Source organism: Podarcis bocagei (assembly GCF_964188305.1).
Source record: "Podarcis bocagei genome assembly, chromosome: 14".
Taxonomy (NCBI): Eukaryota; Metazoa; Chordata; class Lepidosauria; order Squamata; family Lacertidae; genus Podarcis; species Podarcis bocagei.
Window position 1 is genome coordinate 42,403,759 of NC_138139.1, and position 234,834 is coordinate 42,638,592.

The 234,834-nt window shown below is 45.0% G+C and overlaps 10 protein-coding genes and 2 long non-coding RNA genes across 16 annotated transcripts; 7 read left to right on the forward strand and 5 right to left on the reverse strand.

Moving 5' to 3' along the window:
- The first annotated feature begins 1,454 nt into the window (after positions 1–1,454).
- LOC308573105 (acyl-coenzyme A synthetase ACSM4, mitochondrial-like) lies at positions 1,455–19,676 on the forward strand. The gene is made up of 13 exons (XM_081169817.1): positions 1,455–1,980; positions 3,314–3,524; positions 5,987–6,194; positions 7,041–7,184; positions 8,366–8,522; positions 9,338–9,417; positions 10,536–10,659; positions 11,930–12,010; positions 13,052–13,153; positions 14,762–14,889; positions 15,484–15,583; positions 17,478–17,597; positions 18,574–19,676. Exons 1-13 carry the CDS (start codon positions 1,780–1,782, stop codon positions 18,658–18,660), a joined length of 1,743 nt encoding a protein of 580 aa, XP_081025943.1. The 5' UTR covers positions 1,455–1,779; the 3' UTR covers positions 18,661–19,676.
- Positions 12,967–25,700, reverse strand: LOC308573150. Its single transcript, XR_014001966.1, has 3 exons — positions 25,680–25,700; positions 13,957–14,031; positions 12,967–13,082 (listed from the first exon to the last, which is right to left on the reverse strand). It is a non-coding gene; the product is annotated as an uncharacterized lncRNA (long non-coding RNA).
- Positions 24,317–43,192, forward strand: LOC308573104 (acyl-coenzyme A synthetase ACSM3, mitochondrial-like). The gene is made up of 14 exons (XM_081169816.1): positions 24,317–24,467; positions 28,876–29,094; positions 30,017–30,227; positions 30,327–30,537; positions 31,464–31,607; positions 32,582–32,738; positions 34,210–34,289; positions 34,873–34,996; positions 36,695–36,775; positions 36,927–37,028; positions 38,427–38,554; positions 39,574–39,673; positions 40,567–40,690; positions 42,150–43,192. The coding sequence occupies exons 2-14, from the start codon at positions 28,891–28,893 to the stop codon at positions 42,230–42,232; spliced, it is 1,749 nt and encodes a 582-aa protein (XP_081025942.1). The 5' UTR covers positions 24,317–24,467; positions 28,876–28,890; the 3' UTR covers positions 42,233–43,192.
- Positions 43,193–45,267: 2,075 nt separating this feature from the next.
- On the forward strand, positions 45,268–81,774 carry LOC308572868 (uncharacterized protein). The gene is made up of 27 exons (XM_081169297.1): positions 45,268–45,376; positions 46,216–46,425; positions 51,492–51,702; positions 51,802–52,012; positions 53,143–53,286; positions 55,305–55,461; positions 55,573–55,652; positions 56,130–56,253; positions 56,787–56,867; positions 57,036–57,137; positions 58,280–58,407; positions 60,156–60,255; positions 60,590–60,709; positions 61,708–61,791; positions 68,940–69,158; positions 70,151–70,361; positions 71,121–71,328; positions 72,716–72,859; positions 73,557–73,713; positions 74,811–74,890; positions 75,353–75,476; positions 76,203–76,283; positions 76,429–76,530; positions 77,340–77,467; positions 78,458–78,557; positions 80,109–80,228; positions 80,588–81,774. The coding sequence occupies exons 2-27, from the start codon at positions 46,240–46,242 to the stop codon at positions 80,672–80,674; spliced, it is 3,489 nt and encodes a 1,162-aa protein (XP_081025423.1). The 5' UTR covers positions 45,268–45,376; positions 46,216–46,239; the 3' UTR covers positions 80,675–81,774.
- Positions 81,775–81,817: 43 nt separating this feature from the next.
- Positions 81,818–87,892, reverse strand: THUMPD1 (THUMP domain 1 NAT10 acetyltransferase adaptor). The gene is made up of 4 exons (XM_081169710.1): positions 87,635–87,892; positions 86,837–87,014; positions 86,336–86,584; positions 81,818–84,870 (listed from the first exon to the last, which is right to left on the reverse strand). The coding sequence occupies exons 1-4, from the start codon at positions 87,875–87,877 to the stop codon at positions 84,581–84,583; spliced, it is 960 nt and encodes a 319-aa protein (XP_081025836.1). The 5' UTR covers positions 87,878–87,892; the 3' UTR covers positions 81,818–84,580.
- Positions 87,893–91,738: 3,846 nt separating this feature from the next.
- LOC308572960 (acyl-coenzyme A synthetase ACSM5, mitochondrial-like) lies at positions 91,739–111,074 on the reverse strand. Its single transcript, XM_081169550.1, has 14 exons — positions 110,937–111,074; positions 108,316–108,537; positions 105,556–105,766; positions 103,679–103,886; positions 102,223–102,366; positions 101,283–101,439; positions 99,180–99,259; positions 98,262–98,385; positions 97,677–97,757; positions 96,001–96,102; positions 95,046–95,173; positions 94,854–94,953; positions 93,994–94,113; positions 91,739–93,772 (listed from the first exon to the last, which is right to left on the reverse strand). Exons 2-14 carry the CDS (start codon positions 108,502–108,504, stop codon positions 93,686–93,688), a joined length of 1,731 nt encoding a protein of 576 aa, XP_081025676.1. The 5' UTR covers positions 108,505–108,537; positions 110,937–111,074; the 3' UTR covers positions 91,739–93,685.
- On the forward strand, positions 111,057–127,440 carry LOC308572955 (acyl-coenzyme A synthetase ACSM3, mitochondrial-like). Of its 3 annotated transcripts, none has more exons than XM_081169544.1 (14): positions 111,057–111,166; positions 113,223–113,494; positions 115,036–115,246; positions 115,997–116,204; positions 116,325–116,468; positions 117,896–118,052; positions 119,156–119,235; positions 120,242–120,365; positions 121,705–121,785; positions 122,211–122,312; positions 124,003–124,130; positions 124,218–124,317; positions 125,412–125,531; positions 127,234–127,440. In XM_081169544.1, the coding sequence occupies exons 2-14, from the start codon at positions 113,273–113,275 to the stop codon at positions 127,318–127,320; spliced, it is 1,764 nt and encodes a 587-aa protein (XP_081025670.1). In that variant the 5' UTR covers positions 111,057–111,166; positions 113,223–113,272; the 3' UTR covers positions 127,321–127,440. The 3 variants fall into 3 exon arrangements, with proteins under 3 accessions (XP_081025670.1, XP_081025668.1, XP_081025669.1); XM_081169542.1 differs by having other exon boundaries at positions 111,059–111,166; positions 113,219–113,494; XM_081169543.1 differs by having other exon boundaries at positions 111,150–111,256; positions 113,219–113,494.
- Positions 127,441–128,522: 1,082 nt separating this feature from the next.
- On the reverse strand, positions 128,523–140,657 carry ERI2 (ERI1 exoribonuclease family member 2). Its single transcript, XM_081169528.1, has 10 exons — positions 140,537–140,657; positions 137,803–138,166; positions 137,077–137,147; positions 136,912–136,995; positions 134,934–135,061; positions 134,597–134,741; positions 134,076–134,176; positions 132,618–132,699; positions 130,933–131,021; positions 128,523–130,762 (listed from the first exon to the last, which is right to left on the reverse strand). The coding sequence occupies exons 2-10, from the start codon at positions 137,823–137,825 to the stop codon at positions 129,476–129,478; spliced, it is 2,010 nt and encodes a 669-aa protein (XP_081025654.1). The 5' UTR covers positions 137,826–138,166; positions 140,537–140,657; the 3' UTR covers positions 128,523–129,475.
- On the forward strand, positions 138,226–169,539 carry REXO5 (RNA exonuclease 5). Its single transcript, XM_081169469.1, has 20 exons — positions 138,226–138,325; positions 140,522–140,711; positions 141,676–141,797; positions 144,029–144,155; positions 148,284–148,371; positions 150,150–150,257; positions 151,793–151,881; positions 152,819–152,934; positions 154,084–154,222; positions 155,795–155,889; positions 156,555–156,657; positions 158,786–158,895; positions 159,674–159,788; positions 161,221–161,331; positions 162,688–162,825; positions 163,520–163,612; positions 164,217–164,436; positions 164,679–164,887; positions 166,053–166,162; positions 169,325–169,539. Exons 1-20 carry the CDS (start codon positions 138,246–138,248, stop codon positions 169,386–169,388), a joined length of 2,427 nt encoding a protein of 808 aa, XP_081025595.1. The 5' UTR covers positions 138,226–138,245; the 3' UTR covers positions 169,389–169,539.
- Positions 169,540–172,491: 2,952 nt separating this feature from the next.
- LOC308573112 lies at positions 172,492–181,610 on the forward strand. 2 transcript variants are annotated; one of them, XR_014001924.1, is made up of 2 exons: positions 172,492–173,006; positions 181,254–181,610. It is a non-coding gene; the product is annotated as an uncharacterized lncRNA (long non-coding RNA). The 2 variants fall into 2 exon arrangements; XR_014001925.1 differs by having other exon boundaries at positions 172,492–172,985.
- DCUN1D3 (defective in cullin neddylation 1 domain containing 3) lies at positions 180,288–217,271 on the reverse strand. Of its 2 annotated transcripts, none has more exons than XM_081169719.1 (5): positions 217,155–217,271; positions 212,205–212,329; positions 194,695–194,776; positions 185,499–186,031; positions 180,288–183,551 (listed from the first exon to the last, which is right to left on the reverse strand). In XM_081169719.1, exons 4-5 carry the CDS (start codon positions 185,927–185,929, stop codon positions 183,068–183,070), a joined length of 915 nt encoding a protein of 304 aa, XP_081025845.1. In that variant the 5' UTR covers positions 185,930–186,031; positions 194,695–194,776; positions 212,205–212,329; positions 217,155–217,271; the 3' UTR covers positions 180,288–183,067. The 2 variants fall into 2 exon arrangements, with proteins under 2 accessions (XP_081025845.1, XP_081025846.1); XM_081169720.1 differs by lacking the exon at positions 217,155–217,271 and adding an exon at positions 216,694–216,982.
- On the forward strand, positions 217,266–232,353 carry LYRM1 (LYR motif containing 1). The gene is made up of 4 exons (XM_081169802.1): positions 217,266–217,376; positions 228,167–228,325; positions 230,661–230,753; positions 232,020–232,353. Exons 2-4 carry the CDS (start codon positions 228,167–228,169, stop codon positions 232,134–232,136), a joined length of 369 nt encoding a protein of 122 aa, XP_081025928.1. The 5' UTR covers positions 217,266–217,376; the 3' UTR covers positions 232,137–232,353.
- Positions 232,354–234,834: the final 2,481 nt, after the last annotated feature.

A 234,834-nucleotide genomic window follows, 5' to 3' on the forward strand; every position in this document is an offset into this window, starting at 1 on the left:
CGTTTCCAGGCCTTTGACCATTTTGGTTGCCCTCTTCTGGACACGTTCCAGTTTGTCAGTGTCCTTCTTGAACTGTGGTGCCCAGAACTGGACACAGTATTCCAGGTGAGGTCTGACCAGAGCAGAATACAGTGGCACTATTACTTCCCTTGAGCTAGATGCTATACTCCTATTGATGCAGCCCAGAATTGCATTGGCTTTTTTAGCTGCCGCGTCACACTGTTGCCTCATGTCAAGTTTGTGGTCAACCAAGACTCCTAGATCCTTTTCACATGTACTGCTCTCAAGCCAGGTGTCACCCATCTTGTATTTGTGCCTCTCATTTTTTTTTTTGCCCAAGTGCAATACTTTACATTTCTCCCTGTTAAAATTCATCTTGTTTGTTTTTGCCCAGTTCTCTAATCTGTCAAGGTCGTTTTGAAGTGTGATCCTGTCCTCTGGGGTGTTAGCCACCCCTCCCAGTTTGGTGTCATCTGCAAATTTGATCAGGATGCCCTTGAGTCCATCATCCAAGTCGTTGATAAAGATGTTGAATAAGACCGGGCCCAAGACAGAACCCTGTGGCACCCCACTAGTCACTCTTCTCCAGGATGAAGAGGAACCATTGATGAGCACCCTTTGGGTTCGGTCAGTCAGCCAGTTACAAATCCACTGAGTTGTTGTTCAGCAACATCGGGCTGATCAACAGTGTGAACTGGCAGTGAACTGGCAGTGTGGTGTAGTGGTTCAAGTGCCAGACTAGGATTTGGGAGGCCAGGGTTAAATCCCTACTCAGCCATGAAGCTTATTCAATGTCATAAAAACATAAGAGTGTGTGTGTGTGTGTGTGTGTGTGTGTGTGTGTGTGTGTGTGTGTGTAGTATTTGCATTTGTATATTTACATATATAGTATTTGTCTAAACCACTGAGCCTAGGGCTTACCAATCGGAAGGTCGCGGTTTGAATCCCCATGACGATGTGAGCTCCCATTGCTTGGTCCCTGCTTCTGCCAGTTCGAAAGCATGACAAAGTGCAAGTAGCTAAATAGGCGGGAAAGTAAACAGTGTTTCTGTGTGCTGCTCTGGTTCGCCAGAAGGGGCTTAGTCATGCTGGCCACATGACCCAGGAAGCTGTATGCCGGCTCCCTTGGACAATAAAGCGAGATGAGCGCCGCAACCCCAGAGTCGTCCACGACTGGACCTAATGGTCAGGGGTTCCTTTACCTTTATCCTTTAATATACAAATATACATACAAACTTCTGTAAATATATGTGTATGTGTGAATAGTTCTGTTATCAACTCACTTACATTGTCAATTCAATAAAAAAGAGTGGGAGGAAATAACAACAACAATTGTGGGATGAACAAATTGTTTAATGGGAAGATGTCTAAACAAATCAGGATGTGTGCTCATTGTCATATAACCTCTCCAACACATCAGAACAAATGCTAATGGCTGGGCATAGTATCACCTCTCTGTAAGCTTTGTCCAAACAAATCAGGATGACTACTTGATAAACTGGTCATCTGGAGCAGCTCAGTAAATCCAGATCTCCCTGACTCACACCCCTGCCTTAGGCAAGTACTGTATCTTTCCTTCTATCAATGCATGGTCTGCAACAGGAGAACAATCGTGCTAATCTTCCTTAAAAGGCTGTTGTAAAGATGACAATGGCTGCCATTATTTAGAATTGTATTTATTCTTCTGCGCTGTGCTTTTTTTTCTTGTAGATTGGTGACCCAAAGGAGTATTTTAATTTTTTTAGCGCTAACGTCATTACAAGGTTTAATTCTTCCGCCATGAAAACTTTACTGAAATCACAGATTCTCAGATCGTTCTGGATACTTCGACTGCATCACCGATGGTTCCACAGGCACAACAGGTTCCTCGGCTCTCCCATTTTTGCTCAGTATGAAGCTCAAAGCCAAGGAGAGCAGCAGCTCCCTGAGTATTTTAACTTTGCAAGTGATGTTTTGGATAAATGGTCACAGATCGAGAAGGTAGAATTTACTTTCCTTCTACAGATGAAGTGGCTTCTTCTAAATTAATATCTGATTGTGTCCTTTTTTGAAAAGCAGTTAACGTGTGTGTGTGTGTGTGTGTGTGTGTGTGTGTGTGTGTGTGTGTGTATTTCTAGAAAAATATATACACACACATATGATGCTTTGATGCCAACTTCTAAATAGTGAGCACCTCCAAACCATCAGAAATTTGTGTCAAATACATACAACAAAATTTAGGTTTGCACAACTAAAGTGGATTAAACGCTCTATCATCCCAGCACAACAAATCCACTTTTAAAAATAATTGAACCTTTTACGTTTAAGAAAATTATGGAGGAATGCATTAAAAAGTGAGGAGTGAGCAAATGATTAATGGGCAGATGTATAAACACCCCACAGACAAATCAGGTATAATGCTCTTTGGTGTACAAACCCACCCCCACCAGATTGCAATAGACATTGAGTAAAGACCAGATACAATCTAGCCTCCACATAAGCTTTATGTAAGCAAATAAGGATGAAGGCGGCAGCTAGACTGCTGACCGAGACCATATAACACCAGTCCAGAAAGATCTTCATAGGCTCCCAGTACGTTTCTGAGCACAATTCAAAGTGTTGGTGCTGACCTTTCAAGCCCTAAACGGCCTTGGTCTTGTATACCTGAAGGAGTGTCTCCACCCCCACCATCCAGCCCGGACACTGAGGTCCAGCTGCAAGGGCCTTCTGGCGGTTCCCTCGCTGCGAGAAGTGAGGTTACAGGGAACCAGGCAGAGGGCCTTCTTGGTAGTGGCGGCTGCCCTATGGAACGCCCTCCCAGCAGATGTCAAGGCAATAAACTACTATTTTACTTTTAAAAGACACCTGAAGGGAAGTTTTTAATGTCTGACGCTGTATTGTTTTTGATATTTGGTTGGAAGCCACCCAGAGTGGCTGGGGAGACCCAGTCAGATGGGCGGGGTATAAATAATAAATTATTATTGTTATATTATTATAACAGGCTGCCTGGAGGAGCCCAGTAATAAGTTTCATCCACACACCCTCCAAGCCTGATCTGGAATTGACGTGGTCATCACATACCTCTCAACTGTCCCGCTTAAATCAGGACATCCCATTTGGGGGGGCTTTGCTTGTGCATGAGGACACGGCCCCCTTAAACTCACAAGGGCATGGTACCTAAAAACACGATAGATCACAGTGCCCAGAAACACACATTTCAAATAAGCACGGTCAGCCCTCAGGCTGAAAAAAGGACCCCCGCCCCTGCTAAATCAGGTCTATAAACAAAACAAACTTTTCCTTTTCTTTTAACACATCTGCATTTATTTTGCAGGAAGGAAAAAGACCTTCTAACCCAGCACTATGGTGGATAAATGGAAGAGGGGGTGAAGTAAGGTGGAGCTTTGAGGAGTTGGGAGTCCTGTCCAGGAAAGTGGCCAATATACTCTCCAACCAATGTGGGCTATGCAAAGGAGACAGAGTTTTGGTTATCCTGCCCCGAATCCCGGAATGGTGGTTGGTGACCGTGGCTTGCATAAGGACAGGTCAATAAAAATAGCCGAACGTAATACAGCAGGGATGGTGAACCTGTGACTCTTCTGGTATGGTTAGACTCCAAATCCCATCAGCCTCAGCCAGCATGGCCAATGTTCAGGGAACAAGATGGGACCTGGAGTCTTGCAGCCACAGAACCAGGAGGCCACAAATTCCCCATCCTTGAAATACAGCCGTTCTTGGAACTGTCTTGAACTACAACTTCCATCATCCCCAGCCAAAACTTCCAATGGTCAAGGATGATGGGAGTTGTAGTGCAAGACATCAGGAAGGCATCATGTGGGGGGGGGCAGCTCTTGGTGGCGACCCACAAGTTGGAACAATAAAGCAAGTGTGGGCAATTTCTGGCCCTCCAGATGTTACTAAACTACACCTTCCATCCGCCCTAGCAAGAAGGGTCAATGGTGAGGCATGATTGGAGTTGTAGTTTAGTAATATCTGGTGGGCCAATGGTTCCCCCACACCTGCCATAAAATGGTGGTCAGGAGACTCCATGCCATGGGCCAGATTAGACCCACCAGGCAGAGGCTTAGGAAGGTCAGGTGGTACCTGGTGCGGAACATTTCTTGTCACACACACCCCACATTGATTTTAATTTTTTTGCCTGCAAAAAATGGTTTTATGTTATTTCATATTTTCTTACAAAGGAATGTGGATTCTGAGCCTCTGAAAACAAGTAAGCGACTAGGGACAGATACTTAAATCTACAGGATGGGTTGTGTTTTGGCTTGTGTTATTTATATTTATATTTATATTTATATTTATATTTATATTTATATTTATATTTATATTTATATTTATATTTATATTTATATTTATATTTATATTTATATTTATATTTATATTTATATTTATATTTATTTATATTTATATTTGTTTATTTATTTAATAAAATTTATTTTTAAAAACCTGCAAAACAACCAAACAAACAAAAAACACCACAGCAGTAAAATCAAGAGAAATTAACAATCCTACTTTAAAACATACAAAAGCTAAAATATTAAGATTAAAATAACTTCAACTTCCTAAGCATCTAGGTATGCTTGCCTAAAGAAGAGTGCTTGAATGCTTTCAGCAGGTGCCCAAAAAGAGTCTAGCAAAGGCACGTGCTTTGTTGAAATTTCAGCCTTCATGACATAGAAAAACGGCCAAGTAAACAGCTATTTTTGTGGAGGAGGGTCAAGATATTAACTGATATGCATGAAATTTCATCTGTAACTATATACAGTGGTGCCTCGCAAGACGAACGCCTCGCAAAATGAAAAACTCGCAAGACGAAAGAGTTTTCCATTTTTGAGTCGTTCCGCAAGACGAATTTCCCTATGGGCCTGCTTCGCAAGAAGAAAGCCCATAGGGAAATCTCCGGGGACCTCTTTTAAAATGCTGGCGGTCGGGAGCAAAGACTTTCGCCTACCACCGGCCTTCAGAAGAGGTCCTGGACCTCTTCTGAAGGCCGGCGGGGGCAAAAGTCTTTGCTCCCCCCCCGCCTGCCTTCCCGGGACAGCGGAGACTTCTCCGCTGTCCCGGGCGATCTTAAAATGCTGGCGGGCGGCAGCGAAGCCTTCGCTGCCGACCCCCAGCATTTTAAAAGCCCCCGGGGCAGCGGAGGTTTCGCTGCCGCCCGCCAGCATTTTAAAATCGCCCCGGGACAGTGGAGGCTTCGCTGCCGCCCGCCAGCATTTTAAAATCGCCCCGGGACAGCGGAGGCTTCACTGCCGCCCACCAGCATTTTAAAATCGCCCCGGGACAGGGGAGGCTTCGCTGCCGCCCGCCAGCATTTTAAAATCGCCCCGGGACAGCGGAGGCTTCGCTGCCGCCCGCCAGCATTTTAAAATTGCCCCGGGACAGCAGGGGCTTTTAAAATGCTGGCGGTCGGCAGCAAAGCGCTCCTGTCCCCGGAGCTTGCGGGGCGGGAGGTGGGGAGAAGGGCTTTTCTTCCCACCGCCAGCCTTCAGAACAGCCTTCTGAAGCCTGGCGGTGGGAAGAAAAGCCCTTCTCCCCCCCCCCCAGCCTTCAGAAGAGGTCGGGGGACAGACTGTCCCCGGACCTGGTCTGAAGGCGGTTTCCATAGGAACGCATTGATTGATTTTCAATACATTCCTATGGGAAACCGTGCTTCGCAAGACGAAAAACTCACAAGAAGAAAAAACTTGCGGAACGAATTAATTTCGTCTTGCGAGGCACCACTGTAATACCTAGTGTAGTAAGGTAGGACTTTTGGAGCAGGCTTTTTTTTAAAGGTTTTTTATGAACTGCCCTAGTAGGGCAGTAATTGTTCCTTGATAATTTGTCACCCCCTCCATGATGGCACATAGGGAGGCCCTCCCCCTGCCCCCCCTTTCCTACACCCCTGCCACCAGGCCTCTCCATTTGGCCCAGAACCATTTGAGTCTCCAAAATTCCTACAACACAGATCCACCTGTCCTTAAAAAGAACATTGCTCTTCTTGTAGGAATCATCCTTATGCCTGGAATATCCCAGTTAACAGCAAAAGACATTCAGCACAGACTTCAGGCATCGAAGGCCAAGTGTATCATCACCACAGACACTGTGGCCCCTGCAGTGGATTCCATTGCAGGCAGCTGCAACTTCCTGCAAACCAAACTGGTGGTATCTGAAGGCCCGAGGGAGGGGTGGCTGAATTTCAAAGAACTCTGCAAGTGAGTATCCCTCATTGTGCTTCATCCAACAACACAGGGGTGGAGAACCTTCAGGGCCAGGGGACCAAATGCAGCCCTCCAAGCCTCCCTGGTTAGCCCTTGAGACTTTCCTCAGGCCATAGCCATTTTCCAGGCATACATTCTCTCAGTGCTTTTTCCCCCTAGAAAAAAAAAGGTGCTGGTATTCACCATGAAGTTGTTACAGTAAGTGCCACACTTCTTAACAACAAAAAAGAGGTGCATACCCTTGAGTAAAGGTAGAGGGACCCCTGACTATTAGGTCCAGTCGTGACCCACTCTGGGGTTGCGGCGCTCATCTCGGTTTATTGGCCGAGGGAGCCGGCGTACAGCTTCCGGGTCATGTGGCCAGCATGACTAAGCCGCTTCTGGCAAACCAGAGCAGCGCACAGAAATGCTGTTTACCTTCCCGCCAGAGTGGTACCTATTTATCTACTTGCACTTTGACGTGCTTTCGAACTGCTAGCTTGGCAGGAGCAGGGACCGAGCAACGGGAGCTCACCCTGTCGCGAGGATTTGAACCGCCGACCTTCTGATCGGCAGGTCCTAGGCTTTGTGGTTTAACCCACAGCGCCACCCGCGTCCCAATACCCTTGAGTACCCCCTGAAAACAACAGCATGGCTTTCTCTCCTCAGACCACCCCCTCCCAGGCCCTGCTTTGCAGCCTCCTTGGGTGCTTGTGCCTGGCTGGAAAGCATCCGTGAGCTCTGTTAAGGCTTCTTGCATAGATAGAGGCTAAATTTGGGTATATGATTGTGGGTGGAAAGTGGCCTCTTGCATTTGTGATTGGAGTTACTTTAACTATTGTGGCTTTCTGTGTTACACAGAGAGGCTCCTGACAGCCATACTTGCGTGAGAACAAAGATCCATGATCCAATGGTCATTTACTTCACCAGTGGAACGACGGGGGCTCCAAAGATGGCTGAGCATTCCCAAGGGAGTCTTGGCTTCCGGCCCATCGCCCACAAAAGGTATCAAATAGAGCCAAAGCAAAAATGTACAGTGGTGCCTCGCAGGACGAAAAGAATCCGTTCTGTGAGTCTCTTTGTCTAGCGGTTTTTTCGTCTTGCGAAGCAAGCCCATTGACGGATTAGCGGATTAGCGCTATTAGCGCTATTAGCGGCTTTTAGCAGCTTTTAGCGGCTTATCGGCTTAGCAGATAAGTGGATAAGCGGCTTAGCGGCTTAGAAAAAGGGGGGGAGGGGAAAAAACCCGCAGGAACTCGCAAGACATTTTCGTCTTGCGAAGCAAGCCCATAGGAGATTTGTTTTGCGAAGCACCTCCAAAACGGAAAACTCTTTCGTCTAGCGAGTTTTCCGTCTTGCGAGGCATTCGTCTTGCGGGGCACCACTGTACTGAGAAAAGGTCTTGAGGTTTCCTATTTCTCCTCACCAAAGAAGGTTACTTTGCAACATTTTCTCCATATATTCTCCACCATTTTGTGAGGCGGTTTCCATTTCCCATCAGCCCCCACTCCACAACTCCCCAGAAATGCATTATGAGGGATACAAAATGGCGGCCAGGCTGCCAACACAGTTGTTGCTGCTGCCAACACTAATACTGAGACCCACCCCAGAGAAACTCATGAAGAACTTCTCTCCCGCTCACCCCCAGCCAATCTTCCCTCAATTTCTCTTGGCACAAGTTCAGGGTCCAGCATCACAGAGTCAGGCAAGGCAAGGCAGGGCAAAGTCCAGTTTTCCGGAAGACAGAGGAGGGTCAAGCAAGGCAAAGTGAAGTCCAGCTTATGGTGAAGCAAGGCAACTTGGTAAGTTAAAGTGCAGCAAAGTAAGATAGGCATTTGGGAATGCAGAATAGCCTTCTGGAGCACTGAAGGCAGAGACGCATTCATGCAATTCATGTCTCAGACTGCACACCTAAATGTGAATGCATCAAAACACCAGGCACAATTACTGGGCGGTACCTGATCAGCATTAATCTAAGGGGAGGGGGCTCCTTAGGGTTTCCAAAATGGGGGCAGGGACCCTAGTAGATCAGGGTTGCAAACTCTGAAGGGTACAAAAGTATTAAATAAATAAATAAATAAATAATAATACCAAACAGTACAATGCCAGCCGCTGAGCATAATCTTCAAGGCCCTTGATGCATGCTTGAATTGCCTGTTGCCATTTTCTTTCCTCTGTTATATCAGATACTGGCTGGATTTGACCCCTGCTGACATTATGTGGTCCACTGCAGATACAGGATGGGTGGTGGCTTCTCTGGGGTCTGTTTTCGAACCATGGGCTTTGGGTTCCTGCGTCTTCATACACAGCCTGCAGCAAATAGAATCAACAATTATCCTGAATGTAAGATTCTTGCTCCTCTCTCTTCAAACATTTCTACCTGATTTTTCTCTATAATGGCAGCTTGTCCGTGGCTGGGATTACATTAGAAGTGGGGGAACAGTAATGAGACTGATTGTTTTTTACAATTATTTTTGACTAATTGCTATTGTCTCTGAGCCTGTGGAATAGGTTGGGATTTATGCCCACTTAAGGTTAATCAGACCACAATTGCTCTTGTTTTACTTAGGGATGGAGGAGAATGTTTGTCCTGAGGGATTAGAGATAAATTCAGTTTGCATTTCAAGATAAAGCTACCTAATTCACACTTTCTGAAACAATACGAGAACTGAGACATGAGAGCCTTCTTCAAATATCTGAAGGACTGTCAATGGAAGATGGCGCAAGCTTGTTTTCTGCCACATGCAGCCCTCTCAGTCTGGCCTTTGGGGTTCTCCCCAAACTACAACCCTCGCTAGACTTGCATTGTACTCTCCTTGGGTGTTTTGGTCCGGATAGACTGTGTCCTTGAACTCTGATAATGCTTTTCATTTGGAGACTAGAGAGTGTGTAGAACTAAGCCCTCTGTTCAAGGGTAAAATTAACATTGGTTGCTCCGCCCACTTTCCCCTCAGGCCCCACCCACCATGGGCATGTGGCCCTCAAAAGGTCACCAAGAAGAGAGAGTGACCCTCAGCCTGAAAAAAGTTCCCCACCCCCCTAGTTTAGCACTACTGTGCATCAGCCAATTTGTGAGATGAACCAAGACAGTTAATATAAAACTCAGTTGATCAAGATTGTGTTGTTCTTGCACAACCTTTGCCTTTTTTATGTGCTAGACTCTGTCCCGGTTTCCCATCACCACCATCCTGGGTCCTCCAACCTTGTTCCGCATGTTGGCACAGAGCGATCTCACCAGGTACCTTGAATACGATTGTTTCAGAACGGATTTGCTGCATGCGTCCAGACTCAGTGATGTCAGTGATGTTATTGAAGCTGTAGTTTGAAATACAAACCTTAGCATCTTGCCCTACTTGTTTCCAATACCAGACAAACGTTACATTCCAAGAATTACAATTGCAATTTGAGAGGAAGAGAAGAACTTCTACTTCTAATGCTGGTATCTGGAGTGGTAGCAGCAGGAAGGGGTGTGGTTCTTGCTCTTTCCCCTTGGTGGTGCCTTGGGCACTAGGGAGCCTGGGAAATGGGTTTTTCCCAAGGCACCCAATAGCTTCAGTTTAGACCTCCCAGACACTTGTGCCCCTGCCATAACAGCATTCAGGGTGCCAGAGAGAGGGAGGAAGAGGGAGGAAAATCTCATGGCCTGGCACTACCATGGTCACAACTGCCTTTGCTAAGTCAGGTGAATGACAAGCGGGAAGTGCAAAGGTTTATTGATGCGGTTTGGAAGGCTTACACAAATTGGATAAGGACCCAGTTGTGTTCCTAATGATGTCATCAGGAGCAAAACAGGCCAAGCTGGATTCCAAATGAAGAGTACATCTGTACTCATACTCATGGCTCAGGATGGAGACACACAACTATATTTAGATACTGATGCAGTGATCCTTTTTTTCCAGTGGCCTGAAGGTGTGTTGAGACCACATTTCACCATAGTCTTAAATACTATCAAAGCAGTATCTGGGACATCGGGAAGCATGGGGAATGTGCTTTTCCTAGGGTGCCCAATAACTTCTGTGCAACATGTTCTGGGTACTCAGAAGGGGCTCTCTAGAAGGTGCCTATCTAGGCCTGCCCGCTAGATGCCAGTGCTTGCACCAGCCACACTCCTGGACAACACATATGTTGGGATATATGGGGGTGGGGTGAGCCAGGTGTGCTCTAGAGATACCCCCTTCACCTATTCCGTACCCACAGCCACCAAATGACTGAATAGAGTTCGTGTTCTTTCCCCATGGAGTGTAACTCCCAACCACCTGCCAGGCCTTGTTGATGACCCCCTCCTTGAAATGTGCGTTTCTAAGATGCTGCATAAAATGTCCTTGGGGGTCTCTTATTTTGTTCACCCACATTCAGTTATAAGTTCATGAGTCTGCAGTACTGCTTAAGTGGAGGGGAACCTCTGAATCCTGAAGTGATGGAGCAGTGGAAGAGCACGACAGGACTGCAGATCTATGATCTCTATGGACAGACGGAAACAGTAGGTGCTCCTGTGTATTCTTACGCTTTCAATGATCTTTTAAGATGGAGATAGGGGACCTCAAACACATGGGCCAAGGTGGACGCCAAGCCTCACTATCTGGCCCTCAGGATTCTTCTCATGCCCCAGCCACACCCCGTCTCCCCAGGTCTTGACCTTCACTGATCCCCTGCTTTGCACCCAAATTTAGTGTTTTCACTGGGTAAATAAATAGTTGTCATTGAACTCACATAAAATGCTTCTTCCTTGCCTAAAAGGAGGATTCTGGGTATTGTGAGTATCTGTCAGCTTTCCCCACCTCTACACCTTCAGCTCATGTTCTGGGCCAAGCTGATTGTCTTTAAGCATCACCAATTTGCCTCCCGAGAAATGGGGTTCTGTTGGAGAGAAAAACAACAACAGATGGGCTAAAAAGAGTAGTGAGGTATTTTGGGTTCAGGCCCAACTTCTGCACCTAGCAGTGACATCCCCTGCTATTTATTGAAACCTAGGGCAGATCTATGGGATGCGGGTGGCGCTAGGACTTGCCGATCAGAAGGTCGGCGGTTCGAATCCCCGTGACAGAATGAGCTCCCGTTGCTCGGTCCCTGCTCCTGCCAACCTAGCAGCTCGAAAGCACGTCAAAGTGCAAGTAGATAAATAGGTACCGCTCCGGCGGGAAGGTAAACGGTGTTTCCGTGCGCTGCTCTGGTTCACCAGAAGCGGCTTAGTCATGCTGGCCACATGACCCGGAAGCTGTACACCAGCTCCCTCGGCCAATAAAACGAGATGAGCGCCACAACCTCAGAGTCGGTCACGACTGGCCCTAATGGTCAGGGGTCGCTTTACCTTTACCTTTAGGACAGATCTACACTCATGATTTATAACGTTAAGGAAGGTTTAAGGAACGGTTATCATAACATATTTGGACATACTACGTTTTGCTTTTAATAATGCGTTATTAAAATGAGACACCATCGGGCGTTGCAGAGCAACCAGGAACCGGGCAATAGGGAAATTGCTTTGTTATGAAGGAAACAAGGTAAGGAACATTTTTATTTTAGCAGTATGCCCTGTGACATTTTAGAACAATATATCTAATAGTTTAGTGTAGACCTGGCCCTAGTCAAATGTTGTAAAGCTACAGAAACTTGGGAATGTGCCATTTGAAATCCTTGCGAGTCACTTCAGTGTAAACGTGCAGAAGATCAAGATGCAAAGATATCAAAAGCTGTTGGGGAAATGCCATATAGTCCCTTTTGAAATAATATAACAATCTTCTTTTAAACAGGGTGTGATTTGTGCAGTTAAAAAGGGGATGAAAATTAAACCCGGTTCAATGGGAAAGGCATGTGCACCATATCAAGTCGAGGTGAGTGGTTCCTATTTTTCTAGCTCCTATCCATTTTTAAATGACAGCCAGCGAAGGTTGGTCCATTAGGGAAAATGGGGCACTGCACTACCAATGTCAGTCCGCCTTCAGCCAACACCCTCCCCCCGCAGCTGCCTATCTGCCTACTTACAACCAGTCTCAGAGTGGCCCCAGCTGCCAGCTTCCCCCTTCTTCCTTAGTCTCAGTGTTGCCCTTGTAAAACTCAACAAGGAAGAATGTGGAGACAAAACTAAAATTAGTTCACTTTGCCAGTCATTTGGTTCTACCTACTGCTGGCCTCCTTGCTTTCTGCCACACTAATCCCAATGGGCAGATCCTGAAGCTGAGACTCCAATACTTAGGCCACCTCATGAGAAGAGAAGACTCTCTGGAAAAGACCCTGATGTTGGGAAAGATGGAGGGCACAAGGAGAAGGGGATGACAGAGGACGAGATAGTTGAATAGTGTTCTCGAGGCTACTAACATGGGTTTGGCCAGGCTCCGGGAGGCAGTGGAAGACAGGAGTGCCTGGCGTGCTCTGGTCCATGGGGTCACGAAGAGTAGGACACGACTAAACAACAACAACAACAATCCCAATGGGCACCAGCTGAAACCGCAGAGTACAGCTGTTGTGACACAACAGAATGGAGGATACTTGATGCTGTGGTCTAAACCACTGAGCCTCTTGGGCTTGCCGATCAGAAGGTTGGCAGTTCAAATCCCCGCGACGGAGTGAGCTCCCGTTGCTGTGTCCCAGCTTCTGCCAACCTAACAGTTCAAAAGCAAGCCAGTGCAAGTAGATAAATAGGTACCACTGCGGCGGGAAGGTAAATGGCATTTCCATGCACCCTGGCTTCCGCCACGGTGCACCAGAAGCAGTTTAGTCCTGCTGGCCACATGACCCGGAAACCTGTCAGTGGACAAACAGCAGATCCTTCGGCTTGAAAGTGAGATGAGTGCCGCAACCCCATACTTGCCTTTGATTGATCTTAACTGTCCGGGGGTCCTTTGCCTTTGCCTTTACCTTTACTTTTCTTCTAGATCATAGATGAAGAAGCAAATGTTCTGCCACCTGGGAAAGAAGGAGAAATAGGCATCAGAGTGAAGCCCCAAAGACCCCTTGGTTTCTTCTCTCGCTATGTAGTAAGAAGCCTTCTGGAGAACTCCATTGATTTTTGTGTGGCATATGAAGGGACACCATAATTAAAAAGTCTGGGTGAATCCACAGAGCTTTGTTCCCTTTGGTTCAACTCAGGTTTATTCTGCATTTTCATCACTACCGCCCCAGAATCCGGGGGGGGGGGGGAGTTCCCAAGCGAAACTTGGAAAAAGTTGCAGATTTGTGTCTTTATTTACATATAAAATAATATTCATATACCATCCATCCAAATAAAATATCAAAACAGTGAACAGCATGCTTTGTATATGTCCGTCTAATACAGAATAAAGGCAATACAAACGAAACATTAAAGTGACTGGCTCACCTTGGGGAAATTCTAACAAATGCATAGGCCTGTTGGCATCAAAAGATCCTCAACAGCAATTAGCAGTAGGAGAGAAATTAGATTCAGTTTTCATTTGAAGCTGAATTTGTCAAATCTGCCCTTTCCAATATATACCGGTATACGTCTGTGTGTGTGTGAACAGATCTGCCCTTCAAAATTTGCACCTCTCTGAATTTCGTTTGCATTTTTTATTTATTTTTATTTATTTTTCATTTGCATTTTATTTATTTCTTTTTAAATTTGGATACCACCCTTCCTCTGTAGATCTCAGAGTGGCTCACAGCATCAAAATGCAAGATGAAAACACAAAATACATAATAAAAACAAGAACAAAGCAAAACAATAACACCTCTCCCTCCAAGCCCCTCCTACAAGCACATTAAAAAGGATATAGGATATTAGTAAGGCTATTTTTCTAGATAAAGAGGTACCAGAACTCACCATGATCCTTGTTCTCTTAGAATGGCAATGATGCCCACCTGAGAGGTGCCGGAACTGAGTTCCAGTGAGTTCCAGCTGGAAAAATAGCCCCAAATGTTAGTCGGCCACAAACCTGGCTGGAGATATGCTATGCAGTTTGCCAGCCAACCAATATTACATAAATGCATATATTAGGGGACACTGTGCATGAAAACAAACATATTGATGAAACACATAAAAAGGCGTTGTGTTTGGCTTAACCACCATTCATCTTCTCATTGAACTCTGGGAACTGTAGTTCTGTGAGGGGGATAGGGAATAGGGACCTCCTAGGATTTGCCGATCAGAAGGTCGGCAGTTCGAATCCCCGCAACAGGGTGAGCTCCCGTTGCTCGGTCCCTGCTCCTGCCAACCTAGCAGTTCGAAAGCACGTCAAAGTGCAAGTAGATAAATAGGTACCGCTCTGGCAGGAAGGTAAATGATGTTTCCATGTGCTGCTCTGGTTCGCCAGAAGCGGCTTAGTCATGCTGGCCACATGACCTGGAAGCTGTACGCCGGCTCCCTTGGCCAATAAAGCAAGATGAGCATGCAACCCCAGAGTCGGCCACGACTGGACCTAATGGTCAGGGATCCCTTTACCTTTACCTAACCTTCTGTCAGCACCCTTAACAAACCAGAGTTCTCAGTCAGTGTAGAGACAATACTGAACCAAATGGACCAATGTTCTGACTCCGGGTAAAGCAGCTTCTGATGCTCCTATAACTCTGCAGTCCTGGGGCAAAATGTCCCTGTAGCTAATTCCCCCTTTCTGAACTGTTTTCATTAGGATAACCCAGAGAAAACAGCTGCAACAGAACGAGGGGATTTTTACCTGACTGGGGACAGAGGACTGATGGATAAAGATGGATACTTTTGGTTTATTGGGAGAGCTGATGATGTCATCAATTCTTCAGGGTTGGTTTGTTCTCTTCCTTTCCTAATTATTGTGTGCTTCTGTAGCTCTTTGAACCCGGATACTTCAGGATCCTCAAACTAACTTGCATTGGCACGAACATGATTCTAATCAGCCAGTGCTCTGTAGCCGCTGGATGTTGGACGAAGATCTGGGAGCCCTTCAACCAATCACAGGCTTGCAGGCTGATCTACTTCACAGGGTTGTTGTGAAGCTAACATGCGGAGGGGTGAATGATACTTTGAGCCCTTCAGAGGAGAGTTAAAGATGTTATGATTATCTAGAGTAGTAGCAGTTGTGATTCAGCTCCCAGAGCAGAGATTCCCTGTTTGTGATTTATTGTTTTCTGCAACTTTTACTAGTTTTCAGCTGTTAGCTGTAAGCTTCTTTATACGTAAGATGTCTGTGTTTTCACCCCAGGTTCCAACAAATGCAACTAATCTACTCATCCTTCTCATCTGCAAAATAGACATTGTTCAGGTTAAGAGACATTTCCGTGCGGGGCATCTTTCCTCCTACAATTTCATTGTTGCTTTGTTGTTGTTGTTGTTGTTGTTGTTGTTGTTGTTGTTGTTGTTGTTATGTCAATTTCTTAGGTATCGCATTGGACCATTTGAAATAGAAAGCGCCCTTTTGGAACATCCAGCGGTAGCAGAAGCCGCAGCTGTCAGCAGCCCAGACCCGCTCAGAGGAGAGGTAACAATTGCAGAAAGAGCATCTGTCCAGCAGGGCTGGGGAACCAGTACGTTTCCGAGCACAATTCAAAGTGTTGGTGCTGACCTTTAAAGCCCTAAACGGCCTTGGTCCAGTATATCTGAAGGAGCGTCTCCACCCCCATCGTTCTACCCGGACACTGAGGTCCAGCACCAAGGGTCTTCTGGCAGTTCCCTCACTGCGAGAAGCCAAGTTACAGGGAACCAGGCAGAGGGCCTTCTCGGTAGTGGCGCCTTCCCTGTGGAACACCCTCCCACCAGATGTCAAAGAGAACAACAACTACCAGGCTTTTAGAAGACATCTGAAGGCAGCCCTGTTTAGGGAAGCTTTTAATGTTTGATGTATCACAGTATTTTAATATTCTTTTGGAAGCCGCCCAGAGTGGCTGGGGAAGCCCAGCCAGATGGGCGGGGTATAAATAATAAATTATTATTATTATTATTATTATTATTATTATTATTATTACTACTACTACTACTACTACTACTACCTGTGGCTCTCCAGGTTTCACTGGACTGCAACTCCCATAATCCCAGGCTATTGGTCCTGCTGCCTGGGGCTAAGAGAGCTAGTATGCTGCAGTGGTTAGAGTTGTGTAGTGCTCAGACTAAATCCTGGGAGACCAGGGTTCAAACCTGCCACACAGCCATGAAACTCACCGGGTACCCTTGGGCCTGTCACTGCTGCTCAGTCTAACGTCCCTCACAGGCTTGATCAATAAATGTTTTGTTTATAAAACAAGTATGTTTCCAAGCACAATTCAAAGCACTGGTGCTGACCTTTAAAGCCCCAATCTGCCTTGACCCTGTAGACTTGAAGGTGCAGCTCCACCCCCATCGTCCAGCCCGGACACTGAGGTCCAGCTCCGAGGGCCTTCTGGTGCTTCCCTCACTGCAGGTAGTCAAGCTACAGGGAACCAGGCAGAAGGCCTTCTCGGTAGTGGCACCCACCCTGTGGAATGCCCTCCCACCTGATGCTACGGAGATAAGTAACTATATGACTTTTAGGAGACATCTGAAGGCAGCCCTGGAGAGGGAAGTTTTTAGTGGTTGATGTTTTATTGTTTTTTTAATATTTTGTTGGGAGCTGCTCAGAGTGGCTGGGGCAACCCAGTCAGATGGGTGACATAATGTTGTTGTTGTTGTTGTTGTTGTTGTTGTGACTGTATTATTATTATTATTTGGGACACGGGTGGCACTGTGGTCTGAACCACGGAGACTAGGGCTTGCCCATTGGAAGGTTGGCGGTTCGAATCCCCACGACGGGGTGAGCTCCCATTGCTCGGTCCCTGCTCCTGCCAACCTAGCAGTTTGAAAGCATGCCAGTGCAAGTAGATAAATAGGTACCGCTCCGGTGGGAAGGTAAACAGCGTTTCTGTGAGCTGCTCTGGTTTCCCCAGAAGTGGCTTAGTCATGCTGGCCACATGACCCAGAAAAACTGTCTGCAGACAATTGATCTCCCTCAGCCAGTAAAGCGAGATGAGCGCCGCAACCCCAGAATAGTTTGCGACTGGACTTAACTGTCAGGGGTCCTTTACCTTTTATTATTATTATTAGTAGTAGTAGTAGTAGTAGTAGCAGTAGTAGTAGTAAGAGCCCTTTCTGGAACAGGCCAATAGTCCAGCTAATCCCGCATCCTGTTATGCCAGTGCCTTCTGTGGGATACTCACATGCAGGACATCCAGAATATGTGAGGAGGGGAGGCTTTAGAGGGGTTTGTGCAGGGTGTGTGGAAGGGGTGTTGGTGACTAGAGTGAGCAGGGGCACAGCCCCGTGTGTGTGTGTGTGTGTGTGTGTGAGAGAGAGAGAGAGAGAGAGAGAGAGAGAGAGAGAGAGAGAGAGATTGTCTTTGCTTATATGCCAACTCTGTCTTTTAGGTGGTGAAAGCATTTGTGGTCCTGTCCCCAGCCTACACACTCCAAGACAAGGAAAAATTAACTCTCCAGTTGCAGGAGCACGTCAAGAAAGTTACTGCTCCATACAAATATCCAAGGAAGGCAAGTATTACCATGGAATATAGAGATGTTTAGAGATAGTGGTGCTGGAGAGAGTGGTGTTGTAAGCTCAGGAATAACATACTCGCCCCACACCAAAAAAGAGAGATATGAAAGGTCACTAGTCATATTTTCTATACCATAATGATGCCTCTGATCTTTTAAGAAATGAAGGCACACCAGTTACTTTGGAATCTAATCACCTAGTAATTATCATTAGTCTTTGATTTGACTTCTAATTTTCCTCATGATTACTATGTTCCCCAATCTTGTTAACCAGTTCTTAATTACTGGGATTTGAAAGGCTCCTCCTTTCATACTTTCAAACTTATTTTCCCAACAGCAAAATGTCTGTGTCTGAGGTCATAACCTCGCCAAACATTTAAAACACTTTTATGCCACTAACAATCTTGGCTTCCCCCAAAAAATATTGGGAAGTATAGTTTGTTAAGGGTTTTGAGCTGCAATGCCCAGAGTGGTTTAAGAGTCAATCCCTTTCCCCAGGAACTCTGGGAATTTATCTCTGTGAGAGAAATAGGGATGTCCTAACAACTCCCAGAACCCTTAACAAACTAAAGCTCCCAATAATCTTTAGGGAGGGGAGCCCTTAATGTTAAAGTGGAGGCTAACTGAATTCAGGCCTGTTTGCAACACTCATCAACTGATAGATGCCCTTATCTCAGACCCCATGCCTCTGCAAACAGATTGCTCAGAAATAACAGCCCCCACCTGCAATCCAAAGCGGCGCATTTTACCTAGACCAGGGGCAGGGAACCTTTGGCCCCCCAGTTGTTGCTGAACTACAACTCCCTTCATCCTTCTGTCTGTAAAGGCCAGTCCACATAGACTGTCATTATTCGGAGCAGACCCCCCACCTGCATTTCACACTATGCTAAACAGCTGTAGCTATTGTATAGGAAGTCACTCTATGGGTTGATTTGCCATGCTTCCTTTCTTGTTGTTGTTCTTGTTTTGCTAGATGGAGTTTGTCAAGGAGCTGCCGAAGACAGTCACGGGGAAAATCAGACGGAACGAGTTAAGGAACAAAGAATGGGGGCGAGTTTAACACAACGGGGGAGGTTGCACAACTACCGAGTTTTCTTGAATGCTGTGGACGTTATTCAAGGCTTGTTGATATTGGGATGACCTAACTCTTGGCTGGACTTTGAGCATCCAGATTAGAGGCTGTGGGGATGATAAACAATGAAAGAAGGGAAAGTGGACTGTACCATTACTATGCAGAGACACCCATGGACTTTAAATATCCCTTGTTATGTGCCACCCACTCTTCCACGCAGTGACAGCAACATGAGATTTAAGGGGATGAAAGAGACCTCAGGAGATTTTGAAATATTCGCTTCATTTACAAATTTTCAAGAAGAGCACAGTGGAAGCAAATGGACATCTACTGCAAGCAGCACAACTCCTAATCCTGCACCAGAATCCTGAATAGCAGCTGCATCCCAAGAATGCTTCCATTTAAGTCAGCTCCAACTTTATATTTGGTGGGGGGCATATCTCTTTCCCGTTCTCTTTGACTCTAGGCTCTTCCAGCCTGCCACTATTTTTGGTTGGGATTCAGCCACATTCCAGCAAATTCAGATTGTGCAAAGATTTTATTTGTGCGTGCAATGGGCATTACAAAACATAGGAATAGTACATATGTCTACAATCACTAATCAGCAGCAGTTAAAGTTGATTCGGCACTCTTGTGTAACAAACTCACTTCTCTCCCACAACCAGACTTCTTACGACAAGTGATGATAATGACACAAAGCTCTATTTCTCCTTTACATCTGCAGGTGAGGCCGTGGATGTGCTGGACTGGGGTCTGGCCTTTGTAATGGACTGGATGAGAGCCAATAAACTGAAGCTCAATCCAGATAAGACAGAGGCTTACCTGTTAGCAGGTGGTTCCTTAGATCAGATGGAGACTGCTTGCTCCTGGGGGTTTACACACCCTCTAAAGGAGCAGGTACATAACTTGGGGGTGTTCCTGGATCCATTGCTGTGGTTTGGGGCCCAAGTGGCCTCAGTGGTGAGGAGTGCCTTCTGCCAGCTTTGGCTGGTGGCCCAGCTATGCCCTTAGGGATTACCTAACTGATGTGGCCTCTGGTAACCTCTAGGTTAGACTACTGCAATGTATTATACATGGGGCTGCCTCTGAAGATGGTTTGGAAACTTCAGCTGGTGCAAAATTTAATGTCCAGGTTGCTCATGGGTGCAAGATGACTGGCCCAACTGCACTGGCTGCCAATTCGTTCTGGGCCCCATTCAAAGCGCTGGTGCTGACCTATAAAGCCTTGCACGTCTCAGGACCTCATTACCTTAAGGACCTCCTCTCCTCATACAAACAGACCCGGGCCCTGTGGTTGTCATGCAAGGCCCTTCTCTGGGTGTCCCCTTCCCTGGTGGTGTGCCGAGGATGACATCATCACATGTCTTTAGGTGCCTGGTGAAAACATTCCCATTTTACCCAGGACTTCGGCCATTAAACAATCTATGGCCTTTTAAAAGTGGACGGGTGAATATTATGAGCCGCCCCCCATGATTGTTTTCTTGTTTTTTATGTTATGTAAATTATGTTTTTAATGTTGCACTGGGATATTTGGTTAAAGGGTGGTATATACATTGAATAATCAGTCAATCAATCAATCAATGATTGCTTGCCACACACAAATCAGAAGGAAAGCTCAATAAATAGCCAACATTGCCTAACAAACTTTGCGCAAATAAAGGTGACCTTGAACTCTGAGAATGGCTCTTTGTTGTTTGGGTGGAGAGCCGTCTGCGTCTGTTTACAGAAAGTAGCCTACTGTACAAAGGTAAAATCTATATTCATTGTTGCAGTCACTTTTGCCTATGGCCCTGCCCACTATTGGCATGGCCTTCATAAGGTTTGCCTTATGAAGAGAAGGTGGCCTTCAGTTGAGAGTGAAAGGTGATTAAAGTCATGTCATGGAGTGGCTGGATGCAGAGGAGGGGTGGGAGGCACCAGCTGGGGAACCCCAAGAAAACCCCCGGGGGGAAGAAAGCTCAGTACCAGGAGACTGGTGATAGGATGGTGATGAGTGACCAGAGGGAGAAGAGGGAGCCGACCAGGAGGAGGAGGCTTCAGAAGCTGGAGAGGTAATAGGGTTTAGTGAGCAGGAAGAGGCTGTGGCAGAGAGCGGTCCAGAATCAGTGACAGAAGGGGAGGCTGGTGAGAAGGAGGGGCCAAGAGGCAGAGATGTGTCAGGCTGCTGAAGAAGCCAGGGAGTCTCCCCTTCCTGCTGCAACCACCTCTCATCCCCCATGGACTCCCAGAACACAAAGAGGACTGAAGAGGGCAAAGCAAAGAGAGATAAGATGAAGGAGCCTTAGGCTGCTGGGGAAGGAGTCTTAGAAAGCAGCGGGAAGGCAGGGACCTTCAGTCCTCACAACTGGGGCCTCATTACAACAAGACCTACTAGGAAGAGTTGCTGTGACCACTAGGCCTGTGCTGTTTTGGATTCTTTGAAGAAAGAGTTAACTTCACTGGCACCGGGGGTTTTATTGCTGGCAGGCTCCAGTCTCCAGCTGCTAACAAATAACAGCAGCAATTGCAGAAGCTCCTAGGTCCAATCCCTAGCATCTCCAGGTAGGGCTAGGAGAGACTCTCTGCTTGGATTTCTGGAGAGCTACTGCCATCAAACTGACCAAACTGCGGGAGGCAGTGGAAGACAGGAGTGCCTGGCGTGCTCTGGTCCATGGGGTCATGAAGAGTCAGACACGACTAAACAACTAAACAACAGCAACACTGCGTATCAGTGTAGGTAGTACTGAGCTGGGTGGAGCAATGGTCAGGCTCAGTTAAAGGTAGCTTCTGCTGTCCCTATGAAGCTCACTAACGTGAAGTTAACAGCCCTCTGAGTGGTGCCATCTGTGCAGAAGGGTTGCCAAATGCAGAAGAGTTGTCTTTACCAGATTTTGAGGTAGCAAAAATGGTAATAGATGGAATCTTCTCAATGGGGTGGGAATAGGTTCCTGTACAGCATTTGAAGTAATACACAGAACTGTGTGAAGAGGGGTGGGGCCCATAAGACCACCAAGTTTCCATTCATACCATACATTTAAAGTGCTATGGTAGCACTTTAATAACCCATGGCTTTCCCCCAGGAAGCAATGACTGTTTAAAGTAGACCCTAGTGCTTTGAATGTCTGATGTGAATGAAGCCTAAGTCCAGTTGGTGGACCGTCTGCCAACAAAAGGAAAAGCTGACAACTGTGCGGGTGTCACTGTGCGGGTGAGCACAACCCTGAGAAAATGGTGGAGAATTTTCAACCCCCAGGAGAAATTCTATGGAGTCTCACAATTTCTCTGCCAACAAATAAGGTGAGGAACTTCAAGAGTCCGTTTGCATGCAGCCTTCCATTTATCTACAAACGAACCTGAACTTTAGACACAAGGCTGTTCCAAACCTTAACACTGAGGTCAACAGGAAACTGACAAGTTCAAATCAGAGCAAGGTGGAAGCTGAGTTCAAAGGAGGATTGATTAACTTGGATAAGGCTCTGTTCTGCAGACCTCTGCACGTTTGATATTACAGATGGATGACCAAGTAAAACTAGCAGATCAAAAGTGAGGCACGTTGAGCAATCCCATGCCACTGGATGATCCTGTCCAACTTCCTGGCTACATTTATGTCCACCACTAGTTCCATTCACTTCATGGTTTGAGTTCTACCCTCCAGAACAGGAGAAAACCTAATCCATCTTCCATGTGACAACCTTTTAGATAATGGAAGATGGCTATCATATCTCCTCTCAGCCTCCTCTTTTCCAGGCTAATCACCAACTCCCTCAACTGTTACTCACAACGCTTGCTTTCCAGACCCGTGATCAACTTGGTTGCCCTCCTCTGTGTTAGGATATTTCCGTTCCACCTTAAATGGTCAGTCATGATTGTTGCGTGTCCCATGCCTGTTTACTCCCAGCACTGTTCTCTCTGGGAACTTCTGTTTTGTATATAGCTTTTGTTCTGGCTTTTTTCCTGGACACGGTGGCAAGCAGTCATGTTTTTCCTTTGTTCTGATCTACGTTGAATAAAGCTGTAAATATGCTCTCCTGTCTGAATCTTCCGTTGTGGAGACTGCTGAAAAGGGTGTGCATGAGTCTTGGAATGTCTCTGAGGCTCGTGTCACTAATTGACTGATGCTGTTCCATGGGAGACCGGTGATCATCCGGAGATGACTGGGGGGGGGGCTGCATGATGGCTCCGTCTCCCTGGCAGCATCCCAACACTCTGCACACATCCAGCTTGCCAATATCCTTCTTAAATTGTGGTGCCCAGAGCTGGGACATAGGACTCCAGGTGTGGACTGACCAAGGGAGAATAGAGCCGGACTATTATTATATGAGATCTAAACAGAACCCCAAGCCAGTAATCTGGCTGTCGCATTTTGGACCAATTTAAGTTTTTGAGTTGTTTTCAATGGCTGTTTCATGCATAGTACATTGCAACAACCCAATCTGGAAGCTACCAGAGCATGTAAATAATGTCACAATAGCCTGCATTTCAGTTCACATTTTTTTGTTTTGGGAAGTGTGAATTTGGTAAATCATGTCCTCCCTAAAAGAGGGCACATATTGTGGTGAGACCTGGAGACCAATCCCCTGGGTTGTGGGTGGGTAAGATTGATTAGCCACAACACCTGATTGGTAGGTCCCTCGATGTTGGGTTCAATCTGGCCAATGGGGTGCAGTCCAAACGGATTGAGGGACCTATTTATGCCCATGCACGTGACCCAGAGCTTCCTCTTTTGGGGCGTGCATTCAGAACACCTGCTCACCTCTCCCTACTTTTAGGGCTTGTGCTTGACCTTGCTATGCCATTGTGTGTCGTCTGTCGTTGGGACAGAGGCATGGCAGGAATTTCCCCCACTTGGCTGATTGGCTGTTGCCATTTGGGTTTGGCTTGCTGCGTAGCAAATCGCCACAACTTGTAAGGTTGCGGATAGGCTCTGGTTCAGGTGATAGGGATGGGGGAACGCTCTTGCCATCCCTATGTGAAGGGTATTCCGTTAAAGGAATCCAGGAACTCAAATGGTTTGGTCAACCCCTGAGAGGGGGACATCTGGGTGGCCGACATAGTCTGTTCCCGATTTTTCACCCATCCAGGTGTTCACCCTTGGCTGACCTATGCCGAAACCCTGGGTCAGTGCTACCTGCAAGTGCAGGGAGCTAATCGAACCAGAGCCTATGCAACCACTCAGTTTCTGTAATCAATAAAGTTGTGGCCTAAATTCTGCCAAAAACCAAACTAAAATTTGAGTCGTGTGAATTTATTTAGGGTGGTTCTGAACACACAATTAACTTTCAAATACAAACTGAGCTGAACCTCTTCTTCATTACTAATGAAAATAGTACAAAATGTTGAAAAGCTCTGTGACCTCCTTCAAAAGGAACCCAAACCAGAACCCCAGAACTGATCACCACTTGATTCACCACTTGAAGAACTAGGGCAAGCCCAGGAAGATCTTGAATGAAGCAGGAAAGGCCACCGTTTCTACCTTTCAGAGTTCTGCCATTTCTGGAGTTCTACTCCATTTTCCCTTATCCAACCTGCATTCCCCAATGACTTTTGAAGGGGGAAAAAAAAGGCATATCCTACATTTCAGCATAAATTAATTTGGAGGAAAGAACGGGGGCCTTTTGGCAAATACGTGGCGATCTAGTCAAACATTAACTTTTGACTTACATGAGACTATTCAAGTGAAAGGTTCTCAAATGTCAACCGATGGATCTCTGATAAAAGTTAATGTTGTTGTACTGCTTGCTGTTTAATTCAGTTCTCAAAAACCCTGGTGAATTTCCTTTTGGAGTGCTCTCTGCTATTCCAAAGTGTGGGTTGTGGTAAGTTGTCTGCATGTTTATACAGAGATTCTAGTTTCTGAGTTGTATAAGGTCCTCTGGGTATGTGTCTAACAATGAAACTATGTTGTTAAAACAATCAGATCTTACATAAAGCATGTAGGTACCAACGCCCAACTAAGTATAGTCACAAAAGCAGTCAGTTTGAAATGAGCTGTAACTAATATACATAGATATTTTCCAGTTGTTTCAAGAAAGCATTAGCCACAGCTCAACTAAGTAGGAGAGCTTTCAGACTGTTGCTCTTTTTGGGTAGGATTCAGTCACATAGCTGCAAATCCAGGATGTGCCATTGATGTTGATTTTGTGCTCTTGCACATCAAACCCAGTTTCCAAAGACACCACAAAACTGGATTTTTAAAAAATTCAATAAAGGAATGTGATGGGAAAATGCACTGAGAGGTGTTGAATAACAGTTGCTTGGCATAACATCAGACAATATTAGCAAGTCAGGATGAGTGCTCAGAAAACAACTGCCATTGTCTACCCCGACAAATGTCTGCAATACAATCACTATGGATAAACAATGTAGAACCACCCTATATTTCAGCTAGATTATATTTATATAGAGACTCTTGTTACATGTTACATTCCCATGTTGTTTTCGAAGAATGGTGCTTAGGAAGTAGCCAGGAGCAGCTGTGTGTTTGTACAATGTCAGGATGGTCCAGTCAGTGGTGCTCTTAAGGAGTGGTCTATACATAAGAATGTAAAATGTTGTCAGGGGGTGGATCTACACACCGTGGGAGGGGGGAATGTTATAAATAAGTCAGAAATTAAATCATTATAACAAAACAAAACAAAAACGCCATGGAAAATCGCTTATAATTTTATTTGCTCTCTGGTGCCATCTGGTGTTGCATGTTTATAACACATCCAAAAAGCTGAGTCCAGGTTCTGCAGTTTGCAAGGCTGCCAATAGGAGGCCCCACCAACTGCAGCATGAGGAAGAGCGGTGCAGCACAGCAAGCTGTATAACGGGGGAGAGGGGCTTGAAGCACCTGCCCCACTCCATTAAACATGTCCACCGCAAGGTTTAGCAACCCACTGAGTGAAGTGCCTTCATGCACACACTCACACATCCGTTGAAATACTACCAGCTTTTGAATTTCACTGCTTGCCCTTTTCACATTTTGTGTGAGCAATAATATCATTTGTAGGTATAGCTGGATCTGCAATCCTATATTAACTTACCTGGGAGTAAGTCCTATTTAACTCAGTGTGGATTACTTCTCGGTAGACATGCCTTCTCTGAAGACGGTTTATTACCAAGATGGAGAGGTCTAACTTCTCTTAGATCAAATCAAGCCTTCCCCTGGACTCTCTCTTTTAAACTTGTATTTCTACATGCTCTTTTCTTAAAATTTCTAACCAAAGAAAAATAAACCAAAGTAAAAAATCCAGTAAACTAAATTCCAATAAATTAAATTATATGAAAACAGATTTCCCGATGTAAGTTACATTTACGACATTGAATGTACTAATACTTCTTACCATAGTTTCTAGTACTTTCTTATAACATATCGTACCATTTTTTCCTTGCTTAGTAGTATTTAATTTCCCAGGATTCTCAATGGATCCATGCCTGCCCCTTCTCCAGAATTCTGCTCACAAATAAATGAAACTTTGAGGAAAGTAGATGAAATTATTACATCTCCTGAGCCTCTCAGTAGAAGCAACACAGACATGTGATTTGATGGTGATGGAGGGGGGGGGGAGAAAGAGAGAAAATTGATTTTCAAAAGCCTCCAGCAAACAGTGTTGAAATCTCTTTAGTTTTCAGTAATTTGAAAACCAGGCAAGGATATTATACAGGCGCTGCTTGCCTGTCCTTAAACTCCCTCTCTGAAAAATATATAATTTCATGTAACAAGGGTTTCCCTTCAGTAATGCTTATTCGTCAGGGACATCAGCATTAAATTAGGACTTTTCAGTGGGGCATATGGAATTCCTCCTCATATTTATTTATTAAATATATATGCAACTTTCCTCCTGGTGCAGAACCTAAGGCAGCTTGTTGTTTAGTTGTTTAGTCGTGTCCGACTCTTCATGACCCCATGGTCCAGAGCACGCCAGGCACTCCTGTCTTCCACTGCCTCCCGCAGTTTGGTCAAACTCATGCTGGTAGCTTCGAGAACACTGTCCAACCATCTCGTCCTCTGTCGTCCCCTTCTCCTTGTGCCCTCCATCTTTCCCAGCATCAGGGTCTTTTCCAGGGAGTCTTCTCTTCTCATGAGGTGGCCAAAGTATTGGAGCCTCAGCTTCAGGATCTGTCCTTCCAGTGAGCACTCAGGGCTGACTTCCTTAAGAATGGATAGGTTTGTTCTTCTTGCAGTCCATGGGACTCTCAAGTGTCTCCTCCAGCACCATAATTCAAAAGCATCAATTCTTTGGCAATCAGCCTTCTTTATGGTCCAGCTCTCACTTCCATACATCACTACAGGGAAAACCATAGCTTTAACTATACGGACCTTTGTTGGCAAGGTGATGTCTCTGCTTACAGCATCAATTAAAACAGATGAAGCTTCAAAGTATAAATATTAAAACCAATTAAATAGGTAAACTTTGTTTTTAAAAGCACTGAAAACACTGAAAACCATTCAAATTCTCACACACACTCAAAAGAACATCACCCACCTCAGAAGATCCCTCCAGTTTGTGGTCAAAGGCCTGTTGGAACAAAGAAATCTTTGGCTGGCAGCAAAAGGAAAGCCCAGAGGGGGCCAGCCTAGTCTCATGGAAGAGAGTTCCACAATCTGGGAGCAACCACCAAGAAGGCCCTCTTACCTTCTCACCCAATGTGCCTACAAAAGTGGCAGAACCAAGAGAAAGGCCTACAGAAAGCATTCCTTTTTTAAGGGACCAAATGTGTACTAAATGTGTCGTTTAGAGAAAAGTGTGCCCAAATATACATATAAATGCGGAACTGTTGAGGGAGTCGGGTATGTTGACCTGGAGAAAAGGAGACTTAAATAATAATATTAATAATAATAATAATTTTTTATTTATACCACACCCTTCCCGGTTCAGAAAACCGGGCTCAGGGTGGCTAACAACAAATTTAAAGCACTTAATTGATGCAACCAAAAACAGTATAAAATACAGTATAAAACGTGAATAACAATAAATTCAGAATTCAAAAATCAATTTAGGGGGAAATCCATCCAATAAACATTAGATGATCACCAGGACTAGCTGGCTAAATTAGTCCTATTTGGGCCAGCAAGGAGGCCAGGGGAGAATTAGCTGTGGGATCCCAGATGTTATGTACTGAAATTCTCACCCTGGGCCAGCAGGGGGATACTGTAGATAGTTTTCACTCAGGTTCCCATATGCAAATAAGGAATTGAAAGTGACGTTCAGTGATTGGATAGTTACAGAAAGTTGTTACTGTTGCCTCGTAGTTGAGCTCTATATAAGCAGGTTGGCTGAACCCTTCAGCCCACTTCTGTTCTGGCCTGTGAATAAACAAGAGCTGTTTGAAGAATCACTGTGTCGTCTGATATGTTCACCCACAACTTAACACCAGAGTGGGTAATCTTCATAAAAAGGGAAGGGGGAGGGAAGGAAGGGGAATAAAAGATCAGGCTAAGTTCAAATTGAAAGAGGTGAAAGGATGGCCATCTTCAAATATCTGAGGGGCTGTCACAAAGAAAATGGAGCAAGCTGGTTTTCTGCTGCTCCTGAGGGTAGGCCCTCAACCAACGGACCCAAATTACAAGAAAGGAGGTTCCAGCTAAACATCAGGAAGAACTTTACGGTGGTAAGAGCTGTTCAACCCTGGAGTGAGCTGCTTCGAAAGGTGGTGGGATCTCCTTCATTTATTTTTTTAAAAAACAGAGATTGGATAAAAAACAGAGTTTGGATGACTGTGATTCTTTCACTGCAGGGGCTCTGACTAGATTAGGGTCACTTCCAACTCTACAATTCTCACATTCCAGGATTCTTTGAGGCTGGAACCCGGCCCAGCAGCAAATTGGCAATGGGAACATGACGCACAGTTCAGCTCCCATTTTCAACACTGAAAGAGCTATACAGAGCAGGCTTCGTCAACCTCGGCCCTCCAGATGTTTTTGGCCTACAACTCCCATGATCCCTAGCTAGCAGGACCAGTGGTCAGGGATGCTGGGAATTGTAGTCTCAAAACATCTGGAGAGCGAAGGTTGAGGAAGCCTGATACAGAGTAACTCTGAATTCCCACGCCTAAGATACATTCTGGCTATGGAGCGAAGTTGCATTTCCATTGGAGTTCCACTTTGCAGTTTTGTCACTGGAATTTATTCGGTTCATACATATATTTCTGTCATTGTTGTTTTGTTTTTGTTCTTGAGCAGAATCTTGAATTATCATGTTTAATTCTTTTTTCTTTTTCTTTTGGTTTTCCATAAAGGTAAGAATTGTTTTCATGGCAGGGGCAAGGAAGCTTCTCTCCAGAATTCCAGTTTTAAAGTCTTTTAGTGCTTTCAAATTGCCTTGTAGAATCATGAGTCAACCTTGCAGTGGATCTCCATTTCTGGATTTCTCAGACACTGAAGCCCTCTACAAAAATGTGCCAGAGCATTTTAATTTTGCACATGATGTCCTGGATCAATGGAGCCAAAAGGAAAAGGTAAGGGACTGTATCTGTCATGATTTCCTAGTATTATCAGTCAGTCATGCTGATCTTTATTGCTTATAGCAAACGGTCATTGAATATATATCTCAAAAAAACTTTATGTCAACAAAACATAAATTAGCATTAATTTTCAGCAAATCATCAAAACCTAAAGTTGCAAAGTTCCCCATTTCATTTACATTAAGAAGTGAAGTCCCTTTGGTAGTCAAAACTGTTTTGAGTTAATGAAAAAGAGTAGCCTGAAAACTTCCTCACTGCTAGCTAGAGTTAAGAAAAGTTGTCCTGTTTGGCTTTTCTCGGTTTCTCATTTTTCCCGTCTTAAATTCAGTTCTCAACATTTCCCCCTCAGCTTACAAATCCATTCTGCCTCCTGCCTAAAAATGTCTGCATGGAATTCATCAGCATTTTAGTGTGAAAGTTCTTGTCTAACCCTTACATCCTCTGGTTTTTTCGTTTTCCCTTATTTAACATGCCAAGTGATGTTCAAAATTCTGAATGTTTTTGTATGTTTTCTTTTCCTTTGTATAAATGGCATTAAGATTGTTACTTGAGGTCTGCTTAATTCATTTCTGTTGTCCTGAGGACTTGAATTTACAGAGTATCAGATACGTTGCAAATTTTGTCTGTAGATAGTCTAGCTTCAGCTGTTTATGCAGATGCTACATCTATAGTTTGATTAATTTTATGCCTACTTGCTCAAAAACAAGTAGGCATAAAATTAATCAAACCATAGATAAAATATGAAACAGGATGTAAGGGATAGCTTGATTTTATTGGTGTCTTCTTTGGAATATTTTATAGGGTTTTCTGTAAACCGCTGAGAAACCTTTTGCTGATTATTTGGTATATAAATCTTGTTAGAGAGATAGCTAAGTAAAATAGCTTCCATTTTTTCCCCATCCTTTGTGCCTGATAGGCTAGAAAGAGACCTTCCAATCTCGCTCTTTGGTGGGTAAGTGGGAAAGGCGAGGAGGTGCGGTGGAGCTTTGAGGAGCTGGCATTCTTATCCAGGAAAGCAGCCAACGTCCTCTCCAAAGCCTGCAATCTGCAGAAGGGAGACCGAATCGTCATCATCCTCCCCAGGGTGCCTGAGTGGTGGCTGATCACTGTGGGCTGCATCAGAGCAGGTCAGTCAGGTCCTCTCTGTGCTAGGAACTGACAGAAAGATCCATTTTTGCTGTGTCTCCTTCTCCTTTCTTTTCAATCACACTTTGTTTTGCTCCTAGGTGTCACCTTCATCCCAGCCACAACCCTATTGACTGCTCAAGACATCTCATACCGGCTTCAAAAGTCTCGGGCCAAATGTATAGTTACAAACGACGCCTTGGCTCCATTGATCGACTCTCTTGCATCTGATTGCCAGTTCCTGAAAACTCAGATGTTGGTCTCCAAAGGCACCAGCAGAGAAGGATGGCTGAACTTCCATGACCTGCTGAAGTGAGAATCTCTGCTGCCTCGTTAAGCAAGTCAGGAATAAGTCAAAGAGTGAGATACAGAAAAACCTGGTGTCTGCAGTATTCATCACCTACATTAGGAAGATAGCCAATTACTTGCGAACATTTGTATAGCGGACAAAAGTGTATACAAAAACATGTATTTTGGGAGGAATGTCAACTAAAATGTTGCAGAATTTTCACGGGATTTATTTATTTTTAAGTACAGTGGAACCTCGGGTTACGTACCGTCCTCCTTATGAACGCTTCGGGTAACGAGCTCCGCTAACCTGGAAGTAGATGCTCCTGGTTGCGAACTTTGCCCCTGGATGTGAGCGGAGGTCACGTGGCGGCAGCGGGAGGCCCCATTAGCGAAAGTGCACCTCATGTTAAGAACGGTTTCATGTTAAGAATGGACCTCTGGCACGAATTAAGTTTGTAACCGGAGGTTACCTCAGGATGCGAATGGGATCCGTTCCGGAGCCCCGTTCGCATCCCGAATTGAACACAAGACGCGACGGCACGTCTGCGCATGCGCGGGTCACATTTTGCCACCACCGCGCATGCGCGTGACGTCATTTTGAGCATGCGCATGCGCGAGTGGCGAAACCCGGAAGTAATGCGCTTCGTTACTTCCGGGTTGCCGCGGAGCGCAACTCGAACACGTTCAACCCAAAGTGCATTCAGCTTGAGGTATGACTGTATATGAATCACAAGCTGATTCAAAAATGTGAGGAACTTGAGTTAATTTGAATGGAGTATCTTGGATGAGGTCTTCCCACTGCAACATTTTATTGCAGTTTGCACTTATTCGTTTTCTATTGGAATCCTAATTTCCCAGAACACCTTAAATTTACAAGATCACAGACCATTGATTTTGATTGCATCTACTCCATTCTTACTACTTGCCTACTTTTCTATTTTTTAAAGTGCTGCAGACGGTGATCATCAGCCTGTCAAAACAAGGAGTCATGATCCAATGACCATCTACTTTACCAGTGGAACCACGGGCTATCCCAAAATGGTGGAACACTCCTGCAGCAGTTTGGGGATTGGGCTGACAGTTGTTGGAAGGTATCTATCTCTTTCTAAATCTTCAGGGGCAACAAACACAACAGAAAGTCCTGTGGCAGTTTAAAAAATGACTATTTAATTGTGGTAGGGACGCGGGTGGCACTGTGGGTTAAACCACAGAGCCTAGGACTTGCCAATCAGAAGGTCGGCAGTTCAAATCCCCACGGCGGAGTGAGCTCCCGTTGCTCGGTCCCTGCTCCTGCCAACCTAGCAGTTCGAAAGCACGTCAAAGTGCAGGTAGATAAATAGGTACTGCTCTGGCGGGAAGGTAAACGGCGTTTCCGTGCGCTGCTCTGGTTCGCCAGAAGCGGCTTAGTCATGCTGGCCACATGACCCGGAAGCTGTACGCCAGCTCCCTCGGCCAATAAAGCGAGATGAGCGCCACAACCCCAGAGTCGGTCACGACTGGACCTAATGGTCAGGGGTCACTTTACCTTTATTTAATTGTGGCAAGAACTTTGATAGGCATGATGAAGTGGCTGTAATCTTTGTTTTAAGCTTAAGGCACAATAAAACGGCAATTCTTAGTCATCCAAAGGAGAGCCCCCAGCACAACTTTTTAAAGTAAGTGCACATTACCACAGCTTCGAACCATTTCCATCTCTCCACCTCCCCCATTCTAGCACCTGCTGTCATTTAAGTCTTAAAATCAAAAGATCTGATCCCATATCTTGTCACCCTGTCTAGTTTGTTCCTCAAACCTAAGTAAGTCTAAATAAAAAAATTCCTTCCTGTAGCACCTTAAAGACCAACTAAGTTAGTTCTTGGTATAAGCTTTCGTGTGCATGCACACTTCTTCAGATACACATGCACACGAAAGCTTATAGCAAGAACTAACTTAGTTGGTCTTTAAGGTGCTACAGGAAGGAATTTTTTTATTTTGACTATGGCAGACCAACACGGCTACCTATCTGTAACTAAGTAAGTCTAATAAATGTAACTGAGCAGTCGTCGTGTTTGCCTCCTTATTACAGGTACTGGATGGACCTGAATCCTTCCGATGTGATCTGGGGTTTCTCCGACACAGGCTGGATCAAATTCGTCTTCAGCAATTTGTACCCTACGTGGATCCAAGGGGCGTGTATCTTTCAGCACGGCATGCTCCAGTTCGAGCCAACGACTGTTCTCAATGTAAGGCTAACATTGCCTTAAGGAAGGAAGCATTGGGGCAGAAGACCAAGGTGTCTGGGGGAGTTCCTCTGCCAACAGAGATCCTGAGTTTTCTCCTTGAGCTCCAAACTCAGAAGAGTGGTTGAGAATTTGCTTTGGATTTGGATTTGATATCCCGCTTTATCACTACCCGAAGGAGTCTCAAAGTGGCTAACATTCTCCTTTCCCTCCCTCCCTCACAACAAACACTCTGTGAGGTGAGTGAGGCTGAGAGACTTCAGAGAAGTGTGACTATCCCAAGGTCACCCAGCAGCTGCATGTGGAGGAGCGGGGAAGCAAACCAGATTATGAGTCCACCGCTCTTAACCACTACACCACGCTGGCTCTAGACAGCATTCAGAAGGTTCTAGGTTCAATGACATCTCTAGGTAGGGCTGTGAAAGATTCCCTGTCTGGGACCCTGTGGAGTTGCTTTCAATCAGCGTAGACAAAGCTAAGCTAGATGGACCAATCTGATTCAGTATAAGGCAGGTTCCTATATGTACTCCATAATAGCCTTGCCTGCCTTGCAAGAGCTATCTGGGGTCTCCAACAGAGGTCTTTCCCCAATACCTCCCATCTCATCCTAGGGGTGGAGAACATTTGTCAGCATCAAGGCCCACGTAACCTTCTGGGCAATATCCCAAGGGCCACTTGCCAGTGGTGGGTGGGGCCAAAGGGGAAAGTGGGCAGAGTAATAAATGTAAATTGAACCTTTGTACAATGAGGCCTTTTCTACTCACTCATTTGCTTCTCTTCCTCCACTCTGGAAGTTTGAGAGCCAATGTGTTGTAGTGGTTAAGAGCGGTAGTCTCGTAATCTGGGGAACCGGGTTCGCTTCCCCGCTCCTCCACATGCAGCTGCTGGGTGACCTTGGGCTAGTCACACTTCTGTGAAGTCTCTCAGCCCCACTCACCACACAGAGTGTTTGTTGTGGGGGAGGAAGGGAAAGGAGAATGTTAGCCCCTTCGAGACTCCTTCAGGTAGTGAGAAAGGGGGATATCAAATCCAAACTCTTCTTCTTCTTTGAGATTAAGGGAACATCCCCACCAAGCAAAACATCCAAGAAGGGTTCATAGCAGGGCCAGGGAGGGCTGTGGCCTGGAAAGAGTTGGAGAAGTAGCTGGGGAGCATTCCAAGGGCCGGATAGAAAGGTCTGAAGGGCCACATTCTGCCCCAGTCTAAGGTTCCCCAGAGAGGCTAAGAATTTAACTGGGAATCTTCTGCATTCAAAGCTCTTCCCGCTGAGCAGTGTTCCCTCTCCAGACCACAATTCACTCTTCTTGAGGGAGGCAGGAAATCTGTTTCCTCCATTTCTTGGTAGAAGTAAAAACAACAATTCAGCCTTGCAGGAAAATGTTTCCGACAAAAAGTTAAAAATCAGAAATCAACCCTTGTGAGACTTCTGGAATCACATGGTGCAATAGGAATGTGTTTGTGTTTTCCCCTCTAGACCCTCACCAAGTATCCAGTGACAACTTTCTGTGGCCCCCCAACTGTTTATCGTATGCTTCTGCAGCACAACGTTGGAAGGTATGGCAAACTCTGCATGGTAGCATCTGTGCATTTTAAAACTCAACACTAACTTCCTACTTTTTTTTAAAGTGCACTTCCGAGTCCCTCTGCCTGGGTTTACAGAATCATAAATTCAAAGAACTGCAGAGTTGGAAAGGACACAGAGGGTCGCATCTAGTCCAACCCCCTGCCTGTTTTTTCTTGCTTTTGTTTTAGCTTGTTTCCTATTAAATCCATCTCATTATTTATATTTCTTCCTTCCTTTGGAAATATTTCATAGAATCTTAGAATTGTAGTCGAGGGATGCCCCAAGGCTCACCTAGTCCAACCCTCTGCGATTTCATTTTCCTTTTCTTTATTTCTTGCATTTGCAATATTTCTATTTTCTACTTCTTGCTTGCACTTAATAAAAAATTTTTTTTAAAAAAATCTGAACTCAATCCCACCCTAACCTGAGCATTGGCCAAGCTGTCCGGGACTGATGGGCATTCGAGTCCAACATTACACCAGCACTAGGTGTGCTAACTGGGATGCTATTGTACGTCTTGCTACAGAGGCAATAATCACTGTTGACTCCAAGCTTCTTCATACCCTCATGCAGATACAAGTTCAAGAGCCTGAGACGGTGTCTGAGCGGTGGGGAAGGCAACAGCCCTGAAGTGATGGAGCAGTGGAAAGCGCAGACAGGAGTGGGAATCCGTGAAGGCTATGGGCAGACAGAGACTGTATGTTGGCATTTAGCCATGTATCTATAGACAACAACAACAAACCTATGGTTACGTGAAACATACTCAATAAACACACAAGACGTAACCGGCTGTACTTTTGAATAAATAAGGTATACTATTCGTTGTATCAAATTGTAGATTTCAACGGAAGTCTCATAAAGTTCAATGAAAAAAGCAGAAGACCCAGTGGATCAGTTCATTCTCTAGTCAGTTCATGCAAGGATTTCCGGAATAGTAGCCTTGTTTCGCAACCACTACTATACTATAAGATCCACTATCCTGTAATATTACACATGAGCCTGTTCTACTGATGTAGCCTAGGATGGCGAAACAAGGCTAATATTCCGGAAATCCTTGTCTTAGACTCTGAAAGGATTCTGTGGAACTGTAACAACCCTTCATGTGGATTACTGGACTTTTTGAACAGACAGGTGGAATAGATACTTTTACATGTATGGACCATATGCATGAACTGACTAGAGAATGACTAGGGAATGAACTGATCCACTGGGTCTTCTGCTTTTTTCGTTGAACTTTATGAGACTTCCGTTGAAACCTACAACTTGATACAATGAATAGTATACCTTATTTATCAGGTATCTATAGAATCATAGAATCACAGAATTGAAGGGAGCCCAATGGTCATCTAGTCCCCTGCTGCAATGCAGGAAACCTGCCTACTGCCGTCCCCATGTGGGCTCGAACCACCAACCTTCTAGGTAACAGCCAAGCACAGCTGGCCCATTGTGCCAGCAGAAGCTTATCAAATCCAAATGCATGCATTCCCCAAAACACCCCACCTGGGAGAATGCACCTCCATCCATATTGGAGAGAATGGAATGGAGTGCCCTAGAAAAGGGCATTGCTGGCTGGTTGGAACCCTGTATAGGAAAAGTATACCTGAAGGAATGCCTCCACCTCCATTGTTCAGCCCCGTCACTGGGATCCACCTCCGAGGGCCTTCTGACAGTCCTCTCACTGTAAGTGGTAAAGTTACAGGGAACCAAGCAGAGGGGCTTCTTGGTAGTGGCACCAAGCCTGTGTAATGCCTCCCCATCAGATGTCAAGGAGACATCAGATGTCAAGGAAACATCTAAAACACAACTTCTAGAAGACGTCTGAAGGCAGCCCTGTGCAGTGGTACCTCGGGTTAAGTACTTAATTCGTTCTGGAGGTCTGTTCTTAACCTGAAACTGTTCTTAACCTGAAGCACCACTTTAGCTAATGGGGCCTCCTGCTGCTGCTGCACCGCCGGAGCACGATTTCTGTTCTCATCCTGAAGCAAAGTTCTTAACCTGAAGTACTATTTCTGGGTTAGCGGAGTGTGTAACCTGAAGCGTATGTAACCTGAAGCATATGTAACCCAAGGTACCACTGTATCAGGAAGTTTTTTTAAAATATTTGGCATTTTATTATGTTTTAATATGTACTGGGAGCTGCCCAGAGTGGCTGGGGAAACCCAGCCAGATGGGCGGGGTATAAATAATAAAATTGTTGTTGTTGTTGTTGTTCCATGCCGCAACTTCTCCTGCAGACTCCAGCTTGTACAGTCCCTCACTCAGCTATGGCCCTTCCCCAAATCTGTAAATGGAAGATAGATAAAGTCAGCTGAAAATTCTCTAATCTGTTAAAAACCATAGTTTCAAAGAGTAAGAGAGAGAAACCTAATTGAACATTTACCATTTCTATACACAGACTATGTTGTGTTCGACTAGGAGAGATATGAAAGTCAAGCCTGGCTTTGCTGGAACGCCAGCTCCTCCCTTTGATGTCCAGGTAGGAATATTTATAATGCAGGGAAGCCATAAGAGTCAGCCATAATAACCCATGTTGCTTGAGTAAACACTGTGATGTGCCCCTATTGCTCAACTAAAGAGACAAAACAGAAAAGCTCACATAACTGACGCTTGGGGTTCCATCTTTCTAGATAATAGATGAACACTGCAATCGCCTACCCCCAGGGGAAGAAGGAGACATTGCTGTTAAAATCAAGCCCAAAAGGCCCTTAGGTCTCTTCACCTGCTATGTGGTAAGAAAAGAACCCTCTCAAATTGTTATGTACTGAGTTGAATAGGATCCAAACTGCAGCAGTCTGATTGGTCCTAGAACAATAGGATTCAGAATGCAGCAGTCTGATTGGTCCTAGAACAATGCAGCACTATGATTGGTTGGCAGGAACCACCCAATCCTGCTCCAGATAGAAGTGAATCCACAACCTGATTGGCTTACAGTAGAATTCCGGAATTAGCCAATCAACCCATTGTGTAAATAATGTATATAAAGCAGATACTGTGAGGGGACTTTCATTCATTCCTCCTCACCACTATGAGCTGAATAAAGAGCATGAAATCACTTTGCGACTCTGAGTATATTTCACAAATGATGGGGCAGCCTCCAAGGAATATAACAGAGGTAGGGAACCTTTGGCCTTCCAGATGTTCCTGACTGAACCTTCCATCATCCCTCTCCATTGACCATGACTGCACCCATGTTGGGTGTTGTAGTAGAGCAACATTTAGAGGACCACCCCTAGAATAAAAAGATATTGGGTGCTTTTTTCAGCAGATGTTAATAAGGCTGGGTGGGGGGACTTACAAACCCGTAAAATGCAAAGCAAGCTGGCAATTGGTTTAAATCATTTGCGGAGAACCTTTGGCCCTCCAGATGTTGCAGAACTACATCTACCCCATCTACCCCAGAAAGCACAGCGAGCAAGCTGGGGATGATGGGGGTTGTAGTTCAGGGCCAAAGGTTCCCTACATCTGGTTTAAACCAAATAAGTAAGGGAAAATATGATGGAGCAAAAATTGCTAGAAGGGTTCATACATCAAAAATTGTGTGTGGGGGGGGGTTACCCCACCTTACTGAAAAAACAGGTCAGGAATCATAGCAGTGGATCATGCCATTTAACAACAGAATGCCTGGGTAAGCAGAAATGTTTTAGCCTGATATCTAAAAGCTGACAATGATGGTGCCAGGCATGTTTCCCTGGGGAGAGCATTCCAGAAACAAGGGGCCACCACTGAAAAAGCCCATTCTTGTATTGCCATTGTCTGCACCTTCCTTGGAGAAGGCACTTGGGGAAGGGCCCCTGCTAATGACAGCAGAATCCATGTAGTTTGATAGAGAAAGATATTAGCCATCATGGCTATATGCAATCTCCAGGACCAGAAGTGCCATGAGTTATATTCCATGCTAGTTCTTTGCAGTTAACCAAGTGTGAAAACCCAAGCGTTTCTGTGTTAGCCAAATGCAAAAGCCAACTTTTACCCAGGAAAGCACTCAGTTTGAGATCTTAGAACATTCCGCCTGTGTTGCTAGATCTGTGATGGGCCTTTCACAAATGCAGGATACCATCTGATGTTGCAAGAATCAAGAGATGAATGTGCCTTTGTAGCTTTGTTGATCTCCACTGCATTGTTCTTAGGATGACCCTGAGAAAACAGCCGCAACAGAGCGTGGGGACTTTTACATCACCGGGGACAGAGGGTTCATGGATGAAGAGGGATATGTCCAGTTTGTGGCAAGAGCCGATGATGTTATCTTGTCCTCTGGGTATGCTTATTTTGTAAAACACTTGGCACGGCTGTTTTTTTTTACCTGCAATGCAAAAGTTGCAACACCATTAAAAGACTAGAAATCAAGCCAGCACCGTCCCTGATAAAGTAACATCCATTCCATACATTTAAAGCTCATTCATTTCCCCAGAGAACCCTGGGAACTGCAGCTTGTTAAGGGTGCTGGGAACTGTAGCTCTGTGAAAATTAAACTGCAGTTGCCAGGGTTCTTTGGGGAAAGCTGTGGGTGGTATTCAACTAAGTTTTACTCAGAGTAAGCTCACCCAAATTAACAAGCATGACTAAGTTAGGCCCATTCATGTCCATACCGTATGTGTGCTCTAAGTAAAATTTAGCTGAATGATACCCTATGAGCTTTAAATTCAAAGTACAGTCATACCTCGGGTTAAATATGCTTCAGGATGAATATTTTTAGTTTGCGTTCCGCGATGACCCAGAAGTAACGGAGCACGTTACTTCCGGGTTTCGCTGCTCGCACATGCGCATACGCTCAAAATGTCATCACGCGCATGCACGGAAGCAGCGAATCGCGACCCGCACATGCGCAGACACGGGTTGCGTTCACTTCAGGATGCGAACGGGGCTCTGGAACGGATCCTGTTCACATCCAGAGGTACCACTGTAACGCTAAGGAGATGCTTCTATAACCACAAGTGTTTCTGTTTGTCTCACAAAGACAGGTCCCGGTCTCCTCAGCACACTTGGGGGTCTAGGGAGTGGAGGGGGAGGAGCCCTATTCCACTAGCAGAAACCTTTGTGCTAGCTTACACTCATGGGACCGTGCAGATGAATCCTTGCCCCTGGGGTGATGGGAGTTAAACAATATATTGAGGGTCAAAGTCCTCCCCACGCCTGAATCAGGGTGAGATCCAATCTTAGCCCTATTCAGAGTAGACCCATTGAAATTAACAGACCTAAGTTAACCATGTTAGCACACACAAAGCTCTGCTTCAGGCTGATAGCTTGCCAAGATCTAACTTCTCCTTCAAATCTGAGGTATCGCATTGGGCCATCGGAAGTAGAAAATGCCTTGATGGAGCACCCGGCAGTGGCAGAAGCAGCTGTCGTCAGCAGCCCAGATCCTGTCCGAGGAGAGGTACGGTGCTCTCTCTTCTTCTTCTACTTCTTCTTCCCCTCCTCCTCCTCCTCCTCCTCCTCCTCCTCCTTCAATATTTTTGTCTTGAAAGATTTTCACTAAATAACAAAAATACACCCAGTGTCTCTATTTTCAAATCATTGAGTCCTTCATATAGGTCAGTTACAATCAGTATGAGACATTTTTGTTATAGGCAATGTGGGGTTGTAGGCAACATGCAACTCCACCTGTAGTATAAACCTGGAAATTGGAAGTTAAGGCTTCTATGTTCCTGCTCAGTCTGTGGTCCAGGAGCTAAGTGTGGTTGGACAGCTTCTAGGCCTCTGCGCTTCCTTCTGAGGGTTGTTCATCTTTGGACTGGTCAGCCCTTCAAATACCTGCAGGGCCAATGGTACCCCACACCTGAAAAAGATGGCACCTTCACAATAGAGGGCTATCCCAGGACATCCTAGGAGGGATGAGTCTCATCTTGCTTCCTCCCTGTTTCGTTTTCTATGTACAGCAGGGGGCGACTGTGTGTGCAAGAGAGCATTCAGTGATGTCTGAGCCCCCACCATTAGCCTCAGGTGGGACAGCCCAGACCTACATTCCCCATCTCTGCAAGAGCTAGGTTTTTGTCAGAGAGGAGGCAAGTACAGTTGATAGTATCATAGGAAGTTTCCTTATTCTGAGCCAGGCCATTGGTTCATCTAGCCTAGTACTGTCCTCACAGACTGGCAGTGGCTCTCCAAGTTTGCAGGCTGGGTTCTATCACAGCCCGACCTGGAGAAGCTGGGACCTTCTGCAGGCAAAACTCTAACCACTGAGCTACAGCCCTTTCCCTCATTTCCTCCCCTTTTACACACACAAGCACGGCTATCAATTAACCTTGCCTCCATTCACCTTCATTGTAGGTTGTGAAAGCTTTCGTCGTCCTGTCACCAGTTTATCAGTCCCATGACAAAGAACAATTAATTCTTGAACTGCAAACACATGCCAAGAAAGTGACAGCTCCTTACAAGTACCCCCGAAAGGCAAGTACAGTGTTCAGAATTACTCCGCGTCAATCTCTGGATCTTGGGTGGAGGGAGAGACAATGTTCTTAAGAATGGATTTGGAATGATCCTAGCCTAGCAATGCTTCCAGACTCTGGTTTCAGACAAGAGTCACATTTAAGAGCAAACTTACCTCATTTGTGCTGGCCTTTGAAATTTGTGCTGCTCTGAATTTTACGATGCAGTTGTCCAATGGAGTTGTGCATCCAAAATGCATATACTGGAGTAAATTTGCATAGAAGTGCAAAAATGCATTATATTAAGGGGAGCTGATTTGCCGGGGGGGGGGGAGTTTATAATTGAAGAAATTTGCACACAAATGGTCATGAATTTTCATGTGCACGTTTAGAAATGTTAATTCGCAAACTGATGTCAAAATGTGAAGAACTGAATTTAAGATTGGAAAAATGAAAAACAGAGATAAATCAAAACTGACATATTCACCTGTCCTCTGGTTGCTGGGGATTGAACCTGAGACCATTTGCATGGAGAAAAAAGATGTGTTCTGCCACTAAGCTACAATCCCTCTCCAGTGGCTCCTATTTAAATGTGTATTATCTCTTTGAATATATATTACTGTTATAATGCATGCTTCACCAGCGGGTCTCAGGCTGGGTTAAAAGGTAAAGGGACCCCTGACCATTAGGTCCAATCGTGGCCGACTCTGGGGTTGCGGCGCTCATCCCGCTTTATTGACCGAGGGAGCCAGTGTACAGCTTCTGGGTCATGTGGCCAGCATGACTAAGCCGCTTCTGGCAAACCAGAACAGCACACAGAAACGCTGTTTACCTTCCCGCTGGAGTGGTACCTATTTATCTACTTGCACTTTGTGCTTTCGAACTGCTAGGTTGGCAGGAGCAGGGACCGAGCAACAAGAGCTCACCCCGTCACGGGGATTCGAACTGCCGACCTTCTGATCGGCAAGTCCTAGGCTCTGTGGTTTAACCCACATTGCCACCAGCGTTTTTTAAAGGGAAATTCCCTTATTCCGAATAGGATTGCTCACAAGAAAAGGGAAAGTTGACAGCTATGTTTTAAACTCCAAGTTTGATACATTTAAACTGCCGGAGACCACTGCAGCATTAGGAGAAGTGTGAAGTCAGTACATTTGTCCAAGACATGCAGTGGATGATTTCACAAAGGTATTTGCAACGCCTGAATTCCTCAACCATTCAGATGCAGAAATTCAGCTGCTGTAGCTTTTTTGCTGCGTGGAGCTGAAAGGAGGGTCAAAAACTCCCATGGCTAAGCCTCTGGCTGCCATACCCCAGATTCAAAGCCCAGGAGTCTTTCCAGGGGAGGTGGGGACAGCTGGTCATCCTGTGTTTTGTTAAGACTTGAGTTAAGATTCCTCTGTTCCACAAAAGTTGACTAAATGCAACTCCAAAAAAAGGTGATGTGCTCAGTTTATCTCTCTCTTTTTAATCCTTCAAAACAGATAGAGTTTGTTCAAGACCTACCCAAGACAATTTCTGGGAAAATCCAGAGGAAGGAGCTGAGGCTGAAAGAGTGGGGGAAAGCCTAAGGAGACTCTGAAGCTATCAAAAAAGGACTGATTGTCACAACAATATCACCAATGGATAGATGATGATGCTCCATTTGCCTTGGTGGCTCTTGGGTTGCCATCATTGTACAAATTTCTAGTGTCTCTTGTGGCTATAAAATAGGAATTTGCAGCCTATGGGATATTAATTGGCCTGTTGGTGTCCTTCATGGTCACTTAAATTTCTTTGCTGTATTATAAATTAATGGTTAATTATTGAAATGTTAGTGCTGTAAATGGTATTATGATTTTAATTATGTATTGTGGTTATTGTATTGCTGCTTTAGGGGTGTTACTCTTTTGTAAACTGCTTTTGATACAAGTTTGCAGAAAATGCAGTATAGAAATAACGTCATGATTATATTATATCGTTATTATTTTATCATTATGAGCTGAAGAATTTCTCCTCTCATGTCAGTATATATCAGTATTGTCTTGACATATCTTAGGGAAGTAGCAATCTGAATGCCAATCTGAATAAATATGGAAAGTTGGTTTACATAAAATAGTGTCTAATGAATAAAATGGCTTAGTAGCTTACACTGCCGTTGCAGAAAAATAAAAGAGCAATCTCATGAATTGTTACAACTTACAGAATATATTCAAACCTGCATTGCAAGGACCATAAGCATAAATCACAGGTGATGAGCCTTGGGCCTTTCAGATGCTACTGGACCATAGCTGTCAATGTTTCCCTTTTTTTAAGGGAAATTCCCTTATTCCAAATAGGATTCCTCGCAAGAAAAGGAGAAAGTTAACAGCTATGTACTGGACTCCAAACTCATCAGCCCCACCCTTGAGTTCCTTTACCAATAATTCAGGAATTTTCACCACTGTAACTAAGCCAAATTTTACTGCCTGTGTTTTCTGACTGGTGTATGGAAAAGCACATGAACCTGACCTTTAAAGAGTTTGTAAGTAAACTAATTTTAGCTTGCTAAATGTGTGATCGTTTTCTATGCTAGGGGAAGAGGGGAACTTTGGATGAAATGTAGAAGGGCGTATTTTAAAGGTCTAACAGTCTATATTTCCACACTTTGCTTTGCTGCATATTATGTGATTTTAAATCTCTGCTGGAGTTCTCTAACCAAAGAGTACTTGCCCAAAGCCTGGATCTTGGCATCCAGGAATTATCTTTTTATACCATTTCCCCCCACCCCTTGCCACAACACTTTTTGGTCTAACTGGAATCATTTCTCATCATAAGATTGTTTTGAAGTTAAGCTCTTGTGCTCCTGAGCTCCAAGATTTTAAGATCTGCAACTGGATGACCAGGTAGTTGAGTCAACCCAGTTGGATACTTCACCCACATATCTGAGGAAGTAGATGCTGGTTTATGAAGGCTTATGTCTTATTTTCTTTATTTAATAAACACAGTCTTTAATGTGCCACAGACCCTTTTGTTCCCCTGACCCTGATACCACAGACTAACACAGCTACCTCTCTTCTGTTTATTTATTTTTGACATGCAATTTAGACAAGCAGAAACAGACAAAATTGCTTTAAAGAGTGGGTGAGAGAGGTGGTTTTGTCAGCAAATGCAAGCTTATTCAGCTGGCTATCTTGAGCCAAGATAAGATAGCCTTAAGCCTGGTCTTAAACTGGAAGGTTGCCTTTTAACAATAATGGATATTCTAGGGTCTGGAGTGGTTGCAACACTCCTGCAGAACACTCCTGATGTTTTCCTTTGAATTGTGTTCAGTCCACCATTCTCACCAGTTCACCATGGATAGATTGGTATTAGGTAGTGGAAAGCCAATTTTGATGTTTCCACTGGTGAAAGTACAATTACAGCATCCTGCGATGGAGATCTGAATGCAGGCCAGATGGAATCTCCACTACTTCTTCCTCTCTCTCTTTTTTTGAAAACATTGGTTTTTTTAAATCATTTCCTTCAATGTAACAAGGAACAATAAAAAAGGAACAAATAAATCAGCAATAAATAATACAGTGGTACCTCAGTTTATGAACTTAATCTTAATCAGAAGTCCGTTCTTAAACCGAAACCATTCTTAAACCGAGGCGCGCCTTCCCTAATGAGGCCTCCCGCTGCCAGTGCCCTTCCACTGTTCAGATTCCGTTCTTAGACCAAGGTAAAGTTCTCAAACCAGGACACTACTTCCGGTTTTGCGGAGTTCAAAAACCGAATCGTTCGTAAACAGGACTGTTCTTAAACCAAGGTACCACTGTAAAATAAAATAAAATCATCACACACAGAGTGGGTTATATACACATGTATGCACAACACAGGCATGTATATGCATGTGGTATACAGAATAATTTAAGTGACTGAAACTAAATAAAATAATGGGCCTACACAACAAGAAGAGGTACAAAATGTTTAGGACTGAGGTGAATGGTTAGACAAGAAAGGCAAGCGGTATCTCAGAGGATATTTAGTACATCCAGGTTGTATGAGGTAAGTCAAGAACCGCATATTTTCAGACTTTTCAGATTCTGTCAGTCCTCTGAGAAGCCTCTTTCACTGGGTCAAGCTTTTATTGTAATACCAAATTCTAGACTTCACTCTCCCTCCAGAGAGAACACAGAATTATGTTTCCAGTGGTGAGCTATTTCCATCTTAGCAGCCAAAGGAAGAAATAAAATAAAGTCTTTGGGGGTTAAATCATTCATGTTATTCAGGAAGATAGAGCACAAACCAAACCAGGGTCAAGGGGAAGGCTCTGACGAACAATAGTGGAGATTTGTTGCAAAACTTCAGCCAAGACAGGTCCAAAGGTAGACAAAGGTAACCATTCCATTGCACCCCCTCCAGCAACTGGGTGTGAGGTCAGCATTCATCTTAGACAGACATTTTGTTAAATCAAAATACAGTAAAGCCTAACCTATCCTCTTGCTGACCAGTCTCTCATATCCATTAATTTATTTTACAAATATTTTAACATAAATTAATGGACTAAGGGGGCGCTTTGGGATATAAGTGACAATCTAGTAGAACATTAACACCAGATTGCAGAACAATTGTAGAAAAAGGTTGCCCAATGTCACTGAATGGAGTAAAAGTTAATGTTTATGTTCTTAAAGCTTAAGCATTTTCAGCTAAGTCTGACTCTCTTAAACTCTGGTGACTTTCCTTTTGCACTTCTTCCCAGAGTGTAGGATGTGGTAAGTATGTACAGGTATATATATATATATTTTATACTATTTCTTGTTCCAGTCTGAAAAAAACTTAAGAAGTTTCCTTTAGCAAACTCAGATGGCAGTAAATGGGGTTTCTGAATTTCAGACCTATAGGTATGCATCTAACAATGAAACAATCTAATCTGACATAAATATATAGGTCTCAGTGCCCAACTAAAGATAGTCATAAAAGCAGTCCGACTGAAATGAGCTATGAGTAATATTTTCTTCCAGGTATTTTTTTTTTAAAGAACAACTTTAGACACAACCATTTTTTTAATGGATCAGAGCAAACTCAGGTTGTGAATTTAAACCTGATTTGGTTATCTTGCTCCGGAGACCAGACCCTGCCCACTGGACTCTTTGCTATAAGAAAACAGAGCTGGAAAATGCACTAGGAAGTGTGGTGTAACAATTGCTTGATGCAACACTATATAACAAATCACCAATATTCAGTAAGCAGTTGACGTTATCTACCCTCTGCTGCCCACAAACATAAAGTGTAGTTGATGCTCGTGAGCAGCTAACTTTGGTGCATTTTGGTCTATCACTTGCACACTTTATCGACGGGGTCCATTGCAGGTTGTACTTTACACACAGTTAGCCTCCTATTTTCAGCATGAGACTGAAGGAACTAATACTCTGAGCTCTTCTGCCCTGAAGAAAGATCCTGGATCTGGAGTGAAGTTGCATTTCCATTGCATCGTTCCAGTTGCATTGTTGCATCCGTCTTTCTTTTCCATATACTACAACATCAGTGTTTGTTTTCTGTTCTTGAGCAGAATTTGGAATGTTCTTTTTTATCCTTTTGGTTTTCCATAAAGGCAAGATCATTCACGGCAGCTGCAATGAAGCATCTCTCCAGACTTTTAAAACCTCTGAGTGCCTCCAAATTGCCCTATAGAATTAAAAGTCAACCTTGCAGTGGATCTCCAGATTTGGATTTCTCCGACTATGAAGCTCTCTACAAGAATGTGCCCGAACATTTCAATTTCGCAAGCGATGTGCTGGATAAATGGAGCCAAAAGGAGAAGGTATGAAACTCTGTCTGTCATGATTTCTTCCTAATATTATCAATCAATCAATCAATCAATCAATCAATCAATCTTTATTACGGTCCAGAGACCCAACAAATCATTACAAATCAATACACAATTTTGTTGCATTGTGCAAAATATGAGCAGGCCAGGGCTGAACTGATATTACCCTTGCTGGTACCTTTCCCGGGAAAATCAGAGGCTCACTATGTCAGGTTCCTACTGGAAGACCGGACAAATGCTAGAATGTTAGCAGTGGCAAAGTTTTTATTGGTGGTTGCAAGAACAAATGAGCCCTATATTCTAAACAAAATGCTTGACTAATATTATCAGCCAGCCTTTCTTTGCTGTTTACAGTCAACAGTCATTGCAACAAAAACAATTAATCCAGGTGGAAGTGAGCATCAATTTTCTGATCCTCAAATCATCTAAACTTAAATTTGTAAAATTCCCTGAATCTTTTAAATTAAAATGCCCCTTTGGCAGTCAACACTGTTTTTTTAATAAAAAAAAATACCGGTAAGCTTTCTTACTGCTGGCACATATAACATTACTCTATAGCTATCAAATGAAACCATCTAATAATATTATGTCATCCGATAAACAGAAATGCATTACTACTGCAATGCGCTCTACGTGGGGCTACCTTTGAAGGTGACCCAGAAACTGCAATTAATCCAGAATGCGGTAACTAGACTGGTGACTGGGAGTGGCCGCCGGGACCACATAACACCGGTCCTGAGAGATCTGCATTGGCTCCCAGTACGTTTCCGAGCACAATTCAAAGTGTTGGTGCTTACCTTTAAAGCCCTAAAAGGCCTCGGTCCAGTATACCTGAAGGAGCGTCTCCACTCCCTTTGTTCAGCCTGGACACTGAGCATAGCTGTCAACTTTCAGATTTGAAAATAAGGGATCAGCAGCCTCGAAAATAAAGGATCAGCAGCCTCACCTGTCCCAGGGACAGTCTATGGGATATCTAACAATCCGGGATAGCAGCGGGAAGCAGTAGGAAACAGAGCTGGAATAAGGGAATTTCCCACAAAAAAAGGGAAGGTTGACAGCTATGACACTGAGATCCAGTGCCGAGGGCCTTCTGGCAGTTCCCTCATTGCGAGAAGTGAGGTTACAGGGAATCAGACAGGTGGCCTTCTCGGTAGTGGCGCCCGCCCTGTGGAACACCCTCCCATCAGATGTCAAGGAAATAAGCAGCTATCTTTTCTTTAAAAGACATCTGAAGACAGCCCTGTTTAGGGAAGTTTTTAATATTTAATGCTGTATTGTTTTTAACACTCGACTGGGAGCCGCCCAGAGTTGCTGGGGAAACTCAGCCAGATGGGCGGGGTATAAATAAATTATTATTATTATTATTATTATTATTATTATTATTATTATTAACCTTAGAATGGACTTGAGCAACTGATCAAATCTCTCCATCATGTTAGTTCCTTAATCAGGGTTACCCTTCTTTGAACTGCAGTATTTCTTAGGACACAGTTGATAGTGCTATTAACTTAATTCTAGCATAGAGAATACACCTGGGCGATACATTGATTTAATACGGCATTCATACCACTATCAAGGAAGTTGAAAATAGAGGTGGGAGCAGGAAGTTGATTCAGTTTGAATTTAAAGGTAGACTTACGTAATTTGCATTTCCTGAAAGAAGGTTCAAACCAAATGCAGCCATCCTTCAAAATCTGCAGTTTTCCAAATTTTGCAATGTGGCCCTCCAGCCAAATAATTTGTACAGACATGCATATACTAGTTTAGAGCTATTAGATTATATTTTGGTGAAAATGGAATGCAAATATGCATTATATGAGGGGAAATTGCTTTCGAAAATGTTTATATCAGGATACATTTGCGCTAAAATGCTGATGAATTTTCATGAGGGTTTAAAAATAAAAAACTGCAAAATGATGGGGAAATATGGAATCTTGCCAAGCCTATCCACGTGGTTCAGAATTAGATCCCTGCCACTGTACTCAACAAGACTTTCTCCAAAATAAGTTGGAATGAATTGGAATGAATTGGAATGCAACAACAGATTGCGACATCAGAATAAAAGTCCATTTCATGTTCATTGTTTTATTTTATCTATAGTTTGGTAAATGTTATGCTGACATATTTTGTATGTTTGATCAGTATTTACTTGTGAATGGCTTGTTTTCTTTTCTGTAAACAGCTTAGAGGCTTCTTGTTGGACAAACAGTAGATAGATTTTTGGGTAAGGGTTTCTACTCTGCATGCAGAAGGTCCCAGGTTCATTCCCCAGCTTCAGGGAATTGGCTCCCCCCCCCCCATGGTAGTAGATAAGCAGGACAAAGGAAAAGGAGTCTTCTTACCAGTTAGAAACTGCGAGAGAACAAAGAAAGCAGCCCCTAGAAACGGCGGTGCTCCCAATTAAGGATCACACCCCTTTCCATCCCTATTAATCTTCGTCATTCCTACATCTTGTAATCTGAGCTTGTACCTGCTAGTATTGCAACGTCTCATTCTCACATTGCAGAATGTTGCAGGTTGCCTTTAATTACTTAATTGATTTATGAGAATGGGAACTATTTAAATGTCTCCCCTCTCTCTGCTCCTCTGCTGAAGAAGATGGATGTGAGAGTCATCTTGTTTTGTTATTTGCTTTATAAATAATAAAATAAAATTTAAGATATTAACAGATGCAAAGGAAAGAGGGGGGTTTGCCCTGCCGGACTTAAGATTGTATTATGAAGCTGCATCCTTCTGCTGGATGAAGGACTGGTTTTTGTTAGAAAACACTGATGTCCTAGATCTGGAAGGGCATAGTAATGCTTTTGGGTGGCATGCATATTTGTGGTACGACAAGGTAAAGCTTCATAAACTGTTTAAAAACCATATTGTCAGGAAAGCTCTATTCATTGTCTGGACTAAATATAAGGACTTACTTGAAAGTAAGACTCCGAGGTGGTTATCACCGATGGAGGCTAAGGCCATAAAACTACGGAATATGGAGAGTGGCTGGGTAAAATACTGTGAGATAATAGAAAGAGATGGTGATACCTGGAGGTTGCAGAGTTTTGAAAAATTGAAAGGAAAGGTGCGAGATTGGTTTCATTATGCCCAAATCTTAGAGATTTTTAAAAAAGATAAAAAAATTGGTTTCCAGGTGGAAAAATCAAAATTAGAGACAGAACTACTTGAACCTAAGACGAAAGTGCTTTCAAGAATGTATAACTTGCTGCTTAAATGGAACACTCAAGATGAGACAGTTAAATCAGCTATGATAAAATGGGCACAAGACATTGGGTACAACATTATGTCTGAAGACTGGGAAAGGTTGTGGACCACCGGTATGAAATTCACGGCATGTAGTGCCTTAAAAGAAAACATTATGAAAATGGTATACAGGTGGTACATGACCCCAGTCAAACTTGCAAAGATATATCATTTGTCTGATAATAAATGTTGGAAATGTAAGGAGGCTGAAGGGACATTTTTTCATCTCTGGTGGACATGCCCGAGGGTGAAGGCTTTTTGGGAAATGATTTATAATGAGTTGAAAAAGGTGTTTAAGTATACCTTTCATAAGAAACCAGAGGCCTTCCTCCTGGGCATTGTGGGCCAGAGAGTGTCAAAGAAAGATAGAACTTTCTTTTTATATGCAACCACAGCAGCAAGAATTCTTATAGCCAAATATTGGAAAGCACAGGAGTTACCCACGCTGGAAGAATGGCATTCGCAGCTGATGGACTATATGGAATTAGCCGAAATGACAAGCAGAATCCGAGACCTGGGAGAAGAAGTAGTGGAAGAGGACTGGAAAAAATTTAAGGACTATTTACAAAAATACTACAAGTTATATGAATGTTGAGAATTTGCTAAGCTTTTGGGAAAAACATGCTTCAGTACTGAGATTGGTAAATGATGGAAACTAAGTTATGATTTATAAAAGCATAAATTGCAGACTATATAACTAAATGAAAACACAAAAACATATGAAATAAGGTATTAATTTGCTGTTTATTTTTATTGTAAAGAAAGCAGGGGATGGAGGACGTGGGGAAGTCCGGTTGATCATGAAAATTGATTTGAAAAAGTGAATTTTCTTCTATAATTTCTTCTTTTCTTTGTAAAACCGCTTTTGTTGTGTTACTGACGATGTATTCTGACCTTGGAAAAAAAGCAATAAAAAATTATTATTAAAATATATATATATATATAAATAAAACCTTTCATGTTACTGTTCCAACCACAGTTGCTTCTGCTGCATTCTGCTGTAAAGGACTGAGTTTACTATCTGCAAACGGGCTTTTAAAGCTCACAGTACCCTCTGTGCTTTCTGTTCTGACACTTTCTGAGCCCTTCTTGACCTTGGACTGAGCGGAGGAATGCTGTCCAGAGACTGAGAATCTGTTAACCCTCTCTCTTCCAGTGTTTCTTCTCCTAGCTGTTCCCCATCCAGTATTTCCCAGCTTCTGCCTACTGAACTATGCCCCTCTGCAAACCACTGTTCCAAATCTATACTGTCCTCCTGCTCCTGAGAAGATTCAGGAGCAGGAGGAGGGGAATGACCGCTCCCCGCATAAAACGGGGGGCGCCCTTTGCGTGGACGTGGGCAGCCCCTGGATCTGGAGCGGCTCCATCAGCATAGGTTTGGCTTTGCCTTCCCTCAGGTGGGATACCTGAAGGTCTCCGCCTACCCCAGTCAGTTGTCCAATCCCACCTGGGGGAAGCGTTGCCAAGGAGACCAGGCCAGGTAGGGGAGGGATTACCTGCCCACACAATAGAGGGAGGATCTTACCTGGGAATCCTCACTCGGCTCCAGAGCTTCTGAGAAGATTCAGGAGCAGGAGGAGGGGAAAACTCCCACCATTCCTTCTCAGTGCAGCCCTCCTCAGCATGGTCCCTGACAGCATCTCCACATAAAGCTGGGAAAGACGTCCATTGGAAACCTTGGAGGGCTGCTACCAGTCAATGTAGAAGATACTGAACTATATAGATCTATGGTCTGAATCGGTATCAGGCAGCTTCCTGTGTTGTAAAATGAATAACTATCCCCCATATACCTTTCCATCTTTTGTACCTGATAGGATGGAAAGAGACCTTCCAATCCCGCTCTTTGGTGGGTAAGTGGGAAAGGCGAGGAGGTGCGGTGGAGCTTTGAGGAGCTGGCATTCTTATCCAAGAAATCAGCCAACGTCCTCTCCAAAGCCTGCAATCTGCAGAAGGGAGACCGAATCGTCATCCTCCTCCCCAGGGTGCCTGAGTGGTGGCTGATCAGTATGGGCTGCATCAGAGCAGGTCAGTCAGGTCCTCTCTGTGCTAGGAACCGACAGAAAGATCCATTTTTGCTGTGTCTTCCTCTCCTCTCTTTTTAATCACGCTTTGTTTTGCTCCTAGGTGTCACCTTCATCCCAGCCACGACCCTATTGACTGCTCAAGACATCTCATACCGGCTTCAAAAGTCTCGGGCCAAATGTATAGTTACAAACGACGCCTTGGCTCCATTGATCGACTCTGTTGCATCTGATTGCCAGTTCCTGAAAACTCGGGTGTTGGTCTCCAAAGGCACCAGCAGAGAAGGATGGCTGAACTTCCATGACCTGCTGAAGTGAGAATCTCTGCTGCCTTGTTAAGCAAGTCAGGGATAAGTCAAAGAGTGAGATACAGAAAAACCCGCAATCTTCATCCTCTAGACAGGAGATAAAGGAGATAAGTAACTATACAGCTTTTAGAAAACACCTGAAGGCAGCCCTGTATGGGAAAGGGTTTTTAAAAAATGTTTAATGTTTTATTGTGTTTTAATATACAGTCGTACCTTGGAAGAATCCATTCCAGAATCCATTCCAGAAGTCCGTTCAACTTCTAAAATGTTTGGAAACCAAAGTGCGGCTTCTGATTGGCTGCAGGAAGCTCCTGCAGCCAATCGGAAGCCACGGAAGCCCCATCAGACGTTTAGCTTCCAAAAATAGTTCACAAACCGAAACAGTCACTTCCGGGTTAGCAGCATTCAGGAGCCAAAACGTTTGGAAACTAAGCTGTTTGGAAACCAAGGTATGACTGTATGTTGGAAAATTACAGCCACAAACCATTGTGTGAGGAAACATCACTTGCAAAAATGGGCTAAACAGGCAAAGGTGTGTGCAAAAAATATGTATTTTGACAGAAAATGTCCACTAAAACCTTGGGAGAATTTTCATGAGGGCTTAAAAAAAATAAATCGCAAACTGATGCAGAATTTAAGACTGGAAGAATGAGAAGCTGATGTAGATCATAATGGAGTCTTATGGACGAGGGCTCTGTACTGCAACATTTTGCTACAGGTCCCACATATTCATTTCCTCATTTGTAGTCTAGTCATGCACACCAGAAGCCAAATCCCCATGCTACTCAATTAGTATAAAAATGCCTCTCATAAATGAATAAAAATAAAATTGACCAACAACAAGTTCAGGACAAAGGAAAGCATTACATAACAGAACTACTTATTGGATGCTACCAGATGTTGTGGGAGATGTTCCCTCTATTTCTACTGTTCAGAGATGAGTGTTGATCTTTACGCAGCCAAAACAGCACTATCCATGCACAAATTGGGATCCTTCTGTAACTGAACCATTTGTTAACAGACACATCCAAATCCTAAAAGAAGCTGAAATAATTTCACAATTTGAGCTTGCAAGATCATAAACCATTTTGACCACATCTAGTCCACTTTTACATACCTGCTTCTCTACTTTAAAGAGCTGCAGGTGATGATCACCAGCCTGTTAAAACAAGGAGTGAAGATCCAATGATCATCTACTTCACCAGTGGAACCACGGGTTATCCCAAAATGGTGGAACATTCCTGCAGCAGTTTGGGGATTGGACTAGCAAGTACCGGAAGGTATCTCTTATCCCTTTCTAAATCTTCAGGTGCAGGAAACACAACAGGGAGTCCTATGTGAGGTTTGAAGAGTGACAATTTTATTGTGGCAGAAGTCATCTGATGGCCTCCTCAAAAAGCTTAAACCACAATAAAGTGTCAATCCTCGGATACCCAAAGGAGGGCAGCTGGACACAGCTAGGCTGGCTTGCTGATGTTATTATGCAAATCTATGGTGTGACCACACTTGGGGTGCTATGTACATTTCTGGCCACCTCACCTCAAAAAGGATATTGTGGAACTGGAACATGTTCAGAATGTTAAAAGGAACCTGCTAGAACAGGCCAGTGTGTCCAGTCCGATGCCCATAAGAAGCCTCCAAGCAGGATGTGAGTGCAATAGTGCTTTCCCTACTTGTACTTCCTAGCAATTGGTATTCAGAGGTGTGCTACCTACAACATAGAGATAGGACACAGCAGTCTTTAGACAAGCCTTATCCTCTGTGAAGATGTCTAATCCTTTTTTAAAGCAATTGAGGTTAGCGAACATCTCACCAAACACTGCCAACACAGCTAATCACAGTTTCAGGGAGGTTGTTTAAATCTGAGATATTGCCCAACCTTGATCAGCTTAAAGTCATCCCCCCCCCAAAACCCCACATCCCAGCAGTTGCTGTTCTTTAAGTCTTAAAACCAAAAGATCTGACCACATGTGACTTTGTGTTACATCTCGTGTGGCCCTCAGACATTGGCTGTTTAATTAAATGTAATTCTAGGGCACCGATCATAGAATCATAGAATTGTAGAGTTGGCAAGCACCCCAAGAGTCATCTAGTCCAATTTCCTGCCATGCAGGAATGTCAATTAAGCATCCATGGCAGATGGCCATTCAACCTCTGCTTAAAAACCTCCCGTGAAGGAGAGTCCACAACTTCCTGAGGGAGTCTCTTGAACAGCTCTTACCGCCACAAAGTTTTTCCTGATGTTTATTCAGAATCTCATTTCTTGTGACTTGTAGCCATTGGTTTGAGTCCTACCCTCCAGAGAAGGAGAAAACAAGCTTGCTCCATCTTCCATGTGACAACCCTTTAGATATTTGAAGATGGCTAGCACATCGCCTCTCAGTCTCCTCTTTTTCAGGTTAAACATACCCAACTCCCGCAACCGTTCCTCATAGGGCTTGGTTTCCAGACCCTTGATCATCTTGGTTGTCCTCCTCTGTACATGTTCCAGCTTGTCAACATCCTTAAATTGTGGTGCCCAGAATTGGACACAGTAATGGACTACATGGAATTGGCAGAAATGACTGGCAGAATTCGTGACCAGGGTGAAGAGTTGGTGGAGGAAGACTGGAAGAAATTTAAAGACTACCTGCAGAAGTACTGTAAAATTAAGGAATGTTAAAATGATGTCTGATGGAAAATAATTGGTATTGGTAAAAAGATTTCTAAGAAAATGTAAATGAGGATTGATAACTGGAAAATTGACATTTATAATAGGTTAATATTTTGAGGGAGGACAAATGTTAGAGGGTAAGGATTTGCTGAATTTAATATTTGAATTGGAATACAAAATGGGAGGTGTGAGGAGGTCAAGAAACTAGTGGTCGAAATATAAGATTTGAAAATATTAATCTATTTTCTGTTTTGTCTCTTGGCTTTTTTCTTTGTTCTTATTCTTTCTTTTTTCTTTTCTCTTTCTTTTTTCTATTGCTAACTGTTTCTTATTGTGTATTCTTTATGTGTTTTGTTTTTGTATTTTTATATTTTAGTAGTTTTTTTATGTATAATTTTTTATTGTTTGTGAAACTTTAATAAACATTATTTTTTTTTAAAAAAAAACAGAATTGGACACAGTATTCCAGATGTAGTCTGACCAAGGCAGAATAGAGCAGCACTGTTCCTTCCCTTGATCTGAACACTATACTTCTGTTGATGCAGCCTAGAATAGCATTAGCTCTTCTTCTTTTCTTCACATGTACAGCTGACAAACCAAGTGTTCCCCATCTTATATTACACTTGTTTGCCTCCTTATTAACAGGAACTGGATGGACCTGAAAGCTTCAGATTTGATGTGGGGTTTCTCCGACACAGGCTGGATCAAATTTGCCTTCAGCAATGTGTACCCTACATGGATGCTAGGGGCATGTGTCTTTCAGCATGGCATGCTCCAGTTCGAGCCAACAACCGTTCTCAATGTAAGGCTAATATTGCCCTATTCGAAAGGCAGGAAGCATGTAAAATATAAGATGTGTGAGACCTCCTGAATCACATGATGCATTTGGAGTGTGTGTGCTTTCCCCCCCTAGACTCTCTCCAAGTATCCAGTGACGATATTCTGTGGCACCCCAACTATTTTCCGTATGCTTCTGCAGCACGACGTTAGCAGGTACAACTACCTGGCTGTGGTTTCTAGAACTCCACCCTAGAGTAACTTGATTCCTGTTTGTTTACCTCACTTCAAAGTCACTCTGCCTGGCTTGAGTCCAGTGATGGCTGGTGCCTGTCGGAACTGGTTGGGCAAAAGACAGGGAGGCCAACAGTAGGTGGAGCCAAAGAGAAAAAACTCCCCTACTGGTTCTAAGTAAGAACTCTATGGGAGATGACTGAGGGTAGACTTTGATGGGGCACTGCACAATTTGCCTGAATAGACCAGCCTCTGCTGGCTGACTCTTTCATTGTCCTTCCCCTTTTCAATTTTACCTCTATATCTATAAAATTCTCAGAGTGTGGATCCAGCTGAGGCCAAATTGGTGCCACTCATTTTTTGCTTTTCTGTGTGTTCTGGATAAAAGTCGGATCTGGTAGAATTAAAACGGTTGTCTCTTTTTAGGAAGACTAAATGCTTCTTCATATCCTTGTTCAGATACCAGTTCAAGAGTCTGAGACGGTGCCTGAGTGGTGGGGAGCCAGCCAACCTTGAAGTGATTGAGCAGTGGAAAGCTCATACCGGAATAGTAATCCGTGAAGGCTATGGGCAAACAGAGACTGTATGTTTGCATTCAGACACAAACATATATGCCAATGAGCAACAGAAGCCTATCAAATCTGTATGCATGCTTTCCCCCCCAAACTCCCCAACTTTGATATGTCCCTCAGTCCATATTGATCATACATAATTCTTATGCAGCACGTTCATGATTTGTCTACACAGGTAGAAACGGGGGGAAATTGACACCCAGAAGCCCAGGCTCAATGTGATGCCAAGAATATCTGATTGGGTGGGGTAAGGGAATGGAATGGAATACCCTGTAAAAGAATGTGGCTGTTGGTTTTTGGAATCCTTTGCAAGAAGACTTCACGGTGCAATTTTTTTTGCAGGTCCAGCTTGTATGCTCCTTCCCCAAATCGGTAAAGAGGCAGATGGTTAAAGTCAACGAAAATTTATCTGATTCACTAAAATCCATAGTTACACACACACACACACACACACACACACACAGAGAGAGAGAGAGAGAGAGAGAGAGAGAGAGAGAGAGAGAGAGAGAGCGAGCTGATTGCACATCTACCATTTTTTCCTCAGACCATACTTTGTTCAACCCCGAAGGATATGAAAGTCAAGCCAGGGTTTATTGGACCGTCATCTCACCCTTTTGATGTCCAGGTAGGCATGTTTATAACACAGGAGAGCCGTAATGGTCATCTTGGTTGTAACAGCCCATGTTGTATGATTTAATATCACGATACCATATTCTAGTAAAACTTAAAACTCAGCTAAAATGACAAAATGGAAAAGCTTGCATAACCCACCCTTGTTTATCTTTCTTTCTAGATAATAGATGAACATTGCAATCGCCTGCCTCCTGGGGAAGAAGGAGACATTGCTGTTAAAATCAAACCCAAAAGGCCCCTGGGTCTCTTCTCTGGCTACTTGGTAAGGAGCATAGGTGCCAATTCCCTGGGGCCTTAAGCACCCACAAAATTCCCCATGACGGGGCTGGGCACCCACAAAATTCAGTGCCAAGGCCATGCTTGCTGCATGGCACCCATGGCCCCAGGCACCCACGGTCGCAGGGCCAAGCTGGCACTGCTGGTAAGGCAGGACGCTTTCAAATGGTTGGGCATTATTCAAAGAATATATGATCCTGAGTGTTTCCTCAGCAGACACTAGGAGGACAAAGACTTCACCAAGAGCTACTGGCTTCATTTTTCTGCATTCTTGCTTAATGCACTGAGGTTTTTTTTAATATTTTTGTTCATTCATTTAAGGTCCCAGGGCAGGTGGCAAAAATAAAATACACAATTATAAGACACTTGTGACCAAAAAGCAAACAACTTAAAAACAATTCCCTATATCAAAACCATTCAAGAATGTAAAAGCAATTGATTTCACCTCTAGAAACATTTTTTTTAAAAAAAATAGTTCCAGTACAGATGTCAATTGAGGTAAGAAATATATCCATTTAAAGGACTGTTGAAAGAGGAAGGTCTTTCAATGCTTATGGAAGCTGCCTTCCTGGAAAGAAGTTTTTGGATGAAAGTGTAATTTATGGATTCTTAAAAGTAAGTAAGTAAAAGTTTTAAAGGGGTATTCACCAAATTCATGGAGGGTGTAATTATTATTATTTGTTGCTTTCCACAATGAAATGACTCAAATTGACTTGCAAAGCCATAATATGACCATCAGTTGATGGGAGCAGCAATGGGAGGGTGTACAAGAATAGAAAGACCTTTTATCTGATCCAGCAGGACTCTTTGAGAATGATGTGAACAAATGTATGAATGTTGTGGAGACGGGAGAGACTGAGACATCATTAAGCCCCAGCTTGAGGCTCCCGCTTTATTGCGTACATCTTTGACATCTCCAGGAAACCAAATGTGAGAGCCAACTCCTCACCCACCAAACACACACACACACACACACATTGAATTTGTTGTGGTAGGAGAACATTCTGTCTGTGTTGCTAGATCTGCGACAGGCCCTTCACAAGGGCAGGACACCCCTTGAAGTTGCCGGAATCGAGAGATAAATGTTTCCCTCTTTGGCTTTAGTGATTTCTGCTGCATTGTTCTTAGGATGACCCTGAGAAAACAGCCTCGACAGAACGTGGAGACTTCTACATCACTGGGGACCGAGGGATCATGGATGAAGATGGCTACATCCGGTTTGTGGCAAGAGCTGATGATGTCATCTTATCTGCTGGGTAAGCCTATTTTATGGGCATTTGGAAGTGCCCATAAATAAAATGACTCAAATTTTGAGTCATTTTATTTGCAGCAGAGGTGGGGGACATTTTTCAATCTGAGGGCCACATTTCTTCCTGGCGACCTTCCAGAGGCCACATGCCAGAGGTGGGTAGGGCCAGAGGCAAAAGGAGGTGGAGCAACAAATGTACATTTTACCTAAAGCAGGTTAGTTTCTGCACGTACTTTCAAACACCCTTCTTTAGCTTCCATCCAGGAAAGCAAGAGGCATTATTGGTGTTCAAAGTCACGTTCTAGCAAGGCAAAATCACTCAAGGAGGATGCAAACCAGGGCTGGCAAGGAGTGTGGCCTGAGGAGAGTCCTGAGGGCCAAATGGAGAGGCCTGCAGGGCTGTGTCTGACTCCTAGGCCCGAGGCTCCCCACCCCCAATTTACATCATGCATACATGTCACCCCATGCACACCAGTCTCTAGGCGACTCTCAAACATGACCCAGTAAAAGACCATGTTAAAAAATTGTTGGCAGAGATCAAACTGGTTTCACACCACATGTGAACAGTGGCATACCTGTCAACTGCCCCAGAAAAACAATGTTTTAAAAGGTTATAAAAGGGACTGGGCTGAGGTGGAATGGTGGAGACCGTCTCCCCAGCCTGACCTTTCCAGAGAAGAAGAATACAGTTCAGAATTACAACAGGGGTTTGAGGGAGGTCACAGCTCAGAGGTAGATGAGGGGAGAAGTTGGGAAATAATGGGAGAGGAGGAGCAGGCAGAGCAGGAGCAGCTGGCTGACATGCTGTCACTAGAAAGCATTCCAGACCCACCATTTCCCAGAACCCGGCGAGCCTTAAAAGTAGGAGAGCAAAGAGCTCAAAGACAGGCACCCATAGAGAAGGTGGGAGAGAAGGGGGGGGTGGAGATTCACTGGGACAACACCATTATCCAAGAGGCTGTGTTCCAAAGCCTCTCTCTGTAAATATTGAATAAAAAGCAGATGGTAAGAAACTTTTCTTTGTCTTTGTACATTCCCGGGCAACCAGCCATGGGAGTTGCTGGCAGCCACCTGACAAAAACCAATTCCAAACAACATACTTCAAATCAATTCAAATTCAGAGCAGAGACAGACTTTAGAAGGCTTGTGGAAAGGAGTAAACATATTGGTATGTAATGAATGAAGCTTTGCAGGGTTGAAGAAAGAGAAAAATGGCGTAAAAAGTATAAAGATAGAGGTAATCTACATTAGACACAACAACTTAGAAAGAGTAAAAATGTCGAGGTCTTAGAACAAAGGAAGGAAGTCAATATGTGTATATGTATGTAATGATTAGATTAGAACGATGATATGGTTTTATTTGTAGATGTGTCTTTTTGTTTTTTGTGGTCTTTTTTCTCTTGTGTTTTGTTGTTTTTCCCTTGTTTGTACTGTTTTATTTTGGATTCAATGTTTGTAATTTTTGTTGTAATTTTGCATTGATTTTTTTTTTAAAAAAAAAGAATGCTTGTGGAAAGAGGAGCATCTTTAGCAGCCTCCCGAAAATGACTTTTCTCCAAACCAAGATACTGTATCCCAAATGTTATAACCTTTCCTACTAGAGGAGTTGCTCCATCATCTTCATTGTTTTTGTTGCCTTTCTCCAATTCTGCAGTATCTTTTTTGGGGGTGAAGCATCCAGAAAAGAATTTAACTTGCGACTCTCAGTGTGCAAAGCATGTGTCCTCATGTTGAGCTATGGCCCCTCCTTGTTAGGTATCGTATCGGGCCCTATGAAGTGGAACATGCCTTAATGGAACACCCAGCAGTGGCAGAATCGGCTGTTGTCAGCAGTCCAGATCCCATCAGGGGAGAGGTAACATGAAATAGACCTCCATCCACCGTCAGCACCTGGACAGCAGACTGAGCAGGCAGACATGTCATTTGGTGACAATTTCCCATTCCCCACCCTCCTTATGAGGAGATGCACTGTATTTCTACTCAAACTATTCCTGTTATTCCCAAATTTGCATGAATACATATCCATTCACATATATCCATTCACTGCACGCAGGTGGTGTAGTGACAATAAAGGTTGTTTATTATTATTATTACTATTATTATTATTATTAATTACCATTTTTATGCAAAGTCTTGTGGGTTGTGAAAGCGTTGATTGTGGCCTTTCTTTTATTTTTTGGGGGTGGTAGGTTGTAAAAGCCTTTATCATCCTGTCGCCTGCCTACGAGTCACGAGAGAAAGACCAATTAATTTGTGAGCTGCAGGACCACGTCAAGAAGACAACAGCTCCCTACAAGTACCCCAGAAAGGTAAGAAGAGGGTTCGCTGTTCCTAGGCATCAGTCTTGAGGCTGGATTTAACAACAGGCAACCCCAGCTAGCAGCCTTGGGTGGCGGTATAGCCTGCCAACTCGAACATTTGAACTGCCCAGTCATGATCAGGTGGGGAGGAGCATTCTGAACAACAGACCAGAATCAGGAAGTCTTCACTGCTGTCTAGGAATAAAAGCCTTGGACACTCAGTACAGTCATCCAAAGAGCAGCGTCCCTCCATTCCCTCATACTGCTGTTGTTTAACATGTCATCAAGTACAACTCTGTATACAGAATGAGAGTGTATTACACGCTAAATAGCTCAACACAGCACATACTATAACTCCAAATAATGCAAGCTCAAAGAATATATATAAATATACAGTCTCAAATCAGTCTTGAAGAGATATATACAATCTTGCAAATTACTATTCAATGCCACCAGGTTCAAGAGTTCAACTGTAATGTACTGAAGGCCAGAGTGCAGGTTTCTGCGTTAAATCTTGCAGATAAGAAACTGTGTATGAGGAGGACTCTGACAACGAGACGTCCGGGTAAAATCTCTGTCTCGTCTTCCTCATTCAGGTCGATCCAAGTACACTGAGGTACAGGCAACTTAATGCTCACAATTAAGTCAGGTCCTGCCTTGCATGGGCACTCAGCTCCTGGTAAAATGCTGTTTAGCATGTGTCTTAACCTTGCTTTTGCTTCCAGGTGCACCCTGTCTATTGACCTTGCTATGGTTAGAAATAATAGTAATAGTAATAATAGTAATCTTCTGGGAGCAAATTCCACAGCTTATGTATGTACTGTATGAAGAAGTACCTCTTATTATCTGTCCTGAATCTTCGAACATTCAGCTTCAATGGATCACCCTGAGTCTAAGTCATTTAAACACTTCCATCATCCTTTCCCCTGGGAAAGGAATGGCTACAATGACCAATAAAATGTGCTCATTCCCCCCCCCCTCTCTCTCTCCTTGATCTTTCAAAACAGATAGAGTTTGTTCAAGACATGCCCAAGACAATTTCTGGAAAAATCCAAAGGAAACAGCTGAGGAAGAAGGAGTGGGAGAAAACCTAACAGGACTCTGAAACCAGCATGAAAGGACTGGTTTTTATTTGTCTTAATAGTCTCAGAGATGATAGATAGATAGATAGATAGATAGATAGATAGATAGATAGATAGATAGATGATAGGAGATGTAAACTGTTTGCCATCAGGGAAAATTAGATATCACCAATCACCTATCAGCATATGGTAACATTAAAGGGTTTCTGACTACGCACGAAGCCTGACGTCAGCGATTCCAAATCACTTCAAGGTTGGATTACTGTAATGCACTCTGTGTGGGGCTTCCCTGGCACCTGACCCAGAAACTGCAGCTAGCCCAGAATTCTGCAGCATGGCTGCTGACAGGAGTAAAACTCCATCTGCATATGACACCTCTGCTCAGAAATCTGCTCCAGCTGCCCATTGGTTATTGAGACAAAGTCAAAGGTGTATATTAGGCCCATAACAGGTTGGAACCAGTTCGTTTGTGAAATCACCTTACCCCATACATGACCACGCAAATTCCCCCTACACCTAATCTTTCCTATCTCCTCCTTTAAGTAGACATTCCATTTGTTTGCACCTCCTGCATTCACAACATGTGCCAGTGGCAAACTTGGGGCTTTAAAATTTCAGCTGCGCTCTATGCAATGCCAAAATTTGGCACTCCCCATGCCTTCCATTGTGCATCAATGTTTCAGCACCCTCTCGACTCAGCACCCAATGCGGGCGAACCAGTCATGCTCCCCTAAATCTGCCTCTTCGTGTGCCCAACTTCTGCACTGTGATTCCTTACTGAATATACTTTAATAATGGGCAGTGGAACCCAATCATCTATTTCTTAATCTGTTCAAGGTTACAACTGCAAATACGAAATAAAAAAGAGCTCTGTTCATTGCCAAGCTGTGCTTAATGTTGTTTTTAACCATACATCACCTGAAGCAAAAGGACGTGTGCAACCTTAGTGTGCTCATTTGGTTGTTTATATCATAAGCATTCAGTGAAACACAGGGCAAAGGAGGTGTCCCCTCTCTAAATAACTTTGCTACCCATGCCTTCAAGAAGACCTTGGTTCTCTTTCATTGCCACAAAGCCAAGCTCACGAACACATCTGCTCAGATGCAGCCTGGGAGAACAGCAAACCGGTCTGATGGCCAAGCTGCCAATTATCTTTCAGCAAAGACCTCAATGGAGTGATTACTGGGCAAACAAACAGCAGTTCCCAGAAGGAACGGTGCCAAGTGCCGCCCCGCAGGTGGATCTATAATACCCCAGCACTTTGGGGGATAATGCTGTGTTTCTACAATGACTAAGCTTTTAATTGATGCTGGCGAGGGAGACGAGGTCAGCTTTCTTCCATCTCATAAGGGCAACTCACATTAATAGCTGGTTTGAAGGACACTCCTGTTGTGTGCAGAGGGCATCTCCATGCCCTTTCATGCTTCATGCTTGCTAAACAAAATGAGAGCAGTGAGCAGAAGACTAGATAAGAGCTAACTCCCAAGGAAAGCATTTGTCACTGGTAATGAGTTCTCCAGGGGACAAGGCGCTGCTTGTTTGGCACAGATACCACCTTAGCAACACAAACAACAGAAACATATCGCCCTGCTTATGGACTTCCCCATAGAGACCTGGTTATCCACCATAGGAAGCAAGATCCTGGACTAGATAGAGCCTGGATGGGGGGACCATTGGTCCTCCAGATGCTGTTGAACTATCATCTTCATCATCCTCTGATGGGAGTTGTAGCTCAGCAACATCTGGAGGGCCAAACGTTTCCCACTCCCAAGTTAGACTTTTAGCCTGATCCAGTAGGTGTCCTAGGTATGTATTTAGTAAGGACAGTCCCTATTATGTAGTAAATGGCTCACTGCCCATATTCATCTCATGGTGGTGATCAGCTCAGGCTTCAAGAAGAGCATTAAGGACCTAAGAAGAGCCTGCAGGATCAGGCCAATGGCCCATCTAGTCCAGCATCCTGTTCTAGCAGTGGAGAACCAGATGCCTGTGGGAAACAAGCAAGCAGGATTTGAACACAAGAGCACTCACCCCTTCTTGTGCAATAATAATAATAATAATAATAATAATAATAATAATAATAATAATATTTTTTATTTATAGCCCGCCCTCCCCAGCCGAAGCCGGGCTCAGGGCAGCTAACAACAATAAAATAATACAACATTCTAAAACCATTTCATTATAAAATTAATTCAAATCAAATTGATGGCAAGCTGCACCTCCAGTTTCCAGTTCCTGGCTTTGGGCAATATTCTGTCCCAGCCAACAGTCCAAGATCAAGTGAGGCAGGTGTAATGGGGGGTGGGCTTGTGGCAAGTCCTGAGATACCAAATCACATACCGATAGCACCAGTTCCAAATCCAGAAATGTAAAGATTATTGTGCTAATTTTACTGGTTATAATGCTAGCACTTCTTCCCCAGTTTCTAATATTCCTTTTACACTGCAGCACCGTGTTGTGTTATGGAACTGAGGCTTTTTTAAAATAAATAAATAATCAACATTCCACCACATTGTGCTAAAGTTTAAAAGGGCAGGGAAAGACCTTACCGGTATTTTGTCAATGCAAAACTCAAGCAATTTCCCCAGTTAATGGGGTTGCAAATGGATTCCCCCCCCCCTCAAAACATTCAACACCAGAAACAAGTGCTAAATCTCCACTAGATTTCCAGAAGTGGCTTTCACATTATGGGGACGACCACCCAAAGTGCAAAAATGAACAAGCAAACAGCACAAAGATGGACTCAGGTGTCATCTGAATGCAGTCAGACTCAGCTCAGGTTCCAGAAAGGCAAAATCAAACACAGCAGAGGGCAGGTCTGGACAAACAAGGTGAACATAACACCTAGTCTACATGATGGGCTTGAATACTACTCCTACATACCCTCCAAGTGTCCCCATTTTCCAAGAACAGTACCAGAATTACAGAAGCCATCCCAGTTTCTGATTTGATCCCAGAATGTCCCAGTTTTCCTTTTTCTTTCCCTCCATGTCCCGGAGAACAATTAAAAATGGTGTACGTCTGTAGTTGCAAAAATGGGAGTCCTGTTTATATAGAGAATAAATCCCTGAACCAAATGAAGGAAATGTTGACGCTGGCATATAATCTTGAAGGAAAGACTCACTAATCCGCTTTCAATTCTTTAATTCCAATGCTTCTGCAGCCAGCAGTTTCTTTGGAAATGCAGGGCGTATCTATTTCTTTACAGCTGTACCTTGGTTCTCGAACGGAATCAGTTCTGAAAGTCCATTCAACTTCTGAAAACATTCGAAAACCAAGACGCGGCTTCCGATTGGCCGCAGGAGCTTCCTGCACTCAAGCGGAAGCCGTGTCAGACGTTCAGCTTCCGAAAAACGTTCGCAGACTGGAACACTCATTTCTGGGTTTGCGGCATTCGGGAGCCAAAACATTCGAGTCGCGAGGCGTTCAACAACCAAGGTATGACTGCATTGTAAATGGGACCTTACACTGTCTACTCAGAAGTAAGTTCTGCTGTGTTCAAGGGATGCGTTATTATTTCTGAGGCTTTTAAATGGTACACCTGGTAACTCCGTTTGTTCCTCAAAACAGAAGCATTTTTTTTCTTTATACCCGTATGCTGTCCTCTCCTGAGATTTCCCATCATTCTTCCTCAGTTTTGCCAGGGGAGTCAAAATTCATTGAAAACATGGTACTTGGAGGCAGAATTATGCAGATTGATTTAATGTGCCTAATGTATTTATAACAAAGAATGGTGGTTGCCCTAACCGATGGCTTTAATTGAATCACAACTCCATCCCTTAATAGATGTTTTAATATTTTAAATAGCTATGCCCAAGGGCCTTTGTGCAGCTCAACAAACTTATGCTAAGCCATCATTAACTTTAGGCATTTTGCCCAAATTGCTATGATGAGTGGAAACAGTACAGCGCTAAGGCACAACTGGAGCAAGAAAATGAAGAACCACAGAGGAAAAAACAAGACGAGATTGGGGACAATGGTGGCTCAGTATCAAAATATGCTTGTTCTGTTCTTCATTCTAAGTGAGCAGGTATTGTACCAGGGCTGGTGTCAGCAAATGGTATCCTTGGGCAGTTGCCAGGGTCCCAACAACCTGGTTCACAGCTCTGAGAAATGCTAGGCAGCTGGGTCTAGCTGCCATTTTAACTTCCCACACTGTCCAGAACCAAACATCATTCTGGGGCCTTGTAGGAGATTAAAATGGTGCCCCCTGCCCATCTTGAACTGCTTGAAGTAGTGCAGCTCCCTGACACGACTGCCAGTTGAGTGTGTCAGGGTCTACAAGCAGAGGGGGAGGCCACCAGAGAGTGTCAGATTAAAATCTGGAAGACCAGGCTTCAAATCCCCATGAACCTCAACTGGGTGACCTTGGACCAGTCACTGCCCCTTAGTCCTAACCTACCTTGCAGAGTTGTTACACAGATAATATGGAGAGGGTTAGAAAGAGCCATGTACACTACCTTGAGCTCTTTGAAGATGTGTGCTTTAATGAATGAATGAACCAACGAACCAATGAACCAATGAATGAATATTGGCATTGGCACTCTGAATGGGAGTGTTTTCCTCCAATCCAAATATTTTTATTTATTTATTTGGAGGGGGGGAATTATAAACTACCCTTTATTCAAAACAGGATTCCAGGGCGGCATGCAAACAAATTTTAAAATGACAGAAACATTGCAACACAAACTGATACGAATAAAATTAAGAAGACTAAAACTGTTCAACAATCAAAAATGACTGCTAGTAGTATCAACCCCAGGCAATCTAGATAAGGTCTGGAGTGGGGAATACGGGGTTAAGGGCCCCACATCACCCTCCACCAGCTGCTACGTCCGCCATGGATGCCAGTTACTTACTTAAAAAAACAACAACAACAATAACTAGGAATTGTTAATTGTATGAATGCCATCCTGTATAGTTCTACCTGCACCACAAAACTTCCTGAACTCCTATATTAGCTGTCTCCGCCCCCCCAAATCTCTGCTGGCACCATAGGGTGAAATTATAGCTTCACCTGCAGCGGATTAGTTATTGATCTGCAGTGAGAGGCCAAGGAAAGGCAGGGCTAGTATACGTTTTCTTTTCTGCACTTCGTGGCTTAAAAAAAAAAAAAGGATCATTGCTGAAACAAACAACTTCATTCTCACAGGGGAATAATCCTTTCCTGCGAAAGGCCCTTACAGTACGAACAAGACTCATACGCTTTGGAGAAGCCGGATTGAGGAGCAGGAGTTGGCCAGAGGCTCTTTCCATCTCTGGTGGTGCAGGATGACATCTTGTCTAAGCCAACTGCCTCCAGGTAACAATGGCTTGCTTGCTTGTGAGTTATCGGTTCTTCCATGCACACCCTGAATTTTTTTGTGATTTCTTATCTATCCTTGCAACAGTCCTGTGAGGTAGGAAGGTTGCCTAGCACGAACTTTCTCATCGCTAGTCCTACTGCCAAACTAGATGTGATGTCACACTTTTTTAAAGAAGGTAATAACTGGATCAAGAGAAGTCATAGGAGCTTAATGTTTTAGACTGCTTTTAGTATTGTGTTGTAAGGTTGTCTTTTGCTGTTGTAAACTGCCCTTCAGGGTGAAGGGCAGGTAATTAATAATAGTAATCATAAATAATCATAATGTAACTCTTTGCCCCATCCGTAATACTGATTACAAATGTTGGAGGTATTGGGTTCAGTTCACATACAAAAGGTGAATCTAACTAATTCACCATTCTCAAAACAATATGTGAATTGAAACACAGCTATCCGTTGAAATTTGCACTTCTCCAAATTTTGCAATGCATTTCTCAAACCAAATAATGAGGACAAAAATGAATATGCTAGCAGAAGGCGCACAGAGCTTGCATATATTAGTGAAAATAGCATACAAAACTACATTGTGTTACCCGGGGCTTAAAAAACAAACAAACCATGAATTGCTGCAGAAATACTGAGAAATGAATTTAAGATTGGGAAAATGAGAACCTGAGAGGGGCAAAATTGACAGATCCTTCCATCTGCTAGTCAGGGATGTTGTGCTTGCATGCCCAGTGTGTCTATTTTGTATTCTTTTTAAATGTGTATACTGTTTTTTGTGCATTTAACTGTTTTTTTCCATTTTTATTGTTCATTCCAATTGGGTAGAAGGCAATTAATAAATTGTTAATCATCCTCATCATCCTGCATTGCATATCCTATACAATACAAATGCAAATAAACATCCAAGACAGATACGTAATAAATAAATAAAAATACATTTGGCTGGAAAAAGCTGGCTAGAACAAAAATGTCCTTAGTTATTTCCAGAAATTATAAGTAGTAGCTAGAGGAACTGGACTAGATGACATCTAAGTCAACAGTTCTATGGTTCTATTGGAGGGGTGAAGGTCAGGATGACCAATGGAGAGCCAGGCTAAGAATCTCTGAAGCCATATTATAGAGCCATCTAAAAGCTAAAAGCACAAAGCCATTTTAGAAAGCAAAAGACTATTTCTCTTTCTCATGTTTGTCACTTTGCCACCTTTTGCAGAGGCAGCAAGCATGCAAGCTTGTGGGTGCAGCTAGCTTGCCCCTGCAGGAAGTTTGCCAGTTGAGGTTAAGCCATTTCTGAGAAACGACCCCTGACAAAGGCAAGTAGCAGGATGTTTGCTGACCGCCAGGCTCCAGATATAACGCTTAGGTGTGAAGTTGCTAAACCACAAGGACATTTCTTGGAAGCGGGGGGTTCAGGGGCACTTCCTGGAACTAGTAAAGAGGTTAAGTAGATTATAAGCCAGTAGCGCCACCTAGTGGAATAGGCAACTTGGAACCGAAAGGCCACCACCAAATTTATTCATTGGTTGAGCTTTAATGAATATGTATCAATGACCATAGGAAATTGTCAATCATTGGCTAAAGGGATGCCAAGGGGCTGAACTATGCTTTGCAGAAAGGTATATAAGTTAACTGCCCCTAAGGAGGGGTGGGCATTTTCTCTCATTTTGGCAGCTGAATGCACCCCTTTGCTTTGCTTGTCTGACAAATAAACCAAAGTCAATAAAACTTTTGTAATTAAAATATTGCTGCCTGGATTTTTCCATTCTGGTCTGTATTCTGAAGTCTCTAACACTATAACAAATAATGATTCGTTTTCTCTTTTCTTGAATGACCAAATCACCCATGATCCCAGGTCCACTCACATTGCAACATGGAAATCTTACTCAAGCTCAAAACTCTCAGGCCTGTCTGGAGCTGGCCATCACTTTGCAGGGCATTCCAGAATGACAACAAGAGGTTCGCTTCACTTGACCTTTCACACTACGAAGCTATTAACCGGGGTGACAAGGAGGTCCCAGAGTACTTTAATTTTGCAAGTGATGTGCTGGATCAATGGTCCAAAGCTGAAAAGGTAACCTTCCTCCCCACTCAGGGTAGTCATTTCCTGCTTTACTGGGGTGATATGCCAAGACAGTGCTTGAATTTGGGAGGAAGGGGGGTCCAATAAAGAGAGACGCCTCATTCCTGGCCTCTGTCAGTTTTTAGCCAAATTGCATCCCCTGTAACCTTCAGAAAAGAGTAGCTAAGGTAAGTGTCTCAAAAGATAAGGCGACCGGGAGCCCTCAACCCACTTAGCCACTTAGCTAGGCAAAAACAGTCATCTTTCACCAGGTCTTTGGCTTTTACTTACCCATGTTCTCTTTGAGTGAATGTGATGTTTTAATCTAGCTCATGGGTAGGCAGACTAAGGCCTGGGGGGCAGATGTGGCCCAATCGCCTTCTCAATCCGGCCCGCAGACGGTCCGGGAATCAGCGTGTTTTTACATGAGTAGAATGTGTCCTTTTATTTAAAATGCATCTCTGGGTTATTTGTGGAGCATAGGAATTCATTCATTTATTTCCCCCCCAAAATATAGTCCGGCCCCCCACAAGGTCTGAGGGACAGTGGACCGGCCCCCTACTGAAAAAGTCTGCTGACCCCTGTTCTAGCTTGTAAAAAACAGCTTTTTGATTTTTCTTTATTTTTCTCCAGTTTTAACATATCTGTTTGCTTGCTTGTTTTTACTGTAAATCACTTAGTTACTTTGGTTTAAAAAAGAGTGACCAATAACAACTTATTGTTATTGTTTTTATTGTTGTTGTTATTATTACCGCTGCTGCTGCTACTATTACTCTGTTCTGAAGGTTGCTTACACAAAGCTTACATGGTGGTTAAATTGTGCCCAGACTTTACTAAGCATTTGTTCCAATTTGTTTGCACAGCCTGCATTTACGTATTGATAAAAGGGCTGGAGACTTAATTTAATTTTTTGCAAAGGGGGGCTGCTGTTGTATGATACAACCTTATCCATAAAGTCTCTACCATAAACTGGAGAACACCGTGAAACTGATGCTGTTTTGCAGGATGGAAGCAGGGCATCCAATCCGGCCCTCTGGTGGATAGACGGCAAAGGGAAGGAAGTGAGATGGAGCTTTGAGGAGCTGGGAGTCCTGTCACGGAAAGCGGCCAATGTGCTCTCTGGCCCCTGCGGTCTGCAAAGAGGAGACCGAGTAATTCTCATTCTGCCTCGAGTCCCAGAATGGTGGCTACTGAATGTGGCATGCATTCGGTCAGGTAAGCACCTCTTGGGTGCTCTGGAAACTTGAGAAACTGCTGTGGGTGCCAGTCACAAAATGGCTGCTGTGGGGTTGTATGTAGTATGGTATAAATTGGCTGCTGCATCTAAAAAGGAGACAAAGACACAAAATGGACCATGGACCAGAGGTTCTCCACCACTGCTAAGCAGGTCTGGGCCTGCGCTCCGTCTTAGAAGAAAAGTGGGTGTGTAGTCCCGTCCCGTCCCCCCACTTTTCTTCTATATGCCCAGGGATGGAAAGAAGAAAAAGTCCCATCGAAAGAAGAATGGATAATGAAGATGATGGGCTATGTGGAGATGGCAAGGCTGACCAAGAAGATGACAAATTTAATAGATAATGTCATAACTTTATAGAATATAATATTAAAGAACATTGAAAAAGTTTAAAAACCTTAGCAGGATTTACATAACACTTGTTTTTTAAAATAACAATGGATAAAAATGAAGTATAACTATTTGGATAAATGTAATTATATGCAGTTTAAAAAGGTGAATTTTGAAGCCAAGGGAGGGGTAGAGGGAAGTCTCGGGGTTCAGGGAACCCCATAAAGGTACTGATATGACCATGGTTTTATGAAAGTGTGTTTGTTTGTGTGTGTGTGTGTAAAATGTTTTCCTTGTTGAAACTTTGAAAATATTTTTTTTTCCTAAAAAAGGTAGAAAAGCGGGATAATAAAGTAAAAACACAAGTGAATCCATAAAGCCTAAACACCATTTTGAGTGTGTTGGTCTTCTAGGGATTGTGTTCATGCCAGGGACACCTCAGCTGACGGCCAAAGATATCCAGTACAGACTCCAGGTTTCGAAGGCCAAATGCATCATTACCCATGACACCTTGACCCCTGCAGTAGACTCCATTTCGTCTTCTTGCCCCTTTCTGACAACAAAGTTGCTGCTCTCCGAAGGCAGAAGGGGGGGCTGGCTGAACTTCAAGGAGCTGCTTGAGTGAGTAACAGTGGCTTTATTTATACAGCAGGATAAATGTCCTGGTAGGGTCAAGAACTGCTTGGCTCAGCCCACATCTCAACATGCACGTTCCTCAGGTTACTGAATGTGGCCCCTTTGTGATATCACTTTAAACAGTCATGGCTTCCCTCAAAGAATCCTGGGAAATGTTGTTAAGGCTGCTGAGTTGTTAAGAGACCTCTCTTCGCCTCAGAATGCTACTATTCCCATACTGGTTTAGCAGTCAATTCCTCTTTCCAGGGGATGCTGGGAACTGTAGTTCTCTGAGGGGAATTGGGGTCTTCTAACAATTCTCAGCACCCTTAACACCTTACAGATGTTTGGGGGAAGGAACAGCTGTTTATAATATTATAGAATCAGAGAATTATAGTGTTGGAATGGACCATGAGGGTCATCTAGTCCAACCCCCTGCAATTCAGGAATCTTTTGCCCAATGAGAGGCTCAGAACCACGACCCTGAGATCAGAGGCAGATTTAGGAGAGTGCACCCAGTTTGGCTGCCTTGGGCACTGAGCCGAGAGGGCACTGCAAAAATGACTTAGAACAGAAGGCGAGAGGTGGGGACGGGCACTGAATTTTGGCATCACACAGGGCGCTGTTGAAATTTGAAATGTCGAAGTTTGCCACTGCTGAGATTAAGAGCCTCATGCTCTACTGACTGAGCATAATAGTACTTGAAGTGTATGACTGGTGACCACAACTGGGGTTGGAAAACCACCTGCCCTATGTTTCCCACAACTCCTCAGAGCTCCTGATGTAGCATCGCTCTTGGGCATCATAGGAAGTTAAAATGGCAGGCAGTTCCCCTGATCTGACCACTACTTCCAAGAATATTGGTGATGGTGGGTGGTAAAGTCCAGGTGACCATCAAACCAGCAACCAGCTCTAGCAAAGGCCCATCTCATCCAACATCTTGTTCACACAGTGGCCAACCAGATGCCTCATGGGAAGTCCACAAACAAAACCTGATTCCAGCTGCCCTCTCTTCACTTGCAATTCCCAAGCAGTGGTATTCAGAAGCATACAGTTGCTCATGAGTGTCTGAGAATGAGCATTGGCACAGGAGGTTCATGTGACAATTGCATGACCGACACAAAGCCAAATTAATAGGCTCCCACAGTTGGCACTTATGAGGTTGGCCCCTGCTATGCACCAGGCATAGGCAAACTCGGCCCTCCAGATGTTTTAGGATTACAACTCCCATCATCCCTAGCTAACAGGACCAGTGGTCAGGGATGATGGGAATTGTAGTCTCAAAACATCTGGAAGGCTGAGTTTGCCTATGCCTGGTTTGCACCCTCTGTTGTACATTTAAATACAGAAGACTTGAACGTTCACTTCCTTAACCTATCACCCTTTCTTGAAGAGTGGCCCCTTCTGATCACAGCTGCGTGAAAACCAAGAGCGATGAACCAATGACGATCTACTTCACAAGTGGAACTACGGGGTCTCCAAAAATGGCAGAGCATTCCCAAAGCAGTTTAGCTCTTGGACTGGCATTATCTGGAAGGTATAGTTCTATAATTTGTTTGTGTTTTTATAAATCTCTAGGAAGCATTAAAACATTAAACTCTCTCTCTCTCTCTCGGGAGCAGGAATAGACAAATCATTTTTCAGTTTTCTCGCTTTCTCATTTTTCCAGTCTTAAATTCGGTTCTCCATATTTCTGCAGCAATCTGATTTTTTTTAAAAAAAAAAACAACACCTTGTGACAATTTCAGTGACAATTTCTCCTAATAAACACAATTTTGTATGCTATTTTGACAAACATACACATTTTGACAAATACATTTTGAATACTGTTTTCGTGAATATGTGCATATATATATATATGTGCACACTTTACCCAAATGTAATGCAATTTTTTTTGTACACACTGCTGGGTTGGAGAGCTGCCTTGCAAAGTTCGGAAAAGTGAGGCTTTTACAGGATAGTGGTGTTTTGGTTCGCCTTTTGTTTCCCAAAGTGTGCATTTGGTAAATTCAACTTTTAAATGCAAAGTGAATCAATTTTCTTCCCCATCCCCAAGTTCACAGGAGAAATTGAACCTGGTGGGCAAAGGAAGTGAGGTTTGCAGACTGCCACCCATCAACTGATCATTTCCGTATCCCATATCCTCTCTGAAAGTCTCTGGGCAGAGTGAAAGACACAGTTTTTATTGTACATATTAGTGCAGACTCCCATCTCTCAACCTCTGTCTCTCACAGGTCTTGGCTGGACATAAGGCCTTCAGACATCATCTGGAACATGTCTGATACAGGCTGGGTGAAGGCAGGCCTGGGAAGTGTTTTTGCCCCATGGCTTCGAGGCGTCACCGTCTTTGTACACAGCATGCCCCAGTTTGAGCCGAGAGAATTCCTAAATGTAAGAATATAAGTCCTATCTTGGGGGATGTAAGTTATATCTCACACTCTCTGCCAACTGGGTAAAAAAAACCACCCCAGTTTATGGAGCCTTGACCAAGTGAAGTGATCTGCAGGTCGCAGCCAAAGGGCCAGTGTGGCCCTTCAAACCTCTCTGTCTGGCCTTTCGAACTCTCCCCTGGCCTACCACTTCCTGACCCTGCTTCACAGTGTTTTTCCTGGTTGGGAATGGATCCTTGAACTTTGATAGTGCATCTTGTTTGGCTGGATGGAGGACAGACAGTGGAATATGCCGGCATGTAGATACCAGCCTGCAGTGCAGTGGTTAAGGGAAAAAATACATTTGTTGCTTTGATCATTTTTGCCCCCAGCCTCCCCCAACACTGGCCTATGGCCCTCAGGAGGTTTACTAGAAGCAAATGTGGCCCTCAGGCTGAAAAGGAGTCACTATCCCTGTCTTAGGTTCTGAAGCTCTGAGCTATCACCAAGCCTTGTTCCAGCGCAACTGAGAAATTGCCCAACTACCTACTATGTTACCATTTGAGATGCACTTGTTTATTTAAAAATTCATAAACTGCACTTTTTATAAAAATAAATAAATATCAATGCCACTGGCAGCATATACACCACATGATATCTATTAATATCTATAAAACAGTATGCTATAGAGGAGTGTTTCCCAAACTTAGATCTCCAGCAGTTTTTGGACTACAACTCCCATCATCCCTAGGTAGCAGGACCAGTGGTAAGGAATGATGGGAACTGTAGTCCAGATACAGCTGGATACCCAAGTTGGGGAAACCCTGGTGTAGTGGATAGAGTTTCAGACTATGGCCTAGGAGACGTAGGTTCAAATCCCCATGCATTCATGAACCTCACTAGTTCATGGTCCAGTCACTAACTCCTACCCTAACCCATGTTGCAGGGTTGTTGCGAGGATAAAATGGGTTCGTAGAGCAGAGAGATAATGAACCCTTCCTAGGGCTCTTTGGATGAAGGGAAGGTTCAAAATGTGCTCTTGTTACTCACAAAGCGAAATATACTTTTCATTGTGAATTTGTGCTTTTCTTCCCACTCTTCCCTTCCTACTTTCTCTAGACTCTCTCCCAGTATCCAATAACGACAGTGTGCAGCGCCCCGACAGCCTATCGCATGTTGGTGCAGCATGATCTCACCAGGTACCCTGCGTTATTGTTTTGCATCGGGAATGTAGGCGTTCTTTTGTGATTGGCATCCAGCCTTGGAATGGAAAACACCCCACCTGTATCTGCCCACCGCAATGATCCTCCCAGCCTGCACATCAAAGTGCTGCAATCCTGCATCTAGTGCACTATGCACCAATGTGCTGGTGGGGAAAAACACGGCATCACCAGTGGCGTAGCAAGGATTGCCAGTGCCCGGGGCTGCTTGGAGGGGGCAGGTGGGAGAGAAACAGACGGAGTATGCATGTGCATTCAACTGCCTAATGGCGTCCATGTCATCCAGTGATCGCAGTCACACAGATAAGAAAAGAAAAGCTTTTCCATTGTCTAGAGGGGACACTTCCTGGTTTATGTGGAGAATCCATTTTCAATGGAGCCCAGTGACTTAAAAAAAAATTAAGGAAAGCACTCCAGCCCCTTCCTCTTATTTCTCTTAAGCTACAGGTTCAAGAGCCTGAGGCACTGTTTGACAGGAGGGGAGCCGCTCAACCCGGAGGTGATGGTGCAATGGAAAAGGCAGACGGGTCTGGATATCTACGAAGGCTATGGACAGACTGAAGTGGTAGGCCCAATTTAGTGGGTCAGCATAGCAAGCGAAAGAAACCAGGGAACAATGTAACACCCTTTGTTGTTGGAGCAAAACTAGAAATGCTTAATGCAATGGAACCCTAACCGAATGAATGTGCTTAGCCGAGGTCATAATAACCATCATCCTTCATAAAGTGTTCAATTAATTTGTTGCATCCTCCTAGGAGCTCAAGGTAGTGGACAGGACCATATTTCCCAAAGTCCCCTGGGAAGAGGGGTCTCCTAACTACTCTCATCATCCTTAATGAACAATTGCTGCCAGGATTCTACGAAGGAAGCCATGACTGTTTAAAGTGGTATAATACTGCTTTAAATGCACAGGGCAGACAGGGCCTAGTTTTATAGAGGTCCATTTATTTCAGTGGGCGTTCTATAGAGTACGCCCAATGAAATAAATGGACCTCAATTAGCCATGCCCAATAATTTCAACTGGTTTACCCTGAGAAAAACTTTGTTAGAGACAGATCATGTAAAAGTAATCATTAAAACAATAATTTCAGAGTTGTCAAGACAGTATCAAATTGACAGCCATCAAATTCCTGAGCAAACAGGAATGTTAATAATGAGGGCATTCCACAAATGGAGAGCCACCGCTGAGAAGGTTCTGTACAAACTGAGCTATCTGCTCGAAATTTTAAAGTGGAATAAAAATGCAACTTACAAAGATGATCAAGGGTTTGAAAACTTTTGTTTGCTGCAGGGTATTATATCGCAAAATGAGAAAGGGAAGAAAATTAAACCTGGGTCCATGGGTACACCAGCTCCACCTTATGATGTTCAGGTAAGAGGGCAGCTAATTTGTCAGGTGGGTCTAGTGAAAATATGGAAACAAGAAGAGTTTCAAGAAAGCAGTAATGATATCTGTGTGTTTAGAGGTGTTTCCTCCCCCCCTTCTAAACCATAACTGTACTTGCCGTTTTTTCTAGATTATAGATGAAAACAGCAATATTTTGCCTCGTGGGGAAGAAGGAGACATTGCCATTAGAATAAAATCCAAGAGACCATTTTGTTTCTTTTCCTGCTATGTGGTAAGCAGTTCATTTCTATGCAAGACAGTTCCCTCTGTATAGTTTCCGGAAATCAAATCAAAGCAGCCGTTTTGTTTTTCTTGCTACATGTTAAGTGATTTATATACAACACAACGTTTCCCCTTTTAATTTTCGGTATGTCAAATCTAAGTGGCCATTTTGTATTTTCTTTTGCTTCACGGTAAATTTAGATGCGAGTTCTTTCCCCTCTCTAGTTCTGTACACCAAATCAAATCGGCCATTTGGTTCTCTCTCTCTTGTTATATGGTAAGGAGTAGCAATTCTCTCTTTGTCAATGTAATTGCAATGCGATGGCAACATTTTTACCACCGTAATCAGGGGTGGGGAAACTCTTGCCCGTAAGTTTAAATAGGCCTGCCAAGCCTACCCATTTAGTCCACAAGGCCACTTTGCGGCTGGGCCAAAGGGACTTGTGCAGTGCTGTGCAAGTCCTTATAATCAGCTGATCGGCAGAGCTTGAATAGCACAGTACAGAGAGCAAAATGAGTCACCTAATGTCATTGTGGTGTCAATGTCCTTATATTAGGATATTGGATTAGATGTGGCAGTGTCTGGATCGTGCAGGCTCTCCTTACGTTCTTATGATTGCAGCTGTCTGTGGACAAACGCTGGCTCCCTCGGCCTAAAAGCGAGATGAGTGCCGCAACCCCATAGTCGCCCTTGACTAGACTTAACCGTCCAGGGGTCCTTTACCTTTTTTTGCTGCAAGAGTAGGAATTATTTCCTAGGTAAGAGCAGCAGCCAGAGACTCCTGATTCACATAGACATATCATTGTGTTTATTGTAAGGATAATCCAGAGAAAACTGCTACAGTCTTCCGTGGGAATTTCTACATTACTGGAGACAGAGGGCTAATGGACGAAGATGGATATTTGTGGTTTGTTGGGCGATCCGATGATGTTATCATCTCTTCTGGGTTTGTACATTGCAGAATGTGTTACTACAGAGAGGAGCAAGTATTTGTTAATATTTCTAGGCCACTTTCCCACTGGTTAGCCTTCAAAACAGCTAACAGATTTTTAAAGCAAAATGACAATAGATACAAATGCACAAAATACACAGGAAAATGAGAAAGCAAGTACAGTGGTATCTCAGGTTAAGAACTTAATTCTTTCTGGAGGTCCATTCTTAACCTGAAACTGTTCTTATCCTAAGGTACCACTTTAGCTAATGGGGCCTCCTGCTACTGCCGCACAATTTCTGTTCTCATCCTGAAGCAAAGTTCTTAACCCGAGGTACTATTTCTGGGTTAGCGGAGTCTCTAACCTGAAGCGTATGTAACCCAAGGTACCACTGTACAAGGGGAAATGGCTAATCACAGTGGTACCTCTGGTTGCAAACAGCATGAAAAGAGCGCAACCCGCAGCTGTGCACCTGCACACACCCAGATTGTGATTCACTGCTTCTGCGCAATGTGCATGATGTCCTTTTGCGCTTCTGCGCATTCGTGAGCGGCAGTAACCCTTTCTAGTACTTCCGGGTCACCGCAAGACGTAACCTGAAAGAATATAACATGAAGCGGACGTAACATGAGGTATGACTGTATAAAGAAACAGAACACTAACCAGGAAGCAGATAGATGACTCAAGGCCCAAGGCCTGATGAAATAAAAGTTTTACTAGTACACCATGCCCTCCAACATGTCCAGGCCCAAAACTGGGATGCACATCTTCTGGGTGAGTTACTTGATCTGCACAAGATCGTGGCCCCAAATAAAGCGCTTTTGGGAGGCGAGATTGCGGCGTGTGATCACACAAGATTGCTGCGCCCAAAATGGCTGCCATGCTTATACATGAAAAAATGGTGGCTGTTCCCTGTCACCAGTATGGCATCCACATTCTGGATTAGCCGTAGTTTCCAAGTCACCTTCAGAATCAACTGGCCTTTTCGTTGTTGTTGCTTACAGGTATCGTATTGGGCCTTTTGAGGTGGAAAGTGCTCTGATTGAGCACCCAGCAGTGGTCGAATCAGCTGTGGTGAGCAGTCCAGATCCTGTCAGAGGCGAGGTAATGAAATGCTAAATAAGAAACTCAAATCCTATTTAATGCACGGCCTGGGAATTATGGTTGTCTACAAGGCAGAGGCTGACAGAGGATTTGCAGACTACAAATGTTCCCATCTTTGCATGGTTTCATCTTTACAGGGTTACCAACTTTTTTGGATCAGTGGGAATATTGGGAATTTTGGGAAAGTATAGGAATCGGGGCGTTGGGGAAACAACAGCTGCTTCAGAGGGTAGGGCCTGAACCACTGGATTCAAATTACAAGGAAGGAGATTCCAACTAACATTAGGAAGAACGTTCTGATGGTAAGAGCTGTTCGACAGTGGAATAGACTCTCTTGGAAGGTTGTGGACTCTCCTTCATTTTTTAACAGAGATTGGATAACCGTGTGCCAGAGATTCCTTAGCTGTGATTCCTGCATTGCAGGGGGTTGGTCAAGTTGACCATTGGTGTCTCTTCCAACCCTTCACAGTTCTATGATTCTACACAGGAACAAAGGAAGCCCTGAGAAAGAGGGGAAGATGCTAAGTCAAAGTGCCTGCAGGAGAGTGACCTGGGCTGTGTTCACACTCCTTTTTAATTCGCACTCACTGCATTTACAGTGCTGGGTTCTTTATGTGTTCACATGACATTATCCAAAAGGCTTATGTATCCTGTTTGATGTGTTGTTTCTCAAACCAGCTTCTCCCTAGTTGGAGTTCTTGAGTTGCTCCTAATTTGTCTCTAGATGAGATCTTGATGCCTTTTCGTAGGGTAAAGATGCCCAACCCACCTGTGTGTACACAAATAGAAATGAATTATATTAATGAAGCCCTGTGGGGACACGGGTGGCGCTGTGGGTCAAGTCCCTCAGTGCCTAGGACTTGCCGATCGTATGGTCAGCGGTTCGAATCCCCGTGGCGGGGTGAGCTCCCGTCATTCGGTCCCAGCTCCTGCCCACCTAGCAGTTCGAAAGCACCCCTAAGTGCAAGTAGATAAATAGGTACCGCTTTATAGCGGGAAGGTAAACGGTGTTTCCGTGCATTGCGCTGGTGCTGGCTTGCCAGAGCAGCTTTGTCACGCTGGCCACGTGACCCGGAAGTGTCTTCGGACAGCGCTGGCTCCCGGCCCCTTAAGCGAGATGAGCACGCAACCCCAGAGTCGGTCACGACTGGCCCGTACGGGCAGGGGTACCTTTACCTTTACTTTAATGAAGCCCTGCTGATGTAAACAGCTGATGGCAGGGGGAGCTGTGAAATGCACCAGGATGGGGACAGCTTCACTATGCTCTAAGGCAGCAATGGAAAAACATCTAAACATGGAAAGCATTCGGTTCCCACCAAGACCCTTAGCAATTTTCAAGTTGTTGTTGTTGTTTGCAGGGGGAATGGGCGGAGGAACAACCCATGCTCTGGTATAGAAACAGCAAAATTTGTTCCTGAATTAAATTCCTCTCCATATGGTCCTAAAGTCCTCCTGAACATTAAAAAAAAAAAAACATTGCCCTTTCATTATTTATTGATTTCGATCAACTAAAGGTTGCAACATGTACTGATTGTTTTTTATCCTCCTTAGGTGGTGAAAGCTTTTGTGGTCTTATCTCCTTCCTTTGCATCACACAACCCTGAGAAGTTAACACTTGAGCTGCAAGAACATGTCAAAAAGGTGACTGCTCCATACAAATATCCTAGAAAGGTGAGTTGTGTTAAAAACTGATCCCAAATAATAGCCATGTTTGCTTTTAGTATGGACAGGCTTATCAATAGTGAAGCCTGTGTGGTCAGGAGCAGGATGTCTGTGAATACTAGTTCCTTAGGAGGGAGCTACTGTGTTTGTGCCTTACCAAGGACTTCCTGAAGGCATCTGATTGGCCACCAGGAAAAGGAGGGTGCTGGGCTGAATGGAACTTTAGTCTGATCTATAGCAGGGCTGCTGTTCCCATTTCAGCTTCGCCCCTTCAGTGGCCAAATAACATACTCCGATTTGCCTAACTTTAATGTTTATAGGCATTTGCAATTTAATTCTGGTGCTTCTTTTTTTTCTTCTTCCATCAGATGGAATTTGTCCAAGAGCTGCCAAAAACCATCACAGGCAAAATTCGAAGAAATGTATTGAGGAAAAAGGAGTGGGGACCCATTTAGTTCTGTGCTGAGGTCAAGGCAAGAGTTCTCCGCCATCAGCATTAGGCTGGCATTTAAAATGAGTAGAACCAAGTGTGTGCTAAACTGTGTTAGTTTTAAGAGTATTTAGGTCACAATGTGGGCAGATGTTAAAAGTGATCACCGGATTCCAAACAATTTAATAGTACCTAACACATGCAAGGTTCAGATTAAAAAGGACAAGCAGGGGCTGCAACAAAATGTTGTAGCCAATGGATGCTCAGCTCTTATCAGGAATACCCCAGTTTAGGGTTCCAGGATATGATCAGCTGTAAGAGTGGGGTGAGCGTAAGCAATTCCCCCAGTGTTGCTTTTTTAAAAAGAAAACAGATTTTTCTTTTGTACTTTTTCTGCAACCTTTGAAGTTCCACCATTTGTGACAGTCACACACACCCTTTTGTTTCCCAGTGGTCCCGTTTTGGCTACTTTCCTGTTGGCACTTGTCACCCGTGTTTACTATTTAGAGGAAGTGATTTGTTAGAAGGCTTCTCTGGGCTAATTTGTCATGTAAGAATATGGGTGGTGCATACAAGCCTAGACCTGAGCCTGTCATTTAAAAGATGCCTTATAGCACAGATAGGGAGCCTTTGGTCTTCTGGATGTTGTTTGGACTCTGGCCCCCATCAACCCCAGCCAGAATGGCCAGTGATCAGCTGACAATGGGCATTGTTGTTTAACATCTGGAAGGCAGCAGGTTCCCTACCCTGCCTTTGAACTGATGTAGGAAGCTGCCTTACACTGAGTAAGACCTTCTCACTTAGAATTAGACAGAGACTAGCAGAAGTTTTTTAGGATGTTGGACAGGGGCCTTTCGCAGCCCTTCCCTGATGTCAGGGCTTGAACTTGGGACCTTCAGCATGCAACACATGCTATAAGCTGTACCACTGAACTGCAGGGGTTGGGCTAGATGACCCTTTGGATCTCTCTCAACTCTACAATTCTATGATTCTGTGATCCAAGAGGCAATACTGAGCTAGATGGACTCCTGGCCTTATCCTACTTCATGTATTCCTTCTATATAAGACAGCAACATTACGTTGAAATTGCTTGTTCCTTTTTTTAAAGTCGCAATTTTACAAAGTATACTTAGTCCTCGACCAAACAAAAAAATCACAGAGGAATGGCTTCAAACTGAAACAAAATCAGTTTAATAAAAAACAATGTACAAAAACAAGACAATATACAAAACAGAATTATTATTTTTTTAACCTGTCTCAGATGTTCTTCTACTACAAGGATTCTTTTCTGAGAAGGAAATTCCAAATCGAAACTAAAGCCAAACTCATGCAGGCAACTTGTTTTAAAAAACGAAGTTTAAAATGACACTGCAAGACCCAATTTAAAAAAAGAACACTTCCCAAGCCCCATACAACACCTTCGATCTTAGAGGATATACCCACCCTCTCCCCGCAAAAAATGCTTTTTGTAGCTCCCCAGCAGAACTAATGCTCCAGGCCTATTTTGTCACTTTCTCAGGCCTATAATAATTTCTTCCCCTAACAACCAAAAGAGGTTCAAGTTTCTGTCTGCTCACAACCCTCACCCTTCAGCTCCTCTGCCAAGGATTTTGTTGCTCTGGGAGCAAGTGCCCCGAAACTGCCTGGAAGTATATGTGACAGAGAGCTGACTCTTCCAATTTTCTGATGGGGCCAGAAACGGGAGCCTGGGAAATGGCTGAGGCAAGACAGAAAAGCAGTGGCAGATCCTTCCCACAAATGGGCCACAAGGCCGTATCTCTAGGGTCACAGCTGTCTGCTAAATGGAGGGCAGGCATTCCCCTTTAAACTTCCCACCTCTAGTTTAACAGTGTAGCCCAGTGTTAATGGAAAAGTAGATGCAACAACCCCACACTGGCTGCTGCAGGGAAGCCCTTTGCTCATAAATGCAAGACACTGGTGCTGCTCTTTTCCATGGGCTACAGAGACGAATGCGAGACTACCATGGCCAGCTCTCCTAGTTTTCAAGGGTTAGAAGATGAGGCATTGCTGCAGCATTCCACCTATGTGGGTGCTTTGGGGAGGGGGCATACTATGTATCTGAAGCCAGGGTGGGAAACCTTTAATCCTCCAGGTGTTGCTGGGACTACGGTTTCCATGCTGGCATTGATGGGAGTTGGGAACTGGGAACCCGGGTGTTATGGGGCTCCACCAGAAAACCAGGCCTGCAGTGGAACAGAAGAGCCTTTCATACAGACGTGCTCTTCATCAGTCAAAGGCCAGAGTTGTGTGGCCTTGCTTGTGAGACCACTGGCATCTACGCTTCTCCTGTCCCTCCTTTCTTTCTCAATCTTCAGAAAAGGGTTTTGCTTAGGAAAGGCAGTCACCCATGGTGGATTATCTGGCTACAACATCCTCCTGGAGCAAACCCGCCTTACCTTGCCCTGTATGTGGGTTCATTAAGCAACATTCACCAACACGCTGCTTGGCACATGGTGGCTAGAACCCCCCAGGTCTAGGAGAAGGACACAATGCACCCACTGGCAGAGATGGTGGAGAACTGTGTTGGTCTGTTAGCTGCCAGCCACAGCTAATACAAACCCATAAGCTAAAGGTTGCCCACCTTGCCTGTGGAAACAACTCCAAAAGGATTCTTCCCAATCTCTGCAAACACATTTCAATACAGTTTCATTTCTCTCTCAACTTACTCGCAGATCTTTTGTCTACTTCAGGGCTGGGGGGGGGGGCTGTGGCCCTCCAAGTATTTCCTGGACTCCAGCTCCCATCAGCCCAAGCCCATGTGGCACATCATAGTCAGAGATGATGGGAGCTGTAGTCCAGCAAAAGTTGGAGGGCCACAGGTTCCCCATCTAGCTGCTAATAAATCCCTACTACCACAAAAGGCATATACTACCCACAAGGTTTTATAAAACTTGTATTTTTTTTAGGCTTTAAAAAAACCACTACTCCCTCTCCACCGCACACTGCTATGGTTTTAGGAAGTGTTTGTCCCAGATCCTGAATCAACTCTGGATTCACAATAGTTTAGAAATCTGAAGCATGTGGCCATGGCCAGGCCAGTGTGAAAATCTGATTACGGCTTGCATCAGTTCACTGGCTTGAAGATAGCATGCTTGTCCTATATTGATCAACAGTTGTTACCAAACAAGGCAGCAAGAACCCACACAGATAATGTTATTTGTCTGTAAACAACCATACAAGAGACGCTGCCTGTGTCTGGATTTAACACCAACAGCAAATGAGAAATAGTGCCTTTTAAGTAGCAGTTAATGTTGATGGGGGGGGGGTGATTCAGCAAAATTAGGCCAAAATCTCATTGTCAAAAGGAACTCAAGCCTTGGTATGCTTTGAGTTTCACCTCTCTCATTGACATTTTTACAGAGACTCACATTTGCTGGACTGGAGCTAGAGGCTTGGTTCAGATTTCATATCTAAAGCACAGTGTGACTGTCAGGGTCCTGCCTTGGGGCTCACCAGCTCTCAACTCTTCCTTTGTATGCTCCGACTCCCCCTCCAGAACTGGAAACCCATTTCAAGCCATGTGTTCAAATCCAGGTTTGGGGTCAAACTCTGGTTGGCTGTAACCACCAATCTGCACAAATCGAGGAGGAACACCCAACTACTGTAACCACAGACTAGGAAGCAAGGGAACACCCTGGAGCTTGCAAACAGGAGAAGGGAGCTCTCAGTTTGGCTGCAGCTTCTGATCAGAGAGCTCTGTTCTCCTGTTTGCGAGCTCAAGGGGGTTCCCTTGCTTCCTAGTCTGTGGCAACATTTAGTTTGATGTTCCTCCTCGATTTGTGCAGATTGGTGGTTTGGCTAAACAGCCTAACTCCCATAGAGTTATAAAGGACAAATAAAGCACACCCACACCCAATTCATTGAGAGCCATCCTTCAGAGTCTCTCCCCCAGTAAGTTTCATTAATGGTCCTAGTCCTTGTGATTGTCGCTGGCCTCTGCCACCTCAGTCTTCTCCTCCACTTTCTCCTCCTCAGTTGGTTTCCCCTCATCTGGGCCCCCCTCTTGGGACACTTTGGACGCATCCTGCTGCCCTTCCCCTTCCTTGCTCTTCACCACTTCCTGGAGGTTGTACTTCCTGAACAGAATGTAGTCCTTCACCACACTCAAGCAGCAGATGTTCTTTATGATCCCCACCACGATGGTGAACTCGGGGTTGCTCAGATCAACTTTGTTTTCTGGGTTGAGATGGCCAACGACTCCTGCCAAGGCAACAAAGAAGGGTTGGGGAGGCAGAAAGCCGTCTGATAAGCTTGGAGAGTAATACTTTTGATCAGCCACAAATGAAGAGATGGTGTCCCATAAGGGCTAAGAGACTAAGGACAGAAGAAGAGCTCTGCTGGATCTGGCCAAAGGCCCATCTAACCCCACATTCTGTTCTCACAGAGACCAACTAGATGCCTCTACAGGAAGCCCACCAGCAGGACCTCAGCACAACAGCACTTGCCCCACTTGTGAGTCCCAGAAGCTGGTATTCAAAGGCATATACCCTCTGACAGTGGAGGTAGAACATAATCTTATTCTCCAAATTTTTCTAATCTTCTTTTGAAGCCACCCAAAGTCACATCCACAACATACATTTAAAGCACATGGCTTCCCCCAAAGAATATTGGGAGCTGCAGTTTACCCTTCACTGAGCTATGATGCCCAGCACCCTCAACAAACTACAGTTCCCAGGATTTTTTGGAGGGCACCATGTGCCATAAATGTATGGCATGGATGTGACCCACATTGGTAGCCATAACTACCTCCTGTGGTAGTAAACTGCAGTTTAACTGTGTGCTGCATGTCTTTAGCAATCCACCATCTTTTCACCTTCAGCCACTTAAGAACAGCCTGATGACGATGGCCAAACTTGGGATGATGAGAGACACACATATTTTATTTCAGTTTAAGTATTTAATACCATCCTCTCCCATACAAAGGAACTATATCCAGATTAAGGCTGCAATCCTCTACCTGGGAACAAGCCCATCTGAACTCAATGGGGCTCACATTTAAGGATACATATTTTTAAAAATACACTGTTAAGTTGGTTGCTCACAGGTCCGCTGAAATCAATGGGAAGTCAATTAGCTTAGGCTGCAACCCTGCGCCCATTTACCTGGGAATAAGTCCACTGAACTTGATGGAACTTACTTCCAAGCAGGTATGTTAAGAGGGCTGCGTTGTTAGTCTGGGTCCAACCCACTGTTCCACCCCACCCTGAAAGCACTAAAGTTAGAAATGAAGATCTGAAAGAGAGATAGGGAAGCCGAAGGACTCCAGATGTTGCTGGACTCCAACTCCTATCAGCCCCTGCTACTACAGCCAATGTTCAGGAGGGCCACCAGTTCCCCATGCCTGATCGAAAAAATCTGGCAACCAAAGTCATGTGAAAAATAGTGGCTAAGAGATATGACAGAGGCAAGGAAAATGGTGCCCTGGAATCTGTTTTCAGTCTCAGAATAGAGCCCCCAGTCCTTTTCACACACAAATCCTACTTGTTCCCCCTGCCCTAAGCTTGCTTTGTTTCAGCAACCTAAAAGCAAACAAAAAATCACCCTATTTTTTTGTTGCTGTTATTAAACAACTGGGAGTCAGAAACCCTACTACAAATCACCCAGAGATCCTCAACAGATCCTGACTCACCTTCTGCCTATTCCTATTACAAAATAAATCACTTACCTGCCAGTTCTTTGATGACTTCTTCCCGGCTCAAGTGGCTGTTATTTCGAGCCTTGTAAACAATCTGAAAAGTGCCTTTACGGGGACTTTTAAACCAAGGTTCAAAGAAGGTCTCTGAATATTGTTTCATGTCCTCCAGGAAAGCTTTGCAGGTGCCCGAAACAGGCAACATGCGCAAGATGACTCTGGTCTTCTTCTTCTTGGTGGCTTTCATGTCCTGCAGGATGTGGTGCACCAGCTTCTCAGGCTCTGCAAGAAGAAGGCAATGAGAGAGACTTTTTCACTCACTCCTCTGGGTGAAGAAAGGGCATCTCTAATAGCATGGAAGTCTAGGCGCAAACACAGGGAGATGCTAGTCCCAAAACTGGGCTCTTTTCTCTCTCTTTCTACCACCCCTCTGTCTGCCCCTCTGATGCCCATCATTTCCAATTAGTCTATTCAGGGCTCAGAACTTATGCTCTTGTCCATTATGCTGCCTCATCCCATTCCATGCACACTTACCTACACCCAGAGTCCTAATGAAAACTACATTGTTGGCACCGCTCTCCACCGACTGGAACCGTCGCAGCTTCTGCTCTGTTGAGGTGCGAATCTGATTGACTTCTTTTTTCAATGCAGCTTCAGCATCGTCGTCGTCCTCCTCATTTCCTGACAGTCTGCTCTCATCTTGATCTGTGAACTTTACAGACACATGCACACATATTGTTAGTCAAGTTAGCGAGGAAAGCTTCTTTAGAGCTGGTGCAAGCTTAAATTCTTATACAAATTCGGTAGGTCTCTCCTTTTTTTAAAAAAAATAATAATCAACACAGCCCTGTTAAAAAAAACAATTAATACGGCTGTGTTAAACAATTAAACTCGGGTCCCCACAATTTCTAATGGTGTTAAGCAAGGGAAAGTTTCCACTAGCCATTTTGTCCTTACTACGCAGAGCTGTATGAATTTCTATCATCTTATTTGCCGTTTCTTTTAAACTAAAAAATCCCAAACGCTGCAACCTCTCCTCACGGGGGCGTTGCTTCATTCCCTTGATCCTTTTTGGTCGCCCTTTTCTAAAGCTTCCCCAGCAATATCCGTTTCGAGGGGAGAAGACACAGTACAGTGGTACCTCGGGTTAAGTACTTAATTCGTTCTATTCCAAAAGCAGCTGCACCACAGATTTGCATAAGGATATTACGATTCCGGCGGTTCTTCTTTTCCCCCACTTTCCCAAGCGATATCTAATTTTATAGGCTCCTATCGTGCCTCGTCTTGCTCCCCTTTCCTAGTCTAGTCTAAACCCAAAAGTCCTCTTCCTACCTGCTCGGGCCCGTAGAGCTGCTCGCCATACTCGCCCAGCAGGCTGTAGGCTTCGGCCACGCACTTGCGCTCGTTCATGTTGCAGGTGATGAGGATGCCGCACATGCCGGGCTCCAGCTGGCGGGAACCGCCGGGCCGGGCCCGCTTGGCCGCGTGCAGGTACTGCGCTTTGGGCCGCCGCTTGCGAGAGGCAGCCGGCGCAGCTCCCGGCGCGGCAGCGGGTGGCGTCTCCACGGCAGCCATCGCGGGCGTCGGGAAAGGCGAACCGCGAAGGCGGCGTCAGCGGCTGGTCCCGCAACGGCGCGCGTGTCGGCGCCCTTTCGATAGCGTCATCGGGACGCGCCGGGGGGGGAAAGCACCATAGAGATAGGAAATAAATATTAGCATGTTTAATTTTTATTCATTTATTTATTTTTCTACCACGGAGCCGGGTGTGTGGACCTGCGGTTCTGCTAGTGCAGCCGGACTACGACTCCCCCATCGGCTTGGCCACCAGGGATGATGGGGGTGGTAATCCGAACGCCTATCATAGAGGCGCCAAGGGATAGAGAGGCGCTGCTCTGCAGTCATAGAGCATCGAGGTTCTCCCTTTTACTCTCTGTTTTTGTTAAAGGATAGAGGTGCTAATGAAGCGAAATGCGGGAATCGGTGGCTTTCCATTTAGCTGTGCATTTCCTACCGGAAGTACAGGCCTTAGGCTTTCCCCGTCTCCATGGCAACTGGCAAACTCTTATCCGCCACGCAGTTCCGCGCTGTGCCCCAAAGTAGTTTCCCGCCGGGTCCTAAAACCCGACTCATTCAGCAGCTTTAGAAAAGCTGTTACGGAGCTAAAATCAACACGCAACCGCCCTCGCTATATTTCTCAGATATCCGTGTCAGCTTCCAAAAAGCTGCCTAATAAATTTCCCATTTAAACTACCAGCATATGCCATATAAACCTTCCTCAGGAAACAAAACCATGCAATGCCAACTTTGCAGAGACCCGGACATTCCAATAAAATGGGTGATTTCAGATATATTTATTTCCTTTATTGGATTTCTGGCCTGCCTTTCTAAAAGAGCCTAGGGTAGCAAACTACAAAGTAGCAAAAGAAAAAAAGAAAACATTTTAAATAAATAAAAATGTGTATTTTAAAACATGAAGAGTGAGTGAACATAGTCACAATCCTAACGACAGCTAATTCCGTAGTTTCAAGGTTGCCTGGAATGGTGTCTTTCAGCCATCAAATGCTTGGGCAACCCAGGTATGTTTTTAAATCCCTCCTGAACATTAATGATGAGGAAGAGGGACACACCTCACCATGGAGGGTTTTCCTCAAGTGGAGAACCACCACCAAGAAGGCCCTGTTCTGGGTCAGTGCCAACCAAGCTGCCCCCAGCAGCAGCAGCAATATCAGTGGGACCCCTGAAAGCTATAGATTGTAGGCTTTTGATATCAGGGAACTGTTTTTTAAAAAAATCAATGTACACTAGTGTTACTGTACATGGTCTAAATAATTGGCCCAGGGTTGTGGGTGAGCTGTCAGGGTAACGGTGACCTGCCCTCCTTTTTAAGCTGCTGGCTTAAAAGTCACCAACCACCAGTGGTGTAGCACAGGCTGATGGTGCCCGGGGAAGGCGCATGCACACTGGGGTAACAGAACTTTGATAAGAGGAGAAGCCGGGAAATCAAGAAAAATGCTGTACTGGTCATGGAAAATACTAAGAAATGAACTAGACTGTCGGCAGTCCTTCGCTGCTTCTCTTGGCGCATTTCCAGTAGATAGACAGGCCTTCCCATCACCTGAAGTTAGTATTTGAGAAAACAGAAGAGGCACTGAATCGCTCAGGTGGGTGGGGACCCAACCATAGTGTTTGCTTTATATTCTGCAGTCTCAGATGCAGAGAAGTCCTCGTCCCTTGAATTGATAGTCTGGCATTTGCAATTTCAGCAAGTGGACCGGGATGAGATGGGTTTTTTTTTTAGTTCTGGGCACCTGAGGGGCCTGCAGACAGTGGCTGATGCTCCTGAAAAGGCGCTGAGAAAGAAAGAAAGAAAGAAAGAAAGAAAGAAAGAAAGAAAGAAAGAAAGAAAGAAAGAAAGAAAGAAAGAAAGATCTGGGCAGCAGGAAATCTTGATGAAGCAGCTTGAAAACATTCAGAAAGAAAAAGAAGAGTTAAAAGCATGCCAGAGGGGCCTGCAGACTGGGGTGTGCCAAAAATCTGGCCACCACGAAAACTGGTGAGTGAGAAGATGGGTTGGGTAGGGCTGCCATTATGTCTGGATTTTCCCAGACATTACCAGGATTTCAAAGGCGGAAGTGACATCCAGGGAGAATTTCCAGAAGGTGTTGGTCTGTCCTGGATCTCTGGCAAGTAAACGAAAAAATCGTGGGTTTTTGAGCATTTTCGTTAAAAAGCTCAACAACCCTGGGGTGTCCTGCCTTTTACATTTTGAAATATGGCAACTCTAGGATTGTGGGGGGATGTTTGGTGGAAGGCAATTTGTTCTGATTATACAATAAAGAGGATTCATTCTGATTACATTCTGGTTTGTTGCATGGAGGTTATTTGTCTTTAACCAATTGTTTATTCCGCACCTTTTCTATCATACAATTATTTTATTGATTTGTTTTTTTAAAAATGAAAGATAACCAAAAAAAGGAGAGCAAAACATTTTTTTAAAGCCTTAAAGCATCACAGCCTGGAAGGACAAAAGTACATAGATACAGCACAGAAAGTACTAATTCATACAAAGGGCCTCTGCACCAATAATAAAGATAGGAGTACAGAGTTGGTAGCTTTGGGGACAAGGGAGGGCAAACAGCAAGCTGCCTGTGCGTGGCAGATCTTAATGCTCAATTTGTTGCTGCCATTATTTACTTCTCTCCGCAAAATGTGGGTGAAAAGGGAAGGAGAGAAAGTGCTGAAGGTCATACTTCATTGATTATGTCCCAGTGTGTGCACTTTGAGCTGCCTCACAGCTGTTTATTGTGCAAGCAAAGGCCAGAGAGCAATGGCACCACAATCAGGGTCAGACTTTGAGGCAGAAGTCCTGGGCCTCAGCAGAATGAGAAGGAGAGCCCCCAACACATAAAATGCTGGTGACATTTTGAAGTAAGTGAAGTACTGTAATACAAATTACTATCTAATGCAGTGTAAAACTATTGCAGTGTAGCATACTGTTACTCTGAGAAGGCCCACTGAAATTAATAGACATAAGTTATTCATCTTCATTTAATGCCAGTGGGTCTACTCTAACTAACATTGGTTACTACCAATTATGAAGAATTAAGCATCACACTAAGGTGAGTTTTTGTCTTCATTGCATGGCCCTGCATTATCCTATGAGGAAGAAAAACTACTCTGTTTTTCCCCACACCAGTGCATAATTTTTATACGCCTCTATAGTGTCCCCCGTTAACTCGCCTTTTCTATAAACCAAAAAGCCTGAATTGTTATACAGTGGTGCCTCGCAAGACGAAAAGAATCCGTTCTGTGATTCTCTTCGTCTAGCGGTTTTTCGTCTTGCGAAGCAAGCCCATTGACGGATTAGCGGATTAGCGCTATTTGCGGCTTTTAGCGGCTTATCTGCTGATCGGATCAGCTGATAAGCGGCTTAGCGGCTTAGAAAAAGGGGGGGGAACCCGCAGGAACTCGCAAGACATTGTCATCTTGCGAAGCAAGCCCATAGGAGATTCGTTTTGCGAAGCACCTCCAAAACGGAAAACTCTTTCGTCTAGCGAGTTTTCCGTCTTGCGAGGCATTCGTCTTGTGGGGCACCACTGTAATTTGCAAGGGGGTTCTTCCAATCCCTTGATCAACTATTATTTTCATTTGTGGGAGTTGGAGCAGTTTTCTCTGAACTTAATTATACACTCTGACCTTTTAGGGGCTTGAAATTTAGGAACATGTGAACCAGGAGTCTTTGCGGCCTGAGCCTCTTAGTTTTTGAAGTGTGTCTAAATCTTTCTGCAATCATAATCAGAAGTATTGGAAAAAATGTAAAATTCATAAAGGTTAGAAAATTATTTCCAGCACTCAAAATATTGATTTGGTACAACGAGAAACTTTCCTTTGGGAATTTTTTCCTCGAAAGCCAAGGTTACAAATACATGGGCACAGTTGATAGCACAAAAATAAAAGTTTAGTGACATTGTTTTTGGTAATACAATCTCCTGTTTCACCTGAAAATATTTACTTGTTGGTGGCTGCAAAAATGGTCATTCATAGTAGCCCTAACTTGGGCCTTGCATCTTCAGCATTATTTTATTTTTGGAACATTAATATTTGCAACCAATCCAAAGGAGGCTGACATGCAACTGAGTGCTTACATTAACCTGGGAAGAGTTTCTGAGATGCCAACTTAAAATAGATCTGCCTGCCTGCAACATGAGATGTATGAGGGTTTGCTTTTAAAAAAAAAACTGGGAATCCATACCAGCCTCAGCCTCTCCTTTCCTTCTGAAACATTAACTTTGGACTATGTTGCAAGCCCGCTGTAACTTGTTCTCTTGCAGCACAGAAATCCAACCTGCATAAGGTGTGTAAGGGTGAGCTACACAACAGGGTTATTGCAGAATACTTTTTCTGCCAAACATGCAATGTGGGGAGAAAAGCAGTGAACAACATTTCAGGGTTGTTCTCTCTCAGCTTCAGTCCAACCTAAAACAGGGGCTTAGTACAGATGGTCAACACTGCAGGGTTTGTGTCCTAAAACATGGGTGTCTTCACACAACATTTCTTAGGGATTAATTCCATCTACTAGCACCCTCAAACTCCTATTTGAGTTTGATCCTTGAGGTGATCAACATTTGTAGCATATTTTATATTGACAACAAAAAATATTTTATATTAGCTAATATTGTATAGTAACAACAACAAATAAAAACCATAACATCTGTCAGGCCTTTGGTGTAGATAAGGAACTTGGCACAAAATAGGAGTCTGGCCTCAACTCACCCACTTTCTGCCTTAAAGTCCATATCAGGGAAGGAGAATCTGCAGTCCTCTAAGATATTTTTTGGACTCCAACTCCTGTCATCCCCTAACCACAGGGCCATGCCAGTGTGGACGGTAGCTCCCATCAGCCCTAAAACTCCATCTGGAAGACCACAGGTTCTCTATCACTGGTCTAGACTGGCTGGCAGCAATCCCGGGGTTTTAGACATGGGCCTGTTCCTAACCCATCAGTGGAGAGAAAGGGAACAGGATGTGACCTGCATGCAAAGCATATCCCCTACCACAGAACTATGGCCCTCCCTATCAAAACTCTTGATGTAATTGTACACAAGGTAACATCAACAGTGTTTTTGGCAATGTTTCATCAATGCAACTGTGCAAATCAGTTATGTAGAGAAAGGAAATCAAATGAAAACTGGATGTTTGTCTCTACTACAACAAGGCTTGGGGATCATGGCCCACAGATGTTGCTGGACTCCAACTCCCATCACCCCTGACCTGAAAGAGCGTCTCCACTCCCATCGTTTGGCCCAGAAACTGAGATCCAGCTCCAAGGGCCTTCTGGTGGTTCCCTCACTGCAAGAAGTGAAGCTACAGGGAACCAGGCAGATGCCCTTCTCAGTAGTGGCACCCACCCTGTGGAATGTCCTCCCATCAGATGTCAAGGAGATGAGGAGATATAACCTTCAGAAGACCGCTGAAGGTAGCCCTGTATTGGGAAGCCTTTTAATGTGTGATGTCTTACTATGTTTCTACAGATGTTGAAGCTGCCCTGAGTGGCTGGGGCAACCCAATCAGATGGGTGGAGTACAAATAATAAAATTGTTGTTGTTTGCTGGAACCAATGGAAGTTGATCATCACCTGAAGAGCTACAGCTTCCCCAATCTCATTAAAAAAAAAAGGAGACAGAATGGTTGAGGGTTCCTGACGCATCATGGTTCCGCTTTGGAAAGAAGGGAAACTGCAAGTCCAACATTTCAGGTGAGGGGAGAATCAGATAAGACTTTTAGAAGTAACCTTAAGGGAGAGTACATTTTTTGAGTGAACCTCTTTGCCGACAAACAGCAGTACTGCAGGAAGGTTCTTTGTTTCCAGATGTTCAGCCCAAGCTACACTCTTCCCCATTCTTGGTTCCTTAATACGTTCCTTCGGATTTTCCCTGCTGCCGTCTTGGGCAACTCCCGGACAAACTCAACCTGGATAGGCAAAAAATGAGAGTGCATCTCAGTTTTTTTGCAGCCTTGGACTAATTCATTACCACAGCAGCTCAGAGTTTGCAAAACAATTTAAAAAACAGTCAATTCCTCTTCACAATAGACACACTGAAATTAATGAGTCTAAATTAGTCATGTTCTCCAATTTCAATGAATCTACAACCCATTTTAATTTACCTGTTAGGACCTGGGAAGATACTTGCCTTTCTAGGATACTTGTAAGGAGCAGTCACCTTTTTCACGTGATCCTGGAGCTCCTTTTTTAATTTTTCTGGATCATGCGATAAAAAGGCAGAAGACAGGATGACAAAGGCTTTCACCACCTATGGGATGCCAATCATATATGCATTAACGACTCAGAAGAAAAAATAGGCACCAGTGTGACTGGGCGATTGGGATAGGATATTGCTCATTAGCCAAAATAAAATACTGCTGTGTGGAGCGCTCTGTGCTCCTGTTCAGAGATCCAGCTGACCATGCCATTTTCAAGGTACTGAATTCCATTCTACTTCCCACTCAGCATGCTCAGTCCTCAAAAGGTTTCCCCCCACTTTGGATTCACCCCTAAATGTTTTGTATGCCTGCAAACCTTGGGGGTTTCTCTGAGCCCCTTGAGTATGAATGTTGCTATTTTAGCAGCAGTCAGAGCCTCACTTAAAGAACTAGAAGCACACATAGATTAATCCTTAAATGTTGAGTTAACCATAGGGATGAGTGAGCAGAGAGAGAAGAGGATTTAGGAACTCATGGAAATTGGCAGGATCTCCAGGGGATATTTAGATCCCACTGTGATCCTGGTAATGTCAAAAACTGGGCTTTGGGGATGCAACTGTTTTTTTTTTCACTTTTCTTTTTGCAGCCAAATGAACCGAGGTGAGTTTGCCCACCAAGAACATTTTTATACCTCCCCTGCTCAGGCATGTGTCTGAAATACAGCACCATCTGTACCGCTGCGATGTGTCAAGATTTATGACATGTTCCCCAAGCAAGCGCACTGCATGTGGCTTTCTGCTGCTGAGTATCGTGTGTTGCAGAATGTGTTGGCTGCCTGAATCTCTGTTACCTCTCCTCTCACGGGATCTGGGCTGCTGACCACAGCCGATTCCACCACAGCTGGGTGCTCTATCAAGGCGCTCTCCACTTCAAATGGGCCGATACGATACCTAAGAGACAGAAGGAAGGGGAGGTCACTCCTGCGCCTTTTGTCGCTTAATAGCACAGGTCAAAGGGGGAAAGCCAACCGAACTGAACCTACCCGGCAGAATTAATCAGATCGTCTGATCTTCCGACAAACCAGAAATAGCCTTCTTCATCTTTAATCCCTCTGTCTCCAGTGACATAAAAATCACCACGCTCGGTGGCTGCGGTTTTCTCAGGGTTATCCTGACAACAACCAAACATCGTTCAATACGTTTTCACCGATGCCTGTTGGTCTGTCCCTTTTGGCATTGGTGTCCCAAGACAAAATAGCAAGGTGATTTGCTTTTGGTTTGATTACTGCCACAAAAAATGCTGACTCCAGATCTCAGTGGGCCCTTGAACGAGAGGCTCTTCCTTCCTCGGCCCTACCTGTGCGGGTCTTCCCTCTTCCTTCTCTTTGCTATCTCTTGTACTGTACTGTCCACCAGACCCTAAACCAAACCACCACCCAAAGGGAAGAGGGCAAGATGAGCAGAGGATGCTGCTCTAATTCCTTATTCTTGTCATTACAGGAGAAGGCAGGTGAAGAAGCAGCAACAGCAAGGCAGAGGAGGAGCAGAGCCAGGAGGACAAAAAGAGTTGGCAGTGGGTCCCATGCTGGGATGTGGGCCTTGCCAGCTGCCTGATAACACCCACCCCTGACAACAGCCAAGTTTGCGGAACTACATGTCTGTGAGCATCAGGAACAAAGGAAACTCCCTTACAATGGGATCAGGTTATCGATCCACCTAGCCTAGTATTGTCTCCACTGATTGGCAGATGCTCTCCAAGGTTTCAGACAGAGATCTCTTCCAGCCTTATCTAGAGACACTGGGGATTGAACCTTAGATTAGCATGCAATTAGATCCATATCCAGCCTTAATACACTGCATGTTGTACTACCACTGGACCCTGGAACATAGCAAAAATCTAGACCCGGAGCTAAATCCAACTGATGTCCTCAGCTTGTTTGCAAAGTGAAGCTGTTCTATCTATCACCACGTTGTTGACATGCTAAAAATAATACTTACTAAGTACCGTGAGAAAAGGCAAAATGGTCGTTTTGGTTTGATTCTGATAGCAATGTCCCCTTCTACCCCCGGAGGCTGAATTTTGCCTTGATCATCCACAATCTGTAGAAGCAAAAGATAAAAAAACGCTTATATTGTTTCAGCCAACCAGTGTTGATTTAAAAGTCACACACGTATCTCCACGAACAATGGTACACTTTATGGTTTGGCTCGGTTCTCAATGGCTCCCGTTAAGACAGAGATCTCTGCTTGCTCCCAGGGTTCCATTATAGGCCAGTATATCAAGAAATGGGAAATGAATTAGAATATTTAGGTTAGTGATGGTGGGAATACGTTCCCAGTGATTTCCATTAAGTTCTATGGAATACAATTTTAAAACCCATTCCCACCCCCCAAAATCAGAGTTTTGGAAGTAAGGAAAGTGACTGGAAGATACACTGGAAAATGTGGGACTTCCTTGATGCAGTGTTGCCCAACCACCTCACAACAAAGTAGAATGAACACTCAGCAAACATCATTTAACCTCCCTGCAAACTCTGTACAAACAAATCTTTGTAACTGGCTGACTGACCGAACCCAAAGGGTGCTCATCAATGGTTCCTCTTCATCCTGGAGAAGAGTGACTAGTGGGGTGCCACAGGGTTCTGTCTTGGGCCCGGTCTTATTCAACATCTTTATCAACGACTTGGATGATGGACTCAAGGGCATCCTGATCAAATTTGCAGATGACACCAAACTGGGAGGGGTGGCTAACACCCCAGAGGACAGGATCACACTTCAAAACGACCTTGACAGATTAGAGAACTGGGCCAAAACAAACAAGATGAACTTTAACAGGAAGCAATGTAAAGTATTGCACTTGGGCAAAAAAAATGAGAGGCACAAATACAAGATGGGTGACACCTGGCTTGAGAGCAGTACATGTGAAAAGGATCTAGGAGTCTTGGTTGACCACAAACTTGACATGAGCCAACAGTGTGACGCGGCAGCTAAAAAAAGCCAATGCAATTCTGGGCTGCATCAATAGGAGTATAGCATCTAGATCAAGGGAAGTAATAGTGCCACTGTATTCTGCTCTCGTCAGACCTCACCTGGAGTACTGTGTCCAGTTCTGGGCACCACAGTTCAAGAAGGACACTGACAAACTGGAATGTGTCCAGAGGAGGGCAACCAAAATGGTCAAAGGCCTGGAAATGATGCCTTATGAGGAACGGCTAAGGGAGCTGGGCATGTTTAGCCTGGAGAAGAGGAGGTTAAGGGGTGATATGATAGCCATGTTCAAATATATAAAAGGATGTCATATAGAGGAGGGAGAAAGGTTGCTTTCTGCTGCTCCAGAGAAGCGGACACGGAGCAATGGATCCAAACTACAAGAAAGAAGATTCCACCTAAACATTAGGAAGAACTTCCTGACAGTAAGAGCTGTTCGACAGTGGAATTTGCTGCCAAGGAGTGTGGTGGAGTCTCCTACTTTGGAGGTCTTTAAGCAGAAGCTTGACAACCATATGTCAGGAGTGCTCTGATGGTGTTTCCTGCTTGGCAGGGGGTTGGACCCGATGGCCCTTGTGGTCTCTTCCAACTCTATGATTCTATGAAATCAAGGGGAGTGCTCAATAAACAGGTTACCCAGTCTTCAGACAGACACCAGTCTGGTAAGTTTATATTCGTCCTTGTACCTGGACATCATACGGTGGAGACGGCACTCCCATGGAGCCCGGTTTGATTTTCATCCCTTTAACATTCGTACAGATGGCTACCTATAAGAGCAGAGAGAGAGAAAACAAAGCCAAATAACATTTGGGAGTTTCCACTAGTTTGGGAGGGTAATAAGCCCTCTCCATTGCTGCTTGAGCAGAAAATATTGCCTAGTCTCCAATCGCCCCCAAAATGTCAGGACCGTCATGAAAACCCTTAAGCCATCACGGCTTTTCACTTTGTCAGGCAGAGTCCTGAATTCCCAAATGCAAGCCTTTACTCCCCCAGCTGCTTCAAAACAAAGACAGATAGGAAATATAGATAGACAGAGTTTTTTGTCGAGGAGCAAAAGGGCTACAGAAGTGTATGTGGAAACCAGCCTCCTATACAGAGGCAATTTTTGTGTTTCATATTCAGCCCACTGGCATGCGGCCCCTGGAAGTTTTCTCAGAAAAGGCTGGGCTGAAAAGGCCTTCCCCACACCACCCTTGATTTAAAAGTTCTATCAACTGCATTGTGGTGAGTTTGCCAGATGCACAGCCATGCCAGAATGAAGATAAACATACTGTTTCTGTTTGTCCATAGCCTTCATAGATATCCACCCCTGTGTGGGTTTTCCATCGCTGCAACACCTCTGCATTGAGCGGTTCCCCTCCTGTTATACAATGCTCCAGGTTTGGGAATTTGTAGCTAGATAAAAAATGGTGACAATTAGTAAACCCACAAGTGAGGCTTGCACCCATGGGTGCCTACAATAATTTTTCAGGTCAGGGGTAGCGGGCAGACAAAGTGAAACTGAAAGCGAGGACCAGGCTAATTTTAAAGAGAGAGAGAGAGAGAATGTTGCCTGTATGTTTTGTCTCAGGTTCTATGCATTTACTCTTTTTTAAAAAAATGAAAGGTAGGAACCTAGGGGTTATGATTCATCCAGGCAGGGGCAGCAACTGCCCACCCCACCCATGCACACCCATGACTGCAACAAAATGTTGTAGCGGGAAGTGTTCCTGCTCACTCAGCCATACTCTCCCCAAAACCTCCATGACTGAAAATGGAAACACAGCACTATCTGAAAAAAAACACTATTTATCCTACAGGAAGTTAATGAACATAGAGAGCTGCCTTATACAGAGCTGCCCCACTGGTCCATCTCACTCAGTATTGTTTTCACTGACTGGCAGCAGTTCTCCAGGGTTTCAGACAGGGGTGTCTCCCAGCCCTACTTGGAGATGCTGGGGATTGGGGCCTCCTGCACGCAAAGCAGATGCTCCACTTCTGAGCTCTGACCCTTCTCCCTATACTGGACGGATGCTGCTCTCTTAGACACACATGCATTTTCACACGCATTTCCTAGATCGGGGACGGGGAATCCCATCAGTCCGAGGGCCACAAACCCTCCTGAGGGCAACAATCTGGAGGGCACCCATCAGCTCACACAGGGCATTTCCTCTTGCATTTGCTTTTCCAGTTAGTCCAGTGAAAAGTACCTGGCAAGATCCTGCTGCACCAACATACGGAATCCTGTAGGAGCTGTGCAGAAAGTGGTGATTGGGTATTGGGCAAGAGTCTAGATAGAGACAATCAAGATCATCAAACCTTTTATTGGCATCACGTACAAACACCCATAGCAAATCAATATGGAATTACCGCCTTCCCAGTGACACAAAACATTTGTCAAATGAAAGAGGCAAAGCAGTCTAACATTACATCTCTAGGTCTCCAGGGAGATCAGACATCTGCAATGTGTTTCGATGACAAAAAACCAGATAAAGATATTTAGCTGCTAACTTGGTGAGCTCCTGATTATTCCCCAGTAATAGAAAATGTAGGACCTCTAACTCTGGTTTCCATTTGGGGATGCAGAGTTGATCTATTCTAGGAACTGCTGGCGGAGATCAACATATAGTTTACATTTAAGAACCATATGTGTAAGAGTTTCCACCTGATGGTCTTCACATGGGCAAATTCTTTCTCCTTCCGCCATTCCCAAGAACCTTCCCCATAGGAGGTTTGAAGGATTTGAATTAAAACCTGGCCAGCGAAAATGCCCTTCTTTCTTGAGGATTAAGCAAAAATTCAAGATAATTGTGGTTAATTTCATGTGCCCAAGAAAGTTGAAAGAGGGGCCTGCATAGACAAGGTACAGCAACTTGGGCTGTCAGTAGAATTTTTGCAATCAATGTCCCTACCATCTACCAAGGCTATAATAAAAACTAGGTTGTGGGACATTGAATGCCAGGAACTAACAGCAGCAGCAGAGAAAACATGTTACCGAGTCAAAACGGGGACAATCAGAACCTGGGAAGAGCCTGCTAGATCAAGTCCAATGGTCCTTTAGTCCAATATTCTGCTCTCCCAGTGGCCAGCCAGGTGCCACCAGTAATTTTGGATAGCCTTGTACTCCATGAATTTGCGTACATGCTTTCCCAAGGATGATTTAACAGGCAACAGGGGCTTCCGCTAACAAACAGGGAAAGTTGGAGGGTGCACAGAGCACAGCGCCTTTTTTGTTTTGGGGTATGTGAAGACCTGAAGAGAAGATTGACTAGGGAAGGTGATATCACTGCTTATGGCCCTGCCACACAGAAATAGGCAAAGAGTTATTCTCTGTTGCCCCAGGAGGCATGACTATGTCTACTGGGTTAAATGGGAATCATAGGACATTTGCCATTAGCTTCAATCACCAATATGTGAACTTTGAATTGGGCCCCAAAGACAAATGTGCAACCAGTGCAGCTGTTTTAAAACAGGATTTATATACAGTGGTACCTTGATTTAAGACCATAACCCGTTTCGGAAGTCCGGTCTTAAAACAAAGCAGACTTAAAACAAGGCGTAATTGAAAGTAATTGAAAATGGATTGATCCGTTCTAGACAATGAAAAACAGCAATTTAACAGGAATTTTACTGTCTAATGAGACCATTGATCCATAAAATGAAGGCAATAATCAATGTACTGTACTATAAAATAAATATGATGGGGGGGGGGAATAACATGATGATAGTCATTGTTTGGATGGGGGCTTTTATCCATTTCTGCAGTCACACAATCAACAACCAACCAGTAGCTGAACTGGGTTCCGCACAGTAACAAAGACAAGTCACAAAAACGAAGTCACAAGCCACAGTCACAGGTCAGTCACATAAAACGAAGTCACAGTCAAAAAACCGAAAAAGCCACACAAACCAAAACGCAAAAAAATAGCAAAAACAAAACCTCCAAATATCACTGTGTTCCGTGGGTGCTCAGGACTCAACAGCTGGCAGACTCAACAGGAAGCCTCTGATTAGCAGCAAGGGACTCAATTAACAAACGAAACACACTCAATGGGAACCAGACGATGGAAAGCGACCCCTAAAACAGCAGCAGGGCCCGACTTATATATAAAAAATGACTCAACCCGGAGCACTCATTTCTGGGTTGCAATTGGACTTAGTCCAAAACGGACTTATAATAGACTGGAATTTAGTCAAGGTACCACTGTACAAGCTCCAAGTAGAACGACAATCATTAACCTGGTTGCTGCATTTAGGGTCAACTGAAGTTTCTGAATCATCGTCAAGGGCACTGCAATGCCCTGCACGCTTACGTTCAGTACGATGGCGGGTTCGAATTGCGGCAGGTGATGTACAAAGACACACGACCCATTGATCCATGGACCAAAAACACCACTCCAGGTCGTCTTAACCCATCCTGGGTCCGATGTATTCCAGAATATAGCCGAAGGAGACAAACCCATGCAGCGCCTATGTATGTGGGAAAGGAGCAGAAGATGGGGAACTGGTTGCTGACTCGGGGCGTCAGGATTCTGGGAAGCAGGTTACAGGATGACTCAGCAAAAGTGCTGCAAATCAGGCTGAAGGAGGCAGAAGGTGAGTTGGCTAAAGAGTGCAAAGTCCATACAGGTGGCAAACCGTAGAGCAGCGAGCCGCTGATAATGGAAAACTGCCATTAAGCATTACAAAATACTCTATTTAATAATGTTGAGAAGATACCAATGTAGATCCTTTAAAAGTAAGCCAAACTGTATTCTTCCTCCATCCCTACTGACCAGGAGAAGGGCTCAGAATATAGCTCAGCAGCCACATCCTATTCCCACCCCCCTGTCATTAGAGGATCCCCAAAGAAAGACCCAATCCAGAATGCCATGTATACCTGAAGGAGCGTCTCCACCCCCATCGTTCAGCCCGGACACTGAGGTCCAGCTCCGAGGGCCTTCTAGCGGTTCCCTCCCTACAGGAAACCAGGCAGAGGGCCTTCTCGGTAGTGGCGCCCACCCTGTGCAACACCCTCCCTTCAGATGTGAAGAAAATAAGCAGCTATCCTATCTTTAAAAGACATCTGAAGGCAGCCCTGTTTAGGGACGTTTTTAATATTTAATGCTGTACTGTTTTTAACATTTGATTGGGAGCTGCCCAGAGTGGCTGGGGAAACTCAGCCAGATGGGCGGGGTATAAATAATAAATTATTATTATTATTATGACTCATCCATTCCCTGCTTTTGCTACCATAGCACTTTGAAGCTTTACCTGGCGGCAGATATCAATCCAATGCCGTGGAAGCAGTAGGAATGTTCCACCATTTTGGGAGCTCCCGTGGTTCCGCTTGTAAAGTAAATGGCCATTGTGTCCTCGCTCTTGGTCTTTGTGCAGTCGTGGTCGGCAGGCGCTGCTCTTAAAAAGCAATCACATCGCATGGCATTGACAGGCAACACTTTCCCCTTCCGCGGCAGCCACACACACACATCAGGAGCAGAACCTAGCAGCTGGAATCCTGCACACATTTGGTAACCCATGGCAGAAATCCAGTGGGTCATTGGCCACATCCACACCATAGGCTGAAAACACTATGGTACAGTGGTGCCCCGCAAGACGAATGCCTCGCAAGACGGAAAACTCGCTAGACGATAGAGTTTTCCGTTTTGGAGGTGCTTCACAAAACGAATTTCCTATGGGCTTGCTTCGCAAGACGACAATGTCTTGCGAGTTCCTGCTGGGTTTTCCCCCTCCCCCCCTTTTCTAAGCCGCTAAGCCGCTTATCAGCTGATCCGATCAGCAGATAAGCTGCTAAAAGCCGCTAATAGTGCTAATCCGTCAATGGGCTTGCTTCGCAAGACGAAAAAACTGCTAGATGAAGAGAATCACAGAACGGATTCTTTTCGTCTTGCGAGGCACCACTGTACTACTTTAAATTATTATTATTATTATTATTATTATTATTATTATTATTATTATTATTATTATAAAATTTATGTACCACCTTTATCTTCCAAGGGTCTCAAGGTGGTGTACATGGTTCTCCTCCTCTCCATTTCATCCTCACAACAACCTGTGAGGTAGGTTATGCTAAGAGACGGTAGTGTTAAGTTGTGGGTGAACATATCAGACGACACAGCGATTCTTCAAACAGCTCTTGTTTATTCACAGGCCAGGACAGAACTGAACTGAAGGGTTCAGTCAGCCTGCTTATATAGAGCTCCAGTACAACGTAACTGTAACAATTTTCTAAAACTATCCAATCACTGAACGTCACTTTCGATCCCTTATTTGCATAACTATCTACAGTATCCCCCTGCTGGCCCAGGGTGAGAACTTCAGTACATAACAGGTAGCTAGCTCAAGGTCACCCTCTGAGCTTCATGGCTGAATGGGGATTCGAACCCTGCTCTCCCAGTGGCTGAATGCCTCCCCTCTCACCAACTCGGCAGGAGGAGAGCTCTGCTGCCAGCTCCTCTCTGCCTCTAGAGCCCAGGGAGACTGGTGGCAGAAAAGGCACGCCGCCCCTTGGGGGATGCTGCCTGATGCAGCTGCCTCACCCAGTCTGATGGGCGGTCCAGCTCTGCTATTAAGTATAAATTAAAAGTGAAAACGGATCCCATGTTGCAGCTTGGGAAGTCAGACCTGGGTATTAATCTGGACCAGCTGAAGACCACTGATCTAAATAATATCTCTACTGCTATCGATTCATGTCTGTTGCAATGCTTACTGGACGAGATCCCTGAAGTTCAGCCAGCCATCTCTGCTGCTGTTGGACACAAGAAGCTTGGTTTTCAGAGACTTGCATTCAGACAGGACTGAGTCCACTGCAGGGGCCAACGTGTCGCTGACCACGATGCATTTGGCTTTGGAAGCCTGGAGCCTGTAGGAGATGTCTTTGGCAGTTAACTGGGGCGTCCCTGGGATGAAAACAATGCCTAGAAAAGAAGCAGAGAATGTCGTGAGCAGGAAACCCACAAAGTCTCCATGCTTGGGAAGGCTGCACACACAGTGGTGTCTCATTCTAAGGTGGTGTAGTGGTTAGAGCAGCTATGGAGAACTTTGGGTCCTTCAGATGTTCTGTCAGCCCCAAGTAATATGGTCAATGTCCAGGACTGGTGGGAGTTGTTGTTTTATTCATTTATATTTTATTAAATTTCAAAAATTCAATATACACTCCAATACATAATGAATTTTTCTTTTGTTTTATTGGCTTCCCACCCTGTTTTCCATGGTGTTTTTTTTATTATTATTTCTCCCCTATGCTGCACCTTATCTCCTCTCTCTTATATCATAACAACAATACAATAATCTTTAATTCCTTCTGTTCCACATAGTTCAAATCCTGATCATGAATTTATCATACTATAATATTTATTTCAATAATCCAAAAGAGGCTTCCACTCTTCCACAAATCAATCATCATTGGGTTCTCTTATTTTAGCTGTTAGGGGCTGATGGGAGTTGTAGTTCAGCAATGCCTGAGGGCCCAAAGGTTCCCCATTCCTGGGCTAGACTGTTGGACTACCTCTGGGGAGACTGAGGTAAAAATTCCCAGTAAGCTGTCAAACTCATTGGGCCAGTCACTATCTCTGAGCCTAACCTTCCTCATGTGTGAAGAAAATGGCGGGGGAACAATTTTTTTGAGTCCCAGCATTCCTAGGAGGAAGAGGGGCAACTTAGACCCTGCAAAGCAGGTATAGGGGACCATTTTCAGCCAAAGAGTCACATTCCTGTCTGGACAGCTTTCTGAGGGACACCTGACATTGGTGGGTGTGGCCAAGGGCTTAAGTGGGAAGAGCAAAACCTGCAAACTCCACACCTTCTCACACCCTTCTAGATCCTCTTTCCAGACAAGCAAGAGGCATCATGGGAGTTCAAGGACACATCCGGGGGTGTGGCTAGGGAGAATTCCTAGGGCCAGATAGAGAGGCTTAGAGGGCCATGTTTGCCTCCCAAGCCTGAGGTTCCTCACCCCTGCAGTGAATAAATAAATAAAATACTTATCCGTTCTAAAAAATGCAGACATCTGAAGCTAGCCTGGATATGAAAGAAGTGAGGACATGGGTTTCATCACTTCTGCAGCTCCTTCTCCCTCCCACACAGTAATTTATTTTAAAACTGAAATCTTGATTTCGGTAATGCTTTTCACCAGGCATCCCCAAACTCGGCCCTCCAGCTGTTTTGGGACTACAATTCCCATCATCCCTGTCCACTGGTCCTATTAGCTAGGGATGATGGGAGTTGTAGTTCCAAAACAGCTAGAGGGCTGAGTTTGGGGATGCCTGCTTTTGACAATGTTCCCCATGGTATTTTTTCAAGGAAGCTGGTAAAATGTGGGATTGAACGAATGTAAATTGTTAGGTGGATCTGTAGCTTGTTGTCTGACCAAACCCAAAGAGTACTCATTAATGTCATGGATTCTTTAGCTGAGATCCCTGCAACGCATGCCCTTTCCTCCCAATTTTTCCGCAAATTGTGTTGCTGTTTTTTTGTCAAGCTGTTAGTGGAGAATATTTGTCTACTGCTAAATCTTCTCACTGGGGAAGACAGCACTTTTTCTGGGGAGGGGGGCCCTCTCTTTTCTTTCCCTGAATCTTGACTGACCTGTCCGGATACAAGCCACATTCATCAGCCACCATTCGGGAAGCTTTGGAAGAACCACCATGACCCTGTCGCCCATCTGCAAGCCGCAGGGATCGGCCAGCATGTTGGCAGCTTTCCGGGATAAGACTCCCAGCTCCTCAAAGCTCCACTTCACCTCTTTGCTCTGGTCGTCCACCCACCAGAAGGCTGGGTTCGGAGGCCTCTTTCCATCCTAGCAGAGAAGACATTATTAACAACCTAATCCACAGAGCCATTTTATATGTATGAATCATATAGCAGTGTGTGGTCAGTTGTGGCCGATGGAGGACCTTGGGTGAGAGATAGGGAAATATCGGGTCTCTAGGACTTGGAGGAGAAAGGAAATATCCCAGGTCAGAGCTGGGAGGAGCAGGAGCTACTGTTCTCTGTGAGTGGTAAGGGTCGATAATTACTTTTAAGAGAGGGCTCCATATTTTACTTATTTGATTTGTATTTTCTGTAGTTGTAATCTTACTGTATTATGGGGAATTCTTCATTTAAAATATTTTTTTTAAATAGGCAAAGAAAAAGGAAAGCAGTGGGGGGTATCTGTATGCATGTGATACCTAGTGCCAGGATCTTGCTTCTGTGCTGCTGTTTCCAAAGTATTTTTTACTAATTTTCAAGGATGTACAACAAAATATAACTACAGTAGACAGCTAAAGACAAGCAATGAACATCAGCAGGCATCAACACCCCTGGCAATCACACCAGCAGTCAGGTAAGTATTAATTATTATTATTATTATTATTATTATTATTATTATTATTATTATTATTATTATTATCATCATCATCATCATCATCATTATTATTATCATCATCATTATTACAGTAAATCATTTATTACTCTCCCTTGGCCGTAAGGTCCTAGGATGGGTTATAACATTAAAAGCAACATTTAAAAGAACTTCATGTCAGGTAGCTAAAAAACACAACCATTGTTCTCTATTCCTGTCAGCGCTATTACTTTGCGGGTTATTTCCTCAGCTGCAGCCTACCTCCATATATTTTTATGTCGCAGGCCTACATCATAGGAATGCAAGATGCCTTAGAAAGAGCCAGTCCATTGGTACATCTATTCTGGTTTTCTCTACACTGATCAGCAGGAGCTGTCCGGGTTTTCAGGCAGGGGACCCTCCTAGCCCTAACTGGAGATGCCGGGAATCGGACGCAGGACTTTCTGTGTGCAGAGGTACTATCGCTGAGCTAGAGCCCTTCCCTTAAGTGGCCTTCCCCCTCCTATGTGTGAGAGAAGGAACACAGGAAGCCGCCTCAGGCAGAGTCAGACCACTGGTCCATCTGTCTCAATACTGTGCCGCAGCGACTGTCAGAAGCTCTCCAGGGATTCAGATGGAGGTCTCTCTGAACCTGAGGCCTTCTGCATATAACGCTTAATCACTGAGCTACAGCTGAAGTCAGCAGAGGGAACAAACGGCGATTAAGGCAAGGGGCTTCAACCAGTGTTGAAGCCATGATTCTTCAACATCAGCTTTGTTGGACTGGTCATGTTGCGCGGATGCTTGATGATCGTCTTCCAAAGCAACTACTCTATTCCGAACTTAAAAATGGAAAGCGTAATGCTGGTGGTCAACGAAATAGGTTTAAAGACTCTCTCAAGGCAAATCTAAAAAAAATGTAGTATAAACACTGACAACTGGGAAACACTGGCCTACAAGCGCTCCAGTTGGAGAACAGCCTTTACCAAAGGTGTCATGGGCTTTGAAGACACTCAAACTTAGGACACAAGGGAGAAATGTGCTAGGAGGAAGGCACATTTGGCAAATCCACACCTTGATCAACTCCTGCCCGGAAACCAATGTCCCCACTGTGGAAGGATGTGTGGATCCAGAATTGTCCTCCACAGTCACTTATGGAGTCATTGTTAAAACAGTGTTTATGGAAGACAATCTTACTCGGCTACGAGTGATCGCCAAAGAAGAAGAAGAAGAAGCAGGCATTTTGGAGGAGGATGCTCCTGACACAAGAATCAGGCGGTCTGGGAGGGTTGAATCCAAGACTACCCTGCATCTTTCAGTTTGGGGAACACATCGCTGAACGAAGCCACCGGCCTCCATGCTTTGCTTTCAACCATGTTGCAAAAAATTATTTTGTATATTATTGATGTTTCAAATGCCTCCTGTGAAATATGTTGCTATGTGGAATACTTAGTAACTTTTCCTCTTTAAATGAGAATATGGTAAGACTTTGAAGGCATCCTGATATTTATGAATAAAAGAAACGCTTTAAAAAAATATTACTACCCTCAAACACCAGCAATGCTAATCAAAATATTTCCCTCCAGGGAATGTAAATGAAACAACCCATATATATATATATATTCTTTTTAAAAAAATCATTCAGTTGCATTGTTTTTCTTTATTCTTGTGCATTATTGAAGCATTTGTTCTTGATGCAAGTCTTAATCGGTTTTTAGTAGTCTATTGCTATTTTAAAATTTCAAAAAACCCAAGTTATTGTTGTTCATTCTTATTGATAATTTGTTTTATCTGTTTTATACACCTCTTTGGGGGTTGTTGTGGTGCTGGTGGTGGTAGTTGTTACAATCAAGAGGTGTATAAACTTTGTGAAGTATATAAAAGTTACTATTGTTTAATTTTAATTTTTATTTAAAAAAATAAAGTCTCAGGTTCCTCTGTGCTCCAGGGAGACCAAGTGCAGCACCACAGTACTATTAACATCCGGTTTTCCTACCTGTTCCCCCAAACAACCAACCCCCTACCTTTTCCTCTTGGGTCCACCTGTCCAGAACATCCCTGGCAAAATTAAAGTACTCAGGCACATCCACTTCACCATGGTTTATAGCTTCGTAATGGGAGATGATCGGAGAGGCCAGGTGTCTCTTGGCTTGGCGAAAGAGAGTGCAAGGAGGCGGCCGCAGGCTCCAGAAGCATCGAAGCAAGCTCTTCATGGCAGCTTGAGGGCATCAACCAGCTTGATCTCTCTGCAGTGACATGTTTTGAAAGCATAAAAACCCTGAAGACTCTGGAAGCCTCAATGCAGTCAATATAGCAGCAGAGCCACAACTTTATGGATCCCAAACACAGGAAACCGACCTATATTGAGTCCATCTAGCTCAGTGTTGTCTACACAGACTGCCAGCAGCTCTCAAGGGATGTTCTCAGCCCTATGTGGAGATGTCAAGGATTGAACGAGGGGCGTTCAGCACGAAAAGCAGATGCTCTACTCCTGAGCTGCCGTCCTTCCCAAATCGATTAGCTCATCTCCCAAACTCCACCCTGCAAAATGGATGAGTGATGTTTGTGCAGGACGCCCTGTTTTCACATGCTGTAGATGTCTCATATATGTACAAAGAAGAGAGGAGGGGCTGACTCCCGATTTTCTGAGGGTCCTTGGCTAACAAAGTAAAGGTAAAGGGACCCCTGACCATTAGATCCAGTCGTGACCGACTCTGGGGTTGCGTGCTCATCTCGCTCTATAGGCCGAGGGAGCTGGCGTTTGTCCGCAGACAGCTTCCGGGCCATGTGGCCAGCATGACTAAGCCACTTCTGACGAATCAGAGCAGCACACGGAAACGCCGTTTACCTTCTTGCTGGAGCGGCACCTATTTATCTACTTGCACTTTGATGTGCTTTCAAACTGCTAGGTTGGCAGGAGCAGGGACCGAGCAACGGGAGCTCACCCCGTCACAGAGCCAACCTTCTGATCAGCAAGTCCTAGGCTCTGCGGTTTAACCCACAGCACCACCCGCGTCCCATGGCTAACAAAGTATACAAGGCTAAATAGACAGCTAAATAAATGGCTAAATAAACAGAAGGAAATGAGAGAGTCAAAGAGAGTTTCACAATATCGCCCTGCATCACGTGGGAAACGCTTTTATGTAAGCAAAGTAAGGTACACGATATTGAGCAGGGGCAGGGGATGGAGCAAAGCCAAGCCGTCCAAATTACCTGACTGAAATCTCTCGAACAATCGTGGTGCAATCACATTGGAGCAAAGCAGACCCCACCCTCTCCAGCAAGACCCCCCTGCCCAAAGAATCACAGAATTGTAGAAATGGAAGGGAATGCCAATGGTCATCTTGTTCAGTCCCCTGCAATGAAGAAAGCCCAGCTAACAAATCCCCGACAGATGGTCATCCCATCTAATACCTCCAATGATCGAGAGTTCACCTTTTAAAGATGCTTGCAATGGTGTCCACTGGTCATCCTAATCCGAGTAGACCCATTGAAATCAATAGGCATGGCTAGTTCAATGGGACCGCTTTCGATAAAACTTAGCTGGAAGCAACCCTTTGCAGCTCAGCTTCCATCATGACACAGAGCAGGGATTTCCAGGCAACCGGTTCATTGCACCTAGGGGACACTGTGTCAAAACGAGTGCATTGCAGGGGGTTGGACTAGATGGCCCTCAGGGTCCCTTCCAACTCTACAGTTCCATGATTGTAAGGATTCTCTTGCACTTTCCAAGAGCACTTCCCCATCACTTCCCTTCCTGCAAAAATTTGGAAGAGCCTTCTGCCCAGGCATAGGCAAACTCAGCCCTTCAGATGTTTTGGGACTACAACTCCCATCATCCCTAGCTAACAGGACCAGTGGTCAGGGATGATGGGAGTTGTAGTCCCAAAACATCTGGAGGGCCCAGTTTTCCTGTGCCTGCTCCTGCCTGACAGAAACCCTGGAGAGCTGCTGCCAGTCGGTGTAGACAACACTGGGCTAGATGGACCATTGGTCTGCTTTGCAATAAAACAGCTTTGATGTTCTACAGTCCTCTGTGGATCTGCGTGCTCTGTGTGGACACAGACAAGCTTTCCTCCTTTTCCCATCCCACTAGACCCCCATGGACGCGGGTGGCACTGTGGGTTAAACCACAGAGCCTAGGACTTGCCGATCAGAAGGTCGGCGGTTCGAATCCCTGCAACAGGGTGAGCTCCCGTTGCTCGGTCCCAGCTCCTGTCAACCTAACAATTCGAAAGCACATCAAAGTGCAAGTAGATAAATAGGTACCGCTCCAGTGGGAAGGTACCGTAAACGGCGTTTCCGTGCACTGCTCTGGTTCGCCAGAAGCGGCTTAGTCATGCTGGCCACATGACCCAGAAGTTGTACGCAGGCTCCCTCGGCCAGTAAAGCAAGATGAGCACCGCAACCCCAGAGTCGGCCACGACTGGACCTAATGGTCAGGGGTCCCTTTACCTTTACCTAGACCCCCGTGAACATCCAAGGTTGCTGAATTTTGGAAGATTTGGCACAGACGTCTGCGAGAACAGGATGCTGGATGGGCCACTGGCCTGATCCTGCATCTTCTTATGCCCTATGATTGCGCAAGCTGTATTGGCAGGCATGCGACTGAATCCCACCGCGAAGCAGTCCAGAGTTCACTGACCTTGGCTTTTTCCTCGGGGGACTCCGCGTAGAGCCAGGGAGGCGGCCAAAGAAACTCCACCGAACTAGTCCGTCCTCCCCTGCAACAAGTGCCTGGGCGGGCCAGCCTCTTCCCCCAAGGCAGGCAGGGACGGCCCCTTCCTCTTGGCGCGGGGCGAGTGGCGCCGTCGAGGGATCGAGCTCAGCCAAGTTGCCTCCGCCAAGTCCGTCCAACAAACTGTAGGCAACGGCGTAAGTGTCTCCCCTCCCTGCTCCTCCTCCTCTCGCCCTGGGCGGTGCTGCTGCTGCTGCTCGCTGAACTTCGCGGAGGCCGAGATCGGGGTAATCGAACAGCTTCCGACGTGGCGGGGCTGCTTGCTCGCTTTCGCTTTCTTTGTCCCAACTTTCTCTCGTCCAAGCGCTTCGGCGGCGGCCCCAGAGCGCGCAGCCTTTCGCTTGCTCGCTGCTGCCACACTTCGGGCAGATTGCTCGTTGAAAGAAAGGCAAACACAGTTGATGTAGAATAGATTCTTTTTAAGGCGTTTCTTAACCGACCTTCACTATGAGGTCCCAGGGCAGGTCACAACAACAACCATTATTAGTAGTAATTAAATAATAATTAATAATTAGTTTATTAATTATTATTAATTAAATAATAATTAATTAGTAATTGGGCTATGTGATCCTCGTAGTCCCTTCCAACTCTACAATTCTGTGATTCTGTGAATATTCCATGTTAAAACAAACCCAAATAAAACCATTGCAGTTATACAGGTGTTTCTAAATGGGACAGAATGGCATTTTGTTTGAACCTAATTTCTTTTGTAAAGTCCCTTAAGGCTGGACAAACTGGTTTCCCCAGAATTAATCCTAGCATTAACCTGGAACAATATTCATTTCTTTGCAGTTGGCATCCTCCCTGCTTAAAGCCCACTTCTAGATTTTGTAATCTTTAAAAAGCATAGTTCTGAGAGAAGACATCCTAAGGAACATTGGGGTCTGGCCCAGCTATGTTGTTGTTGTTGCGGTGGTGGTTGTGGTTGTGGTTGTCCCACTCTTCTGCCAAACCAAGGCTCCCACAGCGGCTTAAAAGATCAGTGAAAAAAGACAGTCCCTTCCCTCAGGCTCACAACACAAAAGGAAAAAGGGACTGGGAGGGAGAAGGGAGAAAGAACAAGCTCAGGCACGAATTCTTAGTAACAAACTCTTGCAGGTAACAGCAGGAATAGAGAGAAGCCGAAAAGTTGCTAGTTTTTCAGCAGATGTCATGGAGAGACCTTGCCATTTCATCCCTCTCCCTCTCAGCCTGATGAAATAGCTGCTATAGATGAAAGTTCAAGGAGGGAGATCTCTAGATAAAGTAGCTGTTTCTGGAGGGTTTTACTCATGAGTAGACCAGCTGGCTGGGGGTGTTTGGGCCTGCTGCTCGACATGAGAGAGATAGTGGAGAAAATCCAGTACCCTGTTCAGTTTTTACCCTTGTGGAAAAGTGTAGCTAATTTTAAAAGTTTTTGAGCAGCCTGCTAACTGTTGTGTTCCTTCTGCAAGCACAGTTGCATTTGACCTGGATTAACCCTGGCCATGTGAGGACAAGGCAAGGAGAAGAAGAACTTTGAGTGGGTTATTTATAAGTGACTGTTTAAAGTAGTTTAACTATCAATCACTCTTTGCGAGATGTTTTGGACTTCAGCTCCCATCAGCCTCAGTCAGCATAGTCAATAGTCAGGTGAAGAGGTGCAGATTCTACCTCAGTGATTTTGTTTACATGCCACGGATGTTTTAACACGTGGAATGTTTATTGCGTTTTCCAGATTTGCTTTCTAACCGGGTTTTTTGTTGTTGATGTTCTTAGGGGATGATTTTATTTATTTTTTTGCTAATTGTGTGGCTTCAAATGCAGATCTTTTATCATATTTTCGTATCTGATTTCCATTTGTAATGTTCTGTTTTGATAATCTTGTCATGTTTTAAGAGATTCCCCTGCCCCAAATAAAGAGCAGTATACATACAAACAAACAAGCAAACAAAATGTGAAATATCATCCATTGATTGCTTCTGACATCTCATAAAGACATGCTTTCTCTCCAGAATTTTCTTGGCCTATAATACTGCACCCTGTTATTACCTAATTCCTGTTTTTATTATACGGTTTTATTGTGTTTAGGTTTCATTTATTTGTATATACTTAGAGATAGGCGGTTTAGAAATGATTTTGCATAAAATAATAAAGAAAAAGAACGTTGAAATTCTCAGCAAGCTGAAGAAATCTTCTCTGTTGTACAATGGTTTCCCTATGTATTTCAGGTAGGCAGCTCATGAAAAATGCACTGAATGTAATACACTGTGGAAGACCTCACTATGGCTTGTGTCTCCTCAATGATATTATTGAAGGCCTCGGCCTTTCGAGCTCTCTGGCCTCTTCGCCTGTCTTCTTCCAGAAGTTTCAGCAAATGGCAGCTGGCCCTGGCTGCTCAGAACTTTTCAGGCTACGAATCCATACAAGCACAATATAAGCCAGAGGTGCCAGAATACTTCAATTTTGCAAAAGATGTGGTGGATAGCTGGGCTGAGGCGGAAAAGGTAACATTTTCTGTCACTTTTCATGTCAAGTCTTTCAAATGTGGCACATCAACACAGCAGTCTGGTTCGCACATAACTCTAAGCCATGGTTTACATACCTTAGCAGTTTGGCCATGGTTTGTTAAACACAAATTAACCATTCCTTGTTAGCCATGGTTTGTTGTTGGTTCATAAACCTTGTTTACTGTGGCTTGGTGTTACACAGAAACCTAGCCAGTGTGTGGTGGGTGTTTTAAATTCCATCCTATACATAGCTGTCAACTTTTCCCTTTTCTTGCGAGGAATCCTATTCAGAATAAGGGAATTTCCCTTTAAAAAAGGGAAACGTTGACAGCTATGATCCTATACAGTGGTACTTCAGGTTACATACGCTTCAGGTTACAGACTCCGCTAACCCAGAAATAGTGCTTCAGGTTAAGAACTTTGCTTCAGAATAAGAACAGAAATCGGGCTCTGGCGGCGCTGCGGCAGCAGGAGGCACCATTAGCTAAAGTGGTGCTTCAGGTTAAGAACAGTTTCAGGTTAAGAACAGACCTCCGGAATGAATTAAGTACTTAACCCGAGGTACCACTGTATTTCAATAGATCCTTTGCTCCAGTGTTGTTTGACTTCAACTGCCAGCATGCCCAATGTTCAGGGATGATGGGAATTTTAGTCCAACATCATCTGGAGGGCCACAAGCTAGCCGCTTACATTTTAGTACCCAAAACTGCACCATACGCCCTCAAAGAGGTATCAGCAGGCCTGAGGGATACAAAGTTTGTAGAAGTACAAAATATTTTGGGGGGGGACTCCTAAGGGGGGGGACATAACAGACCAATAAGGACTGAGTATGCTCTGTGGGTTCAGAATGCAGGTTGAGCGAACCTAGAAAACTAGTGGGGAGGGCAATGGAATGGAGTATACTGGAAAAGGGTATAGCTGGCTGGCACCTGTTAACAGGAGCATTACAATATTCTGGTGCTGGTCCCACTAGTAGAGACATCAACAAAGAGAAAGCAAAGCAGGAAATGTCAAATTAACCAATTAATGACTTTAACTAGGGACAGGGCAGAAATTCAGCTCAATTCACATTCAAATACATCCTAAACTTTTCAAAACAACATATGGGACGAAACACTTTGAAATTCAAACTTTTGTGAGTTTTTCAGTGCCATTCTCTATCCCAAGTAATGTTTAGAAAAATTGAAATACTAGGGTAAAGTGTGAATATGAATGCTTATATTAGTGGGCACAACAAACAAAAATGTATTGTATAAGGGAAGATTGCTTTATAAAATTGTGCGTATTGGGCAAAAATCCATCCAAAATGTGGATAGTGAGAGAAATTTTGCTGAGGAATTTTCACGATAACTGATTTTTTTTTAAAGTAAAAACTAAATTGCAAACTGATGTTAGATAACTAAATCTAAAACTGAAACATGAGAAACCAAAATTGACAGGCCTCTAGCTATAACCAGTACTTCATACTTGGCCATAAGAAGCGTTCTGCCAACTGAGTGTGGTTGCTTACAGCCAAGCTGACTCTGTCATTCCAACAGGAAGGAAATCGACCGACAAGCCCAGCTCTCTGGTGGGTCAATGACCAAGGAGACCAAGAGAAGTGGAGCTTTGTGGAGCTGTCCCACGTTTCCAAAAAAGCGGCTAGAGTGCTCTCAGAGCAGTGTGGCCTGCAGAGGGGAGACAGAGTCATTGTGATCTTGCCACGGATTCCTGAATGGTGGCTCTTGAATGTGGCTTGCATGCGAACAGGTTAGCAGCATGCGGAGAAGTGCTGGTTGGTGGAGGAAGCAGGATGCGCCCTCTCCATGTGGGATCAGGCTCAGTCCCTTCCCATTTTTCTGGTTCAGGGGCTGACCTCTGCCTAAACACTTGAGCCATCCTTTCATGGATAATGTTCTTGATTTATACAGATGTTTTCCCCACCCTCTGCTTCTCTTCTAGCCCCCACCTGCACTATACATTTAAAGCAGTATCAGACCACTTTAATCGGTCATGGCTTCCCCCCAAAGAATACTGGGAACTGTCATTTGTCAAGGGTGCTGAGAATTGTTAGCAGGCCCCTACTGTTAGAATTCCTGCTCCATGATCGTAGTCATGGGATTTTTGTCTATCACATGACGTGGTATGTTTTGACTCCACAGGAGACAGGATGTTTGTGTTACTGTGTTCCGTGAACTGGGACCATTGTGCTTTGTTCATTCTCTTTGCTGTCTGATGCTAGAGAGAGGGGGAGCCATGTTGCAGTGCTCTGTGTGTGTTTATATGTAAATAAAGTAGATTAGCCAAAATGCTGAGTTGCTGAGGTCTGTCACGCAAGATGCGCAAACTCTGCGGATCCCTAAGTGTGCCGATGTCTGTTAACATTGGTTGCTGTGATGTTCAGGCTGAAGAAAGCTTTTGAAGCTTCCGAACGATTGACCAGGAGGGAGAGAACATGCCAGTCTTAAGCTGGAAACATGTGACATCATTTTTAATCTTCATCATTTGGTCCCTCATTAGGAACCGTTCTTATTCCTGGGACAACACAGCTGACGGCAAAAGACATTCTCCACCGAGTCCAGACTTCAAAGGCCAGATGTATCATTACTGACGAGGTTCTGGCCCCAGCAGTAGATACCATAGCTTCCAAATGCCCATCTCTAGAATTCAAGCTCATTGTGTCAAGGAACCACAGGGAGGACTGGCTAAACTTCAGCGACTTATTGAAGTAAGTATACAGACTTGTCTCTATACATAATCTCTCTGCAGGACAAATTTGGCAAGCGTCGTGTGCTTGAAGGCTGTAGTTCTTTTGATCACATGGACTTCATTTTATTCTATGTCTTAGACTTGCAGCTGCCGAACATGACTGTGCAGTCACAAAGAGCTGTGACCCAATGGCTATCTATTTCACCAGCGGGACAACAGGGACTCCCAAAATGACTGAACATTCTCACGCAAGTCATGGCATTGGCCTTGGTATAAATGGAAGGTATGAAAGGGTTTGTGTGTGCGTACTTTTTGCAGTTTCTTGCCAACTGATCCACACTTGGTTTCATGAGAGCACCCAGATAAGGAATTATTCTGGTCATTTGCTGATCGCCGAAGAATTGATGCTTTTGAATTATGGTGCTGGAGACTCTTGAGAGTCCCATGGACTACAAGAAGATCAAACCTATCCATTCTTAAGGAAATCAGCCCTGAGTGCTCATTGGAAGGACAGATCTAGAAGCTGAGGCTCCAATACTTTGGCCACCTCATGAGAAGAGAAGACTCCCTGGAAAAGACCCTGATGTTGGGAAAGATGGAGGGCACAAGGAGAAGGGGACGACAGAGGACGAGATGGTTGGACAGTGTTCTCGAAGTTACCAGCATGAGTTTGACCAAACTGCGGGAGGCAGTGGAAGACAGGAGTGTCTGGCGTGCTCTGGTCCAGGGGGTCACAAAGAGTTGGACATGACTAAACGACTAAACAACAACAAAACTTTCTGCAGTTTCTTGCCAACTGATCCACACTCGGTTTCATGAGAGCACCCAGATAAGGAATTATTCTGGTCATTTTTGCAGGAGGATACAAGCACATACCTTTTGTAAACCACTTTGAGGTGTTTGTAAAAAATAATATAAAGGAGTATGTATATGTTATGATAGGCATAGGCAAACTCGGCTCTCCAGATATTTTGGGACTACAGTTCCCATCATCACTGACCACTGGTCCTGTTAGCTAGGAATGATGGGAGTTGTAGTCCCGAAACATCTGGAGGGCCAAGTTTGCCTATGCCTGTGTTATGACATACATACATACATACATACTGGCCTTCAGGTTTGTGCCTTCAAAATGGACTTGAGGGTTCTGATGGCCTACCACAACAAAACCACTTTAAACCTGGACTTTGGTAAGTGACAGGAAACACACTGAAAGTGTGGCATAAATGAATGATTAATGGGAAGATACAGAAACACCCCACAAGCAAATCAGCATGAATGCTTACGGTCATGTAACCACCCCGTAATCAAATCAGAACAAATGCTCCATGAAGACCACATCTAGTCTAACGACTTTGTGAAAGTAAAGCAGGATGAATGCCAAATGAGCAAGTTGTCTTAAGATAGTTCAAGAACAGATCTTCACAATGCTGTGGCTTGCAGTTACAGGCTGCGTAGGTATGACAGCAATCCACCTCCTTTGCTGGGGTCAACTAACTGATCCCACTAGTGGAAGCCCACATAATGATTTCAGCTAGCACAATGGGGCTTCGCCCTTGTGCACAGGGTTTTTTGTGGGGGGAGGAGAACCCCACAACAGCACGGTGGAAGAGGGAGAAGGCAAACAACCAGAAATGCTTACGCTGATGGAACATTTCTAGCAGTGTGATGTTTAATTCCTAACATTTTGCACTTCTTCTTCCTGTTACATAGGTATTGGCTGGATTTGACCCCCTCGGACATCATTTGGAATACGTCTGACACAGGCTGGGCAAAATCGGCTTGGAGCAGTGTTTTCGCACCCTGGATCCAAGGGGCATGTGTGTTCGTTCACAGCATGCCACGCTTTGAGCCAACCCCTGTACTTGAAGTAAGGGACAAGTATTATACTAGTTACTCAAGGACTGGACTTTCCTTTCAACATTGTTTGGATTCATACAACTGAACTGGTTGTGTGGGATGTTGGCTGAGTAGACGCATAGAATTTATCTCACAGTGAAGCCGCCCTGTGATGGCTGCAGCATTCACCTCTCTCTCAGCCCAGCTCACTTCTGCAAGTTCATCTTCTTAATCTACTTTCAACAGTGTTGACCCACAGCTACCTAAATTCAGACCTCATGGCAGACCACAGTGTACCCAAATGATCCCTTTATTATTTTCTTATAAGTCACTTGTTATCTAAAAGGTCTCCAAGAGCTTTGAAAGCATTAATATACTTCTAGCTGCTGAGATTAAGTGACTTACGAATTTCTTGTCCCGTGCATGTGTGTTGTTGTCCTGGAATATATTTAATGGAGCTAGTTCTGGAGTTGCTTCTATTACCTGTTTGGTTATTTTGGAGATTTCATGCAGCACTGTTATCCAAAAGGATTGAACTCTGGGGCATTCCCACCACATGTGGAGGTATGAGCCTATGGAGCTGCAGCCTCGCCAACATTTAGATGAGGTTCCTGGCATCCATATTTCATTTCATTTCATACTCACCAGCTTTTTACTCATGAGAGGCTGGTAAGAGTAGAAAGGGGTCCCCCATTCATCCTCAACCTGCCCGTCTTACGAGTAAAAAGGCGGGCAAATAAAGCTTTCACATGCTAATAACTGTTTTTGGAGGCTATATTACAAGGATGAAGAGAGGAGGGCTTCCCCTCTCCAACCCCCAGAGAGCTAATTTATAGCAACTGCCTTGGGGGAAAGAACATCTCCTGTTCCATTAGTTGTTTTGTTTTTGAACATGTGGTTCTTGATGCATCTGTTGTGTTTATAAATGTTAAGCTGCTTTGAGGACTAGTTGAAAAGCAGGAAACATATCCAATAAGTACTTAAATCAATCAGCTGGAGAACGGATTAGCAAATATGTCTGTATGCCACATCTTTTTAAAAAATTGTCTGCCGATAGCTGCAAAAAGCTATATATTGCGATCTGTACACAGCATTAAACTAGATTTTGATCCATTGTTTTTTATAATCATCTAGGCTTTGTCCAGGTTTCCCATAACAACATTCTGTTCTGCTCCAACTGCTTATCGGATGCTAATCCATCACAGTTTAAGCAGGTAAAGAAGTACTATACAACTTTTAGAAGACATCTGAAGGCAGCCCTGTATCGGGACGTTTTTAATGTTTGATGTTTTATTATGTTTTTATAGGTGCTGTTGTTATTTACTACTTGTTGGCACCACTTATCATTGCATTTGCTCAGACAAAATCCCAGCCTAAGCAGGAAAACATTTATTGCCCTCCCTGGTGAGGAGAAGCCAGTGAGAGCCAGTGTGGTGTAGTGGTTAGAGCAGCCTTTCTCAACCTAGCATCCCTAGATGTTGTTGGGCTACAACTCCCATCATCCCTGACCACTGTTCCTACTAGCTAGGGATGATGGGAGTTGTAATCCAACAACATCTGGGGACCCAGGGCTGAGAAAGGCTGGGTTAGTGTGTCGGAGTAGGACCGGGGAGACCAAATCTTCACTCAGCCATGGAGCTCACCGGGCCAGTCACTGCTTCTCAGGCTAGCCCACCTCACAGGGCTGTTTGGGGAGTGGTTAAATGAGGAGGAGAACCATGTAAGCCCCATTTGAGCTCCTTGGGGAAGACGGTGGGATACAAAAGCAATCGATCAATGGCAAGTCTAGGATGAATGACTGGCAGGAATCTATAGCTGCCCAGGCTGCTGTTAACAAGCAGCTCTACACAGATATGCAGACTTCCAGTTCTAGCTCTGGACGTAGGAGCAAAGATAAAGTAGGAGATCTTACACTATGGGGTGGAAAACTGGAAGAGGAAACCTTATTGCTTCTAAATCTCCATGGACCAAATCTGGCAGGTGGGCAGAGGTGAACTCATCACACAACCTAGAAAGCTTCTCCCTATAAACCATTTATATTTTCATAGCTTAGCTGTGTAAATAAATGTTTCCTGAATCTCCAACCATTCAGCTTTATTAGAAGAAACGCTTCTGTCTATCCATGTTCTCCAAACCATGGTTAATTGTATAACCTCTTGATTATTAACCCTTTTGAAATCTAAACATTTCTGTCTCTTCCCTTCCCCCATTTATCCAAAGTTATAAATTCCACAGCCTGAAGCATTGCGTGAGCGCAGGGGAACCCATGAACCCAGAAATCATGGAGCAATGGAAAACAAAAACAGGACTGGATATCTACGAAGGCTACGGGCAGACAGAGACGGTAACGCTGGGCAGTTTTTAAAGTGCAGGGTGTTCTTTCTGCTTTCAGAAGGTTCATGAAGCTGCAATGGATGTCCATATTCTGCTACAGAAAAAGCAAAAAGAAGTTACTTACATGCCACCCCCGAGTGGTGCAAAATTTCAGGGGGTTTCAGGCACTTCACCCTGGGTTTGTGTTTCCTTTTGGGAATCTGTTTGTTTGTTTATATATTAAATTTATATACCACTCTTCATCATAAGATCTCAGGGCAGTTCACAGAATGAGGCACAGCGGAGACTGCAGTGTCTTTATCATAAATGGTTTATTTACACCTATATACAACCTGAGCCTACGATGGAGGGGTTCACAGCATTAATACTCCAAGAGGGTCTTGCTTCTCCCAAAGCTGCAGTTCTGGATCCAGACAGACATCAGCCGTGACTCTGATGGTCTCTCCCTCTCTCCTAACTTTACCAGGCTGTAACATCTATTTTCCAGGTCACATTCCAGCCAACTCCAAACCCTGGTTTTTGTTCTTCTAATTAACTCTGAGCAGAAGGAGGGGCCCCATCCACTTGCTGTCTGGCTCATTGCCTTCCTAATGGCCCATCGCCCCAGGCGATTTCCTGGTTAGGAAAGTAATCTGGCTTATATTTGAACACTTGCCTTGATTAAATTCTAACACCTACCAGACCCAGGAATTTAGGGTGTCTAGAACCCATAAACTCACAACAGTATAAAATACGAAGGCTTAATGTACCTGTTAACAGAGCTGCAACATTTAAACATTGATTTAATTAGTGTAACCAACCAATGAATTGTCTTGACAGCATGCAACCGGATTAGTTACATGAACCTAAGATGCTGCCTTATGCAGAGTCAGAGCACTGAAGCTAGCTCAGTACTGTCTGCACTGACTGGCAGCAGCCCTCCAGGATTTCAGGCAAGGGTCTCTCCCAGCCCCAACTGAGGATGTCAGGAACTGAACCTGAGAACTACTTGCTAAGTAGACACCGTACCGTGACGCCATGCGACTTCTCCAGTGCTTTTAGAATGCCACTTTTTCTACCTTCTCACTGACATGCCACCTAGCATTTCTGTGCCCTAAGGAGCCACCTCCTAGGGGCCAAGGGCCCTTCAGCCCCCCAATAAAATATTTGAGGGGGCCACCCCCCACAAAGTTGATGGACATTGCCATTCAAATGGCATGCGTGTGCCGCTTCTAGTGATCAGTTATGCAGGGCAGGGCCTACCTAGGCCTCCCCAATATTTTATTCAGGTTGGTACCCTTCTCTGTGCCTCTGCCCCCCACCCACCGAAATCTCATCAGCCACGCTTTGCTTTTCACTACTTGAAACAGGTGCTGGTTTGTGGAACTTTCAAGGGGATGAAAATTAAGCCGGGCTCTATGGGGAAGCCTTCCCCGGCCTATGACACTCAGGTACAGTATGCAATGCTGGTTTTAGGAGTTTTTATCTGGGGGGCGGGGGGAAGAACCTAAGAGCTAGAGGTCACAAAGTTGGCTACCCCTAGCTTAAACAGCTGGTCTTTAACTGGTGGGGTTGGGATTCATGCGCAAGGCACAAGGCAGCCTAAAGTGGACCATACTGGGGTGCCTCGCTTCAAGTTACCATTGGTCCATCTGGTTTAGTATTGTCTACATTGGCAGCAGCTTTCCAGGGTTTCAGACATCATCTTTCACCAACCCCAACTCCAAGATGCCAGGGACTGAACTTGAGACCTTCTGGATGTGAAGCAGGTGCTATACCAGTGAAGATATTGCCCTTCACTGTCCCACCACTCCACCCCCGAGTCCAACTTTGTAATGAATCCTATGACTTTTGACTATTTTCTCTTTGCTTTTAGATAATAGATGACAACTGCAATATGTTGCCTCCTGGGAAAGAAGGAGATATTGCTATCCGAATAAAACCGACACGGCCATTTTGTCTTTTCACTCGATACACGGTAGGGATGCAATCTGCACGGCTAAGAAAGAACTAGAAGCTGTTAAGTTATTTACTCAGAATTGGATCTCGTTTTCAGAATGCCAGGAATTAGAGTGGCATCTTGCCCTTCCAGCTACAGACGTAAAGCTGGACAAGATGATCCAGTGGCAGAAACTCGGAAGCTATTGCGGGGGCTGAAGTAGCTTGGTAGACATTTGAGGGGCTCAGAATGAGAGTCTGAGAGCAAGGAAGACCAGGCATCTTGTCTTGTAGGACCATTGACCGAGCAGAAAGGAACACAGCACTGAAAGTTTGAGCGAAGGCATGCCCAGGAAAACCTTACTGGGCGAGGCAAAGGTTAAATGGTGCTCCCCCACCCCACAAATTCCATGTACAGACACTGGCCTGCCAGAATTATAGGGCTGTACGTTGCACTCAGGGCTGACCAACTGAAATGAATGATCCTAAGTTAGTCAATTCTATTACTTTCAACGTGCTTACTCTGAGTAGGACTAGCACTGGATACACACCTTCCCATTGTAAGCATGAAACAGCTTGGGGTGGAATGGAGCAGTAATTACCACTCTTAATTTTGTGTTATGTGTTGCCCCATGGCAGCCATGGTACTTTCTTCAATATCTACCCTGCTGGTCCAGAAAGGTTGGTTACCCCTGTGTTTAACTCTGGATTTAGTGCAATGTGCAAGCAAAACATGTCTTCTCTTCTGGTGTTCTTAAAATGTTCACCTTTAACCCAAGGGCTGAATACTTACCTGCTCCCACAAATGGTATAATTTATATATGGCACTTGTGTTATCTCAGTATTATTAACTCATTTCTTATGGCATGATAGGGTAGAAGGGTGTGGCAAATAGCCTTGATACAGCAGGAGGAAATGAATAAAAATAATACAGCCGTACCTTGGAAGTCGAGCGGAATCCGTTCTGGAAGTCCGTTCGGCTTCCAGAACGTTTGGAAACCAAAGTGTGGCATCTGATTGGCTGCAGGAAGCTCCTGCAGCCAATTGGAAGCCATGGAATCTCTGTCGGACGTTCAGCTTCCAAAAATAGTTTGCAAACTGGAACACTCACTTCCAGGTTTGTGGCGTTCAGGAGCCAAAACATGAGAACTAAGCTGCTCGAAAATCAAGGTACGACTGGAGTGGTGATATAGATATAATAGAATCATAGAGTTGGAAGGACCCCGAGGAATCATCAAGTCCAACCCCCTGCAATGCAGGAATCTCAGCTAAAGCATCCATGGCAGATGGGCACCCAACCTTTGCTTAAGAACCCCCAAGGAAGGAAGAGTCCACAACCTCCTGATGGAGATATCCCATATTTTTCGCTCTATAAGACGCACCAGACCACAAGACGCACCTAGTTTTTGGAGGAGGAAAACAAGAAAAAAAATATTCTGAATCTCAGAAGCCAGAACAGCAAGAGGGATCGCTGCGCAGTGAAAGCAGCAATCCCTCTTGCTGTTCTGGCTTCTGGGATAGCTGCGCAGCCTGCATTCGCTCCATAAGAAGCACACACATTTCCCCTTACTTTTTAGGAGAAAAAAAGTGAGTCTTATAGAGCAAAAAATACGGTAGTATACATAAACATACACACATATACACTTATATATACACACACTCAGCTTTGCCTAAATTTGCAAGCAGGAGCATGCTTGTGCTTTTTATAAGTACCTATTCACCTCTCCCAGGATGATCCAGAAAGAACGAATTCAACTGTACGCGGGGACTTCTACATCACCGGGGACAGAGGAATGCAAGATGAAGATGGCTATTTCTGGTTCGTAGGAAGAGCCGACGATGTCATCAATTCTGCTGGGTAACGCACCTCCTATGTGGTGCTAAGTGTTTTCTGCAGACCAAGTATCAGAAGGTCCCTTTCAAAGCCTTCTCTTTTGTTTCCAAGATACCGCATTGGACCATTCGAAGTGGAAAGTGCATTGATAGAACACCCGGCGGTCGTAGAATCTGCTGTTGTTAGCAGCCCAGATTCCATCAGAGGGGAGGTAAAAAGAGTCGAGTTGTATTACAGTATGGAATGTTTTAAACAGAGGAAACAGTTTGCTGGCTGTTTTGAATGGGTGAAGGTCAGAATGCATGAAGCACCTTCAACAACAACAACAACAACAACAACAACAACAACAACAACAACAACAACAACAACAACAAAACAACTTTATTACTTATATTATATACTTATAATAATAATAATTTTATTACTTATTACATTTAGCTGGGTTGCCCCAGCCACTCTGAGCAGCTTACAACACATTTAAAAACATTATAAAACATCAAACACTAAAAACTGCCTTCTGATGTCTTCTAAAAGTCAGATAGTTGTTTATTTCCTTGACATCTTAAGGGAGGGCATTCCAAAGGGCAGGCGCCACTGCCAAGAAACCCCTCTGCCTGGTTCCCTGGAACCTCACTTCTCACAGTGAGGGAACTACCAGAAGGCCCTCAGAACTGGGTTTCAGTGTCCAGGCTGAATGATGGCGGTGGAGATGCTCCTTCGGGTATACAGGTCTTTAAAGTTTAGGGCTTTAAAGGTCAGCACCAATACTTTGAATGGTGCTCGGAAACATACCAGGAGCCAGTGTAGGTCCTTTAGGTTTGTAATTTCTGGTTTTTAAACTGTCATATAATTGAAATGTGATTTTTTAATGGTTCGCATTTGTTGTAAGCAAAAAGACGACTCTGAAAAGACAAGATCCCGCTGGTGTTTACGTGTTCTTTTTTGAATTTGAAAGCCTATGAACTCCACAAGGAATTCATGTTCCAGAACACAACGGTCCATGCTGATTTGAACACCTTATGCTGGGATGTACAAACAGCAATCCCGAGAGCCACTTAAATTGGCACGCTTAGCTTTAAGCTCTCACAGTAAAATGGCTTAAGAGATTTGTGGCTGTACAGTCCATTTCTTCAGCTGCCTGTTAATAAAAGGTGGTGCAGCCACAGAACACAAAACACACACACCCGAGTGTACCATTCTTTGGGTTGGTCGTGGACCGTTGGAAATGATCCATTGTTATAATCTGCGTAAGGAATATTTTGCTAAGTCTTCATGATCTTTTATCAAACATATTTATGTGTTAAGGTTGTGAAAGCCTTTGTTGTTTTGGCACCCGACTACGTTTCCCGCGACCCAGAAGCACTGATTAAGGAGCTACAGGATCACGTCAAAAAAGTCACTGCCCCTTACAAGTATCCTAGAAAGGTAAGCCATGATCTAGCTTCCTTTAGATCCCTGCACTGGCTTCCGAACTCTGCCCAGTTCCTGCACAGGCTTCATGTCCTTGCCTTCAATACTCTCCATGGCTATGTCCCTGCACCTGCCAGCTTTTATATCCTTCCTTTGGGCTCATTCAGCTCTACCACCCTGAGCTTCGTGGATGTGTCCTTTTCTCTAAAATGACCCCACCCTTGGTTTCTCCTTATGCCTGCAACTTCTACCCAGAATGCTTCTGTAAGTCCACCTCCCCTTCAAATCAATCCTCAAAACTCATCTTGTCCACAGAATGGAACAAACCCTTCATCAAATATCTATATCTAAACTGAAGTGCCTGAAACTGAAAAACACATCCATCTCTTATTTACTCCTGTCTTCATTGCCCTCCCTCTCCTCTAGTATTTCCCTTGTGCCTTAGCAGACTGTGAGTCCCTTGGGGCAAGGCTCTGTCAAACCTTTGGAAAAATGCCATAGTCAATCTCTGAAGCTGTGTACACAGCATACATTTAAAGCCTGCAGCTTCCTTCAGTGAATCCTAGGAACCACAGTTCACCCCTTACAAAGCTACAGCACCCTTAAACTACAGATCCCTGGACTCAGGGGCAGTGGTAGTTTGCTTTAAATATTTGGTGTGTGTGCAGCCTGAGAGAGGAATGAGAAGATACCTTGCAGGGAGCTATCCTGCACACCTGAACCCAACAGCATTGCCCTCACATCAGCTGGTGAACTGCTTTAATGTTTGTGCGGTTTTTAATTGTGTTATAATGTCCTGTTTTAATTGTATCATAATTGTTGTAAGACACTTTGGCATTTTTCAAGGAAACTGTGGTATGCAAATATTTTTTTATAAATAAACGTGAAGGATGGTTGTTGGGTGCTTCAGAAACTCTTTGCAGCCACTGCCCAGCAGCTAAGCCCCTACCTTACCTGCCCCACATCTGGCATCAGGTGTAGGGCGGTGTCAAGGCAGGAGTTGGGGCAGGTCAGCAATAACTCACAAAGTTGACTCTTCATTCAAAGAAGCAAACAGCACAGGACTCGTGATCATGGCAACCCTTCCCAGCAGATCTTGCCCCAATGAAGCAGTTGCAAGAACTGAAGGTCTCCACCTTCCCACTGCTCTCTAAGACTCCTCCCCAGCAACCTGAGGCTGCGTCACCTTACCACCCTTTGCTGTGCCCGCTTCATGCCTCTTCGTGTTCTGGGAGACCAAGGGGAGGGGAGCTGGTCACAGCTGAAAGGGGAGATTTCCTGGCTTCTTCGGTGGCCTGCCTCATTGCTGCCTCTTGGTCCCTCTCCTTTCCTGCCTCTGCTTCTGCCTCTGAGTCTGCACTGCTCTCTGCCACAGCCTCTTCCTTCTCACTTTACCCTGTTGCCTCTTCAGCTGCCAACAGCTCCTCCTCCCAGTCTGTTCCCTCTGACCCCTCATCCTCGACCTACCACCAATCCCCTGGGCTCTGAGCTGTCCTCTCTTGAGGGTTCCCCAGCTGGTGCCTCTCACCATTCCTCAGCATCCAGCCAGTCCACAACAGGCAGTGTAGCTCACAGGCTGGAAGATCCTCCATCCCTGAAATAGGGGTAAGTAGAGCCCTACTGTTTGCCTTCCACAAATAGACTCCATATAAAAAAAACGGCTTCGTATGTTTTGCCCCCTCTTTGGCTCACTGTAATTCCTTCTCTTGTCCAACAGGTGGAGTTTGTGCCACATCTGCCAAAGACAATCAGTGGGAAAATCAGAAGAAACGAATTGCGCAAGGCAGAGTGGGGGAAAGCTTAGATTTAGCTGTTTACTTCCACAGTGCCTGTTCTGAGTTTTATATTGATTCCTTATGTTGAAAGATCTTGCCATGCCAGCCTCTGTATTTAAATCCCAATGCTGCAGCTGTCACACACACACACACTGCAAAAATTCCCCAACCCTCACATACTCCCTTGGAGAGTATATATTACAAGCAGTGCAGGATCAGACATTTGGGGAATATCAGTGGTTGAGCATCTTCCTCCACCCATTCATATAAAATCCTAAAAGCATCTTGCAAGGTTGAGCAAAGCAAAGCGTAACTCTCATTCCAGATGCTGAGTCGCATGCAGAAAAGAACACAGTGTACTCTGGAGAAAATGCCAACACAAAGTTGATTCCAAAGCTCAGAAGCTTAAAAAATCACCATGAATCTGCAAGAGTAAGCTAGACATGTAATCAAGCACGTTAGCCAGCTCCTTTCCCTGCTCCCCTATAGAGGCAGAATGGAAGGGTCTCGATCTGTTCAGATCTCCTGTTGGCCCAACAGCTTCCAACACACAGGATGATGGAAGTATCCACACCCAAGCCACCCAAAAAATCAGGGGAGTACAAGTTGTTGCAATGGGGACATAGTTGTCCCAAAGCAAGTGAACTGTCTGGGTTTATAAATAAGGACCTTCACAGCACTGTTGGGACATGTGCTCATTTCAACATTCCACCTAGTTACTGGCAGCAAGCTTCTTTGGGCACCCCTGCTAGAAAGCCCTTCTAGAGACACAACCTGGCCGCAACCTAAATAAGTCCAGTCTCTATTGTGCATCAGGTTGATATAAACTACAAGGGAGCCGGTGGTCACCATGCAAGAGTAGCATCCCCACCAAAGCTCCCACCAACGATGTACTATGCTGAATGATGCCGGCATCATTGAAGCAGGAGAAAAGGCTTTTAATTCAGCTGGACACAATCCAGCCAATATTAAATTCTTACGTCAGTGGGGCCTGAAGCGTGTGATAGTGACTGATCATACCAGGAATATTTTTTGTTTCTGCAACAACCGGACGCCCACATCTGTGCTTAAATATTCTCTCCCCAATCCATGTGTAAGCAAGCTCCTAGGATTATAGTTAAGAACAACAGAGCAGACTTTTAAGTATTAATATTTCTGCATATGTAACTTCCCTACAGTGCTTAAAGAGTTAGCAAAATCAAAAAGCTATCAACAGGCAAAATCCAAACTGTTAAAACAGAAAATCGTTTTTATTTCATATTTTATTTCACTTAATTCAGATCATAAAAAATGGTTAGCTAAAAAATTCCAGCCCGGACCAATATGGGTTATCTCCTGGGACACTGAAAGCACTATAGGCACAGTATTTCACAATATTGGCAACCATTTTCAAGTCAATGCCAGGTTTCTCATGCATTCAAGAAGTCACAGAACTCTCCTGCCATACTATGCAACAACCTCATTCCATTTAATGTGCTGAGTTTGTTTAATTTGTTATAGAACTTCTACCTCTTTACTTTCTGATTGATGTGGGTTTATGTTAGCTCCTGTCTTTGATTTAAACTTCTGACTTTTCCCACAGGCTGTGTACCAGCCTCAAGTATGGTGGTAATGCCCCAAAGTAAACAAAACATGTTTTAGCAGAAATAGAGCATTAAGATAAGAAAAGTGCTTCACTTTTACTGTGGAATTTAAGCTGCTATACCAGAAGGAAGTCAACCTCCAGAATTCCAGGCCACACTTCTATTGTACTTCACTAATAAAAAATCAATATGGATATAAAACTTAAAACCATGATAACTTCTTTATGCACTATTTCTTTTAAAAAGCATGTGTTCCAAAAGCCTGTGCTACTGATTCTCATGGAGCATGCATGTGTTTGCAGTTATCTAGTAATGGAGACATAATCTGTGATAAACCTAAAATATAGAAAAAGCAGGATAACTTTAAAAGGCAAGACCAACTACTGATCCTCATTTGGTTTATCCTCAGCAATACCGTCAAAATCCTTTCAGGGATGCCCATCCTTTTACTTTTCACTTTAGAAGCTTATAGACAGCCCATTTGCAGCACGATTTGGAAGAATATTCTAAGATGGGGAAACAAAGCTAATAGCCTCTTACATTTGTGATGGTGTAAGACATTTTTCTCCATGAAGAAGGAGATCAAGGAGGTAGTCCTTGGCTAGGTTCGCATAGAGGGTCGGAGAACAAGGGTCTTCTTTTCAGAATTTCCTGATGAACTGAAACTGTGTCCAGGACCTGGCAGCCCCAGAGCACTGGAGGTAGGGAGTGTGAGCTTCTCCTTTTGAAGAGTATGCTCCCATATGAAATAACCGCAGCCCTTTCTATTCCCCGCCTGCTTTCCAACTGGGCAGCTATAGAATGCTTTGCCTTGATTCGGACCACCATTTGAAACATTTAGCCTTCTGGCCCTTCGACCGCATCTGCACAAAGGAGGGGTCACTCTCCCAGTCTCTGCAGCCTTTAAAGGCTGGTTTAGGTTGACTGAGGAGTTTAAGACGCCAGAAGGGACGCGGTAGGAACCGAGCCTCCTGACTAACTGGGAGGTACTAGGCGTTGCGCCTTTGTCTTCATAAACTATAAAGGGTGGTTTCTTTGCTGGAGGAACTGATTTTGGACTGGAAGGCTTCCTTTTGTGTGCTTCAGATGACAATCTGAAAGGGGTTCCATTTGGCACATCAATGGAAGCAGCACTTGCTTTTGCAGCGGGAAGCTTAAACGCAGAAGTATCCGAGAACTTATTTGGGGCTATGCTAACGTTATAAATCGTAGTGCTGGGGCTTTTGTACACAACAGACTTGGGGAGTTCCAGATTCAGAGTAGCATCCGCAACACTTTTAGATCCCAAGTTCATCGCGTGCGACTCATTCAGATCCATCTTCTCTTCAACGGTTAATGAACTCTTAAGGTTCGGGTCATCCTCCTGCTGCAAACACCCCAAACTTTCATCATCTTGCGATGCTGGTATTAAAGCCACATCCTCCCAGTTGGCCAGCGCTGATAAACAATCTGGAGTGGTACTTATGTCTATATCTGAAATATTGACGGAGGAAAGAGTGGTTGAGACTAAAACCAGTCCTGGATTATGTACTGAAGAATTAGAAATTGGGTGTCTGTTATTTAGCCCATTCTGGATGCCCAAAGAGTTATGCGAAGGCTGAAAAGAGCCAAGAGGGGAATTGAGCCTTTCAATCAAGCAGCTTTGGACACTACTATATCCATCAGTCTTTGGGGCATCTCTCGACAGAACATGGGCGTTTCTATGCAGATGAACAGGACTGAACTCTTGCTGTTGGTTTTCCTTGTTGTTTTTAATTCCTGTGGTAACTCCAGCATTTTTGCTCTCATCCAGACATGACATTCCTGCACCACCATTGCTTCCCAAAGGACTTCCTTCAGTAGGTTTCGGAGACAAAAATCTGGCAATGGAATTCTTCGCAGGAGGTGCCTAAAGAATCCATAAACAAATAAGATATTGTGGGAACCGCAGGAAAGAGATGTCAACAGCCAAGTGAGAAAATGTGCCTCGGAATCCTCCAGGAAGAAGATCAAGTTCAAAGTCGTTTCAGCAAATTTACTGTCTTCTGGGCACATATGTCAAGAAGAAAAGCCACTGACCTTATCCAAAGATTTAGTGATTTTCATCACACACCCATCGCAGATCATCTTCCATGCAAGGCGGGCAGTATTCCGGGAATCATCCAGCCCTTGGGAAAAAGAGATGGTACTGTTGTTGACCAAGTCAGGCAAGTTAACTATTCTGCACTCACACAACCCTTTCTCACTGCTTAACAAAAGAACCTGTAGGGATACAGCTATGCACAAAGCACCCTTGTATAAGAAGACCCTAGTATAAGTATAAGATTTGGTGATCATATGTGGTAGGATTGTAAAGTAATTTAAAAATTCTGGGAAATGATATACAATGAATTGAAGAAAATGTTCCATTTAACATTTGTTTAAAAACCCAAGGCATTTTTGTTGGGGATTGTAGGGAAAGACCTGCCAAAAAAGTTGAAAAACATCTTCATGTACGCGACAACGGCCGCGAGAGTTCTGGTAGCACAAGGATGGAAGACTGAAGAAACCCCAACTAAAGAATCATGGCAAGAAAAATTGATGGACTATGCAGAACTGGCAAAATTGACATATAAGCTACGGGACAAGGATAACTCTGACTTTAAGGATGAATGGGAACCTTTCACAAAATATTTGAAGACGCAACAAAGCGAACTGGACTCCTTGGCAGGTTTTGAATAAACATTCACAATTTTTTTACTGATAATAATTAGCTAAACAGTTTGGGGATCTATAGAACTGTGTAACATGCAGAAAATAGCATTACTGGAGAAACCAAAGACTGGAACTGAGGGAAGTCGGTGGGGTGGGGTGGGGGGATGGGTTCTGGGGGGAGGGGGAGGGAGGGAAAATGGGGGGGGGGAAATAAGGATATGTTTTTGGAAAATATGTTTTGTTATAATTTTGAATAATAATAATAATAATAATAATAAATAATAATAAATATTTTTTCAAAAAGATTTGGTGATCTACACATGGCAGGTAGTAAGTCCAGGGAGACTCCCTGCTTGGTCCTGAAGTGCACTAAGTGACTTTGAGTCACTCTGCCTCCCAGTCCGGTCCAGCCCACCCCACCGGGTTGCTGCAAGGATAAAAACAGAAGGAGGTAGGGAACAGTAGGTACTGTCCTGAACTTTGTGTGTGTGTGTGTGTGTGTGTGTGTGTTATTAATTTTTACAATAATAAAAATCACATAAAAATAACCATACTATGTATACAATCCATAACAACTTCCAAACATGGGATTTCTAAAACCCTTGACTTCCCTCCACTCCCCTTCTTGGTTCTTTTGTTTTACATTTGTTTATGCACATCCATAATATCTTAAATTCACAATAATTTCCAATTTTATACATTATTCATCATATTACAAGTGTTTTTCAAAATCCTGCTAATGTATGATATTGTACACAATTCTTTGGAGATATGCAATAAATGTTTTTCACTTTTTCAAATTATTGTCCTGAACTTTTTTCAAATTATTTAATAAATTGTCCTGAACTATTTGAAAGAAGGGTGAAACAAAAGTAGAATAAAACTCATTTAAAAGGATAAGAAAAACCAGCATTCTTGGTTTTAGAGCATGTTATTATTGAACAGTTTGGGTTATATTCCATGGAGTTTGTCTCAGTTTAGGCACAGCTTGGAACAAGCCTAAGAACTTGCTACTGATAACTAGAAATATTTCCATACATACAGACATACACACTTAAAAACTCACTCACCAGAATGCTCCCGTCCTGCAAATATGATCCCCACATCCTGCAAAGCACCGTTTAGCCCACGTGGCTTCCGACAGTAGAAGAGCTAAGAGGAAATAAAGGTAAAGACATTAGCTGCTGTGCTCTGCTCAGCTCAAATCATGGCGGGTGCTCATAGGCACAGCACAAAATTTAGTTCTTCATATACGCCTCTCTTTAGCACTGGTGTGGGAAGCCTGTGGCCCTCTAAACATTGCTGAACTACACCTCCCATAATCCCTGACTATTGGCCCTGCTTGCTGGGGCTGATGGAAGTTAGGAGTTCCACAACGTTTAGAGGGCCAAAGGTTCTTTGCTTTAGCAAGTCAAAGAACTGAAAACACTCCCATCAGTGCTCTGATTACTAAATATTCAGGAGCAATCATAAAATGAATCTGTATTAAGTGATATCTATCATTTTTAAAATAATGAATATACTACATTTATAAATGCAATAAGCGTATAGACACTTAAAAACTTTAAGATAAGCTACCGCAGATAGATGACCCAGAGTCACCCATGGAGCCGAGTTTGGGATTTTCTTAACGAACTAGTTTGGGTCAGGGGATGGCTTATTGTTGTACATTGTTTAAAATGTTTGTTTTCCTTCTGGGATTGTACCCTCAAGTGTGTTTTATAAGCTGGTCTCCGACCGTAATAAATTATCTATCTATCTATCTATCTATCTATCTATCTATCTAATATACTACATAGATCATATCCTTCCTCCAAAAAAATAAATAAATCACTGTCCCATCTTACAGGGCTGTCTACCATGAAAGGCCCTATGACAAGGAATAGGAGACCAAAGGAGATAGGCAATGATGACCTCAGGTGACCTCAGACTGTTCCCCCCTCCCTGCACACAGTGACTGCACTATGGAAGGCAGCCTGGTGACTTGTTATGCTTTTCAGGCATCTGGTTGGCTGCTGGGAATGGAAGGCTGGACAACATGGGCCACTGTTCCGATCCAGCAGAGCTCCTCCTGTGTTCTTATTGCAACCTTATTAAATTATTTTATTCCCCCCCCCAAATGTATTTCTTTACTTTACTTCCTTAAAGGTGGGATATGGATAATATAATAAATAAATAAATAATACAGGCAGGACCAGAGATGGGTCATATACCTAGGAGGGCTATGTAAACATGTGATCTTTATGTCACCAGGGAAGGAAAACACTTAATGAATAAAAGAAAAGAAGAGAGATGGAAAGGAGTAAAACAGATGGGAGGTTTGAACTAACATGACAGTATTATAAGCAATGCAGAAATGCAGCAAAAGTTTATTTCATCTGGCCAATGATCTAGCTTGCGGAGATGCAGACAGGCTGCCAGTTACACCATGACCACGGCAATCTAAACAATAAGCAGCTCTCAGCTAGCAAAATTGGCCATTTCCGCATTCCTTTCATGAATATTACACACACACTGTCTGATCTCACCTTGTAAGTTGCCCGGAGATCAATCCAGGAGTTTAAAACATCTGGTTTTCTCAGCTGCTTTCTTTTACACTCGTATTGCAAGCACACACCCAGGTCCCAGTCTGTAGAACAAACAAACTGGCATAAACCTTTCATGTTTTACGCTTTGTTAATTGTTTCTAGCTTTCTTCCGTGTGGAATAGTAACTGTGTCTTATCAGACAGCCATTCCTCGCCGGGCTAGAAACATGAGGGATTAAAGTAGGAAAAGATACCTAGGGACTAAGTCCGCTCTATGGTGTGATCGTGAAATGCACACATAACTGTGCATTGCACCTCCCAACTCAGAGTTTTGTGTGTATTTTATCCAAGGAAAACCTCATTTTTCTTTTGCTTTCTTAAACCAGTTTCTAGCACATGTTGCAAATATAGCCTTGAAAGATTTTTAAAAAGGAAGTGGAAAAGCAAAGTCAAGAGGGTCAAATCACTTCAAACCACTTTCAGTGTAAGAAATCAGATTTTTAAAAAGGTACTATGAATTACCTGACCATGTAACAAAAGCACATAATTTCCCTTCCGAAGAATGACCTGAACTGAAAACAATGTTTTTTTCCTTCTGCATTTTTTGAATCCATTTAGAAAACTGAGACAGGCATATATGAAGAGGGACGCCATCATCAACTTGGTTCTTAATAGAAGAGAACAAGATACATTTAGTATTTTTGACAGTATCCAAGTGTTGCTTTACACTCAGCCTTAACACAATTCATTGTCAGGCATAGTGAAACAGGGTCAATAACACCTCAATGGTTTCAAAACCAACTAGAAACTATGAGCTTAGCTTGCAAATTGACTGCAACATGAAACAATAAAATTGTACCTGCTTTATGCCAGTTAGCTCAGTGCAAAATTCAGAGAGAATGGGATGTTCCTGAGGCTGCACGTACATGTGGAATTCAGATTCAATCTCTCCATTCGAGGTGTTTAATAGAACTGCTGGAAATTCAACTAAAGAAAGTACATTTTCATTCCAAATCAGGTTTATTTTAAAGAAATAGCATTCTTAAAAATGCAGTTTTACAGATGGAGTTGAAGAGTGCTGGGTCAAAGGTTTAAGGCACCCGCCCCCCAGTCATAAAATACATTGGGTCAGTTATATTTCCTTACCCTAACCTACCTCACAGGATTGTTGTGAGTATAAAAGGGAGAGGGGATTATATAAATCTTTCTAAGCTCCTTTGAGAGAGGAAGAGATAAAAATGCAATTAATTGCAACCGTGCCCCAGGTTTAAACAAGCTAAACATTTCAGCATGTTTTAATACCACTGAAAAATCAATTCATATTTTTTAAGACAAGCTCATCTATTTGCTCCTAGGAATGCTTATAAGCCAAGATGTTTTGATCAATTGATCAATCAATCAATCCCTAAGCTACTGCGTTTTGGCTAGTTTAAGAAGGGTGAGTTTTCTTAACAGAATGACAACCACCAAAATCACAGATTGGACTTTGACAAACTTAACTAGATTGATCTGTCCTGGAGCGAGAGGTGAGTGGGGTTTTGTTTTTGTATCTTCTTCTCTTTTTTGTAATTGTTATATATTGGAATTCAATAAAAATATGTTTATTTTTTTTAAAACACACACACAGCATGGTAGTGTTTGGTACCATTTAAATTCCACTTGTTGGACAAAAATACATCGTCCTTTTCTCATTTGGACCTTCCTAGTGGAATCCCACAAGGTTCCATCTTGTTCCCTCTCCTTTTCAAAGTGTGTATTAAATCCTTGGATGAGGAATCGTCAATACACTGAAGACATCTTCTCCTAAGCTCCATGCTCTTGGTTCTTTAGTAACCCCAATCCAATAAACTCTAACTTATAAGCAAAGAGTTTAACCAATCAGAAGCTGCCTTGTTCTCTCAAGAAAGTGCTGTGCATTCAACTGGGGTGCATGGGTCACATTTCCCAGTACTATAGGGTTTGGGGAAGCCAGAGAATAGGTCATGCTGAATCCTTCATGTTCAAAGAAGTCTCACTCATAAAGCTTTGAATTGTGGCCAATAGCAGCAATGGCCAGAGACTTCTTTGCATCAGCTGCTACATCTAAGGCAGTGGTTTTCAACCAGTGTTGTATAGCACCCTGGGGTGCCTTGAACGATGGTCAGGGGTGCCGTGGGCAACACTGGCCTCTGTCCCTCTTTCCTTCCCTCCCTCTTCTGATGCCCTCTTAACGTCTCTGACTCCCAAAATGCTTGCACACCTGTTCATTGCAGCACAGCCCTGGCTACAGGCTCCCCAGGTAAACGGTACCTCTGGAGCTGGCCAGGGGGTACTTCCCATGCCCCTATGGGGCAGTGTGAGGAGACACCTCTCTTTGGGGTGGGGGGGGGGCAGCTCAGAGACCAGGGGTGGCAGCAGCAGCTATCTGAAGGACTCCCAAGGCGAGGAGAGGGGAGAGGAGGCTGAGGGAACATTCCACAAGGGAGGGTGTTTGAAAAAGGTGAAAGGCTGCCAGCTCTGCAGGCAAGGGGTGACATAACTGGGCTCCTGAGCCCTACAACAGTGCCACAGAAAGGATGTAGTTGGTCAAGGGAGCCATAGACTCAAAAAGGTTGAAAACTTCTGATAGTAAGAGGTGTGCCCCAAATACCAGGGGCTGTTATGTTCCAGCACCCACCTCCAGTCATTCATGTAACTTCAAGTATCAAAATATGAATACTTTACATGTAGAGTTTGGGATAGGTAGGTTGGGAATCATACACAAATAAACTACATGAGCAATGTTTTGATAGCTCCATTATTAATTTACCGATCACACAGAAGCAGTTCTCAAACAATATTACTAAATCTCCACTTACTGATTTCTTGAGTGTAACATTTTCTGCCTTCTTTCCAGCACGTAGACTCAAAATCAATAATTATTAAGTAGTCAAACAATTGCCCTACAAAATCAAGCCAGGATTGTGTTATTTGAGAGAGTATAGACAGTAATTTTTGCTTTGCAATTCAGACACAGTACTCACTTAATTTGGGTTTGCCATGATTCTGGCTACCGGGTGATGTTTTAGAAATTCTTCTAATAATGCCAAGCTGCCTACAAAAATAAAAATTCAAACACATACTGAAAGAATTAATCTCTCAATAGCAGAACAATATTTTGGGGGGTAACCAAGTGATCGAGATTCAGGCCTGAGGCTCCCAAATCCCTTGAGAAAAAGTGGAGAACAGTTGGGACAACTGGTAATGAAATGCAAGCGGTCCAACCTGCAACCTATTTACACGAAGCTCAATAAACGGGATAAAATGGGAGAGAACAGGGGCAAAATGGGGGCTTGTTGAAGACATCTGGCAGCATCTTTTCTTCTCACCAGCTCCCTCCACCCCCTTATTTTAAACATCCAAACTTTCCCAAGGGAAAAGAAACCCACAAGGCTTGTTAACCAGGGTGGTGCAGTGGTTAGAGCACCAGACTAGGACCTGAGAGAGCAGGGTTCGAATCCTCACTCAGCCAAGGAGCTCCCTGGGTGACCTTGGCCCAGTTACTGCCTCTGAACCTAACCAACCTCACAGGGTTGTTGGGTGGATTAAATGAATAAAAGGGGGGGGCACGTGCGCTACCTAGAGCTCCTTGGATAAAAAGGCAGTGCATTAAATAAATAAATAATCAATCAATCAATCAATCAATCAATCCGAGAGCCCACTAGGGAAATGGAGGAAAAGAAGGATGCAGCGCCTGTTGTAGGCCTCACCTGGCCAACTTCTTCGTCGCCATGGTTACGGCCTCCCACCCCCATCCCCCAACGCTCCACGCTCCCCACTCCTCTCCGTTTCCGGCCTCCGTTTTGAACAGCCCGCGGATCCCGCCTCTTATCGATGCCGTCGACAAATCGGCTACTAGAGTCTGGTCCTTCTGACTTCCGGGGAGCTCTCCGTTCTTCTCTGGAGTCCCCGATCGCGACGTCTCCAACAGCCTATACGGCGCTCCGAGAGAGCGGGTGGGTGGGTGAGTAGCCTAGGCCGAAGGAAGCGATTGCCGATCTGAAGCTTTTCCTCGATTCGGAGCACTGCTCTCCACCCGCGAAGGCAAACGGAGGAAGAAGGTGAGCGTCTCTCCTGCTTAAACGACCGTCGTTCTTTGAATGGCGTTTCTATGTCCCCGGGGGGGGGGGGGACGGGAACGGGAGAAGCGGCTATGCGGGGTTTGCCTTCAGAGGGCAGCAGGAGGAGGAGGAATCCCGCCCCCCCTCCACGGATAAACGCACATGGCTGCAGGTCTCCCAGCGGTCTACTCTGAGTAGTGCTAACATTGGCTCTATAACCTGCAGTCTTGAGTCTCCTCTCCATTATTGCACACGCTGTGGGTCTCCCTGCACCTGCTCCATGCTATTTAGGCTGCCATGCACACCATATGCTTAATCCTGGGAGCTGTAGTTTGTTATGGGTGCTTGGAATTGCAGACTACGGTTCCCAGGATTTGGGGAGGGGGAATCTGTTTCAATTGTATGGTGTGTATTACAGCCTTTTCACGACACAACATTTATTTCCTCCCTTTATTATTATTATGCATGTCATACCCTCGCAACATTTCTCCGATGAAAATAGGGACCTCCCGTTCCATAATGATAATTTTAGTATTTATACCCCACACGTCTTACTGGGTTGCCCCAGCCACTCTGGGCAGCCTTCAATAAATATAACAACATTTTAAAAAATACCACTTCCCTATACAGGATTGCCTTCAGATGGCTCGGGGGTTGGATAACTATACCCTCCAACATTTCTCGAATGAAAATAGGGACACTACCATACCCTCCAACATTTCTCGAATGAAAATAGGGACATCCTAGGGAAAAGTGGGACATTCCAGGATCAAATCAGAAACCAGGACGGCTTCTCTAAACCAGGGACGTCCCTGGAAAATAGAGACACTTAGAGGGTCTGGCATGTTGCTATGTGCTTGGCTTCACCAGAAGTATGTTTGTTCCATAATGGCTTCCCCTTCAGTTGTGGATTGGATCTAGAATAACATGACAATCCTAACCATGTCTACTCAGAAGTGTGCCCTGTTGAAGTCAATGGGGTTTCCTCCCAGGTAAGTGGGAGTATAGTTGCAGCCTAGGTAGACGGAGCTTTTGTCCTGTTGAAATCATTAATACAGATTAATTATGATTTACTTTTAAGTACCATTGTTAATTTGAGTGTTCTCAAAGGGGAGGGCCTGCTACAGCAGTGTAGGGTGCTTCCATTTCTAGGACACCCCATTTCATTGCCCCCTATTGAAGGCAATGGAGAAGTAGAGGACACCGAACTCTCCACTGCTTTCAGTGTGGTATAGGTTGCAATCATTGGCACACCTCCTAGAGAGTAAGCCCAATTAAGTTCAGCAGGACTTCTGAGTGCACAAACGTAAAACATAGAACAAACGTATACTGTCTTGTGACCATAAATAGCTTAACTGGTTGGAACCATTGTGTAAATGCTCCTAGTTACTATTATTTATTAAATTCATATACCACCCTCCATGCATAGATCTCAAGGCAGCTCACAACACAAAAATACAAGATAAGAAAACACACACATAAAACAAGAGAACGAAAACAAAACAGCAGCCCCTACTCCCTCCCACAACACAGTTGCAACATGCTGAAACCCATTTCAAATGTGGTAGAACATTGCCCTGGTTTCCTCCCAAAAAACACACAAACTTGTAAATAAGAAAGATGTCTTTATTCAGACGGCTAGCAGTACAGTCTCAGCACTAACACAGGACTCAGGAGTTCAAGAGCAGGGCAAGAAGTGCAGAACCAGACAGAAGCAGCAAAGATGTCACAAGAAGTTTCCCCACCCATCCCACTGAGCTTTTAAAGCTGAGAGGTGGTGTGTTCACTCAGGAGACTCTCTTGCCTTGCGGGGATGTTGAGATTGCGAGTGTGCTCTCTGGTGGGGTAGATGGGTCTGCTTCCATCTGTGAAGGCAGCTCCTGAGTAGATGACAAGCACCTTCCTGATCAGTTGCCACTTCCTGTAAGCCACAACCCCTTTGACAGATCAAAACCCTATCCGGTGGTTGCCAAACAGCCCTCCAGATGTTTTGGGACTACAACTCCCATCATCCCTGGATAACAGAACCAGTGGTCAGAGATGATGGGAATTGTAGTCCCAAAACATCTGGAGGGCCGAGTTTGGCCACCACTGCTATGCAACCTCCACTGAGGCTTTCTGCTCCACATGTGGGTCGGAGGGGAGAGCTCACATCCTTCTTCTTCTTCCAAAGCAACTGTAGTTGAGTGAAAAGAGGAGATTTGCCTGCCTTCCACCCAGGTTCCCACAATCCACCCCACCACGCCATTTCCTCCTCTTCCGTCTGTGCCTGCCAAGGGATGCCAAATCGTGTTGTGGGGTTCGTTATATTTTGTTCAACTTAAATCTGTTTCCAGCTATTTTATTTCCTGATTCGTCTTTTTGGCAGATACAACACACATACACACCCCAAGAAAAAAAACCCCAACCCCATACTGATGGACAAAATGGATACAGCAACCCATGTAATGAAAAAGAAACGGCCCTGTGAAGATAATGAAGAGACAGAGAAGGTTAAAAAGAGAAGGAAGGTTGATGAAAGCGATGTTTGCCAAAACCAGCAGAAAGCTAAAAGCGATGTAAGTGTTCCTGCTATTGCAGGAGATCTGCTATCAGTTCTGTGGATGAGCCCCTCAGTCTCCAATCTCAGCAGAAAGTAACGTTGTGTACTAGAGTAGACCCATTGGAAATAATGACCCTACGTTAGTCACACCTGTTAACTTCAGTGGGTTAACTCTGAATAGGACTAGCGCTGGATACAATCCAGTGCTTTTTTACCAGCTTTGACTGTTGACCTGGCTACAGCCATTTCTGGACCAGAGTAGCCTGACCACAGTTTTCAGGGTGCTGGTCACCTCCATACTGGATTACTACAATGCACTCTTTGCAGGGCTTCCCCTGAAGTTGTCCCGGAAACTGCAGCTAGTACAAAATGCAGCAGCCTGAATGCTCACTGGGGCAAAATTCAGTAGAGCTCTTGTAAAAGGCCAGACTTGATCAAAAGTGGCCATCATCTAAAGACAGATCACCTCCAGGCCATGTTTGTGTGAAGCCAGTGTGCTCCTCCCTGAATTCTGCAAAATTAAACTCAAGCTTCTGGCCCTCATGAAATCAAGACAAGATTGAAAGCACTTTGTGGGTCAAGTTTTAAAATCTTATAAACCGAAAGGTAGGAAAGCAGGCAGCCAAGTTCCCCCACCATTTCTAACCCTGCAAGGTCGTTTTTGAGAGGATGACTCATGTGTTTTTTCACAGTCAGGGTTGTTAACTTCCCAGCGGAGGATTTTTGCAAATGGCACGTCCAACTGCAGTCGCTTGGCATTTGCTGTGTTTATGTAAATAGCTTCCAAGTGATGTCAAGTTATGCATAATCAAAATACTGTATGCTCACTCTGTCTTCCCTGCTTGCTCATTTATTTTCTCTGTGCCCTTTTTGTAAGAGACGAGTCGTCCCCTTCTGGAATCCATTCAGTGGCAGCTCAGACACTTCAACGCTTTCTGTCTTTGTAAACAATCCTGAGCTGGTTCTCTCGTTCTTTTCAGGAGAAGCAGCCCCGCTTGTCTGCCAAAGTGTTTGGAGAAGACTCTGAAATCAGCTACGACCAACTGTACAGATTCCTCAAGTTTTCTGCTTTGGGGAAACGCCACGATGCAACTCATCCCAGGTAGTCACTTGTCCCCTTCCAGGTGTTGATGGGCTCCCAACTCCCATGCTCTCGTTGAGGTTGAGAGCTGGAGTCCAGCAACATCCTGGAGGACTGAAGGCTGCCCATTCCTGCTATATGTTCAGTCTAGGAGTCCATCCTACATGCTCCAACAGGAATAGATCTCACTAAAGACCATCACCTAATGCCATTCTCATGTGCTCTGGTGAGCTGTGAGCCATGCACCTTTGACGCTTCCATTAGCCTGTGTCAAGTTTGTGGCACCGACATAGATCACATCAGCACCATGCATTTAAAACACATGGCTTCCTCCAAAGAACCCTGGGAATTGTCGTTTCCTCCTCGCAGAACTGCAATTGCCAGCACATACAGTTCCCAGGCATCTTTGGGGAAAATTAATGTATTTTCATTGCGTATTGTGGATGTGAATTTAGTCCAGGGAAGGCTTCCGTTCAGATCCCCTCCTGGCTACATCAGAACCCCAGGAGGCCCTGCAGGATCAGGCCCATCTAGTCCAGTAGGAATATTGATTTCCTTTGTTTTGTTGAACAGATGGATTGATTTGCTTGATTTATTACAGTTTCGTTCAAGAATCCCAAAGAGGATTACATAATAAATGCAGCATAAATCATATGGGATAATTAATGGCCTTGTGGAGAAAGTAGCAAAATTTCTGAGAGATGCCACATCACTGTAAGACTCAAGAGGCACTTTTTAACCTTAGTTTTATCTTAGAGCATCTCCTTCTATGAACAGATGCCAATTTTACTCTTTGACTTAAATACTTCTGCATCCTGTGCATGCCAATAAGTGAGATTGATGGAGAACATCACAAATGCAGCGTGAATCATCTAGAACAAGTAACAAATCATCAGTGAAACAATTGCAGTCTACAAAACACTGTTAACAAAGCAGCAACTAAAAAATAAGCTGGACGCCACAATTAAAGCAAAAGTCGTGTTATGCAATCAACAAATCAGTACAGCATTTGTAAACTAGGAAGCAGCAGACAAACACCAGGCCTCAGACTGCTTTTTTAAGTTTCTTGCCTTTCAAAAGCAGCTTTGCCATGCGCTGTAGGGAGGCTATATTGTGAGGGATGTGGTCAGGAGAGAGTCCTGGGGGCCTGGTAGAGATACCTGGGGGCCGCATTCAGCACTTGAGATTCCTCAGCAGTGCTGCAGGCCTTCGCTGCTCTGAATGAATATTCTCCTTCCTCCTTAACCATGCTCAAGAGGGGCAAAGCATGCAGAAAGTTCCTGGTTCAGTTCTTGGCATTGCCTTAAAAAAGGGGGGGGGGGAGACTCACACAGCAGGTGATAGGAAGATCTCTTTGACTGAGAACTGGAGAACCTGTCCAATCAAAGTAAAGGGAGTTGGACTAAAGAGGCATAAAGAGCATTTACAGTCCGGCGCCCGGACACTGAGGTCCAGCGCCGAGAGCCTTCTGGTGGCTCCCTCGCTGCGAAAAGCCAAGTTACAGGGAACCAGGCAGAGGGCCTTCTTGGTAGTGGCACCCACCCTGTAGAACACCCTCCCACCAGATGTCAAAGAGAAAAATAACTACCAAACTTTTAGAAGACATCTGAAGGCAGCCCTGTTTAGGGAAGCTTTTAATGTTTAATAGGTTATTGTATTTTAGTGTTTTGTTGGAAGCCGCCCAGAGTGGCTGGGGAAACCCAGCCAGATGGGCGGGGTATAAATAATAAATTATTATTATTATTATTATTATTATTATTATTATTATTATTATTATTATTATTTATTTATTATTATCTTTCTGTGTCCCAGCACTGCATCAACAACATTGACCAGGACTGGAAACCAGGTCCTTGTCCCTAAAATACCCATGACCAAGGAACCTGCCTTATACTGAAACAGAACGCAAGAAGGGCCAGCGGGGTCAGGCCAATGGCCCATCTAGTCCAGTCTCCTGCTGTCACATTGGCCAACCAGATGCCTATGGGAAGCCCACTAGCAGACCACGATCACAGGACGACTGGTCTAGCAAGCTCAGTATTGTCTACACTGACTCTCCAGGGTTTCAGACAGGACCTAGAGATGCCTGGGGATTTGAACCCGGGACCTTCTGCATGCAGAGCAGATGCTCTGCCACTGAGCTACAGACCTTGCCCCCCGATTCCCGTGCTTTCTCACCGCCCACCCAGAGAAAGGCAGGAGGTTCACCGGAGTGGTAATGGCTTTCCCTCTTCCCCTGCTTTGTGGTGCAGCTGGTGCCGTGTTCATCACCGGAAGCGTCTGGCTGGCATAGTGGTTGTAGTCCTACGGGACGTCGGTCAGCTCCACTTCGACCGCTTCTACCTGCAGTTCAAGCATCTCCGAAGGATATTCAGACATGTAAGTTCGCCAGCCGTAATCCTTGAGGCATCTGGGGAAGCTCCTGTAATCGGGACAGAGCTCCTATAATCAGTTCCAGAGGACAGCAAACTAGGGGTGGCAAACCTCAGTTCTGTGGGCCAAATGTCCCCCCCCCGCCCCCACCTTGGCCTTTCTGTTTGGCTCCTGGACATGCCCCTTATCAGCTTTGCTTTGTACCCTCTCTGGACTGTTTTTGCCTGTCTGGAATGAATCCTTTTACAGTGGTACCTCAGGTTACATACGCTTCAGGTTACATACGCTTCAGGTCACAGACTCTGCTAACCCAGAAATAGTGCTTCAGGTTAAGAACTTTGTTTCAGGATGAGAACAGAAATCGTGCTTCAGCAGCGCAGCAGCAGCAGGAGGTCCCATTAGCTAAAGTGGTGCTTCAGGTTAAGAACAGTTTCAGGTTAAGTACGGACCTCCAGAACGAATTAAGTACTTAACCCGAGGTACCACTATATCTCCATCCGTCCATATTGCACACACAGAGGATAGAGAGGGGGGTGCCTATGTTTCAGTTTGTGTGAAATTCGCATCCATTGCACCACCCACTTTTCCCTCTGGCTCTGCCCCCTCAACCCCCCAGAAGTCAGTTGAGAAGGGAGAGTTACCTTCAGGCCAGAGAAACTTCCCCACCTCTGCTGCGAACCCTTTTTCAGGCTGGCAGGTTTTGTTGCCTGATTTGCAGGAATGAAATAAAGTGATGAAATGGACGTGCTATTCTCCCTTGTTCTCCCCACTCTCCAGCCACAATCTGTGGCCGCTCAAGAGGGCACCAGATATTGTTGTTGTTGTTGTTTTCATTTTCACTTGTACCCCGCCCACCTGACTGGGTTACCCCAGCCACTCTGGGTGGCTTCCAACGTATATAAAAACATAATTAAACATTAAAAATATTCCCTATGCACTTTCCCCAAGAACTTTGTCTCCCAAGTCTTGGCACACAGGGCTCCAAAATCTAGCTGCGAATATGTGTTCGCATGATGTGCTTCTCTTAACACAAACGGTACGTTCTGTCTTTTGAAAGAGACAACTGTTTTCCACGCAGAATAGAGTCTGCTTTAATGTGCTCAATTTCTTTTCTTTTCTTTTTCCTTTTGGTTTTCCTTACAAGTCTCTGAACAGGATGCTTTGAATGAGTAAACTTTGCCCAAGTTTTTTTTTTTTTTGTTTTGGCGGTGGGTGGATGTGGGGGGGGGGGCTTTCCAGTGGCAAGGAAACACATGTCTTTAATTGAGAGCAAATTCAAGACTTTCCAGGAATATGCAGCCGCCAGTCCTTGCCAGCGAGACGTAGACTGAGCTTTCTCTGGCTCCTGCCTGGAAGTCGAGGTCATTAATACGATAACGACACAAAAGAGGCCCGTTTTAGTCAGTCCCATTTCCCTGAAAATGTTATTTGTCCCCCTGCACAGTCCTCCCCACTGTTAAAGCAACAATCGCGGACTCAAGAGTGAGGCAGTTTAAAAATGGCTGTATGCTAGTTTGTTTGGACTATACTAGACTATGACCTGGGAGAGGAGTATTCAGAAAGACGGTGGTTCTATCACCACTGTTGGAGGGAGTATATTTCTGAATACCACTGACTGGTAATCAGTCACAAGCAAGGCCTGTTGCTCTTGGGTCCAGCTTTCAGGATTCCCATGGGCATCTAGTTGGCAACTGTGAGGGCAGGATGCTAAGCTAGCTGGACATTTGGCCAGGGCTCTTCTTACGAGACCAAGTTTCAAATCCTTGGCCAGAGAGCTCACAGGGTCAGCCTAACCTACCTCACATGGTTGCTGTGAGGAATAAAAAAGGGAGGGGAGGCAAACCCCGAAGGGGAAATTAGAATGGAGTATCCCAGAATTGGGCACGTCTGGTCGTCTGGAGCGCTGAAAAAAGCAGCCCTCGGCACTGCAACATTTTATTGCAGACCCCGCTTGTTTTCTGCCTATTAATTGGGGTCTGTTTATGCAGTGCGTCTGTTGCACACTCCTTTGGAAAGCGTTTGGGAGCTTCAGCTAGCGCGGAGGTGAAACTTTAAAAGTATCAGTCGGTGGACCTCTATCACGGGGAGAGGGGGAATTACCTGAATCATTTGCTCGATGTTTTGATGAATTAAAAGTCTTTATAAATGATACATATGTTTAACGTAAGAAGAGCCCTGTTCAGTTAGGCTAAATCTCTCAAGGGCTGTCACATGGGAGCAAGCTTGTTTTCTCCTGCTCCAGAGGGTGAGACTTGAATCGATGGCTAGGTTACCAGAAAGGAAATTCCGGCTAAATATTGGGAAGAAATTTCGGACAGTAGGAACTGTTTGATTGTGGAATTGACTTCCTTGTTGTGGGGGAGGAAGGGAAAGGAGATTGTTAGCCGCTTTGAGACTCCTTAAGGGGAGTAAAGGGTGGGATATCAAGTCCAAACTCCTCCTCCTCTTCCCTGGGAAGGTGATGGACTCTCCTTCCTTGGGGGTTTTTAAGCAAAAGTTGGATGGCCATCTGTCATGGATGCTTTAGTTGACATTCCTGCATTGCAGGGGGTTGGACTAGATGACCCTTGGTGTCCCTTCCAACTCTACAATTCTGTGATTCTAGTCTAGCATCCTGTTCTCACAGCAACCAACCAGATGTCTATCAGAAGCCTGCAAGCAGGACCTGGTTACTACTGCATGTTTGATCAAAAGGGAAATCCTCTGATTTTTCAGCTTTCGACTTTCCTGGTCCACTTCTGGGCCGTTAAACTACTTTTTATTTCTAGCTAGGCTCTGTTATTTCCAGAACTATCAACCTCAGAAGTTTTGGACTTGGGCCACTGTCTTGAAATCCGAGTGGAGGGTAAATCTACCACACCGCTTTCCTTAGTCTGTGGGACCCACTAAGAGATGGGAAGGCAAACTAAGGCTCGCGGGCCAGATCAGGCCCAATTGCCTTCTGGATCTGGCCCACGGATGGTCCAGGAATCACCTCGTGGATCACCAGCACATGGCTTCTTTCCCTCTCCCTCACACGGCGGCAGCGGCACCTCCTCCCTCCTTCTGGCTTCTCCCTGCCCTGCCTAGAGGAGGAAGGGGACTGGGCTTCGTTGGTGCCAGCAGTAGCAGCTCTTGAGCGGCCGCCATTTTAAGCAGCTCCTCTCCGGAGCCCTTTCACACACCGCTCATTGTCCTGCCACCAGCCCCTGCTGCTTGCAAAACACAGGTAAGCAGCCACCGGGGCTCATGGTACTCTTGCTTCATTTCCTCCCAAAATATATTCTGGCCCCCCACAAGGTCTAAGGAACAGTGGACCGGCCCACTGCTGAAAAAGTTTGCTGACCCCTGCCCTAAGACATCAAGCAGAAAAGAAAAATGTTTGTTTTTGTGGGATTGGCACACGGCTTCCATAGCAGCCCCTTAATTACTTGGCCTGACCTTTTGTTCAGTTGTGTATTTTGGCACCTTCTCTGTCCGAAGATTCGAGAACTTACGTAGCTGCTATTCATTCATGTTAAATTTATTTGTATGCAGGGTTTCTGGACCCGATCCAACACTAGGAGTCAGTGAAATGTATTTTTAATTACTGGGGTGCCAAAAGAACAAAACAAAACCCCACCCAAGTTTTTCTTTTTGGTTTTGTTTAAGCTTCCCGGCTTTTCCAGCTGCCATATGTGTCTGCTTCGTTTGTTTTCAAAGTTATCTGCTGTTATTTTCCATGTCGTTTTTGACTCTTTTTAAAGTGTGGTGTAATGGTTTGAGTACTGGACTGCAGCCTGGGAGGCCAGGATTCGAATCCCCACTCAGCCATGGAGCTCACTGGGTGACCAGGGGGGAGGCAGTCCCTGCTTCTCTCAGCCTCTCCTACCTAACAGGGTTGTTGTGAGGATAATGCCACCACCTTGGGCTTCTTGAAGCAGAAGGCGGCTTCTAAATGTAATAAATAAATAAAGCTGTCTTTGTTGCTCTTTGTTGCATTTCCTTGGGGTGTGTTTCGGAAGGCGTTAAATAAACAAGCAAATGGTGATGATTGGAGTTGTAGGGAGTTACAGGTTCTCCATTCCTGGATACAAGACAAATCTCGCTGTGGCGCACATGTTTCTCTGCATTTTCAGTTCTTTGGTTTGCCATGTTCTCTGTGTTTTTCAACAGCGCTTCTCTCTGCCCCCTGCCTCTGATGACTTTATGAAAGAACTGTGCGGCTCGGGAATAAATGACGCTCCACAGATCAGCAGGCAAGGTATTTAGTATTTGTGTGTACAGTGGTACCTCAGCTTACATACGCTTCAGGTTACAGACTCCGCTAACCCAGAAATAGTACCTCAGGTTAAGAACTTTGCTTCAGGATGAGAACAGAAATCGTGCTCCGGCAGCACGCCAGCAGCAGGAGGCCCCATTAGCTAAAGTGGTGCTTCAGGTTAAGAACTGTTTCAGGTTAAGAACGGACCTCCGGAACGAATTAAGTACTTAACCCGAGGTACTACTGTACCTTACTTTACAAGGCGTATTATACTGTGTATGAACTGCATTATACTGATTTACTGTAAATTTTGTTCCATTTAATCCCTGCAAGATGGCCGCAAATATAGCTTGGCTTATACAGTGGCCAATAAAGTGGTACCTCAGGTTACAGACGCTTCAGGTTACAGACTCCGCTAACCCAGAAATAGTACCTCAGGTTAAGAACTTTGCTTCAGGATGAGAACAGAAATCGCGTGGCAGTCACGCAGCGGCAGCAGGAGGCCCCATTAGCTAAAGTGGTGCTTCAGGTTAAGAACAGTTTCAGGTTAAGTACGGACCTCCGGAACGAATTAAGTACTTAACCTGAGATACCACTGTACTTGAACCCCGGTTGGTTTAAAATCCCTTGCTATTCCAGATTGGCATGTGTGGCTCTCCTGTGAATCTGACCTGGCGTCCGTCAAACACATGGTACAGCTCTGCCCAAATAGTTCAGTCCTGAAAGCACAGCACTGGCTGTTAGTGAGCCTCTGGGCCAAATTCAAGCTGTTGGCACTTGCATATAAAAAGCCTTAAATGGCTTAGGGCCCAAAAGAGCAACACAGGTTTCCTGCCTGACAGAAACTAGCACCAACTGATGCCTGTGAGCCTGACACAGATTCTCACCATACAGCTCAGGATCCCCTGCAATCGAATCGTAGAGTTGGAAGGGACCATGGGGGTCATCTAGCCCAACCCTCTGCAATTGAGGAATATTTTCTCCAATGTGGGGACTGAACCCTTGACCCTGAGATTAAGAGTCTCGTGCTCTTAACGACAGAGCTACCCCAGAGCTGTTTCAGAGTGTGCAGTTGTAGGCCACAGGAAGGAGAAGTAGCGACCCACCAAACAGAGGAGCCAGAAACCAAGGGTTTCCATCTGTGGTTGCCAGCTCCTCTCTACACTGTCAGGGTTCATGCAAGGTGCCTAAAAGGCAGGAATTCAACAGGTGATGTCTTCTGTCACTGCCTCTCCACCTGCATGAGACTTGCTTCTACTAGATCTTGAAGACTTTCCTGTTTTTGTCCTCTGTTAAGAAAAAGATAAGTTGCCTTTTTTTTTTTGCAGTCCACACAAAAGCTGCCTTTAATTTATTTTGGATTTTTTTTAAAAAACCAACAACTTTAAATTAGAATTTTAATTAAGGCCGCAATTCTCAGCAGACCCGCTTGGATGAAATGTGTGTGACTTGACATTTGTGCAGTGTTGAGGACAGGGAGTATTAATGCAACGTATGGAAATGCAAGTGCTGTAGAACCCGAAACAAAACCTGGCAGTATGGAGTGCTCCTGTTCGGAATTTCAGCCAGCCATGCTCTTTTCAGGGGACTCCATTCCATTCCCCCAGTTTTACACACACAAGCGCCTGTCAGTCAGCATTCTGTGTCCAATGAAGACACCTGGTCCTAATTGAGTTGTCTTGCAATTCCACACCCCCCCCCCCGGAGGTTTATATTCTGCAAACTGTCTGGCTCCCACAACCCTGCTGACCCCTCCCTTTGTTCTGTGTTTGTTTCAGTGACGCAGAAAGATCCCATAATTCAGAAATATGGAGAAGAGGCCCATGGGCTCTCCAGGTACGTCCTTACTGTGGAGGAGATGCGTCTCAATGATTACCCCTTGGAAGGTAAGCTCCTGTTATTGGGGAAAACGGAAACACACATTTGTGATTACAGTTAATTTGCAGATTATTTGAAAAGTGGGGGGTGCCGTGGTTCGGTGGTGGAGCACATGTACTGATGTGTACAAATTCTCTTAACTATTCAGCATCACCAATGGAATAAAATTAGGCAGGGTAGCTTGAGAAGGTGGTTCAGGTCAGACCCCGTGACAAACCGTTGTTTATATGCTAGCTGCTGTTTAGAACCCATGCTATTGTTAAAAAGTCTGCTTTTGTCGTCTGCCACCTCATCATTTACCGTTCTAGTCAGTCGTGTGGTGGCAAATTCAGAAGTGCTGAGTCCCTTCGTGGCAATCACACCTTCTCAAAGCCACGTCCCTTTCTACGATCATACAATAATATTATAATTATTAAGTAATCATAATTAGGGATTCGTTGCAACAATCATTGCAGATATTTTGGACCCACAGCTGTCCATGGAGGCACAGGTTAATTCTGTGTCCAGGGCAGCTGTCTACCAGCTCCACCTGGTACGCAGGCTAAGACCCTACCTGCCCGCGGACTGTCTTGCCAGAGTGGTGCATGCTCTAGTCATCTCCCGCTTGGACTACTGCAATGCACTCTACGTGGGGCTACCTTTGAAGGTGACCCGGAAACTGCAATTAATCCAGAATGCGGCAACTAGACTGGTGACTGGGAGTGGCCGCCGGGACCACATAACACCGGTTCTGAGAGATCTGCATTGGCTCCCAGTACGTTTCCGAGCACAATTCAAAGTGTTGGTGCTGACCTTCAAAGCCCTAAATGGCCTTGGTCCTGTATACCTGAAGGAGTGTCTCCACCCCCATCGTTCAGCCCAGACACTGAGGTCCAGCGCTGAGGGCCTTCTGGTGGTTCCCTCATTGCGAGAAGTAAGGTTACAGGGAACCAGGCAGACGGCCTTCTCGGTAGTGGCGCCTGCCCTGTGGAACGCCCTCCCAGCAGATGTCAAAGCAATAAACAACTATTTTACTTTTAAAAGACAACTGAAGGCAGCCCTCTTTAGGGAAGTTTTTAATGTCTGATGCTGTACTGTTTTTAATATTCACTTGGAAGCCGCCCAGAGTGGCTGGGGAAACCCAACCAGATGGGCGGGGTAATAATAATAATAATAATAATAATAATAATAATAATAATAATAATTATTATTATTATTATTATTATTATTATTATTATTATTATTATTATTATTATTATTATTGTTGTTGTTGTTGTTGTTGTTATTATTGTTATTATTGTTATTATTGTTATTATTATTATTATTTTATTATTATATGCTTGTGCTCCCTTTCAGCCAAATCTACCTTTTCTGGGCATATGTGTGGGCAAATGATTTTGAGAGTACTCAGATATATTCTTTCAGACTGAGCTAAGTTTCATTTTCCTTGGCGTTCCATCGTACGTCACAGAACTTGCGCACCGTTCTCTTGAAATGGAAGTGCCAACCACACTGGCTCTTGCCATGTCTTTTGGAGCTGAAATACCTCCGCTTCCTTCTCTAGGCCTCAGCAACTGCAGCCATTTTGTCCGCACCAATTGTGATGGCCCAGCGACAGACAGCAGCCCCCTCTTTGGGCTGGACTGTGAAATGGTACGTTGGCGTGACACTCCCCAACAAACAAAAGAAATGGGTTTTGTGCTTTTGTTATGTTTCCTTGCCGTAGCTGAGGCTTAAACTGTGGGAGACCTTCAGCGTGAAACATTACACTGCTTAAGGGCATGGGTGGATTAAAAAAGAGCCCTCATTTCATAGAATCATAGAATTGGAAGGGACCCTGACGGTTGTCTAGTCCAACCCCCTGTAATACAGGAATCTGAACTACAGCATCCCTGACATATGGCCACCCAACCTCTGCTTGGAACCTCCAAGGAAAGTCCACCACCTCCTGAGGGAGTCCGTTCCATTGTCAAACAGCTCTTACTGTCAGAAAACTTTTCCTGATGCTTAGTCAGAATCTCCTTTTCGTAAATTGAATCCATTGGTTTTAAGTCCTACCATCCGGAGCAGGAGAAAGTAAGCTTGCCACGACTTCCACGTGGCAGCCCTTGAGATATTTGAAGATGGCTCTCATAGCTCCTCTCAGTCTCCTCTTTCTTACAAGAAGATTTAATTCTTGAGTTAAAAAGGGTTCCCCAACCCTAGTCTTGTCTTGGTATTAGGAAGCTTCCTAAGCTTATTACCCAAAATTAATCAGGGAATCTAACTCTGATTGGTAAGAAGTAGTAACGGGTTGGAGGAGATTACATGATTCATATTTTCCTGTTTGCCAAGCCTCTCCTAAAAACCTCCTCAGGAACTCTGAGTACAGTGGTACCTTGGGTTAAGAACTTAATTCGTTCTGGAGGTCCGTTCTTAATCTGAAACTGTTCTTAACCTGAGGTACCACTTTAGCTAATGGGGCCTACCGCTGCCGCTGCGCCGTCGCCACGCAATTTCTGTTCTCATCCTGAAGCAAAGTTATTAACCCAAGGTACTATTTCTGTCAAGACCTTTCTTGATGTTCTTTGCTTCTCAATGTTTTCCCCAGTGCCTCACCGATAAGGGATCCGAACTCACGCGAATCTCGGTGGTGGATGCCCATGGTCGGTGCATTATGAATGAGCTGGTCAAGCCCAAGTTACCAATAAGAAATTATCTCACGAGGTATCCTTGTCACCCATTTATTCTGTGGGGGAGAAGGGGCAGAAAAACCCCAAGCCTAGGTACTGCAGGGGAGTGTGTGTGTGTGTGTATCCCATAAATTGAGAATTGGCACGTGGGACTTAGAATTGCTTCTGTTCAGGATACTCTCAGCTAACCTTTTCCCAGATGTTGCCAGACAACAGCTCCCACCAGCTGGTCAGAGATGAGGGGAATTGTACTCCAACAACACCTGGGGACCCAAGGCTGGGAAAATCTAAGCCATTCCCCCCAAAAATCCCTTTTTTCTGTTACCCTGCTCCCCCTTCTGTGGCCACTGAGCGTTTTTCAGACTTGATGGGCTGTTTGGACGATCCTCCCCCTGCCCTTAGGGTTTGCTTTCAAGAATTGTTATATTTCTGCAAACCTTCCCAGCCACACTGCGCTCATTCAGGGACCAGCTGAGATCCCCCTCTGCTGCCTGGGTAATGCAGATTTGGCAGTACAGTGGTGCCTCGCAAGACGAAAAGAATCCGTTCTGTGATTCTCTTCGTCTAGCGGTTTTTTCGTCTTGCGAAGCAAGCCCATTGACGGATTAGCGGATTAGCGCTATTAGCGGCTTTTAGCGGCTTTTAGCGGCTTTTAGCGGCTTATCGGATCAGCTGATAAGTGGCTTAGCGGCTTAGAAAAAGGGGGGAGGGGGAAAAACCCGCAGGAACTCGCAAGACATTTTCGTCTTGCAAAGCAAGCCCATAGGAGATTCGTTTTGCGAAGCACCTCCAAAACGGAAAACTCTTTCGTCTAGCGAGTTTTCCGTCTTGCGAGGCATTCGTCTTGCGGGGCACCACTGTATAAGTATCGGCACTCACAGACTGATAATCAGAAATGACGTACCCTTTCTGGACAAACCTACATTTCCCTCCCTGGCTGTAAGAATTGACCCAAGCCGTCCTGTGGCACCCCTTCTCCCTGCAAAGGCCAGGTCTGAGCTGTTCCACAGGGAAGGTGGGATTTGGCCAGGAAAAGGAAATTCGGGATGTTTCAAATCAGATTTTAAATGAAGAGGCCGGGGGCGAGATTCTGTGCCAAGGATTCCCACCAGAGCTTTGCCTTGGCTTGAAAATGCAGCATTCCTTCAGGGGCTCTGACTACTACTCCTCTTGTGTTTTGAAGTTACTCTGGCATCACGGAAGAGCTGCTCCTTCCCGTCACGACAACCCTCGCCGACATCCAGGTCCGGTTGAAGAAGCTGCTGCCCTCCGACGCGGTTTTAGTGGGCCACTCTTTGAATTTTGACCTTCAAGCTCTAGAAGTGAGTCTGTGAGTCTCCTTTCCTTCGACAAGTCTCACTCCTCTCAGTGCTCGGACCTCTTGCGTAAAGGGCAAGGAAATTGAATCTGCATGTTTAACCTTAGAAACACAGGGAGCTATACCGAGTTAGGCTCTCTGTCCATCTCACCATCTAGGGGCTATTATCAAGGATTGTTATTAATGCTGGGTGATATGTGTGATCTTGATATATACCAATATGTCACGACGTCTGAAATAAGGATGGAGCTGTGTTAGAGGCATTGACTGGCTTCACGCATTTTACCCCACATTGTGATTTTTGCATAGTACACACAAACACAAATCATGATTCACAATGTATTGCCAGGTCAAAAATTCTGAAACCAATATCATGATGTGGACTTGAAACTGGTTTTGAAAGATATATATTGCCCCTGGCTTCCGGTTCTGGTCTGCCTTAATGGAGGCAGCTCCCATGACAGTGGGAGACACCTGGAGAAGGAAAAACAAGGATGATTAAGGGTAATTATCCTTGCAAGGATATATTACCCAGCTCTAGTTGTACATAACATAACAGCTATGTTCTACCTCCATTGTTGGAGCCAGTTTGCCTCTGCATACCAGGTGCTAGGAGTTGCAGGCGGGCAAGGTGCTGTTTGTTTATTGTACAAAATTCATACACCACTTACAGAATCGTAGAGTTGGAAGGGACCCCGAGGGTCATCTAATCCAACCCCCTGCGATGCAGGAATCTCAACTAAAACATCCAAGACAGATGGCCATCCAACCTCCGCTTAAAAATCTCTCAAGGGAGAAGAATCCATAACCTTCCTAGGGAGTCTGTTCCACTGTCGAACAGATCTTTACTGTTCAGAATCTTGTAACTTGGAAGCCATTGGTTGTAGAAAACCTCAGAAAAGCTTGCAGAAAGATAAAGCAGTAAAATCAAGGAAAAAAGTCACAACCACACTTTTATAAAGAGTATAAAAGTTAAAATGCTAAAACAGATTAGAATCACCTTAACTTTCTAAGCATCTTAAGTAGGATTTTCTGAACAAGAATGTGTTTAACAGGTGTCGGAAAAAAGCACAGGAAAAGCACCTGCTTGATCTCAACAGGCAGAGAGTTCCGAAGTGCCGCCACACTAAAGGATCGAGTGGGACTCAGCTACATTTGTAAAGATAAAGCGCTTTATATGTATTATAACACTTTGACACCAGATGGCACTGTGGAGTCCGGTTTTTCGCCAACGGGACTTCCCTGTGTGAAGTTTACAACGTGTTTAACTGAATCACTTCTTGGACGTGTCTAGATCCAGCCATGGAGGAAGGAGATGTTGAGTCATTGGCTTTGTGTCCTGCTTGCAGGCAGATTCCCACAGGCATCTGGTTGGCTGCTGTGAGAACAGGACGGGCTGCTGGCCTGATACAACAGGCCCTTCTTGTTCGCTATTAGTATTTTTCCAGTTTGCAGGCTACAAATCCGGGCCAGTAGCAAAGGATCAAGTTTCCTAGCCTCGTTTGCGACTTAAAAATACCACCCTTTTTTGAGTCGTGTATTGAGTCATTGTAACACCCCTCTCCGCTTCTTCCAGATGGTGCATCCGAACATTATAGATACTTCTCTTCTTTTTGCCAGGAAGGGTGGCAAACGGTTCAAGCTCAAATTCTTAGCAGAAGCAGTTTTAAGGTAAAGTATTTCCCCTGTCACCCATCTCCCCCAAGCTATAGAATCATAAAGTTGGAAAGGGACTGTGAGGCTCATCTGATAAACCTCAGCCCTCCAAATGTTTTCAGACTATAATTCCCATCATCCCTGACCACTGGTCCTGCTGGCTAGGGATCATGGGAGTTGTAGGCCAAAAACATCTGGAGGGCCGAGGTTGAGGAAGCCTGGTTTAGGGCTTTAAAGGTCAGCACCAACACTTTGAATTGCGCTCGGAAACGTACTGGGAGCCCATGTAGGTCTTTCAGGACCGGTGTTATATGGTCTCGGCGGCCGCTCCCAGTCACCAGTCTACTCTGACTGGCAGCAGCTCCCCAGGATTTCAAGACGGGGTCCCTACCAGCCCTGCTCCAGAGATATGCCAGGGATTGAACCCGAGACATTCTGCATGCAGAACAGATGCTCTATCACTGAGCTACGGCCCTTTTCCAACCTGTGAGGGGTCAGATTGTGCCAACGTCCACCCCAAGGTTTGGAAAACAGAGCAGATCCCGGAAATCACGAGGAGATTGTCTTTGCTCTTGGCCACATGAAGGAGCCATTCTGCAAGGCAGAGTGTGCTGTTACCACGGCCCTCACTGCATCACCGCACTTAAATCTTCTGCACATCTTGCTTTTCTGCTTTGCAGGAAGCAAATCCAGCGCACGGATGGAAGCGGCCATGATCCAACCGAAGATGCCAAGTGTGCCCTTGAACTGGCCCAGTATTTCATCAGCCAAGGACCCAGGAAGGTATGTGGGTTTGCATCTTTTGCGCTTCTTTTCCTTCCTTCTTTCCTTTTGAAAAATATCTGCCTGCAAAAGTATTGTATGCCTGCTGACAGGTTGAAAGGGTGTGTAGGGAGGGAGAAAATGCCAGGGAGCAACGAAAGAACCAACCCTAAATGTTTGGGATGCAATACGTCAAAGCGGGAGAGGAAAGTAAGGGCTTGCTTGTTTTGCCTTTGAAATAAGTTTGTGGGATTTAATTCGTTAATTTGCATTGCCGGGGTTGGGCTAGATGACTCTTGGGGTCCCTTGCGGCTCTACAGTTCTGTGGTTCTGATCAGGTGGGGTTTGAGTCTGAGTCACTCTAGGGTGGCTGCAAGCCCATTTTGACAAATTAGTCCTTTTCAAGCCCAAGTAATCTAGAGTCCTTGGGAACAGTTTTGACGACAAACTCCTTTGTGGAATGTAACCAATTCCTCCAAATGCATCACTGACCCATAGAAAATGTTAGCTAGAGCAGCTGCTTTCTTGATGATGAATTCTTCCCTCTGAACCATAACCAAATGTTATATATCCCCCCCAAAAAAATGCAAATAATATAAGAATAATACACATGGCAAATGCTGCAAATAGGACACTTCACTCAAATTACATTCCCTCACTCTCCCTGGAGCCAGAGCAGCCGAGCCACGACTTCCACGAAGCATATTTTATAATAGCTGTGAACCTGCTGCCTTGTGTGACTGATCATACGGAATAAAAACAGATGTTGCAAGTATGCAGATAGGTCAGGCTTGTCACCACGAGGTCCCAGAGCAAGTTACAGCACTGTGAAAATATTAAAATCAGTTAAAACGATCTGCAGTGAGAAAAAATCAGGCTGGGTCCTAAATCTGCCTGCCTCTGCCCAATCTCAAAGACCAGGTGAAAGAGGGATGTCTTCAGCAGAGAACGAAAGCTCTGCAAGGTGTCTGGCAGACCTCTGTGGGGAGGGAATGCCACATCTTAGAGCTGCCACAGAAAATGGCCTCTAAAGGGATATCCACCCCACAATGAACTACCAAGAGGGCCCCCTTAGCCTCTCTGAAGACCCAAGAGGGGCTATAGATGGGGAGCTCTGCTGATAAGATTTACAGGCCTCCAGAAAGGATGTGGTTAATTTGAGTTTAATCTGGAGAGTGCAAAGGAGAGCTGTCGCTAAATCCTGGAGACGGGGAATCATTCCCTCACAGAGCCATTGGTGTGAAGGTCGCTCTGCAGAGTAAGAAGGCAACAAATCCCTGCCCCAAGGAGTTTACAGTCTCGAATGTGACCCCCTGAGGAGACAACAGAGGGAGGGGAGGGTGAAGTATACGGGGGAAGGATAAGTGCTCAGTTCAGTTCGGAGTTCTTAGGCTTGTTAGTCATACTACATGTTGTTGTTGCGTTTTGCAAATTTATAAACCACTTCACAACCTGAGGCCACCGAAGCGGTGTACCTCGAGATAAAAATAAGATTACATCCTTTTGGCAAGCTCTAAAAAATCATTTAAACCATTCCAACAAAACCTAAAAGCATCCTACAGATGTACAATTAATATTTCATAGATGACCCAGTCACACCTCAGGAAAAGCCACCTTAAAACCATCGCATCTTCTGTAGGCACCTAAAGATAATGACCCCCCCCCATGACGCCTGCCAAATTTCAGCTGGTAATTGAGTCCAGAGGCTTAGTTTCAGTAGGAGGGGAGGTATTTAATTTCTGCTCTGCCAGAAGGTTCCCATTTTGCCTGCCAGCAGCAGCCTAAACTCTGGTTTCTATCGCCACCTCCTCTCACACGGTGCCCTCCACATTCTGTTGATTTTCCGCCCCCCCCCCCCAATCATCTCTGACCGTTTGCCCCACTGACTGGGGCTGGTGGGAGTTCAAAATGTTCAGAGGGTTCCAGAATGGGGAAAACGTGATCTAGTTGCAAGCCCCCTTTTCTTGCTGGGTGCCAAGACCTCGCCCTGATTCTTAATATTGTATGGGCACATAATTTGCAGGGGAAATCTGTTCAAACGCTTCCACACGCCCCTAGCAAAACACCCAGATCAGAAACCTGCAACTGTGACTGAACGCAGACTCTGGAAAGGGGAATGTCTGGTGAAATTATATTGGCTTCACACCAGGTAGCAGAGCTGAACCTGGAAGCAAGACAGCTAGAGCAAAGGGAGACGGGAGAGGCATGGAACGGTGCCTTGCCGCAGCAAAAGAACGGGGTGAGGAAACCCAACCAATGGTAAATAACCTTTGTGCTGTTTTTAATTCTCCTTTTGGGGCAGCCTTTGCCTGAGCTATGTGCGTATCTCAGCCTTCTGTAGCACCATCACTCCACTTAGACAAGTTATTATTGTGCTGGCAGAGTCTCTGGAAAGAACACTGTGCAATTCAGCTACCCGCACCTTTCAGGACACATTGTCCACATGATAATCCACTTGCCTTCATCTAATGAGCCGTGGTCTTGTCGCAATCGCCAGTTGTTGATTTTGCAAAAGGAGCCGGACCTGGAAACTCAACATTTTAGTGCTCTTGGCTGTCTCCACTGTCACAATTTTAATCTGGAATTGCCAACCTTCGTTCACTCTGTACAGGATATCCAGATGGTATCGGCCTGCTGCATTTGGATTTTTCTGTGTTGGCCCCATGTTTTTTCAGACCTTATTTGTTTTCACTGTTTTGTGATGCAGTGCTATTACATCACCGCCACCCTCTGTCCAGTGTGGACTCAAAAAGCACTATTGATGTTTTCCAGGGTGACTGTGCCTTTCGTTAGAAGTTTCCTTGCAGTTCCCACTTGCCTTTAATTAAACATTTCCTCCTTGCATTATGAAGCATAATAATATTGGCCAACTTACAGGGTGGTTCTCCATTAAGGACTTTTGAGTGTCCCACAGAGCTGTATAAATATTAATCATTATTATTATCTAATCAAAGTGAGTAGTCAGTTTAAAATATGACAGTGGGTTTGTTTGTTTGTTTTTTTGTTTTAAATAGACTTTGTTTTCATTGTCTTATAGCCTTCTAGACATCTTGCACTCTGTTGGTCAAAAAACATTGCTTCTGGGACAACAGAATGAGGGAGCTTCCTACAACTGTCAAAATCATAATCAGACTGGCTCTCCTAATAAGCAAGTGAGTTATAAATATCCCTCCCGGCCTTGACATTTTATCCCAGCTTAATAGTCATTTTCCAAAGCTGGGAAACCCCACACACCTTGGTCCTTCGCAACAGAAGCATAGAGAACTGATTCAAGCACTTGGAACCAGAATGTTTAAAAGAGGAGGACTAGGACCCAGGAGACCCGGGTTCAAATCCTTATTTGGCCTTTAAGCTCCCTGGGTGACCATAGCCTGAATAAATGAGACAGTCAAAAGGACTCTACCACTTCAGATTTTCAGGTGGGGGGTTGCATGCATGGTTAGTATGGTTTTGTGCTCCTTAGTATAGCAATTGCACAGAGCCTTTTAGGAATCTGATCCGCACCCTGAATATTCTGCTCTCATTAAAAGAAAAATATATAAGGAAGAGGGGTGTGCAAAGAACATTCTACCCAATTGCTAAGTAAGAATTTTGCCTCCTTCTGGTCTTCAATTCAAGCCTGTGATTGGAAAAGGCACTGGTGTAACTTGGATGGCACAAATAAAGAAAACTTTTAAAATAGCTAATAAATAACTGTAAGTGTTATTGGGATGCAGGTGGCGCTGTGGTCTAAACCACTGAGCTTTGGGCTTGCTGATCGGAAGGTCAGCGGTTCGAATCCCTGCGACAGGGTGAGCTCTCGTTGCTTGGTACCAGCTCCTGCCAACCTAGCAGTTTGAAAGCACGCCAGTGCAAGTAGATAAATAGGTACTGCTCTGGCGGGAAGGTAAACAGCGTTTCCGTGTGCTGCTCTGGTTTCACCAGAAGCGACTTAGTCATGCTGGCCACATGACCCGGAAAAACTTGTTGCGGACAAACATTGGCTTCCTTGGCCAGTAAAGCGAGATGAGCTCTGCAACCCCAGAGTCGTTCGCGACTGGACTTAACTGTCAGGGGTTCTTTACCTTTTTCTTTTTAACTGTAAGTGTATTTTGCTGACACAGCCTTTGGCAACCTGCTGCCCTCCTGATGTTTTGGGCTCCTGTCAGTTCCGGACAGGCTTCTATCTCTGGCCTTCAGGACTCTCCACACAGGCCACACCCCCTTTCTGCAGGCCACACCCCTCAATGGCTGTGCTTCACACCCTCCTTGAGAGTTTTTGCTTGGCTGGGAATGTGTCCTTGGAACTCTGATAATGCCTCTTCCTCATCCAGAGGAAGGGTGTGTGAGCCTGTGTAGAAGCTACGTAGCTTACTGTACAAAGGTAATATTTGCATCCATTGCCCCGCCCATGTTTGCATCTGGCCCCACCCACCACTGTTATGTGACCCTCAGAAGGTTTCCCAAAAAGGAACACAGCAGCCCTGAGTCTGAAAAGGCTTCCCTGCCCCAGATATTCGTTTTCCATGCAGCCAGCTTTTGACTTTTATTGACCCTGCAGCCCATGACTCCAAATGTCTCCTACCCAACTTTCTCTCTGTTTAGGTACTCCAGAGAGCCCTGGAAGAGATTCCCGGGTCCTCCTTCAGCGTAATCCAGTTTGCTTTGGATTCTCAGCATGCCACACCCAACCAGGTTGCAGAAACAGTTTCCAAGGTAAACAGCGTTTCCCTATGTCCTTCCGCAGGGGTGGCCAAAGCAAGACCCACAGCGGGTGTGGGGAACCTTTGGCCTTCCAAATGTTGCTGAACTACAACTCCCGTCCATGCCACCAAGCAAGGCCAGAGGTGATGGGAGTTGCAGTTCATTGACATCCGAAGGGCCAAAAGGTTCACCAAAATCTGATTGACAGGAAGGTCTCCGGATGATTTGCTGTTGGTTGGTGGTGCTTACTGAGTCCCAGTTTTGATTTGATTGTGTGTTTTTAACAGTGGCAACAACATAATATTATCCTCTCCCTAAATTAGGCTGCTGAGAAGAATAACTTTTTTGTGGGGTGCATAATAATAATAATAATAATAATAATAATAATAATAATAATTTTTATTTATAACCCGCCCTCCCCAGCCAAGGCCGGGCTCAGGGCGGCTAACAAGCAATAATAAAAACAAGTTGAATGAATACAACTTAAAATACAACATTAAAATATAGAAACATTAAAATATTAAAATGCAGCCTCATCACAGGAGGAGAAAGGAAAAAGAAAAAAGAAAGAGAGGGAGGGAATCAAATTGGCTCCAAGCCAAAGGCCAGGTGGAACAACTCTGTCTTACAGGCCCTGCGGCAAGAAATCAGATTCCGCAGGGCCCTGGTCTCATGAGGCAGAGCGTTCCACCAGGCCGGAGCCAGCGTTGAAAAGGCCCTGGCTCTGGCTGAAGCCAATCTAACTTCCTTAGGGCCCGGGACCACTAGGATGTTGCTATTTATGGACCTTAAGGTCCTTTGTGGGGGATATCAGGAGAGGCAGTCCCATAGGCACGAGGAGTGGATTTAAAAACCATGAGTGGATTTTTGGGTGGCCGTTCTGTGAAATCCTGCCTTGAGTGAGCAGTCCTGAACCAATAGGAGGGTGAATGACTCAGCAAGGCAGGCACTCAACCTGGCTGGTGTTGCTATGGTAACCCAGTGCACCTGGCAGCCTTATCTCAAGAGCATCCAGACATGGAAAATGTGCTCCTCAAAACACGAGCCCAAGCACTGTGTAATTTAGCCCATTATTCACATTACACCAACAGAACATATCGCCTTGTCCTCCATGATTTTGTCTAATCCTCTTTCAAACTATCCATGTTTGGGGCCACCACTGCCTCCTGTGGGAGCAAGTTTCAAAGTTTAACTGTGTGAAAGAAATGCTTCCTTTATCTGCCCAGAATCTTCTCCCAAAGCCTTATATTTTGAGGTGGGGAGCAAGTTACTTAAAAAAAAGTTCCCGGGGGTCCAAAATGCAACCAGCCTTGTTCTGGAACAGAAGTGAAAAACTAATTTTGTTTTTAAACCCTTCCCTTATCGCAGTTGAGGACCAGGCTGGCCAACATGCTGACACTCTATGCAGGCCCCTTTGCCAAAGACTTCTGCCTGAAGTCTCTGAAGAGAACCTTCAAGAAATACGGCCATGTTCTGTCAATAAGGGCCATCACAGAAACACTTGAGGTAAATAAACAAAAGGAATTCTGCTAGGATGAGGGAGGCAGCACATGTATTCCTTCTAGTTACACCTCTTGTTGTTTTTTTACTTTTATGATTTTATTTTCAAAAACCTTGCACAGTGGTACCTCGGGTTAAGTACTTAATTCGTTCTGGAGGTCCGTACTTAACCTGAAACTGTTCTTAACCTGAAGCACCACTTTAGCTAATGGGGCCTCCTGCTGCTGCCGCCGCGCCGCCAGAGCACAATTTCTGTCCTCATCCTGAAGCAAAGTGCTTAACCCGAGGTAATATTTCTGGGTTAGCGGAGTCTGTAACCTGAAGCGTATTTAACCCAAGGTACCACTGTACTGAATTCATATTATTTTTTATTCTCAACGTTTGCCCTTTTTCTCATTTGCATTTTCTGTTTAATAATTTATTTATTTTTTAAAAAAGAAAATGCACCTGTGTTGGGGGCTCTTGTAGTGGAAAAATGGGATACAGGTTTTCTAAACACAGTTGTCCGTTGCTGCTGGCTTCATATCATGGTTTGCAAATGTGGCTTAAGCCACAGTTGGGACTCACAGGAAACTATGGTTTAATGAGCCAGGCGCGTGAGGGTGTAGGCAGCCACATGGCTTGTTCTGAGGTTGGTAAAACCATGGTTTATTGATGTATGACCTGGGCTGATCTGTTGCAATATTCTCTTTCTCTAAAGCCCCACCTCTGTATCCAGTATGAAGTGCTTGAGGCTGCCCAGCTTGCCCTGGAGAGTCTCAATGGCGCAGAAGTAGCAGGATCCTCAATCAAGGTAAGCTCGTATCTTGCCTCTGCATTCATGACAGTGTTGGGCGGAGAGCAGCAGTGGGCAAGCATGGAAGCATCTTGTCTTCCCCCATCGTAAGTCTCCGAACTCTCCAGTACTTTGCTTCGGATATAAATTGGCTCCCATCATCATCATCATCAAACCTTTTCTTGGCATCACATACAAACATCCAAAACAAATCAATACAGAATTACCACTTCCCCAGTGGCACAAAACATTTGCTAAAAGAAAGGAGGCAGAGCAGTCTATTGTCACATCTCTAGGTCTCCAGGGAGATCAGGCATCTGCAGTGTATTTCAATGACAAAAAACGATGTTAAGCAAAATATTTCCACAGTAGACCTGCATGGAGCCACTCGCCTGCGGCGCATACAAATTGCCTCCAGGTGATCAGGCTGCGAAAGAAGGTGTGTGTCGGGGGGGAAACCCACCCTTGGCTCTGACCTGCATCTTCCAAATTCCTCTAAAGCATTTCATGCCCATTGGAAGCCCACCAGCCCCTTAAGTAATGCCCTCATTCACACAGGATAGAAGGCCTCTGGACTGCAGGGTGCCAGGTGATGGTCTGTTTCTCCTCTGGTGCCTTTCAGCTTCAGAGACCCGTCACTGAGGAAACACTCGATTCTGAGGTGCTGGTGAAGGAGCTGGAAAGAGATGCAGACAATGAAGGCGTCCTTTATCTGGCAGGATTGGGGAAAGCCCAGAGCGAGGCAGGCTTGCGGGAGAAGCTGGGTTATTTGAAAGACCTAAATGCAGTTTTCCTGCCAAGGGATCCCAGAACCGGAAAACAGAGGAATTACTGCTTTCTCAGTAAGTACGGCACCTGAGGAACTGGATTCTAGGCATAATAATAATAATAATAATAATAATAATAATAATAATAATAAATAATTTTATTATTTATATGCCGTATATTCCTGCAGTTTCTTGGATGAGGGGAGACAGGCTTTTGAGCAAACAAACACCATCCTGGGAATCTCCCCCAGTTAATCTTTGTTATTTGTCCTGGCTGAGGAAATAGCACAATTGATTTTTTTTTGTGTGTGTTTTAGAATTCCACACGCCAGAAAGCGCCTCCCATGCTCTCAAAGCCATAAGGGAACAGACAGCCAGAGGCAGCAAAATGCAGAGCAGGAGGGCTCTCACGCCCGCACGTCTCCACAAATGGTTTCGTCACGTGAATCAAAATGGCGGGAAGCTCCTTGCTCCACAGCCACCCCTTGAAGCTCACTTCCTGGAAAAGGAGCGGCCCTTTGCTTTGGTGAGCTTTTTGCCTTGCTCTCAACGTGTCGCAGAGCTTGGGAAAAAGGTTACCTCTTTGGTACCTTCCTGAGCTTGCAGCATTGATAACGGACTCTGCCAGTCTTGAGGACTGGTCTAGAAACTTCATTTGGTGTTGGAGGATATAATCTGAACCATCTGCACCAGCTTCCTGTTATTTTGCGTTCATGCGTTATTCATAACCTTGGAACAATGTGTACTAGAGGTGGCAAACTCACGGTTGGTATGCCAGCCCCACCCACTGACATCTTCCTGAACTGGGGTAGGAGGAGAGGACAGAGCAGGGCTTGATGGGAAGCAGCGGTGACGAACTTGTGGCCCACAAGCCTATCAGGCCTCAAGCCTACAAACCACACCCTCCTTTCCATCACCTGACATCGTAGGATGGTCAGCTGTCCAACAGACAGCCCTGCAGGGCTGCTTGTTCATTTCAGCACCTCATTCAGTGCACAATTATATTTGGAAAGGCAGAGTTGGGAGAGGAATCTAAAGGAGAATGTCTTCCTTTTTAGCCAGGACTTGAAATCAAGACATGACTGCAAAGGAAGAATCGGGAGTGAACTTGAATCAGCTGAGATCAAAGTTTTGTATGTGTGTGTGTGTATGATTTTTGTATGCATGAATGTCCACTGTTGGAGGCAATGTACAGTTGAATACCGGTGACTGTGAATTGCAAGTGTGGAGAAGGGTGTTGTGCTCAAGTTGCGCTTGCAAACTTCCTTTGGGCTTCTGGTTCGACACTGGGAGATCAGAGTGCTGCACTAGCTGGCCCGATCCTGTAGGGAGCTTCTTAATGTTCTGCCCATATGTGTGGGTGAAGGTGCAAGAGTTGGGGCACAGGGGGACTGTGCCAATTTTGGCAACACCCACTTTTGTTTGCAGTCCTCAGAGAGATGACCAACATCATTTGTGGTCCTTGGGCCAAAAAAGAGAAACAAAAAAGCCATCCCTAACTTAAATGCCCACAAACACTTAAATAATCAGTTTGTCATGGGTTCTTTTTTAATTGCAAATTTAAAGTACTGGGGACCCTACTACCAATGCTCTTTTGCCCACCGTGCAATAACTTTCTGTTGCCCTTTCCAGTGTCATTGTGGTTCTTGGGTTTTTGCTTTAAGGACAGCCTTTGTGTTATTTCTACACAGGAAGAAGATTTAAAGAAAGCCATGAAGACATTAGACCGTAGAATCAAACAGCTGCATCGGTGCTTGCCGAACCACACGCTCTGTGTTGTTTTGTTACCAGGCACAAACAGGTAAAAAACTTTGCAATTGCGTTGTGTGTTTTTTTTCCTGCTTTCACAGAATTCTAATGTTGAAAAGCAAGCTCATCATCTAGAGCACTGTCCTTCAACCTTGGGTCCCGCGGATGTTCTCGAACTTCAAGTCCCATCATCCCTGACCATTGGCTAAGTGGCTGAGGATGATGGGTTTTGTAGTCTTAACAATATCTGGGGACCTAAAGTTGAAGAACACGGGTCTAGAGCAGGGGTTCCCAAGCTGTACTCCACGGACCACCAGTGACCTTCATGCTTCATTCAGGCGGTCCACAGGATTGTCTGCAGTTAAGTATTTGTAGCAATTTTCAATTGCCTTTTTATGTTTTTCTTCTGTGGAATGCAAATTACAGCACAATGAAATACAATGTAAGAAAATAAAAGAAGCAAAAAGAAAAAAGAAAAGAAAGAAAGCAATTAAAAATCATACAGCATCTAGCACGTTGCAATTGCTACAACAGGCAGGAAAATCATTAAGTGGCCTTCGAAAGACCATTGCAGGGGGTTGGGCTAGATGACCATCAATATTCCTTCAAACCCTACCATTCTGTGGGCCTTGACAAGGTGGTGGTGGTGGTTTGAATCCCCCTGAAGAATAAACCAGGACATGAAAAGGGGTGAGAGTGGGACAGGCTATGGTGAATACAAGCAAAAATTTTATTTATTTGAAAAATATATATACAGAAAACCAGGAAATGTGAGTCTGTGCCATTTAGATAAAATGTACTAAATGATTGGGTTGGAAAAGCAAACCCTCATCATATTCAAACCAAATCTCTTTCCACCCCCCTCACACAAATTTCTTATCTCCATTTCCTCTCCCCAGCCTGGATGGGTGACCTGCTTTCATGATAAAAAAAAATCCTTCCAGTAGCACCTTAGAGACCAGCTAAGTTTGTTATTGGTATGCGCTTTTGTGTGCAATTCACACTTCTTCGGATTTCATGAATGAGCCAATAGCCATAGAGGACAGTCAAAAATTTGCACAGAGCACTAAGGTTCCAATCCACAGGGCCTCAGGGGTGGCCTGAATGAATGTGGGAAGGAAAACTGGGAAATGCCTCAGTTAGCTTGATGGGAACAAGAAGCCCTTAAAACTGACCGCAGTCCTACTGTCTCGAGCTGGTTGGAGTCTTCCGGGCCCGCTCTCAACAGCTAGCACAAAATATCATTTGCTGCTTTATGGCTTTTCAGTTATCTCCTCCATGCAAGTGTTACATGGCTTTGGGCTCCTGTTACTATTTTTCAGGGGCTTAAAAGAAAGGCAGCCGTGCACCCTAGAGGCTAGACCGGCTTGCCTGTTCTTCAGTTCACTGGGGTGTAGGGAGGAGGGGGTCTCTTGCTGCTGCTACAGTTTTTTCGCTTGTTTGCAATAATTCTTTTAATGTGCTATACCAGTAGCTATAGATCTTTCCTCCAGCCCCCACCTCACCCAGCTCTCTTTCCTGAGCTCCGCGTGCAACACCACATTAGCTTAATCAGCCCCAGGGGAGGTCTGAATGCAGGAATGAGCCCTTGCAGGCCTTTTAAAATTCACTCTGCCTCCATCCTTTGATCCTAAACCCTCGCTGCTGATTATTTGAAGCCGGGGGGGGGGGCAGTGTCAGGGAAGCGTTAGATGCTTCCCAAGTAAGTCAGTTTTTGCTCCTGATAAGCCTATTGAAAGCTTGCCAGTGTACCGTATTCCTTTTTCTTTTTGGCACCACAATACACAGCGCAAGTGGACGCGGGTGGCGCTGTGGGTTAAACCACAGAGCCTAGGGCCTGCCGATCAGAAGGGCGACATTGTTTTATTTTTACTATAATCTCAAGATCCACCAACCAGAGGAGCATAAGAATGCTGTGCCCAGAAATTGGTTTTAATGCCCAAGCTGAACCAAGTGCAATACAGTGGTACCTCGGGTTCCATACACTTCAGGTTACAGACTCCGCTAACCCAGAAATAGTGCTCCAGGTTAAGAACTTTGCTTCAGGATGAGAACAGAAATTGTGCTCCGGTGGTGCGGCGGCAGCGGGAGGCCCCATTAGCTAAAGTGGTGCTTCAGGTTAAGAACAGTTTCAGGTTAAGAACGGACCTCCAGAACGAATTAGGTACTTAACCTGAGGTACAACTGTAGTCCTTCCACACAAAACTTCCCTCCTGGTCACCCCTTCCAAGATTTCTCACCAAGCTCCAACAATTTGACATAATGGTGTGAAAAGCAGCCTACATGCTTCTGAGGATGTTGGAGACCGGGCTTGCTTAAACAGGGCTCCAGAGAATCTGCCCCGAGGGTCAAGATGGCGTAGTGGTTATAGTGTCGGACTAAGACCTGGGAGAGGGACGCGGGTGGCGCTGTGGGTTAAACCACTGAGCCTAGGGCTTGCCAGTCCGAAGGTCGGTGGTTCGAATCCCCGTGACAGGGTGAGCTCCTGTTGCTTGGTCCCTGCTCCTGCCCACCTAGCAGTTCAAAAGCACATCAAAGTGCAAGTAGATAAATAGGTACCACTCTGGCGGGAAGGTAAAAGGCCTTTCCGTGCGCTGCTCTGGTTCGCCAGAAGCGGCTTAGTCATGCTGGCCACATGACCCGGAAGCTGTATGCCGGCTCCCTCAGCCAATAAAGCGAGATGAGTGCCACAACCCCAGAGTCATTCGCGACTGGACCTAATGGTCAGGGGTCCTTTTACCTTTTAAGACCTGGGAGACCAGGATTCAAATCCCCACTCAACCATGAAGCCGACTGGGTGGCCATAGAATTGTAGAGTTGGAAGGGACCACAATGGTCATCTAGTCCAAACCCCCTGCAATGCAGGAATCTTTTGCCCAACATGGGGCTCAAACCCACAACCCTGTGATTAAGAGTCTCGTGTTCCACCAACTAAGCTACCAAGGCCCGGTCGCTTTTCTCTCAGCCAAATCTTACCTCGCAAGGTTTATGTCAGGATAGAACAAGGGATCACGTGCGCCAGCTTGAGCTCCTTGGAGGGAAAGCGGGATATAATTATAATAATAAATGACTAAATAAAGACCTTCTGCCCACACAGGGCATCTTGTTCAGCTTTCCGTTTGCCTGCAAAAAGCAGAGTTTACACAGCCCTCCACCGTTCAGCACTGTGTCCCTGGAAGGAAAGTAACGCTGGTTCCTGTCGTTTGCTTTGCAGAGGCTCCGAATCGTTCCAGGGCTTCGGCCTGCTGGGTATCAAAGGAGAAAAGCCTGCCTCCTGAGGTTCCCATTCGCCTTCACAGCTTTTAACGCCCTGGTTTTGCTAAAAGCTCCAGTGATTTCATTTAGGTCCTACATCCGGAACACCAGCAAGTCCCCCCCCCCATTCCTTCAGTGTTTTAAATATTAAAATCAGTCAAGTCAAATATGAAAGAGGCTGATCCAGTTATTAATTCAGTAAGCTGGGTCCCCCCTCACTTAACCTCTGCTAACTGCTAACCAAATGTTTAGGTGGGGAGAAAGAGCATGGAAGAAGCTAATTGGGTCTGGGTTTGGTGGAGCTGAGTGAAAATGGATTCCCAAAATTCTCCCATCTTGTTTTCGGGTGGCGTGGGTTGGAGTTTCACATAATATTCTCCAGGAGAAGAGAATTCTCCAGTACTTTGGGAAGAGGGTCAGAAATGAGACTTTCAAAGCAAGCTTCCATTCTGAGAAATTTCCACTCAGTTAATACTGGATAAAGCTATGTTAAGAGCCAACACACGGGTGGCCTAGGGCTCCCGTTGCTCGGTCCCAGCTCCTGCCAACCTAGCAGTTGAAAAGCATGTCAAAGTGCAAGTAGATAAATAGGTACCGCTCCGGTGGGAAGGTAAACGGTGTTTCCATGCGCTGCTCTTGTTTCGCCAGAAGCGGCTTAGTTATGCTGGCCACATGTCCCGGAAAAACTGTCTGCGGACAAACTTCAGCTCCCTCGACCAGTAAAGCGAGATGAGTGCCGCAACCCCAGAGTTGTTCGCGACAGGACTTAACTGTCAGGGGTCCTTTACCTTTACCTTTTTTAAGGGCCAAGATTATCTAATGGTTGGATCCTAATAGTTGTCACCGAAATTCACCACCCGGATTTTCAGGAGGCAAATTTTGAGAGGGAAGGAAGAGTTTGCCAAATATATTCTCCTTGTATGTGTGTAAAATTCGCCCAACAAGCTAAGGGTTTGCTCAAATGAGAAAATTCTCAGGACATTCTTCTCTAATAAATATTGGCCTTTGTGTGTGTGAGAGAGAGAAATTTAACAAGAAATAATGTTAACTGTTGAAAGTTTTAAACAGGCACACCATCATGTAGATAACAAAATGCCACCCACCCACCCCCGGGGCCAAAAGGTGCATGGACAAGGGCTACCCACCAATCTCTGCCTCTTAGGTCCCATAATTAAGCTTTTCATAAACGTCTGTAGCATTTTCAACACACACACACACATACCATCCAGCCTGCAGGAAGTAGCACATTTTAGAGCAAAACACTTAACTTTGCCCATGGGAAAATGGAATCTGTGATTCACACATTTTGGTCTTTTTCCATCTTCATAAAAGGAAAGGTTTCAGCTTGAGTGGGGTGGAGGAACACCGGGGGAAGAGAGAGAAAGAGAAACTCTTGCCGAGGCAGGAATGTGTATAGACTGAATTATTATTATGCATTTATTCCAAATATATTTTGGAAGCCCACATGACCATAGCCCTGGTAGGCTTGCAGCCCATTTGGTTCTAAAAGCATCTTGAGCAAAGGCAGCAGCCCCTCTGAGCATGCATAGATTGCCCTGTGCCCCCCAAAAGAGGAAAAAATAACGGGATTTAAGAGCAAAGGGCCTCTTAGGGAAACCAACTAATCTCTGAATACATGTTTTGGGGAGAAAAGAACTCTTTGGATTAGATTTGTTTTCAGGAATAAGAAATCATTGATGATAATACACCCAGTGCCAGCTCCAAGCTGGGAACAACTGTGGGCCATTGACGTTTCCAGGCAGGGCTAAAAGCATCCCCTGCCTGAAACCTCTTGAGAGCTGCTGCCAGTCCGTGTAGGCAATACTGAACTAGATGCAGCAAGGATCGCTTCCTGTGTTCCTGGGGTTGGGTGCAGGGCCAGAAATAGACTTCCTCCAGAGGAAGCAGCCACCACTTCCCCTTTGCCTAAATCCTTGCCCTCCCTCTGGGCTCAGTGCTCACAACTGCCCAGAGGGAGAGGCCAAGGCAGGTTGGAGAAGCTGTTTCATCTCCTCGCTGCTTCCACACTTGGAATAGGCAACTGAGAGGACAGTGACAAAGAGCAGGAACAATAGCCGGACTAGTACATTTCGTAGATTAGCAACAGGCCCCCAGGCGTGCTCAGCAAACGCACCACAAAACCAGCCATGGATGCCAACTGCGATCTGCCCAGATAAGACTTTTGATGCTGGTACAACTGGGTGTCTTGTCGTCTTTAGGTCTGTATTGCTTTTAAAGCTCTCCTTTTTGTGTTCCTATACACATATTGATGTTTTGCAAGAGGGAGGTACGTAAATACACTTTTATGAAGAGATAGCTAGAACAGCAGCATGGGAATTGGGGGAAAACAGCAGACCTCCAGCTACTGTTAAGACTGCATCCTCCTTGACCACTGGGCATGCTGGCTGGGGCTGACCAGGATCCCACCTCATCGGCAGACCCAGAGGCTGCCTATCCTTGCAAAGGAGCCTCTGAACTGCGCCTGCATCGAAACTGGGGCGGCCAGAAAAGTAGAGAGGTTCGATGTGCAGAAAGCAGCAAGTGGGAAGAGTCAGTCTTGTGTAGGACTCAGCACAGTCTGGTTTTGAACACCTGGCTTCAAAACCTACGCAGCCGTGAAGATCAATGGGCCAAGCGCTACCTCGCAGGGTTGTGAGAATAAAAGCAGGGTAGGGGGAAATCATGCTTCAAGCTCCCGGGTGGGTGGATAGGAATCCAGACCTTCAAAGTGTTCCTATTTTCCAGGGACAGTCCCAGATTTACAGAAGCCGCCCCGGTTTCTGATCTGATCCTGGAATGTCACGCTTTTCCTTATTTTCCCTATTTTCATTGGAGAAATGTTGGCGGGTATGGAGCTATTTGACCCCCCGAGCCAAGGAGATAAGCAACTATACAACCTTTAGAAGACATCTTCAGGCAGCCCTGTGTAGGGAAGTTTTAAAATGTTTAATGGCTTAATGTTTAACAGTTTTTTATATATGTTGGAAGCCACCCAGACCAGATGGGCAGGGTAATTTTTATTTTATTATTATTATTATTATTATTATTATTATTATTATTATTATTAATTATTATTAATTATTATTAATTATTATCATCATCATCATCATCATCAAGTACATCTCTATTTTCATCGGAGAAATGTTGGAGGGTATGGAAATGTAAATAGGTCATAAATTCATGAGCTCATGACTGCAAGGCATGTTTCAAAAGTTCGGCTGGCTTAACAGTGCTTGAGCTTAGATCCCCCAAGCCACACTTCAGATGAGACCCCCCAACTCCCACTTTGGGAAGGGGGCCTGGGGTCATGAGCCAATGCGACTTCACCATCTGTCTGGCTACACATCTATGGTCTTGTCCATGTACTCTTTTTCCTGTGAGGGAGGTCATGTAACACACTTTCTGTGGAGGTGCAGACCTGGCCCAGCGACCAAGGCCCAGCTCCATCCCCTCCTGACCTAATTCCGGAACGTTCCGGGCAAACAAAAATGGCAGCCACCTGAGGGGAAAATAGGCGACAGTGAAGCGAGGAGCTTGGCTGAGTCACCGACCATTTCACCGGGTTCTCGCCAGAAATGTATTCAAGCAGCTAAATGGTGACAACATGTAACGAAAGACAGGTACATTCTGCAGTTGTGTAGGTGAGAAAATGTCAGCAGATGGGCTTTTCGCACCTGCGCTCAACAAGGTTTGCCTGCTCTAATTCCCCCACATCTCTTGCTCCCACAGAGTCATTGACCTTGGTTGCACTGAGCTATGAAGGTGGCGCATTTTGGAGGCGCAGAGCTTTGTGCAGCAGCAGGGGGGGTGACACCCCTATCCCCAAACGCATGCCAGGCTCGTAGGGCTGTATTCAGTGCTCGTAGACTGTGCAGAGTAGACTTTTGGGGCATGCTGAGGAAAAACTTTGTTGGCTACAAGACATAACCGTTGGAGGCAATGGTGGAGGCATGACGGAAACACCAGCTAATCAATGGTATTAATTAGTTGTATTTTTTAAAAGGGGGCCTCAGAACTGCATGCCATCCCAGAGTTGTGATCCCTGTCACCATTGATCAGGACAGTGGAAAGTAAACATGGAAGCTGCCTTGTAGGGAGGTTTATCTAGCCAAGTGTTGCTTACATTGACCAGCAGCCATTCCCTAGGATTTCGGGCAGGGAGTGTTCCCAGCCCTAGCCTGCATCTTGTTCATTATTATCTCTGAAAGGGAGTAGAGCCTTTAATGCAAGAGGAAAATTATGGGGGAAAGGCTGGGGTTTCCATAAGGGAACTGCTCTGGCCCCCATTCCTCACCCTTCTGTGGCTCCAAACCTATTATAGCTCTTCATTTTCCATCTCTTGTGTTTCTGCTCCAAGACTAAACTAAGAAACTCCACCCTCCATTTTACAGTAACAAAGGGAGGGGCCCAATCCAGCCCTCCTGGTTTCCCCTCAAGAATCACAAGGCTTTACACTTCCCATGATTTTGTACCAAAACATCTAAATCATTCTTGGCAATGGCAAAGTTTGGTGGCTGCTTTGTATCAGTGAGATACAAATCTAACAAACAAATCAATAAGGCATCAGGCTTCCGGAAGAGATAAATCACTGTGAAGGCCAATGGCCTCCCTCTATGAGAAACTACGAGGCATTTTAAGGCTTCCCAGGCTGTTTCTAGGCTATTGCTCTTTTGCAGCTGGAATCCAATCGCCTGTCGTCAAATTCAAGTTGGGGAATTGAAGGGATTTGGCACCTTTGCATGACAAAACCGCTTAAGCCAAGAAAAATGGGGGTGGACTTTTTGCAGTAAGTGATGTGGGGGAAACCACTGGAAAAGCAGGATAGCAATTGCTTGACATTGTGGTACCTCCCCTGCAAACAAATCTGAATCAATGCTCCATAAAGAGCGGGCGTCATGCAGCCTCTCGAGCGAATTTTGTGCAAACAAATCAGGCCGAATGCTCAATAAGCAGGTCGTGTGGAAGCGAGATGAGAGAGACAAGGAAAAGCTCAGTTGCATTTTGTCCTTCCACTTCTCCCAAGCCTTGCTGGAGGGTTGCGTGACTGGGAACCTCTTGCAAACAGACACTTAAGAAAGCCCCATTTACAGATATTTTCAGTGTTGTAGTCTTGAAATATTAAGGACTGCGCTGTCAAAGCTGATAACTCTGATGCTAGATTCCCACAGGTACAAGCAACCGTTAACCTAGAATTCTGGAACGACTTTTCCTGCAAAACTCTCACGCTTGAACCACCCTCTTTAGTGTGTTGAAGAGAAAGGCTGTGTACTCGCCATAGATTTGAAGCACATTCACCATGCCAAAGAATCCTGGGAACTATAGTTCACACCTCACAGAGCTACAATTCCCAGCGCCCTCAGCAAACTACAATTCCCAGTATTCTCAGAGTGGTGTGTGCTTTAAATCTACAGTGTGCATGCAGCCAAAACAAAAGCCAATTACGAGTGAGCATGGTTTGTTTCACCTTAGCAATGGGGCCGGCTTGCTGGATGCATCTATTCGTGCCTCTTATTGCTAAACACACCCCACAAAAATACCCCTATTTATGTATTTTAAAGCCTTAGGTTTTAAAAGACAGGGAGGCAACAGGTCGAAAGGAATTGCACAACAAAAGGGGGAAAGGAAAAGGAACAAAGGCAGCAACTGCTCTGAATTTGGAAAGCAGGTTACACAACCACACTCATGGCCAATTAACATCTCGGCAGGCCACTTGGTTCAGAAGGCAGACTGATGGCGTGCAAGACCTGCAAGACCGGCAGCCAAAAGAGCAAGGGAGACAGCACATATGCCAAGAGCTGGCACTCTACCACTTCTCACAAGTATAGTCAAATTTCTCTTTTCCCCCCACCGGAAAAATTGTTTGAATGTCCAACATTAATCCTGTAAAAGAAATGGAGCAGAGGGAAGCAGACGAGTTGACAAATGGAGACTACAGCCTAATTTGGAACGAATGTAGGGAGATTGCTTATTTTCCATCTTTTCCTTTGTTTTTTAAATGAGTTTTTTTTTTTTTTTTTTTTTTTTTGCATGTTGCAGAACTAGGGAAATGAATCAGCGTTGTTTTCCGAGAGCAGACAGGGCTGACAGACTCTTATGAAAAGCCTTTTCACTTTTCAGGGAAGACCACCTAGTTGCTATAGACATAATAATCGGGGGGGGGGGGGAGGCGTTTGTAAGAAGCCTATGCCTTTTTCACAGCATAGCTAAAGATGTAAAAAAAGCCCTGCTAGTATAGACCAGAGGCCTATCTGAGCCACCCCTTTGTTTGGTTATCTGTTTTGACACACAGACTACTTATGTGTTTAAATTAAGATGGGTGGATTATTGTTATTGTTCATGTGAGCTGATATTGCTTCTCTCTGTTACATCTGAAATTGTGTGTACAGTGGACACTCGGGTTGCGAACGTGATCCGTGCGGGAGGCATGTTCACAACCTGCAATGTTTGCAACATACAGCGCCGCGCATGCGCGGGTTGCGATTCGGTGCTTCTGCACATGCACGACCGCCGAAACCGGGAAGTAACCCATTCTGGTACTTCCAGGTTTCGGCAGGTCTGTAACCTGAAAAAACACAACCTGAAGCGTCTGTAACCCGGGGTATGACTGTATACGTATGTACATACACAAACCAACCAACAAACACACACACAAGCCCTGCTTCCCAGCAACTGTATCATATTGCCTAAGATCGAGATTTATAGCCGTCAATACTAGTAAGAATACAAGAAACATTAAGATGAGCCTGTTGGATCAGGCCCACCTAGGCCAGCATGCTGTTCTCACAGTGGTCAACCAGATGGTTGTAGTAAACCATTGAAAAACTTCTCCATGAGCACGTCTAACCCTCAAAGCTGCTGGCCACCTCTACATCATGTGCCAGTTCTTTCCATACCTCTAAATCCAAACCTTAAACTGTGCATTTTGCAATTACAGTATATGCTTCCATTTGTCTCACCAGAATCTCCTGCTAATCAGCCCCACTTTGTGACTCTTACTGAAACATGAGGAAGTTTCCATTCAAAGAAGTGTTTCTAACTTCCAAATTTTGGATGCAGCGCTCTCCCTGCCTCTGATGTTTCCAAAGCACACAGAGCAGTTGAGAGCACATTGGCAGAAGCAACCCTGATCTGATTGTGTGCAGTCAGCTTTTTAAGGTCTACCTGAACAGCAGTATACAAATATCTTCATAAATCAATCCTCTTGCAGCCCAGTGGCTTGCCAATGGCAGACAAGATATGCACAGTGGCAGAAGACCCCCCCCCCAAAAAAAAGGTGAAAATGAAGAGTATTGGTAGCAGAGTGATGTGCGTGCTTCAATTCCAGAAATTGGAAGATACATTGAACTGAAATTCAGGAGGAGCTGAATACAGGGCAAAGTGAACCCACAGGACAAATACAGGAAGCAACTGGGTAAATCCACTCATCTCTCAAATGGGGATTTGGATAGGAGCCTATATAAACCAAGGGATTGCCATTCTGCAAACACAAAAGACCTACTCCCTGTTGCTTGTATCTAGTCCGTGCTTGTATCTAGTCCAAACCTCTGACTATGGCAGTATCTGCTCAAGCCGCACATCCCAACAACGAGAAGCCCATTTAGAAATGACCCATCACATATGGTCCATGGCCAACAGTCTAATTGCTTACCTATTAAATGCCCATAAATAACCGATCCTAAGCCACCTCCACACAGATTGGGCTCCTATTGGGAACGATCATGTATGAGTATTTGTAGAAACATACGCAGCTGCCTCATACCATTGTTCCATCTAACTCAGTATTGACTGCACTGACTGGCAGCAGCTCTCTAGCAGCTTTAGACGGGCGTTTTCCCGAGCCCTACCTGGAGATGCCAGAGATGGAAGCTGAGATTGGAGCCTGCAAAGCACATGTTCTGCCACCGAAACTCTGTCTGTACAGTATTATCTGTGACAATCTACTACTATGCAGGTGTGACTGGAACATGGATCTACACACCCCTTATGATAACAGCAGGAATTTGGGCATGCAGGTGGCAGCGCCTGCACAACCTATCCCTTTGAATGACTAACGTGTCTTGCCTGGGAACCTGCTTGAGATGAATCATGTGCCAGGCATGCAAAAGCCATGCTGCGAGGATGCTTGCCAATAGCTTGGCCTACCAGGGAGCCAGCATTTAAAATGGTACCTCTGGCCAGGCTTTGTGGGTGCAGCATGGGTGTAACTTTTGGGTTTCCAAGGATGCCTCACTGCTGCCCAAGTTCCGCTCCTCTTACCTCGGGAGGCCTTTGTAAGCCACACTGCCGTGCCATCTGTAGGAAGCGTAAATATTTCATTACCAGGAAGCGGGGAGGGAGAGATAAAAAATCACATTTCTGGGAAAAGGCAGCAGGATGCCACAGAAACTACAGCCATCAACTCATTTTCCAGCTGATAATTACCACGACTGTGCTAAATGAGTTTCTGCAGCCATTTCACTCCAAGTTGTGGAAGATTTCAAATCAATACCTATTTTTACATCAGCCACATTTTTAAGTGCAGTGGTACCTCGGGTTAAGAACTTAATTCGTACTGGAGATCCGTTCTTAACCTGAAACTGTTCTTAACCTGAGGTATACCACTTTAGCTAATGGGGCCTCCCACCGCTGCCACGCGATTTCTGTTCTCATCCTGAAGCAAAGTTCTTAACCCGAGGTAATATTTCTGGGTTAGCGGAGTCTGTAACCTGAAGCGTCTGTAACCCGAGGTACCACTGTACTTGTCAACATCATGTCCATTCATCACCCAAAGTTTACATGTCTAAAAGATTGTGTAAAAATGAGAAACATGCCTTTTATACTTGGCATGAGAGATTCACGTTTCAGCAATCAATCAAGCTTGCCTCTCAGCTCCACCCCTTCAGAGCAGCAGCATGTCTGCAGATGCCACCATCCCTGACAACCAGCTGTGCTCCCTGGGGCTGATGGGAGTTGGAGTCCATCCATGCAGTTTTCCACCCCTGTCCCACTGGCAAAAGTGTACAGGAGCTGCTTCTTGGTGGATTAAAGTGCCCCTCCATAAGCTACATTTGACACGTTAGTGGGCTGGGGAGCAGGAAGAGAAATTAAGACACTTAAACTTGGGAGGCACACAAGACACATGCACAAGCCGGTGTTCATAGAACAGAGGGACATCCTCTGGGCAACTGCAGAATATCTGTTCATATTGCCACCCTCCACTTTTCTCAGTATGGCTAGAGTTCAGGAACAATTTGTTTTATGGGCAATGATGTTTCTTCATAGATTCTGTGTCAGCTCACAGTTAGGTTGCACCAAAGAATCCTAGCACATCATTAGTCCCACTCTGTGGAGGGTGGCTTTTAGGGCTGGGTGTTATATCGATATATCGCCCAAAACTGGTCCACATCGTGATATCAGTTCAATTAATTTTTGACCTGGCAATGTATCTTAAGGCTGGGCGATGTATGATCCAAAATGGGTTTGAAGTCCATATTGTTATATCTGTTTCATAATTTTGACCTTGCAATATATCAAGAATCATGGTGTGCATGTGTGCTATGCAAAAATCACAATGTGGGAAAAACCGTGAAGCCAGCCAATGCCTCTACAAAGCTCCCTCATTTCAGACATCATTATATATCAGTATATCACAATGTTTACCGGGCGATATATCACAATGCTGAAAACCAGATTATCACCCAGCCCCTGTGGCCTTGCTCACATACCGGCAGAAAGAAGGGCAATGAGAAACGCCATATTGCATGGAGCTACTGTTTCTTCTGGGAATCGTAGTGTGGTAGGAGAGCTTAATTTGCGAGCGCTCACTAGATAAGGCCAAGGACAGGGAATCTGTGGACCCTTCAAATACTGTGGGCTAGTTTATCTTCAATCCTCTCCAACCATCTGATCCCTGCTCCTGACTCACACAAGCAAGCAACTCTTAGTTATGGAGAAGTTTTGAAGCAATCTGGGCAAATGTTTTTTTTATTTCTGGGAGCCTGCCCTTATTAGTGGTGGCTACATGGGGTTCTCTCTCTCGCTGGCATTTATCTCAGGAGGCTTAAAGAGCTTAAAGCAGGGGTCAGCAAACTTTTTCAGCAGGGGGCCGGTTCACTGTCCCTCAGACCTTGTGGTGGGGCTGGACTATATTTTGGAAGAGAGAAAAAATGAACGAATTCCTATGCCCCACAAATAACCCAGAGATGCATTTTAAATAAAAGGGCATATTCTACTCATGTAAAAACACACTGATTCCTGGACTGTCCACGGGCTAGATTCAGCCCCCGGGCCTTAGTTTGCCTACTCATGGCTTAAAGTGTTGGTGGAAGGTAAATTAAATCATGCAATGGAGCCTCTAGGAAGAAACAGTGTGGGGTGTGGGGTAGCACCGGCGGGCAAGGAGAGATTCTCACCTCTTAACACTTGTGGCACATTATCTGGATGCAGGACTTGTTGCCTGACCAGAGGGAGGGATGTTCCAAACCTCCCCCACTCCCAAACCTCTTTAGAACTGGCTGCTGACTAAAATAGGTCTTCCCAGAACCTCTGTAGACAAGAGACTCTCAAAGGCACAGAGTTACTGCCATTCATTATGTGTTTAATAACCAAGGCTTCTTCCAAAAGCCTCTGTGGGCCAAACCTTCAAGCAGGTGGCTAAATACTTTGCAAGGTCAAGCGAGAGGGTGCAGGGCCCTCGGGAATGAATTAACACACCAAGACAAAAGGCACCCCCCCAAAAAAAAAAAATTTAGGCACACAATTTCCTTTGTAATAAATAAATAATAATAACAACAACAACAATAATAAAGAGGATATTGAACGGAACACACATGCAGCCTTAACCCTGAAGGGTGAACTTCCTTGTCTGGACTCAAGAGCAGGGGTCTGAGGAGTTGGCAGCCACTAAAACCAGCTTTCCCGTAAAAACAGCACTCCTGGTAGCGTTTGCACAATTTTAAAAAGGTGTTTTAATGCAGTCAATATTCATCAACAAACAAATGGATGTCAATTCCTGCTCCTGACAGGCGAGAGAGGGTGTGAATTTAAAGTATTTTTATTTTATTTTTCTTATCCAGCTCGGGATTGTTGGCAATTTCAGATCTAGAAGAATTTGTCTTGATGGAATTACTAATTGGGATAATTCAAGTGCACCCATGCAAACTTCCTTAGGAAAGGGGAAAGGGGGGATACTAGAGAAAGAAAGGTGTGTGTGTGTGACTTTGAAGTGATTCTCTTGCATGAAGAGCTGTAGCGGTGGAGGAACTGAGCTAGCCTGCTTTTGCACATTGCATGGTTACAGGGCAACTGCAAAGACAGGAGTGGGTGGTCTTCAATGCCCCTGCCCAACCTACCACACAATCGGCTTTCCCATTCGTCACAAGCTACAGACAATGGGATGTTTCGGTAGATGGACTACTTTTAAAAACAAAGCTCGAGTGAGTCTGTTACTCGTTAAGCCAGGCTTCGTCAACCTGCTGTCCTCTGCATGCTGGACCATACCTCCCACATGGGATTTGTAGTCCTACAAGATCTGGAGGATACAAAGTTGGGGAAAGGGTGCATTAAGTATGTTTAAAGGGGGGGGGGGAATAAAACCTACTTTTGTGAGCCTTCACTGAGTGACTGGATATTTTATAGATTTATTTAAAAAAAGACAGCCATATGGAGGCGAGGCTCACTTCAGGTGAAAGCCTCAGCAACTATTCCTTTCCCCAAGTTTTAAAAATGTTAACATTGTTTTTCAAAAATCCAGTTAACAACATAATCCGGCCAGTGTTAAGGAGACTCCCTTTTTTTGGTTACAACAGTTGAAAGCGAGCAAATCATCCCTAATACAGGTGAAATTTAAAAGAAATCCACCCCAAAATAAGAGGCCTACCGTGCCACTGCTAAATATTATTCCAAAACAGGGTTCCCTCCACTCTGGTTAATTCTGGGCCTTTTCGACAGCAGCAGATGAAACAGAAATCCAAGCTTTTGCTACCTCTGAATTTCTATGTGAGCCAAAGGAACATCTGCCGAACTACCTGGCCAGGCTGCTGCTAATAAAGACACAGGAAGGCCCCAGGAGAAATCGTATTCAGCTGGAGCTCATTTCTTTGAGCAGAGAAGAAATGGCCACTACTCTGATTTCAAAACCAAAGGCTTGTTTGTAATTGCTGTTGTTTTAAAACACACCCTCTTATACAGATAGTTACCAGCCAAACAGGGTTGACACTTTTATCCAAGAGTCAAATATATAAAATTAAAGCAGAGTTTTTATTCAAGTTGTGTGTGTGTTTGTGTGTGTGTGTTTTTATTATTTCCTTGGAGGGTAAACATTCGCCACTTCTCTCGAGGTTCATGCTCCTGAAAGAAGAAGAACCCCCACCTTTGGCTTTTCAGTCAAGCAAAAGTGCTTTTGCACGGCCGTGAAAATACAATCCCTTGGGGATTTGGGGAGCGGGCGGGTAGAGGAGTGACTACAACCTTATAACCGAGCTAGCAAAGCTCTTACACCCTTTACGCACAGCGAGGGATGGCCAGTTTGCAGCCGGAAAGTGGCAAGACCTATCGTTCACACAAGTAGCCCACATGAGAGGAGAATCCCGTCACTTAATGCTATTGGAAAAGGGCTTGTATTAGCACCATCCCTGAAAGGCTGCCTAGTTTGGGCGTGGGGAACCTTTAGTGCTCCAGATATTGCTAAAATACAGCTCCCATCATCCATGGCTGTGCTAGAGTTGCAGTTAAACAATATCTAGAGGGCCAAAGGTTCCCCACTCCTGGCTTAGTTTTCACCCCCTTATAGTACATGCTTGGCATCCTGTCGGTGTGAACAGAGCTTATGTGCAAAGCTGCCCCAAATTATGGCAGACTTTTCTATTTCGGGGGTGGAGGTGGCGGAGAGTGGAAGGCAAGAAGTAAAAAAACAACAACAGCCCTCTCTACCAAACCATGTACTGCTCCCTCTTGCCTCGGAACCAAGGGTTCAAAAAAGGTTATTACTGAATTCTCAGCTGACTGGCAGGTACAGAATACTCTTTCAGACAAAAGTAAGCTTTTTCCCTCACCCATAAAAACCAGGAGCCAAATTAAAGGAAGCTAGCCATGCTACAAAAAAAAGGAAACGATGCTGCTTTCATTGGCTTTCAGAATCTTTTTTTACCTGGGAATTAAATGCATTTGTAGTTAACAGTTAACACTGTTAATTCATCATGGTATGAATCTTAAAATTATCACAACCTTTTTAAAAAAAATTCAACAATGTAAACAGCACTACACACAGTATAGACCTGCTCTGAAATATATACACACACATATATATATACACACACACATATATATGTATGTATATTTGCAGAACTTCAATCTGGCACTGTATAATTTAGCGATGTTAATTTAACCTCACAAAAAGTTTTTTTTTAAAGTTGTGCAACCAACATCAATCTGCAATGTTTTTTGTTTGTTTTTTGAAAAAGAGAAAAAGAAACCATTTAACTTGCAGCCAGGGGGTCTCAAATATTTCAGGGGGCAGGGGGGAAGAAGAAACGAGAAGAACCCAAAATTCAAAAGAAAGTGCCTAAAATATGGATACAGCATTTTAGAGCCCTTTCAAAAATACAAGGCAGAGAAAGGTGTAAAGTAGAAAAATCTGGAGCGTCTGTAAATTCCAGAGGAGTCCGGAGCTTATGGGTAATGAAAGGTTAACAGGTTACGGCTGTTTTCGCTGTGTTAAATGGCACTAAGTATGGTGGTCTATACACAGGCTTGCTGTCTGTGAAGCTGCAACGCATTTGGTGTTCTCCTCCTTCTTCCGCCTCTCCATTTCCCATTCCACAAAGGTATCAAAGAGACTGGGCCAGGCCTCATCTTCACTGTAATTGCTGAGGTCCGGCCCAATGACCTGAGTAAAATTGAGGAACATGTTCCACGTGTCCCGGGAGATTCCCTTAATTCCTGAGGGGTTCTCATTCAAGAAGTGTAACCACTGGTCCAATATCGGGGGCTTGTTTTGAGTGAAGACTAGTTTCCAAAGGGCAATGGCTATTTCCCGATGCAGCGACCTCTGTCCCTCCTCGGAGTCCAGGCCAAACTGAAAGGTAAAACGGTAGAGATCCTTGAACTTATCTTCTTGTTTGGCTTCGTTTAAGAGGCTGGGGAACCGGGCACATATCCCATCGATGCTGTCTGCGTTTATTGCTTTGCAGCCCTCAAAGAACTCCGTCCTAGTCAAGGGGAAAAGAAGCCAGTTAGATCACCTCATTTTCTTCAGCATCAAACGCAAAAACCTCAGGGCTAGTAGTCACAGCGGCTACATGCAACTTCCTGGATCAGGGGTGAGAACTCCCAAACCAGCACTCAGAGGGATGAGTTGGGGGGGGGGGTCAAGTGGCAAGTAGAACTGCTTCCGCTGACAAGATGATCAGTAGAGTTTTGCATTCCTCCCTTTGATCCCAATTAATTTGTGTTGGGAAAGGGGGAATCATAAAATGGTACCGGAAAGAAATGCCGATTCAAACATTCTGTGAAAACATATGCATCACTGAGCATCATGCTACCCCTGAAGGAATTTAAACCCCCTCAGGCCTGCCTGTTGCACTTATTTCCATTCACACAGTTTTACACTCTATGCGAACATGCAAAGACATGATTCCCTCCCCAACACAATCTGAAGCCCAATGGATCAGTCCAGCTTATTTATTTGTTTGATTCCTTTTATGAATCAAATAATTTTTATTTGATTCCTTTTATGAATCAAGGGACGCGGGTGGCGCTGTGGGTTAAGCCTAGGACTTGCCGATCAGAAGGTCAGCGGTTCGAATCCCTGCGACGGAGATCCCTGTTGCTTGGTCCCTGCTCCTGCCAACCTAGCAGTTCAAAAGCACGTCAAAGTGCAAGTAGATAAATAGGTACCGCTCCGGCGGGAAGGTAAAAGGTGTTTCCGTGGGCTGCTCTGGTTCGCCAGAAGCAGCTTAGTCATGCTGGCTCCTTCGACCAATAAAGCGAGATGAGCACCGCAACCCCAGAGTCGGCCACGACTGGACCTAATGGTCAGGGGTCCCTTTACCTTTACCTTTTTATGAATCACTGCCTTTATAATATATTAAGTGATTTACAGTTAAAACATCAGCAGTGAAAACAATTCCATACTAAAACACACACACAGAGAGAGCGAATTCCACACACACACACACACACACACAATTAAAAACACATACATAAGGCTGTTCCCAAAGGTCCACTCAGTCAAGCATCCTGCTTCCCAAAGCGGGCAGCCGGATGACTCCAGGAAGCCCACACGCAGAGATAGAAGGCAAACAACCTTCTCCTGCTATTAACTAATCTTGGACTTATGCTCATGCACTAAAAGGTGGTTGAAGCACCAAAGATCTGTAGCTCAGTTCACAGACTTACCTGGGGTTACCATGACGTAGGTCAATGGGTGAGCTGCACCCCCCTCCACAATACTTCAGCCCTGTATACCTGAAGGAGCGTCTCTGCCCCCATTGTGCAGCCTGGGCACCAAGGTCCAGCTCCAAGGGCCTTCTGGTGGTTCCCTCATTGCAAGAAGTTATAGGGAACCTGGCAGAGGGCCTTCTTGTATTGGCACCCTCCCACCAGATGTCAGAGATAAACAGACAACTTTCTATAGGCATCTGAAGGCAGCCCTGTACAGGGAAGCTTTTAATGTCTGGTGCTTTGTTGTGTTCTTTTATATTCTGTTGGAAGCTGCCATAACAACAACAACAACAACAACCTAACAAGTGAGAGTGGGACTCCACTTGGAGGGACCAGTTGCAAGTCTTCAAAAAGGTGAGAAAAACAACTCATTTGCACATACTTTTTTCCAAAAAGAGAAGAATCTGAGAATCATGATTTTTACAACAGCAGGTTTAAATTTTCAAAAACATTTTTTTGTAATCCAACTATTTATAAAACCTGAAACCATCACCTGAAGAGGCATCCTCTAATGTATAAAAAGGGGGTGCCTCTTCTAAAATCGACGCAGTGTGCATCACCTAAAAGACATGGGGAGTATGGTTTCTGTTAGAATCGTTTTCTCTTATATACAGCTTATGTAGATTCACAATCAATCAGAAAGTTGGCAATCCACCAATATTTATGTAAGTCAGGAAATAGTCTCTGAGCAGGTCACAGCTGCAGGAACTCACCTTGTGAATTTGCACATGGTAGCTGCCTGGAACTTCCATGCCAGGACGAGGACTTTGAATTCAGTTGGGTCGACACAGAGGTCGTTGCAAAAATGCTCCATGCCTTCCTCCAATATGGCATCTTCTCGCTCGTCCTTGTATCTCCTAAATAATTCCTCAGTCCTGTGGAGGGACGATTCCTCCGTGCCAGAAACTGGCTCCTTCTTCGCATCCCCGGAAGAAGAAGGAGGATGACTAGACTCTACAGAGGCTTCCATCTTCTTTGTCCCATTAACCAGGATGTCCCCGGAGGATTTCCCACCGACGGTGCAGTGTTCCTCCTTGTGAATCGTGCTCCGCTTGCCGTGAGCCTTGCCGCTCGATTCTCGGTCGCCATTTTTGCTGCCAAGAGTGGAAGAAGGATTCTTGCACTTGGTGACGCACTGGCCCATGGTGTCCCACGCCCAGCGGTTAGAGCGGCCCCCTTGCTATCGCACGCCCACGCCGCCGCTGCTTGGTGGGTCTCAGCATGCCATCATTGACGGTGGAGCAACCTAGGGGGAAGAGGGTGGGGAAATTGTTTAGAACAGGGGTGCCAACATGAATAAAATATTGGGGTGTTTGTGTAAGCCCCGCCCTGCATAATTGATCACATGACGCAGTACACACACACCATTTGAATGGCAATGCCCATCAACTTGGGGGGAGGCAGCCTCCTCAGATATTTTATTGGGGGGCCAAAGATCCCACAGTCTCTAGGAGTTGGCTCCTATGGTTTAGAAATAACAATAAAACAATGAACAGGGTGGTGATACAATGACTACTGCAATCGACACAAGATCTAAACCACTGAGCCTTTTAGGTTTGCCATTCGGAAGGTTGGCGGTTCGAATCCGACCGACGAAGGTGAGCTCCCGTTGCTCTGTCTCAGCTCCTGCCAACCTAGCAGTTTGAAAGCATGCCAGTGCAAGTAGATAAATAGATACCGCAGTGGCAGGAAGGTAAACAGCATTTCAATGTGCTCTGGTTTCCATCACAGTGTCCTGTTGCACCAGAAGCGGTTTAGTCATGCTGGCCACATGACCCGGAGAGCTTTCTGTGGATAAATGCTGGCTCCCTCGGACTGAAAGTGAGATAAGCGCCGCAACCCCACAGTTGCCTTTGACTGGACTTAACCGTCCAGGGGTCCTTTACCTTTGCATGTATGCATCACAGTTGGTGCCACCTTCCAAGCAAGAGACTGGAGGAAATTACCTAAGATACAGCTGCCATCTGTAGTTCATAGAGATACTTAAATTGAAAGCAACTAACTTTAAAAAAGGTGTGTTGCCCAATTAATGAAAGATGCACTTATAGTCAGTTGAATATATAGTCAGTTGCCCAAAATACCTGGAGAAGGATTTTGGGGAGCACTGGAGAGGACAGAACTGGGCTAAACAGTCCCATCCAATATATGACCTCATCCTTTGTTCCCACTTTGGATACTCTGGCTAAACTCTTATGTCATCCACAGTCTCAAGATTGCAGTCTCTGAAGGATTCTTGCGCACCCTCCCAGTTGTGCAATGCAGCCTTGCAGAAGTGCAAAATGTGTTTGGCCGGGCTTGCCCCGACAGCACAGGAAGTGGCTGTTTCTGGGGCAGTACTTTGCATGTGAGCCCTGCTGAAGCTCTCAAGGCAAGGATTCTGGTGCAGCCTGCAAATTGAAGACAACCTAGTGTAGCCTAGTGGCTAGGTCACTGAGCGATGGATGGGGAAATAGTTAGCTCGGATCTTTCCTCTGCCATGAACTCATCTGGTGATTTTTAGTCTAAGACCCTTTCCCCCCAACCTATTTTTATAAGGCCATTATAGGGTTGCAATCAGATCGTATATGCAAAGAAGTCTAGAAATCAGAGTTGTCACAAGTAGCCAATTTCAGCCGTTGACTGAATCAATGAAAACAAAGATATTCTTCAGGTGTTTTGGGCAACTGGCTGATGGCACTTCATCTGGAGGGCATCAGGCTGGCAAATCCTGGCCAACTTTGGTACAAGATCTCAGGGAAATAATATCATTGCACAAGGCCCTTACTAATCAGCTTAGGTCCAGGATATCACAAGGACTGCCTGATCCCTTATATTGCCACCTGATCACCAAAATATTTGAAGGGAGTCTCCATTGGTGATCAGCCATGGTTCAGAGGTGCATCTTGTGATTTACCAGAAGCCATGCATTCAATGCATGTGATCCCAAGCCAGTAGAACTCCCTCCCAGCTGAGGTCAGGTAGGCACGTCCTCCTTGCTGAACCTGCATGGCTTATGGCTACGTGCAGTGCTAAGAAATGCTAATGATTAAGAGGTGTAGAAATGGCTTAAATTAAAGAATTAAATGAACAACTTCCTGCCAACTGCTGCTTTTAATGATAGATGTCAGGGATTGAACATGGGACCCCTGACCTATGGTCTTTCCCCCAAGGTGAAGCCGAACGTCCCCCCGCAGCGCTGAGAGGGCTCATCTAGGATCCTGGTGCACCCCCATTAAGACTGGCATTGTTGCTTTATCGAAGCCCTTTTAAACAGCATGCTTCTGCAATGCTGTGACCAAGGTTGTTGGTTCGCAAATTCTATGTGATTCTGCTTGCCTCTCCAGGAGGCAGGACAGGTAGCATGAGAGACATCATCACATTATTGTGCAATAAAAATTGCTTACACAAACACCCCTTGTGCTAGCTCAATATGCTTCAAATCTGCCAGGAAAAAAAACCACACACGTGGATTCAGCACAGTCTCCACATTTATTGTGGGCGTACCTAAATGACCCCCCACTGCCCCAGGTCTCTCCATTTGGAAGCACCCTTTAAACTGTGTGACGCCACATTTCCTCACCTCTGCACCTAGAAAGCAGCTGTGGCTTCTCCCAGTGGCCGACTGGCAAGAGGTAATCAAAGGAAATTCCTAAAATTCTTACTGTAACACAGGGTTACAAAGAGGTCGATTCATGCGCTGAATTTGCCGAGACAGATGACTCTGACCCAGAATCTTTTTCAGGAAGCTATTTAAAAACCATAAATGCATTTTAATAGCTAAGCATCCAAGGAGCTTTACGATACCCACAGTTTGCATCGAGCTACTGCCAAGTTTGGATTCCTGGCTCCATTTGCTGCACTTTCTCTTCTACCAGTCTCCAAAGTTTGGATTTTACAGTGGAAATCTAAAGGCCTGCATCCTCCCCACCAAAAAACCCCGTGCTGGAGCAATGTGCCTGGGGAAGGGGGGGGGGAGAGTATAAGAAGTGATATAAAAAGGCAATATAAAAAGGCTATGATGGCGACAGAACGACTTGCCTTCTGTGGGATAAATCAGAGGGATTGCATGTTGCCCACCCTGACCCAGTCCCATAAAAACTGCTAAGTTATCATTAAAAAGGACATGGAGTATTGAGGCTGGCTGAGATGGCAGATGGTTCTAATCATGGCTAGACTAAACTGTGTTCAGTGCAGAGCTGTCTTTAAGGGCTCCTGGAAGCACAGCAGCCCGCCTCATAGGGATGTTGTGCCAGTGGGCCAGATAATGCACATCGCTGCTCTCTTCCAACTGGAGTGAGTGCTCAAACCTGGTTTTATCTTGGAGGCTGCCAGCTCCTCTACACCATCTTTACAAAACTTTCAGCTCTGCCAGGGCAGCCTCCCTGGCACACTCCATGAATACGCCAAATTTATGTAACAAGAGAATGAAAATGTTATCTGCCTTTCCAGGGGCAGATATGCTAACAATGCAAGTTTTTGTCATAAAAGGGGCAGCAAATACTTTCAGGTTTAAGGCAGACCTCTGATGAGTACGGTTTTTAAAGGCAACCACTTATAAATCATCCCTACTTTATGGGGAGAGATGGGTAGATTTTGAGGAAAGTAATTTGGAAGCGATGTTTCACTGAGCAACACTGAGCCCAATGCTGGTTAACATTGTTATAATCTGACTTTGAGGGTGTTCAGACTTCCCAAATCTGTACGGATATATTTTTCATTCGAAAAAGAATTTTTGAGGTAGGTTTCTCAGGGAAATGTACTTGCCAGCCAATTCCAAGCATTTCCCCGCTTGGTTCAGTTCATTAAAGGGAAATCAATACTTTCAACAGTACTTTCAAGATCGAACTTTTGCTGCTCTTAGAAAAGCTTTCGCGGTCCTTCACTTCCAAACAATGCCTTCTGCCTATTTGAAGGGAAAGTATAAAAGGATTCCCTATGCACAGCGGATGTGTGTTTGTGGTACCCGGTCAGTAATCACAGAGTCCAAAGTTGGCGCTAATGATATCACACCCTTCAAAAAGGTATTTCAGGAGCAGTTGACGATGTTTCCACTTCCATCTTGCTTTAAAACATTTAACATTGTTAGTCACCGTAATTAACATATCCTTTTACTGATTAACTGCATTCTTCTGAGATCCGGAGAAAACCTGTCTGAAGTTTGATGCTGCTTGATGCTTTTAAGATTCGCCTCTCTAGATATAGATACACACAGACACACACTCAACACTTGGTATTAGAACAGATCTTTCCAAACTGTGTGTCGCAACATGGTAGTGTGTTGGCTGCAATGTGTAGGTGTGTCGCGTGAACGCTCCCTGCGCTCTTCCCGGGGCTGGAAAGGGGTTAGTTTAGCCTCTGGTTTGCTAGCAAAACTGAATTACTGTGTCACGCGAAATGATGCATGTCCAAAACACGTGTCACAAACATGTAAAGTTTGGAAAGCTCTGTATTAGAACTTTCAGGTGCTCAGAGCAATCTAGTTTTCATCATAACTTTTTTTTTCAGCCCATGGTCTGTATCCTTAGAGGCCACCTTCCAGAGGCTGCATGCCAATGGTGCGCAGAGCCAAGACGCATGGGGTGTGGGAAGAACAAAGTGCAACTTGCCTCAGGGCAAGATTTGAACCAGGGATCTTTTGACCCATAGCTCAGCCTTAGTTAGCTGTTCTATGAAAGTAACATATAATGACTGGTGACGGGACCAGCACTGTTATTCAGCAGTAGTGTATCTCAGTCTCTGGATGGTGGTGGCTGTTTTTTTTTTTTTTATCTCAAGTCTCTTCTAAATTTATGCTGCCTCCTTTCCAACCCAGCCCTGACCACCGGTTGAGAAGAGGCCCTCAAACTCACCCACCTGGCCCAAGGTTCAGTCCCAGAGGATGAAACATTCTGGCATATAGCTGCCTGCTGTTGCAGCACATGTGCAAAAATCAGCAGACAGTGGCTGTAATCTGAGAAGGCCTAGGATGAAGATACCAGAGCCACCGCCTCCCTTACGCAACTCTGTGAAGCATGATCAGATCAGCATCCGAGGCCCTGCTCCATCTCCCTCCATCTTCTGAAATTCAACAAGTGGTATGAGAGACGGGGCCTTCTTGGCTGTGGCATCCTTCTTGCAGAATGCCATTCCTAGGTCCACCTGGCCCCATCATGGCGTAACCCTTCCACACCACACGTTGAAGACCTGCCTCCATAAGACGGCTTTGAAAGATCAGGAAACTGGGACTGCTGGTGAATCGATAATGGTTGCTATGGGTTGTTGTTTTGTGGTTTGAAAATGTCAGTAGTGCATCTGCTTCAAACTTCTTCTGCTCACTGCCTGGAATCTCTTTTCTGATAGAAAGGCAGAATCAAAACAACACACACAAATCCCACAGCAGCAGCAGAAAGGGAGTAGAACAAGACATCTCTGTTCTGGCTTTTTAAAAAGCCATATACAGAGGGAAGCACCATTCGAACAAAGCAGTGGCTCTTCCCACAATAGGATGGGATGAGGAGGCCAGTGGGAGGTGGGATGGTTATGAAGAACCTATTTTAGATGCATGACACGTTATCCTTAGCTGGCAGAATTGTGTGTGTATATGCACAGACACACACAAAAACAAGAAGGAGAGAGAAATGATGCCAGAAGTTCTCAGCAATGCAAGAATTAGGTGTGTCCCATTACTATGCAGAGCATGAATGCAAACAAGAGCCAGTCAAGAGAGTTGGAAAGATGAAATCCAAGTGGATGTGACCCACTCCCAGCTGGCGGTGAATTGGCAAAGGAAGATGAGCAGTATGCATCAGTATGCTTCAAGATGGACAATTACTTCTTATTATTATAATCTCTTAAGTTGCTGTACCAAGCCAGCCATTCCTTGTCTCTATCGAGCCCTGAATCCAACAGCGTCAAATCTGCAACCAACTCACACCAGAGGCAAGCTGGGAAATATTTCTTGGCTGAAGGAGGATAGACTTTCAAAGTCTGCTCCAGAATTGGCTTCCTAGCAGGTAATCTGCAGGACAGCACCCAAATGACTTCACGTGACTGAAGCCTAAACTTGCGTCTTACTTGCAAATGCAAATTCAGACAACTTCTTTCATGGCAGGACATATGGGGCAGGAGGGGAAAGGGCAATTGCCTAGCCCATTGGTCTTCCACTGGTGGGTCAGAGCTCACTAGCGGGTCACAGCCTGATCCAAGGTGGGTTGCAACAGGAGTACTACCAACATGCAAGTATATGACAAAAGGTTAGGACATGGGTTCCTATATGCATGTTTGGATTGAAAGTGGGTACTGGGTCTGAAAAGGTTGAAGACCACTGACCCTACAAACCTGACCAAATGCAAGAAGGAAGCAGACACCGATTACAATTAAATGTTACTCATGCACAAAAAAAACATTCCTACACTTATGCTCACAGAAGCTTTGCTGTCCCTTATGGACAGAACTAAAAAGAACCTAGGGCTATATCCAATTCTGTTAGAGTAGACCCAGTGAAATTAATGGACCTTCATTAGTCATGCCCATTTATTTCAACGTGCCTATTCGAACTAGGAAAAGCATATTGCACTTTTAATTTTTATAGGCAGAGAAGAGAACCACAATTTGTTGGAATAGATTTTCAGTAGGGAAGAACAAGAGGCTAAGGGAGACTTGCCCAAGGCCATAAAATGAGTTCAGAGAGAGAGAGCGCATTTGCTTCTGACACCCACATGAAGTTTGCTGTTTGAACAGCAAAGGCTCCTGCAAAACAGGTTACAGGATATTCTTCACCCTCCAGCTCTCTATAGGGCCAGCCCAAGGGTGCCTGCCAGCCAGATTACCAAAAGTTCAACTGGAAACAGGAATTGCCCATTGAATTTCATAAAGACGGTCCACACTTTGGGCGAGGCATAAACCCTAGGTTCTCAGCTTTAAGTCTAACATACTGTTTTACTCGGTTAGACCAGAACTCATTTAAGCAGAGGAAACTACCAAACAGCACATTCAAAAAACCATCATTGACATAGAATCATAGAGTTGGAAGGGACCCAAGGGTTATCTAGTCCAACCCCCTGCAAGGCAGGAATCTCAGCTAAAGCATCCATGACAGATGGCCATCCAACCTCTGCTTTAAAAGCTCCAACAAAGGAGAGTCCACAACCTCCCAAGGGAGTAAAGCTCAGATTAATTTTACAGGAACACATTTTTACCCAGATCCCTTGAAAAAGCTAAGTGTGAGGGCTTTCTGTCTCTATAGGTAGGGTGATGGTGATTAGCAGAGGGGGTGTGTGACCAGAGGGGATGGCACCCATCACACTCATTCAAAAACCCAATGTGCGTACAGACCTATAAAAAGTTGGTGAAGGGAAAACGCACAAAGTCATACACATTTGGGGGATGGGGAAGAGAGATGAGGGCTTGAGGAGGGTGAAACTTATTTTAATCCTTTAGCACTGTGTGCCATTAAACCTACAAACTAACCAGAAGCTCTGTGCAGATTTGCATAAAGCTCATTTCAAAGTAAGTGTTTATTGTTTGTGGCCACAGGCAACTGCACAACAACAGTAATATTAATTACATAGGCTCCCCCCCTTCCTCTCTCATAACACTGGAACTCGAGGACATCCAATAAAGCTGAATTCAGGAAAGGCAAGAGGAAGTACTTCTTCACAGGGCGCAAAGCTAAACTATGGAATAAGTTCTCACAAGAGATAGAGATGGCCAGCTTGCATGGCTTCAAACCTGCCTTTAGCTGCAATTCTGAAGTGACCCTGCAGTGAACCCAAATGCCAGGAGAATGCAAGGGGCACGATTCCATCACTGTCCAGGTTTCAAAAGTTGCTTCCATTTTCTGACACAAACTTGGATTTCTGCTTAAGTCTAATAGTCTGATTATAGCTCCACCTCCTTAAGAGGTCAATCAATCCTCTTAAAATCATCGCCGCCACCACCACCACCACCACCATCAGTTTTAATCAAGACTCCAGCTCCCCTGGTTGAAGGAATCAAACAATAGTAAGCTTACATTTGACTCTGCACAAGTTGGAGCCACAGCTCTCCCCACCCCCTCCCCGTCTGTGCACTCCTAGTTGAACTCCTAGTTGCAGGAAGCTAGACAGAGAACCAAGGAGAGTTTGGCTGCTGTGCTGTCCCCCCCCCCCCCCCTTTGCATCCAAACACTTTCTTAAAATTCACAACTGAAAATACGATTGTAAGAGACAAAAGATTATGTCTATGAAAAGCAGCAGGGACCACAGCTTAGTGGTAGAATACATGCTTTTGCAAAAAGGCTTGATCTTGGCTACCCCAGTTAAAGGATCTCAGCAGCAGGTGCTGGGAAAGATCACTGGCCAGGACCCTGGAGAGCTACTGCCAGGCAGAACAGATAATTCAGAGCTAGATTGTCCAATAGTTTTGTGGATCATTCCTGCTCCCTTTCTTATAAATCAGGAGAGTGATACTCATTTTCCATCCAGCAGGCATTTGGCCTGTGTGGTTTATGGAGGTAAATAAGCCAGCCGGGATAGAATTATACAACCACAGATCATAGAATCGGAAAGTTGAAAGGCAGCTTCTAATATACCACATTTACTTGAGTCTAATGAGCACCTTTTTTTTTTTTTGCCAAATTATGCTGCAAAAAAATTGGGTGCGCATTAGATGGCGCATTAGACTCGAGTAAATAAGCATCTCGGCGTCAGATCCCGCTAGCCAGCAGTGAGGTGCGGGCTCCACCCTACCTGTCCAATGAGGGGGTTGTGGCTGTGCGCCCCTCAATGGATGAGCGCCCCCTCACTGCTGGCTCACACCACCCTCTAGACACAAACAGCCCTCCAAAGACATCAGCTATAATATTGGCTTGCCAAAAGAGCGGCTGTCTTTTGCTAATGGCAGAGTGGTCCAGACTGTCTGAGAAGCACACTTGTCTGGTCTACGAGAGAGCAACCATAACAGAGGACTTACATGCTATCCTCAGAGGAGCAGGAAGGCATTGCAGCAATGAGTCCGACTCTCCACCCACGCATCAGGGTCTCTCCATGGAACACTGTGAAAAACAGGGACATGGTTTAGAAATCTTGAAAGAAGGAAATTTCAATGGCTGCGGCACATACAAAGCTCAAGTCACCACCACAAGGCAAAATTCAAAGGTGGCAGCTTCATTTATGTGGCCATTGCTCATTGCTGATGGGTTAATTCATACCAGGGCATACATGAAGGCTAGCTGCTTCCAAGTACACAGACACCAAGTTGCATAAAGCATTTTGGCCAAGATGTCATGCACAGAGGATTAGCAATTAGAATACCAATTACAGTGGTGCCTCACAAGACGAAAAGAATCCGTTCCGTGATTCTCTTCGTCTAACGGTTTTTTTCGTCTTGCGAAGCAAGCCCATTGACGGATTAGAGGATTAGCGCTATTAGCGGCTTATCAGTTTATCGGATCAGCTGATAAGCGGCTTAGCGGCTTAGAAAAAGGGGGGGGAACCCGCAGGAACTCGCAAGACATTTTCATCTTGCGAAGCAAGCCCATAGGAGATTCGTTTTGCAAAGCACCTCCAAAACGGAAAACTCTTTCGTCTAGCGAGTTTTCCGTCTTGCGAGGCATTCGTCTTGCGGGGCACCACTGTAACATCTGATGCATTTAGGGAAGGGGGGAGGACATCTGTAGCTCTGCAGATGTTTCTGGACTGTCACTGTCATCATTGTTGACCACTGGCTATGCTGCCTGGGACTGATGGAAGCTACAGTCCAGCAGTATCTGTAGAGCTGCAGTTTCCCTCCCCTGATTCAGAGTATATAAACAAGGATTTACATAAGCAATGGGGAACCAGTCTCCATGCAGAGATGGGAGCCGGGTGCATTCAGAAGGTGTGTCTCCAACAGTCTCAAATCCATGAACGAGAATGCAAGTTGACTCAGGGCAAAAGTACACTGCAATGTATTTAATCAGTTTTATGTCTTGTTTAAGGGATTGAAGAGGGTCCTGAGAAGTCTGTTATCGATGCAGACACTTTCACTTCTACCTGTGAACATTTCAAGTTCACAGAGGCAGGAGAAGGTCTCAGTTGTATGCGTAGGAATCTCTAAAGGGTTTTTAGGTTGGCTGCAGGGTACCTTAGCCAATACTTTCCTCTGGGTGCCCCAACACCAGAGGTGAGGTAAGTTACAGTAAGAGAAGGGAGCCTTTTTTCAATGTGGCACCCAATCAGTGGTATTCACTCTCCAGTTTTCTTTTAAGCCATGGTATTATTCTAAAAAAGACTGACATTATGAGCCATCAAGCCTTAGAAATGGAACTTTTCCTGAAAGTTCCCACAGTTTGGGGCACTAGTATGTGTGTTCCTCACACATATCTTGGAGCACTATTTAGGAAACCTGGATCTAAGGGCATCTATTATATTGTTTCTTCATATTGTAAATTGCCACAGAATCTAGTGATGAAGAATGGTATATCAACATATAAGATGCAATTCCTATATTCAGGGTTCTTCCCTAGCAGGAATTCAGTTCTGGCACCTGTGTGTGCTATTGCCATTATACGAGAACAAGGGAGACATTCATGGTGAGCTCCAGCACCTCTTTTTCTCAAAAAATAGCACTGCCTATAATACTTTTTTTTGGGGGGGTCACGGGTGGCACTGTGGTCTAAACCACTGAGCCTCTTGGGCTTGCTGATCAGAAGGTTGGCGGTTTGAATCCCCACGACGGGGTAAGCTCCCATTGCTCGGTCCCTGCTCCTGCCAACCTAGCAGTTCAAAAGCAAACCAAAAATGCAAGTAGATAAATAGGTACCGCTCCAGCGGGAAGGTAAACGGCGTTTCCGTGCACTGCTCTGGTTTCGCCAGAAGTGGCTCAGTCATGCTGGCCACATGACCCGGAAAAACTGTCTACGGACAAACGCCGGCTCCCTTGGCCAGTAAAGCGAGATGAGCGCTGCAACTCCAGAGTCGTCTGTGACTGGACTTAACTGCCAGGGGTCCTTTACCTTTTTTATAATACTTTTTTAGTGCATTCAAGTCACCTCCGTTTGGCAATCCAGCAATCACACTTGCATGGTGAATGTCTGCTTTTCATCAGCGAGCTTAGAGTGAGCTCTTCCTTACAGTACTGACTGCCCAACATGGTGAGAGATAGCTCTGCTTTACAAGGCCAACATGGCAAAAAATGTTTGGCAACTCACTTTTCACTCCCATCAAGTTATGCATGAAAGCCTCCATGTCTGCTTGGCCAGAGACTGCAGCCCATTGCCACTTCAGTTCTGGAAAGCAGAAGGCTCCACAGACAAACCCAGCTTCCTCACAGATTTGAGCAGACCTCTTTTGTATGCCAAGGAAGGACAAAGTCATGTTCTCTTCCCCACCTAGGCTGGCCTGCAAACACGCTGCAGCAAACCCAGGTGCCAAGCAATTGGAACATCTGTTGCAACAGACAACAGTGAACTCTCTCTTACTATTTTGGGTTCAGTTGTGTTGCAAATTGTTCTGTAATCGGGTTGCATGGTAGCCCTGACAACATTTGTCCATTAATAGCTGCCGACTGGAGGGGTGGCGGGGAAAGAAGTCAACATTTCCAAAAATATTTTTAGAGGGCGATATTTTTGGAGAGAGAGGTGCTTTTTCTGGGCTGGGTGCTTAGAGGGAAAAAAGACACACTTTTAAACAGACCAAGACAAAAACAACCCTGCAGAACACACTTTATTAAAGGTGACTAGCTAGTTACAAGCCTAACATCAGCGATGAGCAGCATTACACAGGAAGTTGTTTGGTACAGAGTCAGGCCATTGTTTCCAATGAGCTCAGAGCCTGCCTACATTGACTGGCAGCTCTCCAGGGTTTCAGACAAGGGTTCCCAGGCCTACTTATAGATGCTGCGGGTTGAACCAGGGGTATTTGCATGCATAATATTCAGTGAGCTGCAGCCTGTCCCTGAGAGCTTCCTTATCACCAGGACCAGCCAACCTTGTTACCAAACTCTGCTTTTCATCTCTTGCCTCTCTCTTGTCACACCTCTCATTTCCTTTAAATCCTTACTCAATGCCCACATTTCCTGACACACCTTTGGCACGACTACAGCGTCCTCTGGACACTGCAGTAGCCAAGTGAAAGCATACATAAATGAAAGCCATACACGCTCTTCCCCTATCTGTTGCCATTTCTCTAAGAGCTCTAGCTCAACGGCAGAGCATTTGCCTTGCACACAGAAGCTGCCAGGTTCAATCCCCAACATCCCCAGGTAGTGGTTCCTGCCTGAAACCCTGGAGAGCCACGGCCAGTCAGTGTAGACAATGGTGAGCTGGACAGACCAACGGTCTGATTTGGTATAAGGCAGCTTCCTCTGTCTCCATTCCTTGGCTGTCTGTGCCAAATTTTAGATCGCAAAATACTTGGGGAAGGTATTGTGTCTTATATTCTAAAGAAGCCTTCGTCCAACTTGGTGACCTCCAGATATTGTGGACTTCCAATTTCCACAAAGAATGGAGCTTATGGGAGTTGTTTCCCTTCTATATTCATTTCTCTTCTGCTGTAGTGTCTGGGCTACATTAGAGAGGAGAAAACTAAAGTAGAATCCCATGCTAGAAAGTGAAGGATGAAGTGACAATCATAGAATTGTAGAGTTGGAAGGGACCCTAAGGGCTCATCTAGTCCAGGCATGTCCAAAGTCTGTCTTGGGGGCCTAATCCGGCCCGCCGGTCGGTTTAATCCGGCCCCTGTGGCAGTTTATCTCCTGGGGTAAAATCCTAAAAAAAACCTCAGCAACTTTGGTCAGCACCCACGGCCCTTCATTTCATCAAATCTGGCCCTCTTGGAAAAAGGTTTGGACACCACTGATTCTAGTCCAATCCCCTGCAATGCAGCAGTCTCAGCTAAAGTATCCATGACAGATGGCCATCCAACCTCTGCTTGAAAACCTCCAAGGAAGGAGAGTCCACCACCTCTCATGGGAGTCTCTTCCACTGCTGAACAGCTCTTACTGTCAGAAAGTTTCCCCAAATGTTTAGTCAGAATCTCCTTTCTGACAACTTGAAGCCATTGGTTTGAGTCCTACCCTCCAGAGCAGGAGAAAACAAGCATGCTCCCTCCTCCATGTGACAGCCCTTGAGATATTTGATATCTCCTCTCAGTCTCCTCTTTTCTAGGCTAAACATACCCAGCTCCTTCAAATGCTCCTCATAAGGCTTAGTTTCCAGACCCTTGATTATCTTGGTTGCTCTCCTCTGCACACGTTCCAGCTTGTCAACATCCTTCTTAATTTGTGGTGCCCAGAATTGGACACTGTATTCCAAGTGTGGTCTGACCAAGGCAGAATAGAGAGGAACTATTACTTCCCTCTGAATGACCTCTGAGAACTCGCATTCAGACTTCCAAATCAAAACAGAGCTCAGAGAGAAGTCTGAACTTCTATATAATTTTATTTTTATGCTGCCTTTCCATAATTAAAAGCCCCTAAACCTCCCATGATAGCTGTCTCCACTTCCTTGCAGAAGCCTAACTCACTTCTGACAGCTGCAGCTCTGGATAAATTCTGTAAAACCATTGGCTACAACAGGTTGCCATTTTCTAACATTACTGCATTTTTCTTGTTGGAAGTGGGATAAAAAGTTGTTTAAATCTTAACTAAATAGTGAACCTTTCAGCACTGTGTGGACTTTCGAATGAATTGACTTTCTAAAGAGAGATTCTTACATCCGGATAACATTACCATGTTATATGAATAACATTTTAGGTTCATAATCATCTACTTATAAATGTACATAGATAAAATGTATGTATCATAATCAATAAAAAAATCAATAAAAATGATAAATAAATTGGAAGGCTGTGTGGAACAGAGGGGAAGAAAGTGGAGCAATTCTGCTGAACTCTTCCATCTAAAACAGGGATGGGGACCCTCAGGCCTGGGAGCCAGATATGTCACTCCAAGTATCACTGTCTGCAAACCATGCAACCTCCCAAGCCACATCCCTCACCAGCCCTGCTCTGCACACTCCTCATGTGTGTTTGCCTGGCTAGAATGTGTCCCTGAACTCTGATGAACTCCTTGCTTGTCAGGATAGATGATAGAAAGGACCTTGTGAGTGTGAAGAAACTCAGTCTGCTGTATAAAGGTGAGATTCACATTTACTGCTCTTTCTGCATTGGCCACAGGCCCTGCCCATGACTTCCACAGAGCTCCCGTGAGGTTGCCCAGAAAGGAAAGTGGCCCCTGGGCTGAATCAGCTCCCCACCTTTACACCAGCTCAGTCGGCAGAACACGAGACTCTCAATCTGAAGGCAAAAAGTTTTGTGCATTGCAGGGGTTGGACTAGAGAACCCTTGTGGTCCTTTCCAACTCTATGATTCTGTGCACCAAGGTGACATATCAAAATGCAGTGCCTTGAGACTTCCGTGAGCTGGAAGAGAAATTCCACAAGGAAGCTCAATTCCTTTAAGAGAGAAAAGAGGTCCGTCCAACCGCCTTAGAAAATGAGGAAGTGTAACTAGACTGAAGCCTCACCCACTCAACCCAAATTGTAACTGCGATTTTGGAGGGAAACCACCAGTTCCCCTTTTGTCCTAACCAAGAGTGGGTTTTAAAAATTATTATTTTAAGAGCTGCTCTGCAGATCTAGATGCAACCACTGTAGGAATCTTTCATAAACCTTCTGCAGACCGGTGAAATGAATCTTCATGTTCAAAACACAGCAGGCAGTCACTACTGGGAAGCGAAGTAGCAGCAGCAGCTAGGCTCACAAAACCAATTCTGTCCTACTCCGTTCCTGCTTTTGCTATCAGCCAGCAATGTGTCATGTGCGTCCCATGCTGGCACATCCCCAAATTGCAACATCATTCATATGATTGCAAGAGCTTGATGGGAGTTCATTCTTCTAACATCTTTTCAAGGACTCCACCGGAATCAAACATCTTAAGGAACTGTCATGAAAAGAGGATCTCCCAACAGCTCAACTGAAAGTCAGGTTCCTCTCCAGGCAAATGTCATCCCTAGCTAGCAGGACCAGTGGTCAGGGATGATGGGAAACTGTAGTCCAAAAACCCAATTTGGGAAACCCTGCTCTAGTCTAATATTCTGCTAGTTCGTCTGTCAGTCCTATGAACACCAAGCATCATAAACAAAGCACCAAAACAAGGTAAGCCAGCCTTTTAAATAAGGTAACAACTCCAGAACCTGAGACTGGTTGTGGGAGTGAAGAGGAGAAGATGAACTATGTGAGACACACACACATCCCCAAACACATGCTTTTGTATCAGCAATTCAAACATTTCTTTTGAAATGTAGATCTGGAGCATGGAACAGTAATTATTCTATTTCTCTCATGCACCAGCTACAGGATATATCTTTCTTTATATCACAATATTTCAAGCTCTAAATAATTCCCTTTCATGTGCAGCGATATGAAGGTCCTTCTCAGATTGAGTGTGTCTGCACTGATTTCTCCCACCTATGAAGTACTGGGTTTCCCCGGGGCTTCCATTGTGTCAAGGCTGGCCCACAACCTGCAATGTGGAAATCTAAATCCCAGGATCAGAATAAATGATGCACATCCCATAGGTTTTGCTTAAGTGGATTGACAGAGCGGTGAGCCAATTTTAGCGTTCAGGTTCTCACCGAAGACTTCAGCAAAGCAGCATAGGAGGGGGAGGAGAGACATCGGCTGGACCAGCAGATAGAAACACCAGAAGAAACAAGGGGAAGAGCTTCTAATTTCTAGAAATCTAATCTCTAGATCTCAGTAAGACATATTCTCAATCTGCACCATTAAGAATGCACAAGATTCTTAGTAGGGCCATTACCTTCACCTCACTGGACAAGCCTTTCCAGGAAAAAATAGTGTCATTTCAGATCCACCATATACATAAATCAGCTTTAAATGCTTTTAAGAGGTACGTCTTTCCCCAGAGGTTTTGAAGTCCATATCCTGATATCAGCTTCATAATTTTTGACCTGGAAATATATCGCGAAACATGATGTGTGTTATGCAAAAATCACAACATGGGAAGAATTGTGAAGCCAGTCAATGCCTCTACATTGCTCCATCCTTATTTCAAACACTATGATATATCGGTACAGTGGTACCTTGGTTTTCGAATGCCGAAAACCCAGAAGTAAATGCCTCTGTTTTCAAACGCACCTCAGAAATTGAACGGCTTCCGCTGAGTCCCGCCCCCCCCCATTTTCTCTACTGAATTTGCAGACCGCCCTTTGCGCCTTGGTTTTCAAATGTTTTCGAAGTCGAATGGTCTTCCAGAGCAGATTACGTTCGGAAACTGAGGTACCACTGGATATCGCAATGTCTAGCTGGTGATATATCACAATGTTGAAAACCAGATAACACCCAGCCCTACTGTTTGCCTCTATAGTTCCATCCTTATTTCAAGCATCGTGATATATCAGTATACTGTAATGTTTAGCTGGCGATACATCGCAATGTTGAAAACCAGATATCGCCCAGCCCTAACTGATAGAACTCTTTTCGATCCAGAAACCTTTGGGGTAAAGCAGAGCGTGGGAAGGGTGCAGCCTTTGGCCTAATTTCAGGTGGGTGGAAGGAGTCCGAGGGAGGAAAGGAGTTTGGAGGGTGGGGAATGGGAGAGGGAACCTGAAACAGATGGAGTAATAGAAGGAGGCAGAGTGAAAGCTGCATGCAAATTATCAGTTCACATCTGTGGAAAGAGTGATCTGTCCCTTCCCATGCTGTCCACAGGGCAGCAGCACAGGCAGAGAGAAAGGAATGGGTGGCCCCACTCACTTTAGATTCCGGCCTCACTGCCAACACATAGACAAAATACCACCACCCCAAGAATGCAACCCTCAACAAAATAAACGTTTCCCATCCCTGGTATAAAGCAACAGAGGAGATGGCTGCAAAACCACCTCTGTTTCTAAGCGCCTGTCAGTAGAGCTTAAGGAATTCGCATGATGAGAGGGGTTTTCTAGCTTGGATGCAGGCGAGACACAGAGGCTTTCCTCAACAGCACCTGCCAAAACATGCATTCAATTCTACTGTACCTTAATGCAATGAGAATCCAAATGCTTTTGTTACTGCTAAATAATTCCCACATGCCACTTGCAATCTGCAGAGCCCTTTGTGGTCTGTCTGCTTCATTCATCTACCCTGTGTGTTATTATTTCACAAGTGAAGAACCAACTCTGACCAAAATCTGGCTGGGTCGTAGCAAAGGTGGGACTTCCAATGCTGCTCTCCTAGGTGGAGAATCTTGTATTAGTCCAAGGACCGCATTTCCTCCTGGGCAACCTTTCAGGGGCTGTATACCAGTGGTGGCAGGTTTGCTGCTGACCTAACTCCCTGACTGCACACCACGGCAACCAAATGCTAAGCCGGGGGCTTTTAATTCATTAAAAAGCAGAGCTGACACATGCTTGAGTGAGGGATGAGCCTTGCAATCCAAAATGGAGGGTGTATGTTCGGGGGTGGGGAACCTTCTCCAGCTCAATGGCTACATTCTACTCTGGGCAACCTTTTCCAGGGGCCATATGCCAGTGATGGACAAGGCCAGAGGCAAAGCTGGACAGAGCAAGCAATGTAAATTTTGCCTTCATACACACATTCACACACCCCTATCTGCCCTCCATGTAGGCAAGCAACAGACATTATCAATATTCAATGACACATTTCCAGCAAGGCAAAAACACTCAAGGAGGGCCAGTGAATATGACATGTCTTGCAGAGAAGGGGTGTGCTGGGGAGAGTCCCAAGGGCCAGACAGAGAAACTTGGAAGGGTGAATTTACCCTAAGGCTATAGTTCCCCACCTATGAAATTGTACAGTGTTTCCCAAACTTGGGTCTCCAGCTGTTTTTGGAATACAACTCCCATCATCCCTAGGTAGCAAGACCAGTGGTCAAGGATGGTGGGAATTGTAGCCCCAAAACAGCTGGAAACCCAAGTTTGGGAAACACTGATCTAATGATCTAAGGGCCAAATGCTGTCTAGTGGTTTTACCCTCCCCCCCCAAAAAAAACCTACCATACCTTTGCACTATATACAGTCTCAATGGCAAAATCTATCTTGCAAACTGAAGAGCTGTCAGCAGTTCTACAACTGTGATAAAAGACGCCGTGGATGTACAGTGGTGCCTCGCAAGATGAAATTAATCCGTTCCGTGAGTCTCTTCGTCTAGCGGTTTTTTCGTCTTGCGAAGCAACCCTATTAGCGGCTTAGCGCTATTAGTGGTTTAGCGGCTATTAAAGGCTTAGCGGCTATTAAAGGATTAGCGGATTAGCAGCTAAAAGGCTATTAGCGGCTTAGAAAAAGGGGGGGGAGCGGAAAAAAGTCGGAACACTTGCAAGACGTTTTCGTCTTGCAAAGCAAGCCCATAGGGAAAATCGTCTTGCGAAGCAGCTCAAAAACAGAAAACCCTTTCGTCTAGCGGGTTTTCCATCTTGCGAGGCATTCGTCTTGCGGGGCACCACTGTACTTCAAAGAACCAGTAACCCCCCATCCGCTGGCATCTTTAACACTTGGATGTTAAGTGACCCACTACTGACAATAGCCCTGGTCCAAAATCAGCTGCAGGGGGGGGGGTAGTAAGGAGACAAATTTAAATAGGTTGTGACTGTGCTACACACACCATGGTGTCCCTGGAGAAGCATGTTGTGTTTGCAGCAACAAGGAGGGCGCAGACGCCGCCTCTACAAAGCCAAACATTCTTTTTCGTCTTCAGGCCAAGCGGCTTCTATAAAGGAAACAGCAGTTCCTGGCTGGAGAGTTAGAAGAGCAACACATTCCAGCCTGTTCAGGAAAGGTTGCTAACAAAGCTAATTTGCATGCCACTGTTTACATATAAATATGCAAGTCTGATGAAACCGTCGCTGTTAAAGCTCACTTTTATTTTGAGGACACTGGGTAGGTGAGGACAATTTCTGTACAGAGGAAGGAAAAGAGAACAACTCAGGAGGAAGGAACTGGGCACCGGTAGTAGTCATCAACCGGTCTAAATCATTTGACAAACCTGCATGAGCAGCTGTTCCAAGTGTTCAGTTGGGCCTCAAAGTCCCAGTAAGGACCATGTTGCACTCTTAAATGCTTCGTGCAAGCCTGAAATAGCTCTTTAAAAGAGATTCCACAACTAGCAAGGGAGGCAGCTGTAGTTGCAATTGATATTGATATTCTTTGTCACCACTGCATACCAACATTAGCTTCCATAGAAAGATGTAGATAGTATCTTTAGAGCAGGTGTGGTACACTTTCGGACATCCAGATGGAGCTGATCTACAACTCCCATTTGTCCTAGCAAGCATGTCCAAGGGGCCAGAGATGATGGCAGCTGTGGTTCAGCAACACCTGGAGGGCCAAAAGTTTCCCCACACCTGCTCCAGACCAAGGCGTTATGATTTGGAAGCCAACATTGCCATCGTTTTCTTAGATCTAAACCCAGCTTTCTTAACCAAAGCCCTTAAAGTGGCCTGGGACAAAACACCAGGGATCTGTACTCCTGCATGCACTACCCATTTTCAGGGCCATAAGGCAAGGTAGGCAGACTCCAGGCTTGTAGGATCTGGGTTTGCGGGGGGGTGTGTGTGTTTTACTAGAACACCAACATCCACCAAGCAGAGACAAGGGCAAAATAGTGGCTATGGAGGTGGAGCCAGATGTAGAGTGGAGCTAGGAATAGAGCCTATTCCTTCCTGCATCCCACAAGTCACAGACTGCCAGACCTTGTATGTGCAACTGCAAATCTGTATCCCAGATCTGCTTTCTCACCCAAATCAACAGATCAAGGACAGCCTTTCTAAACGTGAATGCTTTAAGCTTAGGCTACTGCTGCTACAGGGGGGTCCTCCCAGGGACTGTTATCAATAGGAAACAACATAACGTGAGGTTGAGATTCTGCTTCTCACATCCTCCTTACCCCAAGTGTAGTGGTAGCCCATGTGGTGCCCTCTAGATGTTGTTGGACTCCAGTTCCCATCATCCTTAGTCATGCCAGCTGGGGCTGATGGGAAGTGCAGTCCAACAAGACTTGATGTATCCAGGATTAAGTTTGCTTTGATCGCTTAAGCAGACTTTCAACCTGTGGATAGCACAGAATAGTGGTAGCGGTTGGGACGGCACACGGGGAGAAGGGACTGACAGCTAAGTGCCACTTCCCTTCAAGATGTGCCGATTTAATGCATCCTTCAGATCTAATACATTCAACCTCAGCAGCTTTGCTGAGCAAAACGGTAAGAAACATGGTAGATTGATTTGATGTTGCTGCTTGCAGCTGAGAAAGGGCAACAGTTTGCAAAATGAAACAGACATTTAAAAGCTCTTCTTCTACTTATTAAAAACACATGTTCACTGGGAGATTGCTACCAGATGCTGACTTTTAACAAATGATCGGCATATTGATTGCCACTGGGCCCTGCTGCTGTGTAATCAAAATATTGATTAACTATACAATAAAGCAAAAGTTTAAATGGAGAGAAAAGCCGCGTTTTGGCAAAAACTGTAGTGCTCCCTAAGAAATGTGCGTGTTGACAAGTGTTATTTCTTATTTCTTCAGAACCACCTTTAATAAATATTGCAAAACATCAACAGCTGAATACGCTGGGATGCCAAATCTCCATCTTGATATCCAAAGCGGCCTCTTAGCAGAGCAGGCTCCAGAAGGCTTTGAGTTCAGGGAGGGTTGCAGCTCCCTGAAGCAGCAAGGAAGAACAAGAAAACCAACAGGCCCCCAACGTTCACCCCTGAGCACACCATGACATGCGCTACCAAGAATCCACTGAGCAAAGACGCTGTTGGGATTGGACGCATTAGATCAGCACATCGGAAGGGAAGTCTTCACAGGCACACTCAACACACCAAATCCACAGAGACACTTGCCCTTGGTTACAGCAGGGAAAAGGTTCAAAACACTTTTGTTTACTGACTTGGAGAGGTCTGCTATATCAGGGATGAGCAATTCCTGCTCTTGGCCACCGTTTACTATCAACACCAGTGCAGAATGGAATGTTTTCTGCAGAAAGTTTATTGCAATGGAAAAAAATATAAAAAACCTTCCAAAACAATTTTCTACGGACAGTTACACCATTTCTAAAAATGAACTGTTTCATAAAATTAATTAATAACATAACGAATGGACACAACAGCGCTGCATTGCAGTGGAAACACTCATAAGTAGCAGGGGAGAGATTCAAGAGCAAAGCTGTGCTGTTTTCAACAAGGCGCAGAGGTTAAAGAGGACCTGGGAGACCAGGGTTCAAAACCCCACTCCGCAAAGAAGCTCACTGGGTGATCATGGAGACTAATCACCATCTCTCAGCTTAAACCACCTCACAGGGCTGTCGTGAAGATAAAATGGGGAGGGGGAGAACCATGAATGCCACCTTAAGTTCCTTGCAGGAAAAGCGAGATATAAACGGAATAAAATTAAAATTAAAACAAACAATCCAAAGGGAGGGGGGAATGAGAATATATTAGCAGCTCTCCTAGTTGTTTGTGGAGGGGTATAGGGGTTTTTTGGAGGGGGGAGCAAAGGAAGGAGCATAGCTCAGTGTTCACAGCATGTGCTTTACATTCAGAAGGTCCCAGGTTCGTCCTTTTGTCTCCAGGAAGAGATTGCTGTCTGAAATCATTGAGAGCCGCTGCCAGTTGGTTTAGTAGCAGACGCTGCTGAGCTAGATGGACTAAGGGCAGATCCACTACCATACACTTATAGGTCATCCAAGGCACATTTAAAGCATGTGATTTCCCCCAAAGGATCCTGGGAACTCTGCTTTGTTAAGGGTGCTGTGAACTGTAGCTCTGTGAGCCGGAAACAACACTTCCCAGGATTCTTTGGGGGAAGTCATGTGTTTTAAATGTGTGTTCGGTGTGCTTTAAATGTATGGTGGGTGCATTTGCCATACTTACCTGATTCCATATAAGGCGGCTTCTTCAAGTTCCTCATCTGGATAACTGGAGGTGCAGATGTGAGACCTGGTTGTCTCCAAGGCCTCCCCTCCTGGGTGTTGTAAGTAAGGAAACTCCCAGGCTTGATGTAAGCAGCTCCCAAGCCCTCCTCAAGAGTGATTGTACCAATACCTCTGCACCCAATATAAGGAAGGACATAGTGAAAGTACAAGCTGTTCAACACTGGAACAGGCCGTCTTGGAAGACCGTGGACTCTACTAAGAGGTTTCCAAGCAGATGCTGGCTGGCCGACTATCAGAGGGACACGGCATCAGCAGATTTCTTGAGCAGCAGGGGGTAGGCAAGGTGACCTGTGAGGTCCCTTTATGACTCTGAAGATGCAGAAAAATCTGGCTAAGATTGCCTGCGCTTGGCACTTCTGAGGAACCAGCTACCGATTATATTAGATACTGAAATCTGGAAAAGTTTTATCATATCTGGCTCCAACTTATGTACTTTTGCTTTAAAAATTGAGGCTGATACTGCCCATCTTTGGGGGGAAAAATAACGCGAATTATTAAAAGTGTTGGAGTGAACAACCTTTCTTCTGCCAAGGACCACATTCCTTCAGGAGCCAGTACCAAAAGTTTGTTCATTCCCTCTTTTGGATACCCCCCTTCTCACCCTCCAGGAGGCAGCTTGCAAATGGACAAATCTCTCTTGCCAGAGGCTTTTGGAGAGAGACCAAGTACTAGGCTGGCCAGTGGGGGTAAAAATGAGGCCAGGGCCACTGCACCTTTAACCATTGACTGGAAATAGCTCAGTCAGTAGTGCATGAGACTCTAAATCTCAAGGTTTGATGCCCACACTGGGCAACAGATTCCTACACTGCAGAGGGTTGGACTAGATGACCCTCACGGTCGCTTCCAACTCTACTCTTCTGTGATTCTAAGGATGCAGACTAGGGAATTTCAACAGGTGTAATTGGCAGGGAAAGCAACAGGAACACAGAGTTTCCTTATCCTGATCCAGACCATTCATTAGCTCAGCACAGCCTCCTACACTAACTGGCAGCAGTTCTCCAGAACGTTGGGCAGTTGTCTTTCCCCAGCTCCACCTGGAGATGCCAGGGACTGAACCTTCAAAGCAGCTGCTCTGCCTTCTGAGCTATGGTTATTCCCCCAAATGATTCGGCTGTGTTGTTCTGAGTCAGAAAAAGTGACCCATCTCGCTCAGTATTGTCTACACTTTATGATAGTGGCTCTCCAGGGTTTCATGCAAGTCTTTCTCAGCTCTACCCGGAGATGCCAAGATGCATGTAGAGGAGCCTTCTACATGCCACGCAGATGCTCTGTTACTGAGCTATGGCCCTTCCCACACAGCTCTCAGGGGGTGCCAAAAGCAGCCAGGGGAAAGTTTTCAGTCCCTTCTTTTTTCCTCTCTCTTAACATTTTTAAGGGAAGAGTCCCGTCTTACGCTATTTGCAGATATTCAAATAGAAATGCTTTCAATAAAACCAGGAACGGCTTGAAAAGTGTACACTTTGTCGATTTTCAACACCACCACCACTGCCTTGCCCTCAATCAAATATTTCGTTTCAACTCTTTGACTATTGGAATAACTTTTTCTTTTAAAGATACAGGGCATTGGGACATTTTCCAGAGTTTTCTGGGAAATTTGCCAAGGCAAAGTTTTCCAGAAAACCCACATTGCTATCTGGGAAATGTGTGTGTTCTTGAAAAGGGGTGTGTGTGCGAGGGGGAACCAGCAACCCAGATGCAAATCTGCATTTCCCAAAAACTCTGAGCCAAGCTATACATCCTGGTAATAGTGTGCTTACAACTGCATGCTTAGATGTATGGCCAGTGCTTTCTTTTGGTTTGTTTGTTTTTTTAAGCAGCAACTAGGAAGTGCAATGAAGAGGGAGTGGCTTAACCCATTCCCCACATACCACTTTCCCACTGTTATTCCCCCATTCCGCCCCCCCCCCCCCGGCAAAGTGCTAGTTTCAGCAGACAGCACCAATGTGTGCAACTAGCAGCTTCAACAGATAACATTTTCTGGTGATCAAGAGCTAATCCCCTACCTTGTAGATCTCATCTGGATTTCACCACCACTTGTTTGTTTCCTGAGGTTAGAGCATGGTGTTGATAGCGCCAAGGTTGCAGGTTCGATCCCCGTATGGGATGGCTGCCTGTTTCCGCATTGCAGTGGGTTGGACTAGATAATCCTCAGGGTCCCTTCCAACTCTATGATTCTAAGAAAGCACTTGCCACACTTCTAAGGGCGCAACTGTAAACACATCCTTAATGGAATGTTTAGTTTGGCCCTCACATGCATTTTGTAATGGTCCAGACATGGGGCTGTATCCAATGCAAGCCTTACTCAGAGTAGACCCATTGAAAATAATGGGCAATACCAACCTAGGTCCATTAATTTCACTGAGTTTACTCTGACAATAGCATAGTTGGATACAATCCTTGAGATCTAGTCAGCCACGTACGAGACAGAGAGTTCCCCCACTTTAAAAACTACCGTATTTGCCTGAATATAAGCCTCACTTTTCCCCCAAATTCCGACCGTGAAAAATGAGAGTGCGGCTTAAATTTGCGAACTGACAAAAATAGGCTTTTCCAATATCTCTCCTGAAACAGACATATGGTAAAATGGAATGAGTGTGAATGCCTGCGGAATTTTAAGGGAGTGGCTTATATTCGGGTATTGTCTTTTTCTCTCCCCCCCCCCCTTCAATTTTAAAGGTGCAGCTTATATTCAGGCCAATACGGCATTTATTATGTTTCTATCTCACCTTTCCTTCAAAGAACCCAAGGTAATGCATATGGTTCTCTACTCCCCCATTTTATCCTCACAACAACCCTGGGAGATAGGCTAGGCTGAGAGATGGGGACTGGCCCAAGGCCACCTGAGGAGGCGTATGGTTGACCAGGGCCCCACTCAGCTGCCTTAAGCAAGCCTCAGCTTCTCCCCAGTCCCATTTGTTTTATCAGGATTAACTCTGCACGCCTGCTTTAGCTTCCCGCAGAAGCGAATGCACATAACTCTGAACGCACAAAGTGCCGCATAACTGCCAAGCATTGTTCTTGGCCACCCACATGCTCACCGTTGAAAAATAAAACACCTTGTGCCTTGAACTCAAGGCCCTCAAGACGACAGCACTTTATATCTCACATTCCACTGCCATGGGTCCTGCAGCCCCCAAGAGAGACCCACTTCACAGAACTCTAGCTAGTTCTGCCTAAAAAGCTACTTCATAGCAGTCAACATCATGCTACTGCCGAGATCCCAGATGCCTTTGACCACCCCTTGATTGTCACTTAGCAGCAACCATTCCATGAGGAATCCCGAACTGTTTCTATTTCAGCTGGTAATGGCAAGAGCTGCACCTTTAAGACCTGATGCTTGAGCTTGCCCTTTTCCTCTGCCCTTCCTACCCCTTTTTCCTTATGTGCCATGTCTTTTAGATAACAAGCCAGAGGGGAGAGACCGTCTTATTACTGTCCCTTGTAATAAGAGCCTTCTTGACTAAAGAGCAGGGTAAAAAGGCTATAAATAAAATGCAAGTTGTCTTCATTGTGTGGTATTTCATCCACACAATAAATCAAACACCAGTGATTTGCAGCATTATTTAATGTGGATATTCTCAACTACAACAAATTGGATTTCCTTTATTCTTCTCTCTGCCGTCCCACCTTTACTTCTTTTGAACCTTTCTTCAGTTCCTGCATATGCTTGCAGAATGCGAAAGTCCGTATATGTGTCTACTACAACCACAAATTGCTTAATATGTGACTTTAAAGACGCAGTACTGTACACAGGGACGCAGGTGGCACTGTGGGTAAAACCTCAGCGCCTAGGACTTGCCGATCGCATGGTTGGCGGTTCGAATCCCCGCGGCGGGGTGCGCTCCCGTCGTTCGGTCCCAGCGCCTGCCAACCTAGCAGTTCGAAAGCAACCTTAAGTGCAAGTAGATAAATAGGGACCGCTTACCAGCGGGAAGGTAAACGGCGTTCCGTGTGCTGCACTGGCTCGCCAGATGCAGCTTGTCACGTGACCCGGAAGTGTCTGCGGACAGCGCTGGCTCCCGGCCTATAGAGTGAGATGAGCGCACAACCCTAGAGTCTGGCAAGACTGGCCTGTACGGGCAGGGGTACCTTTACCTTTACCTTTACTGTACACATTTAGGAAACTACCATGACATTTGAGGTGGAGATTGGTGGAGATGAGGAGGTGAGAGATGTGGGAAATTGAGGCGCAATACTATATGTCCTGTTATCACCAAGTGTGCAACTAGGGAGAGGGAATTCTTCTACTGTGAAAATCTTAAAACTTTTCTACAAATAAACAAAGGTGTTCTGGGGAGTGGGTGGGAATCCAGTGCAACTAATAGTATAACAGAGAGGTTTAAGAGTTTCCATTGGAACGAAGCTAACACAACCAGACTGTTAATCTACCAGCATCCAGCATTAACACTGCTTGATAGGAAGGACAACTTTTCATTCATTCTCCGAAGCTTCCTGACTTGCAATCACAACACAGCTAAGGGAGCATTTCCCCCTCTCCTCCCCACTACCTCCTAAGGCTGAGCAGCGCAGATCTTTACAGAAGCAGATACATACCCTGTTCTTCCTGGCAGGGTATTCCAAGGGTGCCTCTTCTCTTGCAGTGAGTGTATAGACCATGAGCCCAACAGCAGTGGTCACAAGTCTTCAAAACACGGCTGGGCATTCACGAAGTCCAGAACCTACGATTTCAAAATAGTTACTTTTATTTTTTGAAAAGGAGAGATAGTATAGGTTTTCAGTTACAGGTAAAAATCTGGAAAAGATGTCCTGTCCAATGGTTAAGATCCTAATCTTATCCACCCAACATTGATGGTACGCACCCACCCACCTTCCTTGTTGATTATTACCCTTCCATCCAGACTGTTAAAACTCTTGCCAGTTTTTAATGCATATCAGCAGTGAAGCATCCAAAACGGAATGCCTAGTTGCCATTTTGGGGCTTGATGGTTTGTAAGTCATGCTTTTCAATATGACCTTCTGGCTCCTGAAATTCATTCTGATTGTGCAGATAAAATAGATCAGGTACAATTCTACAAGATGTGTTGCTGGTGTGTGAAAACTGTCAAGATCCAAGGATCCCCAGACATGCAGCTCCAGATGGTGGAGATGTCAGGTGCCATTCTGACGCCCGGGCATCTTCACTTGGTCGCAAGTGGCCAATAGCCAGGTGCAAAACGCATTTGGCAACTTTTGAATGCTGCCTATGTGACAACTATATTACAATCAAAATTCTTACTACTATTGAAGGCTCAAAATATCAACATTTGTAAAGATAAAATAAAGGCAGCCTGTACATCTGATGCTACAGAGAACGCCTAAATCCACCCCATCACACATAACAGTGCTAAAATGTGATGTTTGTTGGGCCATGCTTTGGTCTTCATGCTAAAGCTTAAAGTGGGGCAGGGAGAAGCGTTAGCTTGGAGCATTGGAAATCTCATGGTCTCCAGAGCTTATTCAGATTCACTGGCCGGGTGGCATGAGGGGCTAGGGTTTTGCATATTTGATGTTAACCATTCAAACCAGAATTATTGCAGGAGTGAAACGTATCTGTCTCTCGCTAGTTGGCACCCAGCACATTTGTGGAAATGACCTACAAATTATGGTAATTACATGCAGCTAATATATGCAACTTGCTCTAGCCCTTGGGCTTGAGATACATTTCCAAAGCTACCACCCTTTCTTGAATGTTTGAAACAAATTGCTAAGCCCTCCATCACTGAAGTTGCTCAGTTGGGGATGGGAAGAAGGACTGGAATTAGATGCCTACTGGAAGAGCAAAGGTAGCCATGCTGACCCACTAAAAAAAAATCCAAATTCCAATATTAATGAAACTGGATAGAATACACCTCTATTAGAAAGGCCAACTGAGAGTCTGTGCTGTGCAAAAAGTGATCTGTGAGTCTTAAGGAAGATGAAGTTCTTCTTTAGGAGTTCAGTGCCATGAAGCTACCTAGTTGGCTGTCGGCTAGACAACAAATATCTAATACCTAACAGGGTTGCTGTGAGGAAAAAACAGGGAAGGTGGGAACCATGTGCACCAACTTCAGCTGTTTGAGGAAAGGTGGGATATAAGCACAGTAATACTAATAAAAATAGCATTTGGTAAGGCCACAGTCTCCCCACCTCTGCTCTGAGTAGCACAGAAAGGCAAATGAAAAAAGCAGAGCTTCCAGGAGCTTTAGAGGAAATTTGTGGTTCGAAAGTCTATTCAAAGAATTTAAGGGATAGGCATCCCACTGGAGTCCAAAGCCATTCTGGAAGAGACAGAGCATCAATTGTTTTGGCCAGATTGCCTGAAGTGTGCAAACATTCTTCTCAATGGTAGCCGTAAAAGGAAACAACTTCCAGTTAATGTTTGCTTAACCACTGCTTGCAACAATTGTTAGTCATTTGTCATTAACAAACACATTTCTATTACACTGCCACAAATTGGTTAACTTAACACTATGGCCTTGGCATCCTGTTACCACTGCGTGCATATTTAAATGTGTGTGTGGAGGGGTAAACCTGTGGCCCTCCAGCTGTTGTTGGACTACAACTCCCATCATCCTTGACTGTTGGTCATGCTGGCAGGAGCTGATGGGTGGGACTGCCCAACCATGGCTGGAAGAACATCTCTGATTTAAATGGATAATCCAAAATATTTTTTAAGAGCAGCACTTCATTATACTGGCAGTTCTCTTTCATTAAAAAAGACACCCTCAGAAATGCACACCTTAAGAGGATTTGCTGTTTAAGAAAGAAAGAAAGAAAGAAAGAAAGAAAGAAAGAAAGAAAGAAAGAAATCTAGTGGCTGCATTTAAATCTAAATTATAAGAGATATGTATTTTATGAACCTACTTGGCCACAACTTTTAGCTCAAAGGCCAGTATTTCAGAAACAAAGAAATACAAATTGTGCAAAACGAAGTATTTTAGGTTATTAGTATTAACTTTTTTAAAAAATGAATATTGTCACTTTATTTAAAAACACACCTCTGAACTCACTGCTCGCGTAAACACTAAACCCCCTTGGGGGCAGGGTGTTATGCTTTTTTAAAAAAAATCTACCTCCACACCCTTCAGATAGGAAGAGAAAATGAATAATGACTGGAAAAGCAAACCACACTGGAATGTGGCGTTTTGTTTGCACGTTTCCTACACAGCCAGTTAAAAAAAAGGGAACACATTTTCTACAGTTAGGGAAATCCCACTTCTCGTTTCACTAGCTACAAAGCACTTTCGTTGTTATCCCTTAATTCTTCAGAGAAAAAGACACCCAACTATCTCTTTGACAACCACTGCAAGCTCCTCCCCGAGACCTGGATCCTGTACCTGAGCCACAAAAAAAGAGTAAGTACCACAAAAAGATTGGGGAGCCCCCAAGCAGGACCCAAACCCAAGAGCGCTCTCCCTCCTGTGGTTTCAAAAGCATTACTGCAAGTAAGCAGAGCAAAGCCATCATGGCTAGTAGTCATCAAACAAAGGCGATAAAACATCTAAAAGCATATCTGGTACAGATGAAGACTAGGAAAGGTCTCTTACTTAATAAAAGACTTGTTGAAAGGGAAAAGGCAACAGAGACAGAGCTGTCACCCCAAAACCTCACCCTGTATGAAGGTGGCAATGAGAAATCTATACTACTAGGGCACCAGCGAAGTCAAGAACACTGAGTGCTCCACCCCATAAATTAAGTAATCCTCAGCATCTTAGAACAGAAGAAAAGATCTGCTAGTTCAGACCAAAGGCCCATCTAGTCCCGCATTTCATTCCTGGTGGTGATCACCTGGAATGTTTTGGGAAGCCCACAACCAGGGCACTGAGCCCTTTCCCAGGAAGACTTTGGTCACCCCTGAGGATGTGTGCAAGTCTTCTGAACACAATGGATCTCCTACTCATTTTCCCCTCACTTCCTCTCCTGTTTGTCTCATGTCTATTTCAGGATGCAAGCTCCTCAGGGCAGGGACCTGTCATACCTGTTTTTTTTTGTAAAGCAATTTTGTAAAGCAGTGTCATCTACATACATGATGTAGATGACACTAAAGAAATAAATAAGGGAACAGCCTCTTCAGCACTGAGGTATCAACAAGAGGTCATCTTTATCTGACCCTCAATTGTGGAAGCACCTCCAAAATGATGTATTATGACCACAGTCCAACAAATTGACTTCCTGAAGGAGGAGACAGGAGATTGGTGACCTTGCACTACTGGTGGTGGGGAAGGTGTCAGTGTGCCAGACTTTGGGGGCGTGGAGGGGAAGGGACTGACCCTTTCCCATTTTCCTCCTCTCACTTGGGGACATTCATTTGGAACAAGAAAAACCACACCCACGTTCCATGCTCACGATTAACACAGATTACAATATTTCACAGTATAGGGAGGTAGCGAAAGCGTGTTTGGGATGGATTTAAGCGTAGATGGAAGAATGACCGAAAAACATCAGTGTCAACTGCCTCTGCATATTAAATGATCTTTAATTTCTGAAAGGGGGAAGTGCCTCCTTCAAAAAGAAAAACCCAAAACCAATGACCACACATTCCAAACATTTATGAGAAAGTGGTGTGCGCATATGTGTTTAACCACAGTTTAACCATCCCACTCTGAGCACACCAGGATGGTTAAAATAGCAGCTTCCACCCTGCCACCACTTCAAGCCACATATTAAAAAGGTGCAGTCCCACACACTTACTTGGGAGTAAGCCCCTTTGAATTTGGGCAACCTGCCTTGAGAAAACTTGCCCAGGATTGGACCATGGGTGGATCCTTACCTTGTAGCCTAAAAAGGGGAAGGGGGAGTTCCCACCAAAAAACAAAACAAAACAAAACCACACAATTTTGTGAATAAGGGCGGGTTTAATACCACTCCAATCTAAATTCACCCTGGGACACAAAGTGGCAGTGACACCCTCCCATCCTCCTAGTCACACATCCTGGGGTGTGAAGCAAGCCTCTGAATTTACCAAGTAAAAATTCACCCAGATCAAGCGGGTCCTAACACCTAGCTAAAAGGAGGGGAAGCTTCCACAGACACAAAATCTGACTAGAGACTGCAACCAACTCACCTTCTGAGATAGGGGAGGAGGAGGAGGAGACACTTATATTTGGGTGGGGGTGTTGGGAGAGGTGGGAAGTCAGGGAAATTTACACGCCCCAAAGTTGGAATGAGGGGGGGATGGAAGACTCTCTCACCCCCTTCCTCCACTGTCCCTGCTTCCCTCATGGGGACTTTCAGGGGCCCCTCATGACCCACCCCAACCCCTCCAAGTGAACACGTATCCCCCCACCAGGGCTCCAAATCTTCCCTCTCTCCCCACCCCGAAGCCCCTTCTAACTCAGGGCAGTCCAAAGGGGGAAGAGAGACAGAGAGAGGGGGGCGAGCTGAGGACCTTGGCAGTTGCTCAAGGTGGGGGGGGGTCCCGTGTGTGAGGGAAGGGAGTGGGGGTGGGGGGTGGGGGAAACCGATGGGAGGCTCCCCAGCCCCATCCCGAAACGGACGGGAAGAGAGACAGCCCAATTCACTCACCCCTCCGCACCAGCTCCTTACAGCGGCCAGGGCTCCCACTCGGGCTCAGCCTCCCCTGCATCACTTCCGGGGGGCGGTGTCCGTTTGGGAGTCAGCTGGCGACGCGCTGACGCAGGGCGGCGCCCGCGCCGACGTGCCTGACGCCGCACGCCGTGAGGGCAAGAGGGGGCGCTAGACTCCCCTGCTCCTCCCCCCCCCCGTCGTCCTCCTCCTGCTTCTGAGGTAAGTAAGGGAGGAAAGCGGCGTCGGGTGAAACTATGCTAGGCGGGACGGTGGGGAAGAGAAGGGCGTTGCCTTCCTCAGGTAAGGGAAGGTTGGAGTGCTCACGGGGGGTGGGCGTGTCACGGGGGAGGTCAAGGGAAGCGTTTTGAAATGAGGTGTTGGTTGTGGGTGTGGCCTTCCGCACTCGCCACCCCCGCCCCCTTCGTATGTTGGTACAGCCCAGATGGTTTCTCGGGCTCCCTAGAGCGCTTGAGTTGTTCCTGCCCTCTCCTCTAGGGGGCGCCAAAGCGCCTTGGCCTGGCGCCAAAATGGCGTCGCCAATGTCAACCAAGAGAGGAAGAACCTGACCCCCTAAATGCACCCCTTTATAACGCCTTGACGCCTCAGTTGGGTCTCTTGGCAGTCAATCACACCAACTGCCATCTCCTCCCAGCGCTGTGCCATTGCTCGCCTGCTGAAGCTCCCATGACAACCTCATTTTCAGGGGGTGGGGCTTGCAGAAGCTCAAAGGCGGGGCCTTGAAAACCATGGGGCGGAGCCTGATGGAGCTTAGTTGTGATTGGGAGTTGATAGGACGCTGCTTGAGACCGTGTCAGTCCATTGGGAGTATAGTCCCCTAGGGTGAACCCCTAGCACATTGTCCACCACCATTCCTGAAAAGATGCAGATTTGCATTGCATTCATAGCTGTCAACGTTACCCTTTTTGTGGGAAATTCCCTTATTCCAGTGCCAATGCTTCCCACCGCTATCCCGGATTGTTAGATATCCCGTAGACTGTCCCCGGGACAGGTGAGGCTGCTGATCCCTTATTTTCAAATCTGAAAGTTGACAGCTATGAATGCATTTCTGTATTCTAATTTTTATTTATTATTTAATATGATTGATATGCCATTGGAGTTCCCATCAGAAAAGGTAAGGGCTCTGCTCCACCCTGCCACTGTACCCTGAAACTCAGGCTTTCCATGTAACATGCAGGTGAAGTCTACACTATATATGTAAAGCACAGTTACACCACTTATAACAGTTACAGCTTTTCCCCAGTCATGCGAAATGTAGTTTGTTAAAAGTGATGGGGATTGCACCTCTGTGAGGTCAGCACCCTTTGCAAACTACACTTCCCGGAATGCTTTGGGAGTAGCCATTTTGAATGGATGCCGGGTTAGTTTCTGTTGCCCCATGACACCATCTCGTGTTCAACACCACCACCCATAAGTCATAGGTAGATAGGGCGTTAGCCACGAATGGGGAAACTTTGGAGTCTCCAGCTGTTGCTGGGAGCCAACAGCTTTCACCCCCAACCATTGGGCATGCTGGCTGGGACTCTTTTGAGTTGGATTCCAACATCTGTAGAGCCACAGTTGCCCCACCGATGGTGTTAGCTGATGGGAAAGTTAAACCAAATTATATTCAAGCCAGCAGTTAAAACATCAGTGACAACTGAGCAAAGCTGAAGCCTGCAAAAGAAACCCAGGAACCCACAAACGTAAGGGAAGCCTTTGTTTTAAAATGTGAGCCTACCCTTGAAAGCAATAAGCGAAACTGAAATAAGGAGAGGAGCAAGAGCAGCACTTTATGTGTGTATGTGGCTTTCCAACTGCAACCCAGAAACCCTCAGCATTACTGGCGTGTCTCCTGAATGGGTTTAGTTGATCTGAGTCAAAGCAATGTGTCGAGTTACAGCTCGGCATCCAGGGAAAAATCAGTCTCACACCAAGATAGGTTCCGAAATATGGCTGCTCCTAGGGCTATGGCAGCTCCTCGGGCTAATGCAGCACAGCTTTTATTGTGTGAAAATCAGAAAGATACAAGCCAAGTAAGGATACAAAAAATACAAGTCAAGCAATTTGTTCTAGCCAGCAGATAAAGACCTTGGTACTAGACCATGCGAGCGATCAGGCCATGCTACGTTAGCCAATCATATGGGACAGCACGAGCTGTTCACGCGCTATTCATGCTCCAAGGATGCTTCTAGCTATGAGATCACCCTGTAACAATAAGAACTTTGCTCATGCTCTCATGTACAAGCAATCATTTTCCCACATGTCCCCTTTTCTTATTTATATTATTAGAGGAAAAGAGGGACCATTAGTCCAAATCGTACACTTCATTGCCTAAGCGTCTACACTTTGCAACATAAATTCCTCTTGTAACCCCTGTGGTGGGCCGTAGTCGGTACCACCATGCAGTGCATTGGGAAATCAAAGAGGGTATGCATTGAATGCAACAACACACCATAATGAAGCCAACAATACATGCAATTACAATCAATAATGTTTTTCTTAACCATAATCCATTAGGCAACCAAGAAAACAACCACTCCCATGGATCAAAACCTTCAGGTGGATTTTAAAGGATTATGAGCTATCATTTGTTCCATATAATCAATAGTAGCAGAGATATTGGTCGATTGATCGGTTATATACATACAGCAATGAGAATGAATTAAGGCACAAATTCCACCTTTAGAGGCAAGGATTACATCTAAAGCATAATGATGTTGAAGAACTACATTTCTTATTTCTGATATTTCTTTGTTAATCATTTTTAAAGCCAAAATGGTGGAATTGAACAAATTTTCTGTCCAGTTTGCCAATTTATGCAAATCACGGTAATTCATGGCTGCACCTAAAGAAGGCAGAAGAGACCTAGAAATAGTTGTCCCTGTATATTGAGAAATAGGTGATTGTACTTCCCTTCTGTTGCGCAAACGGACCGCTGGGAGCTTATCTATTTTATACACCAAGGGTACTACTATTCCTAACGTGCAGGTACCAGAAAAGGCAGAGGTTATTTCTTTGTAGGCTTATCACTCACAGTGGTAATATTAAAAAAAATAAGAAGATCCATTAATGTACTCATATGTCCAATTACAATATGGATAATGACCTAAAAATTTTTTGCTATTATGATTAAAACGAAAACAATAAGGAGCTATTTCTGCAAGCAACAAAACACAGGCGATAAACTTATACGATTGTCCTTCATATTATTGCTAATCTTATATGAAGCATTTACAGGAATGCTAGAATACCATCACCAAAAAAAGGCTGAAAGCTTTGAGAAGCTTTTTAAAATCATTTTTCTCAGCAGCTAAAAAGCACTAGCGAAGCATATTCTTTTCGCTTCAAGCATATTCCACTTGCTGTAACTAAAAAGATTGCAACAAGGTCGAGAATAGAGCCCATTGTCTTCTCAGGCCATGTTAAAGAACCACATTGCAACCCGCTCTCTGTCCGGGAACCATGCCAAAGCACAAAAATGAAACAACTGGAACACACTGAAATTCCCTCACCCCCTCCCTTGCCAAGAGTCCACAATAGTTCCAAGACAGCCCTCTGTACATGCTCAGGGGAACACATCATAAGGCAGGACTCCTGAGGGAGGAGAAAAAAGGAAGAGATCTAGGGGGGTAAAATCCAAGTGATGCCAATCCAGCGAGGGCATCCTTCAAAGCCAGGCTCACTTCCCAAACAAGAGGCAGCAAAACTGTAATGATGTTTGGTGGTTGAAGTGGCTTCCCAGGGAAAAGGGGGGCCAATGCAGTAGGGATGAAGATGGCCTTTCAACGTGCCAGGAAACACTGGAACAGCTGTGGAAGGTGACTTTATCCATTGCAGAGGAGACTGTGATCTTGTCTGCTGGATCCTTATGTCCTTTAAGGGCAGAAAATAGTGGAGACAAAGTAGAGGTGGGCAAGTCCAAATAACTCTTTATCCGATTCAGCTGTCCAAGAATTTGTTGTAAATCCACCAGTTTAACATGATCAGGGAACTGTAGTTGAGGCGTAACTGGAAAGGCTGCAGATGCTGTCAGCTTGTGTCCCAGGTACGTAATAGGTAAGGTCCGCTGGATTTTTTCTTTAGCCACTGTCAATCCAACAGGTTGTAGCCTTTGCAGGAATTTGGGACACGGCGGAGGACCAAGCCGTGGCTAGCAGGCCGTGGCTAGCAGTGCCCACTGACTGGCAGGCTTTAAGGATATCAGCAATGGCTATACTTGATGTTGTCATTAGAAGGCGCAGCGCTTGCTTACAGTCCTCATTTGCAAGCTGGCGTACAGTCAGTTCTTGTGCTGCCAGGTCCTGAACTTGCCGCTTGAAGGTATTGTACAAGCGATCAACAAATTGTCCATAGGGCTTTGCAGGGCCCTGTCTGATGCTTCCCAATAGGCCACTTCGCTCATTCTTGTCATCAGGGACAGAGGCCAAAGTGTCTTGGGCAGCAGATGTAGTGGCCTCCCAATACTGAGGTTGGAGAGTTAGCTGTTGGGCAGCAGTAAGAAAATTGCCTCCTCCCGTTAACCCATCGAGGACATCAGCTTGGGTTAACATGACGGGGGCTGGGGGTGGGGCGGCACCAGCAGCGGCAGCGGCCAAAGCAGCCTGATGATTAGCCAATGCAGCATTATTAAGATTATTCCGAATCCCATCAACACGACGTTGGCAGGCCCAGTGCCAAGCTTGTATAAACAAAATCATTTGATGAGGCTGCATTACAGTGCGGGCCAACAGCTTAACATCCTCTGGTATCAAATTTTGTTGAAAAATAGTGCCAAACAAGCCCAGGGTGTAAGGAGATTGTAAACCATTGTCCTTGACAGAGGAATGCAGTTCCTTTATGAATCTCAAATCAAACTGTTCGTGCCGGGCTGGGCCTCCCCCTGGCGCGGCAGGAGCAAGCACAGGGAAGAGATTAGGAGTTGTACAGTCAAAACCCAACAATGGGGCAGCGGCACGGAGAGATTCTTGGAGAGGAGTAGTATTAGCGGTGCCAGAGGCCTTGGGCGTAGGAGTTGGAAGGGTGGGGGGTGCTGAATGCGAAGATTCTTGGAGAGGAGTAGTAACGGGAGGTGCAGGAAGTGAAGAATGCGGAGAATGCAGGGGAGGGAGGACAGGAGAAGCCGAAGGGAAAATGTCCGGCGGTTTTTTAGGAGGTAGGTTTGAGGCAGGCAAAACAGGAGCCTGGAGGGCGGGCGAAGAAGCTGTCGCAGCAGCCAGAAGAATGTTTGAAGGAGTTAAGCACGACATAGCTTTGTAGACGTTACTCCAGGCATGCAAAACCTTGACATCAATTTGTGGATGATTTTGAAAGAAGTGTCCAATTTTTTTCCAATCATCTAACTGCCAATTTCCGTCCTGGGGAAACCACGGGCAGTGAGTGTCCAGGGCTATTATAAGGGACTTAAGGTCAGCTTTCCGAACAGCAAGGTTGTTACTGGCCAAAAGGAATTTAAGGTCTTTATAAAAATTTTTCTGTGGTGCAGAGAGAGATTTTCCCATGATTGCAAAGTTGCAAAAAGAGCAGGGAGCACTTACCGAGGGATCCTTAGGAGGATGAGGGAGGCGCCTTTTTGCCCTGTCCGGGCGGAGATAAGTGCTGATAAGTCCGTAACGTAGTCCAGAATCACATTCACACGGGAGCTCTCACCAGGGATCCACTACGTGGATGAACGACGTGTCTGCAGCCCTTGTGGGGCGAGGTGAGAGCTGAACGTTGTAAAACAGCATGAAATCCGAAAGAAATCACACGGGAGCACTCACCAGGGATCCACTACGTGGATGAACGACGTGTTGGTGAGTGCTGAATAATGAAAAACAGGCAGTCACACGGGAGCACTCACCAGGGATCCACTACGTGGATGAACGACGTGTTGGTGAGTGCTGAAAAACAACGTGAAGTCCGAAGGCAGTCACACGGGGCACCAAATGTCGAGTTACAGCTCGGCATCCAGGGAAAAATCAGTCTCACACCAAGATAGGTTCCGAAATATGGCTGCTCCTAGGGCTATGGCAGCTCCTCGGGCTAATGCAGCACAGCTTTTATTGTGTGAAAATCAGAAAGATACAAGCCAAGTAAGGATACAAAAAATACAAGTCAAGCAATTTGTTCTAGCCAGCAGATAAAGACCTTGGTACTAGACCATGCGAGCGATCAGGCCATGCTACGTTAGCCAATCATATGGGACAGCACGAGCTGTTCACGCGCTATTCATGCTCCAAGGATGCTTCTAGCTATGAGATCACCCTGTAACAATAAGAACTTTGCTCATGCTCTCATGTACAAGCAATCATTTTCCCACAGCAATGGGAGGTAGGAAGGAACTGGTCATATCATGGGCAAGCGTAATTTGTGGGGAATAATTAGTTTCATTAATATTTAGATCCATTGTTTTATTTTGGCCTTGGCCCAGTACTTGATAATTTCTATTATTTTCTGAGTGCTTAGTCACCTTTGCCAAAAGGCCAAAAATGAATAAGAAGTGCAAATCCGTTATTTTGCTCCGGATTTGGGTTGTATATTTTTGGATGCCTCATTCTTATAATGAGTGCAGAGATAGCTGAGAATGTCATTTGTCGTGCGAAAGAAAAAATAAATAAAAGAAGAGTTCCAGGAAAAGACTTTATACATGCTGCTGAGACTTATAAGGTGAAATTAAATTGCTGGGCTACAACGCTGACCGAATTCTACATGTATTGATGTTTTGGGGGAATTTCCTAGGAGGTGGGAAACAGTTGTCTGATTGCATTTTTAAAAATGGAATAAGGCAAATCTTGTCCCATTAGTCTTCATCAGAACATTCTTTTTATTTTATATAACAAAATTTATATAATTGATTGCAGTAGAACCTCAAAGCAGTTTACATACAGAACAAAATACTAAAATTATCATTAAATACAATTAAAAGTGGGTATCAAAGACATTCAAAAGCAGCTGCAAGCTAAAAAAAAAGGGTAAAAACATCGATTTCTGTATGTCGATAAGCTTGCCTAAACAAAGATGTTTTAAGGCGGCACTGAGAAGAGTCCAGCAAAGGCATTTGCTTGATGTTAACAGGCAAGGAATTCCCAAATATAGGAGCTGCCACAGTAAAAGTTTCATTTCTTATGAGTGTGGAACAAATATTATGTGGCACCTCTAGCAGTGCCAATTCCGCAGATCGAAGCGGCCGAGTGGGCATACCGAGTGGGTAAGGCGACACCACAAGTGCAAAGTATAAGAGGCTGAGGAGTTCTAAACTTTCTTTTTTTAATTATGTCACCAAATAGGAGAGAGAATAACGTTTGAAAAAAACAAGGAAATGTGCCTATGATCCTTCTCTCTCTCAATTCCACCCCATGGTTGGTAACGTTACTATCCAAATTGCCTTTGGTTTCAGGTCATCCGTGTGCATTTTTTCCTGACAGAGCAGATCTTGGATGTATTCGAAGCAATGAAAGGATTTCTCTAGAAAAGAGCTTGAGTCAGTGTTTTCCTTCTGAAACTAGGAAATGCAGTGAAGGGCAGGTAGAAGTCCTTGCAAGATCATTGGCGGCTCCTGAGCAGGTCCATCTCTCGCTCCTCTGAACCGCCCAGTGCTAAGAATTGCTGCTTTTTATATTTATTTTTTAACGATGGGTCCGTCTAGTTCAGTATCCAGCTTCTGACTATGGCTAACCAGACCGTTTCTAAAAGATTGGCTATTTTGTTTATTGAAAACCACCCCCTCTCTACTGTTCAGGGAGGAAAAAAGACTCCCCAAGTGAGGACTTGAACCCAGGTTCTCCAGCCATAGCATAATACATTCACCACCACATTGAGTTTCAGAATCACAGCTGCCAATGCACAGGAACGAATCAGGGACCTTTAGATATTGGCTGCATTCGCATCTAATAGTAAGCCATAAACCAGAGATGGGGAGCCTCAGGCCCGTGAGGCAAATGTGGTCCTCCAGGCATCAACCCCACATGACAAGAAGGGCTGCAACCCAGTGGTAGAGGATCTTCTCTGCGTATCGAAGATCCCAGGTTCAGTTCTCAGCATCACCCAGTAGGGCTGGGAGAGAACCCTCTCTGTAACCTTGGAATGCCGCTGCCAGTCTGCGCCAACACTGCTGAGCTAGGTAGAACCAAGACTCAGTTTAAGGCAGCTTCCTAAAATACCCAACTTCAAACAAAAGATCAGAGCAGTGCCTTGCTAACCGGCTTGCAACCTCTTCAGCAGCTGCAGCCCTAATCCCGTTCCCCTTTTGCTCAAATCCCAGCGCACTAGTTGAAACAGAAGCTTGCCCGAGTATCTTGCACAAAGAGGGGGGCGTTTGAAATGCCCACCTGCTCCTGGCATCGTTAAACCAGATGAGCTGTTGTCGCAGGGGGGGAAATGAATCCTGTTCATGCCAAACGACTTGATAGTTTAATGCGTAACTGTGCACTGGAAAGAAGGTGATCTTCTCAGCCAAGCAAAGAATCCTCCTTCGTTCCCCTTCTCTTCAATGTCATGGGGGGCGAAGCATGCCAGCTGTTCATTCTTCCTACTAGGAAATCTGCTGAATGTCCACCACAGCGGCAGGCCTGTTGGCTTTCTTCGCTCGTGTTTTACCCCAGGGTTGAATTTGACCCACTGACTTTTCTGTTGTTGCTGCAGCTTAAATGTGCGGAGCCGTGAATGATGATCTGTCACCGCTCCCAGCTGCAGAGCAATTGTGGGCCATCACTTCAGCTAAGTGTTATAATTTAGCTCTTAAGACAGCGAAATGGGGACTCCCGACACCGGCCGTTCTTGGAAAGGCGCCCGAGAGTGGCGTTAAGCAGGCGCCGAGAACAAAGGCCAGAACGTCCCCTGCTGATGTGATTCCTCCGCAGGAAGGTAGAACAGTTGCTTTGTATCCAGAAGGTCCCAGATTCAACCCCCAACATCTCCATATGGGGCTGGACGAAAAACCAAAGGTTCTCCAGATCTGGCCTGCACTTGGTGAGAACAGTGCTAAACTAGATGAGCCAATGAGTCTGATTCAGTATAAGCCAGCCTCCTGTGTTCCTGTGCACACATGGATGAGTGGTATTGAGAGGCAGACAGCGCGAGACCTCCTACCCCCAGAGGGGTCTTAGAAATGGGTTTCCTTTCTGAAGCTTTCTGAGCTCAAATTAGGAAGCTGCTGTGCCTTTAGTGTACAGTTGTGGGGAACTGTCAGCCTTCCAGATTTTCCTGAACTCCAAATGCCATCAGCCATCAAGCATGGCTCAAGGCCAGGGATCATGGGAGTTATAGTTCAACAAGATCTGGAGGACCAAAGGTCTGCACACCTGAGCATTGCTGAGGATTTTTGTGCAGCAGGGATGGGGGCCCTGTGGCTCTCCAAATGAAGGAGCTGGCTATGTTGAGCCTGGAATGAGGAGACAGAGAGGAGATCTGATAGCCATCTTCAGATATCTCAAGGGCTGTCCCATGGAAGATGAAGCAAGCTTGTTTCCTCCTGCTCTGTAAGGTAGGATTCAAACCAGTGGATTCAAGTTACAAGAAAGGAGATTCCGACTAAACATAAGGAAGAACTTTCTGAGAGTAAGAGCTGCTCAGCAGTGGAACGGTCTCCCTTGGAAGGTTGTGGACTCTCCTTCCTTGGAGGTTGGCTGGCCATATGCCATGGATGCTTTAGCTGAGATTCCTGCATTGCAGGAGGTTGGACTAGATGGCGCTTGGGGTCTCTTCCAACTCTACAATTCTATGTTTATATGATTCAAAGGTTGTTGGACTCCAACTGCCATTAGCCCCAACAATTTTGGCCAGTGGACAGGGAGGGCGAGAGTGGTAACTCAACATCATGTGGAGGGCCACAGGTTCCCCAGATGTTGCTACAACTTGCATCATCCCTGGCCACTGGCCATGCTTACTGGGGCTGATGGGAGTTGCAGTTCAGCAATATCTGGAGGGCCAAAAGTTACCCATCCTTGTTCCAGAGTGCTGAACAGTGGCCAAGTGCCCAGTCCAGCTCCAAAACAGAAAACGTCGTATTCACGGTGATGCTGTGGTCCCTTCATTGGAGGAGAGGTTTAAATCTGGTTTGCCCAATAACTGCACCAGCCAAATCCAGTCCCCTAATCCCCTGTTGTGGGACAGGCAATCTGGCTTGGCCGGTTTCTGAGCCGTTCTGAAAGACCACCATTTTCCTTCAGTCTCCCAAAGCCTAGTTAAACATTTGCCATCTGTTCCTTGAGAAATGATAATAGGTCGCCTTTGCTGAGAACAGTTAAGAAAGGGAGTATTGTGCCCATCTTGTTGAGAATCGCTGTCTGGATTCACAGACAACGAAAACTTAGTCTTGAGTTCACAGAAACCTCCGGCATTAAAAGACCAGAAACCCTGAACAACAGACAAGCTTCTGTTCTGAGACCTAGGTTGGATCTGCATTCATCGTCCTTGAGTCAAATGTGTTCGTGTTTTAAATGGATCGCTGGCTTGGATCCAACATGCCCTTTGACATACCCTCAAACATTTCTCCGACAAAAATATGGACGTCCTAATTTTACTATTTATACCCTACCCATCTGACTGGGTTGTCCCAGCCACTCTGGGCAGCTTCCAACATATATAAAAACGTAATAAAACATTAAACATTAAGAAAAACTTCCCTATACAGGGCTGCCTTCAGATGGCTCAGGGATCTGATAATTCCATAGCTTCCCAACATTTCTTTACTGAAAATAGAGACGTCCTAAGGAAAAACAGGACATTCCGGTGTCAAATCAGAAACCGTGGCGGCGTCTGTAAATCCGGGACTGTTGCTGGAAAATAGGGACACTTGGAGGGTCTGGGATTCCCACCTCCTTCCCCCAAGTTGGTACACGGAAAGTAAATGTTCTCTGTCATTGGCAGATGATAGTAGTTTTCTGTCTTTTCTGGTTCTTTGTGCTCAGCTAAGAGCCATTAAAATATTTGAAAACTAATTAAGGAGTATGTGAAAACGTCCCATCTGTTTGGAGGCCTCCTCCCACCCCCACAAGCATAAATGTTGGTGGGTCTGTTCCCTGTTTCTCTAGATGACGCCCGTCACCCGTCAAGAAGTTCTTGGCCTTTATCGCAAGATATTTCGCATTGCCAGAAAATGGCAATCGGCATCCGGCCAGATGGAAGAGACCATCAAAGAAAAACAGTACATTATAAATGAAGCAAAAACGTTATTCCTAAAGAATAAAAATGTGAGTGTTTGTCTTGCTGAATATTTATGGGTTTTGAGTTGGCATCGAAGATGGCAGGAGGACTGGCTTCTTCCCGCTCTGTCCCAGCTGACAGGGCAAATGTTCTTTGTATGCAGACGGTTGCTTCTTTTTAGACCAGACTGTGATCATCATCGGGTTTCCCCATGGAAGAAACAAATCCAGGATCTATTATGAAACTAATGAAGCTTAAGCTTCAGGGTCCCTAATCTTGGAGGGGATGCAGAAGCAACTGTAGTAAAAAATTTGGGGTCTATTAGACCCAATTTGAGTTGCAATCCCAAAGCAATCCCAAAGTCAGCAGCACAGATGTTGTAAAGGTGTGGTGATCTGTGATCTGTTAAGATAGCAGTGGTTACCCAGACCTTGTTATCACTGGTGAAGGGGCTCCCATGACAGTTCAAGCTTCAGGGGGCCCCAAATGTACGTCTGCCAATGAGCAAATCATAGGTCGGGGTAGGGTAACTTTTTCAGCCCAAGGGCCACATTTCCTTCTGGGCAGCCTCCCAGGGGCCACATGCTGCTGGTGGGTGGGGCCATATGCAGAAGGGGGCAGAGTACATAGCTGCCAACTTTTCCCTTTTCTTGCGAGGAATCCTATTCGGAATAAGGGAATTTCCCTTAAAAAAAGGGAAACATTGACAGCTATGGCTGAGTAACAAATGTGCATCTCACCTTTGTAGAATAAGCTAGTTTCTGCACCGGCTCAGACATCCCTCTCTTCCTTCCATCCAGATGTAAATCCTACTGAGGTGGCGTACAAAAAAACTCTGACCTGTTGTTGTTTTTAAACAACAGCAACAAAAACCACATACCCACCCACAACAATACCAGCATTTGAAAAGCAATCGGGATCCTTCCCACAGAGCAGTTCCTGGTTAAATGGCCTTAGCACAGGGCACAACCCAGTTGTAGGTCCTGAAGGACTAGCTGAAGATCAGTGTGGTGAAATACCACCGTAATGGGCTGTAATCTGATACAACTGTGTCGAATCGTAGAGTTGTAAGGGACCCCGAGGGACATCTAGTCCAACCCCCCGCAATGCAGGAAATCTCAGCACTGTCCTCCATCCAATTTGAAACCCTGTCAATTTGAAATCTCATCCAGTTTGAAACCAGACCAGACCCTGCTTTTCTTTGCAAACCTGCTAGCAGTTTTATTGCTGCACAAAGACAAAAGCCTGTGGTTTTTAGCCCCCTAAGAGTTTAGTAGCCTGTGTTGGCTGTAGAGGTGGGAGAGGCTAGTCCAGACAGGGAGCCTCTTAGCAGGCTAGTTACAAAAAATGCCTTCTGCCAGGCAGGCTGGCTAAACGGGGGTTCCATCCCTGCTCCAACCAGCCTCTTGGATTTCCATCTGTGGAGGAAGAGGCTTTCCTTTCTTCAGCTGCTGCTACAACTCTGATCAGCCCCAGCAAGCACGGCCGATTCAGCCATGTTCAGCAATGTCTGGAAGGCCAAAGTTACCCCACACCAGCTCTGTGCATAGCATAGCAAGAGGTGGACTGTAGTGACCCATTCTTCCTTTGCCAGCCTGCTCATTCACTTGCATGGAATTCCTGTTCGACTATGACTACCAGGCGAAGGCTCAAATGTAAAGCATGCGAGTTCTGTTTTAAGAATTCCTCCTTTGGAATGTTTGGGAGACAAAAAACCCCATGGCTTTGCTTTCCTGAACTGTGAGCGATATATATTTTTATCAAAAGTAGACCTACAATTTAATTAAAAGACAGCACAGTCCAAACGGGTAGGCGTGAAAAGAGCTCAAATTAGACACTCTGTGGGAGAACAAAGAGCTGCTCTGAGTTAAATTTGGAATCAATCAAAGGGCTGCTCAGAACCCAATCCAGAGAAGAGATATGGGTACCTCACATTTAAGAACGCTCTTTGATCCCATTGATTTCAATGGCACAAATTTCCTTCCGAGTGTGCTGTGTGGCCTTGATCAGCAGCGGACGTTGAACGATGCTAAAATTTGGCACCCCAACCTCTCCTGATCCGTTCTGCAGCATTGTTTCGGCACCCCCTGCAGGCCGACGCCCAGTGCTACCGCAGCAGTCCTGCTAGTCTAAAACCGCCTCTGCCTTGATACTTGGCCCAGTAGAGGCTGGTCTGTTAAGGTGAATGGGGCATTGCCCACCAACCTCAGCCTCAACCTCAGATTCTATTTTTTAATAAATAGAATCAATAGAATGTCCTTGCCTGGGCTAGTGGGAGAGGGAGGGGGGAACCCTGCAAGGTGATTTTTGAGATGGCTAATTTCTACATGGATTCACAGCTTTCTATTTTGATTTCTGTTTTGTCTTATGTTGTTTGAGAAGTTAACAGATCCGAAGCTGATTAAACAATGTATAGACGAATGCACAGCGAGGATAGAAATAGGACTTCACTATCACATCCCATATCCAAGGCCTGTAAGTAGAAATCCACCTGATGTGAATATCTTGGCCCCATTACTCCATAGAATTCCACATGTTCTAGACAGAAGCTACTGAATCATCCCATTTGCTTCTCCAGGAACAATCCTACAATTACTGCTTAGCACATGAGTCAGATTGAATCAGGAGTATATCTTCAAAGATGTCTCCCACATCTGCAAGAGTCATTAAAATGATGTCTTTTAGTAACACAAGTTGCTTGGAGAATCAGGATGTTGGCTTGATATTTAATTACCATGTAGCACCGATTCTCAAATTTTTAGACTTCAAATGATATTAATTATCAGCCCACAGACAGTCACAAAGACAGTTCCTTCTGTCAGCATTCAGTTCTTTTTGCAAGTGGGGGTCCAATATGGCAGTAATCCATTTGTTTTCCCCCTGCCCATACAGTGTTTACCATGATTTTACTCCCCAGATCTCAGAACCTAGGCTGAATTGATAAACCACATTTTTGAGATCGGCTGGGAAATCAGAGACCACAGCCAGAAATTGGATTGCAAACCCTCATTTGGCAGAATGTTTGAATTGACAAACCATGATTACATCCATTGTTGTGCTTCCAGAGGCCATTGGCTCAGAGACATGAGCACGGAGCGAACAGAAAACAAAAGCAGACCCACAGCTCTAAATTATGGTTTGCCTGTACCTTTGGAAGCTCACTTCATGGTTTGGGTTCTGAACGGTGGTCAGTGGAAACCATGGTTCAGCACAATATCTGAACTGAACCTCTGGTCTTATTTCAGTGTAACAGTAAATGGTGAAAATACTAATCTTGGTCAGTTGGTTCCTTCTCACCCTTTCTGGAGCAAGGGGTGGGAAAGGAACCCTGGCTTAGCATTAAATCTGAAGGAGATATACTGGTTTGTTTGCTCCCAAAGCCAAAGTTAGCTTACTTACTGATCATGATTTCTTAGAGCAAAATCACTAATGATCTCTGGTTTGGAAACCAAACTGTTTCCTCCACACACTAGGAAGGAGGAGATAAATGGTCCAGAAATGCATGTCCATGGTAAACATTAGCTATGGTTCAACCTAAGGTGTGAAAAGATGGACCATGGCATGCCTTTATGGGGACAGAAACTGGGATGTGACTCCACTTCTTCCAGGCCCACATGCAACACCCCCTTCATTGGGCTATGGCAGGGGGTGGAACTGGTTGCATGTGCGTCTGTTTTCTGATTTTTTGCAGTTTCCAAACGTTTGGGTTTTTTAAAATTATTTTCTCCTTGCTTCTCATAGACTCATCTGCCTCCCATGGGTCTCGCCCAGCAGCCCGGCCGTACTTTTCGACATCAAGAGAAGCTGAGGAAGCTTTCCAAGCCAATCTACTTGAAATCCCATGATGAAATTTCATAATCAAGACTGTTGCCTGTGTCATCCCGGACTGCTTGGCAGATTCCTTTCATGTATAAATGAAACTGGTGTGGTTTGCACTTGCTGTCATCGCCCTCAAGGCCAGGGGCCCACTTGATCCTGAGAAGGCGATGAGTAAGGATACAATCAAACGGTCTTGTATTTATTAAGAGTCAGCAGATGACTCACCAATAAAAGTCAGATGATTTATGATAGGAAAGGCAAAGTGTGATGCGTCTTGCATTGTAGAAGGATATAGCACCATGCAGAAAGGGTCAATAAGCTTCTGAAACCTAAAATATTGTTTTTCAAAGACTACAGCAGCATGGTGTGGCAAGTAGAAAACACCTCTAGTAGACAACAGAATGGTCTAGTTTGGGCAATATTTTCCCCGGCCTTTTTGCACATGGCTGAGGAGTGAGATTGTGCCTTCCATTCCTACCCACTGGCGGCCCTAGTCTCTCTCTACATCCTCATGCAGAGCCGTAACTTGTGCATAAAATCCATCGCATGGAGGCCTAGCCAGTGGGAGATCCTGGCATGTTTCATGTGCGCCTATTGGGAAGTAGATGTCAGCCCACAAGCACTCTTTCAGCATGTTACCCGCCCAACTCATTTTAAGGCTCTTGTGCCTTTGATGAAGCACTCGGGCGGCTACTGTGCCCTATGTTTGAAAAAGGACAGGGTTGAAAAACATCAGCAAAGACAGAAAATAACCCTCTGGCAAGATGCCTGAAATAGCCCTCCAATTTAGACCAGGGTGGGAAACCTTTGACCCTACAATATTTGAGGGAACCACAACTCCCATCACTCCTGATCATTGACCTTGCTGGCTGGAGCTGATGGGAGTTGGGAGTCCAACAACATCTTGAGGACCACATGTTCCCCATCCCCGGTTTAGGCCTCCCTTTCAATGGATAACACTGTAATTTTAAAGCAGGGATACAGATCCTGTGGCCCTCCAAATGTTGCTGGACTCCAGCTCCCATCAGGCCCAGCCAGCATAGCTGATGGTCAGGGATTATGGGAGTTGTAATCTAACAACATCTGGAAGACCACAGATTCCCTTGTTTTATAGCTGAAGGTCTAATCTAGATTTGCGTGTGGGTCAAAATCTGGCCTGTTATTGAGAACATACCATGTTCCATGTCAGGAGATGGTACTGGCCAATTGTTAACAAACAGAACTCCAGACAAAGGATGGAATGATTCACCTAAGGTTAGCAGGATAGTGGTGTCTCTTGCTGCCATAGGAATAACTCTTGCTGCCATAGGAATAACGCCTGAGCTGTTTCATTTGAATGGGGTGATGCGGTGAACAGCAGCTTATGAACGCTTCTTCAAGTGTTTTGTGTTCTTGGTAGCAACTTGTGTCAACAGGGTATGACTCAAGTAAGAAACCTTTTTCTTGGAGCTGGGCATGTTTAGCCTGGAGAAGAGGAGGTTAAGGGGTGATATGATTGCCATGTTCCAATATATAAAAGGATGTCACATAGAGGAGGGAGAAAGGTTGTTTTCTGCTGCTCCAGAGAAGCGGACACGGAGCAATGGATCCAAACTTCAAGAAAGAAGATTCCACCTAAACATTAGGAAGAACTTCCTGACAGTAAGAGCTGTTCGACAGTGGAATTTGCTGCCAAGGAGTGTGGTGGAGTCTCCTTCTTTGGAGGTCTTTAAGCAGAGGCTTGACAACCATATGTCAGGAGTGCTCTGATTGTGTTTCCTGCTTGGCAGGGGGTTGGACTCGATGGCCCTTGTGGTCTCTTCCAACTCTATGATTCTATGACGTGAGAGCACAACTTTTATCCCATCAGAGAATTCTACAAGGTAGAAATGCAAAGTCCTCCTCTTTTATCTCTGTTAAGGCTGAATTGTTTCTTGTGTTGTATTTGTGGAAACGTCATTTTAAGAGGCCTGGGTTACTCTTCCCCAGAATGTGTAGCTTCAGTCATTGCACACGTCCTCTAAAATGTGTCCAGCCCATTCACTGCTTGAGATATATGTTGTCCATTAACCACAGACAACTGTGCAGAGGGTTTTTTCCCCTTTGAATATCCATCTTTTGAATTCTGGGCTTAAAGGAACTAAAAGCTTGAATATCCAAAGTATATAAATAAGGCAAGTGAGCTGGTGCAATGAGGTATTGTGTGGCCTAATTAGCTGAGTCAATATTACTATCTGGTTATGGCAAAAGCTCAGGGGTAGAACACCCAGTTCTGCAAGCAGCTCACTAGATGGCCCCAGGCAATCAAAAAAGGGTCTCTCTTCAACATTCATGAATTAAACAGCATCCAAACCAGCTGACTCCTGGGAAAATGCAACTTGGTTTTCAAAAAGAGCAACAACAAAACCGAGCCCCAACAATATACACCTTTTCAGCTTTTGAAATTTGATCAGGGCGTCTTGAAATTGCTGCCCTTTGAAAACCTGAAGTTATTACACCTACGATCCCCTTTCAAAGCATTTTGCGCTTCTTTGAGAAAAGACTCTGCATAAGCAGAAAACAGTTTCACGGAGTTAATTAAAGCTTCCACAGGAGAAGGCTGGAAGGTGCAGCCTAGCAGAAAGTGCATACCTAAAAAGAGGAGCTGCTGCTGCTGCAGGCTTCCCCCCCCCCCCACTCCTCGGAGGGGCAAGGCTGGTTTCCCCACACTGTCTGTCTTGTGCCTCGCACCCCCCACACTTCAAGTGGACACTTCAAG

Coding starts and splice junctions, on each gene's coding strand:
- LOC308572960 (XM_081169550.1), bottom strand. CDS start 108,504: ATGAAGAGCTTGCTTCGATGCTTCTGGAGCCTGCGGCCGCCTCCTTGC. Junction 105,767..108,315: donor GGTGGACCCAAGAGGAAAAG/GTAGGGGGTTGG, acceptor CTTCTCTGCTAG/GATGGAAAGAGGCCTCCGAA. Junction 98,386..99,179: donor GTGCAGCAGGATCTTGCCAG/GTACTTTTCACT, acceptor TTTTTTATCTAG/CTACAAATTCCCAAACCTGG.
- DCUN1D3 (XM_081169719.1), bottom strand. CDS start 185,929: ATGGGCCAGTGCGTCACCAAGTGCAAGAATCCTTCTTCCACTCTTGGC. Junction 183,552..185,498: donor ACCATGTGCAAATTCACAAG/GTGAGTTCCTGC, acceptor CCCCTTGACTAG/GACGGAGTTCTTTGAGGGCT.
- LOC308573104 (XM_081169816.1), top strand. CDS start 28,891: ATGGCAGGGGCAAGGAAGCTTCTCTCCAGAATTCCAGTTTTAAAGTCT. Junction 30,228..30,326: donor TGTGGGCTGCATCAGAGCAG/GTCAGTCAGGTC, acceptor TTTTGCTCCTAG/GTGTCACCTTCATCCCAGCC. Junction 37,029..38,426: donor GTCTCTTCACCTGCTATGTG/GTAAGAAAAGAA, acceptor CATTGTTCTTAG/GATGACCCTGAGAAAACAGC.
- LYRM1 (XM_081169802.1), top strand. CDS start 228,167: ATGACGCCCGTCACCCGTCAAGAAGTTCTTGGCCTTTATCGCAAGATA. Junction 228,326..230,660: donor TATTCCTAAAGAATAAAAAT/GTGAGTGTTTGT, acceptor TTGTTTGAGAAG/TTAACAGATCCGAAGCTGAT. Junction 230,754..232,019: donor ACATCCCATATCCAAGGCCT/GTAAGTAGAAAT, acceptor TGCTTCTCATAG/ACTCATCTGCCTCCCATGGG.
- LOC308573105 (XM_081169817.1), top strand. CDS start 1,780: ATGAAAACTTTACTGAAATCACAGATTCTCAGATCGTTCTGGATACTT. Junction 7,185..8,365: donor CGGCCCATCGCCCACAAAAG/GTATCAAATAGA, acceptor CTGTTATATCAG/ATACTGGCTGGATTTGACCC. Junction 15,584..17,477: donor CAGACCCGCTCAGAGGAGAG/GTAACAATTGCA, acceptor TCTGTCTTTTAG/GTGGTGAAAGCATTTGTGGT.
- LOC308572955 (XM_081169544.1), top strand. CDS start 113,273: ATGGCTTGTGTCTCCTCAATGATATTATTGAAGGCCTCGGCCTTTCGA. Junction 118,053..119,155: donor AGCCAACCCCTGTACTTGAA/GTAAGGGACAAG, acceptor ATAATCATCTAG/GCTTTGTCCAGGTTTCCCAT. Junction 120,366..121,704: donor GCTACGGGCAGACAGAGACG/GTAACGCTGGGC, acceptor TACTTGAAACAG/GTGCTGGTTTGTGGAACTTT.
- LOC308572868 (XM_081169297.1), top strand. CDS start 46,240: ATGAAGCATCTCTCCAGACTTTTAAAACCTCTGAGTGCCTCCAAATTG. Junction 51,703..51,801: donor TATGGGCTGCATCAGAGCAG/GTCAGTCAGGTC, acceptor TTTTGCTCCTAG/GTGTCACCTTCATCCCAGCC. Junction 57,138..58,279: donor GTCTCTTCTCTGGCTACTTG/GTAAGGAGCATA, acceptor CATTGTTCTTAG/GATGACCCTGAGAAAACAGC.
- ERI2 (XM_081169528.1), bottom strand. CDS start 137,825: ATGGCGACGAAGAAGTTGGCCAG. Junction 134,177..134,596: donor TGCTTTTGTTACATGGTCAG/GTAATTCATAGT, acceptor TTTGTTCTACAG/ACTGGGACCTGGGTGTGTGC. Junction 130,763..130,932: donor TCACTAAATCTTTGGATAAG/GTCAGTGGCTTT, acceptor TGGATTCTTTAG/GCACCTCCTGCGAAGAATTC.
- THUMPD1 (XM_081169710.1), bottom strand. CDS start 87,877: ATGGCTGCCGTGGAGACGCCACCCGCTGCCGCGCCGGGAGCTGCGCCG. Junction 87,015..87,634: donor AGCTCTACGGGCCCGAGCAG/GTAGGAAGAGGA, acceptor GTGTCTGTAAAG/TTCACAGATCAAGATGAGAG. Junction 86,585..86,836: donor CATTAGGACTCTGGGTGTAG/GTAAGTGTGCAT, acceptor TTCTTCTTGCAG/AGCCTGAGAAGCTGGTGCAC.
- REXO5 (XM_081169469.1), top strand. CDS start 138,246: ATGCGGGGTTTGCCTTCAGAGGGCAGCAGGAGGAGGAGGAATCCCGCC. Junction 138,326..140,521: donor ATAAACGCACATGGCTGCAG/GTCTCCCAGCGG, acceptor TCTTTTTGGCAG/ATACAACACACATACACACC. Junction 144,156..148,283: donor TCCGAAGGATATTCAGACAT/GTAAGTTCGCCA, acceptor GTTTTTCAACAG/CGCTTCTCTCTGCCCCCTGC.